General features: G+C 38.5%; 3 protein-coding genes across 19 annotated transcripts in view; 1 reads left to right on the forward strand and 2 right to left on the reverse strand.

Moving 5' to 3' along the window:
• Positions 1–21,650: 21,650 nt before the first annotated feature.
• ndst2a (N-deacetylase/N-sulfotransferase (heparan glucosaminyl) 2a) lies at positions 21,651–71,034 on the forward strand. Its single transcript, XM_028795159.2, has 13 exons — positions 21,651–23,060; positions 43,555–43,642; positions 44,456–44,610; positions 47,446–47,631; positions 47,743–47,871; positions 48,064–48,246; positions 48,338–48,434; positions 48,713–48,836; positions 53,435–53,609; positions 69,964–70,134; positions 70,232–70,341; positions 70,424–70,526; positions 70,612–71,034. The coding sequence occupies exons 1-13, from the start codon at positions 22,053–22,055 to the stop codon at positions 70,735–70,737; spliced, it is 2,655 nt and encodes an 884-aa protein (XP_028650992.2). The 5' UTR covers positions 21,651–22,052; the 3' UTR covers positions 70,738–71,034.
• A 5,149-nt stretch (positions 71,035–76,183) lies between these two features.
• On the reverse strand, positions 76,184–201,596 carry camk2g2 (calcium/calmodulin-dependent protein kinase (CaM kinase) II gamma 2). 17 transcript variants are annotated; one of them, XM_051922655.1, is made up of 23 exons: positions 201,336–201,579; positions 199,766–199,860; positions 151,240–151,299; positions 125,517–125,571; positions 125,115–125,180; positions 122,813–122,885; positions 121,319–121,421; positions 121,108–121,191; positions 120,905–120,999; positions 120,007–120,129; positions 119,229–119,312; positions 110,285–110,327; positions 104,519–104,559; positions 103,669–103,701; positions 95,226–95,300; positions 88,682–88,726; positions 87,994–88,039; positions 87,146–87,250; positions 85,043–85,165; positions 81,384–81,459; positions 81,210–81,304; positions 78,843–79,097; positions 76,184–76,320 (listed from the first exon to the last, which is right to left on the reverse strand). In XM_051922655.1, exons 1-22 carry the CDS (start codon positions 201,398–201,400, stop codon positions 78,865–78,867), a joined length of 1,818 nt encoding a protein of 605 aa, XP_051778615.1. In that variant the 5' UTR covers positions 201,401–201,579; the 3' UTR covers positions 76,184–76,320; positions 78,843–78,864. The 17 variants fall into 17 exon arrangements, with proteins under 17 accessions (XP_051778615.1, XP_051778611.1, XP_051778618.1 ...); XM_051922651.1 differs by having other exon boundaries at positions 120,905–121,191; positions 201,336–201,596; XM_051922658.1 differs by lacking the exon at positions 95,226–95,300 and having other exon boundaries at positions 201,336–201,577.
• Positions 201,597–272,450: 70,854 nt separating this feature from the next.
• Positions 272,451–288,358, reverse strand: part of LOC114646814 (protein transport protein Sec24C) — a 115,429-nt gene continuing 99,521 nt past the window's right edge. The window contains 8 exon segments of the mRNA XM_051922637.1: positions 272,451–273,475; positions 273,477–273,518; positions 273,620–273,709; positions 282,091–282,282; positions 284,382–284,561; positions 284,865–284,983; positions 285,502–285,640; positions 286,665–286,810. Coding sequence (XP_051778597.1) covers positions 273,374–273,475; positions 273,477–273,518; positions 273,620–273,709; positions 282,091–282,282; positions 284,382–284,561; positions 284,865–284,983; positions 285,502–285,640; positions 286,665–286,810 — 1,010 coding nt within the window. The 3' untranslated portion in view covers positions 272,451–273,373.

The following is a 288,358-nucleotide window of genomic DNA, read 5'->3' on the forward strand; positions in this document are numbered from 1 at the left end:
GATCCAGCTAGGAGATTCTGTTGTTACATAAAAATGGTGGCACTTCCTGAACATCAGTTCAACTTACAGCACGTAGCTCTAAATACCTTCTTAAATGCTATGGAAGAAGCAAGGGTCTATTTTTTATTTTTAACAGTATAAAATACAAATAATAATCAGTCTTATTCACAATGTACAAAAGGTACATATCCTTAAATAAGGCCTACAAAAAAGGTCAACAAATGCTCCAACTAAGCCATATATCTTCTCTGTGACTCTTATATGTGCCCAAATATCCAATTCAGTTGTTGGAATTCAGACTTGATTTAAATGATTAGTCAAATACTGTATTCCTGACACTGAACGACAGAACTTGTCATTGTGTAGCAGTAGTTTAATTTATTATTGGAACTGTTAAAAAAAAAAAAAAAAAAAAAAAAAAAATTCTGTATTTTGTAGTGTTCACATGTATATGCATTAAAAATTTCCAAATTGTATTTTTTAAGTCAAAATTATTATTATACATGTTAAGTTGAAATTGTGTTGCAAAGTGAATTATTTTTTGTTTTATAAAATATCATCATGGTTTAGATAGATCTTTTAGTTTCAATTTGAAAAAGGTACATAAATTATGAATTGTGATCTTGTAATTTATGGGGGTAAGATGGATAAGTTCTTTACGAAGCTTCCTTTGCCTGCACCGTGGCGTTCATTTACTCACACTTAGTCCACACTGGCTTACCTCCCCCTACAGAAAGTGGGTATGAGTTGCTGCTTTGCACCTTTCTGCTGGATTTAGGAAGAAACTTTAAACACAGAGCTTATATTTCACAAAGGTTATTACTTTTCAGTTACAGTGACACCAATAACATATAATTAATAGTAGGTGTACCTTTGGTCTAATACAAGCAATGTTTTGATCCTTTTCTGGTTGGCTGTCTCCAGACATGCAAAAGAATCTTCAGCATGCTTTCTTTCTTTGTATTGTGGAACTCCTCTACTTCTTTACCTTGGTTGCACCATCTGGTTTCGGGCACACAGTGTCCTCAGTTATAAGCAAGGTTACACCTGCTGGGTTGGCTGGTGATCAGTCAGTGCCTGTCGTTCATAAGGTGAATGCTTGCCTCTTATGTAAGGTCTTCCTCTGCTCAGGCACTTGCTGTCTTTAGCAAGGTTTGGCCTAATAGCACCCTTCATCCAACTCCTGTTAAGTATACACTTCCATTTATCCAGTCCAGCACCTGTTACAGTTTGTAACAGAAGGGATTGCTGTTTGTTATGACCACACTGTTTAAGCACTGGGGTTTCTACTCTGGACAACAGATGCTATGGCCCTGCTGAGCAGTGAGCTGATAGAGGAAACAGTGTGCTAGGGTGTTTTAAAGGCAGGAGTGGACATCTTGCCATTAGTTTCTTGGGTGCACATCAGGGCTGTGGAGTCGGTAGATAAATCCTTTGACTCCGACTCCTTAGTTTCTGGTACTTCTGACTCCGACTCTGACTCCTCTGTATTTAATATGCTAATGTATTTTCCATATTGATTGAAGGAAGGCAACATAGATGTCATTTAACCACAGAACTACTGGCTAGGAAGCTGACTCTCTACCATATTGGCCAGTTTAAACAAAAGACAAGAACCCCTGAACACACATCAGGCTCTAGCACACACCTACATCATTACACTTATTTACTGTACACTCAAATGAACTTGTTAAACACATCATATCTGAAATAAAATGAAAACACTTTTTGTAGTGTACCATAATCCAGATTACAATATGTGAATGTCAGGTTGTATAATAGCTCATCTGAACTTCACACAAGTAGTAACAAAACTATGCACTGGGCTTTATTCTTACATCAGAGAAGTACTTAACTATGACTATTGTTTGTGAAATGGGACATTTGAACTTGCTGTATTTTTTTTCATTACACTTTCAATTTATTAGGAGTCGTTACATTTTTTGCTGACTCCGACCCCGACTCCACGTACCCAAAATTGTCTCTGACTCCGACTCCACAGCTCTGGTGCACATACTGTAAGCCCAACCAACCATTTAGGTTGGCTATTATTGCAAAGTTCTCAAGGTTGCCAGTCCTTGAATTACAGCTGTTTATTTGAGCCGAATGTTTTAACTGGTACCATAAGAAGGGGGCTCTGAGATGTAACTTGAAGACTGATCACTTTATCAGATAAGGGACATTTCAAAAAGCGGCCCAATCAATAAGAACTTGATATTAAGTGTATCTGGCAGCCATACACTTGTGTTCCAGCCTGGCAAAATACATAATGCCAGCCTGTACTTCAACTGAAAATCACTGGAGAAGTCTTGTAAAGGAGACATGGCCTTAAGCTTTAAGGCTTTCATATTTGGACTGGTGGCCCCTCAAACTCATTTTAAACCGCAACAACAGGCATATATTTTAATATGTATAAAAAAATGCTTCACTTTAGAACACAGCTTCATTTGGCAAATAAATATAGGCCTTGAATGTGAACAAATAACTTCAGCTTTAAAAATAATGAACTCCTTTAAGTGGAGCCAGCGCCAGTCACAGCTTTATATGTTAGGAGGATAATTTTGGCTCTTAACTTTTTTTTTTTTTTTAAACAGATTTCCGTGCTGTGTGAGAATTGCAGTTTACTGAGCATATTGCAGAACAGAAGCATCTGCTGTTAACACTATTTTGGGTGGGTTGTGAAGCGAGTTTTTCTAGAATGGGCAAATTGCTTATGATTCACGGAACGCAAAGAAAACACTTTCATGTTCTTATGCTTGTGAAGCGGCTAAACTTTATAATTCTTCCTGACAAAATTTGCAGTGACTTGCTGCTTTTGGTTCTTTATTCTTGTGAAGAGTAATGATGTGCTTCTAGATTTAACACTGGGGACAAGGAAATAACCTTGTTTTTTTCTTGGTGCAACAAACCCATGGATTAGCTTGCTCAACACCTTTTATATTCTCACTGCTTGTAGAAAATTCCCAAAAGCAGTACTTTTGGTAGACTTTTTATTATTAAAAATGTGTTGCTTGAGATTGTAAAGCAGCTTGAGGTAAAAGCAGGCTGATGAAACTATGAAATATGTAATGTTTCATTCTTCTTGAAGAAATGCATTTTATTTTGTTCCTTTTTTTTTTTACCCACCCAGCCTTATTTGCTATGCATGCAAATGAGCATTTCTCATGATATTTTTGCACTGATGTATTGCCTTGAGCACACAGAGCCCATTGATACTTTGAATGAAACCTTAGACAAGAGTTTATTTTATCAATGCATGTTTCAATATCACGTGTTCCATTCTTTTTTTGAGCTGCTCTGCTTTTCAGGTACAGTGATAATGCTGTGCTATTAGTGTCTGGGCTTTGTTCGTACAAGCCTGGATTGTCAAAGCTGCAGGCATTTGTTCCAACCAGAAGCCTATTACAGTTACTAATGGAACATTTTGTTTTGCTTACTTGAAAAGATTTAGTACTCCTCATTTCTTGTTTTACTCTTAAACAACAGCCTTCTAAGTCTCCTTTTTTTCTTCTCCCAATTAACAAGTGTGATGCAAATGGCAGAACCAACTTTGGTCCCATTTTCTGTTGAATGTGTTCATTGTAATGGTTCGGTGTAATGGTAATGGTTGTGAATTTCCCCTTGAGATTAATAAAGTGTCTGTCTGTGTAAACAAGAAATATTGAGATACGATATACCCAGTATAGCCTTAAATGGTACATTTTTCATTAACAGCAAAGAGATCGACATTGACTAGAGCGAACACCTGCCTCCCTACAAGAACGAAATTTGAGAGTGCAGCACATAAACTGCAGTCTCTGTTAGTTATTTGCATGTTGGTGTCATCGTGCCAGTAAGGCAGGTGGTTTTATTTTCTTGCATTAAAGAATTAATTTTGTTGGATCAGTACAGTTTCCACAAAGGATCCTTCATTCTTTCATGAATACATTATTAACAGACTATGAGATGAACCACAAACATACTAATTCAGTGTAGCAAAGAGTTAGCAATAGGTTGAAGCAAACACCTGTGGCTACTGTTGCCTTATAATACTGAATTTGAAACCCCTGACATATACAGTGCCCACCATAATGCTTGGGACAAAGACACATTTTTCCATGATATACCCTTCTGCCACACTGTTTAAAATAACAAATCAAACAATTCAGACGTGATTAAAGTACACATTGCAGAATTTAGTTTAAGGGTATTTTTAATTATAATGATTCTTTACATTTTTATAGTTCTTTTCTCACTACTCAAAGTGCTTCAGTGAGTGGGGAGCCACATCAACCACCACTAATGTGTACCATCCACCTGGATGATGCAGTGGCAGCCATTTTTGTGGCAGTATGCTAACCACACATTAGCCTGGACAGGGGGAAACGCCCTACTCTTTCGGAAGGATGCCCAGGGATCTTTTATGACCACAGAGAGTCTGGACCTTGATTTTGTGTCTCATCCGAATGATGGTGCCATTTTTACAGCAAAATGTCCCTATCACTGCACTGCAGCATTGGTATCAACATTCACACCACAGGGAAAGAGCCCCCTGCTGACCTCATCAGCACCTCTTCCAGCAGCAATTCAAGCTTTCCTGGTTGGTCTCCCATCCAAGTACTGGCCGGACCTGAACATGCTTAGCTTCAAGTGGATTATCTGTTCTGAAGCACATGTGCTTTGGTTGTTTGTTCCAACCAGTTTTCTTAATCAGAAGCCTATTACTGTCGTGAATGGAACATTTTTTCTCTTACTTGAAAAGATTTAGTACTCCTAATTTCTTGTTTTACTCCTAGACAGCTGCCTTTCTCAGGTTCCCTTTCTTTCTTCTCCATGTAGAAAAAGTGTTGTCATTTCTACATGGTCTGACCGAAATGTATGCAAATACAGGGATCCCAGGAACTCTCTCGGCCTTGACCCATCTTGCATACTCACAAACAGAGACACATAATAAAGTGGATCAAAAAGAATAGATGAGGAATGTATTCACCAAAAGAAAAAAGCAAAAAACAATCAATAGACAAATAACACACATGTAAAATCTCACCCAAATTTCTCCGGCAGTGATGCAGAGGAAACCGAACAAAACACTAGGCACTAGTCAAAACCAGTCCAGTACAGCAGATGTGGATGACGATGGTGAGTAAACTACAAACCCCTGGAATGAAATAGTTTTTTGTCCTACCAGGTTCCAGTTGTGGAGTGAAGATTTGCTGTGATTGGGAGAGCTTCCCAGACTAAGACATATCTATCCAAGACAAAAATCACATGAACGGGCAGACACAGGACATATAACACACAAATCCAGAAAAACTGAAATCTACTGTAGTTGTATTTGTAATTCAACAGAGTGTGAAGCATAGAAATGAATAGACGCAGATGACCATGATCCCTTTCTCCATCTTTTGGCTTCTTTTAAATATAGCGCTTAATCATCCTTCTTCCCAGCAACCCCTGCACCACTCTGAAGCTGCCCATTGGTGTAAAACTACCGGGGCTGCTGGGAATTGTAGACCTTTTAAGCAGTGCTGCTACAATATGGGAACCAACCTTTTACTAGAGTACCAATACACAACAGGGCACTCATCGCCCACTCATTCACACTGGGAAATATTAAAGTCACCAATTAACATAAAATGTTTGCTTATGAGGTTGGAAGATCAACAGAGACGTTCGAACAAATGCCAAACTCTGTACAGACTGTGATTAAGCTGGGTTTCCAGGCACTGTGAGGCAGAATAACTAACCACTGTGCCGCCATGTCCCCATTTGTTTGCACACATCCCTGAATTATACTTAAAAATTAATAGGGAAATCAGTGTAGAAAACATAAAAGGTGGTGTTTCTTTTGCAAAAATCAGATTCTTCATTTGTAAAGACTCGACACTCAGTTTGATGATTTAATCATTTAATATTTTGCAGTGCCACAAGTGACAAAAAGAAAGCTGCAGAGACCTTAAGGCAGAGGCCATGCGCCCTATGAAATGTGAATTATTTATTATATTACATTTCCTACGTCAGCGTTAGGGGACATAGAATATAAAATAGAATTAGTAATAAATCTACTTAATACTTTACTGTAGAAAATAACCAAGCCGTTTTTAGCAAGGTGTTTCAGCATACATTTTCAAGAATTCTCTACAGAATAACTGTTTTTAAGTTTCTTTTGGCAAAACTCATAAAATGCTTTGTTTCAGACTTTTTTTTTTATTTCTTGTTTTTTTGGTATCTTAGTATAATTCAAAGCTTTGTGGTTCCTGTATTTATCTTTATATTGTGTTTTATGCTGATGTTGTTTTATAACCAGTTTCATGTATTTGATCTTTTTTTACTGCTTTTTCCCAGTTCCTTTTGAATTTCTGTGAAGAGCACTTATATGCATTATATAAATAAAATGTACTTGTATTATTATTATTATTAATTAGCACAAGAATGAAAACAAATTCCTTTTTACTAGGCATTACTTGCAAAGACCAGCACTGTGACATAGTGATGATGATGATGATATGCAGAAATATTTTGTGTATGAATAAATAATATTTCATAAACAGTCAGTTTGAGTTCAATGACACAATGAATATTATTGATTTTCATTGCTGCCTACATGTCTGTTCTGCTTTTGGATGTAAAATGATCTGATGCATAGCTTTATTTCTGCTCTCATTTGTCTATTCAAGAGTAAGTTTATATTAGGGGCTGCAATGTAGCAAGGTAATTACATTTCCCAAAGCAAATTTAAATTAATCAAATAATTGATAAGATTGTCTGGTTTAACCTCTTTATGCAATTTAATAAAGCAACAGTTAACTGTTATCCTCCACAGTAATATTAGGACTACAAAAATCTTTTGAGACTATTGAAGCTACAATATCTTACAACATTTTGGTTAAAGCAGATATGTTACCCAGGTTTTAAGATTTCAATCCTTTCATCCAATTGTTTCATGAAACTTGTTTCAAGAAGCTTATTATTTCTTGAGATAATGTAAGAAAGTTAAAAAGTATAGGATGTTTTTCTTTCCATTATTAAAGGCATTAGTCTTATTTCTTATCTACAAAATTTTATTAAATTATGTAAAAAAGAAAAAACATTTTTAAAGAGAATATCCATTTTAAATAAATCCACTGTAAGCTCAGACTTGCCTGATCTTTTTACATACAGTAGCATGAATGTGTCTGTTTAGAAGCAATGGATATTGAAGAGCAGGAAATAAGGCCTTATTCCGTTTCTGCTTAATTTGCTGGTCTCTGTGACCATATCTGTGGTTACATGGCAGTTTAATAGTATGCCTGCAAAACAAATCGTGAGAATCTTAGCTCTTTGCAGGTAATTGATCTTGGAAGAATATTTAGATGTGTAGAAAAGAGCATCTTTGGAGGCTTTCTCCCAAGAACAGGCTGATTTTACAAATGAGCAATTCATTTACAGATGTAAGCTTGGACTTTGTAGTGATTTACATAAATTTGCAAACCTAAATCTCATTTTTTTTAAGAGAAGCTGACAGAATTTTTAATTTTTTGGATAGCTTGCTGACATTTCATTGCTCTTACTGAGGATAGACAATACAGTAATAAAAAAACTTAATGTCTGTCGCCAAAGGCCAGCATGGTTAGGCTAACTTTTGGAATTCTGATTGACATTTGAAACACTGGAGAGTGATGTTTGGTATTTATATGTGTATTTTCTTTATTTTTCATTAGTATTTTTTCTCATTTTTCTTTTTTTATTACAAGCACGCATGCATTGTGACACATATTAATCACGTAGAAAGAAGAATGATAACAAGAGCGATAGGTGGCCATGACCTTGCATGATGCAGCCCTTTAGTTAAATCTAATTTCAGGAAGTCTCCATGAGAGTCACATATTTGTATAAGATGCCATGCCCTTCATTATGTTTGGGACAAAGACACTTTTTTTCCTTGATTTACCCCTCTGCTCCATAGTTTAAAATTTCAAATCAGAAAATTCAAATGTGATTAAGTTAATAATTTGGGTCACACCATGTAGAAATAACAACACTTTTTCTACATGGTCCACCCATTTGAGGGTTCTGTTGTAGTCTGGTGCCACTCAAATTCACACAGTCGATGGGATGGTGATTTATTTATTTTTTTGGTGGGGATTCCAGGAACACACCCAGCCTTGGCCCGATCCTCACACACTCACAGACAGAGACACAAAACAAACAAATGTGAGAAATATATTAAGTGAAAAATATATTAAGTGAAAAATCAAATATAAGCAACAAAAATCGGACAACCCTCCCCTTCAGCAATACAAATATTACACACAACAATCAATCCCGACAATAAACACTCACGACAGTGTCCTTGTAGAGTCCCAATGCGGCAGACATGGATGAAATGGTATGCAAATGTAAAGATAACGATGACAATCCCGTGAACAGCTTCCGTAATAAATGAATTAAACAGTCCTACTGGTAGTCCTTAGCGGCAAGGGGTGAGATTTGCAGGAGCACTGTCTCTGAAGACGCAGAATGACTAATCCACCATTATTCACACGACAGGCAGGCACGAGACAGTCTATTCATCCTTGCGAGAAACGATCCATGGTACAAAGGGCAATCACCTTTGGAGCTGCTGGGAAATGGAGTCATTCCAGCGGTAGCACTGCTATAGCACAATAATACTGGCACATAGCAATGGTAGGTATATTCAAGCAGTTATATTTAGTACTTTGTTGCATATCCATTGCTTGCAATGACTTCTTGAAGCCTGTGATTCATAGATATCAACCGGTGTTGTGGATCTTCTCTGGTGATGCTCTGGCAAGCCTCTAATGTAGCCATCTTCAGCTCCTGATTGTTTTGGGGGCTTGTTCTATTACGTTTTCAGCATGTGGAAAGCTTGCTCAGTTGGATTTAAATCTGGTGACTGGTGTGGCCTTTCAAATATTTTCCATTTTTTAGCTTTGAAAAACTCATTTGTTGCTTTAGCAGTATGTTTGGGATCATTATCTTGTTAAAGGATGAAGCACCATCCAATGACTTTGGAGGCATTTACTGGAACTTGAGCAGATAACATGTTTCTAGCATCTCAGAATTCATTGTGCAACTGCCATCAGCAGTAACATCATCAATGACAATAACTGTGCCAGTATCTATGGTGGCCATAAATGGCCAAGACATAACCACTCCACCACAATGTTTAACAGATGAGGTGCTGTGCTTTGGATCTTGGTAAGTTCCTTTTTGTCTTCACACTTTGCCCTTGTTATCACTCTGACATACAGGTTTATCTTTGTCTTCTATGTCCACAAGACCTTTTTCCAGAATTCTGTAATACAGTGGAACCTTGGGTCACGAACGTCTTGGACCATGTACAAATCGGGTTACGACCATAAAGTTCACTAAACTTTTGCATCTGTTCACGACCACACACTCGGGTGACGAACAAGCCAGTTTCTCTTCCAGTTCGTACGCGCCGATGATTTCCGCACGTGTTCAGTCTCTCCCTGTGCAGCGAGTGAGACAGAGAGAGAGAGACACAGAGAGAGAGAGAGCGCGAGCAAGCGTATATATATTTACATTCAGCTCGTACGGTCCAGAACGGATTAATTGTATTTACATACAATCCTATGGGGGAAATTACTTCGGATCATGACCAAATCGGGTTGCGACCAGAGTTTTGGAATGAATTACGGTCGTGACCCGAGGTTCCACTGTACTTTGTTGCAACCTGTAATCTGATCATCTTGTTTTTGTGGCTAACTAGTAATTTGCATCTTGCAATGTGGCCTCTGTATTTGTGGATGTGAAGTCTTCTGCAGATTCTGCAGTCTCTGTCATACAGTATCTACATCTGCCTCCTGAAGACTGTTTCTGATCTGTCAGATAGGCATTTGTGGCTTTTTCTTTACCATAGTGAGGATTTGTCTGTCATTAGCAGTGGAGGTCTTCCTTGGCCCATCAGTCCCTTTGTGGTTACGGAGTTCACCAGTGTGTTCTTTCTTCTTAATGATATTCCAGACAGTTAATTTAGGTAATTCTAGTGTTTGACTGTTTTTTCTAATGGTATTATTATTCTTGGTTTTCAGCCTCATAATGGCTTCTCTGACTTTCATTGGTACAGCTCTTGTTCTCATGTTGAACAACGGCAACTACAGATTCCAAAGGGTAGAAGCAAGCCAAGGAATCTTATGAAGCAATGAAGCACACCTGAGGAATCGCAAAAACACCTGTGCTGCCAATTATCTCCAGATATTATGGTGCCCTGAAATGGGGGGGGGGGGACCATGTAGAAACAAAATGTCATTTCTGCACGGTGTGACTGAAAATTATGCAAATACCATTAAATTAAAGTCTGCAAATTGGCACTTTAATTACATCTTAATTTTTTACCTGAAGGTCGGAGGACTGGTCACTAATTAAGAAAAAGGGTTAGAATGAAAACTTGCAGCCACAGTTGCTCTCCAGGACTGCAGTTGGAGACTCATGGTTTAGACATACACACTTGAGCTCAGCCAGTAAGTGAAAAGCCAAACAGTCCCTCAAGCTTCCTAACAAACTGTGATGGACTGATTCCTTGTTTGGGGAGTGCATCTTAATTTCCTTCCTGGTCCTTACTAAAACCCTCGAATTATGTAAGATTTTGATATAGTTTAGAGGCAGGACGTATATATATGGTTACTTGTCATGTATCTCTTCAGAATACATAACATGCCAAAGCCTTTAATGAAAAAGTAGGTGCCCTACTTGTAAAAGCTGTTCAATCTAACCCTTTCTGTGACTTAATTTACCTTGAAATTACTGTGGTAAGTGTCTTTAAGTCAGTGGAGAATTGGAATTAGTATACATACTGTGATGATTCACTTGTGGACCCAGAGGCTGTGTTGCTCTTCCATGAAGGCTGATATCCTTCCTGCACGATAATGTCTACTCATTGTTTTAAAGTAATTTAATGAGGCTTTCATTTCATGTAGCATTTGGACATTTTCCATTTAGCTTTGTGCAGACTGTAGCTTCTCTTTGTTGCACTGAGCTCTGCCATCCTGCAGGGTTATTTGTTATTTATTTATTTATTTATTTTTTGCAATCATGTGCTAGAGGGTTTTTACACAGGATGTACGCCAAAGCAAAGCAAGCTCACTTTGCTTCTGTGACAGTGTCAGTGCAGTTTTCCAGCTGCTTATAAGCCTTCTTGTGGAATCAGGTTTCTCTGTGAACATCCATTATTTCCCGTATGGAACAGTCTGTTTAGGACAAAATATGTTAACATGGAGTGATGAATTCGGGGCTACATTTATGACTGAACTGACTTGACAGAAGATTGGAGTTGGCCCTCAGGTATGATTGTAATTATTCTGCATCAGTATTAACTTTAAGCTCCTTTGAGATTTGTGGGCTGGTTATTATTCCTCCAGCTTGCACTCTTAAGCTTTCTGCATAAGTCTTAATGCATGTCATAAGCACCATATGCTGACATACAGTATCAGGGCATTACTTAGGTTCCTACAGAGTCAAGTGGATATCAGCCATTGCACATGATTTCTTTTTTTGTCATGCTTTACCCACTTCTTTCCTTCGTTCTTTTATGCATGTCGCTCTTCTCATTCCTGAAGCTGTTTGTATGTTGCCTCTTCTCAGGCTGTGAATATTTTGAAGTTGGTTACCAAGGAACTGGTGTCTGCTTAGGAGATTAAATGTCTGCTCTTCACCTGTAAAGTTATCCCTGTATAGGAAGAAAGTTGGAGGTGGGGGTGGGTGGTTATTTTTGAACCCCCTGGGAAAAAAGCCTGACATTGAGTTGTGAGAAGGAAGGTGCGGTTAATCTGATCGGCATCCAGTTCCTTAGCTCGTCGAGAAGGAAACTCATGAATATGTTTGCAACTTGAATGACTATGCATATTTGTTGTGAATCATTACCCTAACTTCACCCTGACTTTAAATATAGTAGTAGCTTCTCATTTTTTGTTTCATTGCAGTACATTCATAATGTAATTTGCATTATATGTGTGCTAGGGTGGCATGACGGTTAGCACTGCAGCCTCATTAATTCTGCACCCTGGCTATGAATTCTGTGTGGAGTTTGCATTTACTCCTCATGCCTGTGGAGACGTCAGTTACCCTCCCACATCCCCAAAACATGCTTGTTAGGTTTACTAGTGCTGATTTGTGCATTATTAGTGAGCCCTCAAATGAACTGGGGTCTCATCCAGGGATGATTTGTCTTAACATCCAAATATATTCCAGCCTCCTGTAGCTCTCAATTAGATTAAGTAGTTTTGAGAATGATTTGTTAAGTTTGTGTTGTTTAGGAGCATCACATTTTTTTTCTTGCCCTTCTTCAATCATAAAGTCTTTGAAATGTAAGACAGAAAACGTTAATTGTCTGTCGGGACTAAGAAAGAAGCATCTGTATCAATTGTCACACTGTAGCTGCTGTAGCCTACTAAAAGTATCTGAGGAGCAGAATCACTAGATGTTTTTAAACAGAGACTGAACATTTGGTTTTTGTCCAGTCTGTTACAAATGTGTTCCTTTATGCTTGTATTCTCGGAGCTCCCCCGCCCCTCAACAATAGCAGTCAATACAAAGTTTTTCAACATATTGATTCTTTTGTTGACTGCACTGAATGGAGTTCTTGTGCCTTGACCTTCCCACTGAGCTCTCTTATTTAAAATTGGTCCTGAATAAAATGGGGCTTATCTTAGTCCATAATAGTTTAGTGGAATAGGCGGTCTTTAAGAGAACATTTCTTTGTTACAGAGTTCGTGAATTTGCCGTGTTGTGCAGGGTTTGAAATAAGTGTTTGGAGATCAGACCTCCAGCAGGATCTAGGATTTGAACAACTAGATTTGTGAATTTCACATATGGAAATCAGGATTTGAGTCATAAAGTATGTAAAAAGCTACAGCTTTGCAAAAGTTGTACATTTGAAGGCATGGCATATAATCGCATAGTCCTAAAATTAGCTCCAGCAAATCTGACCTCAGATACCAAACATAATACAGAAGATTTTACTTTTTCATTACCTTACAAAAATAATCCAAAATAAAAAAGCCTGAAAAGTAAGTATGCCTTTATTCCTTCCATATCAGTTCAAGTTCACATTCAAGTTTATTGTCACATGCGGCATGCATAGTACAATTCTTGTATGTCTATTCCTAAATATTAACAGTGATACAATATCAACAAAAAGACACACACATACATAGAATGAGACATGTGTAGAAGGGTTCCAGACTGGAAAATGCAGTTTAATTGCTGCAGGACAAAGAAAAAAAATGAAAATTTCAACCAAAGAGATCCTGAAGAGGACAGTCTGTCTTTAAGCAAAGCTCCTTCTGTTTGTGACTATGCAATGTGCGTTATCTTTTGTGTTGTGTTTGTTTAAACAAGACCCCATAAGGCATTCAACACACCCATATGTATATGTATATAATCTATATGTTTGTATATATAATATAATGAGAAGTCAAGCTAAATGGACACCTTTTATTGGCTAACTAAAATGATTACAATATGCAAGCTTTCGAAGGCATCTCAGGCCCCTTCTTCAGGCAAGATGCAACACAGAAACTGGATTTCTTATCTGAATATCTTGCCTATACATTGTTCTCCTCTCTTGCTTAATGAATCTTAGCCTGAAGAGGTCTATTAATTTTTTACATGTAAGATGTCTCACTTAAAGGTTTTCCAATGTTGTATCTGTCCTGGTGTCTACATAAACACAGGGAAGTCCAGTTTCTTTATTGCATCTTGCCAGAATAAGGGGCCTGAGTTGCCTCGAAAGCTTGCATATTGTAATCTTTTTAGTTAGCGAATAAAAAGTGTCATTTTGCTTAACTTCTCACTACATTCATAATCGCTAACATGGTGCAACACCCTAGTACTATATATAATATAATATAGGGATGTCATAATCATGGAATTTTTGCATTTGATACCAATACCAGTTAAATTTTATAATGCTTGATATCTGTTTCGACACCTTGGCAAAAACAGAAATCCCATTCCGGGACTTTTTACTAAAGCATCTCCATTATTGAAGTGAACAATATTGTGCCTTTTTCTTTAATACAATATAAAATATATAACTACTAACAGTAACAATAGCTTTAAAATACTGGTAAATCCATCAAGTAGTTATCCAGCGATCAATTAAATAAGTCTTGTCATTCATAATATTAAAACACCATGCAAGACTTGAATTTTAATGTGGCAGAGATAAGGACTCCTACAACAAATGGGGGAATTTCAGCATTGGGTTTATAAAGAATGGTATTATCGTGAACTATCTGATTTATCTTAGCATGTGCACATTAATTTATTCTGACATATTCTGTCCAGTAACTGGAAAATATTGCTAATAAACCATATCTCTCTATTATATAAAAAAATCCTGGGACGAGACGTGACTTTTTCAGAGAGACACTTTCATGTACTGTGAGATGAGACTTTGTGCTAAGAGACTTAACCATGCCCGGGGCTGGAAATAAAAGACAAAGAGTAGATGACAGAGTAGAACGTTGTAAAGAATTCAGAAACGTTGGTGCGATACACGTGCAGAGCAGGTTAGAGATAATGAAAGTACTAAAATTCGAAAGTCTCAAAAAAATGATAGTAAAGATTGCATTAGCGCAAACAAACGGAAATTATTACTTGGTGAAATAACGGAACAGTGAAAAGAGATTGAATATATTGTTCAGATTTAAACTTTATGCTGGAGACTTGCAGATCGTCTAATTAGTGTTGCCATCAGGGAAAAGTAGTGTTTCTTCCCAAAGAAGAGGCGTATCTGCGAGAATTAAAAGATTTGTTGTTTGGTGAAAGTGAATTTCACATACGTGAGCAGCAGAGACGCGAAGTGGCTGGTGTGTAGCGCAGGCCGGGGAGGTTGGTGAGCAAAGCAAGCAGGGGGCGAAGCCCCATAGTTAAATATAAAACTTCAGACATTATTACATACCGGTAACGGCTCACTGCATGATAACATGCTGTGAATACACTTGACTTGAGCATTCCTAGTTTTCATACTCTTTCTCTGTCTGTTTAGCATTCGTTTGCTCAGAGGTTGATGCGCTTGCTTCTTCCTGAGCAGCTCTTCTTTTCTCCACTCTAGCAGCTCGCTTCTTCTCGTCTTTCGTTGGCATCTTTTCGTGTTAATTATAACTGATTAAGTCAGTGTTTGTGTTGCAATTACTTTGTACGTTTTCCTTTAATTTTTCACTTAAGCTGGCACTTAAGTCTTCAATCTGCCTCAAGAATGATTTAAGATATGAAGATGTAGGGGAAGTAACGGCGAAGGTGAGAGGGATAAGAACGGCCGCCCTACTGCTGAGAGTTGATTCTACAATAACGTAAAATAAAAATAAAAAGGGGGACAACCTTGGAGGTCAATCATCACCCTGAAAGCTGATAGTAGACGTCACCTAGTATATGTGTATCAAAATTTCAGGTCAATAGTTCAAATGGTTTACGAGCTACAGGTGATTTAAAATCCTGGACAGACAAATGGACAGTCATGGTAGCGTATTATATAAGAAGATATACAGTTGAATTAGTGAATTATAAGATCATTCAGGATATTTCCATTTAAACAAGCTCTTTAATTTTTGTAACAACATGCCTTTATAAAGGCTGGTTTGTTAGGTTTATAACATTTGTTATTGTAAGATTTATATTTGCATCATTAGCTGGTTAACAAAATATTACCAAAAGAGTAATATTTAATGGATGAGTGAAATGAATTCAAATTTAAAATGTCAGAAACTTGTGGTGCTTTAATCTTCCTTTTATTTTACATTGGTCACAACATTAAAGCTTTCTGTGTGAAATGAAGCTTGTCAGTTTTACATTAAATGTTTATTTCAGAACTCCTGCTAAGCAGCCGTTGTTTAGTGTGCTCAAGGTTTCTTACATGAGTGAACAGACTTTATTATTCATGCCTGTGTACAAATCCAAAATTAAAAAATTACTTGGGCCGTTGTTACATGTAATTAATAAATTTGTAACTGTGAGACAGCATTACATTCTTCAGTGTACCATTCAAGTATATGGTGTTTTCTGTTACTTAAAGATTATAGTAGTAACATTTTAGTTTGCCTTTAAAAGTCAAACGAATGACACAACTTCAGTGTTTGCAGATTTTTATTTAGCAGTGAAGTATGCGGTATTGGTTGTCCTGCTAACTGAATGTTTCAGTGATTATGCGTTTCTGTTAACACAGTACATGTCGTATTAATTGGGAGATGTGTCTTGTCCTTTGAAGCACTGATACACTGAATACATTTTATTTTGGTATTAACAAATGTAGTAACTCATGTCACCGCCATTGTAGACGAGCCACATTGCCTCTTTGTTTTAATCTTACCTCAGTGTTTCTTGCTACAACTGTTGTTAGCGCTGCCAGACCTCCCACATCCCACAGTCCTGTATGTGTAAATGTGGATGTGTGTAAGTCGCACTGCAGTGTGACCCTGAACTGCATACACCGATGAGAAAATGCTTGGACTGATGGACATCTGTAGAAGTGCTTATTACAATCAGAGAATGAATGCAGCACCTCCTTTCATTTATTGGGACTGAGTAAGACACTGTTTGTCTTTTCATCTCTTTTTACGAAAGCGTGACAATACAAGTTAGATGTTAGAAACGTGTAATAACCTCCTTTGATTGGTAATATTATTTCACTCTCAATGCATGCACAAATTTGTTTCTGAACTAATTCTATTATAAGACAAAAGTGGCAATAACATGAGCCTGTGTGTGTGTGTGTGTGTGTGTGTTTTGCATGTTTTCTTTCAGCACACTTTTTTGTTCTGTGGAAATACAAAGCAAACGTGACCTCTGCTATTTTTCTTTCTGACATATGTTGATGCGGTGCTGTAGCATCACCATTGTGAGGCATTTTTGTTTATCTCATATGTTACTGTGCCTTCCAGAGTAATTTGTCTACTTGTAGTCACGCGTACCAGAATTCTCGATACTACCAATTCTAGAAAAGGAAAAAAAAACACAATTGATACAGTTATGTTTTTGGAACTTTGGTATTAACTTAGTACTGAAGTATTGGTTCTTGTGGCATCCTTATATATACACACAACCGATTAGCGACAACAACATTAAAACCAGCGACAGGTGAAGTGAATGACATTAATTATCTCATTACAGCCTCCCAAAGGCTGGGCCATATTAAGTAGCAAGTGAACAGTCAGTTCTTGAAAGTGATGTGCTGAAAGCAGGAAGAATGAGCAGTTGCGAGGATCTGAGTGACTTTGACAAGGGTCAGATGGGTTAGACAACTGGGTCGGAGCATCTCCAAAATAGCAGCTCTTTCGGGGTGTTTCCAGAATGCACTGGTTAGTACCTTGCAAAAGTATTCCAAGTAAGGACAATTGGTGAACCGGTGACGGGTGGGTGCCCAAGTCTCATTGATGTGCTGGCTCGATCACCCAGAGCTTCTGTAGCACCAGTTGCTGAAAATCATAAAACTGGCCATGAGCGAAAGATTTCAGAACACACAGCTGCAGACTAGTCAGAATATCCATGCTGCCTGTGTCCACCACCGAAAGCGCCTGCAATGGGCATGTGAGTGTCAGATCTGGACCATGGAGCAATGGAAGAAGGTGGCCTGGTTTGTGAAAGGCTGCTGGTACAGGATGGCCAAGTCAATAAGACTGTTTTGCCTTTATAAAGCATGTGTGATATATGTCCTGTGCAAAAGGCAATTGGGTATAGCTAATATTCTGTGCTGCGTTCACCACCTTCTGTGAGTTCTTTACGTTCTTAAGTTGCACAGGTGTTGTACCAGGAAGTGATGCAGCCATTGAGGATAGACTCTACTGTGCACCTGTAGCTATAAGTGAGGACAGATGGAGAAATGCAAGCTCACCTCAGACCACTGCTTCTTCTGATGTGTGGAGAGCCTTCATGACAAGACTCATATTTTGTTGTGTCCATTGCAGTTTATCATCGATGAACATTCCGCAGCATCACTTTGATGTAGATAGGAGTATGGACCTCTGAAAATTGCTGGAAAAGTGATGATGGGGGCTGAAGCACTTGTGCAAATTTGTAACTGCAATTTGCAATTGCCAAGTCAAAATCCAGACCACAAATTCATTAAGATGCTATATCAGGAACTTAAGAGAGCTGTTGTGTGAAATATTTGAGGCTATGACAACTTGTCATTCAAGCTTTCTCTGTCTTCTCCATCTCTACCATATTAATGTTGAGCTATTACAGGAATCGCACATTCAGACTGTTGATGTCAGCTACTGCGAAAATAGATATTACCTCCTGCGAAAAAAATATAGGGTACTTATTCTGTCAGGAGGAATTTGCAGGAGAAGCTCATTGACTTAGGTGGTGACAAGAATGATTGCTTCTTTTATTTATGTGCAAGGAATGGAACATCACATTCAGGTCCTTTTATGCACCCATTCTGTACTAGAGCCCATTCATTCTTGATACAGCCAGATAACTTCTCTACCTTCAGGGTTACAGCCCATGTACAAGTATAGAAGTGAATGCCATTATGGAGTCGCGTACCTATAGGCCCCACCTCTTCACGCTCCAAAGGCTTTCCTAAGCTTTGTAAATTCTGTGAAGACCTCGGCTTGGTTGATAGTTTACATTTTATGAATCTCGATCCTGTATAGATTATGTATTTATCGATATTTTAGAATCATTCCTTCCATCCTCCTCTTTCAGATCAAATAACTATGCTTCTTAAAATTCATCATCATCACATGCAAACTGAATAAAGGGAAACTACAAAGGGCTGCAGTTGAGACCTTTGTTTAAACTTGAGCATCAGTTTGGAAAAGACACAGCCTTTTCTCTGTGGTTCAAATGTCTATTGTTACAGCTGAATGAAATCCACTGTTGTTGCAATGGGTGTTTCACATGTACCACACAAGACTGGTATTAAGTCTGTTACTTACCTAGAGCTAACCCCAGTAAGCTTTTAGTCTTCTTCCTCTGTTGTGATTAATCATTTGTTACCATTTCCTCTGTTAAGCCGGAATTGGGCAATAGTCTACAGTTACTCAACCAAATTTTACTAATGTGGTCAAGTCAGTTCTGCTCAGGTTATAAATCTTTTCGAGATTCCTTTAATTTGCTCTTCCTCGCAGAGGAATAATACTTTGTATTTGAATACCCCATTACAACTGAAGAACTAAAGGAATTTTTGAGCTCCATGAATTAAGCAAAAGGCCTCTGGGCTCGATCGCATTTGACTTGGGCTAATATTAGCCTTTTATAATTGGCTTTCTTTTCCTCTCACATTATTTAAACTCTAGAGCAGGGGTCTCCAACACGTCGCACACGAGCTACCGGTAGCTCGCCAAAGGATTAATGAATCCTACATAACTTTGAAAACTTGATTAGTCAAATTAGGGGTGGACGATCTTTAACACAAAATCACGAACCACAATCTGAATTGCAATCTATATTTTCAATGTGGCATACACTTAAGAGAATATCCGGACTCAAGCTCATCAAGACCTAAGCAACACATTATTTTAAATATCAAACAAAGTTGAATTCAGTTGTTCTCTCATTCGCTAGGTAAGTGGAGTTAAGGAACACTCCCTGAAATTGGCAAGTGAGGAAGGCCCCGTCCCCCTGTGCCCACAGCGTCTCACTTAAATTTGCGATAATAAATCAGTATAGCAAGCAAACTATGATACATAGTGAATTGAGAGAAGCAAATTATAGAAACAATCCCGATCTAAATCCGTTAAGTAGTTTTCTTGTGAAAAGTGGACAGACAGACATATAGACAGAGAGACATTGGATGTTATATATTATATATTAGTAAAACTTCAAAATAATGTGCAGTTAAAGTATCAACAGCATTCTCATCATTTCTGGAGATTAGTAGAGCCAGATAACTATAAGAATCTTCACCAAGCAGCTCTGAAAATGTTTGGGTCTCCATACCTCTGTGAGTCTGACATGAATGTCATGAAATCAAAGCACAGAACAAGACTGACAGATGAACATTTAAATGACTCCATAAGAGTGAACCTAAATGGCTACACTCCACCATACACCTCTGTCGTTGACTCCATGCAGTGCCAGTCATCTGACTAACTAAAAACACATCACACATACAACTGGACATGTGAACACTCTTGTGAAGTGAAACAATGACATGTAACAACATGACAAATGAATAAGTAACATCTGTGTATTTGGAATTGCATTGCTTTGTTTTGACAGCATTCATGTTTTAATTCAATAGTGTGAGATACACTAGAAAATGCATACAGACATACAAAATGCACTTGCAGGTGAACTAAATATTTTTTGTGATGTTTTAATGCAAAATGTGAGTTGTGGGCACCAACATTCTGTAAATGTTCAGGCAAAACAAGCTTATTCAGTTTTTTTGGGTTGAAATAAGCTACTTGTAAAAGTAGCTCTCAAGGGGAAAAAAGGTTGGAGACCCCTGCTGTAAAGTCAACACAGAGATAATCACACAAAAGGGTTAATAGGTTTCAGACCATTATTCCTAGTGTACTTACAGTTCATCAACAACAGTTGATTATCCACAAAGTGATCCAGGCAGAGTAAGCCAAATTGGAATCTTCTGTGCTGTCTCTGTTATCTTGGTTTTTATGTTCATTTACACACAAACTGCTTTTATCCTCTTGTTCTGGCTTTTTGGTCTATAATTTCTTGCTCATTTTAAGTGATGTTGTCAGTTAGTATTCCCTTTTGTCTCAAATTCTTATTCACTTAGACCTCTCTGGCCTCTCTCTATGTAACAATGCGAGTGATTTGGCACAATGGCTGCTAAGTTATTCCTTGCTTTCTGATGGAACGCCCTAAATTGGTCACTTTGAGGAACTGGATGTCCCCATTCTACATTTTAATTCACCTGGAATTACCTGCATCACAAATTAAAAAATAATAAGTGAATCTTTTCCCAAACCGGGATTTGGCTGACTCCATTTCTCGAATTCAGATCTGCTCATTAGCAGACATTCATGATGTACAGTATGTAGTGGCTTCTTTATTTAGGTGTGATGGTATGGTAAGCCATCATCAGTGTGGGAAGTTTGGGTGATATAAACTGCTTTGGTTTATTTCTGCGATAGTAATATCATTTTTCATTGTTATGTGCGGTTTATTCTTTGATCATTTTAATACAAGTCTCACTACAAAAGAGGGAGCTGTGCATAAACAAGGTAGAGAGACTGATAAACTCATAGAAAATGATTACTTGAAGATCCTAAAGTATGGGGTCTACGCTTACTTCTTAAGCATGGCATCTCTGTGATGGATTATTTTTTGTTAAATGAATAATGACCAATTTAATTGGAGTATTAGACTTATCTAATTTTATAACTTGTCCTGACATGTAAAACCAGAATTGAAGGAAGGGTTTTCTTGACACGTTCTTCCCATGTTTGCCTGGATTTTTCATTTTTTGCCTCCAATCCCAAAGAGTAGGTTAATCTGTGTCTTTCAATTGATCCAGTGTGACTGACTGCATGTGTCTGCTGTTCAGTGAGCTTGCATCCTATCTAGTGTTAGTTCTGGCCTTGAGCCTATCAACGTACACACATGTGACTTGGAGTTGAATAAGAGTGTTAGACAACAGATAGGTGATTGTTTCATGGTAGATATTACATTTTTCATCCAATGTAACAATTTTAATTAATGACTATTAAAGGACAATGAAAAATGTTTTGTTATCTCTTCTCTCCTTTAGGTCTTTGCTGCCAGGAATGACTAAGTGCCCTAAGATCCAGTGCAGACTCAGTGGAGAAATCCAGTCTGCAGCTCAGGAAATTCCAAGATGTGCACCACCTGGGCAGGGTAGCAGATCTTGAGCTTTTGGAAATTAAAAAGATATCACTATATGATTAATAACCTTCTCGAGAGGCTATTCAGAACAAATAAAGAGCATCTCTGAGTGAAAACCGACTTTGCAGTAGTTGGTGCAAGATGGACTATGAAGGATACAGTGTCATATTTTAAATGGCTTTCGGTCAGCAGAGCTTCTTGTCAGAGTCTGCAGCAAGCTTTCACCTGCTGTCCGTGCTCCATCCCTCCCTGCTATCAACTGTTGCTTCAGTTACATCATTGCCACTATGCTGGGCTTCTGGAAGTTCATCCGAAGTGTGAGGCAGCTGGAACTTCATCGCTTAATTTTGCTTCTTATTATTTTCTGTCTCTTCTCCATGTGTTTCCTGGCTTATTATGTCAGCAATAATCCTAAAATTAAGGAGGCGCCACCCCTGCCCCTTAGTGACTGTGGGGCAGGGTCATCAGGAGTTCAGAGAGCGCCTCTTTTTGTTTCTCCCCAAACCAGTCGACACTTTGTGAAGACTGTGGAAAATCTGAGAACTGAGCCAACTGTGTTAGTCTTTGTGGAGAGTATCTACTCTCAGCTGAGCCAGGAGATTATGGCCATTTTGGAATCAAGTCGCTTCAAATACATCGAGATCTCCCCGGGAAAAGGTGAAATGCCCCCACTGAAAGACAATGACAAAGGCCGATTTGCATTGATTGTCTTTGAGAACATCCTCAAATACGTTAACCTGGAAACTCAGAATCGCGAACAGCTCGACAAGTACTGTGTAGAGTATGGAGTGGGAATGATCGGCTTCTTCAAAGCTAACGAGAATTCACTACTGAGCGCACAATTAAAGGGTTTTCCTCTATATTTGCACTCAAACTTGGGGCTGAGAGACTACCGCATTAACCCTAATGCACCCCTACTTTACATTACCCGTGCCAATGAGGTGGACAAGGGTCCACTACCTGGAGAGGACTGGACAGTGTTTCAGTCTAATCACAGCACCTATGAACCTGTACTGCTTGCCAGTACCAAGTCCGCAGAGACCTTCTCACACCTGAGCTCTCACCGTGCTCTTCATGCGACTGTGGTGCAAGATCTAGGTTTGCATGATGGGATCCAAAGAGTGTTGTTTGGAAACAATCTGTCTTTCTGGCTTCACAAACTTATATTTGTAGATTCAATCGCATACCTTACTAGCAAGAGGCTATGCCTTTCTCTTGATCGTTATCTGCTGGTAGACATCGATGACATATTTGTTGGCAAGGAAGGCACACGCATGAAGGTCTCTGATGTAGAGGTAAGTGAGATCCACAGAGTTGTTGATCACAGTGTGAATGTTAGCTTCTAGCTTTAAATATTACAGGCTCAGTCAGAGTTTTGTGATTTAACCTTTTTGCTGTGTTATAATGTTCTGTTGAAATCTATAACTGTTGGCTTGTAGTGCTGAATGGTGGAGCAGACATTTCAGGAATATACAGCCTGCCTCCAATGAGATGCACAGCTACCTTTTGTGATAGTAAAACTCTTGGAGGCCCAATATATGAAGGTGTTGACTAACTAGCCTAAAGTAAGGCCACTTCTTTGTTGTAGGTGATTGTGTGACAAAAAACAGTATGCACAATGTTTATGTGTGCTCTTCTTTGTTTAAGACACAATGAGACCAGTGTATGCAGGCCTTTTGTCACAGCCATGGAACTTTCCAAGAACATTATCTAATCACAAAACTGCATGTGTTCATTTCACAATGCTCTTGAAGGTATTCATATCCCAGCACAGAGTGAGGTCAAGAAGATAGTATTTTGCTTCCAGCAACATTCCAGCATTTAACATGATAACAGTGACAAATTATTGTTACCTTTCTTGTGGTATCAAAAAGTGCTGGAACAATGCCATTATTTGCCCACATAACATGGCCAAGAACATCAGAAAATGAACAATATAGCTGTTCCCATTAGCCAATATATACATTTTACAGACAACGGGCCACATTATTGTTCAGGGAAGCTGCTTTGTGTACCACCAGCATAAACGTTTAATCAACAAACTCTCAAAAGTAGTTAACAAGACTAAACAAGAACAGGAGTTGTTTGTACAATAACAAACCAACATTTCTTTTTAATTTAAAGGTGAACTGAGACATAATTGATACTGTAACAAAAAAAAAAAAAAACGCATTACAACAGTATAACAGATCTGTAAAATGCATGTGTTCCGGGCATGCCAGAAGTTTGGACACCTGGCCAAATTACATATTTTGCTGGCGTTTGAAGTTACCAAAAATAGCAAGTACTACTTCAGCAGTAAACAAACTAAAGCAGTATGTTTTTATAAACATTTTGCTGTACAGTTATGATTTATATTTGAAGAATTAACTAAAAAGTAAATGTGGCATTTGCAAAAGTTTGGGCACCCTTTTAGTTGTAAGAACGTAAAACTTGTTAGGTCACTTGGGCGGTCTTACTTGGCTCATTAGGTATTAAGTCTGGCCAAGAGCTTTTTTTTTAGTTTATCGAATAAATCATAAGTGTACTTTAACATTTTCATAAAATGTCAATGTTAGATTTATTATTTTTACTTCAAATGTCAGCAAAATATTTGATTTTAAATCTGCTTAGAGTGTGTCACAAGAATGAGTCACAGATATCATGAAGGTTTGGGGCAGCCACCCGTATGTTGTTCCAAGGCTGCAAAAAATGAGTTAATTTGAACAGAGTTGTTCACAGATTCGAGTACAAAACAGAACTGATGTTATTGAGGTAAGATGGTGGCTTTAAAGGCCAGTAAAGGAAGTGATGCCATTCGGGCCCGGAACTGGAAGTGACATCGTCGTTGGTGCCAGCACCAGAAGTGACATCATCATCAGTACCAGAAGTGGTGTCATCAGTGGCACCGGAAACGGAGGTGATGTCATTGGTGGCGCCAGTGCCCTGCGGGATTTCCCGTGGATGGTCTGCAAGAGATTGACAGAGACAGTCGGCGCACCCTGCCGCCCCCTGGTCAGGTGTGGAATTACTATCATTTAGGCACTTCAGCTGTCTCCCAGTCGCATGTGTTTGACAAGTGCTTTTGTCCAAGACTAACCTGTTAATAATTGTGCAAGAAATTCATTCACATTGAGTGAAACATTTTCAAGTTATAACAACCTCAGTGTCACATCCTGAAGCTCAGCTGGACATAACTTTGTAAGTGCTCAAAAAACGTGAAAACTTGACATATAAATGTTGACCCTATCACCATAATTTCTATGCAATTGTGCCTACTCTATATGAAGAGAAAGTAAAGAAATAAAGTAACTTAATGCTAATTTAGCCCACAAATGCAAGCTGTCATTTTAACGCCAAGTTCTTTTTTTAAAGTAGGAATTATCTTAAAAGAAATCAAAGAAACATGCAGTTTTTTTTAAAATCTCTTTCACTTTAGCGCCCTGTTGTTTTGTGCTGTTTGCATGTTTGAAACTTGAAATGCTGCCGAGAAATAGTTTAATTAGTTTATCTGTAAACCAAGTCTTAAAAAAAGACTGTCTGTATTTCCATGTGTGAATAGAAGCTTGTCAAAAAATGCAGTGCTTTATATTATACAAAGGAGCAACTATCCCTAAACCTAGTAAAAATAGCATATTGAGAGTAAAGTGTTTTTGGAAATGGGAGTAAAAAAGGGATCAGGGAAACGTGCAACCCTCCATGCTGGTTTACTATAGGTTAGTGTATTTCAGCTTGCTGTAGTTTCACCGTACACGACTCGTCATTCTGCTGCAGAGACACAAAGGATTCAATTCACTGCTGCAAATCCCACAGCACTGGACTGACCTTTAGCAGAAACTACACTCCATGCTGAGCAGCACTTGTTTATCAGAGGTAGTCGTGTTAAAGAGAGAGCTGCTCGGAAACTGTGCCCCGGGGGTGAGTGGATTCATGAAAATTAAACAGGTGCTGGATCCACCACCTAAGAAGCCTTAAATTCAAAACTAATCAGCATTTGACAGGTGAATCATTTGATATTCTAAAAGTGAATCTGGATTCAAATGCTAAGCCCAGTTTTAAAATAGGGAACTTTTCAGTGCAACTTAAGTCCGTAGACATTGCCTGCATTAAAGCCAAGTGGCCATTTTGTTTGTGTCAAGTCTTTGTTAGCAAAAGATAGTAAATTTCTTGAATCCGTATTAAATAATTTATTAAGACCTGTGTTTATCTTAGTGAATGGTAATGAATAAATGTTTAAGTGAAAAACCTTTTGTTTTGTTAGTTAAATAAGCAGTTATTTTTAGCACATAATAGATATACAATAGGTGACCGTATAGATGGATAAAGTGGGCTGGAAAGTGGATGTGATATTTTGTCAGTGAAAACTGTGATTATTCATACAGCTAGAGAAATTTGATGTCCTAACTTTTATTATGGATAACCTTAGCTGGTAAATACATTCAAAATCCAAGTAAAGTGGCAGAAGTAAAAATTTGAACCCCCATGCTGAAGATGACTGCTGGACATTCTGGCTTTACTGATTTATAAAGACTTTTGTTTGCCTTAATGAATGCTAATGGTTCACTTGGATGGATGGATGGATGGATAAGTGAAAAACTTTATATTTTGCTTGTAAAACTGTAAGTGTCCAGTACTGGACTCTAGTGCTCCAGACGTTGAGCTTTTTGGAAATTAGAAAGACTTAATCTTATCAAGAGAGGCTATAGAGAATAAACAGAATATAAATAAAGAGCATCTTAGAGTGAAAACTGACATTGCAGTATTTAGTGTACGATGGACTATGAAGGGCACAGTGTCATACTTTAAATGGCTTTTGGTCAGCAGAGCTCCTTGTCAGAGTCTGCAGCTAGCTTTCACCTGCTGTCCAGGCCTCATCCCCCCCTGCTGTCAACTGCTCCTTCAGTTTGATCATTGCCAGTGTGCTGGGCTTCTGGAAGTTCATCCAAAGTGTGAGGCAGCTGGAACTTCATCGCCTGATCTTGCTTCTTACTATTTTCTGTCTCTTCTTCATGGGCTTCCTGGCTTATTATGTCAGCAGTAATCCTAAAATTAAGTAAGTGTTCAGTAGTCATTTTCAGCAGGGACCTAAAATATAACTCGGGGTTAGGGTGGATCAGATTTTTATTGCTTGGATTTTGAATGTATGTACCAGCTAAAGTTGTACATAATAGAAAAATGAGATGAAATTCCCGTAGCTGGATAAATAATCACATTGTTTTCACTGACAAAATTACAAATTCATCCACCCATTCACTTTCAAACCCACTTTATCCAGCTGTAGTGTCATCTACAGCAGTGGTCCCCAACCTTTTTGACAGCAAGGACCACTTTATTAGATGCAAATTTTTCCACGGACCGGTTTTTTGGTTGGGGGGGGGGGGCAGTTTTATACACAATTTACATAACATTTCTATTATTATTAAAGTTATTAAGCAGTTCGCATACGTTTGCAATCTGAGATTTTTCTTCTTTTTTTGCATATAACAAAGAGATATGCTTTACATTTGCCAATCCAACAGATTGCATATCACAAACATTAACACTGCAATCTTTTTTTCGTGTTTGCCGTTTATATAGGAGGGTGACAATGAGTTAAATTCCACTGGATGTTTTTCAAATGTTGACAAGCAATAAGCAAAAGGAATCAATGAAAACCACAGACAACAAAAACAGCAAAAAAAAAAAAAAACAGTACGAGGAAAGTTCGAAGAAAGATTTTTTTACAATGTTTCTGTTTGGGGATCGTTGTGCAAACGTGCACAACTGAGCTGCAACTACAGATCTAACTGCTCTGTGGATGATTCGTTCAAGCATTTCAAGGTCGCTTCGTTGTAATGAAAGCATCTGTTGAATGTACTTTGTAGTAACGTGATTTCTATAGACTCATGCCATATGGGGAAACTGTCGGGACCATAAAAATACTTTGTTGTAATAGTCTCTCACCTCGGTCTCTCTCCTCTGCACCGCTGCAAAGCCCCGCCCACCAAGCGTTCTGAAAAGTCTGAGTGAGTCGCCGTTGCCGGCAGTCCTCTCGCGGCCCGGCTGTCAGACGGCTGCGGACCGGGGGTTGGGGACCCCTGATCTACAGTATGTCTATTACAAATGCAGAATAGTTAAAGTATAACTTAATTATAACATTTGAATATGAAACAACATCTTACATGTGCATTGTTAATGTTATTGCAGGTTTTAAACAATGGCTGTAGGCAATTATTTGTCAGAAACACTGAGTTCACATTTACAAAACAATGGTATGGTTAAGTTGGCTGTTTAATGAAGTTTAGCGGTTTAAATAGGAATATCCTCATTAGCATTTATTTTACACTAAAAAGCACTTGCGTGTGAATGTGAATGTTTTTACAGAGCGGAGTTCTCAGACTCCGTATGTGGAGGGCTACAGTAGCTGCAGATTTTCATTCCTGCCACACTCGTAATTACTCCTGCTCATTCATACTACTTTGGTGGCTAGGTTTTAGTTAACTTCCTTTTTAAGGCTGTCAACCTAAGTGACTTAACTGGCAGCTGGTTGAGGAAAAAATTAACAGTGACATGCTAATATAACTGCTACAAATGTCTACAGATTGTCTGTGGAATAATGAGCTGTTTGAAAAAGGATGGGATGACTGTTTTAGTCAAACAAAGAAATGTAGTATTCGCAGATGCAAATGAAATATGTCACTAGTATTTCAATATCACATTCATTTAGTTCCAGCAATTGAGTGGTTTGTGTGAAAGTTGGCTAGCATTTGCTGGCAGCAAGAAATGGTGATAGTGAGTAATTCCAGAATTTCATTTGTAGCATATTGTGATCATTTTAGGTGTAAAAGCAAATATCAAGGGAGTAGATTATGTCTGTCTATGCTTGTGAAAAGAAAATAGTTTTTCGTAATTGTAATAATACCTCTTTTATTATAAGCTTTTTAAGATGGTCTGTGTAAAACTTTTTTGGAGTTGCCTGCTGCACATCCTTACATTTAAATATGGGTCTGATTAGTAAATATATTCTTGATTTGGTGATTTGACAAATTGAATTGTTTTTCCTTTTGCTATAATTTCCTTTTTGGAGTATTCAGAAACATTCTCATGATCTACTTGAATCTAGAACATTGTAAACTGAAAACCAGTTGAATTGAAGTTGGGATCCTTCACCCACAATGTTTTGTACGACATTAGAACAGTTTAATTCCATTTGGTTGACACAAGTTTGTGGCTTCTGTGCTGGATATTCTGTCGGATAGTACAGCAGTGTTGCCTGATGCCGCTGTTTCATCAGTATAATAAGTTCATACCTGCTGGAAGAATTAAAGTTGTCCAGATGAATATCCTTCCTAAGCTACTGTTTCTATTTCAAAACATTCCAATATACATCAGTAAATCATTTTTTAAGAAATTAGATTCAACCATAACCTCATTTATTTGGAACTCAAAACATCCACGTATCAAAAGGGCGACCCTACAAAGACCTAAGGCAGAAGGTGGCATGGCTCTATCTTTCAGTTTTATTATTGGGCAGCAAACATACAAACTATAAAAACCTGGACATGGACACAAATAAATGAACATATACAGGCTTGGTCCACAATAGAAATAAAATCCTGCAGTACATTTTTATATTCCTTGCTTTGTGCCCCAATAAGTACAAGTCATCGCCAATATACTAACAACCTAATTGTGCTTCACTCCCTCAGAATATGGAACCAATGTAGGAAGCATTTTAAGATAAAGAAGTTTTTATCTGTGGCACCTCTGTACAAGAACCACCTTTTTCCACCCTCTAAAAACATATGCAGTTTTTAATGTCTGGAAAACATTCAGGATTAAATCACTTAGAGATCACATAGACAACGTCTTCGCATCCTACGAACAATTACACTCCAAATGTAACTTTCCAGCAACACATTTCTTTCACTACCTTCAAATTAGAAACTTTCTTAAACAAAACCTGCCCAAGTTCCCTCACCTCAGACATACCTCTATCCATCCATCCATCCATTATCCAACCCACTATATCCTAACTACAGGGTCATGGGGGTCCGCTGGAGCCAATCCCAGCCAACACAGGGCGCAAGGCAGGAAACGAACCCTGGGCAGAGCGCCAGCCCACCGCAGCACCTACCTCTATTCTGGAAAAAAATTTGATCATCCTTGAGGACTCAGACAGCATTTCTGCAATATATAAAACCATTTTAAAGTCCCTTCCTTTCAAAGGTCCAAGAGGACAGTGGGAAAAGGATCTCTCACTCAACATCTCAGAAAAGAAGTGGAAGGCAGCAGTGCACAGAATTCACTCGAGCTCCATATGCACAAAGCATAGAATTATTCAACTTAAAATTATATATCAAGCACATCTGTCTTGTTTAAAATTGTCCAAAATGTTTCCAGTGCAATATCCAACCTGCAAACTCTGCAATCAAGTTCCAGCCTCACTGGGTCACATGTTTTGGGCCTGCACCAAACTAACATCATTCTGGACCAAAATCTTTAAATGCCTTTCAGACAGCCTTGGTGTCACAATCCCTCCTAACCCATTAACAGCCGTGTTTGGGGTACTTCCAGATGGGCTTAAAGTGGAGAAGGACAAACAAACTAACTGCTTTTACTACACTATAGGCACATAGACTTATCTTGCTAAACTGGAAGAATCCTAACCCACCTATTCTAAGTCAGTGGGTAACTGATGTTGTATACTATTTGAAACTGGAAACAATCAAATTCTCACTTAGAGGATCTGTACAAAAAGTTTTTCAAAACCTGGCAGGATCTAATCAATAACATTTTAGAATAAGCATTTACATTGAGGGAGTGGATTTTCTCCCCTCTTTTTCTATTCTATCTATTTTTATTTATTTATTTACGTATTTTTACTGTTATTAAAGTGCTACTCTGCTGACCTAGCTCTCTTTCTCACGGGTGGGGGTTGATTTGTTTCAAACCAGTTCTGTTAAACTTGACTTGCATGTATGGAACGTTTTTTGATTTTAATAAAATAAAATATGTATATTAAAAAAAAAGTTCATACCCGTTTCACACTCCAGTTGAACCCTTAAAAGTGACAGAACTGATTTTGATTACATTTTTTACCTAGTTTTAACTAAAACATTTTAGAAAACCTTTGTGAGCCCCTATTACGATTCTTCAGATTTTATTAGATATTATGAGATCCTTGTTTACACAAACCTAGCCATTACCTGTTGTAAAAGAATGCCGCCATATTTACACGTTTTTTAGCAGAACTGGTGTGCAACTGGAAAACATGAATGGTCCTCCCAGCCATTGGACCTTACCTTATTCTTTGTTACTTAGTATTGCCTAGTCTTATTTTTATATTTTTATTTTTTCTTTCTTCATCTTGTAAAGCACTTTGAGCTACATGATTTGTATGAAAATGTGTTATATAAATAAATGTTGTTGTTGTTGTAAAGAAATAACATATATTTGCAAAGGTAAGTTGGTACTTACTACATAATACCATAGATATTTTTACAATTATTCTTTAGATCCTTTTACAGCTGAATCACATACACTTTAAGACCTTAATTATGCTCACCCAATGTGTACGAAGTGGGGAATGAACTGGCAAACTGAAGCAGACACTCCATCGTCTTTAACTGATAGGCAGATGTGACAGTGGATAGTAAACCATATAGGCTATAGGAAGCTATTTGTCTTGTGTGGATGTTTTTGATTCTGCACATCTAATTATAAATTGGCCTGTTGTGCATGAGCAAGTGTATATGCATGAGTGTGCCCTCCTGGGGCCTCATGTATAAAATTTGCTTAGATTCTAAATAAAAATTTTGCTTACGCTCAAAAGGAAAAAAGATGTACGCAAAAAAAACAGGATATATACTTTACTTTTGCCATGTTGCCTTTCAAAATCTCAAATCAACTTAAATCTATGTGCTTGTGCACACACTTTTAGCCATGTCCATTCACCACCCACCAGTGCACAGTATGGCTTAAAAAAAGGGCCTTATTTGAATATTCATAATCTAATTACCATATACATTTGACCATGTTCCTGGGAGGAACAGAACTTCAGAGACTGTGAACATGAAGAATTACTGACTGAAAATCATTCTTTTTGTAAGTCACAATAAAAGAAAAAACAAGAATGGGAAGCCACTGAGTGCGGAGAGCAAAAAAAAAAAAAGTTGTCAAGAAAATGTCATTGTTGTACTACATACAAGTTTAGATACATTCAATGTACAATTGCATTCGTGTCCTGTGGGACAGAGACTGGGACATCTGTGCGTTCATCTTGGCCTGTCTCAGGTGGCAGAAGCAGTCCATATTTCTGCACAAGCCATCATAAAATGTCACCCATTTGTGGGGCTGTACAGCAGTGTGGCTGGCTATGCAAGGATTGCATTTTTAGGAATGGTGGTGATTTTTTAGGTTCAGGCTGATGAATGGCTTGTAATCTGATTCAGACTTCCTAGAGATGTCCTCTTGGAGTTGTGTGCTGAATTGGAGCCTACATTACAAAGGCCATTCATGCAGAAATCTCGTGATCCCCTGTTTCTTTATGGATTTTAACAATTAAGGTATTTGGTGATGGGATCTTTTCAGTGTGAACAGGCTAACCAGTCAGGAATCTCCCAGCCATCCCCAAACCGTGTCATACCATCTTTATGGGATGGTGTGAGTAGTGTTTGAAGTGGAACTAAACAACTGCTGGTGTACAGTGATCCCTCGCTATGTCGCGCTTCGCCTTTCGCGGCTTCACTCCATCGCGGATTTTATATGTAAGCATATTTAAATATATATCGCGGATTTTTTGCTGGTTCGCGGATTTCTGCGGACAATGGGTCTTTTAATTTCTGGTACATGCTTCCTCAGTTGGTTTGCCCAGTTGATTTCATACAAGGGATGCTATTGGCTGATGGCTGAGAAGCTACCCAACTTACTTTTCTCTCTCTCTTGCGCTGACTTTCTGTGATCCTGAAGTAGGGGGTGTGAGCAGGGGGGCTGTTCGCACACCTAGACGATACGGACGCTCGTCTAAAAATGCTGAAAGATTATCTTCACGTTGCTATCTTTTGTGCAGCTGCTTCCTGAAACGACATGCTGCACAGTGCTTCGCATACTTAAAAGCTCAAAGGGCACGTATTGATTTTTGATTGAAAAACAAACTCTGTCTCTCTCTCTCTCTCTCCCTGCTCCTGACGGAGGGGGTGTGAGCTGCCGTCTTCAACAGCTTTGTGCCACGGTGCTTCGCATACTTAAAAGCCAAACAGCCCTATTGATTTGTTTGCTTTTCTCTATGTGACATTCTGTGCTCCTGACGCGCACTCCTGACGCGCAATTCTTTTAATTGTGAGATGGAACTGTCATCTCTGTCTTGTCATGGAGCACAGTTTAAACTTTTGAAAAAGAGACAAATGTTTGTTTGCAGTGTTTGAATACGTTCCTGTCTCTCTACAACCTCCTGTGTTTCTGCGCAAATCTGTGACCCAAGCATGACAATATAAAAATAACCATATAAACATATGGTTTCTACTTCGCGGATTTTCTTATTTCGCGGGTGGCTCTGGAACGCAACCCCCGCGATGGAGGAGGGATTACTGTACTCCGTTTTGTGTCTGCGTCTTCTTACTGTTTACAGGTACTGTAGTTACTCCAGAGAGTGTGAGTTACTTCTGGAGAGTGCTTAAATACACATAAATTCCCTGTAAAAAAGCAGGGAAGTGCCACCGCTTCAAGCCTTAGTATAATTAAGATGCTACGCAGATACATTGTTTATACAGTCAGGGTAAGCAGGCCAAGATCAAAAGGCAATTTGCACTGATTGCTGATTTTTCCCTCTTTAGTCAGCAGAAGTGACTGACTCCACACATAATGTGATAAAGACACCATCAGAGTATGAGTCTGCTTTGCTTTTGTAAACAGAAAGCACTTCTTTCAATTATTATACGACTAAAATGTGATGCTCAAATGTGCCTAACATTGTTACAATCAGGCCGGATGCAGCCACGATTCCTTTACTTTATGTAATAGTAGTGTGGGAAGCAGTCTTCAGGGTCATGTTGTGTGTGATGGTTGGCTTCATGGAAGCACTGCCATTTCCAGTTATGTCATACAACACGTTGCCCACCTTTTTTTATATAAAAAATAGTTTACTCAGCAATTAACTTGTAATGCACACATGTTGAAGACAGCTGTATTGAGAAAATGTGTGAGCTGTAATAGAATTCGTATAAGATCATCAGAAATGGGACTGACGTGCCATTGAAATGCTCAGTGAAATGCAATTTTCTTCATTGTCCTCCCGTCTGGAGTAGCAAAAATGCCAACACCAAAAATATCTGCACAGGACTTACACATGGTGATGAGCAGAGTAAACCTCAAAAGTGATGAATATGCTGCTTACACTCTATTTTAGTTCCCTATCAAGAACACTGATGCTGTGTATTTGCACTGAAAAACGTGTTTTTGTATTTTCCTCAGTTTATATAGCTTATCTTTTGTTGTTTCTCAGGATTAGAAACCAAAGTGCAGTAAAAACACAGGCATGATTCACCCCCTGCATACAGAAAGCTATAAATATCGTCATTCCCTACGGCCTATTCATAGCTCAATGGTTTGCCACAACACAGCTTGTTTGGCATTGCTTGAAGAATATGCAACTGGTCATATATGAAGGAAACAATCTTTTAGGGGCCGGCAGGATTTTTTTTTTTTGCCTTTGATGATAACCGGCTTATAAGTCAGTTTGGGCTTCCAGAAGCCGTTCTTTTGAAACTATGCTGAATTGGCTCAGCATTAGAAAGATGGGCTGCCTGTCTACACCTGCTCATAAGCAGGATTTAACAATGGTTGGCTTTTGTGCAACAGGCACCTACTGTACCAGAGGGCACTGGCTGACAGGTCAGGAATATCTGAGCCAAGCTTCAGCTCCATAATGCCCACTGTGTTGAAAGCCATAAACACCTGACGAGGCACTCAGTTTCTGTTTGCTATGGGTGTACATGCCAACATGAAAAGGGTATTTGCAGTAGTATCCCATTTTCCAAACTTAATTGGGGCAACTAACTACACCAACATTGCTATGAGTGCACCTAGTAGAAGTGAAGTTCCTATTGTTAATCGTAAGCAGTTATATTCCATTAACACACAAATCATCTATGATGCCAAGATGAAACTGACAAACGTTATGGCTTGGTAGCCTGGGTCAACTCATTAATTTATTTGGTTGACAAAGTAGCATTGGCAGACAACGTGTTGATAGTGCTGTAGGTGATGTCTGGCTTGTTGGTAAGGTAACTGGCTCAACCTTCAGTTTTTCATATGACCTGTTCTAGTGATTGTAACAGCATCATGTCATTACATGTGCCAAATGATAATGGCTTCTAACATGGATGCTGGTGCTTTATGCCTTTCCCCAACTCCACAGAGCAAAAGAAAAGCACTCCTCAAATGCAGGGTGGATGCCAATGAAAGTCGGCAGCATTGTGACTGCATATGTACAAGATTGATTAGCAAAGTCCATATATGGTGGTTTCAGGGTAGCCATCAGGTGGGTTCTGAAACACATTCACATACACGTTTATAACATACATGTTATTTATAAATGGTAAATTGTACACATATGTGTGCACATCAGATTTTGTAAATCAACATTTTTTTTTGCAATACGCATACTTAATAATAATAATAATACATTTTATTTATATAGCACCTTTCCCATGCACAAGGTGCTTACTTACTTTCACCCTGAAATCCATGTAAACTTTTATAAATATTAACCCTTCATTATTCAGAACTGGATTAAGCAGTTTTTGAAAATGGATGAAAGAATTGCTAGATTAGGTTAGACACATTAAAGTAACAGGGATTAAAAAGTATTCTTAAACAGGGCTCTGAAAATAAATCTCACCACTCAAATATAATTGGAATGTGTTAAAAAAATATTATTTAAAATCAAAATTGACAAATGCAAACAAACAGGCTTGTCTTGCCTTATAATTTGGGAATTTCCAGCTCTGTGCTCTGCTAGGCAGCAATGTGGTATTTTTTTAGACCATCGTCTTATATTTGTAAATCACTTCCAGGAACAGACTTGTATTTCAGTCAGATTAGTCCCACTGAAGCCAGATGTACAATATACAGTATATGTCTGGAGACAACCGTGAGTGAATTTTGCTTAAAACTGGGTGGGAAAAATTGCACATCTCACGGAGTGCCACATTTCTAAACCAATCCAAGGCCTCGTACAGGTGGAGCTCAAAGTAGGGCCGGTGATTTTGAAGTGCAAAAACTGGAGGTGCCCTCATTAACGTGGTCCGACAGACAGCAAGTTTCTGTTTACGATAAGCTGTTTACAGCCTAAAAGTCTCAAAAAAAAACCCTTTTAGACAAACAAAGGTGTGTCACATGTGCAAAGCGCATATTGCACGTTTAAAAAAAAAAAAAAAACAACCTGATGCAATTGAAAAATCTTTCTGTAACATCAGATTATACATTGGCATTTGACGGCATCAGTGGACAAATAGTAACCGTGACTGAAATGTTATAGCAGGTACTGTGTGTGCTCTGTGTTGTTCAGCTTTACGATGATAATATAGGAGTTGATGTGAGCTTGAAAGAATTGGCAGATATAGTCACTGAAATATGAACTGCAAAATATATATTTGAATTAAATGTTGTGTCACACCCAGTCAAAAGGACTGCTGTTAAGAAAGCTGATAACGAAGTGTTACAGGAGATGCAGATTTCAGTACTCAAAACACCCAAATCAACAAATCTGCCTAACAACACCAGTAGATGCACGAACGAGGCTGCACAACATCCACCTTCTGACTGCACATCTAAAATAAATAACTAAAAAAATGTAACATTACTGTTTAATTGGAAATGCAAACATGCCGTGACACAATAGCCGCTGTATATCCATAGACCATAATGCTTATCTAAACTCAGTTTGCTACTTTTATATCATGTAGTGATGCAACAGTCAAAATGATTAAAAGATATCAAAGTAGACCGATGCATTTCCGAAATGTGTGGGTTATCCCCAGGCGTGTTTTCTCGTATAAGAATCATGTCTGGCCCCACAAGACTACAGCTGGATAGTATCTGCTGTCAACAGTGAAATGTCCAATGAGAACGGGCAGCCTTTTCCTTTTCTTTTGGTTTGGCTCTAACCTCACTTTCAACTGGAGGAGCTGGTGAGTGTGTGGGCTTCTCCTAACAGGCTGATTTATACTTCACATAGAGTGGAAATTCTCATTATCTGTTGGTACAAACTGGCATAGTCGATTGTTAACCTGAGAAGTATGCACTTCATGTTATGTGTCTTATTCTTCCCATTTGTACAGGGCATTTGTGAAAAGGTATTGGTCAAACACATTTCGTGCAATAATGAATCAGTTTGTGTTGCTGGCTGCTACACTGCGCTGTGCTGGCAAAGTCTTGAGCACATAATGTTACTGTTAGTCACTGTTTTATACAAGTTGAAGTATTGAATGCCTTCATTTTTCATAAGTGGAACAATTAAATATGTTACATTTCATAGCATAATGATCATTGACTAATTTACTGTTAACATAATTTAGCAGAAACTTTATGTAAAAAATCAAGTATGCATAAAATGCATTTAAATGATTACCACCAAATTAGAAAGTTAACTTACACAAGAAAATAAAAATCTAAAGTAGCATAAACAAGGCATCCAAGGAAATATGATTTCCACAATGGATAATTAACATTGAATTTTATTGATATTCAGAACCAAAATGTTTTTAACACATTTTGATTGTTTAACATCAGTGACATCACCTGAACAATATGAAATGTATTGCAAAAAAAGTACATTAACAGTATCCTGCCACTTATGTGTGACTTATCTGGGAACAAAAGTTTGCCTGAGAAATTTTTAGAGTCCTTCAGATATACTTTATTTAAATCACGGTGAAACAATCACATCTCCCTTACTGGATCAAATGACAGTCCTGGCTGCCCTCTGTTATACATGAAGATGGCTGATGGGGTCACTTTTGTCACGTATGTGTTCTACTCAGATTCACATCACTGACAAATGGTGATTTGTTTATTTTATTCTGGGGACTCTAGGAATTCGCTCGGCCTCAGCCTCAGCACACACACATTAACAAACAGACACACATGACACAGCGGCTCAAATTGAATTACTAGTAAAGAAAATATTAAACAAATAAGGAGGTCAAAAGGCCATTAACAAACAAAGTATACACAAATCCTACCCAATTTTACCCCGACAGAGATAGTTATTTAACACAAATACTAACAAAACCCTAGAAAACACTGAGCACAAAACATAAACATGGCATTAGTCCAAATGCAGTCCAGAACAACAAATGCAGACAATGATGGTGAGTGTAATGACAACCCCTGTAATTAGCCCCTCCGAATGAAATGTAAAGTTTTGTCCTACCAGGTTCCGTTTGTGGAGGGAAGATTTGAATTGAATGGAAATGCTCCCCAGACAAAGACGTGTCCAAATAAGACGCAGTGACGTGAACATGCAGGCACAGGGCAGGAACATAAATCCAGAAAAAACTGTAATCCAGGGTGGTTATGTTTGTAATCAGTTTGAAGGTGAAACATGTAGACACAGATAATCACTATTCCCTTCTAACACTTCAGCTCCATTTTAAAAGTAGCACCTAATCATGTGACTTTCCAGCAACTTCTGTGCAAATCTGAAGCCACCCAATGGTGTAGTACTCCAGGGGTTGCTGGGAATTGCAGTCCACCTAGGAGGAGCTGCTACAACTTTTACATTGAAACCTGCCCAAATTTTAAAATTAAAACAGCACATTGTTGCTGATTGAAGAAATCCAGGTGAGCCTTATGGGTAGGTAAGATGTTTAACTGCATTCCAAGGGGTTGATGGTTCAATCTCCACTACCATATGGTTGTATAACATTAGCCATTGCTCATAAAATAAAAATATGTAAATACCTGTTATGCAGATGGTCTGAATCGGCTCTTTGTTTTGCAAGAAAAAATGGTTAAAAAAAGGATGGATGAGCAGATTAACGCAAGGTGTTTATGCATATCATTTACAATAAACTGTTTAACAACATTAACATCAGAAAACTAGTGTCTGCCTCAGAAAAGCAGTTTGCAAACACACTACTCTGTCAGTTCCCAGGTTCTGAAATTTTGATTAGCCACTAATTTGCTGTCAGCCGTGTACATTCACTGTGTGTTGCTTCACTGGCATTTTAGTTTATTCACTAAATTTTGCTTTGGCCAAAGGGCTGACCTTAGTAGGACTGGCCTTTTTTTAAAATATTTTTTTATTCAGATTTGAAGGTTAAAATTTTTAGAGATGCTAATAGTGACAGCGACAGATAGTGACATTATATGACTGGGTGAGGAATTTGGCAGTTTAGGATTTCCTTAGAGTCCAATTTCTGGTTCATAGGGGTCACTTGAGGTGGTTGGACATATACAGTGCCCTCCATAATGTTTGGGACAAAGGCACATTTTTTCTTGATCTACCCCCCAGCTCCACAGTTCAGACGGGCTTTAATTTTAGGGGTATTTGTATACATTTTGACCACACCATGTAGAAATGACAGCACTTTTTCTACATGGTCCCTACATTTCAGGGCACCATAGTGGTGGAGAGCGCTTTGAGTAGTGAGAAAAGCACTATATAAATGTAAAGAATTATTATTATTATTATTATTATTAAAGTGGCTTCACAGGTGTTTGTGATTCCTCAGGTGTGTTTCATTGCTTCATAAGATGCCTTGGCTTGCTTCTACCCTTTGGAGACAGTAGTTGCCATTGTTCAACATGCGGACAAGAGCTTTGCCAGTGAAACTCAAGGAAGCCGTTATGAGGCTGAAAAACAAGAGTAAAACCATTAGTGATATCAGTAAATCCTTAGGAGTACCTAAATCAACTGTCTGGAATGTCATTAAGAAGAAAGAATGCACTGGTGAGCTCCGTAATCGTAAAGGAACTGGTAGGCCAAGTGAGACCTCCACTGCTAATGACTGACAAATCCTCACTTTGGTAAAGAAAAAACCCCAAATGCCATCTGACAGATCAGAAATGGTCTTCAGTGAGGCAGATGTGTGTGTATGTGTCAAAGACTAATATATGCAGAAGACTTCATGACCAGAAATACAGAGGCCACACTGCAAGATGCAAACCACTAGTTAGCAAACAAACACTGATTGGCCAGATTACAGTTTGCAACAGAGCCTGCAGAACTGTGGAAAAAAGTGTTGTGAACAGACGATACAAAGATGAACCTGTATCTGACTGATGACCAGAGCAAAGTGTGAAGATGAAAAGGAACTGCCCGAGATCCAAAGCATACCACCTCATCTTTTAAACATGGTGCTTGGGGGTGTTGTGGCTTGGGCATACTAGCATACTTATCTTCATTGATAATGTAACTTCTGACGACAGTTGCACAGTAAATTCTGAGGTGTATAGAGACATCTGCTTAAGTTCAAGTAAAATCCTCTAAAGGCATTGGATAGTGCTTCATCGTACAACAAGATAATGATCCCAAACATACTGCTAAGGCAACAAAAGAGTTTTTCAAAGCTAAGCAATGGAAAATGTTTGAATGGCCAAGCCAGTCACCCAACTGAAATCCATTTCAGCAGGCCTTCAATATGCTGAAGAGAAAACTTAACAGGACAAGCCCCTGAAACAATTGGGAGCTGAAGATGGCTGCATTAGAGGCTTGCCAGAGCATCACCAGAGAAGATCCACAGCACCAGTTGATATCTATGAATCACAGACTTCAAGCAGTCATTGCATGCAATGGATATGCAACAAAATACTAAATATAACTGCTTGAATATACCTACCATTGCTATGTGTCAGTATTATGGAGCCTTGAAATGGGGTGTTATTTCTACATGGTGTGACCGAAATGTATGCATATACCCATAAATGAAAGTCTGCAATGTGCACTTGAATCACCTTTGGATTGTATGATTTATAATTTTAAACTGTGGAGCAGAAGGGTAAATCAAAGAAAAAAATATGTCTTTGCCCCAAGCATTATGGAGGGCACTGTATCCCTGGCCTAGGAGTACCTGGGCATTCCCCAGAAAGTGCTGACGACAGGGTGTTCTGGTCGCAAGTCTTCTTAATCTGTTCAATGGTGTCTTGTCTCTGTTTTCATGTTAGTGAGAGGGTCTGAACTGTGGCCATGGTAGGCACTTGCAAAAATGCCCCTTGGCTGATTGTTCAGTACATATCGGGAACACGAGTGCTTCTTGCATGACTAGCCAAGTGATTTTTTTTATAGCAACAGTTAAGAGAGCAACTCATCTGCCATCTGTATATGATTTTTATACAAGCCTGAGGAGCGCAACCATTGGCAATATAGCAGTGGCATTTTTTACAGAGATTTTCCTGTGTGTTTTTACGCCAAACACAACAGATCATCCTTTTTTATTGTATCTTTCTTGCATTTCTAACCACAAAACCTGAAAGAAGGATGCACCGCCCACTTTTAGTAACTTCTTTGGGATCTTTTGATACAAAAAAAGGATTCTTGCATGTACTATTAAAAGAACACAAAAGAAAATGCTTTAGATGAAGTTAAATGTATACGAGATGCATAGTGGAAGTGTTTAGCTGATAGCAACTGTCATAATATCAACAAGGCGAAAACATAATTGTTTAATAATTGAGTAACACACACAGTATAGACCATGATGAAAATCCAGTAAACAGCAGATAAACATTAGCGCGGGTGAGCAGAATCTTGTATAATGTCATACTTCAAGTGTTTTTCCATCAGTCCCCTATGCACTAAAATATATGAACAGTAGCACACTACCCGCTGGTAGTCGATGTTGCAACTCCGTCGGCCGCACTTGAGGTAGTAGTAGGTAAGGAGAAGACCTTCATGCGGTGCTGCTCACCATATATTAGTGTCCGATAAAGTATTATCATTGCTCCTTTATTCAAGATCAGAATTATTTGTAGCTTTTTTATAGATCTAATGTTACAGCGAGTTTACATATCGACAAGTGTGTCGGTCACAGTTGTGCTGTAAAGGCAGAGGTTGGAATCAGACTGGTAGGCACCTGATTGCCTTAGCTAGTACACCATACATGGATTACGCAATGGAGACAGTAAGTTTTACCAATAGCAGCCTGCTTATTTATGAATAATTCACAGTTTTAGTTGAGTGTCAATATATCAACCTTTTATACTGGAGCAAAGATAATTTCCAGTTTTTAATGTATAAATTAATCGTGATCTTCGTTTTCATCTCCCTCACTGCTGTGTCTTTTTTATCTGTCAATTTCCTGAACTTGCTTTTATCATTCTGGGGTCACATGGCACCACAACTTTTCCTGGCACGATCGGGCACAAGGCAGAAACCCAGTCTGCGCGCATTATCCTAACATTCACTTCATTGCAATACAGGAAAATGCCAAATTAATTGGACACCAACCACACAAACATTCATGCACCCATTTAGGACCATGGGAAGACTGTGCCTACCTCACAGCACTGGGCTCAAGGCAGGAGGTGAACTCTGAGTGCACACATCCAATTATACAGGCTAATTTAGTGTCACCATTTAATGTGACACACAGGTATTTGAGATACAGAGACAAGACTAGGTAGACCTCTTCAAAAGCCTAAAAATTAACATTTTGGTGTCCTGAAAAAAAAAACTGAAATAGTAATTATAGTCTTAGAAGTTACGCTGTTTCCATTACTGAATTTGTAAAAAAAAAAAAAAAAATTATTATAGGTGAGAGCTCTTTCCAGCTCTTTTTTTTCTCATTTCTTATTAGAAGGATTTAGGAGTCATAGTAGACTCAACACTATCAACTACCAGGCCGTGCTCAAAAACCATTAAGAAGGCAAACAGATTGTTAGATTATATAGCACGATGTGTAGAGTACAAGTCCAAGGAGGGTAAGCTCAAGGTTTATGGCGAGGCCTCATATGGAGTACTCTGTGCAGTTTTGGGTTGAACCTGGGGCATTGCTACCGAGAGGACTTCAACTCCCAGCAGTCATCAGGGGCTGACAGGAAGAGGCCTTGAGGGACATGCACTATAAAGTAAGTTGGAGTTCAGCGGAAAATGGATAGAGCGGAGATACAGCGGATTCTGATAGACAGAAGCTAAGTGCATATGTGTCACAAAACAGGGTTTTTCCGCATGATGCTGGAATAGTTTTTGTTTTCAGACTGTATATCAGTGTATAATGTGATACTTCTACAAAAGGTATACAAAGCCTAACTGACAACATTTTCCATATCTAATTTATTATATATTCTTTAGCACCATATTTAACCTCTGATTACCACATTACCCACATAGCTGGCACCTCAGGCCCAGGATTTTAACCCAGAACTAACCAGTGCAGATAATATTTACTGCAACCATGACAGCACCCTTGGGAGAAGGATGCTAAGGATAGAGCTGCTAGGGAAAAGGGAAAAGAGGAAGGCCTAAGAGAAGGTTTATGGATGTGGTGAGAGAGGACATGCAGGTGATGGGTGTAACAGAGCAAGATGCAGAGGACATGAAGATATGGAAGAAGATGATCTGCTGTGGTGACCCCTAACCGAAAGAAGAAGATGATGACATCACCCTTACACAAATATAAAATTACATTCAGTCTGTTTTGCTAGAGCCATTATTGCACCACTTGAATCTTTTCTTCTTACTTTACACTGTTGTTAATGTGCTCTCAGAATATGGTTGTGACAAGTCCACCATCTTGTGTTTTCTGCTTAATCACCTAGAATCATACAGTATAGCATCATAGAAACTGGTTTTTTAAGAAATAACTTTTTTTTTTTTTTCTTTTTCAGTCTCTCCTTAATGCACAAAATAAGTTACGGAATCTGGTCCCTAATTTTACTTTCAACCTTGGCTTTTCTGGAAAGTTTTATCATACAGGTAAGGAAAAGTATTCTCATCTGAATTTCAAACCACTTTTCGTGATCATAAAATGAAATAATAGAAAGTTTTTACTACCTGTCACCTGTTACCAAATAGTTCATATTTGGCTTTTCTGCGTGTTTCTTTTGAACCAGACCACATCTCCCTTTTTGTGCCCAGCTCTGACATTAGAACAGTGTAGACAAGAACAGGCCATTTGGCCCAACAAAGCTCACCCGTCCTATCCACTTAATTGTTCTACAATAACATCAAGTCTGTTTTGAAATCCCTAAAGTCCTACTGTCTACCACACTACTTGGTAGCTTATTCCAAATGTCTGTGGTTCTCTATGTGAAGGAAAATTTCCTAATGTTTGTGTGAAATTTACCCTTAACAAGTTGACAACTGTATCCTTGTGTTCTTGATGAACTCATGCTAAATTTCCTCTGATCACTCTGCCTATTGTCCTTGGTGTTATTATTTCTCATCTGTTTTTAATCATACCCTAAATTTCTGTACATCAGAATTCTTCAGTCCTCTTTTTTTTATTAAATTGTATGAAGCTTTCTGCTAGATCTTTTGTATGCCCATCTTTCTGATCAGACTTAATGTCATCTCTGCTTTTTTTTTTTTTTGTGGCATTGTCTCGGCATGCTACAACTCTTTTTGTTTTTCTTCACTTGTGTTTCCCCCCTCTCGCATTTTTATTTAGTTCCCTGCTTATTCTCATCCATCTCTTTTTGATTAAATGTGTTTCTTGCTGTCCAGTTATATCTGTGACTGATCTCTGTCCAGTTTTTTTTTTCATGGCTCCTGTTCTGTGCTCCTTAGGAACGGATGACGAAGATATTGGAGATGACATGCTGCTACAACACCGGAATGAATTTTGGTGGTTCCCTCACATGTGGAGTCATATGCAGCCTCACCTCTTCCATAATGTTACAGTTCTGGCTGAGCAAATGAGACTCAACAAGATCTTTGCCCAGGTGAGGCTCTGCTTTGGTTGTCCTTTTTCCCCCTAAGTTGAAGATAACTTGTGCCATTTGAAATTCTGCAGAGTACTCTGTGCCTGTGACAAGTGTGAATATTATGTATCCGCACAGGAGGTTTTAGGTGAATATTTAAAGAGATCAAAGTACTACTGTATCTTTTTATATACTAGTTATGTTGCTTAAATAGATGATAGCCCCTTCCACCAACAATATTTCTCTGCTTTCAGAATTTTAAGACACCTTGTACATACTAACTCCTACACAGGCTGACTCTGAAAATGTCTGCCATGTTGAATCCATATAATGCACTGAAGGAGTAATTTAGATGCTAAAAAAATGATAATAGATAGCTGTGTATTAATAATGTGATCACTTAGGTAGAAAAATGCTTCTCTGGGGCATTCAAGTATGATCTTAACATTAATTTGTCTTTATCTAGCTTTTATCTTTTCTTTTCTTTAACTTTTTATACCGGAATGTGACATGAATGCCACTTAGTGTAATTTAAATACAACATATGAGTATTTTAGGCATTGGTCTGATGATGCCATTAGCACAGTTAAATGCAAACAGATCCTAAGCAAGTCATAAACCCATTACAGGACTGCTGTCATGCAAAAAAAAAAACCTCATTCATATTAAAATACATGATTGACAAATATTAGATATGGCACTTAAAGTGCTTAAAGTGTACATTAGACAACTTCTCTGGCATTTCCCTAGCAAAAATTTACTATCCAAGGTAATGAATTTTAGGTAACTGCAACAGAGATGGTTTGGAAGATATTAGAAGATTCTATTCAGTTTCCGTTCAGTTTAAATTATTTTTGTAATGTGCTGTGCACGGAGTACAGCCTCAAATTTACAAACTAGGACACAGCATCAGAAAATTTACAATACTATCTTTTAGGAATACGCTACTACATTAAACATAGAGAGTAGTTGTGTTCGTAAGATTATTAAAAATGCTTTTGTCTGGCACCTCCTGACTCTCTAGTAAAAAAATAAAACTTTTGACTCGTTCGTGACATCTAGTTATGCCCTCTATTATTATGTTTGGCCCTCTAGCATACTGAAAAAGTACAGGAAAAAGCTTTTTTAAAACAGTACAGTACCAGCATTTCTTTAATTTCAGTACCAGAAGTAAATAGTTTTCAATCACTTCATACTCAGTCATTTCTAAGCAAGATGGGAACTCCAACACATACCATCCGCTGTTTGATTTTAATATATGTGTTAAATATAGCTCAGATCACCAAACTGCTTTTCGAACATTCTGTTTGTCTGTCTGTCTGTCTATCTCCGAGGATGCACAAGCGAGGCCAGCACGTCGGCAAAATGAAACCTCTGAAGAAAGAGTCACTTCGTTCAAGTAAATGGTAGTTTTCGAGCACCTTGTTCTCTGTTATTGACAAGAACAAACTCCAAAGGAAACCCAATTCAATCTTCCAAGTCCCCCATAACTTCCCCTCACATATGCCAAACATATGTCAAACTTGTTTAGGTTCCATCTTTTTTGGCCTTCTAGACCTGATGATCCTAATTTTTAGACCATTTTTAATCATATTTTTGTGCAGGAAATTACAACTTTATGATAAAGATTAAACCAAAGGTATTCCTTCAGGAAAAATGACCAGAGTGACTTAAAGCCGAGTATACAATATCAACCGGCCCCAGGGGTTCACCCCCTAATGGGATATGATGAGCCAAAATAACTCGCTCTCAAAAACAAATTGAAAAAAATGGGGATCAATAATACAAGCATGTGGAGTGTTGTTTTTTATGGTATTAGAAGGTTGCTGATCAAGAACATGATATAATGAAATGAAATAATACTGGTGGTCCTAGTCCTCTGAGAGATACACCCTGAGGCTTAAAATGACAAGTTTCAAACGTAAGCATGTAGGGTATCATTTTATACTATTTCAAGGTCAGCAATTGCAAATATGATGTTACTTTTGATCCTTTACTAGGCATCTAACCCTCTCTTGGCATCTGTCAGAGGATGAAAAATGACACATTTCTGTTATAATTGAGAATATCTAGACTTTAAATGTTTAATTTGAAGCACACATTTTCAATATTTCAATTTATTTTTATTTTATTATTAAATTATTACATGTCTTATGAACACCCCAAATAAAGGCAGCATACGCTAATTCAATATTTTTTCGGTTTGATTTAACCTAAACAAATCCTAACACAATAAAGGCCATTATAAGTGAAATATGGGACAAGGCCAGCTCACAGCAGAGGAGAAAAAAACAGAAACTCCAGTCAATGGCATTTTTGAAGAAATGGAACATCTGGCGCAGCCCATCCTTAGCATTTTACAGAATCATAAATATATGCTGGACAGTGTAAAATGAAGATTAAATCATTAGGTCATTGATCCCAAGTCTCTCCCAATCACTGGTGTTGCTTCCCATGGGTAGAAATAGCAGCTTGGCATAGTAGCAACGGCATTATATGCCACAGTAGGACATTGAAAAGAGAAACAGAATAGTTGAGGGTTAGTAACAGGTCAAGAATAATTAATTGACAAACATCTACAATATGTTCTGCTAATCAGCAGCTCTAGTCAGGGTTTGCTTGACTAAAGTGGAGAGTCTTCGGCCTGGCTGTAAAAGCTCAGACCAGTTAGAGTTCCCTTCCAGTTCCACTTGCATTATTTTATTTGTCCTTCAAAACTTTTAAGGACCCACATCTTATGATCAAAATGTACACATCGGTATGTATGCATAGATAATTTCTTTTAAGTAAGAAGGGCCTAGGCTATTTAAAGTTTTTATATTTAAGAATAATGACTAATATCTGTGATGTTTTTAGGAGCACGGCATTCCAACAGACATGGGGTATGCAGTGGCACCCCACCACTCTGGAGTATACCCGGTTCACAGCCAACTATATGAAGCCTGGAAGTCTGTGTGGGGGATCAAAGTGACAAGCACTGAAGAGTACCCACACTTGCGCCCAGCTCGCTACCGCAAAGGCTTCATTCACAATGGCATCAAGGTCAGTATAGCAGTGGCAGTGCAAGGCACTGTGCAGTCCTTTATAAGCATTAAGTGGGTTTCTTTAATTTTGAGAGGGACTTTGGCTCATTGTCTTTCTGTTGTGCCTTAGGTGTTGCCAAGACAGACCTGTGGCCTTTTCACTCACACAATCTTCTACAATGAGTATCCTGGTGGCTCCCGGGAGCTGGACAGAAGCATCAGAGGAGGAGAACTTTTTTTGACGCTGCTACTTAATCCAGTAAGTGATGTGTTATCAGTGGGAGCAGGAAGAAAGCTGTAGTATGCCCAGATTTTGTTCAGAATAATGACAGGGGGGCAGTAGTTTACATTGTGGAGCACTAAGGAGGCAGAAGTATGGTAAGATGGGTTCATCATCTTTAGTATTTGACTGGACACTTACATCCTATGTGTGTTTTCTTTTTTCTTGCAGATCAGTATATTTATGACTCATTTATCAAATTACGGTAATGACAGGCTGGGCTTATATACTTTTGAATCTTTAGTCAAGTTTGTGCAGTGCTGGACACATCTGCGACTACAGACTCTGCCGCCTGTACAGCTAGCTGAAAAATACTTTCAGATCTTTCCAGAAGAGAGGGATCCTTTGTGGCAGGTACATGCTAAACCTAAGGAGCACAGTCGTGCTACATGATCACACGTACCACGGCATGTTAATAAACCTTCATAAATCTTCATACTTTCAGAATCCCTGTAATGACAAGAGACACAAAGATATATGGTCAAAGGAGAAGACCTGCGACCGGTTACCCAAGTTCTTAGTGATTGGTCCTCAGAAGACAGGTAATGTTGCCCCTGGTTTTGCTTGTCTTATGTTTATTAAATCAAACTTCATTAAAACTGAAATAGAAACGTATTTCTGATCCATTGTGACCAACCTGTTGTCTGCCTGTGTCCAGTAGACATAGTTATCATTTAGATTGTCTGGTTTGTCCTGTCACTGCTTATTAGTCTGTGTGTTCCTATTAAAATAATGACTTTCTCAGTCACCCCCAACTTTAGCCTGACAACTCTTACATTTGTACCCACTGTCATTTTATTTCCTATTGTGTCAACTTTAGGTACAACAGCTCTGTTTTTCTTCCTGACTTTGCACCCTGCCATCACGAGTAACTTCCCTAGTCCTGTAACATTTGAGGAAATTCAGTTTTTCAACGGGCAAAACTACCATCGTGGCATTGACTGGTGAGCTTGGCAATATCTTGTGGGGTGTGTTGGCAAAATTGACGTGTAGAGAAATGAGACTGTGATTTAAAGTCTTATTCAGAGTTTAATTATATTTTGTTATTGGTTAGGATTACTATGCAAAATATATTCTGCTTGATTACTCATCTGAAAGCAATACTCATACATAAAAAATCTAAATTTCTTTAACTCTTACTTACCCCAGGTTGTCTGTAGTAACAGATGAGAAATTTTTTTCAGAGATAACAAAATGGCTTCAAAAGGGAGCCTCCGCTGAACAACAGCAAACAACATCAAAACATCCATGACAGAAGAATCTTAAGTTATTCATGTTGTATAATTTATATGTCTGGTATCCAGTTGTATGCTTCCAACATTTCAAATGCAAATCCTGTATTATTATTTTTGGGTACCGTTAAGAACACAACCTACTGAGGGTCCAGTTCAAGGGTGGCCTGAAAAGTAAGTAGAATTTGCCATGCACATTGAGTGAAAGAATTAAAGGTACACTTGCCAAACATTAACAAAAAAGTCCTAGAACATTAACAATACGGATGGTGAGCAATATTTTATGTACAAGTAAATTTGAGTTTTTTTGATTTGATATACTTTATTAGTCACCAATGGGAAATTGTTTTTTTTGCATGTCCTTTGGAGGTCAGAGCACAGGGTCAGCCATTGTTTAAGAACCTTGGAACAGTTTTCAGGTTAAGGGCCATCATCAAGGACCCAACAGAATAGAGACGGACCCCTTCTGACAGTAACAGGATTTGAACAGGCAACCTTCCAGATGCCACAACTCATCTACAACAACAACATTTATTTATATAGCACATTTTCATACAAATGATGTAGCTCAAAGTGCCTTACATGATGAAGAAATAGAAAAAAGACAAAATAAATAAGACTTAAAATAAGGGAACACTAATTAACATAGAATAAAAGTAAGGTCCGATGGCCAGGGAGGACAGAAAAAACTCCAGACGGCTGGAGAAAAAAATAAAATCTGCAGGGGTTCCAAGGCCACAAGACCTGACCTCATGACCTCACAATCAGTCAGTCAGTCAGTCATTGTCCAACCCGCTATATCCTAACACAGGGTCACGGGGGTCTGCTGGAGCCAATCCCAGCCAACACAGGGTGCAAGGCAGGAAACAAACCCCGGGCAGGGTGCCACCCCACCGCAGGGCACACAAACACCAAGCACACACTAGGGACAATTTAGAATCGCCAATGCACCTAACTTGCATGTCTTTGGAAACCCTCACAATCAGTCCTCATTGTATTCAGGGTTCACATGGAAGAATTTGATGATGTCGGTAATGGGGACTTCTGGCCTTTAATCCATCAATGTAGGGACAGCACGGTGCTTTGATCAGGTGGTGGTGCAGATCGCTACCACAGAAAACCGGAAAAAGAACAGAAGAGAAAGTAGGGGTTAGTATGGATTTTGAAGCCACCATGAATAATAATAATTAATTGAATATACAGAGCATCAGGATTAAACTAAAATGAAGCTATGAGAAAGCCATGTTAAAGTAATGTGTTTTCAGCAGTGTTTTAAAGTGCTCCACCATATTAGCTTATCTACATGCTTTTAGTTGAATGCATTTATTAAAATGAAGTTTCATATGCATACTGAAGTTTTTTCTTCATTAAAATTATTTTTGTGAAAAAATGCTTTCTCATCAAAAATCTCATCATTATCCTGTAATGTTTAATAAGGTCTTAGGCCGTTGATCTGTGTAAAAATCTTCTAGACCCTTGATGTGCAGAGGTCTGTATTGTGGCCTGCCCTCCTCAATTCAAACCACTGCTTTCCTATTAGTGGTTAAGCTTGTAAGCTGTGGTGATGTTTGCAAGATGTTCATTTTGGGTAACTTACTTGATCTTGATGTTCATTTATGATGAGTGCCGTGCTGCTGTAGGAGGTGACTAAGTGTTTGGTCAGAATATGCTGACACTTTGTAGTATACAAGGGTCTTAGAGCAGTGTCAGAAATATAGCTCCACAGCATTAATGACCCATCACTATTTTTCCACAGTGGATTTAGTATTTATTTCTTTGCATATGTCACTTTTATTTTACACAGATTTCTTTTTTTTATGATTAGATTTTTATTGAAATACAAAATCTAGCTATTTAAAGGAAAATACAAGCCATAATAATTATAATAAAACCAGTAATGGCGCAGTGCACAAATACACTTGATTTGAGCATTGATAGTTTTCATGCTCTTTCTCTGTACGTTTAGCATTCGTTTGCTCGGAGGTTGATGCACTTGCCGCTTCCTGAGCAGCTCTTCTTTTCTCCACCCTAGCAGCCATCTTCTTCTGTTCTTACATTGGCATCTTTTCGGGTTAAAACTGATTAAGTCAGTGTTTGTGTTGCAATTACTTAGTACGTTTTCCTAAATTTTTCACTTAAGCTGGCACTTAAGTCTTCAGTCTGCCTCAGGACAGATTTAAGATATGAAGAGGTAGAGGAAGTGACGGCAAAGGTGGTAGGGATGAGAATGGCGCCCATACTGGCTGCTGCCAAGAGTTGATTCTACAACAAAATAAAAAGAGGAATAACCTTGGAGGTCAATCATCACCCGAAAGCGAATAGTAGACGTCACTTAGTATATGTGTGCCAAATTTCGGGTCAATAGGTCAAACGGTTTGTGAGCTACAGGTGATTTAAAATCCTGGACAGACAAACGAACAGCCACGGTAGCGTATTATAGAAGAAGATAAAACACAATGCCTGTCACCCACCCCACCACCCTGTAACATAACTCAACCCTGCTACATTTAAGTTAAGAAGAAGAAGAATAAAGGAACCCATGAGGATCAGCAAGTGAGTGAACAGCACAGCACCAACCCAATTAAGAAGAATAATATCTAAGGATTGGGGTTGTGGCCAGGACCTGGGGACATGCTGTACTATAACAGTCTATTCATCAATATAAGAGCCAGAGGCCACATTGATCTTCGCTGCTGACAATTCCAAAAGGAGCAGATTAAAAAAATGAAGACTTGAGACAGAAATGGAAAATGAAGCAGGAGATTTCCAGCGTGAGTCAAGGACAAGTTTAGCAATGATTGTCCCCAATGTAAATAGCCCCTGCTGGATAACAGATACATGAAGTCGAGATGTAGGGAAACGTGGGGAAGCAAGGAGATGCTCATAGAGAGAACGAAAGTAAAGAAATGAGACACTCCAGACCAAAAACTGAACACAGAAGGGCAGTCCCAAAACACATGCGCAAGTGTACATTAGGGACAATGAAGATCACAGGACAATCCCCAGGCATATGATTTATGGGAGTGAACACATTTAAATTGAGTTTGTTGATAATTAGTATTCCTTGAAACCAATGAGATGTTTTTTAAAACTAAATTCCATGAAATTGAAGAAGTGAGTATAATGTTAGCCATATATTGATGGTCTGAATGGCTAAATATTCCAGTTTTGTTCTCATTTGAATATAACACCTATCAGGACCCTGTGGGGTTTGGCAAACTCCCCAGCTACTTGATTGTTTTTGTGATCAGTAAGGCCCTCTTTTTACAACCTTATCCCATGGCTTGTTGATGTGAATGTATCGTGAAACCACTGTGCCTTGCCAGTGTACGATTAAAGAAGACCCTGCAGCTCTCTAGCTGTGAGCCCCACACTGCTGCTGCTGTTGTTTTTTTGCCAACTTCACTGTCTTTTGTGTGGTGAGAAGGTGCACGTGGGTCCTCTTCCTGGTAAGTTAATCATTGTGGCTCTGAACTTCCGGAGTGATGCTATGACAGTGCTAAGTGGTGTTTTGAACTTTCCTTAGAATTTTGTGTCAATGAGCTAACCTGTGAAGATCAATGGCTGCTTTTGCCCGTCTGGTGATAATTGAGAAGAGGGTTTCTCGCACACTTTTTTCTTTTTTTAATCCCTAATAAAGCAAAAAAATCCAAAAGTAGTTTCTTAAACCTGAGCAATAGCTTGCAAATTTGACTTTGTTTCCTTTAAAGAAAAAGGGAACCATTCTAATACCATGTGCATTTAAGAAATACAAAGTATCACTTGGTTTAGAAATGTCTGAAGAAAAAAAAAATAAAAATGCAGTTCTGTAGTCTCTGCTTTTCTTGGTTAGGTATAGTTGATTATCTGTGGGATGTATTTTATTTGTTTTAGTTATAATAATAATGCATTTTATTTATAGGGCACTTTACATTAGTAGTAAATCTCAGTTCTGTAATTCATGTGAGCCGCTTGTAACATGGTCAGAGGGATTGGCACAGAGGATTCCTAACAATCCTGTATTTTCTGTTTGTAAATCTAAAACTGGATTCCATTTTAGTATTACTCCTGTTTGCTGTCTTCACTTCCCTTTTTTTTTGTCAAAGTAAGTACATTTTTTGTGGAAAATAATGTTGACACGTTAATTCTGTTCAAATTGAATGGAAAGACTTGACTAAATTCTAAAGATGTGTCAAATAAGAGTGGGACGGGCATGAACTTTTGAAAGGCCGCCCTTTCCTCTTTCACTGCAGATATTTTCTCCAGCCATCACTCTTTTTCTTTCCTGTCATCATTTCCTCTCACACTTTGTGTTCTTACTCTCCATTTAGGTATATGGAATTTTTCCCCTTCCCTTCCAATGCCAGCACCGACTTCATGTTCGAGAAGAGTGCCAACTACTTTGACACCGAGGTTGTTCCTAAAAGAGCAGCGGCACTCTTACCACATGCAAAAATCATCTCTGTACTGATCAATCCTGTAGAGAGAGCATACTCCTGGTATCAGGTATGTGTGGCACGTCTTGGGGAGGGGGATTTGCAACTCGAAATATAATGGTGGGTCTTCAAAGTGTGCCAGTTCTACAGAACATCAAGCCTTAACCCTGGGCTCTACCCCAGATAAAGACACGAAATTATTAATAAAGTTAAGGCTAAGATATCAAATCTAGCTAGTGTGGTTGACTTTTTATTAAATATGTTCGAAACAGAGTGGTCTGTGATACAAAAGACCCCAGAGTTGGTGACAGTGTGTGTATTTTACTATACAGTGTAGAGCTGATAATGCACTGCACGGAGCACAAAATGTGTGGAAGTAAAATTGTGGCATCAAATGGCACACACAAGGCATCGATTTGGAATGCTACTGAAGAGACGGGTTTTGTCCATTAATTACTCGAGTATACTTGAAACTCTGCTTTGGAATACATTTGCTTGTGTGTTCGTAAAATTATATACACTGGATGGTAGGTCGCAATAGCTGGTGGACTTTATTTTATCCTAGCGTTCAAATAAAAGTTGGAATACATAATAAATCAGACAATAGTGGAGTTTAAAAGAAAAACAAACCAAAAAAAAAAAAACCTTAATGTCAAGATCAGTTATCATATTATGACTACTTAAATAAATGCCACAGAGATCAAACTGCTCATTGAACACCATGTGGTTGGTGAAAAGTCCAGCCCTGTGTTCATTTTTCACTATTAATGCCACTATTATGGCTGTGCTTATTCTTTTTGACAAGAGAAAGGTAGAATATTGAAATTTAAGGTTAATTTGTCGTCAAAAATGGAAGTTTACTGTTCAGTGCAGGGAGGAAGAGAGAAGGCATCAGAAAACAGTGCCATCCCCCTGGTCGGCGGGTTATTACTGTCACCAGAGCCCTTAGTTTGCCTTCAGTGCGCACACACGTGACGAGAGCTATTGGTAAAAATGGAGCATCACACTTCACGCCACATCACTCTTCATAGCTGCCTCCCTGGCTCGCTGCGCCATGCACAACAGCAAAGCAATACTCTTCCCCCATGAAGTCGCAATCACTTCAAAGCAATAAGTTAGGGGTACCCCCTGTGAAATCTCAAAAGCACTGCATTATTCTTCATAGCCACCTCCTTTGCATCACATCAAAGCCATAATCTCCCCATCGCATCAAAGCAATAAGGTACAGGGGGTTGCCTGTGAACTCCCGATCATGACACATTTTGCACCACATCACTCTTCATAACTGCCTCTCTGGTGTGCCATGCCATGCTCCACATCAAAGCAATAATCTTCTCCATGAACTCCTGAACGCTCCCCACCTCACACGGCATCACTCTTCTTCTCATGTCGCTTATTCTGCATACAGTTAGGTCCATAAATATTTGGACAGAGACAACTTTTTTCTAATTTTGGTTCTGTACATTACCACAATGAATTTTAAATGAAACAACTCAGATGCAGTTGAAGTGCAGACTTTCAGCTTTAATTCAGTGGGGTGAACAAAACGATTGCATAAAAATGTGAGGCAACTAAAGCATTTTTTAACACAATCCCTTCATTTCAGGGGCTCAAAAGTAATTGGACAATTGACTCAAAGGCTATTTCATGGGCAGGTGTGGGCAAGTCCGTCGTTATGTCATTATCAATTAAGCAGATAAAAGGCCTGGAGTTGATTTGAGGTGTGGTGCTTGCATGTGGAAGATTTTGCTGTGAACAGACAACATGCGGTCAAAGGAGCTCTCCACGCAGGTGAAAGAAGCCATCCTTAAGCTGCGAAAACAGAAAAAACCCATCCGAGAAATTGCTACAATATTACGAGTGGCAAAATCTACAGTTTGGTACATCCTGAGAAAGAAAGCAAGCACTGGTGAACTCAGCAACGCAAAAAGACCTGGACGTCCACGGAAGACAACAGCGGTGGATGATCGCAGAATCATTTCCATGGTGAAGAGAAACCCCTTCACAACAGCCAACTAAGTGAACAGCCAACCAAGTGAACAACACTCTCCAGGGGGTAGGCGTATCGATATCCAAGTCTACCATAAAGAGAAGACTGCATGAAAGTAAATACAGAGGGTGCACTGCAAGGTGCAAGCCACTCATAAGCCTCAGGAATAGAAAGTCTAGATTGGACTTTGCTAAAGAACATTTAAAAAAGCCAGCACAGTTCTGGAAAAACATTCTTTGGACAGATGAAACCAAGATCAACCTCTACCAGAATGATGGCAAGAAAAAAGTATGGAGAAGGCATGGAACAGCTCATTATCCAAAGCATACCACATCATCTGTAAAACATGGTGGAGGCAGTGTGATGGCTTGGGCGTGCATGGCTGCCAGTGGCACTGGGACACTAGTGTTTATTGATGATGTGACACAGGACAGAAGCAGCCGAATGAATTCTGAGGTGTTCAGAGATGTACTGTCTGGTCAAATCCAGCTAAATGCAGTCAAATTGATTGGGCGGCGTTTCATGATACAGATGGACAATGACCCAAAACATACAGCCAAAGCAACCCAGGAGTTTATTAAAGCAAAGAAGTGGAAAATTCTTGAATGGCCAAGTCAGTCACCTGATCTTAACCCAATTGAGCATGCATTTCACTTGTTGAAGACTAAACTTCAGACAGAAAGGCCCACAAACAAACAGCAACTGAAAGCCGCTGCAGTAAAGGCCTGGCAGAGCCTTTAAAAGGAGGAAACCCAGCATCTAGTGATGTCCATGAGTTCAAGACTTCAGGCTGTCATTGCCAGCAAAAGTTTTTCAACCAAGTATTAGAAATGAACATTTTATTTCCATTTATTTAATTTGTCCAATTACTTTTGAGCCCCTGAAATGAAGGGATTGTGTTATAAAATGCTTTAGTTGCCTCACATTTTTATGCAATCGTTTTGTTCACCCCATTGAATTAAAGCTGAAAGTCTGCACTTCAACTGCATCTGAGTTGTTTCATTTAAAATACATTGTGGTAATGTACAGAACCAAAATTAGAAAAAAGTTGTGTCTGTCCAAATATTTATGGACCTAACTGTAAATGTTATCGTTCCAGGGTCGTGGTTTGGAATGTAACACACAAAAGTGGCCTAGTGCTCTCATCATACAGGAATTCATTGGTTCCTGAAAGCAAAGTTCCTGTGGTGGGAAAACACCTTATGAAAGCTTTAAAAATCGGCACATACAACACAGGACGTCTCAGTTACTGTAAGTCTCGTTTCACTCTCAAATTGTTCTCTTGGCTTCTTGTGTTCTTTTTCTGAGAATAGTGGTAAGTTTAAATAAGTGTTAGTGCTACAAGGTTGACCACAAGAGTAGAACAAGAGAGAAAATGAATTGATCAACTTATTTTAGTTATTGCATTTTTTTTTAATCTGGCACAAAAGTAGACACAGTATTTACTGAATTGTATGGTATGCTAAACCAATAAGACAGGGGCAGGCAACGCTGGTCCTGGAGGGCCACAGTGGCTGTAGGTTTTTGTTGCAACCCAATTGCTTAATTAGACAGCAGTCCTTGCCAGTCTCAGACCTTATTTCATTTTATGGCTTCTCAGTCTGTAATGTTTGGTTCTTATGTTGCAGATTTTTTTCCTTTCCAAGGATATCATCCAAATGATTTGAAGCATAAAGGGATAGTTTTCAGTCTGTCACATTTTTCTCTTAAGTGTTTTATTAAAACAAATAGTGCATGAAGAATCCACAGAGGTGTAAATGGAAATAAGTTAGACGGAGAACTGCTGGCTCCTTTGTCATTTGCATCTTATTGCTAATAAGGAGCCATTGAAGATAGAGAATGCAGCTGTTTAAGATTAAAATATGCAATTAAAGGTGGGGTACCTTAACAAGCGAGACCACTAAAATGAAGCATCAAAATGTCACTTGAGCAATAAGTGCTTCATTAGCAATAATGGACTTCTCATTAAGGACAAAAACCTGCAGCCACTGCACGCTGCCCACCCCTGCTATAAGACGTATTCACTTGTTAAATGCAGTTTGAATTTTAGTATAACATCTTTCTGTTCAATCTGATGCCAGAAACAGATAAGTTATTTATTTGCTGCAGTTAGGTTGGTAGAATTTTTAAAATATATGTACTTCTCAAATGTACAGAGCGGCTTTCTTTAAAAAAAAGAAAAAGGTTTTTGTTAATTTGACAGCAAACTCCTACTGCTTTACAGTCTCCATTAGCTGCACAGAGCAGCCTGAGCGAGCTGAAGCCGCAAGAGAAGGAGCCACATGAGATCAGAGCAGAGCTATTTCACTGCTAGATAATGCCAAATTAAACTGCAGCAAAAGTGCTGTCAATATGCTCAACCACATAATCAAATTCAATCCACGCTTTGAAAAGTTGCAATGGCTGAAAAATAGCAGCTGCACTGCCAACACATTAAACTACTTTATTGCACTCTTTTTATGGTGTTAACTGCTTTTCTCTGTTTACGTTAGCATTTTAATGATTCTTTCTGAGTTGTAACTGTTTTCACCAAGAACTGTATTAATATTTTCATGCAAGTTTCATTATTCAAGTATTACACTTAAACATATTATGCTGCTGCTGCTGAAATGAATGCAAACCCATGACGTGCACAAAAAACACTGGACAGTGAAGACTTGAACACTTTTGGGTGTATCTTCTCGATCACAAAAATCACCTTTACATTTTCATATCACGTTCCATTTATTACAATTGCTTATTTTTGTGATTTCCTCTCCTATTGTAAGAATACATACCCAGTACAACAGCCACAACTGGACCATCTGTGGTGATCTGAAGGTAGCGGCCCCCACTACTGGGAATGCAGCTCAGATATACCAAGTGCTGTTGTTTATCTGCGAATGAGACAGCCTCACCAAACAGTCTACACGCATTAAAAAGAACTGGCCGCCCCCGTAAGCAATTGGTTCTGAGCAGAAACGTGTGGCACACAAACTACACGTTGACCCACAAAGGTATATTTTTTGCCTCTTCTTCATGATAAAGTTCAACTAATGAAATACCGTTTTTACTCGTGTACCACGCGCCCTCGTGTAAGACGTGCACCCTAATTTTTACAAAGAAAATCGCGAAAACTGTTTTGCCCCGTGTACCATGCGCGTTGTGATTGTATAGGAAGCGTTTAGGGCACGTTTTCCGAGAAATGCCCTTCTGTTTTTGTTGCATGACGAAATCTTTTCTTTCTTCCGTTGAGCGAGCGAGAGAGAGACAGAGCCCAAGCAGAAGAAGTAAACATTATAGAAAGAAATTTCCTCATGTGTGACGCACACCTGATTTTCTAATGCTAATTTTCGGGAAAAAATGTGCGCGTGGTACACATGTAGTAAATACGGTAGTTCATGAAAAGTGATGAACAAGGAAGGTGAAGGATTTGGATATTTGAGACAGATGCCTTCCTTAAACTTGCTGTCATTTATTCATGGAATCATTTTTGTTAGTCCACAAAAGCTCTGCTAGTGGGGCTGGAGGAAATTGCATGAAAAGGCATTGAAGGATGTTGTGGAGAATTTTCTCGATAACAGCAGAGCACCAAACTAGGTCTAGCTGGTTGACAACCTGCATTCAAGCAATGAAAACCATGAAGGGCAATAAGTCGCTAAAGACTCATTTTCTGCTTTCACCTTTGGACTTCTTCTGTGCTAATCTTGGTGCAGTCGATGATGAACACACTGAGAGGTTTCACCAAGACATTGCAATTATGGAAAAGCAGCCAACGGAGCAAGTGCAGTTTCAGTGGTGGCCCACTATTGTTGGGACACTGAAGCAAGAAGCATCAGATGCTGAGTACAAATGAAAATTGGCAGAACATTTTAAGTCCAGTTGAACTAATGCAATGTGACAACATCATTCAGCGATTAAACACACTAAATTCAAGAAAGGTGAATTTCACATTTCTCCAAATTCTTACATCATACGTTGTATTTGTGTTCAGTTTGCAGCTGAAAAAAGTTGTTGTACAGTGCAGGGTTTTAAAACAGTATGGAACAAGCATTGCAGGGTTTTCGGTACCAAAAGTAAACATCAGCTTTCTTCTCAATCCACAAATCCCCTCCACCCATACTCCACACTCGCTAGTGTAACTGTGGAAAAGCATCACGTTTGTAGACTTCATGAAACAGAATTACAGGCTTTGCTGCAGTCAGGACTTTACGGGTTCACAGCAAACTCCTACTGCTTGATCCTCTCCCTCATTGCTTCAAAACAATCCAAATTTTACGACTCTCAGAATGGAAGCGGTGCACCGTGCAGTGCAAAGGCGTGGCACATCAGAGAAGGTTGGACTAAGACAAGGGGGTCTTGGGGTTTATCCGTTATTTGCTCTGAAACCCTGAAAGCTGGTATCAATTTCAATGTCAAAATTTTAGTACCGATCAAAACTAGTCCAGTGCAATCTGAAAGAATCTTTTATGAGATCTTGGAACATTTAATGGAGCTAATCAGAACAGCGGATGAACATACAAGGAATACAAGGCCTTCAGACAGTATTCAGGCCTCTTCACTTTTTACACATTTTAAGTTGCAGCCATGTGCTAAAACCATTCAAATGAATTGTTCTCCTCATCAAGCAACACTCAATACTTCAGAATGACAAAGCGAAAACAGGATATTAGAAATTTTTGCTGATTTATTACACAATAAAATATTAAATATCCCATTGGCACAGCTATTCAGGCACATTCTTCAGTATTTAGTTGAAGGCCCTTTGTCAGTAATTATGGCCAAGAGTCTTCTTGGGTACAACGGGGCAAGCTTTGCACACCTAGATTTTGGCATATTTCTGCCATTCTTACCTGTAGATCCTCTCAAACTCTGTCAGGTGGGGATGTAGGAGACCCTTGGTGGACAACTATTCTCAGGTCTGTCCAGATTTTCGATTTTCAACTTGGGGCTCTGGTCGGCCAACTGAAGGACATTCCCAGAGTTGTCCCTAAGCCACTCCTGTGTTGTCTTTGGTTTGTGCTTAGTGTCATTGTCCTGTTGGAGGCTGAGCTTTCAGTCATGTCTGAGGTCCAGAGTGTTCTGGAGCAGATGTTTATTAAGGATACTTCTGTCCTTTGCTCCATTCAGCTTCTTCTTGAGCTTGGCTACTCTCCCAGGCCCTAGCACCGAAAAATAACACCTCCACCTGATGCTTTACTGGTGAATAGTATTGTGCAGCTCATGAATTGTACCTGGATTCCTCCAGACTTGATACTTAGAACTGAGGTCAAAGACTTCAATCTTGGTTTCATCAGACCAGGGAATCCTGTTTCTTACAGTCTGAGAGTCCATTTGGTGTCTTTTTGCCATAAATCCCAGATATATGGAGCACTGTATTGAAGGTTGCCTTTCTGGCGGTTTCTCCTTTCTCCACATGGTCACTGTGGCTAAGGTTCTTAGTCACCTCTCTTACCCTGCTCCCAAAGATGTGTGGCTCTTCCAAACTTGTTACATTTAAGAATTCTGGAGGCCATAGCGCTCCTGAGATCCTTCAGTGCTACTAAAACGTTTTGTAGCCTTCACCAGTGTGCAACACAGTCCGGACACTAAGCTCTGTAATTCCTTTCACCTCATGGCTTGGTGTTTGCTCTGTCGGTTGTGTGCCTTACCTAATCATGTCCAGTCAATTGAATTGGCCTCCGATGGACGCCAAACCAGGATCCAAAACATCTCAACTATGATCATAGAATGGGATACACCTGAGCCAAATTCCAAGTGTCATATTAAAAGTGATATTTCAGCTTTTTTATTTATTTATTTATTTAATTGAATTTGCCAGCATTTATAAAATCCTGTTTTTTTGCTTTGCTATTCTGGAGTTCTGAGTGTTGCTTGATGAGAGAAAAAAAAGTGTAACTGTTTTAGTATAAGGCTGAAACATAACAAAGTGTGAAAAAAGTGAAGGGTCTGAATCCCTTCTGAAGCCACTGGATTTATGCTGTTTTCACATTATTAAGTAAAGCTTGTTAATGAAGTGGAAGCTAAATTCAGTTGAATGAAATGAACTTTTTAATTCAATAAAGTAATGCATCCTTCAGTACTTACCAGATTGGTACTCCTCTATTTCTCTAAATCTGCTCTGAGAAATGTCTGCCCTTTCTTCTTTCCATAACTACTTTGGATTTGTTGGCCATCTTGCATTAACGTCCAATTTGAGTCCTCACGCAGCATTACTGTCCCCATAAACAGTAACACATAAATGCTTGTTATAAAATTCACAAGGTGTTTCTGTGCCACGCCAAAGTTTTGCCTTGCTGGTGCAATCACTCTTTTGTAGTCAACATGACATCTACATCATCATTGGTGTAGCACATCTCATGGAACTCACACTTTACACTGGGGAACAGGCAGTAGTCAAACAGGGCCAGATCTGGAGTGGTCTGGTGGGTGCTTCATCAATTTGGATCCACACTTTCACAAAGGGCATTTGGTCAATGGCTGCTCTTGTTTGATGTTCTTGATGGCCACAAATGGCAAAGCAAATCATTGTAACTTTGAGGTGTTATGTGGGCTTTTTGAGGCAAGTAATCAATATGGACTACACCCCCAACATCATAAAACCATTGTTCACATGATCTAACCAGTACTGGCATGGATTGTGAACTGATCTGGTGGTGGAGAATTGCCATGCGTCCAGTGTTTCAGTTGGGTCATAGTGATGTATCCCAATTTGTGAATCACCTCCTTGGAACACTGGGTAACATGTTGATTCATTTCAGGAGATGCTAGTGTGGGGTAGCCAGTGTGGACAGACATGATTTATGTTTTATTATTCATGAAGAATGGATTCATCTGACCCATGACCGTTTCCTACAGAGTCTGCTATCTCAAAACACCAACACTCTTTGATTTTCCATTATGATTTGCTCCACTGTGGCCACACTGTCTTCTGTTGTAATTGTCAAAGCACAGCAAGGCCTTGGTCATCTAAGAGAAATGATCTATCTAGCCCATCCTTCGACTGTGGTATATGAAGGGCACAGGGTCTGATGTGGCTTGACTAAGTAATAGGCCGCTGATCGCTGATTGGCTGACCATATCGTTGATGCAAATAAAAATCGATGAACGGCTCCGAACATTTGCAGAAATTTTGTCAAAGCGCCAAACTGCAGCCAACAATTATTTATTTTTTTACCTTGCATGCCTTACAGGAAAGTTTTCAGGCAGTTGCCTTTACAACCGAAGGTGTGTGACATTCCTATGCTATGCATTGTGTCTTTTTTTTCCTTTTCTTTCCTCGGAGTTGATGAAGGGCCAAGGCAGGTAAAGACAAATATAGCGACAGAGGATTGGCCAACAAATGGGGCAGAGAAGTCACTGCTAGTTTGCATTTAGTTGAGTAAATGTGATTGTTCTCTTTCTGGATCGGTCATTCTATTTTATTTGTAGGCGTACGTAACAATGCTCAGAACGAAGACCACGGAACCACCACTTTTAGCCTAATATATGAGATTAGCCAGCACTTGTAAAAATAATCACAAAACTATGCCATTAAGTGACCAGTCAAATTCATGCTGTTGAGGCAGGAAGAAAGGTGTTCAATATAAATAAAATGTTTTACCGAGAAGAGGAACCAGTTGGAGTGCGCTGTGCCTCAGATAAGGCAGCCTGATCAGTGTGTTGTGCACAAAGTTTGAACGGGTGGAGCGCAGATATATTTATGGTGTCACACCACTGCTGTGCTCGCTGGCTCCAAGTGCCCATGGTTATCTTGCTCTTACATCACTCTTTTGGTTAGCTTACTATCCTTTAAATGACCGCACGTTGTTGTTACTCTGAAGGTGGTCCTTTGCATTATGAAATGCCAGCTCATACGGTGGGTCACTGATCCCCAGGCTAATACAGCTTGTCAGCGACGTTAATACATTTTTTGTGGCAGCATGTCATTTGCCTGCATGATAATAAAAGGAAATGAAATATCATTTTTTCTATAACACATCCTGAGCTTTCTACCGGACATGTGTAGAGAAGCTATTTATTTGTAATCCACAACCTTCTCTCCAAAGTCCGACCGCCTGCCTCTCGCACATTCAATGGTGTCGTACAATGGCGATGTTTTGGAAATGGTGGTGTGAACTTTTAATATGTCGCACAGCTCTACTAGGCGAGAAAGGGTCACTGCCCTCAAGAGGTTTGTTGGTGTATTGTTCTCTACTGTCAATTTTGCAGTTTTCAGCATCCATGTTGACTTGGTTCTGGAATTGCTAGAAACTTGAAATTGTCATATACGCAGCAGCCACGCTTTGGCCATTTTAAAAATTTTAGGAGTACCCATCATGATGCTTCAATAACAAGTACACCACAGTAGAAGATGGCACTGCTCATTTGTTTGAAACTGTTTTTTTGCCTTAGCTTCCATGTTGTACTTTCAAACGGTGCTGGCATGTTTAGAGTACTTGGATTGTTTTGTGTGAAATGCATGTTATTTTTAAACAGGTTGACAGATTGAAAATTTGTAACACATTTCTTGTTGTTCCACAGTTCTAGGAAAAAGTTACAAAAAAGACATGAATGTATGTTGCGTGTTTGTCTAGTATGCAAACCCACACCGTTTAACCTGCCTCTGCAGCTGCTCCGTTTGCACAGGGGAAGGCCACGGGCTAAGTGAACCCACGCCTATTGGAAAAGACCTAAACTGTGAAATATATTAGTATTTAAAAAAGATAATCGCCCTCTTGCCAAGAGAAGCATACAGCAGGAAAATACCAATCCTCCATGGTCATCAGTGGTGAGGAATCACTCGGGGTCTCACCCTCTCCATGGAGAGCCTACTTGCCCAGACGAGCAAAGAAAATTCCCTTGGGTGAAACCATGCATTTCCTTCCGACTCGGAGTCTCTTTGTGAGCACACACCGATTGTTCATTGCGATTGAATCTTTTCAGCAAGTCGTACCTGCACATTGATTCAGTGGAGCACAACACAAGTGCTATGGCACGCACGCACACACACACACACACAAACACGATATCATCTGCGTTTTTTATCTTGTTGGTAGTTGTTGAAAATGCAAGTACCGGTACTGCCGGTGTGATTCACGATTCTCATTCGAGTCTGAAGTAAGTTGTTACCCACGAGTGAAGAGTGCGGCGACTGATGATTCTCTTGTTCACCTTACAGGTACAACAAAGTAACAGCACAGAAAAACTGAATATGTTTGAAATTAAAATGTATTGTTTTCATATGGTTCATTATTAGAATTGTTTTGAATAGAATAAATGATATTAAACTACCATATATACTTGCGTTTAAAGTTCTCCTGCGGATAAGTCGGGACTTGATTTTACCGTATAATTTCCGGTATTTTATAATGTCAGTCGTATAAGTCGAATGCTGAAAACTCACACTATGATCCAAGAGATTATGATATGCTAACACCCACCTGAGAGAGTAACCACGGAGCACACTGCCTTTTTTTTCTATGCATTGTGCCTACGTGACCACACAGTAATACCCGAACTATTCTGAAGCGACGTTTGCGCTGTTTTGTGTTTTTTGTATCTCGCACCCTCATACAGAGCATCCCTTATCTATGATGGAGCATTCGATCAGAAGGAAATATGAAGCTGGTTTTAAATTAAAAGCCGTTGAAGTGGTGAAAGAAATTGCGCGGCTGCAACAAAATTCAATGTGTCTGAGAAACTCATGTGAGATTGGAGGAGGCAAGAACATGTAAAAAAAAAAAAATTGAAGTGTCGCATTTTTGAACAGGCATGTAAGTCAGGGTCTGATTCTATGATCAATGTTTCGGGTTTCAAGACCCGACTTATATGTGAGTATATATGGTAACACAGTGGTGCCTTGTACTTCAAGCTTAATTCGTTTCAGGAGCCTGTTTAAGTCCAAATCCGTTTTCCCCATTAGAAACAATGGAAAGTGAATTAATCCATTCCCAGACCTAAAACAATAACTATTTTGATAAACCTAAACAGCAAATACACATAATTTAAGCTAAAAATAACACAAATGTCCTAAATAATAAATTAAAACATGAAAATAATAAATAAAATACATGCAGTGCATCCGGAAAGTTTTCACAGCGCATCACTTTTTCCACGTTTTGTTATGTTACAGCCTTATTCCAAAATGGATTAAATTCATTTTTTCCCTCACAACACCCCATAATGACAACGTGAAAAAAGTTTACTTGAGATTTTTGCAAATTTATTAAAAATACAAAATTGAGCTCAGGTGCATCCTGTTTTCCCTGATCATCCTTGAGATGTTTCTGCAGCTTAATTGGAGTCCACCTGTGGTAAATTCAATTGATTGGACATGATTTGGAAAGGCACACACCTGTCTATATAAGGTCCCACAGTTGACCGTTCATGTCAGAGCACAAATCAAGCATGAAGTGAAAGGAATTGTCTGTAGACCTCCGAGACAGGATTGTCTCGAGGCACAAATCTGGTGAAGGTTACAGAAAAATTTCTGCTGCTTTGAAGGTCCCAATGAGCACAGTGGCCTCCATCGTCCGTAAGTGGAACCGCCAGGACTCGAAACCACCAGGACTCTTCCTAGAGCTGGCCGGCCATCTAAACTGAGCGACTGGGGGAGAAGGGCCTTAGTCAGGGAGGTGACCAAGAACCCGATGGTCACTCTGTCAGAGGTCCTCTGTGGAGAGAGGAGAACCTTCCAGAAGGACAACCATCTCTGCAGCAATCCACCAATCAGGCCTGTATTGTAGAGTGGCCAGACGGAAGCCACTCCTTAGTAAAAGGCACATGGCAGCCCGCCTGGAGTTTGCCAAAAGGCACCTGAAGGAGTCTCAGACCATGAGAAAAAAAATTCTCTGGTCTGATGAGACAAAGATTGAACTCTCTGGTGTGAATGCCAGGCGTCACGTTTGGAGGAAACCTGGCACCATCCCTACAGTGAAGCATGGTGGTGGCAGCATCATGCTGTGGGGATGTTTTTCAGCGGCAGGGACTGGGAGACTAGTCAGGATAAAGTGAAAGATGACTGCAGCAATGTACAGAGACATCCTGGAGGAAAACCTGCTCCAGAGCGCTCTTGACCTCAGACTGTGGCGACGGTTCATCTTTCAGCTGGACAACGACCCTAAGCACACAGCCAAGATATCAAAGGAGTGGCTTCAGGACAACTCTGTGAATGTCCGTGAGTGGCCCAGCCAGAGCCCAGACTTGAATCCGATTGAACATCTCTGGAGAGATCTTAAAATGGCTGTGCACCGACGCTTCCCATCCAACCTGATGGAGCTTGAGAGGTGCTGCAAAGAGGAATGGGCGAAACTGGCCAAGGATAGGTGTGCCAAGCTTGTGGCATCATATTCAAAAAGACTTGAGGCTGTAATTGCTGCCAAGGGTGTATCGACAAAGTATTGAGCAAAGGCTGTGAATACTTATGTACATGGGATTTCTCAGTTTTTTTATTTTTAATAAATTTGCAAAAACCTCAAGTAAACTTTTTTCACATTGTTATTATGGGGTGTTGTGTGCAGAATTCTGAGGAAAAAAATGAATTTAATCCATTTTGCAATAAGGCTGTAACATAACAAAAGGTGGAAAAAGTGATGCGCTGTGAATACTTTCCGGATGCACTGTAAATACTGTATAATGAAATACATTGGTGCTTTGTTTGTCCTTTTGTGTATGTGTTTGTCATGATGACATTCTGCAGGGCAAATGACGACTACAGCTGGCACTATCTCCTAAAAATAGGACTGTTCAGCGAGCTGAGTGTTACTGTTGAGTTTCTCCACTTCCACAACATCCTGGTGGACATAGCCAGGCGTCCGGACTCTCCTGTGTAGGGACAGGAGGCAGAAGCAGGGCTGGCGAGGATACAGAGGCAACCACACGAGCCGCCTCTTCCTAGCATATTTCTCATCAACGCAAGATCCGTCACAAATAAGATGGACAAATTGAAGCTACAGATTGCAGCAAATAAGATCATTAAGGACAGCTGGCATTCTGCTACTTACAGAGACCTGGCTTCATTCATTCATTCCAGATACAGCTATTGAGTTAGCAGGCCGCACAGAACTCTGACAAGACAGGACCGGAGACTCCAGTAAGAGAAGACAAGAAGGTTATGCCTGTATGTCTCAACAACGGCTGGTGTACCAACACGAAGACTGTACACAACACATGACGTTTACACTCGCTGCGTGAGCTCCATCTGTTGCTGCATTTGTTTCACTGTGTGCACAGTTCAAACATCAAACTCTGGATCACATTTCCTTGAATTTAGCATTCGAACTCTGGAACATTAGAAGTTAGAATCATTCAAATTACAAGGCCCCACTGTATGTTTATGTCCCATCGCACATTCCACAAATTAAATTAATTCCACAAAACTGAATCTTACAAAAGTATATTTCTAATTTCTAACAGTAGACTTTTTACACTCCTTGCCTGCACTCAATACCAATCATTCATTGATTCTTTCAAGTCAGAAACTGAGTTATCACCCCCAAACAAGTCACACAAATTGCAGTCATCTCATTATCTTATTGTAATAACTTTTCATTATTTTTCACACTTGTTCCCTCTGTTTAAATATATAATTTAACTATCACTCTGACAGGTAAATTAATTGTTTATGTACTTTGTCATTCATCCAAGGACCCCCATGGTGCCTGTAAATGACTCAAACAAATCAAAGGAATCGATTCTCTTAAATGTGCAGATCAAAAGAATTAAATCTCACAGCAGGCCATCACTAGTAAGGATGTGACGTGACTGTGACCCTGAGCAGGTCCTCACAGGTGACAGAACTACAGGGAATCTGACATAGATGGCTGTCGTGCTCGTATTGTATAACCTGGCCACACGAGTTAAAAAGCAAAACAAAACACTTTGGCAAGAATATGGCAGTTTGCTTGGTGTAATTCATCAATTTATGTTTCCCTAACATTTCCAAAGTAATATCTGCTTGAGGTATGGAGGCCATCTGGTACCACTTTTAACAACAATTTTAAGTAGCTTGTTCTCTATGTCTGCCACAACATTGTCAAATATTTACCTGTAATTTACTGTTGACCAGGTGGAAGAAGCTGAGGAGCTGTAGATATCCATCATAAACGTTCCCTTCTTGCACCAAAAAACCTCCAGCATCCATCCATCCGTTTCATGGAGCAGTCCTGGCTGGACCACCACTCTGCACTTGTGTCCAAAGTCTTTGAAACTCTCTGAATATTTTGACCAAACCTTTCTTCACGTCACATTTTGTGCCAACACTCACCATCCTTTATAGCCAGTTAGGTACACGGTGAGGTAGACTGGCTACCAGAATTTTCTAACCCTCTTTTTAAAATGATGTTTTTTTCCATTACATAAACACACGTTACTGTGGCTCTTGCCTCAACTCCTACAGGAACCAACTTTGGAAGTACCTCAGTCAGAGACAAGTCCGTCTATCATAACCTGCTGCTTTCAGGCTTTTGATTCGTGTAACTAGGCCTCTTGGGAGCAGGGTGAAGCCACAATTGGTGTGGGAGGTTGGCATGTACTGGGCAGACGTGCCTTTGTGCACAGCATCAGGCCTTTGAATTAGAAGTGGCTAACACGGCGAAGCCCACACGGCCCAGAACTTTCCCAAGAACAGGTTGCTATTTTTTTTTTCCCCATTCTTTTTAGCTTTTTTCCCACCGGTGAGGTTTCCTTTTTCTGTCATGAGTTAAATTCTCCCAAAATCACCAGATTGGCAGCGATCACACACAAGTAGTGTTGCAGTGCAGCTGAATTATCAAGATGGCATACTTGGTTAGGGGGTCTCTGGCACATAGTTACTAAAATCAGTGAAATAACAATACCCAAAGCAGCAGGTATCATGAGCATGCAGCCCGTGTTCTGTACGAAACTGGAGCCATCAAGCTGTTGTCTTGTACTAATTTTCTTTAGAAGGTTTCAGGATGAAGTGCCTGGTTTGACTGTGATTGGTTGATCCATTCCCTAGTAATGGGTACCCCCCACACACACACACACACACACACACACACACACACAAGAGGAAACATCAGAAATGGTTATGTTCACTAAGGATGGCAAAATGTGTATATCTCTGACAAATCCAACTGCTTCTAGAACATTCTGTCTTACATTGTACTTGGAAAGTCCACATTTTGTTTTAGCAGGGATTTTTCAAAATGTACTACAAAATACGACGTCCCTTCTTTTCCAAAACTCGTAGACAGTCTTGGGCATATTCTTTCTATTCATTGTTTTATTTTCCTTCTGAGTGAATGAATCTGATTAATAAGTGGAAAGGCAAGAGAACACTCTGACGACATGGTTATGCTGGAGTGAATTGCTTGCTTTCTTGACAGGCCAGCATCCTTGGCCATGCCAGCCACATTCAGATCAGCGCTGGGGGATGTCTGGTTAGTGACTTTGATTTTTAATGGCGATTAAGATACTCACTGCTCGTCTCCCTCCTTTTGTCTGCTTGCAGCATCAGCGAGCCCATCAAGACCCGGTGGCTCTTAACCACACCTTCTACCAAGTGGTAAGTGCCACACCCAGCGCCTCGCCCGAGCTTCAGGCCCTACAGAGCCGCTGTCTTACCCCTGGGAAGTACGCCATGCACCTGAACAGGTGGCTTCAACACTTTCAGGCCAGCCAGGTGAGGAGCCCTTCACATGCGGGAGAACTTGCTCTCCACAAATCACACCTAATTGGTTTGTCACGTGGTGACCGCTTTCCTTTTCCTGGTTCTGTAGCTGCTGGTGGTAGATGGTACACAGCTGCGCTTGAATCCTGCGGTTGTGATGGAGGGTATCCAGAGATTTTTAGGCATCACTCCATTCTTCAACTACACTCAGGCTCTGATGTAAGTAGGTTTCTGTTAGCCCTTTTGATGGCACCACTTGGGCTTGAACTCCTTAACCAATCAACTCTTCTGTGTGGTACAGGTTTGATGAGGGAAAAGGGTTCTGGTGCCAGCGTACGGAGAACGGACGCCCCAAGTGCCTGGGCAAAAATAAAGGCAGGAAATATCCAGAAATGGATCCGGAGGTAAGACGCCTTGTTGAATGGCTACGTTAGGGTTCTGGCCGTTGTTGCCGGGTGCTCACGCTCACATTTTCGCTTGTGTTTGCAGAGCCGCACTTTCTTAAGCCACTTCTACCTTGAGCACAATATGGACTTGTTAAAACTGCTGGATCGACTGGGCCAGGCTCTGCCCATTTGGCTACGAGAGGAACTGCAGAACACCAGCTGGAGCTGAAAAAGATGAGGATCTGCCCGACAGAAACTGGAATGTGCCGGGGAAGACCACACACACTTGCACGCCAGCTGAATGGGTCAGGTGGACATGACAGGGGCAAGGGAGAAACGCCCGGACTCTGGCCGCTAGGACTTCCTATCTAGGCATTGATGTGCGCATCCCCTGGGGGTGAGGCGGGTGTGTGCCAGGTGACGGCAGTAGAGGTGCACAGGTAGAACATAAACCAATGTACATGTATAAATGTTGTATATTTTTTGCATAAAAAAAATTAAAGGACTTGTTATTTTTAAATATTTCCTTGTGGAACGGATTTGCCCCAAACCTGAAGAGTATTAGTGGATCACTGACCACTGAAATGTGTCACAGCCAAAGAGATGGAAACAACAAAGATATACCAGGAACAGCAGTCGTGTACAGGCACACTGACCGCACCACACCGTCCAGGTTCAGTAGCTCTAGAAAATGTCTGCCAAAGAGCAGCCGAGACCTGTGTGCTGTGAATGGGTTTCAGGTTCAAAGCCAACGAAGTTCAAATGACGACACATTTTTAAAGCAACAATGCAATCTGCCGATGTTCTAAAACGTCAACAGAGTAGGATGCTGTTGAGCAGCTGAGCACAAAAACAGGCAATGGAGTACAATTCAGAAGAAAAAATGTCATACCAGCACTTGAGAAGTTCACCACAGCTGAATGGCACCCATCCAAAAAGCCTTGTGTTGTTTTCCAAAGGTGAGTCTGTAATGATTTGGGTGGGCTTATCCCTTTTAAAGTCAAAGTTGGTCTTAACCAGAATTCCGGGGGGCACACTGATGTCCGGGGTTGCTGCGTTTCTTTTCTACTGGGAGACAAGGCTGCCCTTTCCAGAACTCGCTGTGGTTTATTGAGCATACAGGCTACACAGTCAAATGTCTAGATCAGGATTTACGGGAGAATATAAGCAAGGTCGAGTCTGCATGGACTTTCAGGTGCCGTTTTGGACGCCACCCGTCTGTCGCTGAAATGTCTCATTCGTCTTCACATTCAGGACTAGCTGAGCTAAAGAGTGTGTGTTTGGGCTGTCCGATTGAACGTCACTATTTGAAAATAATTCAGATTTATTTAAAAAAAGGCAAAAGCTGACATCCGTTTGTCGTGAACGGTGTGCTTTACCTGCATTCATTTTGGCATTATGTTAGTTGAGAGGTGTATTTTACTGATCTGTTTTTGTGGTCACGGTCAGCCTTTTTGGAATTCTGAATGGTTAGCTTGTTATGTTCATTAGTAAAGCATACAGGTAGACCCCTTCACAACGTAGTTTTAACCCCACTACTCTGCACTTTGATCTACAAGGTTGCTCAGAGCAGTTTTTTCTAAACATTTCTCCTATGCTCTAAAAGTATAATTTTGCATCTGATTCTCCTAAACCTGAGGATCTTGGCTGGTATTTAATGCTAAGACCTTCTCATTAAAGCAAATGGAAAGTAACAATCCTTTTATTATAATATATATTTAAAATGCCTGCCAGTGTCGTGTCCCGCAATTAATCTCCATCTTACTTGGCAGCTGCTTTGAACATACAGTAATGCTTAAAACAATGAGGTGTAACTGTTCTTCAAATATTGCCAATTCTCTAATGGAGGGAAAAAAAGTGCAGGCCCTGACTTGAGCCTCCAGCAATCCCACTGTTCCGAGACCACAGGTGCCAACTGGCATTTTGTTCTAAATGGTACGATATAAACAGTGCCCTGCTGCGGGCCACTGGACACCTCCAAACTAATAAAGCTGAAGACGAGTCAAAGGCGGACGTCTTTTACTTTGTTTGCTGCTCTCGCCCTACCGCTGCCGTACTAACTGACCCGTATTCCTCGTGGCCCCCCTCAGGACAGCAAGCCATAAAAGCAGCCATGGGGGCAAAAACCAAAAAGAACCTTAAATGCTTACGAGCCACACGTGCTGGCGCTGCACTTCACCACTCCATTATTCGTATTTTTACTTAGTTGGTTTTTTTTAGTTACTCGCCGTGCGTCTGCCAAACATTAAGCATCTAGGACAATGTTGCGAGGGTCCCGATTGTAGTGGTCAGCTGGTGTCTTGTGGTACAAACATACTGTGATGCGTCTTACTGTTGCAAAGACCGCTGTGAGGATTAGGATGGAGCCCAGGAGAAAGCAATAATATCCAAATGCAGAGCCACAGCACCATACACCACTGCAGCTCTACACCAGCAGTTAGCATCAGGGGTTCGTGTTGTTAGCGTGCAGTACAGATATGCGGTGAAGTCACTTCTGACATGAAACTGCTGGTGTAGGACTTGCAATGTGGCTCAGCAGTTAGAGAAACCCCTTTTTGTGAAGGCACGGGACACCATTTAGGAAGAGCTGAGTGACAGGGATGAGGGATAGCGCTTCCATGGCAAACAGGCTGAGCCACTTAAGACTTGGTCTGTACTAGACTGAAAACAAGATGGAGGTGCAGATGCTCAGCATTTTGATGGCTCTTATATTTAAATAACAGTCACCAGAGTACCACTAGGATCTTTTTCTTTTGCTGTTGATGTTTGTTCTTACTGTGTCCGGTTCGGCCGTTCCCATAATAATAAAATGTGACAAAGCATGTGCAGACATACTGTAAATGTAATGTCCAGAATCATTAACCTTATTATTATTTTGACATTCAAACCTAATTTGACAGCCCTAATGCAAGCTATGTGTCTTCAAGCTACATTTGTCACAGTTGGGGTCTAAAGCCTGAGACCCCCAAACCAGCCTGTCACCCCTTCGGCTGCCTTATGAAATACTAGGATGTGCTACATGGGCCTATCATAGGGGTAGCGTTCAAATACATCCATGGCTGCCCACCCCTCTGTACCTGTAACTCGCGTTCCGTCGATTCAGTCTTGGTGGTAGCAACATAGCATTCTCAGATGCACGTAATCTGATGCAGGGGGCTGTCGAACCTATCCCAGCAGTCCATCCTACTCATTCACACACACTGAACCTGAAAAAAATAAAATAAAAGATCTGTGCTCAATTGGTTAAATCACTAGTGTCTGCTGGACTGAAATCTAATCCAGAGTTACTGACACCAGCCTAAGCAGCAGACGGGATCGTCTCTAAACATCCTGGACTTTACCAATGCCTTCTGTTGAGATAACAAACTGTCTTAAGCCCACTTTCTTTATCTTCCCCCTCAGTCCAAAATCCGTACGCCAATGTACTGCACATTCAACCAAACGAGAAATAAACTGCACGGCAAAACAACTTGGCGAGCCTCTAAAAGGAGACGAGCTTAACAATAAATGACTGCATAAAAAATGCAAGAAAGCACGCTGCGGTTGAAACATTTTTATTAAATACTTTCAGACCAAGTCTCAATAATAACAAAGCTATGGTGAAGACCTACTAACATTGAAACAAACACAGGAGAGGTTAAAGTTCATGGCTTATCAACTATGTAATCATGCAAAATCCAGCATCCAATGGTTCTTTTAAACTCCATGTATTTTCTGTAGCCCCATAATACACATTTACAATGCAATAAAGACAAATACGGGGATCAAGCGATGATGTTTTACGTCAGGAGTCGTTACTTTTTAAGATGTGAAACATTACCTAGTGATATTGGAGACAGAGCAATTCCATTCACCTCGAAGATGCAACTAACATATCATACAGGTTAAAGTTCATCAAATAAACACAGACAGTGAGAAATATTTACCAGAAAGTAGACATGCATAACTTCTTTATTTTTTGTAAAACTGCATATATAGTTTTCTTGTTAGCTGATTCTAGTATTTTTCTGGTAAGTGGACTCGGCTCTCACTTTGTAAAGGCCCCTGCCACGGTGCTTCTTTGCACAATAGAGGCCTTTGCTCTGTTTTCTCTGCCAGTCAGTCTCGTGATTTCTACTCAGCTAAGTAACAACTGCAAGGTGGCAGTGAGGCAGTCCTTGGAAAAACAAATAACAAAACAACGAAACAAAAATAAAAACCCAAACCGAAACAAGCCAAAAGTCAAAACACCACAGTGAGGTGGTGAGTAAGTGATATGTGACGGTTAGAGCAAGTCGCTCGTACAGAGGCATCAGTTCGGATCGGAGCCAGAGGCAGAGGTGAAGAGAGATGGGAACACATTGCCTCCAGCCGTGCCTCACTTCCACAGATATGATCAAAGAGTGCAAACCCTGTCCACTTCCACTTGATCCCGCAAAAAGTAAAGGAACGGGCTCAGACTGACTCAACTCAGAACACTGTTATTTGAAACTGGAGGACTGGCCAGGATCTCCAGCTCCGATATGTTTAGATGAGTCCCACAGCTCGGCTGAAGTTGACAGAGAAGAAGTCACAACCTCAAAACCAAAGCAACATTCCCCAGGCATGCGGGAACGCACACAAAAAAAAGAGATGGGGGCCCAACTGGCAAAGGGCCACTTAAGGGGATGGTGCAGCAGCACTACATGCGTCTTTGGGGGAAACCAGCAGCTTGACAATCAACTGCATGATTCAACTAACAAGACGAACACGGAAAAAGTGAAAGAGAGAGAAAAAAAAAAGAAGAAGCTGCAAAAAAGGCAGCGCTGTGGCTTCGTCATCAAAATGGGGCTAAGATGGCAAAGTCTGAACCACGCCAGGCCACATTCCTTCTTCTCCCATGCCCCCAATTTGAAGATCCCTTAATTAACGGACGGACAGACTGAATACGTGATTTAAAAAAGCAGAAGCCTCAAAACTTTCCAGCTAGAGCTGGTCAAAGGAAACATTTTGTGCAATTTACATTTCGTTGTTGTTATTCTAGAAGACAAAGAAGCAGGCAATTGTGAGGAGGCAAAAGTCAGCCCTAAAACTCAGCAGCAGAATCCATGTTCACCTTAGAAACACAAAGTCGCCCCTTAAGTTTCTTCAAAAATAAAATACGCTCTTAAATACGGCGTAATAACCAGAGCTCCACAAAACACAAGAGATTTCTAAAAACAAAAACTGCCAACAATACCTTGCTCCCAGCCCTACCCTTTTCCCCCCCAAACACCCAAAAAAAAAAACCAAAACCAACAGAATCTCTTTACGTAAATGCCAGACTTCGCAACTTTTTTCTGTATTTTTACATTACAGGATCACCTTATTTGGTGGATGCTCATAGCAACTACAACTTGAAAAATAATAAAAATAATAATAAAAAAAAATCTTCTGAGCAACACTCAGGAACATCCTTTATAAGAGCGGTTCACTTTTCTAAAAATATTATTTTTCTTACGTAAATATTAGTTCTTGAATTATCTCCTTTATATTTATTTACTCATTTACTGTCATTTTCTTTTTTTTCCCCCAAAACACCTTCTGGATAGCATAAACGGGCAAAAAGATGGATCCATGGAAAAGACAAGAAAACAGCTTGAGAATCATGCACCTTCCCGAGAGCAGAGCTGCCCCAGCACGCTCCAAACGTCTAGCTAGGGTTGCACTTTGTTGAATTTTTTTTTTTTTTACATTTTAATTTTTTTATTTTATTTTTTTTTTTAAACGTCGAGAGGTCTCGTCTGGCCGGACTTCCCGGCGCCAATCTCACTACGGAGAAGAAAACTCCTTTCAGGTTCAGAATGCAGGTGAGCTGAGGAAGACAAAAGACAGATAATTAGACCCGTCAGCTGAATGGGACGGGATTTGGACTGGAACAAAAAAAAAGGATAAAAGATGACGTTACACAAAGAGAACTACACAGGCTGGCGGGATGGCCTTCTTGACCAAGGCTATGTCGCCACTACTACATTTTCATTTAAGAAGAAAAAACAAAATACGACCTCCGTCCACACTAGCACTTTCACATTGTTTACAAAAGTTTTTCTGTCCATACTGAAACCACTGAAAGTGCATTTGACACAATTGTCTTCCTACACTGTTCATGCACACCGTACAGACACCCTTTACCGCACATGTGCTGTCTGATTTTGGCTCGATTTGCAGGTGTCAGCCAACTTTCTGAATTTCAGCTTCATCACCAAATTTTCTGAATTTCAGCTTCTTCGCCACATTTTCTGACTTTCAGCTTCTTCGCCACATTTTCTGACTTTCCGCTTCTTCGCCACATTTTCTGACTTCCGCTTCTTCGCCACATTTTCTGACTTCCGCTTCTTCGCCACATTTTCTGACTTCCGCTTCTTCGCCACATTTTCTGACTTTCAGTTTCTTCGCCACATTTTCTGACTTTCAGTTTCTTCGCCACATTTTCTGACTTTCCGCTTCTTCGCCACATTTTTTGACTTTCCGCTTCTTCGCCACATTTTTTGACTTTCCGCTTCTTCGCCACATTTTCTGAATTTCCGCTTCTTCGCCACATTTTCTGACTTTCCGCTTCTTCGCCACATTTTCTGACTTTCCGCTTCTTCGCCACATTTTCTGACTTCCGCTTCTTCGCCACATTTTCTGACTTCCGCTTCTTCGCCACATTTTCTGACTTCCGCTTCTTCGCCACATTTTCTGACTTCCGCTTCTTCGCCACATTTTCTGACTTCCGCTTCTTCGCCACATTTTCTGACTTCCGCTTCTTCGCCACATTTTCTGACTTTCAGCTTCTTCGCCACATTTTCTGACTTTCCGCTTCTTCGCCACATTTTCTGACTTTCCGCTTCTTCACCACATTTTCTGACTTTCAGCTTCTTCACCACATTTTCTGAATTTCAGCTTCTTCACCACATTTTCTGACTTTCCGCTTCTTCGCCACATTTTCTGAATTTCAGCTTCTTCGCCACATTTTCTGACTTTCCGCTTCTTCGCCACATTTTCTGACTTTCCGCTTCTTCACCACATTTTCTGAATTTCAGCTTCTTCGCCACATTTTCTGAATTTCAGCTTCTTCGCCACATTTTCTGACTTTCAGCTTCTTCGCCACATTTTCTGACTTTCAGCTTCTTCGCCACATTTTCTGACTTTCAGCTTCTTCGCCACATTTTCTGACTTTCAGCTTCTTCGCCACATTTTCTGACTTTCAGCTTCTTCGCCACATTTTCTGACTTTCCGCTTCTTCACCACATTTTCTGACTTTCCGCTTCTTCACCACATTTTCTGACTTTCCGCTTCTTCACCACATTTTCTGAATTTCAGCTTTATTGCCCGTTGTTTCACGTGTAGTGTGAGAGTAGTTGGGCTGTCACTCACACAATCTGTAGAATTTCTGTCATGTTGAAATTTCAGTGGACTCTTTTGTAGCGTGAGCAGTCTCACATGCTGATTTTCTGATGCTGCACTTAAATTTCCTGAAATTCACTGTGCACTGTTCATGTACAGGCTGAGCACCCACATCGTGGCCTGTCAAATGGGACCGAATTTGCTTGTGCACTTTAAGCATATCGCACCCAACTGTCGACTCTTATCATGCAGTGTGACTAATTGCTTGAACGCATTTAAAAAAAGAAGAAATGAACAAACCACAATTTTGGTGCATACAGGTAAACCAGTACAACAAGTGCCATGGGAAGCAGCTCTTCTACGCCAGCTATGTTGAAATGGTTTTCTTCCATGAAGAGTGACCAATCAGGGAATGAGACGTTGCATTGAGCAGGATTCAGTCAGGGAAGTGACACTTAAAAAGCACAATCCAATCAGAGTGTGACGGAGTCTGCATTTTCACAAATCTTTATTTTTGCCTAGCCATACTGAAATTCCACACTGGTGTTATTAAACACGGCTCCAGAGAGCATTTTCAAAAGAACTGTGGTTTGAAAATGTCAGTGTAGTATTGATGAAAGGCAGAAACAGAGATTAATGTCTGCGTTTTTAAATGAAAACGCTTAGGCTCTGGCTTCCAGCTTCCAACTCTCTGAATGTGTCTTTAATGTGTCTGTACTTCAACTGAACAATAGATATAAAGATATATACTACATGTAATCACTGATTGCTTTTAATTTTGGCAAAATAACAAATCATAAACAATAATAAAATACAGCACCAGTCCTGTTCTGTGAACCAGTGAATGCTAACTGGTTGAACAGAGATGCTCTTTTGACTTCTGGGCTGACTAGAAAACATACCCTTCACAAGGCTGCTATAACTAAGAGCCAAACTCTAACAATATATGCCAGGGCCAGGGCCTGGGCCTGAGCAGTTCACTGCTCCCGATGCTGACAGGAATCATACCTTTCACCAATGACTGCAGACTTCACTGTAGCGGTGCAGCAGGTGCTCCAGAGCAGTGGAAATGCACGTTAAGCCACTTCCCATCACGGCGATGCCACACCCGGGTCTCCTCAGACTGGCTGCTACGAGGCCGGCCCTGGCTGTCGATATACTGTGTTAGACGGATATAGGCGATGCAGGCGGCGTCCTCTCCAATTAGATGTACATGTGGGTTCAGGATGGTGGTGTGGACCGGCTTGCTATTCTTACTCAGCACTGCAGTGAAACAGAGGCAGGGTTGGGGGAAGATATGGCAGCCAAAGTTAGAAGCCAGCCCAGCAAGACCAAAACAAGAGGAGCTGGAGTTTATCTTGGGGCTGCTTGTATTTCTATCTTAAACTGGCAACCCATTCACCAAGTCAAGGAAAGAAGAAGACTGTCTTGTCACACATACTCATTTCCTCTTGTGAAATCTTCACCCAAGCTACTTTTGAGTCTGAGCAGTTGCACTGTAACCCAAACCATGGCTGCTTTTGAAAGACAATACAGCAGCTCATTTAATCCCATACCATGCATACAGTAAGTATAAAAATTACAGAACTCCTTGGTAGATTTCAGACTGTATTATTATAAAACATTGAATCACACTGGATTTAATTTGACGCTGATCAACAGAGAAAGACTAACGTCAAAGTGGTCTACATTAATTACAAACATAAAGCTCTAAATAATTGATAACATGAGTATTCTCCCACTTCAATTGAGTATTTAGCAGACACACCTTTGGCATTCCATGACAGTCTTGAGTCTGTGTGCACAGGTCTCTATCAGCTTTGCACATCTGGACACTACAATGTTTCCTCTCTAATGTCTGCAAAACTGCTGAAGCTCTGTCCAGTTGCATGGGGGTTGTGACTGAACAGTCTTTTTCAGGTCTAGCCATAAATTCTCAATTAGATTGAGATCTGGACTTTGACTCAGCCACACTCCAGGACATAAACATTGGTAGTTTTTAAACCATTCATCTGAGGTTTTTGCATTATGCTTGGAATCGGTATCTTGATGGAAATCAAATCTTAGAAGGCGCAGGTTTCTTGCAAACTGCATCAGGTTTTTCTCCTGGATTTCCCTGCATTCATTTTACCCCTTACCATCACAAGCCATCGAAGGCTTGCTGCAGAGAAGCATCCACAAAGTATGACGCTTCCACCGACATGCTTCATGGTGGGGATAGTCTGTTTTTTGATAATGAGCTTTTTCACTTGCACCAAGAATGGTGTTTAGTCTGAAGGCCAAATAGCTCAATTTTGGTCTCATCGGACCATAGAACCTTCTTCCAGCTGACTTTAAAGTCTTCCATGTGCCTTTTGGCAAACTCTAACTGAGACATCATATGTGCATTTTTTTCAGTGTCTTTATTTTTGACACTCTCGTACAAAGCTGTGACTACAGAACCAACCAAGCAACAGTTGTTGTATGCCCCAGTCTCTCCAGTCTCAGCCACTGGGCTTGTAATTCCTTCTGTGTTATCCCAAGTCTCTTGGTGGCCTCCCTCACTAGTCTTCTTTTTGTACAATCACTCAGTATTTGTGGACAGCCTGCTCTAGGCAGATTTACAGCTGTGCCATACTCTTTCAGTTTCTTTATGATTAACTGGACTCCAAGGGATATTTCATCAGTCAGAAATTGTGCTTTTCAATTACCTTTTCATCGAGTTTCTTGGTGTGTTCTTATGTCTCCATTGTGTAGATTAGGCCACTCTACTGACAGCCTACATTACACCTTCCACATTCAGGTGCTTCTATCAATTGAAGCCCCTTGATTACAGACAGGTGATCTCCAGTGATCTAATTATGGGACTTCTAAAACCAATTGGCTGCACCACTGATGATGCAGGTGTGTCATATTAAAGGGGGTGAATTCTTATGCAATCATTTGTTTTGTGTTTTAGATTTGTAATTACGACCTCTTTACAGAGACCTGTTTTCACTTTGACATTAGAGTCTTTTTTACATGATCAGTGTCAAAAAAGCCAAATTAAATCCACTGTGATTCAATGTTGTTTAATAGTAAAATGTGTAAACTTCCATGGTAGTTCATAATGTTTATATGAAATGTACAGAGAATGCTGCCCTACTTTAATAATTATTCACTGAAATGAAGGGCAGAAATATGAAGAAAACAAATGTATTCCTGTATGTGAACCAACTATTTTGTGAATTCATATACGATGAAATACAACAGTTTAGAATACATCAAGCCTGAAGCGACAAACAGAGACGTTTGGAGTCCACTTTTCCAGCCAAAGGGCCTCCAGTTAAGTAAGAAGAAACCCCAACTGTAAGGCAGATAACCTATTTTAAAACAGTTTCTAAAAAGTCTACTTACAATTTTCAAAGTAGAACTTATGGAAGTCCATTCCTTCCACCAGGTTACCAAGTGCCTCTGGTTCAAAGGATGTCAGTCCAGGATCACAAATTCTTCTGAAAAACCAAAAAGAAAAATGTGAGCAATAGAGAACTTAAATGGACTCCACTCCAAAGTCCACCAGTCAAGACTTACGTGTAGGCTTCAAAGTCACCGTTGTTCACAGCTTCGATCAGTTGCTCTGTGATCTTGATGATGTCCTGTTTGCGACCTGTAACGCAGAGAAATGTGATGACACCTTTGTTTTCATTGTTAAGCTGTTACACAGCGGTACCCAGATCTCCCCAGTTTCAAAATGTTGATAGCAGACAGGGTAACGTTTCATCTCAGTAACATCAGAAAGGCAATGTGCAGAAAAGGACGAGATGTGCAGGGTTTAGACCTTACATGTCACTTGTTATTGTAAGTATCAGGCTCCATGTGTGACTGAGTATAACTGTATGTAGTTATGGGGTGTGGTCGGGGAACATTCTATTGACTACATTATATTAGACTGAAATACAGAATCATGGGTACCAGCAAAAGTGTATTTCAAAAACCTCAAATTTCAGTGTGGTGTAATGGCTAAAGGTTTGGATTTTAAACCCTGAGGTTGTGGTTTTCTTATCTCACTACTGGCACTGTGGGACCACAAGCAAGTCACTTCAGCTGCCTGTGCACCAGCTGGAAAAGAAAAGAAGATGTAACCAATTGTATCTCAGATGCTGTAAGTCACCCTGGACAAAGATGTCAGTCAAATAAGTAAATATGACATAGAGACAATTCCTATAATAGGCAGTCATTTTAAAGAAATACTCCACTTAAATTTTTTTTTAAATGTTACTAATAAGGATGCTCAGATCAATCATCTGCCATTCAAAATCATCTGATTTTCACTAAAAAAAAAGACTTGATCAGTGATCAGGAAAAAGGCTGATCATAAAAACTGATATTTTCAGCCCCTTTACAGTAATTTAATTTTAGTGCTCCTTTACACAAGGTTTTTGCTGCAAACTTCCTGCAGTGTAAACAAAGAGCAGCAAGTGAAAGTTTGTTTAATCAGTGAATGAGCGGCGGCTGGTATACAAGACTTAAATTGAAAAGACAAAAAAAAAAGTCATTAGAGAAGTCGTCCTGTGCAACTGGACAAATGGCAAGAAAACCCACTTTAAGGAATTCAGACCTTTGTTTTGTCCTGTAAGTTAAAATGGACACCAAGCTTGTTTAAAATGAAGCAGTTTACACTTTTAATTGGAAAAACAAAAAATAAAGACATTTTAAATTGATGCTTAGTAAACAATAGGCTTTTTTAAAGATTTGTACTGTGTTTATCATTTGTTGCTGTGTGTCATATAGCATACGTTTTGGTAAGAAACAAATACTACATAATTAAAATGATAATCATATTTTAGAATTTAAAATGTCAAGCTGATACACTGAAGAAAAAAACACACCTATATAAACATAGTAAATGTATATTTTAACAGCAAAAACCTGTAGTGCAATTAATGATTTAAAATGATTAAGTGCATGTATATTTACATTGAAGCAGCATTTAATTGGCAATATCAATTAATTGACTGTGCGAGAATATATATATATATATATATATATATATATATATACACACACACAAGGGGGGACCCAAAAATAACCGGAAGTATTTTTAAAACATGTTTAATTTAATTTTCTGTACAAACTACAATTAATCTCCTTCAAAGTACTCTCCATTGGCGGAAATACACTTATCTAACCATTTGTTCCATTGTTCGAAACATTTTTTAAATGCGTCTGAAGTAATGCCCATTAATGCTCCGGTCGTTTCTTGTTTTAACTCTTCGCCGTCAGCAAAACGCCTTCCTTTCAAGTCTTTTTTCATCCGAGGGAACAAAAAGAAATCACACGGAGCTAAATTCGGTGAGTAGGGTGGGTGGTTCAGGGTTGTCATACCGTTTCTTGCCAAAAATTGGCGAATGCTGAGAGCAGTGTGAGATGGAGCGTTGTCATGATGAAAGAACCAATCGCCCGACTCCCACAAATCAGGGCGTTTCCTTCTCACACTGTTGCGCAACCTATTTTTACAAAAAAATTCACTGAACACAAGCACAACCTTCCAGACTGATGGCACTTGGCAGACTGACTTGTGAGGAGTGTAACTAGATCGCCTTAGCGGCCCAACCACGTACTACAAGTACCAACCTAACAACAACAAAATTCCGGTTATTTTTGGGTCCCCCCCTCGTATATATATATATATATATATATATATATATATATATATAGTTATGGTGAAATCCTTTTTTAATTAAGCTTTGTTTCAGATAGGTACATTACAGAATAAACTACACACTATGATAGCTTGTAATTAGGAGAATGATTTTATTTTCTTTTAGGCCATATACATTATTTATAAATATTTATGTATATATTTTATTAGTTAAAGTATATATTTGATGGCCACTGAACAATAAGTCTACAGAATTTCATACTGTTAATAATAAATGAATAGGTAATACCTGTGATCTACAGTTTAATTTTAAAAATACACTTTAATATAGGACATAAGATGTTTATTTGTCTGGTTATGCAGGAGATTAGTTTATAAAGTTTTTTAAAGGGAAAAAGAAAAAAAAAATCGAAATTGGTACTGGAATCGGCCGATCAAGTAACAAAACATTAGTGATTGGTACTGGCCTCAAAAAACCTAATCAGAACATCCCAAATTACTGATTCTGTGTGGTTTATAATAATGGACAAGAAAAAAATTTAATCTTACGTTTTGATGGAGAACAGAGATAATCAACTTTCTGAAGGAATGGGTGGCTATGGAGATTAACGCTGGGCCACAGTAAATTTCAAAACTTCCATAAAAGAATTCTCATGTTACTTGTGTTGCATAATCCAAAGATCAGGTCATCCAGTTGTATGCTCATCTCTTCCTCATATCTTCCCCTCATTTATTGGTTAAGAGTCCTGTCTCCATTTCAAAAGCTCCATCTCTTATGAATGCATTTCTTCTGCATGCATTGCTCTGACAGTCTGGAGATGATTTATTTAATAATATTTTAGCAAAAAATGTAAGCTTTTTCAACACTGTCAGCATATGACTGGGTGTCTTGATGTGTAGATTATTTGACACAAATATTGGGAGATTTTTTCATGAACATTTTTGCTATTGTCCAGTGTTTGTCACCATTGGGTCCCATTCTATCAAAAACTTTGTTATCTCCACTCTGTCTGAAAACATGAGATTAAATTTTTTTTCTTGGCCATCACTATAAACTATATGGGGTAAACAACATACAACAATATTTAATCTTTTCATGGAGTATTTTTTTCAATGTTCATAAGAGAATCCCATCATAATTTAAATCCCAGTTTAACTCTTCTGCTGTGTATTAGAGTTTATGGTGCATGTGGCTATGGCATAGCAGTGTGCCTAAATTTGTCAAACATGAAATAAAGTTTGCAACTGAAATTTGGAAATGTATGTGACAGACTCTAAGGTTGCCAAAGGCACAATTCACAGTAGTACAAGTGCCAGGGTACTGTTTTTTTGTGCAGCTCAACAAGACCCAGACTTCATAGTCCAATCACAAAGAGCTGACTGAAGCAGAAACTCATGCTCCTCTTGTCCTATCTTTCTGTATCCAGCTAAAATTATGTTGTTCTTGTTTTCTCCACTTAATGGTCAAATAAAAAATATCTGAGATTATAAAAGTTAATTTTACTATAAGATACCCTTCCACCATAAACCAGTGAGACACCAGAACTAGCAAACTGGTGCCAGTGGGGTCAGGGCTGTTACGACTTACACTGCTGCACGCTGCTGCCCCCTACAGGGCTGGAAGAGGAGGCTATGGAAAGCGCATGGTCTAAATCAGAGGTCTGTCCTGAACTGTTCCAAGCATTGCGCTTTACTTCATGCAGCAGGCCAGCTGAAAGACACAATAAAATCAACACAAGACAAACACAAATACACAGACAGCATGCACAGCCTCTCACACCAACACCAAGTGCACACAGAATAGCTTATCAGAGCAGTATATCCACAGACAGAAATGTTTCAGATGCTGCACTAACTATAGGGCAACTCATTCTTGTCAGATGCAGAGGATCCAATCATAATCAACGTGCTAACATAAAATTTCACTTTTATTGTGTTAAGAGATAAAAAGATTATATACTGTATGACAACATGACCCTAAATGATGCCAACCTGCACGATGGTGGTAATTCAGCATGACAGGCCCAAGAACAAGTCATGGATGCATATGATTGTAGATGAGTGGGACAGGCTAGGGTCCCACAGGTTTAGAGTGTTAGTGCCCACTCCAGGAAGCTACATTGTTAATTAGTGAGGGGTTCACAACAACCCAGTGAGCAGGAGCACACCACAAGTACAGATAAGGGCTTGTTATGATCCCTGTAGAGAACCAAGATCTTTGTTATGGGAAAGGCACATAATAAATAAAAATGTATTACTCTTCTTATTATACAGTGTTAACTAGAGGGTCCAGGATCTCCTGTGTAATACAAAAAGGATCCAGCTTGATCCAAGTCATCTGGATAAGGCTAAAAAGGCACTTCATGCTAAAATGTGAAAGAAGGAAAAGCCCACTTGATTGCACTTAATGGGACAAAATTACACCCATTTGGCAAGAGCCAAGCAAGATCTGAGTGCTACTGTGTCAGCTGTGTGAACCTTGCAAGAGAAACTAAGAGTAGCTCACATGAACATCACTGAATAGGTAAGGCTTTCCTGACATGTGGAGAAACACCCACTGAAACTGGCTACACTCATGACCCTTACTGGGAGCCACATTGGATTCAAGAACTTTCCACTTTTGATTACAGCAGCAACTGAAGGCTGCCTCCTGTTAGGGTCACCATCTGATCTCATTTGCTGGAGCTCTGATAAGCTAAGCAATACAAGCAGCAGACACACACTAAACATCATATACATGCAAGTAAATGAGAGCAGCAGAAAGAGAAGGAAGGTTAGATCATTAATAAAGGAAGATGACATGAAAGATGACTTGTTATTCATCCCCTTATTCTTCAAGAAGCATTTTTCCTGAACGCACTACCATAAAAACTCAAAATGTGAATTAGACAGATTCCTGGCTGATCAGTCCAGGGAAGTGCTTTGGCATTGTGGTTTTCATAAAAAATGCTCACTCAGATGGGAGAAATGCAAGAATTCAGAGCATCGTCCACATGTATCAGTGCCATCCAGGAGAAACATTTTCAGAAGGCAAAGAGTCTCAGTATTAAGGATAAGACACTAACATCAACATCAGTCAAAGTACCATGAGACAGGAGACACAGAAGAACTAGTCTGGGGCAGTGATACATGTCCCATGCTTTGCTGTATCATCCTAAATGAGCTTAATGGCAATTGCACTGCCAGTTTTAATAAAGGAACAAGGTAGTGGATGAGGACAAGAGGTCACAGAATGGGTCTGTTAGATGGACATGGAAAATGGAAGAGTAATACAGTGACAAAAACAAGAAATAGAAAGGGTAAAGAAAAAGATGAGAGCAACATGACACTCTGGGAAGCAAAAGCAGAGAAGCAGGAGTGAATCTACAGAAGGAAGAAATGAAACCCTGACACGTAAGATCAGTCCACTACAGACCGAAGAACAGTGTATTTATTACAGAGAGTAGGCAGCATTCAGTAGTGTTTGGCTTCAGGCCAGATGGCTAAAGAGGAAGCAGAACAGCTCGTCCATAGGCCTGCAGCTGGGTTATATGAAACAAGCAGGAAGACTGAATGAAGTCTACAGGAGAATGTCCATCTACAGTATCTTATGGCTGGAGGGGACAGGAGAACTGGAGTTCTGAGAGGACAGCAAGGCTCATGGGTCAAGGTAAGAGAGCAGAGTCGCAGAGGTGGTGTGCCACACACTTACTGGCTGGCAGGCATTGAGGGGATCCCGCCTGCACTGTCAACTCCTCTGTAGTGGCACTGCACTGGCTCATCACCGCACTGTCCTTGCTAGAGCCACATGCAGATGCTGCAGTGATCGGCCAAGCCAAAAGAGAACAAGAGTGCAATGAAATGACACAGTAGATGAGCTGATGACCCCATGTCTCTGACAGCTGGGGACCACAAGCTCCTCATCTGACATAATGAAGCTCCAGGAAAGTGGCAGTAATTTGATTCCAGCTCTGTGATTACTTAAAGAGTTCCCACCATCCACTCCACAGTGTAATTCATTGATGCCACACTCTTCCCTCATATGCAGAGACATTATTAACTCTATTGCTGAGACTATATGTGCAAATGAACCCAAAGTGCAAAGAGGACTCAAATTTCATTAATATCAAAGTCACAAAGCTGAGTCATGGCAAATGTAGCAACTCAAATTCCACGGCTATAAGGATGGTTGACAATTAACTCTGCTGGAGATTCTGGTGAGCAAAAAGCCACTGAGTCAGCATAACACCAGCAACAAAACCAGCAGTAAGCTCTACCAATCATGTGGATCAGGCATGAGAGAAGCTGCCAGACACCTGAATGTGCTATGTTCTGTAAGTTTCCTTTCCAGTCAGTTTCAGGGTGAACTGCTGGCTCAACTCAACATTTCAATGCTGCTACAAGATCAAAAATTATGCAACAAAATATGCTTGCACACTGTGAAAGCTTGTCAAAGGACAAACTGCAACTAAAAAAAAAACTTTCTGGACAAACATTCACAAGTAAGAAAAGTCAAAATGCAGTTGGTGTGCCTAGGGCCCAGGCCAGAGTTCTTCATACCTCTCGCTTCCTCCTCCTCTGTTGTATTACAGCTCTCCGTGGAACCCTGGAAAGAAACAAGCCAGAAGCCTATTAAACAGCCAACAAAAGCAGGCCATCACCTTATTTTAGTGAAAACTAGTTTTACTCTAAGAATCCATTCACTATGAATACTACATTGCAGAAGCACCACTTGAAAATAAATGCTGCCACTCATATACAGGTAGGTCGGCTGTATGCAGTTGGTGACATGCTAGATTTCATGCTACTAGATCCCAGTGAGAGTCTTATATAAGGTTCTATATTTATATCCCGCTGCTGGCACTGTAACCCTAACTGGGGTTCACCTATATACTGCATGAGTTTTTTTTTGTCATCATGCACATAACCAGCTTTTTACATCAACATTGCTGCCCTCTGCCTAGACATCAAATAGATAGATTACTTATGATGTAGTTGAGAGTCAATGAAATCATTTTCAACAAGTTTCATATCTATCAAGGGCAAAGATACAATGAACAATTAGCTAAAGTCAGATGTCAGAGATGTACAGATTTAAAAAACATACTATACTTCTAATTGAAACTCTAACCATACTTTGCTTTCTCCACATTTTGCCTAGTAATATAACAGTGCAAACTGTGTATAGCAAATGTATGAGGGAATATGAGCCTCACCCCACCGTATTTAAAAGAACGGCAACACCTACCTTGACACCATCAGCAGGATTGTGAACTACAGTGGTCTGTGGCTCCTAGGAGAAGTAGGACATGGTTTAGAAAGCATAGGATATCATGTTTTTCCACACCCTTTGGACTTCCTACTTTACACATCTACAAGCCCCCACACGCAGACAAATGAGCAGAGCAGAAGGGAAGGATGCAGAAGAGAGACCGACAAACAGACAGACTCTATATGATGTGGGACAATGACAAGAAAAGCGGGCAATCCAGAGCTCTTCGGAGGAAATCACAAGAGAATTGCTGTCTCTTGCATCCTCTCTATCCCAATGAAGATTAACTTAAGGTCAAATCGAAAGCAGTAATATGAATTTGTGGCCAAGCACTAAACAGGTAATGTGTCTGACTGACTGATGTTAACATTTGGTAACCAAAATGATATTTGAAGAAAATGACAGTCCAATGCCAATTCTTCTCATAATGTGGTCAATATGTGATCAAAATGCTAAATATGATCAAACAGGATAACTGGATAATCACAGGTTTATGTCCAAGAAAATCTTGATTGTTCAGAGTTCAGAGGTCACCTGCAAAGCTGCCTATACAAAGCACTACAGGTGATTCAAGAAATTCTCTTTGGTTTTGATTACCTATTTAACAATCTTTGGATTACAGCTAGTGTCAAGAATATTTGTGAATCTTAGGTAATGTAAAAATGATTTAAGTAGAGCCTTTATTACACTGGTCATGAGACACTGAATTGCACCGCTTACTTGAATATTATCTGATAATAAGTGGGCCATGTGCCATACATAGATGTAGTTACTGAAGAACCAGAGGAATGACTCCTGTACTATTTCAGTTGACAGGAGTACTCCACAAATAACGCTAATGATTGTTATATTCTCATTCTGTACATGTTCCCACATATTATTCATTATGCCATGTAAGCATGTTATGACAGAAGAATGATGAAGGAGATCTAGAAAGACAAAGAGAATGAGTGGGAAAGATAGAGGTGGATGTAGGAGAAAAAGGCTACTACACCCTCCTCTGGGTAACACCATTAACAATGTAAGCTGAAGCACCCTGTACCATGACTGGGACTTGGATTCCCTTAGAAATTCCAGTAGATATTTAGAAGTCTACACGGATATGCCCTGAGTAAACACTGAGATACACACGCACACACTGAGCACACTCTTCAGTCTGCATTCGCCTACTCCAAAGATGCAGTCAACCAAGGAGGTGTTTATTGTCTTCAAAGTCCTCAATGTCAAATTTACCAAATATTCCAACTGGACAGAAATCATATTTTTGTTTTCTGAGACAGGCAATTGAATTGTAGCTCATGTATTTTATGAGGTAAATAGGGAATATCAAAGGATTTTGGAAATCATGTTTTCATTTTCTCTGAATGTCATGAATTCAATATGTGTCATGAAGAAAAAGCTTTTTTTAATAATTCTATATAGCACAGAATATATCTGTAAGATTTTATAAATTGTAACTGCACTTTACAAGCAGTTACTAGAGATGCTCTGATCAATTGGCCACCAATCTAAATTGACCAATTTTCAGTAAAAAAAAGACTTGATCAGTGATCAGTAAATTGGGCAATCACAAAACCTGATCGCTTTAGCCCTTGCTTTTCTAGGTTTTACTGTAGTTTAGTTGCAGTGCTCCTTTACGCAAGATATTATGGTAACTGAACCAGCGCACGTTTATTTTTTTTTTCTTGCACCAAACGTTCTGCAGTGCAAACAAGGCAGGTAAGGCTTGTTTTACAAGAGAACAGAGACAATTGCAATACAGGTCAAATTCCGTTATAACGAACTCCCAGGGACCTAAAAGATATTTCATTATAATGAAAATTTCGTTGTAATGAGATTCTGTATTTGTTTCTATAGTGCTTTCTTTAACATGCGCCCAGGAGTTTGCAATCATTTCAATAGCTTCTTTTGTGTTCATTTTAATCTCCTCCTGCCTACAAGTTATGCTGACGAGAATTTTTCTCAGCATTTCCTTGCGGTAATACACTTTCCCGAAACGTGATTGCAGCGTTTGTGGAAGATTGTTTGTCCGTTTGCCAGGGCAGGGCAAAAACAGGCTCATAGCGTTGCAGTGAAGTGACACAGAAGCAATTCATAAAAGATCGGGGTCATGCTAAGTCCCTGTCTTGCATCCCAAAACACGAGGCTGAGTCTCAGTACTTAGGAAAACCAACTTTATTCACTTATTTATTGTAGCGTGATCTGCCACTCTGCTATACACAGACACAGCAGTCAGGATGCATCATCCATCGATATCTTTTCTGTTTGCTTTGGCGGAGAGACGCAGAATATCTTTGAGATAGTTGTTGCCCCGGCAACAGATAAACAGTCTTCCATAGAGGCGGAGATTGGACTTCACGACACTCTTTGGTGTGTCGTTCAGTTGGGGGAGGTTCCAAGAGAGTTTAAAAACCTCACATTTACCTTGAATGAGTGCCGCATTAATAGGAATGTTTCTTGAATGAGCATCTCTGAACCACATAAAAACTGCTTTTCGACATCTTCAAATGCAGTAGTTCACATATGTTTGCAACCAGAGATATTTTTTTCTTTTTTTGCTCGGTCTTTCAAGAAAGTTGACAGCGCCAATGGCGAAATTCCAAATTCACTGGCAACGTCTTTTTTTTGCCGCAATCGAGAGCTGCAAAAATGTTACGTTTTTTTTCTAATATGAACTGTTATCGTTTTTTCGTGTCTGCCATTTCTATAGGAGGGTGACAATGAGTTAAATTCCAATGGATGTTTTTTAAATGTTGACGAGCAATAAGCAAAAGGTATCCCTTAAAACCACAGGAAACAAAAAGGGCAAAAAAAAAATCAGTACAAGGAAAGTTCGAAGAAAAATTACAATGTTTCTGTTTGGGGATCATTGTGCACAACTGAGCTGCGGCCACAGAACTAGCTGTTATGTGGATGATTCCTTCAGGCATTTCAAGGTCTATTGGGCACTTCGTTATAATGAAAGTATCTACTGAATGTACTTCGTAATAACGAGATTTCTATATACTCGCGTCATATGGGGAAATAGTAGGGACCATAAAAATACTTCGTTGTAATGAAAATTTAGTTATAAAGATATTCGGTATAATGGAATTTGACCTGTATTAGCCTTTACTTTAAAGAAAATGGAGTAATAAACTGAGAAAAAGTCATTATATGCAGTTAAACAAACAGCAAGAATAGCTACTTTAATGAATTCAGACTTGTTTGTTTTGTCCTTTAATTAAATACTGATACTGTTTGAGTTTGGACAGCTAGTTTGTTTTAAGTCCCTCGGCTTTTCAATTGGAAGAAGAAATGGAAGTTGCTGCTTAGTTAACAATCGTCTTGTTAGCTTTACAGAAAAATGTCTTTCTTCTACTTCTAAATCTGTTAGGCATATTAGCCTTGTGTCTTCTTGATAAACAACTTATGAACATTTGATACATTTGTGGTTTTTTTTAAAGATATGCACTGTGTTTACTATTGTTGCTGTGTGTCATACAGCATAGGTTTTGGAAAGAAACAATACGACAGTTTGTAATTATAAGAAGCATTTTATTTTCTTTAACGCAATATGTATTATGGATAAATATGTTTGTACATGTTTTATTAGTATGTATTTTATGGAAATTTATTTATTTTAGTATTTCACAGTCACTGAGCAATAAGCCTACAGAGTTTCATTTTGTTATTAAAAATGAACAGTTAACTAACACCTGTGGTCTATAGTTTAATTATAAAAATATAGGACACACGGCTTCTATGCAACTGGTTATGCGGGAACTTAGTGCAAAACATTTTTAAAGGGATAAAAATTAGAATTGGTATCAGAATCAGGCAATCAAGTAACATGAAATTGGTGATCGGTATCGGCCTTAAAAAACCTGATAGGAGCATCCCTAGCAGTTACTAAGAAAATAGAAAGTATTTGCCCCTTGACAATTTCCTCTATTATTGCAAATATTTTATACTGAATACTTCTAAGTTTTTAACCAAAATCTAATAGTAGGTAAAAGATACCCAAGTGAATAAGTAAACTCTTTTTTTTTTTAAATTAATTTCATGAACACATTTATCCAAAACCAACTGGCATTGTCAGAAAAGGTAATTCACTCCTAATTAAACCAACTGAATCAATGGATAGTTAAGAGTTCAACTAGATTAGTGTCCGAATAGCTCAGTACAATCCTCACTCATCTTGGCCCTTGCCATCAGAGGCATGTTACCAGCACAAACATGCAACAAGCACATACAGTATTTCATTTGATTGAAGCATTAGGATATAAACAAAATATTGATATATATTACTTTTGAAAGGGGGAGAAACACATTTCTAAGGCTCTAGGACTCCATCAAACCATGGCGGAAGCTATACTCTCCAAAAGGAAATTCAAGATTATATTCTGTATCACAAAATTCTTAACATAAATGTCCAGTCATAAGTGAGCCAAATCTGAAATGTAGCTGAGTCATGCAGCAGGGCAATAAGCAAAAATAAAAAAACAAGTCCAAATTAGAATATATGCTAAATTAAACAAAGTCCATTCCTAAACCTAAAAGAGGTGCTGTGACAGGTCCTGAAAGCTGTTCTGTAAGATAGAGTGGGCTCTACAAGGTGAAAGACTAACATTAAATTATGGAAGGATTCTGGTTCCAATCATTGCAGTTCAAATTTGCACAATAAGTTATTAAATGTAAGAGAGTAGTTATTTTTTCACATAGTGCCAGATGGTGAGGAATAACTCTGTTTATTCAACAAATGACTTAAGTAAAAATGTGTTATTTTTTCACTCATGTGCCTTTTACTTAATAAGATTATGGCTGAAGACTTGAAAACATTCAGCATCAAACATTTGCTATAATAGAGGAAATCGAGGAGTGGTAATTTCACAGAATTGTACATTTAGTAACAAAATGATGTTTGTGAACCCTTTATAATGATCTGTGTCCCTGCATTAACTTAACCTAAACTTTGAGCTGACCTTCATCCAGGTCCTAACAAATGAATAGGAGAAATCTGACAAATAACGTAAGAGGATGGTATTTCTGCTGTTTTATTTAACATATTTCTCAAACTTTCACTGTTTTGATGCAATCTAGGATAATCAGATGTATTACGGGTAAATTTGAATTAGATGCTCTAAACAATACCAACAGCCAAATTGGATCCTCACAAAATGGATTTGTGATAACATGCTCCTGTTTAAAAACTACTAAAAATGTGAGCAAGAGATGAGTCCAAAGAACACGAAAGACTTCAGCTTTCATCAGTCAAGGAAATTCAACATTACTGTATTATTCTAACAAATATTATTCCAAAGGCAGTCTAAATAAAAAGATAAAAAATAATGCTGGATGCAGTGCATTTGTTTCTGAATGCTATGTGAAAGTGCTCCCTACAAAATACACTATGCAGATGTGCTGAAAAAGCCAAGTAATGGCTAAACATACAGTATGTATGAAAATGAAGCATTAATATAACAACAATAATAGCAATCAAATATGTCAAACACTTTTTCTTTAAGAGTGCACATCAGCACAGAGAAAAGGTAGCAAATACCAAAGTCAATGTAACTCTTGCTTTCCTGCAGTGGTGGACACAATTTTAAAATATAATACTCTAAAACATCACAGCTATATTTTAATCAGGAAAACCCTCTAGGTCAAGTAAATGAATGGGTGAAGCAGCTTCTTGAGCATATGTTGACTAAATCTTTTATGACATCAAGTAGCTTCAAGATACATTCTGCACAAAAATTGTTCGTTTATGTTTATCTTTGTGAAAAATAAGATGCTGTAGGATTGCCTGCAAAAGCTGGTTTAGAGATGAGCAGAAACTATGCAATGGGAAATCCACGTGTTACGGGGGCAGCAGAACTGAGATGAAGTCTGTCTAACACAAGCCTCTGCCAACGAGCGTTCCTTTAAGAAACAGTGTGTCATTCCTCTTTTGCCCGCAGCAAAACAACGGCCTACAACTCATTAAAAAATGTAAACATCCCCCAAAGGTTGTTTTTCCTGCTAAAGTATTCAATTAACCTTTGAATACCATGTTCAGATATATACTGTGTGAAAACAAATGTATTCAAAAATGTCCAGCCAAAATACATGCAATTAAGAATGACTTATTATTTTTATGCTACTAACGACTTTTTGATGATGGTGATCACATCAAATTGAGTGCTAGGACTTATTTACTTAAATGTAAGGAGCTACATGCCTTTCTTCTGTGCCAATACAGATACATACTCCGCTCATAACAGCTTAATATCCAAAATGTGAGACTGCATCTTTGAAGCAGCTGAACTGCTCTCAGCCATACTGAAGTGGGTGCCCCCAAACCTTTGCATTGTTGTTACTGGTTTAATGCCGACTGAGTCACCCAGATCATTAAAGCTGAACCAGACATGGGTAGGGAAGAAGGGAGCACAGAAATAAATCTCTCACTAAGAAACACAAACACTTCAAATGGTGGGAAAAGAGCACAGGAACAAGGCTGCTGAAAAGCAATGACAGAAACGAGATTTAGATGAGGTACCATCGGTGCGCAGGATGAAATGCTGCTCTCTTTGCTGCTGTCTACTATATTGTTTTTACTGTTGTTTGTCTGAGGCTGGGCAAAGAAAACAAAGGAATTTAGACTTGGTTCACTCAATAGGCTGCATATAGAGCCAGGAGAAGGTCTGCATGGGAAAACCTGCTGTTTGTCATAACCACTTACAACCCATTCAGTCTCTCCCTCAGACAACCACATCCATCTGAGCATACTGGTGAATGGAGGAACAAAAGTCCTACTGTCTTGAAAAGGGTACATGCCATTGCTCTTTTTTCTGGTTTGTCTTTATTGAATTAAAATCATGAATGCAAAATGCGAATGTACCAAAGACTGGTGGATAAGAAATACATGTGCACAAAAATGATATGTATTTAGCAGTCCAACATTTAAATTCACTTTCATTCTATCATGCCTTCTGCAATCAAACTAAAGATTAACTCCTTGTACAATCCGAGTTAAATGCTCAATGTAGTCTTGAATTTCTCAACAAAGTTATATCTGTAAAAGAAACACTGATTTATTTTTTCATTTTATTAGTACTACACACTCTTTTGCAACTTGGATGTGGTTTAAATTTTTGTCTGAAACACAGTGTTTGAAAAAAAAGCTATAGAACTTAAAGCTTAAGATTTTTTTAAATTAGTAAATACATTTTTAAAGGCTACAGATATCAAAGAATCAAAAGCATACATTGTTTTTTACAATTTATTATCTTAGAATTTACAAAATATATATATATCTCCATCCATTTTCACACCTACTATAGAGTCACATATAGTCTGAACCTATCCAGGCAGCCTCAGTGGCAAACCAGGAATCACCACTGGATAGAATGCAACTTCATAAAAAGGGTGCATTCAATGACATGGCCACCATTTAGGCTAACCTGCAGGTCTCTGGAATGTGGGAGGAAACAAACGCAGACATAAGGACAATAAGTAAAAGGTATGGGGCCAAAGTATGAACTACAACAGCAGGATAGATAGATAGATAGATAGATAGATAGATAGATAGATAGATAGATAGATAGATAGATAGATAGATAGATAGATAGATAGATAGATAGATAGATAGATAGATAGATAGATAGATAGATAGATAGATAGATAGATAGATAGATAGATAGATAGATAATTGTTATTATTTTTATTATTACTATGGACTAGTTGGATAATTGTCCACTGGGCTGACAGCTTTCCCAAATTATCCAATAACCTATTACCTCCTATAACAGGTTAATTTATCAGTAAGATAGAAACATTTCATGTGATTTTCATATAAATTCAGCAGTTTCAGTAGATTTCTCCTTATGAATGGAGCGTTTCAAAACCAAGGCTCAACATGAGCAACAAGAAATTTTAACTAGAGTTCCAGGATAACCACAGGAAGGATAAAGAAAAGGCATAAAATATCCATTACAGCAAGATTAACATAATTGTTTAAGGAATGCCAGGTGTACAGTATCAGCAAGACACTGCCTGAATTCCTATCAGACCTAACTGGATCATCATGCATGGGCAAAGTTTTTTTTAAATAAACCATCAAGAGGTCAATGGTAATTTTCAAAAGGCTAGAGGCTATAAGACCAAGAATAATTAAGTACAGGCCATTAATAATCAACAAGAAGCAAAGAATTACCCAGTAAAGCTATCAATAATTTCCACATGAAATATGAAACATTCTGTAGCCAAATGGCAAAAAGGTTTGAAGTTCAATGAAATAAAAATGGACATTTCTGACTCAAAAAGAACTGTTTAATGCATATCACCCAAAAGACTCCACCCAAACCACGATGCATTCCAGTGGAAGCATCACATTTCCATTCAGTATAGAATGAGGCATTTGACAGCATGTCAGCATGCAGGGACAACTGATCAGAGCAAGGAACAGAAACATGTTTAAAGAATTCCTGCTCTGCAGTACGAGAATCAAGTTTCAGGGGCAAAGGTTCCACCTTTGTATACAAGAATCCCTAAAGTATATGAGGAGAGATACAGAGTGTTAAGAAGTAAGAAGTCATATATCCTTGAATAGCACCGTCTGACAGCCAACCTAAATTCTTTTTAAAACTGTGAGTCATGACTTATACAATTTCCATGAATAAATACTCTTGAATGAATTTCAAAGAGCTTGACAGCTTTCACAAAGGAAGGTCAGACAACATAGTCATATATATGTGTGAAAATGTGGTTGAAATTGATCTAACCTACAAAGTCATTTCAATCAAGTATTAGCAGGGTAGAAGCTTGTCATGTTATGTTTAGCTCACTGTGTCATCAGATATTTTCTTTCTCCTTTTTTAGATAATGAATTGCATTTTAAGGTATGCTCTTCAAACACATTTTTTTTCCACTTGTGCCATTGGCTATCCTCTTGCAACTTTCAACCATGAATAGGCCAGAAAAAAGGACAGTTCGTCTATTGTAATACTGTATTTGTACAATGTGCATCAAGCTATGGTAATCAAAGATTTATTTTAATTCTGTTAGTGTTCAGGTTTAGGGGAAGAACCTCTTAGTTGCTTTACACAGGCTTTCTTGTCCAGTTATCCACCTTGTAAGCATGGTATATACCAGTATGCCTACAAACTGTACACTGTATTTAGTAATAAAGTATTTACAGAAATTGATGATACATTTCATTGGTAGCCAGATTTAACAAGAACAACAAAACTACACAAATCTTTGTATATTTTGCATTGTGCTTTTTCTGTTGCTGTTTAAATGCAATTTTTTAATGTCTTTGTTATATTATACATTAACTATACTCTGTGATTGCTAAATAGTGCTTAGACTTGTAAGATGGAATGAGCTTCATAAGAATGAACTGAACTAAATTGCATTTGATTAAAAAATAACGTTTTAATTAATTTAGCTTATACTTTCAGATGTGAAAAAGTTGCTACATTCTAAACAACAGTATTCTTCACGTTTTATTGGGAAATATTGGGAAGTAAGGAATACAAAATAACCCAGGTAACAGGAAACAGCATCTTTGATATACAGTCCCTAATTATGACACTGAAATCTTATTATTCTACACTAAACAAACCATTTTCTCTTTAAATGAACATATCTGCTTCATGGTAAAGTGAGTTACTGACACAGTAAAATGTGAAAATGTTTAAGGGGATGCAGACTTAACATTGGTCTACAATATATAATACACTTAGAGATCAAACAATTGCTATAGGACTGCACAGCAAAGCACTAACAACACTGCAATCTACTTTCAGTTTGTATGGCCTCTCCATTTTCATGTGTTTTTTTGATCAGATACTAAGTATACTTTTCACTGTCTAAACATGCTGAAATTACAATTAGTGTAAGGGAGAGTATCCTTCCACAGCTAGGTGTCCTACCCAGGGTGGGTCCCTGTCCTGTATTTTACAGCTTTGCACTTGGAAACGACCTTAATGAAACAGATGGATCAGCACCCAGCATTTTGCACATGGTGCGAAGAAGTTGGATATTCTAGAGTCCCTTACATGCCTAATGGTAAAGAACCTAATGGTAAAGAAGATTGTTATAGGACCTTGTATTCCCAGGGGTCTGAATTTTTGGGAGAGAAAGCATAATCTATGGTGGTCTAAGGAAGAAAATCCTTCTTTACAGGTGAGTTTGGTGACTTTAAATATATATGCCTGGGGTATAACCTTGTACCAGCCATATTCTTTAAGGTGAGGGTCTAAATTTTGCAACTGTGGAAAGGACTACTTTTAAGAAGCAGGAATAAATATAACACTCAGGTTCTATGTCACAAGTGTCTGAAAAGAAGGCTATGTCCTTGTATTTCATATCATTACATGTAAACTTGTGTGAACTCATTTGTCTTTTACATAATCTAACAATTACATTCATAGCATTGCCAGAAATCAATTTGGAGACTACGGGTTTATATACACAGGTTCCATCAGAATATCCTAATACTATAGAGACAAACTGTTGTGCGGCTGATTTTGCATCTTGGTTTAAGTCAGTATAAGTGCCTTTCAATTACGTAAACAATATTGCATACATTCTGTGGTAAATAAAATGATCAGAGTGTAATTGTTTACTAAAGCTAAAATTCTTTTAAACCTTTACATGCATTTTACACAGAGTCTTATCTCTGTAGGACTTCCTATAGCTTACAATTCACTTTTTCTTATGAATATTACAGGCACCAAATAGCTGTTACTGAAGGGATGAGGTTCACCAACAGTGATCAACTGGGTAAAACCCTTTTATTATTGGGTGTGAAATCAAGTGATCTTTTTTGTGACTGTGGAAGCACCTAAGCTAACTTCAGGCCATTTTAGAAATGAGGGTAATATTGCAAAGGGATGAAATCTAAAGAATTTTACTCAGGTTAAATGTGTTTCTGTGAGTATAATCTTCCCTATTTATTATCTTTTATATATATTTCTCTTCTGGTTTGTCCTGCTTCCACTTCAAAACCGGTCCCGCCCACACCCAGCCGATACAGCATTTCTCAATTCCTATTCATCCTCTTCCATGTCATGTGCTATACTGGCCTGCTGAGCGTAATACATCTAACAAGTACTCGAGGTGCTGCCACAACGGTAAAGTAGCTTTACCACCTTTGCGTTAGCCACCTGTGTCTTTACAACAGCTTCTTACACAGCAAACATCAGAAGCTAAAAATTATCGGGAACACATTTGAGAATACAACTCTTCTTTAGCGTTTGCTTCCATGGGTGCACAGATAACTCAACCTCCTGGCCACGGACCATACTGTTTTAAAATACACGGGCAAATTTATCACCAAATCTCTCCACTATACGCTAACACTTCTACCTCTCCAGGATATGGACGGCTGTATGTTTTTGACACAGCGCAAGCTACTGAAGTATGCTTACAAAATAAAGCAAACTCTGCATGCAGCGAAAATGTACTTCTCCAGCTAGACTCCATGCCCAGAACCATCAACCCCTTCGCTAAATCATACAAACACATGCATGAAATCGCTCAGTCCAATCCAACAGCATCTGTACGAATAGTTTTCAAGGAAAACCCTGGGCAGGATTTACGACGATACAATGCCCCAACATTGCAGCGATTTTCGTCGGAGAAGATGGCGAAACACCTGCCGAAAGGGACATTTGCATCTATCCCATAGGCAACTCCTGTAAACAGATTTCCACGCTCAATATGAATTGCGATCCTATGGTTTACCCACTTTTACTAACCACTTTTATTCCCTTACAGAGACATTGGCTAGCACAAAGATTTACAACATGTTCCTGATAAAAGAACCACAAGCGAATAAGGCTTACTCAATGGCAATTTTACGCGTGCAGATTAGCAATGAGGAATACATTTAGTATTTTGCACTCCAGCGGCAAACTATTCCAACAGTACATCGTAGATGCGTATCTTAAATCAGAGGGCGCGCGTCTCAGCTATCTCAGATTACATCAACAAAATCTGCGCGTGGAACAATACAAAGGACGCACTGCAAGCAAATGTTGACAATAACAACGTATGTGCAGGCAAAATGATCATACAGTATTACCATCCACATTTCCAGGAAGTCCAAGATACATGCAACAAAACTATCAGGATGCCATGGCCATAGTATGTAAATTCGGAAAGCCTGATTTATTTCACCGTTTTCCGTTCCTATTCTTACACCGCCGGGCGTTGGCTAATTTAATATAATTTAGAAAGTTATGCTTTCAATTAAAGGTATACAGGGCTATGGTGAACTACATTACTCTATCTACATTACTCTATCTTGCCTGAAGAAGGGGCCTGAGTTGCCTCGAAAGCTTGCATATTGTAATCTTTTTAGTTAGCCAATAAAAGGTGTCATTTTGCTTGGCTTTTCTCTGTCTAAGTGAGAGAAAGTAAATGGTGTTCTAGATGGTTATGCTGCCATCAGCACAAAGTTATGAGTGCTAGAATGCTTTTGGCCAGTCTTATGCTGCAAGAAACGGGTTATTTGTTTCTATGCTTTGTGTAACGCAGCTTTATTTGAGAGAAACGAGTGGGAATATGTGGAGGGGATACTGTTTTTTATGATTTTATGCAGCAAAGATATGCTATAGATGTTTTTCTATTCAGTGCCCTTGAGTATAAGAGATGTGGTTTTGTGTTTCCTTGGTCACATACAGTACTTTGCTGTTCCATTCCATTTTTAAAACATTGCTTTTGGTGCATTTAATTAGTGTTCATTTGAGTGGCACTGGGTATCCTCTTAACACATTTACAAGTCTGTTTCATATATACGCAGACACCTAGTAGTGTCATTTGGTATAAAGATCTAAATCATATACCTCCTTGGTGTTTTAGCTATTTCACTGGTCAAGTATTGTTTCTTTTTCTCTGTACTGGCATCAAAGATACTGCCATTTCTGCACAGCGCATTTGTGGGCACTCTCTCTAGACATACAGGTATGTCCACTTAATATGGACTGCACTGCAATTCTGATATCCCCACACAAATCTATGCTTTTGCACTGGCCTCACAGTCATCACTTTTGCAGCCTTTTTTCTTGATAGTGTCAAACTGTCCTTCTCAAATAGAGGAACAAATGAGGCAGAAACCCATTGAATCCTAGTCTGATGTGGCTTTTTAATATATGGAAGGTATTTTCTTCTGTTATTGAAGGGAAGATGATACAGTTGCTCTGGTCAGCTTCAGATTCTTGAAAAGCAAGAACACGAAATGAAAGGAGCATACAAGGCATTTCCTGTCAATTATCTCCAAGGAAAGTGCAGATGAAATAAGGTTCATCCTAATCTGTAAAGAAAAGGTTTATTCTTGGCATAATCTTAAACAACAAAACATCAATTTTAAGTGATGTGTCCATTTTAAGTGGTGTATCAATTTGTGCATGCTTTTAAATTTTTTTACACATTATAGCTATGTAAACCAATAATGTGTTTAAAAATAAAATTATTGTTTTATAATTACTCTCAGTGACAGAGCAGAATAATTACACTTAAAAATTTAGAAGGGGTACTTTCTTTTTGAACCACTGTGAAATTCAGGTCGCTCTAGAGCTAGCATGAGAAGCTGAAAACTCAAAAAAAAAAATATTAAGCACATCACCCAACAAGCACTCATGAAAAGATTGTGGTCATCTAGTGCTTGTGAATTAATAAGCCTCCGTCCACACAAAAAGAGATTATAGTAATTTAAGATACATGACAGATATGTAATATAATGTTTTCCCTAAAAAAGAACAGAGTGCTGACACCCAAAAGAATGCTACTCAGAAGCCTCAGTCACTACAAAGCACAACACTGTCTCCTCAGTGTATTATCATCAAACCTGTGTGACTTCCATTCCCAAATTTTCATTACTATTGAAGCAGACATGATCGCTATGGCTCATGAAACAACTCAGGACAACAATAATGGGAGATTTTTGGATTTGAAATGGATTTAAAAAAACAAAAAATATATACACAGACAAAACAAAACAAAACAAAAAAACTGTCACAGTGACCATTTGTCCGGGCTCACTGCCGGCCAGCTGAAAAGAGCAGAGCGCTAAGGCAACAAAACAGATCAATTTAGCCCATGAAATACTTCTTATATATTAGCATTCTACATTGTTTAACTATAAAAGAACTGTCTATCTACTCAGCAATACAACAAAAAACTTTCTAAAAATCTAATAACTTCAGTCTTCAAAATGCACCATTAGGTAACCAGATGCCAATCTCTGAACATTGACCCCATAAATGCAAAAGTAGACCTACAAACTGCACTCAAGCAGAAGCAGAATGAGATCCCCAAAATTAATTGGTGGTAGAAGAGGAAGCTCTCCAAAGTGTCCTTAGATGGATCCTGAGGTGATCGGTTTCTATAAACTACACTGAACTGCAACCAGTATCATTTCAGCATAGATCTCTCATTTGAAACCCCTAAAGGCTCTCGAAATTACATTCAAGTAGAATCTATCCATGTTAGACTGCATACCGGTTCAACTTTATAAAATTCACTGAAGTTACGTCAGGAATTACCTTCAAACTGTTCTTAGGTTGGAACTAATGATTCTTTTGAAATGCCCTTCAAAGATAACCACAGATAGATCCCCAGCTACATTTAGATAATATCAAAAGAGGCTGGCAAAAATTCAGTACTGCATTTTAAATGGAATCAGAAAGCCACTCAAGACAGAACTGTCTTGGAAGCGTAGCTGTGCAAGACCAGTCACATTATAAATGTTTTCACATTGGGTAAGTTAGTCAGCGCTCAGCATGGCAAATGGCGGTGTGACCGGACAGCAGGTCCCCTCGACCTTGCAGCGGCTCAGCATTGGATATCTCTGCTTGATGAGCAGTGGTATGGATGGAGAATCGAGCAGGGCAGGGCAGGAGAGGACAATGTCATATGGCCCCAAGCTGATGGATTCCAACAAGACAATCCCACACCCCCCTTCATTCCTTCACAAAGAAGGTGCATCTCACCATTAAACAAACACTGGAGCTGGACTTTCTTTTCTGAACAGATCAAAACAGAAAGAGAAAAAGAATGAAAGAAAGAAGATAGCCCCTGGTTAGAGGAGATCACAGAAGCAGGATGAATGAGAACAAGAGAGGAGAGAGAATACAGATTAAAATAAAAAAATTAAGACCAGCACTGCTGAGGTCACATTGTTCCAACTGGCTGAAAATATCTCAGCCTCACCTTCTCCTCTCTGCATAGTGGCTCCACATGATCTGGACGCCTGCTGCTGATGCTAGCCATCCAGAGTGACCCAGACCCAAGACACAGTAGTTCAAAAGTTATTCAGGTCAGATCTGGGTTGTGCAAGAAACACACACCTGAGCCCAATATAAGAATTACTTTTGTACTAAAAACCTTTAACGAAAAATGTTCTAATTGCAGAGTACTCTATTAGAGTATGCTATAACCCTTAGAGCTCTATGTGTATCTAATATGTATTTTTTTCAAAATATTCTTTAACATCAAGGGAGAGAGCAAGAGGCATTGGGTGGGGTGGAGTTTGGCTAACTCAGAGAAGTTACAGATCACTCAGAAATAGAAGTTCATGCACAATAAAACTGTGAACTGCATAATGTGAAGCTGCTGGTTTCTTTGTTCCCTTGGCTGGGCTTACTCATATAGGCTTACCACTCAGACCTCTAGACTGCCTGTTGATTGCAGTGCAATGTATTACGTTACCCAGCCAGCTTGGCTCAAAAGACAAGATTTGATTGAGCAACAAGACCTTAAGCCATGGCCAATTACTGCAACCTTTATTAAATGAAAATGAACTAGGAAGGATGTGAAAAAAAATACAAAACAAATTCTTACCTTCACTCCATCTGACTTTTTGTTTAATAAGCTTTTGGCGGCTGTAAAATAAAAGCACAGCATTACAATGGATAAGAGACCGCCAAACCCATTAGTTAATAATAAGGCTGTACACTTTTTCTTAAGATGCAGGAACCTTCAGCTGTTCAGGCAGCCTGTGAAGATGTTATGATTACAAAGTGGAGTATGTTATGTGTCTCTCAATGATAAATCTTTGGGAACTCTAGAAAACCATGCTTAGAAGCATCTAAGATGCATTAATTATTCACAGAATACTTATAGAACCTGTTCTATTGGTCATGAAATGTGCAGAAAAATGACCACCACATGTGTCTGAAGGAAAGGTAGCACTGATTTTGGAATATTTAGCCGGTGAGCAAGCAATTACTGAACTGTTATTAGTCTTTCTAAATTGCTAAGACACTAAACCCCTCTCTCTGAAGCAAAAGCTCAGTGGCCTGAACTCATTTATTGAATTATTCACTCTTTTGGCAATACCGTAAACAATTTTCACCTAGTGAAACACAATTTGCAGATCTCTTTTTTGCAAAACTATATAAACACATTCTCATACAATAAAACACATTTTGCACTACATTGCACTTGTGATATATAATGGTAACCCCAAGTGGCAAAAGGTAAACACAAAAAAGCACAGCTGTCATAAATTAAACACTATGACTCAAAATTGATAACTTTTGTTTCAAATGATGTGACACAACCAATATAAGCCAGTTCAGAGTGCACAAATATTGTTGAAGGTTCATATCAACAATGGACAGAAACAATCAGAGATGCAGAGGACGAGTACGTGTAAAAGGTGGGGTACAAGGAGGATGAGGAGGGGTGCAAGGAGGAGGAAGAGGGGGCTGAGGAACAGTAAGACAAAGAGTAGTAATTTCTGATGAAATCTGAGCTACTGTCACAGATCATGTTCTTGTCCATGGAATGACAATAAATGAAACAGGACAAAGTGTTTAACACAATATCGGTAGATTCTCTGTGTCCACTATAATCTGCAGCTTCAGACAAGAGAACAGGTACAGTATAACTGTTTTATTGTCTTTGAAAGATCACAGTACTACTGTATACAGATGTTTCAGCAGACTGGGAGGAAAGTCCATCACTGTGTATATTGTAGTGCATGAATATTTTTGTAACTGCACTTTCACTTTTTGTAGAATTGCAAGGCTGCCACAGGAGGGTGGAAGGATAGCTATGTTCAATCAAAAGCAAGAGGCCATTATAGTTGACATGGTCCGTCAAAACAATGCCATTAGACTGTGAAAAATACAGCAACGAGTTATTGGAGACACACAAATTTTGAAGGAATCAACAGTGTCAGCCTTTCCACCATCGACTATGTCCTCCAACGCAACAGGGTTCCCATGAAACAAGTGTACAGAGTACCCTTTGAGCGCAACTCAGAAAGGGTCAAAGATTTGCAATTTCAGTATGTGCAATTATGTGTACATTCAGACACATTTACAGTAACCCAGATTTTTTTACAGTAAAATATTACTGTATTCATACTACTGTCAAGCTCAATGACATCACAGTATGTACAATGTATGTAAATCAAGAGTGCATATAGTGTACTCTACAACATAGGTCTGTCTTTCTGTAGCACTTACAAAACTATATCTATTTCTACATATAGAGAATGTCTGAATGTGATTCAATGGACAGACATCATGAATACATTTTTGTGGATGAAGCAGGGTTCAACCTCACAAAGAGGAGAAGGAGACGCCGGAACATAATTGGCTAGCGGGCCACTGTTGAAGTCCCTGGCCAGCATGGTAGCAATGTGACACTATGTGCTGCCATAAGCAACCGTGGGGTTCTACACCATCATGTCACACTGGGGTCATATATATCACCCAGCATCTTACATCTCTTGGTGGTCTTTGAGATGTCTTGTTTGGACTTGAGTAACAGGATAATGAGCTGAACGAGCATTCTACCTATGTTATAGTTTGGGACAATGTCAGTTTTCACTGTGCAGAACAGATAAGAGAATGGTATAACGTCACTCCCCTTTCCTCGACCCGATAGAGGGGTTTTTCTCTACATGGCGGTGGAAGGTATATGGCAGACAACCCTACACCAGGGTAAATCTCCTACAGGCCATGGAATTGGCCTGTGGTGACATAAGTGTGGAGTTGTGTCAAGGGTGGATTTGGCACACGAGAGGGTTTTTCCCCCATTGCCTGGTGAGGGAGAATATAGCATGTGACGTGCTGTGGCCTGACCCAGCCCAAAAACATTATGAAGCCCAATGACCGATCGCTTATTTTACAGTCCTTTGATTTTGAGCTATTTTATATTAAGCTGAAAATGGTACAAAATGCGACTGCAAGTAAAAAGTTATAAACCTGTAACATGGTCACCTTCAAAATCACTGTCATACTTTGCAGAAATGAACAGAAAAGCTACACAGAATACGTAATACTAATTTGGAAACAAATTGTATTCTTTCAAATTATGAATCAACCAAGACTACTTGTTCTAAATGATTTCCAAAAAATACTATTATTGTCACCTTTGTTTTTAATTTTTTCACATTCCTAGATAGCAGTACCTAGCAAAACTAACAAAATTTACAAAGCCACATAACTCTGAAACTAAATCAGATTATAATATAGTAAAAGTAAGGGGAAAAAAGGGTAAGTTTGATTATTTCTTCACAAACCTAGTATATATGCATTTGCTGTGCAAAATTGTTTTCAAAAGTTAATCGCGTTCTATAAATTTAAATAAAATATCTTGCCCACTCTGGGGCAAAAACCTTAAAAACTCATGAATATGTTCAATTTTAAACCCAAGACAGTTGATGATCATTGATCCATGTCTCCCGTGTTTCCATTGCATGTTTGTGACAACAAAAGGGATCTGGAAATAATCATTTTAATGCATATTCCTGGTACTATTTTTCTTGTGATAAGGATACATTTTCTATTCACTTGTGCGATTTCTCACATTAATATGGAAGTAAATTAAAACAAAATCAACCACATGAAACAAAAAGTTTACTGTGATTTGGCCTGTTGAGTGGAAACCATGACCGGGAGTGTGGGGTGGGTGAAAGATTGTTGCACAGGAAGACTAAGTGCCGAGCTATCATGCACAGTTTGTGTTCTTTATAAACCAGTAAACCCCCGATTCTCTAAAGAATTGCAAATCCAAGAATGGCAATTACTTTCTGTTCCTTCCAATCTTTGTAGGGATGAAAAATCATGGAGGGTGGGAGCGTCCTGGGAAAGTTTTTCATTTAATTAAATAAATATATTTGTACTAAAGCTGTTTCTTTTTGGAGCCGTGACTCCTTTGGTTCTGGTGTTTCAGAAGCGCGTTGTAGGAGCCTTCGTTCATTGTTTTTATCTATGCAGTCTTGTTTTTGTTTTTCTATGGGTATGTTGTTAGCTAGAAGTCGTTTGCTGTTAGGAATCATAATTGAACTTACTTTTAACACTGAATTACCTTAATGTGATTCAAATAAGCCACACTGACAGCTGCCACACTGAGTGCTGGCACAGTGGATTAGAGCACACTGACTGGTGGCACTGTGTAGTGGAGTAGCTGCTGGTACTGTGGAGTAGAGAACACTGACCGCTGGCACTGTGGAGTAGCTGACTGCTGGCACTGTCAGTAGTCATCACTACCTCAAGTTTAAATACATACACATATATAGATAGACGGCGCATTCACTGTGTTTCCCAGTCGACACAATATGTCAGCGCGTCAGCCTTATTGCATATTACACATACTCTCTCTCAACTTCATTGGCTCCCTGTTAACTACAGAATACAATACTAAATACCACTCTTAACATTTAAAGCTCTCCACAACCTCACTGATCTCCTACAGACTTACACTCCCTCTCGCTCACTCAGATCCTGTAATTTGAGAGTATTCAGTCTGGCAATATGGTGCAGCCTTAGTTTGTGGAAGACAGACACAACTAAAGACATGAGCATAACATGATGGTTGTCAATTTCAAACTGTGTTTCCTCAATGTGCTCCTTGAGAAAAAACATCTTCAAGTTTGAGAAATGTTAACAGCTAACAACAATCTACATAGTTAGTGACTAAATACATTTAGCCAAAACGTTGTTTGGAGGCTCACTTGAGCACATAAATGCATAGCTTTGCTAGCTTAGCCTGGCTTAGCTAAAGTAAAGATTATAAAACGGGATTTTCTAACGGCCAAATATAACCAAAACAATTGTCCAGCCTTACCTATGAAATGAAATCCCCCGGGATCTGGTTTGGAGCGTACAGCGGTTTGTATAATCCCAAGCAGCACATTATTCATTACTTCACTCCACAGCAGTGCCACTCACAATATGGCGGCAACGCTGATGTAAAATTCTGCTGGTCATGAGGCGTCGTTATTCTATGTCTATGTTTAAATATGTCACCATGGCAACTTGTTGGCATGCATGCTTTACCTCAAGTTTAGTTTACAGGTTGTGTTGTGTTGTTTGGGCGTCACTTACTGATTCTGGGAAGCCGCTGGGTTTGACTCTGGGGCGCTGAGGCGCTTCGCGAGTGCGTGTGCGCTTTTGGCACGGGTTGCGTCTGGCATCCGTGCATATATACAACCTTCGTAAACATTACTAAACGAAGGTTGTATATGCGGTGGTGTGCGTGTTCAGGCGGCGGTTGTATTGTGACCTGAAGTTTAGTTTACAGGTTGTGTTGTGTTGTTTGGTCGCCACCTACTGAGTCTGGGAAGCCACTGGGTTTGACTCTGGGGCGCTGAGGCGCAGTGCGCTTCGGTGTGTCTGGCATCCGTGCATATATACAACCTTTGATTAGTAATATAGATGTCTAAATATCATAATTTTGGCATTTTGTGTTCAAAAATGACCAGCATAAACTATTTTATGATGTGTGTGCAATCGTAAGATGCACATAAATACTTAACAACTATGCACATGTATACTCCACACAGTCACAGTCTCAGAGCCCAGACTAGAACCAATTCTCTCAAAGTTCTGAGGCAGCAGTCCCACTATTGTTTTATCATGCAATCAAGGATTACCTAAATTAAGAAATAAACTGAATGGCTTAAGACCATAAAGAAAAATAAATGCTCTAAGCTTTACCAGATGCCGTGTCTTCCTATAATGCTGGCACAATACCTTTACTCATTTGCAAATCTATTGGACTAAAATGTAGTATGAAATGGGATATCAACTTAAAGTTTATTTGTAAACATTAGGGAAAAAGACTAACAACTAACAAATAAAATAAGATTGAAAAATGCTGCACTGATTATGCAATCATGCGTCATAATGATCTAGCAGTACTTTGATTATATGAGATTACCATTATTGTGCTATTCTATAAAGCGTTCAGTAGCAATGTCGGGAAAAAAGTAATGTGACGTGTCTTCACAAATGTAAAAGTTTATACATTGTGACTAGGTGATAATATTTACTCTCCACCTTTCACAATTCTGCCTATCATATGTGCACTTTATTATATACACAACCTCAAAGGAAGCAAAGTACTTTTCTTAAACCTTTTTTCTTTTTTTTAAATTGTCAAGAGAGGCTTATATTCCACAGGAGTTTTGAACAACAAAGAAACAAATTTTAAAGTATCAAAAGAAACCTTTACTAGCTATTAAGACAGGGCTGCTGATTGCAGAAACTATGTCACAAGCTTAAGTGTTCTTCCTCAGAAATAAATGGTAACCTTTCTTTGTAATCACCACAAATTTGACTCGACAGAAAAGTAAAGAAAACTTCTTACCTGAAAAGTTTCTTGACACCAGCATAGTGGTGAGGATTGCACCCTAAAACAAGGCAATAAATTATATTAGATATATAAAAAGACAGTGAGGCAAAAAGGTTACAGAAGACATAGGTTTATAGATGCCAATCTGTGTTGAAATGATACAGGTCAAATCCCATTGTAGTGAATAGCAAAGTACTGTACTGAAATTTTCAGAATAACGAAAAACTTTTTGTGGGCCAGGACAAGCGTTCATACAACATTGTGTTAAACAAATTTCGTTTTAATGAAATGTCATTTTCAGTATAATGCATATTTTTTGGGCCAGAAATGGCCACTGAAGATGATAATGTGGTGTAAAAATACTTAATGCCATACTGAGTCCTGAGAACCCAGCAACAGGCCATCTCATAAAAAGTATTTTTGGTCTTGAGCAGTCTTGGCAAGAGTGTAGGCACAGCATCATACACATAGCCAAATGTGTACCTAGTGTCTGCGAGGGTAGCGGTGTTACATCTAACATCTCATTTTCATTCTGTATTCATACCCGTAGTTCTATTAAAAAAAGTTACATCCAACGTCTCATTTTCATTCTGTATTCATACCTGTATTTCTAACGTCTTGTTTTCATTTTGTATTCACACCTGTTTTTCTATTTAAAAAAAGTTATGTCTAACGTCTCATTTATATTCTGTATTCATACCTGTATTTTTAACATCTTATTTTTATTCTGTATTCATACTTGTATTTCCATTAAAATAAGTTACGTCCAACATCTCATTTATATTCTGTATTCATACCTCTATATCTAACATCTCATTTTCATTCTGTATTCATATTTGTATTCCCATTAAAAATTTACATCTAATGTCCTGTTTTCATTCTGTATTAATACCTGTGTTTTAATTTAAAAAAAAGTTGATTTAACGTATCGTTTTCATTCTGTGATCATACCTGTATTTCCTTTAAAAAAAAAAGTTTCATCTAATGTTTTGTTTTCATTCTGTATTTTCATACCTGTAATTCTATTTAAAAAAGTTGCATCTAAAGTCTCATTTTCAAATAAAATAGTTTTTGCTGTTTAAGATGCGCTGCTTTTATTATACATGTATTGTTAACCCTTGGTCACAGAGTTCCACGAGAGATAGGAAGGCGAGTCCAGGTTTCCAAGAAAAATACAGGTACTCTGTTACTGTATAGAGAAGACATAGTGTCAAGACTTAATTCAATATACCCTGTATATGATGTGCTGTTATAGGAGCAGTCGAGCACTCAGAACTCAACATAAGAGCCGCGACATATACAATCGTCCTGCTTTAGCTCCCATCTTCAGATCAGAACACCTGCAGCTCGGAATCATCACTGTGGCAGAGCAGGTCAAAGCAGTAAGTGTGATCCTGCAGAGGACAACCAATTACTTTGCACTTACTGCCCTTGCAGTAGAGCAGGTACGTAACTGTCCTTGCCCTGTATATATATCAATACAGGGTGAGTCAAAATTATGTTAACATTTGAATGGCAGAAGCAATTTATTCACAAAACATACTTCATATGTGCAAGATGATTTACAGGAATGTCTCAACCTGTTTGCCATCATGTTCAACACATGTGCCATATGTGGCACATAAATTGTCCGCAAAAATTATATACAGGTATATACAGTACATAGCAGTACCATTAGTGTTAATATAATTTTAACTCACCCTGTATGTATATGGACACTAGAGGGCACTGCAGCACCTCAAACCCAGAACACAAGTGCAGTCACACAGTCAAAAAAGCTTTAATAAAAGTGTTTTATTTAAATCCAGTACAAGCTTTGTCGAATTTCCACCCAACTCTAGCTCACCTGGATGAAACTGGATGGCTCCTTTTATCTCAGCACCTGGGAGTGCTTCTGGTGTCAAATTACAGCCTGGCAGCACTTCTGGGTCAGGCGGAACCTCCTTCGAGGTGTGCATCTTCCTTATAGCTCCCTCTGGTGGCACCCACACACCCTGACAGGGCTGTTCTCTAAGATTATGTGTCTCAAGATGCCCTGCGGGAGTATGGATGGGGCCTGTGCCAGAGGGAGGCTGCCACCTAGCATACTCGGGGAATAAACCGTTCCCAGAGCTACATTTTTTGCCCTTCCATTTTATCTCAGCCAGGAAAGGTACTGAAAACACATCCGACCAGGATCTTCCTTTTCTTGGTCAGGATGGTTATTCATTTACCATACACACACACAGAGAAAGATTTGTGCATTAACTCATTTCAAATTCCTATTAACCCTTCTTAATCATTTTGATACATTGGTTGTTTCTCATATATTGTACTTTAAGCAGTACATTCATGTTTCATACCCATCATTGTATACTTAGATCTAAAATTTCTATTTCTTATTGTAAAATATTACATTTATCTACATTAATCTTCATCTGATGTATATACTGTCAAGTGTAAATTTTATCCACTTATAGTATCCACCATTCCACTTAGATTAATGGCATCTGAAAACTTAACCATCTTCTAGCTATTTTTTATCTTGATCATTTATATAAATTATGAAAAGCAATGAATCATGTCCTACACCTACAGGGACCCCCATTTAAAAAAAGAGTTCCTTGAATCACACAACACACCCTTAAGGCAGATTTCCGGGCATCTGCACTGCACATTGCTTCTTTATGGCTCTTCATATGGTTTCTTTTCAGAGTGTGCTCAAGTTATTTAAAGTTATATAGGAAATTTCACTAAAAACTACACCCAAATAGTAGTCCCAAATAGTAGGTTCCTCAAACTGATTTGTTTTTCCCAATACAAAATACAATCAACAACATTTTAAAGAGTTAAAATACATTAAAGAATAATCAATGTTTAAAACCTCAACCTTATTAATTACTGAAAGCTATACATTATAAAAATGGTCACTCTTAAATACCTCCTAGAATACCAAACTTAAATTAGAAACAAAATTGTGAACAGACTCTACAGTGATCCACATAAATAAAATTTGATTTTTTTTCTAGTTTTAGATAGCGTTCTCCTATTGAGTTATGAGAAGTGCATTAGAATTCATGTAGTTAAGCAAAATATGCTAACAATGCAGTGTAAGAGACCACTGTTAATTTATCACTCCCAGCATATTTTGAAAAATGCCGTTAGAGGATTAGGAAATGTATATGCAACACTGACAGGTAAACAAATATCTTCCCTCCCAAACTGTCTAAATTTAGGGCAGTCCCAAAAATAATGACCTTGCAAGATCAGCACCTGATGGTACTGTTCACAATTAGGATTCAGTTCCTGATATATTTTGCATAATATAAATCTAGAAAGATGTGTTTGTTGCCCATATTTAAAGGTGAAGTGTCACTAATCAAATGAAAGTCTTTGAATGGTCAAAGCAACACTTCTGTCAGATTCTGCACATATTTAGTGTCAATTTAAGATCAATTCTGACTTATTTTGTAATTGTATTACCTGTTTAATTTTTTCTACATGGGCATTGCAGAAACAAGGGCAGCTACATTTTAGTTATTTTACTCTATGTCAGGCACACAGCAGCTGTTACTAGGTGGATGAAGCTCTTTTCTGAACAGCAAGTTCATTTGATTTCTGGACAGACAAATCCATCACAACAACTAGCTTGCTACCGAAGTCTACTCCTTTATATAAATCCAGTTCTTCCAACTAAACTAGAATGGGATAGTGATGTCTTGTAATATATAATATTACTCCTGTTTTTTATCAGTTACATTGGTCACCAATTTCTTTGCATATAAAATGCAAACTGCTTATCACCTTCAAGGTTTTGGATGGCCCAGCCCCTTCTTATCTAACTGAACTCCTTCACTCATAAAACCCATCATAAATACTCAGGTTCTCTGGTAATTGGCTGCTGATGGTCCCTCAAACTAAACTATCTACAGTACACAGGGAGACAGGTCATTCATTGCCATATTGCCCAAGCTTTGTAATTCATTACCAAAATGCATTCAAGACTGCTCTTTCCTGTCTTCAATCAAAACAGAACTCAAAATCATTTTCTGTAACTTTTAACTTACTTCTTACTTTCTTAAGATTTTATTATTTTTCTCTGCATTCTAGGTCAATGTTTTTTGTTGTAGCCCTTCTTACATTTTCATTTTTTCCTCATTATTATTTATTGCTGGTTTTGTGTCTTGTCCTCTTACTAATGTTATACTGTATGTAGCGACATTGGGTATGAGAAAAGTACTATATAAATAAAACATTATTATTATTATTGTCATTATTATTCTTATTACAAGTGTTTAATTAAGAAATGCATCAGTATATGATAGTTCTGCTTCAATACTACACCCACTTAGTTTCAGTGATCAATGATTGTTCTTAATTAAGCAAGCCCTCTGGACAAATTTTTAAGTTTTCTCTTTGGATATTTACTGAATCTATTTTATAAAGCTCACATCATAATTACCATGTTCACAGCCATTTTCCAGTTTTATCCTGTAAAGACAGTTGTCCACGAATCTTTTTCTTTTACACTCTGTGATCCTGGATAGCCTCTGTAACTCATGTTACACCACCTCAAACTATTATCTTCTTCGCCTCATCCGCTCCACTTCCATCTTAGTGCATTTCTTCACCCAATCATTCTCTGCCTTTCGTTCCCCACATCCAAACCACCTTATCTGTTTCTCCTTAGCACAGCACCTATTGCCTTCATACTAAGTGGTTGTCATAACTAGGCTTTTGTCTTCCTCTCACTGCATGACACTCCAACTTATCTTTAAATCTGTTTTTTCTAGCTTTGCTTTATGTTCCGCTTTCACTTCTTAAGGTAGCCTCCCTTCATACACAATCATGTTGTATTGGTCCATCAACCATTCAACTCTGGATCTTTCACAAAATTCAATTTCCAAACCCTCAGAATCAATTCTGTACATACCACTTTTTAGTTTTGTTCATGTCTCCAACCAAAAGATCTACTACAACAAAATGATACTGTATCTTGATTCACATCCATCTCCAAGAATCACAGTATCTTGATTCACATCCATCTCCAAGAATCACATTCACATTTTCCTGATCAACTTTCTTCTATCAGTATATGAGTGTGTGTGTGTGTCTCATTGTTACCCTTCATGATACTGGACTAAAACGCAGTGCTTAAAACATAGAATTTGCAGCCTCCATACATGGCTCTGATCATTATGGCCAAACTGTTCAAATTTTGCTTCATCTGACCAGAAAACACTCTTCCAAAAGGCTACTCTAGCTTTTTTATGATGCTTTTAGTGTAATGGTTTCTTCCTTGGCTGGCAACATTTCAGCCTCTGATGATGAAGTGCTCTCTTAATGGTGGATGATGACACTTTTGATCCTTATGTCTCCAAATCCTTCACCAGTTTCTTAGTTGTTATCATGGGGTTCTGTTGCATCTTTCATAACAAAGTTTGTTCATCCCTGGAAGACAATTTGTGCCTCCTTCCTGAATGATGGAAACTCTGGATGTCCGCAAGCTTTTTTGTGTGCACTTGATTGCACAGTTGCTCCCAATATTCTTGAAAATTTAAAGACAGCTCCTAAGGAGAAACCCAACTTGTATAGTTCGACAATTTTCCTCTTAAGGTCTTGACTCGGTTCCTTTGATTTAACCATTGTCTTAGCCACATGAACTTAATAATTTATATATATAATTGAACCTAATAAAGGCACTGGCTCTATAGGCATGCCCTTATACTGTATATAATCACAGGTGTCCCAATTAAGCACTAATTACCACAGTTATTAACTCAAAAGCTGCTAAAAGTAATGATATCAATTCCTGGAGTCATTCATCCTGTTTAAGGAGATGGTCAACTTGGTGTATGTAAACTTTTGACTCACTGAAATTTATGACATAGGAGTTAAGAGCTGAAATAAATCTGTCTCTTAATCATTATTTTGGAGAAAAACTTTTAAGGAAATTAAGTTGATATTCTATTTGACTAAACAAACTGTTTGGTAGCATGGTATGTACATATATAGTTACATATATATGCAGACACCCTTCCAAATTATTAAGTTCAGGTGTTTCAGCTGCACCCATAGTTAAAAGGTTCATTAGATCAAGCACAGAGCCATGTAATCTACGTAGACAAATACTGACAGTAGAATGGGATGTACCAAAAGCTCAGTGAGTTTAAATGTGGCACTGTCATAGGATGCTACTTTTGCCATAAGTTACTACATGAAATTTCTGCTCTGCTAGATCTTCCTTGGTCAACTGTACTATTGACTGCTATCACTGTGACATGGAAACTTTAAGGAGAAACAACAGCTCAGAAACAAAATGGTAGACAACACAATCTCATAGAGCAAGGTGGCTGAGTACTGCAATGCATAGCACATCGCCTATCCTATATTTCATCACAACAGAGTTCGAAACTGCCTCCGGAAGCAACGTCAAAGAACTGTGCATCCTGCCAAGCATTGGCTGAAGTGGTATCAATCATTTTGTCACTAGACAGGAAAAACATGTTGTCTGGAGTGAAGAACTACACTTTAATATCTATCAGTTTGATGGAAATATACAGGTTTAATGGATGCCAGGAAAATGCTAACTTCCGGACTGCACAGTGCCTACTGCAAAGTTTGGTGGAGGAGGGATAATGGTCTGGTTTCAATATTTGGGCAAGTCCCTTGGTTCCAGTTTACAGTGCTGTAAATGCTACAGCATATATGAATACACAGGCTTTTTAGATAACTGTGGGATTCTAACTTTGTGGCAACAGTTTGTGGAAGTCTCTTTGATGTTCTGACCATGCCCCCTATACACAAAGCCAGGTATATAAGGACATGGTTTGTGTAGGTGGTATGGAGGCATATGATTGGCAAACACAGATCCCTGAACTCAACCCTGCTGAACATCTTTCTGATGAATTAGAATGCCCAGATCCTTTTATCCAAAATCAGTACTTGACCTCACAAATGATCTTTCGGCTGGATGGTAAAAAATTCCCACAGATACATTCCAAAATCTTGTGGAAAGCCTTCCAAGAAAAACTGAAACTGTTGCAGCTGTAAAACTGGGGGGACACTCCATGTTAATGCCCATGAATGTAGGATGTCCAACAAACTAAAACAGGTGTGATGGTCAAGTGTTCATCAACATTTGGCAATATTAATAAGTGCAATGCTAGAGAAAAGTTGCAAAAGTAAAAATTACGCCCTCTTTTTTTTTTTCTTTCAATTTCATGTTTTTGTAAGATGATCGAATCAATGTGATATCACATAAGTGCTAAATAAGTTAGCTCTGAATAGCAATAAAATCAAAATAAGTCACTAGTACCTCTGTATTTAACATGTCAACCTGCAAGGTAGCTTATAGTGCTGACTGCCTTAATATAATGACAAAATTCTAAGAACACCTTAATAGTTTTAATAACTTCAAATGTTATGCCTCAGCAATGTCCTAATCTTCCATAAATGAATGGAAAGAAGTTTTCCTTTGGTCTAACAACTTCAGGAATATTTATTTTGGCTGCTCTCAAAACTGAGTGCCATTATGAACAATGCTGTACATTTTCTCTCTGACACACTAACACTGAGTTCTTTCAGCCAACAAATTATTCAGCAGAAGTGTGTCAAGAACGCTACTGTGGCACTTTTATACTAAAAGCAAAATGTTTGCAAAATGACCCACTGAGACTGTGACAGCCAAGTCAGAACTTTTCTTTCCTTTGAATTTTCTTGCTTTATGTTCATTCTAGTAGGTGGTCAGACCAAAGTGTGAGTGTGTATTTATTTATTTACTTACTTACGTAGCTATCTACAGTGTTTAAGTGTGTATTTATTTAAAGAACTTCTATAAAAAGCCAAATTTCCCCCTGTGGCTGAATAAAATTCTGTCTAAATATCATGAGTTCCCTATTGATGTTTATTAGCCAGATGCAAACAATACATTGGTATATTTAGTCATTACCTTTTTTCTGGAGATAAGCAGTAATAACTGCAGTTTGTTCACTGTTTGCAAAAAAGCATGTGTCTTTTTTTTGAGCATATGCTGGATAACTGACATGTGAACTATGCAACTTGACTAATGTGAGATTTTTTTTCTTTTACAATGGACGTTTTCCACATTGTCATTGCACAGCATTGGTCATTATTGGCTTCTATTATATTTTAAACTTTTTCTCTTCATTCTGTATAAACATCATGTTACATTTTTTTTCTAAGCCACCACTACAAATTACTTGGGGTAAAGTAATATATTTAAAAAAAAATTGGTTATGTTATTCCTTTAAGCCTTTTCACTGCAATTTTGATTCTTCCTTCTTACATTTACAGTAAAGCTTAATGCATATAAAACTTTAAGTGGCTAAGGTTATTATTTATCTGAACTCTGTTATAACAAACTGTGGGCCCACAGAGGTTTACTTTCTTCAGGAATATAATTGACTCAGTTTACCATCTCATTTTTTTGTCACTGGCCAGTATTAAATAAGGTTGTATTGTTAGAATGTGTTTATGTTAATTTGAAACTGCTCTAATATATTTAAATCAATAATATGCTTAATGTAGTCATCATTAATTTAATCGCTTTCATTCTGCTTTTCTTGGTGAAGGTCACAGTGGCAATTAATGTTGAGCAGGGCTGACCAGGCCTTCCTATCTCAATCAACATTCTCCACACCTTTACTGGGAGTACCCAGACGGCACCAGGACAATAAAGAAATATATTCCGTGTACAGATTTAGTTTTATTAGGCAAACAATGGAAATTAAATTGTTAATATGAAACATTCAAATCTCATATAGTAATTTAAGTGACAGCTTTATAGAGTAGGGTATGCCTTTAAGAATAGATATTTACCTGGAACTAATAGTTACACTTCTATATGGGCATTTTTTAAAAGTAGATTTTTTTGCTAAACAAAATACCATAATTTGCCCCGTTCAGATAAACAGCAGAAGTGAGAAAGACAGTGAACAAATTAATAGTGACACTATACCTTTAGCTTCCTGCGAGCATTAAACTTGCGCAGACACTCAACAGTCTCTTGTCGGTGCATCATTGAGGCCACAGTGGAACGTTGCTATATGCAAAAGAGAAAAAAGAGTGAGTTCTATTCCTGCCAAAAATAAGATTGGTAAAAGCGTTAAAAAGAGATTTATTTCCTTGGATATAAAAGGACATATTTATGCAATTTATTTATGCTTATGTAATTGTTTATGATTATTACGTTAATGCAGTTGGACAAATATTGGGAAAATCTGTCATTGATAAAACAACAAATGAACAGTATGAATTTTGTATTTATGTGTAGGAAAAGAATTTCAAATCCCTCAGCAAACATAAAAGAGACATTCAATTTTCGGACTTGGAGGAATAAAGGGAAATTTTAATTTTTGGACTACCTCAACCAATAAAGATGCCATTTAGGTATCCAATCTTCCATAAGTCTGTCAAAACCTCAGGGTAAATAGAGATGACTGTTTTTTCTTTTAAATTTTATAAATCTTCAGTTATGCAAACAAAAGAACCAAGGGAACATACAAATTTGAGTAGATGGGAACTGTACAAAAGGTCAGGTATTTAGTTAACTAAAAGTTCAGGGAATGGATTAACAAAAATTAAATTAAATCACTCATCAAATGAGGAATTTTATATAAAGATTCTACTTTTGGGGAAAAAAATAAGATATTATGTCCCCACCTAAAGAGACAAAGCAAACAAAGTGCTAGAGAAAGACAGGGAATAAACAATATTTTTCAGGCCTGGATACTCACGCAGACCCAGGGATGTTTCAGAGCTTGGTCAGCTGTGATCCTCTTGGCTGGGTTGATGGTCAGCATTTGGTTAATAAGATTCTTGGCTTCTGGAGTAACAGTGTCCCACTCGGGGGAGGGAAACTGTAAGGGTCATGAAAAAATATAGTACATCAATTTAGTACCAAGGTAGACCTCATTCATTGACATATTAATGTGGTTGAAGACGATGAACTATAAATGGTAACAGTTCTAGTATCACTAGCGCTTTTTGGACAGAAAGCCCACCTCTTCTTTACATTTGAAAAAATGATTTTGATTTCAAAATAGGACATTTCCACTGGAAATACCTTTAAAAATATGGACAAAAAGAAAAAATAGGAAACAGTAAATTCTAAAAAGAAATTTAAATTCAAAACTGTTTCATTAATAAATAAGACATAATTTGCTCCATTTGCCATCACAAACACAGATGTACCTTTCTATGTTCTCAAAATAACAAATGCAAAATGGAGTATCCAAAGATACAGCAAATGATCCAAACCCCCCAGAATGCATCTTGCAGAACAGCGGGATCAATAGCAACATCACAAATTAATTTAAAAAATAAAAATAAAAGAAGAGAAAGCAACATATTACTCTATAACAGGCCTGACCAACTGAAGCTGGTGTTTCCTGTGCTCTGTGTTTTAGTACTCTGGATAATTCACAGATTTACTCTTCAGTCAATAGTCATTAGGTCAGATATAAAACCCAGAGCTGTGTGATTGTTAATATGGCTGTTGAGGAATAATTCTATTTAGTACACACTACAAATACTGAAAACCACTCCACAAGCCAACCTATGAAACAAAGGGAAATATGGGACTAGTACAACAGCAAAATATAAAAGTACACAACTTCTTTAAGAGACACTTACATCATAGGCACCTGCTTTTATCTGCTGGTAGAGTTTGTGCTGGTCTTCATCCCAAAATGGTGGGTAACCCACAAGGAGGATATAAAGGATCACCCCTAGACAGGTAAAAAGAAAATTATGAAAGACACATGGCAGAAGAAAATTGGATTTCACCATACGTAATGCAGTACAATTACAATATCTCCAAAAGATCACAAACGTACCACATGCCCAGATATCGACTGGTTTTCCATAGGGATCTTTGCGTAGAACCTCCGGGGACAAATAGCCAGGTGTTCCAGCAAAACCTGCAAAGGCAGGTGAAAGACCTTTGACTTGGCTTATTCCGATACTAGCAATTAGGGAGACATATTTCAAGACTGGATATGACTCTCTCTGTCAAGCTGTACAATATGGATATTAATATACTCTTACCAAACCATGCTTGCTGCTCTCCTTGCACTTCAATAGCTAGCCCAAAGTCTGCCAGCTTCACCGCTGCTCCTTTCAGCTTGCTTGCCAATAACAGATTTTCAGGCTGCAAAAGAAGATGTCACCTGTTAAGTACTACCCTGGACACTGCTATGGTCAGAACAATTCTGCTTTAACTACACATGCTGGTTACAGTGAATGATACGTTGTTCTTACTGTAAGTCAGAATCAGTAAAACAGAAAACAGTGAATTCAGAAAGTCTTCAAACTCCATCACTTGCTACACACTTTATTGTGTTGTAGATTTTTTTTTTAAATTGATACATCTACCATTTTTGCCCATCAATCTACATTCAATCACTAATAATGACAAAGTGAAAGATTGGCAAATTTATTTAAAATCAAAAACTGAAACATCTCTTCCATATACACATTGAGGTCCTTTTCTGTGGAACTCCAAATTTGGTCAGGCATATCCTGTTTGCTTTATTTATCCTTGATTAGCGTCTACCTAAGGAAAATTTGCAAACCCTTTTGAAAACCTGGGTTATTCAGCATAGACTGATAGGCAAACATGTATCCATGAAAAAAGAAATCTACAACATAATGAAGTGTGTTGGAAGAAAAGGGCCCTGAACTTTCGGAACATAATGTATCTATGTCTGTTATTGGGGGTATGTAAGTAGAGCATAGACAATATTCTCAGTTGCATATAGTTGCAGATATCATGACATGTGATCAGTTGAGCTATGAACATAACTCTCAAGGGTAATCAACGTGTGATTTTATGTTACGTTGTCATGTTTTAGAATCTTTGTGGCACATAAAAAACACAAAACCTGCGATTACTCATTAACACAGTTTTCATTAGGCAAGACTGGCCAGTCATATTCTGCCCTTGACTTATTAATTAGTATATCTTTTTGTGCTCAGTTCCTTTTCTAGGCACAGGCATACTAGGATATTAATTTAACACAACAGTTACATAAGACATGAGGTCGAGATTGATATTGAAAGCCTCCCTGCAAAAATGAAACTAATGAACGTGTATCTTAAATTTCACCAATCTCAGTCAAGTCATCATGATAAATTATAGGTAACATTGACTTCCATGGTAATCACTTTTTCATAAGCTTGTTTACTTTTAATTCAGTTTACACTGAGTCTAGTGTCCAGGTAAGGTCTAGGCATTAAACCTGAATGAGTAGGAAAGACAGTCAAACTAACTCAGTCTTAGGAAACAAATCCTAGGAACAAGCAAAGGAAGAGATCCAAATGTCATTAAAAAGTAACCTAGGCAATTTCACACAACAGTAACTAACAAGGGGCCATACAGTAAGACAAGTGTTAAGTGTGACTCTTCGACTTTCCAAGACACTTCCCAGGCTGCCAAAGATCCCTGGAAGGATGGCTTGATCAGTTATGACATAGAGAATCACCATGGTGATAGCAGGCACTGCACTAATGAGAAAGGTTACCGTGGTGATTGATACTCACTTTCAGATCTCGGTGAACAATGTCATGCTGGTGGATGTGATTGACGCTCTCCAGTATCTGGTGGATGCAATGACTAGGAAGTATAAGAAGAAGCAAAGGCTAAGTAATATCTAGAGTAATAAATACTGCATTAGCAATGTAGCAAATTAATAACATCAAATAGTCAAAATACCTAGTCAAAATTAAACTGATTTAACATATATGGATAGATTATATCCAGCCATACAGCAACATAGTCCTGCATTAGATACTGTGGCTAGGTATTCAGTAAAATAAAGCACATTCCTAATTACTCATTAGATTATTTGTCCAGTCACAGCAGGCTTGGTCTGACAGTACACCTTATCTCAAATTGTGCAAATGTTCTGACATATCAGAAGCCACTATGTATGTAATTACTTTGTTACATTGAGGGTTGAATATCTTCTTCCAGTGAGGGCAGATTTTAATCATATCTCGGTGACTATACAATCAAGTATTCACATCTGTCTAGTCAGCCATACACAGAAAATACTTAACATCTGGAGGTTGAGCTGTCTACCCAGTTGCACAATGTAGTTGTGTAGCAACATCTGAGATCTGTACATCCAAAACGCACACACAGACAGCACAGCTGCTTAGCTACATCTGGGTAGATTACTTTATGGCTCTTACACAGTTAAACACAGTACAACCACTTACTCACATCTGCAGGGCTCTTAAACAACTGCAGCAGCAGCAGGTTAGTCATATCCCAGAGTTGTAAATCCAGCCGAACAGAGTACAGATGATAAGCCACATCTGTGAGGGATACATACTGAGATGCATAGCACAACTGTTTAAACATATCTATGAGAACTGTGTCAATCATACAGTTCAGCTGCTGAGTCATATCAGGAAGGCTGTGCACTCAGACACAAAGTGCAGCTGCTAAGTCAAATCTACAGAGCATGTATACACAGTGCAGAGGCTTTATCGCAAGAAGAAAAGTGGCCAAGTAAGCCTTAAAATACTGTACACGTGCTTAATCACAAAAGTGAAGCTGTGCATCACATCATACAGTGCAACTGCATAATCACATATGGGAACTTAGATAACCAGTCCCATATACCGAGGCTATGCTACTTCTGTGGCGGTGTACCTAATTTTTTAAATCTACTACTTAATCACACATGGAGGCACTGTGTATTAAGTCACAAATGAAAGCTATATATTCATATCTAGAGACCTGCATATGTAGTCAAGAATGCATCTTCAGGGGAAGATGTGATACTGTGCAGGAGTTTGAAAGTAACATAAAACATTCAGATACACTAAAAACAAAACACAGGAGAATTTTTCCTGCATTTTTAAACATCCTGCTGCATTACTAGAGAATACTGAATATAACCCCATCAGGCAGAACATCTTTCATCCCCGCTCACATTTTAATAAAAGTTCATGTTCCTAAATGATTACAAATATTTCATCTTCCAGTACACCAGTAATAATCCCCTCAGAATACACTTTAATCAACTACCATAAGGATCAAAAGGATACTTAAAAGCCTGGAGGTTAAAGGTCACACAATTATCTGTGGCACAATGCCTTAACAGCAATTCTGACCAGTAGAGTAGAAATGGAAACAGCCAATTCAATATTGCAAAACAGCTAAGGAGGAGCAACAGAAGCTGTAACTAGGCCTGCAACAATAAGCGTGTGAAGAGTTTTGCCCAAAAATGGCAAAAAAATTCTCTGTGGATTGCTGCTACACTCTCCTCATATATTAGCTCTTATTATTAGGCCTTCAAACAATCTCTCCCTGCCCCCAAATTCAAAGCTTTAGCTGCTGCTACCACAGTTTGCAAGACACTCAAAAAATAAGGCTTCAGGGGAACTTTTTTTTTTCTTTCCCTGAGGTCAAGCCATAATGAAAAAAACAAGAACAAAAAAGACTCAATACAGACTCAATACACAGGTATACCAAAGAACAAGGCCTAGGGTTAAATTTTCAAGTTATTAATTTGATGTCACAACTCCATACAAGTCTATAAAACCCAAGTCACCTGGTCAGTGTTGATGATCATGTTAGACTAATCAGTACCACTGTCTCAAATGTGGTCTGAATATCAAGTCATGACTAATCAAACTGGTTAAGTGGTTAGTTTCTGCCCTTAGTGACATCTCAAGTTAACTGGTCAAAATTATACCTCACCACAGAAAGATCAAGTTAATTATTGTTAATTTCACCTCGGCTCCTCAGCTTGGTAAATTTAAAACCAAATAGTCTATTTATCATTTTTTTTCTTGTTAAAGACAAAAAGGTTTCATCAGATGATTCTACCTGGCATCAGCTTCACTGTAGTATTCTCGAGCAACTATGTCTTCAAAAAGTTCTCCACCAGTTACCCTGTAGAAAGAAACACTGTTGTATGAAGACAGAAGGCTCAGAAGCCATTTATGTAATGTAAATTTAGAAATCAACAGTATTATCCTAAATCAGACATTAGTACAAATTAAATGAGTAGAGGCCAAAACATTGTGGGTGACTCAAAATTAAGGACTAGAAGCAAGAAATTTATTTTTTTTTTTACCAATAAAGGAATGCAATTATGTGGGCATAATTGAGAAGCATATGTAGAGCTGACGAATCTGTTGATCATTCAATAGAATATTCATGTATGTGTAGCAGGAAATAGCAATAAGATAGAAGAGGAAGCTGAGAAACCAACCCACTGATACTCACAGATCAAAGACAAGGTAATGAAAGCCCTCTTCAGAGATGCTGTCATGGAGTCTCACTGAAAAAAAAAGTGCAGAAGTCAGGACAGTTATATAGATTACTGCATTCATTATGGAGAGCTGCCGTTGGCTAAGAGTTATGCTTCAGTGCTGTTAGAGAACTACTAAGGAAATCCATCCATTAATTTTCTAAACTTACCCTTTTTTCATCACAAGACTGTTCAAAGCTGAATTCATTCATAAAACAATAGGCACAATAAAGTAATGAATGCTAGAAGGAATGTTAAAGTGTCACAGGGCACATTCACACTCAGCCAAGCTACTAATTTTCTGTTAATTTATTAAAAGCTTGTTTTTGAGATCACTGCTTATTAGTTCCATATCTGATCTTCTATTTTTTCAATAAATGAATCCATTAAAGTCTAAATTGGGATAATCTGCTATTTATTTTTTTTAGTAATGATCTACATTAGGGATTTAAAATTATCTAAAAAAACTAAAGCTTGAATATTCAAAATAAAAATAAGTAAATATTCAAATATGTTCAAAGTTAGGTTAATGATTCTGGGTGTTTTCTTATACTTTATTATTATGATAAGAGTGTCAGCAGCAACATGAACAAAAGCCAGTCCATCTAAGTAGGAAAAAATCATAGCAGGCAACATGTAAATATAAGAGCCATCAAAATCCTGCACAAGTGCGCCCTTTAAAAGAGGAGCATTGGCACAGCAATCTTGTCTTTAGACTGGAACTGACAGCCATAAAATCAACTATGAAAAGGAGCTTAATTCCTTACAAGCCATGTGTGCTTCAACTGTGCTTTGCTACATTATTATTGTTTTTACTTTTTTTAACTCATGGTGAGTCTTCAAAGCATTAAGTGATTCAGACTTGTACATTCGTGAGTGAATGTTACAGACTTCAAACAAAAGTGATGCATGAAAACACAAAAATGGGATTTTCTGAGCGTACAAAGTGATGTGATCTAAAAGAAAGCAGAACTTGACATGTAATGCACATATGAAACCTAGACAAAATTCCCCATGACTGCTTAAACATGCTACATGGTGTCATTACTGTGTCTGTCTCCAACTAAATAGCTTTTTTGGTCTTTGAAGCCACTTCTTTTTTATGCAATATTAGGCACTGTGTTAGTTTGTGTCTCACAAATTATGTAACTGAATGTACTAAATGTTGCGTTGTAATGACCTGTAGTTATTTAGTCCTCATTATAATTTTTATTTGGCAGATGTTTTCATTTACAACAATTTAAGTAAAAAGGTTCTTTAAAGTGGGGATTTAAAGTTTAATGGTGAAAGGAAATCAGAATTATGAGTTATGTCCAATTTGCATTAATGACTGTTTAATATCTAAGGGTTAAGGGTAATCAGAATGGATTGGATGCAGAATAACACTTTTTGTGAACAGGCAGTACACCTGTAGATTAAAAAAGTGAGGAATGGGGTAGGAAACAGTTGATCCAAACTACGTTGTGACTGGGTTTGGATGCAAGTTTTACTAATGAACATAACAAGCTAACCATTCTAAAGTATGATCACATAAATTATGTGCAAGACAGATTTACAAAATATTGTAAAACTGAATAGTGTGTCTGGACTAACACAATTCCAGAACTAGTGCAATGTAAAACAAACAACTGTCCTTTTAAAATCTAAAGTGAGCATTTGCCTTTGAATAAGACTTTTCTCAAGTAATTTCTATTTGAATAGTGACATTAAATCTGACAGGTCTAATTATATGTCTTTGTAAAAAAAAAAAAAAAAAAAACATCTTTTCACAATATCATTTTAACTGCTTTTGGAATAATTACAAAATATGAAAAAGAAATAGAGACATAAACCATTATGCATTAAAATTTTAAGTGGAACAAATGAATTGTTACATAATATGATTTAGTATTTTTTTTTAAATCCTGCTTAAATTACCATGCAAGGTACATGAACAAGAGTGTTTAAAGCTCTTTATGTCCCAAATTAAAAGGAACATTTTATAAAACTACTTTTAATATTAAGTATACGGTAAAACAGTAAGTTTTGCATGCAAAAAAATTTCAATGGCAACAATGAAATGATACACAAGTTGAATTTCAGCAGGTTTCACTGCCTCTGCCTAAAGAAATCTCATTTTGGTGTATTGCTCTACAATGGTGCATCCTGCAAAAAAAAAAAAGCGCCCATGTTCATTTGACTGTGTTGCACTGTGTGTGTTTGAACTACCCATAAGCCATCACAAACATGTTGTATTGTGTCAGCTTCTGTCCATTGCGGTTACCACATAACTTATTGCCCTTACTTTTTGATTTAAGCTCATAAAATGAAGCAGATGTTGCTTCTAATGGCTTTAAAAATATTTTTAGAAATACCAAAGTATGTTAACTAATCACATAAGATATCATTGTTTAGATAATCTCATTATTGCCTTTTTGTTTGTGTGTTTTTTTTTTTTTAATCAGACTTATATTTTATGAATGATTCATTTTAAAACAGTTGATCTAGAAACATACTGTATAAGAGGCGGAAAAAATAATAGAAATACCACTTTGACATAAATAAAGAACAATTACAAATGCCCCTGACAAAGGTGAGACATATCAGATTGATTGCCAAAAACCAATATACAGTATATCAGAGGTCTAAAAATTAGCACTTTGGCATATGCATTTCCAAAGCAATATAAAGGAACTAACAGAGTTCCAAAGAGGTCAAATTATCACTGTCCTAAATGTAGATGAATCAGTCAAAAAATGTAGCCAGATGCCCTGAAAGTACACCCTAAATAATTAGCTAGTAGATGAAACAGCTCCCAGCCTAAAAAATGTATGTTGTAAATTTTACAAAGTTGTAAACAGCTCATTAAGAGGACTAAGGTACAAAGATGCATATCCGGGCATAAAGAGCAGTGATAGTGTCTTACAAGTTATCTTTCACCGTAGTTCCTAAACAGGAAGGTTTACATTTAGGTGCCTTCAAATCATGTCTGTTAGATATTAAACAAAGTGGGCGATCTATATTAGTAGAAGTATTATGTAACAGTATAACCAGTCAGCTAGTGCGAAACATTAGGTCCAGTGATTGCTCTGCATGGTTGCTTAACAGACAAGGAATATGAAGCTGTTGTACAGTACAAGACTAGGTGCATCCTATGATACAAACATTGTTCCTGATGATGTTCTCCCGTTCCTGGATGACAATACCCTCATACACATCATTACACAAATTCAAAAGTGATTTTGTGAACATCAGGATAACTTAACCACCTTCGATAGCTTCTTCAATCACTAGATCTAAACATCACTGAAACTTTATGGACAGTGTTAGGTACAGTATATTTCTTCCTCCTTTATCCCTTAAAGTGTCCTAATGCATACAGTTCTGAACTTATACTACAGCAATACATGAAGGACTGGAGCTGTATAGAGGGGTGTCTTAAAAGGTCCTTGTTGTCAGGGGTCACTGTGCCAAGGTTGAGGGCATGCGACGAACCACTTGGATTTGGACCCGAGTGCATCGGGCGACACCTCAGCACCATACTGCAACTGTGTGAGTTTTTTTTACAGTGACTGGTGTGCCAATCCTGTCACCAACCCTCACTTTTTCCTTGTAAGTTGAAGGACCTGCTTGCAGGGCTGGATGCAGATTAACCTCCTACCCAGGACAAAGCAATTGCAGGTTAAGGGCCTTGCTCAGGGGCCCAATGGAGTAGAGTCACTTCTGCCATTTATGGGATTCGAACTGGCAACCCTTCTGATTGCCGGCGCAGATCCCTAGCCTCAGAGTGGTGTGCCCCACACTCAGATGGGCAGGTGAAACCCGAGTAGTTTGTTACACTGAGGATGGACTCAGTGGCAATTGAGAGACATAAAATATACTGTAGGCCTTTTGTTTAAAAGGTGCAAAAAGGTTACCCCATCGACACTGGCTCTCAGCAGCCAGGCACATCTTGTCTTGTTCATATCTTGTTAGCTGTATTTCCAGAGGGGCTCTATACACCCCACCTTACCACTTTCCTGACATACTCCTAGTGGGTACTCACTGCCATACCCTCACTCTGTTTCCTTCTCTAATTAATTTAAAGTTCACTGAACTCCCTCACTTTCTTTCTCTTTGAATTACTGTGCTCCATCATCAGTATCAAACCTGTCTCATTTCTCTTCATCTTGGATTGCCAACACCACAGGCCTACTACCATCCAATATCTCAAACAGTGGCCCCCTCACTTAATCCGGCACTCTACTTAAAAGCGTTTCAACTGAAACTACCTCTATGGGTCACACAGGCTGTTAAATGTGGATCACTTGCTCTCATCCTACAGTGATTATTCAATTAAAATAGGACTAGTAGGGGCATTGAATGCAATTTAACACCTAAAAGCAAAGTTAAAAAAGAAAAAAGTCACATTGCTGTTCCATGGTGTGTCTTACTAACATTAGGGATGGGAGCAGGGGTGCATGATATACTGGTAAAAACGATACACTGGTAGAAATTTGTCAACAGGTAGATTTTTTCATGTCATCTTTATCACAGTTGAGAACATCTGGAAGCTGCCTTTATTACTTATCAAAAAAGAAATGGCACAAGGATGGGAATGGCCATTTGCTGACACATCCAGCACTTCTCATAGTACACAACCACAATCGAAAAGTCTTCACATCTTTGGACAAGTACTGTACATTATATTATTATGATTTCTGTTAAGATACAGTTAGGTCCATAAATATTTGGACAGAGACAACTTTTTTCTAATTTTGGTTCTGTACATTACCACAATGAATTTTAAATGAAACAACTCAGATGAAGTTGAAGTGCAGACTTTCAACTTTAATTCAGTGGGGTGAACAAAACGATTGCATAAAAATGTGAAGCAACTAAAGCATTTTTTTAACACAATCCCTTCATTTCAGGGGCTCAAAAGTAATTGGACAAATTAAATAACTGGAAATAAAATGTTCATTTCTAATACTTGGTTGAAAACCCTTTACTGGCAATGACAGCCTTAAGTCTTGAACTCATGAACATCACCAGATGCTGGGTTTCCTCCTTTTTAATGCTCTGCCAGGCCTTTACTGTAGCGGCTTTCAATTGCTATTTGTTTGTGGGCCTTTCTGTCTGAAGTTTAGTCTTCAAGTGAAATGCATGCTCAATTGGGTTAAGATCAGGTGACTGACTTGGCCATTCAAGAATATTCCACTTCTTTAACCCTTTAACCGCCAACTCCCTAAATATTCCCCACGCCAGGCGAAATCTGAACAATTTTTGTTTTTTTACTTTTTTACATTTTTTTTACATTTTTTACATTTATTCAAGCAGTATTGACCACTAAATGTTGTGCAAGTTGCCAGTGTATACACAAAATCTATAAATGTAACCTGAATTCTCAGCTAAGCAAAACATCTTAATACCAAACCGTGCCCTTTTCAATGGTAGATACTGTCGAAACTGTAAGCGGCCCTTCCACGACAATAAACTTTCATCAACTGCAACTGACGGTCCTGGCATGTAGGGCAACTGAAATGCTTCAAATAAATGATCAATCAAAGGACGTAGCTTGAACAAGTGGTCGCAGTTTGGATCTTTCTTATCTGGCTCGTTTCTGTTGTCATTCAAATGAAAGAATTTCAGCAGCAAAGAGAATCGGTTACGTGTCATGACAGCTGCAAAAATAGGTGTTGCATACATAGGATCTGTAGACCAGTACATCTCAATATCTGGTTTTCTGATTATTCCCATCAACATCAAAATCCCAATGAATTTTTTCATTTCGTTTTCATCAGTGTCAAACCAAGCACGAACACGGGAATGTGGAGGTAAATTGGGATTTTTCTCAATAAACTGTGCTGCATACAGATTTGTCTGATGAACAAAATGTCTGATCAAATCAGGTGACACAAACAGCTCATAAAACTGCTCAGCAGTGTAATTGTTTACATCAACAATAAAGCCACATGTTGCCTCAAACAAATGCAGAAAAGGTAGTTCACCACGGGCAGCAGCCCAGCTGAGATGCTGGGGATACACCCACTCAGCGCCGTCATCCGATGCGTCTTCATTCACAATATCATGCAGCGCACGTTGCTGCTCATCACTGTCACTAAAATCTTCTTCAGAACTGCTACAATCATGATCAGAACTGTCCAAAATCGCCTGCAAAGCCTCACTTGAAGTCAGTTTACGTTTCGCCATATTCACAGCTGTTAAATGCGAATCACGTCACATGACCGGCCAAAACAACCACAGACTTGTCGAAATACAACGTAGTAATAATACCCACGCCAAACCGTCAGTTATACTACTTGCCAGGCATTCATATAACCACAGGCAAATGTGCCGGATAATTCCGGCAGTATGGCGTTAGCATTAAAACAACGGTGCCGGATATATCCGGCAGAGGGCGGTGAAGGGGTTAATAAACTCCTGGGTTGCTTTGGCTGTATGTTTTGGGTCATTGTCCATCTGTATCATGAAACGCCGCCCAATCAATTTGACTGCATTTAACTGGATTTGAGCAGACAGTATGTCTCTGAACACCTCAGAATTCATTTGGCTGCTTCTGTGCTGTGTCACATCATCAATAAACACTAGTGTCCCAGTGCCACTGGCAGCCATGCACGCCCAAGCCATCACACTGCCTCCACCATGTTTTACAGATGATGTGGTATGCTTTGGATAACGAGCTGTTCCATGCCTTCTCCATACTTTTTTCTTGCCATCATTCTGGTAGAGGTTGATCTTGGTTTCATCTGTCCAAAGAATGTTTTTTCAGAACTGTGCTGGCTTTTTTAGATGTTCTTTAGCAAAGTCCAATCTAGCCTTTCTATTCTTGAGGCTTATGAGTGGCTTGCACCTTGCAGTGCACCCTCTGTATTTACTTTCATGCAGTCTTCTCTTTATGGTAGACTTGGATATCGATACACCTACCCCCTGGAGAGTGTTGTTCACTTGGTTGGCTGTTGTGAAGGGTTTTCTCTTCACCATGGAAATGATTCTGCGATCATCCACCACTGTTGTCTTCCGTGGACGTCCAGGTCTTTTTGCGTTGCTGAGTTCACCAGTGCTTGCTTTCTTTCTCAGGATGTACCAAACTGTAGATTTTGCCACTTGTAATATTGTAGCAATTTCTCAGATGGGTTTTTTCTGTTTTCGCAGCTTAAGGATGGCTTCTTTCACCTGCATGGAGAGCTCCTTTGACCGCATGTTGTCTGTTCACAGCAAAATCTTCCACATGCAAGCACCACACCTAAAATCAACTCCAGGCCTTTTATCTGCTTAATTGATAATGACATAACGACGGACTTGCCCACACCTGCCCATGAAATAGCCTTTGAGTCAATTGTCCAATTACTTTTGAGTCCCTGAAATGAAGGGATTGTGTTAAAAAAATGCTTTAGTTGCCTCACATTTTTTTGCAATCGTTTTGTTCACCCCACTGAATTAAAGCTGAAAGTCTGCACTTCAACTGCATCTGAGTTGTTTCATTTAAAATTCATTGTGGTAATGTACAGAACCAAAATTAGAAAAAAGTTGTCTCTGTCCAAATATTTATGGACCTAACTGTACCTATTAAGAGAACCTCTGACTTCAAATATACAATAGGCCTCCAACTGAATGATGCCAATATTTTTAAATTATCTCATTTTGTTAACCATACTCCATAACGTCACTGAACAGCTCACATGGGCCTGTTAATGAAATAACTTTTCAATCTCTTATGTGAAACAACTCTCAAACCTCTTCACATCTTCTTCAACTGACAGGTTCTCACACTGGTAAGTCATGTTGCATAATCTGCTCTGTAACTACAAAAGCATAACTAGCAACAGCTGAGAAAGGATTATGGTATATATTTGGGGATAAGCTGACACAGTTTGAAATTTGGCACAGGATTGCTCGTCTACCACACAAAGTTAGTAATTCCCGCTAATTTTTAAATGCTCTAATTTCCTGCACATATTTATTTGGTAAACACTTTTATTATTTGGTGCAAGAATAGTCCACATGATTTTCTTAAAATCACCGTTTTTTAAATATGCCAAAATTGTTAGTTAGGAATTGATTTATTTTTTTCATTGTTTATGTTTTGTTAAGGTCGTATGCATAGGATGCCACCTGCCTGTTGCCAATGCCCTTCACTGGAATTCACAGCTGTGGAATTCAGCAATAGGCTGTTCAACCCAGTTGCATTAAGTATGCAACTGGAGTCGAGAACATGGGGCTTGTGATGCCCATAGTTTAGACTGCGCTTTATAAAGAAACTAAACTGAACTTTACTAGACTGAAGGCTCAAAACAGGTTGAAATAATATACAACTTCAAGAAACAGACTTGGATTTTTAGTAGATTTATTTTCAGGTTCATTCTTTTTTATTTGACAAACTGATAGCTGCCACTTTGTGGCTGTGTTAAGGAATTTAAAAAAAAGCATACAATCGTCATTTTTTAAAATGTTTAAAGTGAGCTAACTGCCTTTAAGCCTGAATCTGAAAAGTAAAAATCAATGACACAAAGAGATTACAAACAATGCTCAAGGATAACTTGATTGGCTGTAGCATGCTCCCATCTCCTTGTACATTTCAGTACATTTCAAATTCCCAGGACTTTTTTGACTTTTCCAATACCAACTCAGCACAAGAATCTGCTTTACATTACGGTTCTGAATATCCACGCAAAATTACATAAACCTAGTAAGAACAAATATGAACTAGAACACGTGGTCTATTTTTAATTTCTGCCCAATTTCTAAAACTGACATTGAAGATCATGCTATTTTCCCCACAGTAATTGCACAGATATACATTGTTAATGTGAATATAAGAAGGGCCATTATATTTTAAAAAAAGATACATTGTTTTCTGGACAATGAATATGCCATTATACATGTGGTGTGTACAGAGCTGGCATGTGACGATGTTGTTGTGTGTGCAAGCAAAAGTTACAAAGAAATCATGAAATAAAGCATGTTTTTTTCAGGCACTGTTTACAAAGTAACACTTCAAAGTGCAAGTAATATACAATTACGGTACTTTACTATGCTGAGGTGTCAGCAACCTGATACCTATTAGGCAAATAAAAGATCATAAAAATTAGGCATATTTTAGGTAGTAAATTGAAAGAAAAGTACAAGGTATACCAAAAAAGCTCACAAAAGGTCCAAAAACATTAACAGAACTACTCAGTCCGCATGTTTAATTCCTTTCACATGGCTTTTCAATATGGAGTAGCTTATATACCCAAAAGTCAAATTTCTTCATACAGTAATGCTACCCAGCCAAATGCTAATTTTATTTGTCTCACTGAAGCCAATATTTCAAGTCAACATTTAGCAACAATTTCAAGTTAAACATACAATTTCCTACCATTTACACTGCTCGATAAATCACAGCGACACATCTAATATACATAATGTAATTTACCTTGCTAACTATTTACTATCTAACCCTAACTCAACACTAATAATTCAATGTGCAGATTAACGGCTACTACATATCTATACCAGTTTGCTCATATGCTCATGCACAAGAACACAACACAAGGTGATATTAATGTGCAAGGTCATACAACATTATATTAATGTGGGATATGGGTGTTTTGTTGGCTTAATATTGGATGTTTTATCTCATGATATGCGATTATTGTAATTCACTTTAATATTTTCTATGACTTTATATAACATGTATATACTGTATTTTTTAACAATTTCAAGGACTTTTCATTACTGGATTTTGGCTTTTCCAGGACCTCTACGAACCCTGCAAGAATGTGTCACACACATGCACCTTTGGAATAGCTTAAAGGCTCTGGTGGTGATAATTCCTCACGGTTCCACAAGATGGCACTGTTTACTAATGCCTCTTCTCTTCCTTCCTCTACAGACAAGATGATTGACAGTCCTACCACCAACTACGTCTCTTCCGGTGTCTGTCCCAATGGATCCGCCTCTTCCTGCCTGACCTGTACTTAACCCGAAGTGTTGTCATTTTGGAGCAGTCACTTTGAGACTTGCATCTATAACAATGTCTTTTTGCATTGTTTCAATGTATTATAACCTGTGTTTGTTTTTGATTATATGGGATTTGCCTGTGGGTGCTTTAAACCTTTATGCTTGTCTGTGTTTTTCATTACAGTTGCGTAATATGCAGGAATTACAAAGATTCCTTATATGAGAGAGTCCTGAGATGTCAGAACTGTTATGCAGGCCATGGCAATGCACTTATAGGCACTCAGAATCTAGGTGGGAGAACAAAGGTCTCTGTTTGCCAAGGCAGACATGCATAACCAGGCACATAGGGCCATCCAGCAGGAAGGGCTGATGCAATCATTCCAGGTATTGTTGCCTTTACAGCCAGATGATGATGTTGAGACTTATTTCCTTATATTTCAGTGTACTACTACCCGTCCTCGCTGAGAGCGAGCTGAATGGGCACAAACGCTGGTGCTGTTCCTGAGAGAGCCGGCTCAGTGGGCTTATTACAGCCTCAAGGAGCAGGTCACTTCGGACTATGATCAACTTAAAGCTGAGATGCTGCTGAATTATGAGATATGTTTGGAGCAGAAGGCAAGGGCTCAATGCACGTACAAAATCTAGGCAATGCGGCATAAACACTAATAATTTAATTACAATTACACCTTTAGATGAACAATGTATTAAATCTATAAAAACAGATTATAGATTAAATAACAAATATGCACAGAGCGGCGCTAATAAAAATAACTTAATTTCTATTCCAAATACCCATAACGCACATAGAATTAAGCTCTGCTCCTCTGAAACATTAAATATGGCACTATTAAATGTTAGAGCATTAACCAACAAGACGTTTTTCATCAACAATCTTATTAGTGATAGAAAAATTGATTTTATTGCACTAAGTGAAACATGGCTTAGCTCAGATGGTGCGGTTGCTTTAATCAAATCTGCGCCTCCAAATTACAGTTTTACTCATGCGGGTCGCCAGGGAAAGAAGGGTGGCGGGTTAGCAAACATTTACTCGAGCCGGTTAAAGTGTAAAGATGTCAGTTTTGGTAAATTCAAGTCCTTTGAGTATCTTGCCGTTGTTATTCATGGAGATTCTCACTTTCTAGTATTATTCGTGTATAGACCTCCTAAATTTGATGTGTTTTTCATTGAGGAATTCTCAGACTTGGTGTCAATTATAATTACGAACTATGACACACTCCTAATAGTCGGCGACTTTAACTTTCATATCGATAATCAGTGTGACCAAAAAGTAAAAGATTTCATGAACCTCCTTGACTCTCGTTAATCAGCCTACACATAAAGCAGGTCATATGTTAGACTTACTAATTACCAAAGGACTAAAAGTTGATGTAAAGCAGATCATTGATATTGGTCTATCAGACCATTTTCTTTTACTATTTAATACAGAAATATTGATAGAAAACACTCATGAGAAGCATATTGTTAAAAAACGCTTCTTTGATTCATCAGCAGCTTTAAAACTTACAAACATTCTAAGCAACCAGTCCGTTTATAGTGCTAACTACAATAGCGAGGATAATGTAAATAGTAAGGTGGAAAAATTTAATACTAAGATGAGAGCTGCTGCTGACATAGTTGCACCTGAAAAGACAGTTAAAAAATCTTCTAGCATTATTATACCATGGAAGACCCAAATAGTGTCTGATTTAAAGAGAACATGCCTTAGAGCTTAGCGTAAATGGAGAAAAACTAAACTAACTATCCACTATGAGATATTGAAGGTTAAAATAACAGAATACAATAACACAGTCCGTCTTGAGAGGCGCTGCTATTTCTTGAAGATTATACATAAAAAGTTATAAAAATGATCGTCTGCTAAACCCAGGTAACTCAAAGCAATGCCTCCAAAATACTTCCAGTGAAGCTTGTGAGGCTATTGCTGTATTTTTCAATCAAAAAATGATATTAATGATATTAGAAATAATATAGTATATCTCCCCAACACTGCGGATCCTCCTAAGCCCCAGTACTCCGTTATAAACAAATTAAATTCTTTCACCCGGATAGATTTACCTGATTTACATAAAAACATTTCTCAACTGAGACCCTCCACCTGCGTCCTTGACCCAATACCAACAAGTTTTTTCAAAGAAGTATCGGGCGTGCTAATTGATACTATTCTTGACATAATAAACTCATCATTAGATACGGGGTTCTTCCCAGACTGTCTTAAGACTGCTGCAGTTAAACCCCTACTCAAGAAAAATAATCTTGACCCCTCTGCTTTTGAAAATTTTGGACCCATTTCTAACCTGCCTTCCTTAAGTAAAATTCTAGAGAAGGCAGTCATTATGCAGCTAAATGACCACCTCAATAAACATGCTATTCTTGATATGTTTCAGTCTGGTTTTAGAACAAATCACAGTACAGAAACTGCACTCGTTAAAGTAGTAAATGACTTGCGGGTAAATGCAGACAGAGGCCATTTATCTGTTCTGATCCTCTTAGATCTGAGTGCCGCATTTGACACCATTGATCACGATATTCTTAGAAATCGCCTTAGTCAATGGGTGGGCCTCTCTGGTAGTATCTTAAATTGATTTGAATCCTACCTGGCAGGTAGAAAATTCTTTGTTAGTTGTGGTAATTACAATTCAAATACACATGATATTCTATACGGTGTTCCACAAGGCTCTATCCTGGGTCCGCTGCTCTTTTCGATCTACATGCTTCTGTTAGGTCAGATTATCTAGGGGCATAACGTGAGTTACCACAGCTATGCTGATGACACGCAGCTGTATTTAACAATATCACCTGATGACCCCGACTCTGTTGTTTCACTAACACACTGTCTTACTTGTGTTTCTAAATGGATGAATAGAAATTTTCTCAAGCTAAATAAAGAGAAAACAGAAATTTTAGTGATTGGCAATAATGTATATAATGAGGTTATTAGAAATAAACTTGATGCATTAGGATTAAAAGTCAAGACGGAGGTAAAGAATTTAGGGGTAACTGTTGACTGTAACCTGAATTTTAAATCACATATTAATCAGATCACTAGGACAGCATTTTTTCACTTAAGTAACATAGCAAAAGTTAGACCTCTTATATCATCGAAAGATGCTGAGAAATTAGTTCACACTTTTGTTTTCAGTCGACTAGATTACTGTAACGCACTCCTCTCAGGACTACCCAAAAAAGACATAAATCGTTTGCAACTAGTGCAGAATGCAGCTGCTAGAATCTTAACTATTAAAAGAAAATCCGAGCACAATTCTCCAGTTTTGATGTCACTACACTGGTTACCTGTGTCATTCAGAATTGACTTTAAAACACTGCTTATGGTTTACAAAGCCTTAAATAATCTCGCTCCATCTTATATCGGAATGTCTGACACCTTATATTCCAAATCGTAACCTTAGATCCTCAAATGAGTGTCTGCTTAGAATTCCAAGAGCTAAACTTAAAAGAAGTGGTGAGGCAGTCTTCTGCTGTTATGCACCTAAAATCTGGAATAGCCTGCCAATAGGAATTAGCCAGGCTAATACAGTGGAGCACTTTAAAAAACTGCTAAAAACTCATTACTTTAACATGGCCTTCTCATAACTTCATTTTAGTTTAATCCTGATGCTCTGTATATTCAATTAAATATCACAACTATTCATGGTGGCTCTAAAATCCGTACTAACCCTTACTCTCTCTTCTATTTCTTTTCCTGGTTTTCTGTGGTGGCGACCTGCGCCACCACCACCTAATCAAAGCACCATGATGTTCCTACATTGATGGATTAAAAGCCAGAAGTCTACATGACCATCATCATCAAGTACTTCCATGAGAACCCTAAATACAAAGAGGACTGTTCATTTATGTTAAGTAGAATGCCCAGAGGGGGCTGGGCGGTCTCATGGTCTGCAACTCCTGCAGATTTTATTTTTTCTCTCAAGCCGTCTGGAGTTTTTTTTTTTTTTCTGTCCTCCCTGGCAATCGGACCTTACTCTTATTCTATGTTAATTAGTGTTGTCTTATTTTAATTCTTACTTTGTCTTTTTTCTTCATCATGTAAAGCACTTTGAGCTACATTATTTGTATGACAATGTGCTATATAAATAAATGTTGTGGTTGTTGAGATTTGACCCGACATGGCCAAACCACTCCCAGGCATTTCAGCTATGGGGCAGTGTTGGTCATTGATTGAAACCAGGGGTAAATGATACAGAGAAAGTTGTTGCACTTGTGGCTTGTGACTTCCTCCTGAGTGCAATCTCTGATTTCCTTGCCTGGCCGGTCCGATGACTTCAGATCAGCAACATGGAAAGCCTCATTGCTGCCCTCCAGTGAAACAGAGTGGCCTTGCAAGTTGAGTACTCAGAATGGTCAGATGATCGCCCTAATCTCTGGATAAGACGTGTCACCATACCCAAGCCTATCTGCTGCAGCATGGAACCATCAGTTGGACCCAAGGAGAGGCCAACATCCCTCTTCCATTGTTACAAGTGCATGGAGGTGGGCCACACCATACCATCCTGCCCTCGCTTTGGCTAGTTAATGAATTGTAGCTGGACGCAAGTAGAGAAGTATTGTTTCACTGCCAATCCCTTGTCCCTTCCTTACACTGAGGTGGTTGTTATTAATGGACGTAAAGTCACGGCAATGATTGATTCCAGCAGTAACATTTCTATTGTTGCTCGCCATTTCATGCTCCTGCAACAGTGGGAAACAGGTATGGCCAGTCTGACCTGCATTCATGGGAAAACTTGTTGGTACAAGTACACCTCATATATAATCACATATCAGGGGTTATGTGCTGTGCACCCGACCCTGTGGTACTTTGAAGAGACTGGTTGCAAATTAGAACCGGGGAAGCACGAACCACACCAGGTAAAACGCTGGAGCTCGTCACAGATGGAGAAAGTCCATCTCAAGCTGTCTCCACCCCATGTTCCCAACCAGTTTCACAAGGAGAAGTGGCTACTCGGTAAGAATGCGGTTATTCTGATTGACAGACAACATACTTCTCAACACATACCAACTGGGCCACACTTAAACAACGATTTGTTATATTGTGTAGCAGAACACAACGGCTGTTATAATATGTTTTGTTATTAAGTTTAATGTCACTGTTCTCTGTGCCCAGTGTTATGGACTCATTCATACAGGTAGACCAAGTATGGTACACAGGGGCTCAGCATCAGCATTAAGAATTGCCAAGCCAAGCACAGGACCAGAGAGCCAAAGACAACTGGAAAATTGAATAGTCAGCCTAAAGACAGACTAGTATATTTCTGTCTTCTGTCAGCACACTATCATCTTTCCTTGTTAGGAGAATGAGAACTGTATGTAGGCATTGTGCTATTCCTGTATTTTTGAAGGTGGGGTTTGAGTCCTTTCCTGTCCTTGTTTTGATCCAGAGAAGGAGCCTGCACATGGAGCAACCCGAATATAAGGATGGACCTACGGCCAACACTTTGAAGCTGCCGAGCGGAAGATTATGTCTTCCGTCCGGTGAAAATCCTTTCAGCGTGGCGACGAAAGATGGCAGACTGCGTTGGTCAAGACCCCCACATTGCTTGATAGAGTCTGTCATAAGCTTCCCGTCTGTAATACCGCGTGAATCCGTCAGTAAAGTTAGCTAGATTATCTTTTATACTTCTCGTGTAATCTTGTAACCGTCATATTGCATGCTGGGTGGGGATAATACCTTTTTTATTTATAATTATTTAAATTCAGGTTAATTAAAACACCGCAATTGAAAAGAACACATTTCCAGAGACCTAATCTCTCTCAAGGAAACAACGGCAAGGCAAGAATGCTGATGATAGTTTCCTGAATCTTCTGTGACTCCAGCTTTAGAGGTTTAAAATCCTTCATTGCTGGAGGTCTCTCGATGCCAAAGCCGATGATTTGTCTCAAGTTCACGACCTCATAGTTTGTGTTAACAGACCCAACAGGTCTGGGCTGGGGGAGTGGTACTGTCACACATGTGTGCCTTGGGGACCACTTAAAGGCTCTGGTGGTGGTAATTCCTCACCAACCCACAAGATGGAGATGTTTACTAACACCTCTTCTCTTCCACCCTCTACAGACCGGATGATTGACAGCCCTAGCACCTCTGATGCCACTTCCTGTATCTGTTCCCCTGGACCTACCTCTTCTTGTCTGGGCTGTACTTAACTGTAAATGTTGCCATCTTGGAGCAGTCACTTTGACGCTCGCTTCTATAAAGATGTCTTTTTGTTTTTTTTTCCAATGTGGTTATAACCCGTGTGTGTTTTCAGGTATACAGGGTTTGCCTGTGGGGGTCCCAAACTTTTATGCTTGTCAGTGTTTTTTGTTACAAGGGACAAAACATTAGAAAAAATAGGACATTACCAACACTCTTAAAAATAAAGGTGCCAGAGCGGTTCTTTTGAGGGATGCCGTAGGGGAACCATTTATGGTTCCTAAAAGAACCATCCATATGAAGGTTCTAGCAAGAACCCTTGTTTAGGCTAATGGGCTAAATGATTACAGATTAATGAAATACCAAAGGATTCCTGATTTTAAAAGGAAAATAACACAGGCTAAGTTCAGGTTTTCTAAGTTCAGGTTAAAGATTTCTGTTTTGTTTATATATTAGAACCCTTTCCAAAATTAAATGATTTTTTGTCAAGCAGTGGGTCTACAAGGAACCACACAACCCAGTAAAGTACCATTTAGTCTTAGGCTGGAAAGTATAAATAAGGCCAACCCTAAAAAGTCGAAAAACTTCAAAGCAGAGAACAAGCTCTATATAATACATATTGTGAGAGATCTCATATCAGATGTGGGGGACTCCTGTAAAGATATCTCCATGACACTCCAAAGCAATACAGCATAGAAGAAAGTGGCAGCATCTTTCAATGTGTACTTTCCAAACCAGCAGCCAAGCCATTTCTAAGTTAGGGATACTGACTGCATCTTTTACTGAACATCAGAGGATGAAGCAGGCCAGTATGGCATACCAGGTTTATTCCATTTTTTGTCACCAGTAAATGGTTGTGTGTCATCTCCTGCTCTGACCTTGAATGGGACCACCAACCTCCTGTCTGATCTAATGCACATAAATAATAGTGATCAAAACTCAGAGGGGGAAACTCAATTTAAGAAATCTTGTAAAATATGAAGCACATTAGGTGGAGGACTAAAAAGCCAACAAAAAGCATCTTGGTCCATATTTTTCCATTTCGTATACTACATAAAATTAAAATTTTCATGTATTACTGGTCTTTTTTGTCTCCCTTCATTAAATACATGTTAATCAGAATCATGCTATACTTCAGTCAAAATATAAATATAAAATATGGTTTCCATATAGCATATGTGATTTTTCATGTCAGTAACAGTCTGGTGCATTTTGTAACATTAACCACCATATTATGTCCACTAAACCTACTCAAGAGATGATCTAAGTTAGTACGCAAGTTTATTCCTCTTCTCCAACTCCAGTAGACAGTGAATGATCCAAACTGTTTTCTGCATGAAGCTGCATGAAAACATTTGATTAATTTTTTTTCTCTGCCGTAACTACAAACTACATGCAAGTAACATTAAAAGAAATAAAATCATTTTTGGCTGTAGTACTCCTTTAGATCAGGTGTGGGCAACGTCGGTCCTGGAAGGTTGCAGTGGCTGCAGGTTTTCGTTCCAATACTAAGTACTTAATTTGAAACCAATCCTTGCCAATCTTAAATTTAATTTTATGGTTTGTTAATCTGCAATGTAATGTTCTTATATCGCAGATTTTCTCCTTTCCAATTATATCATCCAAATGATTTGGAGCCTAAAACTGATAGTTTTCAGTCTGTCACATTTTTCTCTTAAGTGTATTATTAATCCAAATAGTGCACAATGAATCCACACAGGTGTTAACAAGGTGGAAACAAGTCAGATGGAGAACTGCTGGCTCCTTTGTCATTTGCATCTTATTGATAATAAGAGCCATTAAAACAGTGAATGCAGCTGTTTTTAAGCAATTAACAGTGGAGAACGTTAAACAAGACCATTAAAGTGAAGCATCAAAATGTCACTTGAGTAATAAGTGCTTCATTGGCAATAATTTACTTTTCATTACGAAACTGGGCTGAAACAAAAACCTGCAGCCACTGCAGCTCTCAAGGACCGATATTGCCCACCCCTGCTTTAGATTATCTAGTTACTTATTATAAAAAAGTTATGCATTACAAACAGTGCATTACTTTTCCTTCTCTTGTATGAAAAACTCTAAATTTCACTGGCAAGTACATGTTATTGAGTCCAAAGCCCATACAGCAACCTTCATGAAACTGATCAGAAACACAGATAAATTTAATCATTTTCTTATGTTTTATAAATATATTTAGTCCTTCTTGTACTGTGAATCAAATAACATCCAATAACCTTTTTCCACCCCCCAAATGCGAGCTACCCGAAGATTTACAGTAGGAATACTAGTTGCTGTGCCACCAGATTGTATTATTTCAAAATACTTCTAGCAAATAACTGAATTTGATTTAAACTGGCACTTTATTCATGGGTTTCTGTGACTGGACTGTACACAGCATACTCTTTTTCACTTGGGTGTGCAATTCTGCCCAAAGGACCAGTGTACCATGTTTGCTTCTTACCTTATACTCATACGATTATATGATAATCACTGGCTCCCTATGACACTAAACTGGGCAGAAAAAAATGACCTCTCAGCATACCCAACACTAAATTCATACCTATGACATATATTAACACGTGCTTAACGTCTTTCTCACTAGCTGTCCAGAAGGCTGGATACACGTGCATTATGTTTCACAGTCACCAGCAGGCAACATCTTAAGAAGGCAATTCTTCTGTGAAATAACTTAAGAGTTTTTTTTTTTTTTTTTTTTGCTTATCTGCAGGTGATGCATTTTCATGGTATTTTGGTTCAAAATTTGAGGGTCAGCATATCCATGGATGGGCTTATCTGCAAATGTTTACGATAATTATTTCATATCAATCTCCAGAGTTCATTTAATAGAGGTTACTAATTACTGCTTTAACACTGTCAGTTTTTGTAGATAAAAGCCCAATGGTTTAATTTTTGAAACCTTGCTATGTGAAAAAGTGCTTTCATATAGAGCAATATATTTTAAGCTAGGTATATCAAAGTTGCTCAGTATGCATTTTCATCCATCCATTTTCTAGTACAATTCTGCAGATTACCATAAAAGTACACAATCTCTCACTGCTCTATGAGAATCCCCTTCACAAAATCTAACAACGTTTTGGTTTTGTTTTTCTAAAGGCTTCCAGCTATTTGTGCCTCGAAAAAAAGTTGCATCACTGCCTAGGAGTAACCATAGACATCACACTGGCTCACAGGCATTATTCACATTGGACTTGTATCACTAGAGGATGCCTGTAATATAATTACAAAAAGAGCACACTGACAATTCAAGATCAGAGTTTTCAAAAAATTAATATCTACCAAAGCCCTATGGTAATGTGTATGTGAGTGTGTTCTTATTTTTATACAAGGGGCATTCCCTAAAGGGAGTATCTAGGATGTAAGTGAAAGTGAGAGGGGAACAAAGAAGGATTTCTCAGTCTTGTGAAATTAAATTCCATTTTTCCTGCTGAGGGTTGCAGTAGCAACATGCTGAGCCATGCTGACCAGGATTCTGTACCCGCTGTAACTTCTTCCAGTCTTCCTTGTGGAATACCCAGAGGCTCCCACCACAGTTTATAGATAAAATAACTCAAACATGTAATGGATCTGCCTCCTTTGTCTTCTCACAGCAGGCCATGCCTGGAACACATCCCGTGGGAGGCCTAACTAAATACCTTCCATAACAAATGTTTTTGTTATGAAAAACTATCCACAAAAGGCACTATACTAGCCTCCTAGGTTTTTTTTTTATTGGTTCCCAGAAACAGCTCTTAGTCTTCTACTACTGAAAGGACTTAACAAGGATGTCTCCCCGTTTTCTGAAAACCAGAAATATCATATGCTAGAAGTTAAATGAAAACATGCAACCGGAATGACTTAAATTAATGTCACACAGCCAGATTTGTATCAGGTATTTCACTTTGAGCAGTTATAGGGTCAGCAAATGCTGCAAGTGGCAAAAGCCAGAAAATTAATAAAGTTAATAAGTATTACACAGCCAAGAAGGTCTGAAAGCCTAAAGAGAGGAAGTCTAAACAACCTATAGGACATAAAAACCTGAAATGATTTCACTCTCTCTCTTTTATACAGTGCCTTGGTAGATGGACACATAAGACATACATAAAGAAAGCAAAAGCTGCATCATGCCAAACTTGAACAACTGATAACTTATCAATGGTCATATTGTTCACACGATTTTGCCTTAAGCTTAACCATGGCACTATACACATGGATGCTTTTTGACATCTGCATATATCCCATCAGCCAACTCATCAATCTATTGTCATACAACCCATCACTCCTCAAACTGCTCTTTTCCAGTAAAGCATTCATCCCAGTCATGATAAATTCTTTAGCCTTTTCCCCTATCACCCCTAAATTTGGCAGTCTATTCATTTAAAAACTACATTTATTTAAATACAATATTTCTATATAAAAAAATCAGAATTGAAATATTACGTGTCTTACTGTACAATGCACTTTTTCACCCCTATACATTAAAGCAACATCAAGTGTCTCCTCTTAATCACAAGAGGCAGCAGCTCTATTCTGAAACCCTTGCATATTGCACACTTTCTATATTTTTTATTATTTTGTAATTATATATACTATACAAGCGCAATATAACTATATACTATTGAATGTAGTGTTACATTTTTCAAGTATATTTCCTGTAAATTATAAAACATTAATTCACATTCTGAACCCACTCCACCAAACACAACATCATGGTGAAATTAAAGGCAATAAATAACTAAAGTGGCTTTGCTTTTTTCTACATGAAGCAAAATTAAATTCACTCACTCACGTCAAACTATTGTAGCCAATTTCCTTATAGTTTGACACTTTGTGAAGTTAATAACTACACTTAATCTTAGCCAAAAGGCCAAGAAAACTTCAAACAAAGGTGGACATAATGGTGTATCACACTATTTAAGCATTATTAAATTAATTAATTAAATTGACAGGAGTCACACAATACTTAAGGGTAATTGCTTGCATTAGCCTGGGTCTGTGACCCTGCTCGAGGTATGGCCTGTTGTTTTGACACATTGATCCAACTCTGCTCTTAATAATTTAGTGAAACCATTCTAATATCACTGTACTGCTCCTCCAGTCACTTTTCCCACCCCATGCTGGGCTGATTATTCTATAAGCTACTTATCCCCAGAGCAGCAACAAAAAGAAAACATGTGCTAGCCACAGTCACAAGTATAGCACATACCAAGATAAGTAAACAAAAGAATAAAACAAGAAATTATTATTACCAGAAAAACACAAAACCTAAATTATGCACTGCATAATAAACATAAAAAATAAAAGCAAACAATTTACCAATAATACAAGGAATTTTGCAAAACAAAAAAAAAAGTTCTTTGTAAGTTTGTTACGTTCACTAATCAGGGATTGCCCAGCAATCCATTTTTATTTAAAAAAAAAAAAAAAACTCCTAACTGCCTCTTCTTCCCAGTAACAACACCTTTTCTCTAAAGGATATGTAATTTTTTCAGGGCCCTTCTTCTTTTTGCCTTTTTCTTCTAAATAGCCTTTCCTTTCCACATGGACACTCATTCCTTCATTTCTTACTGGCACACCAAGTAATGAGCTTCTTTCTGCGTAATTCATAGGCTTCAAATTGCCTAGTCAGACTTGCTTTATCATTTACCAGAAACATAAAAGGGTACAAACAGGTATCCACCACAAAATTCACATTACAACTGTTACGCCATCTCTGAGAAGAGATTTCCTCATCAAAGTGAAGAACACACTTCTCCACTTCCGACTTTGTGTGGAAGATACAACTTTGTGCTGTGATTCGAAAAGAAATCTTCTTATCAACTACTGCCACTACAATGAGTGCAACTACAGTGATCCCCGCCTATCGCAGAAGTTACGTTCCAGACCCACCCGCGATAGGTGAAAATCCGCAATATATAAAAGACCACATTTTTTTTTTATAGTTTAAGCCTAAACATACCCTTCCCACACACTTTAAACACATGTAAACTTATTAAAACACACTTTGTAAACCCATATGATATGTGGATGTCAGGCTAAGGATATGAGTAACATCTCTCTATTATAAAACATTTTAACGTCACGCAAGACAAGGAAGTGAGACAGAAGGACAGCTGCTGTACATGCTTTTAAATGAGCCATCTGACAAGCAGAACAAGCATCTTGGCAGAAGCAGCACAAAGTCCACTTCCGTTTAGCATGCAATCAGCACCCCGACCCGCCTTCACAAAGCGAGCAGCAGGGATGCGAAGTGGTAAAAGGACAGCTGCTGTACAGGCATTTAAGTGATTGATGCAAAGCGCGACAAGCACAACATACAGCTGGCCAGCAGCAGCAGCAAGACACCAGCTGAACTGATGGCATCTCTTTAATGTGCATTCAGAGTCCCCCTTCACAATGCGAGCAGCGTTATACGTGCTGCGAGAAAGAGATTTAACCACACCCCAGAGCAGGAAATAAAGGACAAATATTGTTTTTACAAATGTTTTAAAGTAAAAATGAAAATAATGCATATGTAACAATTCCCATGAAAATAACAATCTCGTTAAATTGTTTATCAGGTAAACCAAACCCGGGGTGAGTGAGCGAAGCGAGCAGGGGGCTCTGCCCCCTAGTAATAATAATAGCATTAATAAAACCGCGATGTGGCGGAGGCACGATAGCTGAACGGCAATATGGCGGGGGATTACTGTATACAATCAAAATTTACAGACATATTAGCTGAACTGATTGCTATTAAACAGAAGCACACTTCAAACTCCACAGTGCAATGTATCTCAATGCAGTTCAAATGAAATCATACTCCACAACGAATCTGCTACTTAAAAAGCTAAACTTATCAATCAGGAGGCTAAGGCCAGCTGAATTGGCTTAGGAATTCTAGTTTTTATAGAAGTTGCTAACCAGGAGAATCTGATCCCTTTTGTCCCACAAACGCGATCCAATGGGTTTCCAAACTTTGCTCATGAGATAATGTGGGTATGTCAGATGTACATAGTTTACTTCTGCTTGTGGTGCTCTCTACATTCATCTTTAGTTCACCTATGTACCAATTACACTTAGCTAGTTAAGTGATTGTCACATAACTGTTTTGGTGTAAGATTTGCTTCAAAGTTTTGACTTTTATATCTTTATTGGATATTGCAAATGTTTGGTGCTGGGCACCATTTATGTGTTCTTGTTTTTATATGGCGACTTTTGCAATGCTTACTTTGTTATTTGGATGGGTTCTGAGGGGGACAGTAAGGTAAGAAGAGCGTTATGTGTTCTAGCATATTATGTAAATGACATAATAGCAGCAGCACATAATACTGTGTTACCATAGAAACACTTCTTGAATTCACTATATATTGGTACATTTAATGCTTTTACATACCTGCACATTAAAACTATAAGCTTGTGTTTACATTAACGTCTCAGTCTTATATTAGTGTCATTTAAGCTTTCATTATTTGTTTTGATTTTACATAAACGTCAAACATTCATTTGCTTAACCTCGAACATGACTTACATTTTTAACCACAAAAAATGCTTGAAACAGTATTCTGCTAGCATCTACTGGTTGAAATATCATGATGCAAAACAAATCATGACTATTTTTACGGGTCTGGCCACTCTAAGGTAGCTCATTAATATTCACGAGTGGGGTAGAACTTCCAACTAAAAACACAAAGGCAAACGAAAACCCGTAAAGGCAGTTGTAGAACAAACTGAAGCTGAACCATTGCTTGAATCGAGTGATAGTGAGAGGTATGTGAATTGGTCATCATACATTGACATGGAAAGAGAAACTGATGCACAATACCCTACTGTATGATCAAACCGCTATGGTATGCCTGGGGAATTTGCTCACGTGAATGTTTAGAGTAGGTGCCACAGTAGCTGCATGATAGAAAGGCAAAATAATTGTGATCAAGGTCAGAACAAGACAAGCACAACATTCAGTACTACTACTAATTTGGACAAAGACTGTCGGTAGACAGGTATTTTCAGAACTCTCCAGAGATGTTCACTTGGGTTCAATTCTGGGCTCTGGTTGGGCCACTGAAAGACATTCACAGAGTTAACCCTAACGCACTGCTGTACTTTTCTTTTCTTTGTGCTTGGGGTCATTGTCCTGTTGGATGGTAAACCCTTGTCCCAGTTCGAGGTCCAGATTTCTCTGGAGCCAGCTTTAATTAAGTATATTTCAGTACTTTTCTTCATTCAGCCTTTCTTCAACCTCAATTAGTTTCCCAATCAACACAACAGAACAACATCCCCACAGTGCTGCCACCACCATGCTTCACACTTAGAATGGTATTGCACAGGTGATGAGGGAGGCCAGGTATTCTGCAGACACAATACTTAGAATTGAGGCCAAACAGTTCAACCTTGGTTTCATTAGACCTGAGATTCTTGTTTCTCACAGTCCAACAGTCCTTTAAGTTCCTTTTAATAAATTCCAAGTGATATGCATAATGTGAAAAAAATATCTCTTGGGGTTTTTCTACACAGAGGTTTCCTAGCTCCACTTGATGCAAATATTTGTTCTTCATCACTTTTACTTTGATAACATCAGTTTGTGAGTGCAGAAATTTCTAAATTCACCATCTCATGAAGTACATATCAGTTTTCAAATGTTTTTGTAAAAAGAAAGAGAGACAGCCATGTCAGCCAGCTCTTGTATTTGATGTAGAGAGGTGGGAGCATTGACAAAATGCAATAATGGTCAATTTCTTCCATTAGAAAATGAAAACATTGCACTTTCTCACTGGCCAGTGGGCTGTTTCTCTGCTCGCGACAGAAACTAACTAAAAATACTGACAATGATGTGCAAATTTGATCTGAAAAATCCAATTGTACTATGGCAGGAGTGTTAATACTCCCAGGAGGCATCTAAAAGTTTCAACTAAATTTTGAATATTCAAAATTTAAAACATATTCGAATATAAATTTTTGTTTGCAGTATGTAGGAGTATACTATTTACATATGATAATAATGACAAAAATAAGCCTCATTCTTTGCTGCAACACTGAATACCAAAGTGTATGAAAGGTCTCAACTTAAACATAAAAAGAGCATGTTGCATCAGTATCTTTACACCAAAGCTAGCAGTAGTGGTTACACTTCTAATAAAAAACCTGTTCAAAAAGATTTCCTGTTTTCGCAAGAAAAAAGATTTCAGCATATATCTCAGAATTCAAAAACATTCTGATACCTGTCCTCCATGACAAAAACATATTGCAACGTATCAATATTTCCTCCCACCTCTTGGAGATAGGAAATCTAACCACATAGGGTCAGGTGAGCAAAGCAAGCCTGTGCAGATTTAATTATACAACTTTACTTTTTTAACTTCCTTTTTCTCAAGCTAAGTTTTAGGTGCCTACAAAATATTTTTATATGTCATGCCTGCTAAGTCATTAAAACTCTAACTACAACCTCAGCTTTTAATGGTGCAAAAGCAAATCTGTACTTTTTATTGTCTAGGTTTTTTATACTTCTTTACTGTCAACAAGTACAATTCTTATTATTTTGGCCTCATATTTTTTGAAAAAGGTTGCCTTTCCATACCTGACAAACAAGGTCTAAGCCTCATTCTGACCCAACAATTTCAGGAGATGGTACTTACCAATGTTGGGGTGCTTGAGTAGACGGCAGATTCTGGCCTCCCGCTCCAGTTTTTGGTGATCTGTAAATAAAAATAGGGAAAAAGTCAGTTGTCTAGGTGGTTCTTTATTGGCATATTTATAAGAATATCTATAATACTGTATATTAATTATATTAATATTATTGTATTAATCATATGAGGGTATTTTTGCAGAATTCTAGGAATTAAAGTCATGTTCACTTCAATTGACATGAAAGTCACTTTGGTGACAAAGGTATTGATGTCATGAAAACATCTACAATGAATAGCAAGTCACCAAATGAGAAACTGCCTCATCCTTAAAACAAAGCTACAGTTAAAAGGCACTCTGTGTTCAAATGTTAGTACTCAAGATATTACTCAAACTACACCTACACTATGTTGTTATTTAAAAATAGGATTTGTAAATAAAATGATCTCTTTCCATACTATAATTAGTATGAAATAGTTTACAAAATATTCTATTCCACACTAAAACAACCAAAAACTCATATAATCATTCACGTACAATGGGCGTGTGTGCCACATACACGTCTTAAACCAGGCATACACTGCACAATTTTTGCACAATTTTAAGCCCAACTTCCAGCTACAAACTGATTTTTTGAGTTGGCCCGAGTTTCCACTTCATCAATTGTTGTTTTCCATGCAATATGAGAGTGGTTGTTATGCCCAATTGTATCTCATGATTGGACTATTGCACAATCTGAACAATTTCTATTATGTCAGAAATTTCAGTCGGCTGCCTTATAGTGTCTCACAAGTCCATTTTCTGATGTTGCCATCAATTTTCCCGAAATTCATTGTGCAGTGACCACAGTGAATGTGCATGGTACACATATAGCCTGAGCACCCTCATTGTGGCATGCCAATCAGTCCAAACATGCTCACGTAGTTTGAGCACATATACAACTGGCGACTATCATTCAGTGTGAGTAGTTGCTTGACCACAATATCAAACAATTATACAAAACTCAATTTAGATGCAACAAATGCCACGGCAAGAAACTCTTTTATACCTATTATGCTGGAATATGTTTTTCTTCTGTGAAGGGTGGCCAATCTGGAAAGAGATGTTATAATGACCAGGTCATAACAAGCATAAACCAACCAGACCTCAATGGAGTCCACTGTGAAGTGCCATGCTAGCATTTTGAAAAGTCTGGAGAGTATTTTCAAAGGTATCAATTTTCATTGGTTGAAAATGTTGGTGCAGTATGGTGTGGACAAAACGTGAAAATGGGAGGTGAATTTTTAAATGAACATTTAGCAGTAAGGATGAGGACTCGGTAGGAGCTCATGAGATTACAAATGTAACATAATTTAAAACAGAGCTGCTTTGATAATAGAGACACCTATCTACATTAACAAGCCTCTCAACACACAAAGAGAAATATTTTAAAATTAGAGACATATCTGCAGTACAAGACACACAGTACTATAAGTACTAGATTCCTATTATGGTGACAGGAGATATCATTAAGTATACTGTAATGTCACATATTGCCTAATAAAACATATCCTATCACCATATCAATGATAAGACCTAAACCAATTAAAAAATATAATGAAAATAATAAGAAAAAAATTAGGTTTTATTATGGGAAACCACAGTGCTACTAGGAACTGCTGCTGGTTTAACTTGTTACTATTGTCGTTTGTATTGTTGTGGTGTGCCTATGGGCGTTCTGTTCCGGGAGAGACTACTTTTATCTTGTTGACACAAAGAGCCCAAGGGGTATTTAAAAATAAGTGTCATCTGCTGACAGGAGTTCATTCATCCATTCATTTTTTAATACAATTGAAGGCCATGGTTGCCTGGGCCTACTCCTGCAGCAATAGGCACAACGCAGGAAACTAGTGATTATACCAGAGGCTAATTCACTTGCAGTAAAGCAAATTAGACTCTAATACATCCAAACATATACTGCTTATTCAGATTTAATATGGTTAAAAAAACAATGAACCTTGAAAAACAGTTCACAACGCAAACACTTAAAAATGCTCAAGTTCCCCTCCAGGCGGACTGAAGTGAAAAATGCCTTTGTAGTTCCTGTTTCATAATTCCTAAGAAGCATTTTAGCTTGGGTGAGAAAGTTAGCATTTGAATATGGTCAATACACATAGTTCATATACACTACATATACAACTGCTCATGACGGAGTGAATATGTCTTTACACACACACATATATGCATACATATTTATTTGTATTCCATTCAGTCAGTCAGCACATACTGTGCACATCATAAACAGAATGACTCAGTACAATCTGTGAACACACACCCCCCTAACTTTTTAATCTGCATGTTACAGAGCAGCCACAGAGACTACATAGTGATGGTTTAGGGCATAAAGCCAAATTTCCTAGATAAATACTTTTAATGTATTGGAGAGAAGTTAACAACTTGAAAAGTCACATGAAAGTAGTGTTGCCTTAAACCAAAGTGTTGTTAAGGTAAATACAGAAAGGTGAGCCAAAAAAGCTAGCCATGGGCTTATATAAAATTAAAAAAATGTAGAAGATTGCCAGAAACAGTTCTGCATAATACCTGTAAAAAGCAGTTGGTCCAGAAAAAAAATTATGTCAGGCAGTAATGGAGTTTCTCTGAAAAGAGTAGTAATAACTGCTGTGAAAATACTGATTTTAGTTAAAAGCCAGATGTGTGTGACAATCACAGTTCCACCCAGTGGTTTGGAGAAATGCAGGCTGCCTGGAAGAAGAAACAAGGCTAGTTGGCCCATGTCCCTTGTACACTTGCTCAAACAGAAGGAGAATAAGTAAAGTCTTTTAACTGAAGGGTTTTTTTTTTTTCAAAATCCTAGGATGTCATTTGGCTGTAACTTTTTTAATGTATTTTCTGTTAGTATCACTTTGACTACATTTCAACGAAATTTTTTATTAATATTACTATTTTATTTAGCTAAATATGTGTTCTCGTGTCTACAAAGAAAGGGAAACGGAGATCATACCAGGACAAGTTGCATTGTAAGCAAGTAAGCAATGTGAAGTACTACAACTTGCAAGCCAAGGAATGGATAAAGTACCTCAACCAGCTAACTCCACTTATATACTGTATATTGACATCATGAGCAACCTCGTTTTTGGACTCTGTGCTTAGATTATGCAAGCGTTAAAAAGTTATAAATCATTGGGAGCATACTAACAATTTATTAATGGTTAGGAGCAAAATCTTCATATATATTTTGTTAACTGTTAATTTATTTAATCTTCCATTTATCACTTTCAGTTTAGTTATTTTTAGTTTTTTTTTTTTTTTTTTTGTTGTCTTTGAAAAAACTGACTTGAACAATAAACACTGTTTCATCAACTTGCACTTTTATAATCCAATTTAAATGATAAGCATAAATCAAAACTGAAATGGATTTAATTTAGGCATAACACAATGGCACAAAAATTAAAGAACAAGAAAATAACGCTGAAAAGTATGTGACATATGGCATAGTGTTTTCTAAAATTTGGCTTCTGCCAGTAATTTTCATTTCGGTGCTCAATACTTTAAAATAAAAGAGAGCCACCAGACTGTGACTTAAACAAAAATGCAATCAGCATTTGGGACTGGCACATTTTTATTTTTTTTTTACACTTCTGTTGCCAATGCATGACTGGAAGCTATATTTTATTTTTCAAGCCCCTATCTCCAACTCTGACCTGCAATGCATTACTTTAGGTTGATTTTGTTAACAGTTTAACCAGTAACAAAAGAAATGGTATATAAGTTGTTTGTACTTGCTTGCCATAAAGACAAAACACAAAATATAAAACTTTTTAAAAACTTGTCAAGCAGCTTATTTTAAAAGTGCAGGCTTTTTAAATAAAGTACAACTTCATTTTACATGAGGAATATGTTCCAAACAAGTGAAAATCTGCATATAGTGATTGTGAAATGTTCTTTAACAACTACCTTAATAATAATAATAATAATAATAATTCTTAACATTTACATAGCGCTTTTCTCACTACTCAAAGCGCTCTCCCCACAGGGAGGACCCCAGAAGCAAATCCACAGTCTCCTTACTGCAAAGCAGCAGCACTACCACTGCACCACCTGTGATGGATACCTTACATTGCCCCTTAAACAGCAGCAAACATGGTTTAACCTATACCCATTAATATGTACCGTAGGTTTGGCTGACACTGTGGGGCAGAAGGTTGCCTCCACTTGAAGACTTGGTACTGATATTCAGCTAAGCTTACCGCATAGAATGTAGTACTAGGGTGTTGTACTGTGTTACCCATTATGAATGTAGAGAAAAGCCAAGCAAAATGACACCTTTTATTGGCTAACTAAAAAGATTACAATATGCAAGCTTTCGAGGCAACTCAGGCCCCTTCTTCAGGCAAGATGTAATCAAGAAGAAGGGGCCCGAGTTGCCTCAAAAGCTTGCATATTGTAATCTTTTTAGTTAGACAATAAAAGATTGCATAGAATGTGAAATCCTCAGATGTTCTAACAAAATTATTTTACTACTTTTTCTACACACTTTCTATACAACTGACAAATGGCCATAATGGGATAAGCAGCCTCATCCTATCATTCAGAGTAAAACCAAAACAACAATACCAAACAAATGCCATGGCATTTTTTTTGCTTTCTACTACTTTTGACTGCATGTGACAGAATGTTCTAGCATCATCACACAAATCTGCTTTTTTGTGTGCTTTCATGACCTTGTTTCCCAGAAATCCTTAAAGAATAAGAATTACATTTTTTGTTTGCAATCTGCCCAGCGTCATTCTGAAAGTAATTTTTCGGATGTTTAAGAAAATATAAAACCTGAACTCTGATTTACTTCTATATAGAACCAGACTGTCAACATAAAAAAAACAAAAATTCTAATCATTGTCTAATATCAAATATTGACGCAACCCTTGCATGTTGTTCGTATGTCTTCTTATTATTATCTTACACATCATGATTTGAAAAAGCCCAAATACCAACAAAGCACAATCCCTTTTTATGTGAACTTTATTAAACAGTATCTAATGAAGGAAAAACAGAGTTTGTCTTGGTGAGTATCGTTGTTATTAAATGAATTCTGTCAATTTTCAGTAAAATCTGGATCATTTTTGGGGCCAGGAACACTTAATATTTTCCACTTAAATTAATGGAAGTATGCATTATAAAAACTCAACTTAAGAAGGGGTTTTCACCAATACCTAAACTTTGTAATGTGGGGGAAGTCTATACTGTAAAACAAAGGTTATTTATTTAGAACACGAAAAAAAATCACAGAAGAACAGTAAATTATATGACATATTTTTTGAAATTTCGATTATACTTTATTTTAAAGTATTTGAAGCCCAACCAAAATATTGCTTTTTATGATATGCTAGGCATCTTAGCATATAAGGTAATAGTTTAACAGTATGCTAGTCAAATAAGTAAAATTGGTGGTCTCCCCTAGACTTTCTCGTATACTCAGATATGGGGATGGATATTTGAGGAGTAAACTGCAAGACAATGATTATAATTTGTACATTAAAGAACCATCAACAACAAATCAAATCAAATCTCTCTATTATAAAAAACAATCTTGGGACGAGACGAGACTTTATTCCTGCGTCAAGACATGATCTTTTGAAGAGAGACAGAGAGACACTTTCACGTACTGCGAGACGAGCAGGTCACATCATACTTACAACCTCTGGAAGCAAGTGCCGTGATACACATGCAGAGCAGGTTAGAGATAATGGAGTTAGGAAAATTCAAAAGTATCATAAAATGAGAGTAAAGATCGCATTAGCGCTAACAAACGGAAAATATTACTCAGTGAAATAATGGAACAGTGAAAATAGATTGAATAGTGTTTGAGGATGTCTGGAGGAGAAGAGAGACAATGCAGCGAGACTAAAGGACAGCTGCTGTGCAGGCTTTTAAACGGATGGGTTAAGGGGCAGGCACGCGAAGTGCAGATCACATGGCACGGCAGCAAGCCAACAGCTGATCGAGCAAAGAGGAGGTTAAAAAACTGTATTTGTTTCCCACTGTATCACCATTTAAGAGGGGGTTTTGGAGGAGCGGCTGCGTCTCCTTGGGGCAGCTGCATGAATAAAAGTAATAAGAAGTACCACTTCCAGTTAGCAGAAATAGCCCAAAAGTTGATAGAAATCTACATTTTATACCTAATACTTGTAGAGAGAGAGAAAGAGAGAGAAAAAGAGAGGAATTAATTTTTATGTATTGTAGAACACACTTGAAATGTATTAAAGTGTAATGTTTATGTAAACTACTCACACAAAAATATTATTAGGTCATTAATTAATTAGTAAACCTGACCAGTCTGTACTGTATATTGCTCATGACTGTAAGCTGCACAGGTAAACTATTCGAAGTTGATTTAAAATTGCTGCAAAACATAACTGTACATTAGCATCAGAGTTTAAAAGCAGAGTTGTCTGCCTCATCACATGTTGACTTGAAATGTATTTGATTTGTATATAAAAAAAAATACATTTTCCTTCCATCTAGTCATTCATGATCATATAACCTAATCCACCAGAGCTACCTCAACATCATTAGGCACAGGGTGGAAATAAAACCCAGTCACAATTGAATTAGTTCTCAGAAAAGACAAAAATAATAGAAGGAAATGAGAGAAAAAAAGAATACGGTGAACCACCAATCAAAGACATTTAGCCACCTTCAAAAAAAGCTTGGAAAGCAGGGTTAAGAGTATGATGAGGGGAAGACCATTATTAAGGACCGAGTTGATAACCATATCATAGTCAACCAAGCAATACAATTCACATTAATTAACATGAATTGCATATAAGTGTGTATTTGTGTTTGTACATTTTTCAGAAAACAGCATTTTCTTCTATATTTTCTTCAAACCATTCACACTTTGTATCTCATTCTGAATAAAAACAGCATAATTTTCTGAATATTGTGCCGTGTTCCCTCAAACAGAAAATTTAACGATGGGCCACCGCTGCAACCAAGTTATATAAATATTAAAAATCCACAAACATTTCCCATGCCACACTTAAACACTTTTCAAAATTTTCTTGTAGGCTGTATAATTTTAACTAAGAGGAAGCATATTTTATATGAAAATCAGATTTGCACTTTCCTACATATTTTTTTTAAACAGATTTCGGCTTCAATTTTGTTTTATTGTTTGATCTTGACATTGTTCTCACTACGCTTGTTAATCTGTCAGAAATATATTTATTGTACATAACACATGTTCATAACAAGAAATAAAAAAATAAACTGTCTTATTAATACTATATTTTACTAAACTGGCAACTTAGCTACCTTCACCACAACTTTTTTATGGCCTACATTGCTAGCACTGTGTCCACACTTATATAGTCCAGATTAGCAGGCACCAAGTATTTGTTTCATAAATATTTCAAGTAACAGTTTAAAAGGTAAAAGTGCAAACTTGGTCACTTGCAAAGAATGACTATTTTTTGAGTATGCAGCTACATTTAGCACTGTTATCTAGGACTGTCAAATTAGCCAAAACATAAGGTTCAAATATTCAAATTAAAAATAAGTATTCAAATATATCTAAACTTAGGTTAATGATTCAGGGACATAGCAAGACTCAGGGAAACAGAAAAAAAAAAAAGGATCCTATATTGATTCTGGCAACTGTTATTTAAATATAAGAGCCATCAAAATGCTCAGCATCTGCACTTCTGTCTTTTCTTCAGCCTAGTACTGACAGTTGGGTGCAAACACTTCTCCTTGGAGCTGGAAGCCATAAAAGCAGCCACAAAATGGAGCTGAAATCCATATGAGCCAAAAGCACTGGCACTGTGCTTCGCTATATTATTAATATTTTTTGCTTTTTTGTGCATCTGCAAATCATGCAGCACTTCTGACACAGTTGCATGGGTCCCCATTGCAACACTCAGCTGGAGTCCTGCAGTACAACCATGTAGTGACATGTCCTGCTGCCAAGCAGGCTTAGGCAGTGCAGTTTTAAGATCAGGAAGGAATATGGTTAGTTAGTAAGACAGTGACAGAGTGAGAATAGCAAGCAAAGTAAAAAGCAGGAAAGAGACAGGAAGGTCAGACTTGTTTCATTATTTTGGAAGTGTCCAACGGGCAACAGCAGGATACCATTTATGTCATGGCATTCAGAATAAAAAGCCAGTCGGCACCCATGGACACAGTTAGAAAAACACGATCATCACAGTAACAACCTAGGGTCCACACAATCTGTCTACCTTTACTACTCTACAGATGCAGCAATATTTTAATGAAGGTGGCCTGAATATTTTTAAATACACCTCACTGTTTCAGGCGTTATGTATCAAACCAGCAGTCACCTAAGACGGAGATTAATTTTGAGACATGACATGTTGGGTGTTTGAAAGCATTGTAATAAAGGTTTAATGAGAAGAGCTTAGCTTTACACAACATTCAGAGATCTCAGGTTTATGAGTGAATGGGACAGAATCAGATGCAAAACAATTCTTTTAGGGCACAGGAGAAGAATTTAGAAAAACTGCTCTGAGTACCCTTGTAGATCAAAGTGAAGAGTAGTGAGACGGAAAAAAAAAACAGTAGGTTGTGAAGTGTTCTGGCTGTGTTACTAATGAAGATAAGAAGCTGACCATTCAAAACTAAATTACAAAAAGGATGTAATGAGTGAAGCACAAAAACATCAGTAAAATACGACAGCGTTGCATAGCATGTCTAGAGTTACACAATGCCAAAATTAGTGCGGATAACACTGCGTTCTTTGACAATCGAAAGTCAGCTTTTGCTTTTAAGCAAGACCTTTTTGAAATAAATTTAAAACATATCTGAATAGTGATGTTCGATCCGAGAGCCATACTGTTATCACAGCCTCAATTTTTAAGTGCTTAATACCAAATAAAATTATCCGGAGTAACAGGTAAAAGTTGGATTTCTTTCTATTAAAGACAATGGAAAATAACAGCCATATAACTCTGATTTTCGTTTTTAATTACAAAATTTTTAAAATCACAATTTTAAAGATCATTTTCAATCTTAATTACCTCACTATGCCTGAAACAATAAGGCACAATGAAAATAAATGTTAAAGTTACCTTCATTGCATTTATGCTGTACTATATAAATGATAGGTTTGTCTATGCAAGGAACCCAAATTTCTCTCCGCAAAAAGTATAACTGAACCTTTACATGATTCAGTCAACAGGAGTAAATTAAATATGATCAGCCAGATTATCCAGATAAAATGAAGGTTGAGGCCAAAATGTATTTTTTTTCCCCATTTACAAATTAAAGGACTGCTCTCCTACCCTAAAGTGTAGGCTGGGTGTTTGCCTGAAGACATAAGAATAGAAACTATCCTGCCAAAAAATATAATGGAAGAGATTTGCAAAGACAAGGTGGTAAACTGAAAACTCCTTCAGCACTGAATACATCATCCAAGTAACAAGACAATGGCTGGAAACGTAAATTTTCAGTTCAGTTTTGAATATATCAACTGCGATACACATTTGCATTTATATAATTTTTAAGATGAAAGAGACACTGCCATTACTGGTTTAAATTAGAGAGAGAGAGAGAGAGATGCTGGGAACATGCACTAATACAGAACGCTGCCACACCCACCACACGATAAACCACCTCAGTATCCCAAATTAGGACCCGAGTGAAGCCGTGCAGCTGATTAAATTAGACATGAAAAAAAACTGGTATGAGTATAGTATTCCAATATTCTTCATTGCTATATGTTTTTTTTTATTTAAAAGCAATGAAATGTATTGGTACTTGTCTAACAAAATGGATTAAATCCAAATTACCATAGATAGTGCACCACTGAAGAGAAAGCTGCTAGAGTTACCTTAATATAAAAAAAGTCGAGCATTGCAAAGTTTACAGGGAAGTAACAGCTTGCTGTGAGCATGCAAATTACAAGAACTGCCATATGAAAATTAAGTACTCCAGAAAAAATGGTTTGTTTTGTAGCAGAATGTTTGCAGTCAAGCGAATGTCATTCCTGTTACACAAATAAAAAAATATCACTGCTTTTTTTTTTTTTTTTTTTTTTTTTTAACTGTCATAAAAGAGATATGAAAGAATTTTCATTACATCATCTGTGGGATTTTAGAAGTGTAAATAAACATTGTTGACTGGCTTCAAACATATGCAGAAATGTCCTCAAAGTGCCAAACTGCACCAGTTGCTTTTTTTTTTTTAATATATAAATTATTTTGCAGCAGGAGATGCGTGAGATTCTCAAGTTTAGCAGGAGTGTGGTGTAGCTGAGGAAAGGCAGCCTGATCAGTGCATCACATACAAAATTTCAATGGGAAGAATGCAGGAATTTTAGCACTATACACGCAGACTCTGAGTGCCCACAGTTCCTTGCTTTTTACATCACTCTTTTAGGTCCTTAAAATGATTGCTTACTGGGGATACACAAGTTGAAATTCTTTGGCTGGTTTGCCCATTTTAAAGGGTCCCATGAAGAAGCTCATTTGTGTGATGGAATGTCAGGTCATATGGTGGGTGACTGATCCCCAGGCTAATGCAACTTGTCAGCAACCTTACCATATTTTCATGTACCATCTGTTCTACTAACTCACTTATCCTGGGAAGGGTCGCAGGGCAGCTGGAAACTTTATATTTCATAAAAACTATGAAAGATTCAGGCAAGTACTTTACACCAACCTATTCCTCTCTGGGCTCAATAAGCAAACATATCACTTTGTCATGTTCAGTCTTAACACAATGAAGGTTAATTTTCCAAGGAACAGTAGGCCTATTTTTAACCTTTTTTGCAAAGCATTTTCACATTTGTCCACGTAAGAATACATATACATTTCTCTTTGAAAACAGCAATAAACTCAAGTCTCATAAAAGAAAGTGCAACTTCCAAAACAGCAATATAGGGCAAACATCTACTAGTGCTACCATGAAGTGGCATAGCAAGTTTGTTTAAAGATAAACAAAGAATAAAATTTCACACCACTGAATGCATTTAAAGGTATGATATACAATAAACAGTTTGGTAGAGATACACACATTTAACTGTATTTTTTCACCATTTGCTGTATTTTGTAGAAAATCAGACATTATTATGTACCTGCATATTTTACATGCCTTACAACAGTTTATTTTTTTTGGGAATCACATGATATTTGGAGTGGATGGCTTCCTAGTGCTGCTCTTCCTCCTGACCTCGGGCTAGTCAGTCTCCATCCCAGCTGTTCAGTAATTTATTAAATATGCTCTTTGCATATTTTTTGTGCATTACAGAGAAAGAACTTGTCCTAACGCTATTGACTCACCAAAGAAAGTATAGCAGCCTAGTGCCACAGACGCCAACCTTGATTCAGGCGAAATTAAGATTTTGTATGAGTGGTTACATTATTCAATGCTGAACAATACAATGGAGTCTTTGGCTACTGAATTTCATACAGTGATTGCAAGCTTAAAATCAAAACAAATAAAAATTCAAAGCAAGGTGTTGCACTTCGTTAAGTCAATAGCACAACATGATGCTGAAGCTGTCATACATGTATAAGACGCCAAATAATAGCACTAAAACAGAAAACTGTTGAGACTGAGGATCACTCAAGAAGAGGTAATACAAGATTAGTTGGTTAACCAGAGTCAGATGATCCAAAAGGTCTTCTACAGTTGCACCTTCCTAAGTGGTCCCTGAGTTTCCACTCATCGCATCCACTCAGTCACTTCTGTATGATCCTCTTGACCTCTCATTCTAATTGCTCCTTTCTTAAGGTTCACAGATGGCAAAAGATGCCGAATGCAATGCAACAAAATCCAGACATATGCTTCAATGGATCCGTTTTAAGATTTTATTACTTGAAGATTACATTACATTCATCACCTCAATTATTAGACTCTCCTGAAGAGGTGCTTACCTGCGTGGAGGATTTCTGACATACTGGGACTTTCTCTGTCTCTTAAAATATCTTTAAGTATTTTTCTTGAATTACTCTGTTGTTATTATTCTAATTGCTATATTAATGTTGGTATAATTTTTTTTAAATCTAATTTGCCATGCTAGGATTTTTGTATGCTTTCTAACACTTATTAATTGGCCTGGGTTTGGGTGACGATAGTGTTTTTGTTGTAGATATCTGCATACACTCAATGTTAGGTGTAATAGGTGGGTCATTTTAGACCTTTGTTAGAATATCCCTTTTTTGAAATCCCCTTACAGGTCTGTAGGTTGGGGCAGGATGTCCTGGAGTGCCATGGTATTTTATTTTAATTATTCCTTACATTTCCTTTTGTTCTGCCCTTTCATTATCCTGGTGCTTCTGAACTTGCTTTCATAGAATGTGCACTCTCTTAATTCTCCTTGTCGTTACTCCTGCTGTTTAGACTCACTACAGAGCTGGAAGATGGATATTGCCATCCTAATCATTCATTGCTCAAGTCCAGTCTTCAACTCCAAAACGCAGTAGCATGGGAATGTGTTTTTCCATTTATAGTATGATGTATACTTACTATATTTATCAGGAAGTAACTACTGACAATATATTAGCAAAACAATGCATGTTTTTGTACTTTTTGAACATACAACTGGATAACAAATATGTGGATTATGCAAAATGAGCACTTTTTTCTTTTTCCCTTGGACGCTTTTCATATCATTTGCTGCTGTACAGCATTGGTCACTATACAGTTCTATAATGTCAAACCTTTTTCTTTTCTTCTGCAAGAAAACATGAGATTAAAGTTTTTTTTACAGCCACCACTACAAATTACATGGGATAAGCAACATATGCAACCTTTGCTTTTTTCTCTGACACTTAAACCATTAGCCATTGCAGTCCACAATTCAAAATCCATCACTCCCATAAAGTTCTGTGATCTTCTCATAATATATTTTTTATATTACAATGATGTCCCTCTATTTTTAAGAATTCTGTATCAGAGTTACAATATATTTTTAAGTTAAAGTAGCTTTTATGAAAACCTTTCCTGTTGTAAAATCACCTTACACTGTTTGTGTTTCCTCTCTGTACTAACCCAGTGTTGACTAACCTTTCAGTTAACATCCCAATAGTTGCTCACTTTAGATATCTGAGCATGATATTTTCCCTCACTCACACATATTGCAGCATCTATTTATTGAGAAGCATTATTAGCTGTCAAAAGAAACATAAATTGATGGTCATCTACTATCCCCTCAATTCCAGCATAAACAATGTTGTGAATATGAATATGGCTTCACAATTTAATTTTATCAGCATGATAATCACCCCCCGCCCAACCGTCTGAATTACTGGCCCAATGTCAGATTTTGTGTATCAAAATTTATCTTGAATGGCAAAAAACACTGTTTAAAACATAATCTGATTATTCATCCTAGGGAAAAAGGTGGTTTAGCCTTACTAAACATACCCTTGTAGAACTTTATCACCAGACACTTGAGAGATTGGCCTGTAATATTCTGGTTTTAATTTTCATCCCCTGCCTCGTGGCTAGCAATGGAGAAGTCATTGGTCTTTCCTTGTCTTCTCAACAAGAAGCTCTTTTTTAAAAATAATTTGAAAAATTATAAAATTCACTTGGGCCCTATTTATCATTAACTCTGCAGGTCTGGCAAACTGAAGAAAAAACTATTAGCTGCAACTTAAACTTACACCTCCTTTTTCAGATGCTGTTTAATTCTGGTTACATGTGATACGATCAGATGAAGTGGAAAAAGCAAGAGGGGTCTAGAGACTTATGTGAACAAGATACACTAAAAACCGAGCACATCAGAATTAAATATGCAGTCCAGACTTTGAAATGCAGTCTGAATTCATCCATGTTACCGACTAGGAGTTGTTGCATCATCTTGTTTATGAGTTTTAATCTTGGCAACAATAAAGTTTCACTGCATTGTGAACACTAAAGATGAGTAATTCTGAGCACTGGGATCTTCAACCATGGAATTTTAGATGGAGCAGACCTCTAAATGGCATGTTCCTTTTACACATCAAGCTGGACCTGCTATATTCAAATGTTAATGCCTTTAAACCTGTGGAATATATGGGCAAGTCTCACCATCTTACGGCCACCTAGAAATCCTTTATTGACAGCAGCAGCTCTTCATTATCCATGCCAAAATTTCTTTATGTTTGGGGGGTGTTATTATAATATTTATATGTACTTTTTTTTCTTCTCAAACTTCTGGAAAGTTTTATTTTCCCTTTAGGGACAAATAAAACAATCTAATCTAATCTAATCGGAAATTGCATACTTTTACTCCAATTACCACAACTCATTTTTGTTGACCGGTGGCAAGTCATGCATCTCTAACACATTGGTTAGAGAATTGTATTTGTAAACTAGGCGACCTGTTTAATGAGGGTGTTGAAGAGTGCACCTTCCAGGAGATAAAACATTTGTATGATATTCCTGATACCTCCTTTTTCTTTTTTCTGCAATTACGATTGGTCCTAAAATTGTATTGTATATCATGTAATTGCCTGCTACCTGTTCATCTCGTTTCATGTTTTTTCTATTTCATTTTCCCAAAAAAAGGACATATTTCCTTTTTATATTCAGCACTCAATAACTCTACCAGTAAAAATGTATGAATTCCTCAGATTTGGCCCTGTGATCTAGAAATTGAAAATACTCATAACCATTACTGCTGGAATACTGTATTTAAAAAAAGTTAAAACTATGTTCAAGAAATCATGTCTGCCATTATGCACAATTTCAGGGGTTATATAGGTTTGTATATTATTTTTCAGAAACGATTTTATATGAAACTCTCCCCGACTCTATTTGCCATCTTTGTTCCCAAAGACAAATACAAATCTTTGTTTCTAAATGTTGTGGCTTTGTCCTCCTGTACTCTTGTTTTGGAAACTTATTTCTCAGGTTCTCTCTAATATAATTAATCATAATCTTTCTTGCACTCCTCAGATCTTCATCTTGGTAGATACTTCAGCCCAGTTTTTTTACGCTATCCAAACGCAAATATTTTGACTAGGCAATGTTGCTGCTAAACTTCTTATTGCTTCTCGATGGAAGTCCCTGGAACACCTGATAATCAAGCAAGGGTATGCCCAGTTTTATAAATTAGTTCATTTAGTACTAACCTTGACCAGGATCAATAATACTTCCATGAAGTTTGTCGAAAGGTGACTTTCAGTGAAAGTCTTCTTAAGACAGATTTCTTTTTTTCACTTTGGTACTCCAGGACTGGGTGGGAGATTGGGTGGGAGTGTGTTCAAGATGGGCTGGGATAAAATTGCTTTTGTTGATATTCTTACTCCTTGTTTATGCTGCTTTAATAATATAAAAATTATGTTCAGGTTCTCATCTTATTTGTATTGTAATTTACTTGCAATAAAAGCTGATTAAAAACAGTTTACTTTTCTTGTAACAGTTATGAAAGTTATAATCCTGAACATGTCATCCTACACAAAGCACACTTCTCTCACAAGCTCTCTTAGTCCTCAATAAATTCAGGACTGTACACGGCACTTACCAAAGGAGCAGCAAATCTTGAGAACATACATTTTGAATTGGTCAAAGATGAAAAGAACTGTTAGAGTAAACATAACACATTTTACTTTAACTTTTATTTTAAACTTGGTTATTGTTGTAATGGCAATTTGGATTCTGATATTGGGGTGGACAAATCGGTAGATAGACAGATAGATACTTTATTAATCCCAAGGGGAAATTCACATTCCCAGACTCCCAGGACCACCAGTTTCTATTGGAGAAACAAACTACAGACTCACAATGCCTGGTTGACTACGAGATGTTCCAGATCTTTGGTCCATGCTATATTTTCCGAATCAAAAAAAAACTTGATAAAAACAAAATACCCAATTCTTCATATATGATCTATACTTTGTGTTGCTTCTAAAGCCTTACCTGCCATCAAAACCTGGTTTTTTAATTGACACATCCACTGTGATTGCAAGGGCAGTACAGCAAAAATGTCAGGTGCAGCAACATGTGCTGGGTTTTCACTTCATGCTGCGCACAGAATACCTGTATTTTCTAACTATGAGGTGATGTGGTTACGGCACCATATAACCTAAATAGTGAATTTCAAGGAGAGGCTGGTTACATGGGTGCCAGAATGGTCCACAAAGGGCTGAATATGACGCAACAGGTCATCAAAGTGCAAGGAAGACATGCTAAAATACTTGAAGTTCATTTCTTCATCATATAGGTCACCCACTCACCCCCATCACTGCTTTTGGTACCATGGTAAACTAACCAATAAGAGTTGAACACTGAAAAATCAAATGCTCCTATAAAAAACAAAAAAAAACTAATGCATAAGTAGTGTTGGCAAGTAACACAAGAAAATGAAATGGCTTGTGGCATGCAACACATCAAGGAAGGAGCCATAAGAGGAAACTTAAGAACTAAAGATGTCACAAGAATCAATGCTTTGGTAGGAAGTCAGTACCAAAATTCTGAAAACGTTAATGGTACTAAATTTTGTACAACATCAGTAGTACCAAATGAAACTACATATAAAAACAGCTCACAGTGGTGATGATACAGCACCACATCAACATATCCAAAAAAAAAAAAAATGTAAGACATGTCTGGAAAGTCTTTGTGTTTGCGCAGGAGAATTTCGGTTCACAACTGCAGGGATCAAGTTTATTATTATTTAAACAAAAACACACAGACACACAGAGGATTTCATTATTTCCACATTTATCTCATTAAAGAGTTGGTTCAGAAACACATTTGTGCATCCTTTGAGAGTGCAACAGTGTGACTAATCAGATTGAGCTATAATCTTTTAACTCGCAGTATCACAAAATTGTAAGAGAAAACAAAATGATGGCAAGATGAATCTCTTTTTAATATACTCTCCTACATAGACGCAATAAAGGAACAGAGGCTTTGCAGTCATTCTCTGATTGCATCAAGCACATTTACAGATGTGCATTTAAGCATTCATCTATTTTCTAACCAATTTATACAGTTCAGGGAAAGAGGGAAACATCACTCACATCCACTGTTAAAAACACAGGAGTGTGCACACTGGCAGTGCTAACAATAGTTGTAGAAAGTAAAATTCTCAGCAAGATTCAAACACAGTGGCTATTTGGCTCCTCTGTACTGGCGGTGAAACTGAACTGCTTCTTTTGCTAACACCAAAATAAAATGTAATTAGTACTTTGAAGTATAAAGCATTACAATTATGCCAGTTAGCAGGACTGGCCAAACGACACACTTCACTGCAAAATACAAATATACAAATGCTAAATCTGTGTAATTTGTATGGTTTTTGAAATCTGCTAACGTTCATTAATATAAACCCTAAAATCCGCTAATGTTCATTATTATAAACCCTAAAATGTGACAAATATACTGAAAGCACATATTATATATCTGAAAGGTATGTCGGCGAATGTAATGCAGTTCATCACTTACACTGCAGGTCCAGTTAATATTATTACAGTATCTAATATTCCTGTACTCCGGCTAAGCAATAAAGTTATCAGTATGAAAACAACACAACAAAGGGTGTTTCACAACAGTCCAGAAGCAATAAATTAAAGTAAAACTAATAAGTTTGATTTCACACAGGAAATCAAAGTTTGGACAAACATAAAAAAGGAGAGACACATTTGAAAAAGTAAAACACCAGTATTTTCAGATACAGTGGTACCTCAGTACACGTCCTTAATCTGTTCCAGATCCTTGGACTTATACCAGTGCCTACTAGGATGGTGCCGAGAAGGGAGGAGGAGAAGATGTTATTGTTTGGAAGGAGAGTCCCTTTCCCATAAAACTTCAGGAATCTGAAATTCTGGTGTTTTTTCTCTTTCTCTTTTCTGTCTTTTTTCCCTACTTGGATCTTGTTGAGGCTCACCAGGTTTGACTTTTACTAAAAATCTGTCCAAAGAACTTTGCTTCTGCTTTCTCCTCAGGATGTTTCAGAAATGTGACTTTGTCTGGTCATTCCAGACAATGCTATTACAGCTTGTTTGGGCTTTGTTGGGGTGGTACTTCTCTGCAAAGTTTTTGACATCCATCCATTTGGCAAAGATTTCCTTGATTAATGAAGTAGGGGCTTCCTCTATCTCCTCCTCCTCCAAGCCTGAAGAGAGTGTATCCATCTTAGCCTTGTGCTCCTCCTTCTCAAGTTCCTGCAGCTCCTCAGTGGTCAACTCTTCCCTGTGCTCCTCCACTAACTTCTCCACATCACCATCACTCACATCCAGACCCATGGACCTGCCCAGAGAGACAATATCCTCCACTATAGACACAGCCTCAAAGTCCCTTTCAGTCACTTCTTCTGGCCGCAAATTCCTCCAAGAAGAGTTCTTTATTCTGTAGGAAACTTCCTGCCAGGCTTTGTCAATGAGAGTTATGCAATGGACAATAGTAAAGTGATCTTTCCAAAACCTCTCAGGATTAATTCTGTGTCAGAGGTCACTTCAAAGCACCTCTGGAATAGTGCTTTAGTGTAGAGTTTCTTGAAATTACTGATGACCTGCTGGTCCATGGGCTGAATGAGAGGAGTCGTATTGGGGGGAGGAACTTTACAGTGATGAAGTCTAACTCCGGCAGCACATAGTCCTGCAAGCTTGGAGGGTGAGCTGGAGCATTGTCCATTATGAGGAGGGCATTCAGAGGCAGGTTTTTCTCCTCTAAATAACTTTTTACACTTGGCCCAAACACAACATTAAACAACTCGCTGAAATATTTTCTGGTTACCCGAGCCTTGCTGTTTGACCTCCACATCACAGGTAACTGAGTTTTCTGCACGTTATGTTTCTTAAAGGCCCTCGGGTTTTCAGAGTGGTAGATCAGTAGAGGCTTCAGTTTGCAATCCCCACTTGCATTGCCACAGAACAAGAGAGTTAGCCTGTCCTTCATTGGCTTGTGCCCTGGCAATGCCTTCTCCTCTTGTATAATATAGGTCCTGTTAGGCATTTTCTTCCAAAACAGGCCTGTTTCGTCACAATTAAAAACTTGTTGGGGAAGAAAACCCTCAGCTTCCACAAATTCCCTAAACTCTGGAACAAAATCATTGGCGGCATCTTTATCAGCACTGGCTCCCTCTCCATGCCACACAACACTGTGAATGCCAGTCCTCTTCTTAAAATTATCAAACCAGCCATGACTGGCTTTAAACGCTTCACTTTCTTGGCTCGTTCCTGCCTTGTTTTTCAAATGATCGGAATGCATCACATTTGCCTTTTTGCTAATCATTGCCTCCGATACGCTATCACCAGCACACTGTTTTTCTGTTATCCAGATCAAAAGCAATTTTTCAACATGCTCCAATGTCCCTGATCTTTGTTTGGTAATCGATTTCATCCCCTTCGCAACATTAGTCGATTTAACAACGTCTTTGTTTTTCACAATCGTAGATACCATCGTTCTCGGCATATAGTATGCAGCAGCCATGTCCCGGATACGCATGCCACCTTCATACTTTTCAACAATCTCTTTTTTCACCTCCATGGTAATCCTAACCATTTTCTTTGTTGCTTGGCTCTTCTCATTAACTTTCTTAGAACTCATGGTTAATGAATTTACTAAAAATTTACGCGAAAAAACACAAAATCACGTGAAAATTCAGAGTTATAGCGCGGGTTGTTCACTGAATGCTAACAACTGGCATACTGATGCTCATGGGCAGTTGTGGCTTTGTCTCGAGAGAGGTAAACAAGGGTAGCACGCAGTGTTCTAGCACGCGAGTGGTATTCCAAACAAAGGTCATATACCAAGCAAAATTTTTCACATCCAAACAGGACGTATACCAAGTTGGACTTGTTCCAAAGCGGACATATACCAAGGTACCACTGTAATAGAAAACTGAATCAATTTGACTTGTGTTAAAGTGTTGCTCTAAATTACTCTTTGGTTAAGTTTTTAAACAGCTAATGATCCAAATATAAATTTTAAAAATCTTATAATAGTAAATGTTACAAATCTAACAGAGGGATTCTCTGACAAGATAGATTTTAAATCCATGTTCATACAAAAACAGCTTTCAAGAGTTTGTTTAAATTTAACAGTAACAATATAATAAAGTTTGAATTTGTTTTTTCAGTATTAATTTTAAAAAGTATTTTTCAGTTACTGGTATGAATATATATAAAAAAATTGTAATGTACACATGGTAAGATAAATCAGGTAATCCAAGATGATGCCATCCTTTAGAATCCTATGCTGAACTCATCCCAAGATTAAAAAACATCCCCCATTTGTTGTTACACTGGGAGAATCCCCATGTCTGTCACATATTAAAATTTCTGCCCTTGCATTGTATTTTGGTATTTATGAATGCTAATACTAAATGATGGTTGATTAACTACTTCATGGATATACCACTATTTTTAAAGCAATTTTTACATTTAATCTATATATATAATTCACTAAGTCCATGGCAAGCAAGACGCATGCAAGACCAAGCCCCGCCCACCAACAATTCACTAAGCAGCCGACCATGGCACACGCACTACACAGCCAACAATTCGCACGAGAGCGAAAGCATTTGCCAAGAATGTTTTCATTAATCAAGAACAAAAGTCAGAGGTTCGAAGAAGATCACATACGGTCGTAGTTCCGACCATAAACGATGCCAACTGGCGATCCTGTGGTGTTATTCCCATGACCTGCCAGGCAGCCATTACTCCCACTGGCATGCCTCCGCATAAAGTCAAACTTAAAATTGGTTCAGTCGTCATGCTACACAGAAACCTCATGCCAGCAAGAAGTCTCTATAAAGGCACTAGACTGTTCTCAGCATTCACCGCCGCAATGTACTGGGGTGTAAAACAATCGCAGCTCCTACCTCACAAACTGTCCATATTCCCCGGATTTCCCTGACCCCATCAGATTCAAATTTGCGTTTTACTTTTACACGCAGACAATTTCCTGTTAGATTGGCCTTTGCAATGACAATTAATAAGGCGTAGGGACAAACTTTCAAAAAGATATGCCTGTATCTGCCAAAACCAGTTTTCAGTCACGGACAATTGTATGTTGCTCTCTCCAGAGTTCCACCTTTTCTTTCACTTACAGCACACAGGCGCGTGCGCGCGAGAGACACACACACACAGGCGCGCAGGAGAGAAACACACACACACACACACAGGCGCGCACAAGAGAGACACACACACAGGCGCGCGCAAGAGAGACACACACACACACACAGGCGCGCGCAAGAGAGACACACACACAGGCGTGCACGAGAGAGACACACACACACACACAGGCGCGCACGTGAGAGAAAGACACATACACACACACAGGCGCGAGAGAGAGAGAATCCTTGACCCCATCAGATTCAAATTTGCCTTTTAGGTTTACACGCAGGCAATTTCCTGTTAGATTGGCCTTTGCAATGACAATTAATAAGGCACAGGGACACACTTTCAAAATGATATGCCTGTATCTGCCAAACCCAGTTTTCAGTCACGGACAATTGTATGTTGCTCTCTCCAGAGTTCCATCTTTTCATTCAATTACAGTCGTATCCTCAAACCCACCCCATTTGGATAACTGTGTCTTTCAGGAAGTGTTCACCCATCAATACATAATTATGCGGCAGGTTGGCTAGTATTTATATATTTTACATTCTATTACAGAAAAAAGGGACAATATTGTTCACTTAAATAATGGCAGTATTTAAAATACACAGCCATTGAAAGGTATCAAGTATGGTAAAATTCCATTGGTACTGGTATTGAATACAAAAATTCTGGTATCCTGATATCCCTAATATACAGAGGTTATATTAACTTCTCAACCCATGCAGTTACAAAACAAATCTCCAAAATTAAGACACAAACTTTGGTCCTCTATCTGAAATAGATTAAGTAGCGAAACCATGGAAGCATACTACTTCCCTGAGAAAAATGTCAGGCAATTCTTTAGCTGTCATTAATTTCTTAAACGGAACAAAATATGCACACCGTGAAAGTGTAGTTATAAGGACTAGAATGGTGGTGTTTTGACGTGGAGGTGGTAAGTCAGTTGTGACGTTGATTCCCAAGAGTCTGTTTGGGGCTGGGATTGCCTGAAGCAGTCCTATATGCAGGACTGTTAAAGATTTAGCTTTACGACATGAATCTCAAACCATTACATAATCGTTAATGCCCTTCTTTCACCAGTAAAATATTTTTTTTGCCAATTCCAAAGTCTGTTTTATTCCATGATGACTGAGCATAACTGAGCCATGTACCAAATCCGAATACTTCTTTACAAAGGTATTTTGCACTGATTTAATGGTTTCCAGCTGATCATCTGAAATATTAATTGCAATGACGTACATAAGTTTATCAGCGGTAATTATTGATTCAAGTTCCATATGTACCTTATTAGGGTCAAAAACACGGGATATGGCACTAGTCTTCTAATTTTTATTTCCAGGTCAATACAAAATTACAAAGTTAAAACGGCTAAAGAATAAAGCCCATCTAGATTGCCTACCATTTAACCTTTTATTGGTCTTAAGATAAATCAAGTTTTTATGATCCATATAAATCATGAATAAAAATATGTTCCCCTTAAGCCAACTGCACCACTCTTTTAAAGCTAATTTAAAGCTAATTTAATTGCCAATATTTCTTGATTTCCAATGTTATAATTTTCCTCTGTGTATGTGTGTTAATTTATTTGAAAGGAGGCAAAAGGCTGGACAGTTTCAATGTCTGTAATAACAACACTGTGCCTACCCCTGTACTGGATGCATCTACAGACTACGGAGTAGTATCTGGGTATCTAAGCAAGGGTGCTGTAATGAAAAAAGTTTTTAATTTATCAAAGGCACCTTGAGCCTCAGGTGTTCAGTTAAACATTTTATGATATTTCCTAGTCAATGAAGTAATAGAGAAAATAATTGTGCTAAAAGTTTTTATGCGCCTGCAGTAGTAATTGGAAAACTACACAAAACTCAGATGATAAAAAAATTAAACACTTAATTCTGAGCTAAAAAAAAAAAACAACAAAAACCTAACGCTAGATGCAGCTACTAAATATTTTTCACGTCCATATCGAAGCTGTACAGATTAAAATATTTGTTTCAATTTTTTTAACACTATGATAAAAGTTATCTTAATGTGTTTAAAGTAAGCTGTCATTTACTTTACTGAAGGCCTGGACAAGGGAAAATAATAGTCCATCACAGCATGTACCGAGGTACATGTTTAAAACAACTTATTTTTCTTTTCTTGAACTTTTCTTCGCCTTAAGCATAGTTTGATTCACCATTAGTAAATCTCTTCAAATGCTCATCTTTGACTTTATAACTGCTGGACTTTCTATGGATATCCTTAGTGTTCCTGAGGAGATTAATGTCAGTTTAAAATTGTATTTAAAAAGTTTTTCTATAGGATGGAAGGTGTTCTCCTGAAACTATGCAGGTTTATTCACTATGCCCTCATACACAGTTACAAAAGCTACAGTACACTAATGGTGTTAAACTGAATCTCCTCTTAGATTTATACCTGTACTAAGAATAGTTTTTAAAACACTTCTCTGGCCCCCAAAAAGTATCGATCTGCTTCTGATTCTGTTTCAATTCACTCTGATTGTGAGATCTTTTATTGCTGCCTTATGCCAAAACTGTTAAAAATCCATTACAGAAAGCAAAAGCCTTTATCAATAATGTCAATGGAAAATAACTGTCATATTTCTGATTTTCCTTTAATTATCATTTCATTATTACTTTAAAAATACTGCTTTGAAGAGACTTTTCCATATTAGCAACTTCTGCTACAACATAGTTTCAAGTGCAGTCTGAACTATTTAAAACAGTGAAGTACAAAAAAGAAATAAATAAATAATTATATAGGGCGGTACGGTGGCGCAGTGGGTAGTGCTGCTGCCTCGCAGTTGGAAGACCTGGGGACCTGGGTTCGCTTCCCAGGTCCTCCCTGCGTGGAGTTTGCATGTTCTCCCTGTGTCTGCGTGGGTTTCCTCCGGGCGCTCCGGTTTCCTCCCACAGTCCAAAAGACGTGCAGGTTAGGTGGATTGGCGATTCTAAATTGGCCCTGGTGTGTGCTTGGTGTGTGGGTGTGTCTGTGTGTGTCCTGCGGTGGGTTGGCACCCTGCCTGGGATTGGTTCCTGCCTTGTGCCCTGTGTTGGCTGGGATTGGCTCCAGCAGACCCCCATGACCCTGTGTTCGGATTCAGCGGGTTGGAAAATGGATGGATGGATGAAATAATTATATATATTTGCATTATATTTTTACTGCATCTTTAAAAGGCAAAAAATAATAATAATTTGAGAAATTCAGTTTAGTTTAGCCCTGGAAGTTTTTCTTTGAAAGACTGTTCCTTCCAGTAGCTCGTCAAGCTATGTCCAGCACAACTGATCTACCACATACACATCTGGTGCTTTGCTTTAAACTTTTTTACTGCATTGTTTGTTAATGAAGTATATTGTCTTCATAAACAGTCAAACTCATTTTACAAAGTTGCTGTGAAAAAAAAATCTGCTAAATGAATATATTGTTTTGAAACTGCTTAAAGACCATTATGTTGTAAAATTAAATACATTCAGATGTTTCATTTGTTAATCACCTAAAGATTCAGAGTGTTTCAATGTATATAAAAGAGAGTAACAGTCACACTTATTCTGACCTCCAGGAGCAAAACAAAGAATATCCTTTGAAAATAATATTAATATGTTTGAACAGCTCCAAGCAATTTTGTAATTTTGTACAGGTTTTTTATATGCATTACAGGTAGTGTGAATTGAAATGTAGATATATTAAAAGTAACAGTATAAAAAAAACAAGCAAAACCTGGATTTTTTTTTTAAACTTACAGCATACAATAAAACATGTAAAACATAGAATTTATGACCTAGGTTCAATCTATTTGAGTATTTACATATTTTCAATATGAATACTTGAACCTTTATTTATGTGAATAAAATGTATTATTTATTAGTATTATTATTGTCCAATTAAAAACTCCTTCTCCACAAAATGGAGTACACTTTCAAACATTCATACATGCATTATTTCTGTCTGCTGTAATGCTCTTCTAAAGAATTAACAAGTTTTCTCAACACTGTTCTTTATATACTGTGCTCTCTTTCCTCACTTCTCTAAGCCTTCACTTTTTTCAAATGCAAAGGTCACAGTATATTCTGAATAAGTCAGTATCCTTAGTTAAAAAAAAAAGAAGCAAGTAAGCGGTTGTTGGGTGTAGGGTTTACTAGCCACAGTTTTCTGTTGTTTTTTTGTTTTTTTTGTCACACCAAACAGTCATTTTGCTCCAGCATTGCAGGCAATACAAACTCAAAATCAATTAGACAGAAGATGGTCCAAATTATCTTGGTGCATCACACAAACCTGTTAAACACTGTATGCTCCAGTTACAAAAGTCATCAAACATTGACAAATCCATAAAACTCTCCATAACATTACCAACCTCAACCACTTCCATATCTACATTGAATTCAAATTATTTACAATAGAAAACCTGAACCAAGCAGGAAAGTCAAAGTTATATCTGTCTAAGATTATCTGGGGCGTGAATTTATTTTTACTGTGGAGCATTGTAAGTAGACCCATTATGTGCCCCCTTCAGCAAACTACTAGCTGAAAGTATTAAAACATTCCAAACTGCTAAGATATTTGAAAATGAGGCATGTTACATACAAAAGTATGCACTTGAATTCAAATAAAAAAAAAAAACTGAAAATCTTTAGACAATAGAACATCACACTTTTCTTGCTGTGTATCAAATTGTCAGAACAGTAAACACACAATCTTGCAGAACAGCGTGTCTTGCCATATGCAATGTTGTCTATGAAAAGTATTCACGTCCAAAAAAAGTTTTTCTCATTTGCTTTTTATACAACACTGAATCACAGTGGATTTAATTTTTTTACACTGCTCACTAGAAAAAGTCACCTTAAAATCAAAGCAAAAACAAATCTCTTCAAAGGAGTCTAAATTAATTATAAATATAAAATACAAAATAATTGATTGCACACCCAAACAATCACAGGAACAGCCAGTTGGTTTTAGAAGTCACACACTTAATTCAATGGAGATCACCTGTCTGTAGTCAAGGGGTTTCAATTGACCGTAGTATAAATGCATTTGAACCTGGAAGATCCAGCTTATGGTTAGTAATACACACAATAAATACAAAATAACACTCTCAAAGCAATTCTTAGGTGATGGATACAAGAAGATGCACTGAATATCCCTTAGAGTACTGTTAAATCAGCTATTAAGAAATGGAACAGCATGGCACTGTTGTAAATCTGCCTTAAGGAGGCCATCCACAAACACTGAGTGATCATGCAGGAAGACCACTAGTGAATGATGGAGACCACCTAGAGACTACAATGATTTTGAAGGAGTTACAGGCTATAGAAGCTGACATTGACATTGGATTACCTGGGTGTTTCACCAGATCTTTATGGGACAGTGGCAAAAAGAAAAAAACATATAAGATAAATATAGAGTTTGTCAGGAGGTACATGGGAGACTTTTAAGTCAGCTGGAAGAATATTCTATGGTCCGATGATACCAGAATTTTCTGACGCCAAAAAACACACCATTCCAATCATAATGGAAACATTGTGCTGTGAGGAAAAACCTGATGCAGTTTTCAAGAAACCTGGGTCTTGGGAGACGATTGTTTTTTCCAGCAAGACAATAATCGCAAGCATAAAGCCAAAGCTATACAGAAATTGCTTAAAACAACAATGTTAATATTTTTTGAATAGCCGAGTCAGAGTCCACATCTCAATCCAACTGAGAATGTGTGACTGGACTTGTAAAAATAGAATTGATAAAAAATAATGGCAGTGTACAGATGTGTGCCACTGACAGAGAACTGTCCACACAGAGTTCAACAATGGAATTGCAGCCAAAATTGCTTTGACTAAATACTAACTTGAATGGGTATGTGATCAATTACTTTGTGTTTTATATTTGTAATATACTAGGGGGCTTCGCCCCCTGCTTGCTTCGCTCGCCAACCCCCGTGTTTGGTTTTCCGGATACACACTTTTAAGATTTTTTTTTCTTTGAATTGTTACTATTTCATTAGTTTCACTTTTATTTCAGAACTTCTGTAAAAACAATATTTGTAATCTTGCGAGTCCCAATATGCTGAATCTTTTTAATGAGGTCAGGACAGATTTCTCTGTTTGGAATTTCAGCATAGACAAAACGATCTACATAATCTGCAGTTAATAATTTTTTTTTACAGAGTAAAAAAGTAAATAGAGTTCTGCATTGGACTCCTGTCTGTAAAGTCGTGCTATTTTCCTCTCACCGTTCCAAAGGTACATGGGGTTACCAAGGTGATACCCCAGCTTTGGTCTAGGTTTTTGTACAAGGGCTAGACAGAACGTTTTTGACTCCTGGGGTAAATGTAGCTTTTTAAATAAGCAGACAGATAAATATATATACACTAACAAAGTAACCAATAAATGCATGTGTGGTAAACTCCGTTTTTGAAATTCTCAAGATTCTTTATTTGTCACATGCATAGTTATACAGGTCAACACGCAGTGAAATGCATCCTGATCCGCTTATCAAAAACTGTGCAAAGTTAGAAGAATATCAGTTAAATTAACAAAAAGTCATAGATTGAAAGATAACAGTATAGTAGAACATAATAAATAAGTAAAATTATGTGAATAAAGTAGAATTAAGTGTTAAGGTGCAATAGTGTAGTAATTATTGTGCAAAACCAAATTTAGACTGGTGCAAAGTTAAATGAGGCAGTTTGTTTGTTTTAGCTACTGTGACCTTTACTTTCTTTTTTTATATTTTCTAATTTTCCTAGTTTCATATCCTTTAACTTTCTCCACATGTGTATAGCGCTGTTTTTTTTTTTGTTTTTTTTTTGAGCCTTTCTAATTTCACTGGTTTCATAGTCTCTAACCTGCTCTGCATGTGTTTAGCGCCAACGTTTGTAAATGTCTTTATGAAGTTCTAGTTTGTCATTTTACTCATTGTCTTTTAATTCTGAGCCGTACAGTACAATACATAGAACAGAATAAATCCTCAATACAATATAAAAATAAAAATTCTAGAAGTACGGAGTAGATTTTCACATTAGATGATATCACATAATATGATTTGGATTTGTTTTAAGTCCTGGAGACTTTATTCATCAAGCTGCCTCCCTCATTTTGCCATTCAACATCTGAAATAGCGCTAACCCGATGAAAGGACCCTTCATTCCCATGTCCCCATTCATCAGGGATGACTTTACCTTAGACAGGCAATCTACAATTTAAAGAGATTGTTATTTTCTTGTGAATTGTTACATATGCATTATTTTTGACTTTGTAAAAGCAATACCTGTCTTTTATTTCTGGCCCCGGGCGTGTTTGAATTCTTTCTTGCAGGAATTATAATGCTGCACGCATTCATTTGGGGTAGCTGCTGTCGCGCTGCTCTTCGATCTTTTTAAAACCTGTACAGCTGCTGTCCTTTTTTGCTAGGGCCCTGGGACAATCTCTTGGCACCAAGTCTCATGTTTACGGTCCCCGCGAGGCGCACCGTGGCAAGTCTCCTTGGTCTCGCGGGTCTTTTAAATGTCTTTCGAGATTATCACATATCGTAGCCTTGCATTTGCTTTCCATTCCAGGATTTCCTTTTATATATAGAAAGATATATATAATATATAAGACATATATTCACTTTAACAAAAAAGCCTTTTTGATTGAGCAATGTCAAAAAAGCCAAATTAAATCAACTGTAATTCAATGTTATATAATAATAATGTGTGAAGATTTCCAATGGGTGAATACTTTTTATTGGTACTTCATATGCTCTGAAATGTTATGTGAGTCATCCAACAACAAACTAAAGACTATCCTTTACTCCAGTGACACAATTTATTAGAGTATATGCAACATGTAGGATTAGGTAAAGCAACAGACCACAGGTTGTCTCTGCAAAAGGTGGCACTCGACTCTATAACTTGATGGGTTAACTGATGAGACTAAAAACACAATTCTGCTTATTTATGTATGACAGACAGACAGACACACACACACACTTTATTAATCCCAAGGGGAAATTCACAATTTATGTGAGATATGTATAGAGTGAGGACTTCCAAGAGCACTTTTTGAGTAATGCTGACTTCTTCTACAACTGCAGCACAATTATTTACTATACTGGATGGTTACTTACGGTAAGTGGAAATGAGCTAGACATTCTGTGGCAAATTGAAAATGGACAGAACTGGTTATGAGTAAACACTATGGATGCGCAGTACCAAATGCAATACGGAGGCAATAGAACCTAATGATACACTCCCAAAACTTCATGCAGCTGTACATAATGTAGTAAGGATTGTGAATTATATTAAGAACAATGCCTAAAATTCAGTATGCTTTCAGTTATTCTATAAGGTGATGGACAGTGAGTTCATACATCTTCGATTTAATTTGGAAATTTGCTTGCTTTCCCAAGATAAAATACTGTCACAAATGTAAATCTAAAGAATGAACTGGCATATTTTCTCAGATAAAGGAATACAATTTGGCTGTGCACTTTCGACAAAAGTTTGTTGATTGCATACGTTTCTTACCTCAAAAAATGTCTGAACATCTTAATGTGTATCTACAAGGAATATGGAAAAACTAATTTCAGCAAATGCACAAAAGTTAGTGCCTTCAAGAAAACCTCAAAGTATGGACTAAGCATGTGTCTGTCCAAATACATGATATTAAAAATCTGCCATGAACTGCAAAACCTGACTATGTCTGACTGTTTACTGAGAAAACGTGATCTGTCAACACTTTCAGAAATGGCATGCATGTGGGTTTGCAATTATTTTCAAGAAGAAATGAAAGATGATGAAGAGTGAACACAGGATCTATTCAAAGTCAACATGGTAACAGTAAATAACCTTAAAAGCTAAGGAGTACTTACTGGGCAGAAAAGGTCAGCATCAGTACTAACACAGACAATGTAAAAAGAAAGTCAATGATACTGAACTAATCAAACTATTATAACTAACTATAAATGTAACTATAACAGTAAAAAATATTAGCTGAATCAAAGGCACACCAATATGAATAATGCTTGGTGTCATGCTGCTGTTAAGCACAAAGAGATAAAAGAAATACACATGTAATTTGTAAAGAAAACAGTGACATGTTAACACATAAGTAAAAACTGACACAAGGATACAAAAAGACAGGAAATACTAACAAAATAGCAAATGTGTAAAGAAATGTTTTTAAAAAAATTTAACAGGCCATTTCATGAAGCTGGAATCAACCACAGACAGACAGACAGACAGACAGACAGACAGACAGACAGACAGACAGACAGACAGACAGACAGACAGACAGACAGACAGATAGATAGATAGATAGATAGATAGATAGATAGATAGATAACTTTATTAATCCCAATGGGAAATTCACATTTTTTCCTGCAGAACACACTGCTACTTAACACCCACACTTACTTTTACCCACAGCATAATAGTGAAATACGGTTGCAAGAACACAATTGTATTATAAATCAAACCGCTTAGCCAGATGGTCAAAGAAGTGAATCGAAAATCTCAGATCTTTATGTTAGTGAGTGTGTGTATGCTCAACAGTGCAGAACTCCATCCAGGGAAATTTTCTGCCTTCCACGTGATGGGCTCCATCCAAGATGACTCAGAACTAAATCAAGTGGTTCAATAGCATACACACTGATGAAAGTACCACTTTTATTTTGATTAAAATTTAACTCCCATCTTCCTCTGGGTACTCTATAACAGTCACAATGTTTATATGAAGACAATTTATTTTAGTCAGTGAACTATTTATTACAAATATTTAGTTCCATGTAATCATAAGTGTGTCTCATCTTCCAGACTGTTAGCATATCAGTCTCTAAAGGTCTGTATGTTTTAATCCATGTAGCACACAACAAACATGCAGACATTCACTAAACGTATTTCTACTTTGTGAGACATTTTTAATCAATGTACTATATATATTGCCACTTCAGGAGTTACCCCTACAGTCATTCAAGAACATTTTGGCTAATTATTTTGAGTCTGCCTGATAAGCAATGCTTATTCCACATCTTTAAGCACACACTCCATGTCAGCTGCACTCCTGCATGCCATCTAATGGTGAAATCGCTTCAATTAAATTACAGTGACAAAAAGTATTGCGTTTTGCAAAACCTGTCTACAGTGGCATATCCTCTGCCATGATTCCACTCAGCTTATTAAACATTTTACATTGCATGTGAAAAATAAATCTTCCACTGATGTTAGGTTGAGTAATTAATATTTTACAACCTTTTCTGCTACTGATCATGTCTTGAAGGCTGAGACGGAATCAACAGCTGTCAAACGTTAAGAACGGTTAGATCACTGATATGAGTGAGGGTGGCATATCTATCAGTGTATAACTGATATAAAAGTGGATTCAGGAACTGAATGGATATACAATTAATGGCCACTTTATTCAGTACTAGGGCTGAGCGATATGGACCAAAAATCATATCTTGATATTTTTTAGCTGAATGGCGATATACATCTCAATATTTTTTCTTCCCATAAAGTTGTAAACAAAAAGACAGTTCTGAGTGAAAGCCACATGTCTCAAATGTCACTAAGACACTTTTATTAACATACAGCAGTAGATGTACATAGGAAATGGCTCAAAAATAAACTATCGGCATATATTACATAGTAATGCTTCTTGAATAAAAAAATAATAATAATGTTCTTTACCGACATAACAAAAGACTCACAGCTATGCAATTAAGAAAATGTAAACAGAAAAGATACAGAGCAAAAATAACAAAAGGTCGACTTGCTCTTTAAAAAGTGGGTTTCCACTATAGTAGAGTTCTTTCTTTACCAAACTGCTTCCTCCTGTGTTTAGTCCTATACAAACATCTACGCCTTTGTGCAAACAACAAAATATGTAACAACTGACAAAACAAAGTAAGTGACAACTTTCTTACACAGAGAAATGGCCCAGGTGATGCAGGCATCATCCATACCATGTCCTGTAACACACAAAATAAAAACTTTTAAAATCACTTTCATTTTTATGTGAAGAGACAGATCACTCAAAGGCGAATTAACATCTATCTGTGTTTAGTAGGGATGTATAAGATTTAACTACATGTGTAAACTGTATGGTGTAATGTGTAACCTACAAATGGTTTCAGTTAAACCATTTTGGTAAAATTACCAGCAAATGAGTGAAACAGATGTATATTTGTAGACCTTTTCAATCTCAAACACTTCTGAATTTAAAATGCATCCCTGTCTCTTCTTTAGCAGAGTGGTGGCTCTGGTGGTAAGGATTTGCTGGTGGTCGCTGGTTCGAATCCCGCAATCACCGGAACTCTTCTTTGGATAGTTGAGCAAGATCCTTAACCGCAGTTGTTTCGTCCTGGGTATGACATTAACCTGCATCCGGCTCTGCCATCAGCCCACCAGCTTGCAGGCAAAACATGGGGGTTGGTGGCAGAACTGGCACTCCAGCAGCCGTTAAACCTTCACACTGAGTTGGGTGGTGCCAAGGCATCACCCATTGAACCTCTTGTGTGACGGGTGCATCCACACACTGTACACAGCGCACGCTCCCCTTCTCCCTTTCCTGTCCTCTCATCCAGTGTCACAACACTCAATCTAACACACACATGCACACACTCCAATAGGGCAGATAGTTTATGTAAAAAAGTTTCAATTTCATAAATGGTAGCTGTAAAAGCCTAAAGATTTCAAACAGATTATCTTGTGGTTAACAGGCATATTTAGCTCTGTAAGTGGTTCTATAAAACTTTTTAATCAACTCTTTTAGGGCGGGCAGAGGGTGAAAAAAAAGCTGCAAATGTCGATAAACTCCCAGTTACCTTATAGGTAGACCCTCTTTGCTTCGAGGACTGTTAGACTCATTGTCTTGACGTCGAATCCCTGCGTGTGTGTGAGAATGTCTAGAATGGCATCAACATCGGGCAAGAGAGTGAAGCGAATGTGCAAAGCAAAAATACTAAGTGGATGATATTTTGCATATATTTTATTATTTTGAATTGGACTCCGACTTTCGGGCTATGATTTCGTGCAAGAGATCTAGAGACTGAGATCTAAAATGAAAGTGAGGTACTGGCATTAGCTGATCAATCTCCTGCTGAGATTACCTGAGAGTACCTATTTAGTACTGAGTAAGACTACCTTTTGCTACCAGAATAGCCAGTAGTCAAGTTATGAACTCAGTGTCAGAAACAATCCTTGGAGAATTAGGTCCATACCTCATGCTCCTGCAGATATTTTGGTCACACATTTCTACTGATTAATCCCAAAGTTGCTCTACTGAACTGAGATTTGGGCACTGTGCAGGCCACTAAATGAACTAACATCATGATTATGCTCTTGGACCCAGGATGAGACAATGCATTCTTTGTGATATGTCACATAATTCAGCTAGAGGTATCCATCTGACTAAAAGGAAAATTGTGGCCATAAGTGGGTCCAAATAGTCAGCAACAATGCTTTGCACAATGAGGCATTCAAATGGTGATCAATTACCATAAAAACCTAATATGTGAAAAGAAAACATGTTAGGGAGTGTGGTCTCATGTCACTTCATCAGTGTGGAACTAAAAAAAGTGGCCATCTTGTAAAATATTTTGTCCAATATTATGAATACTTCAAAATGTTTTCTGAGAGTGTGTGCTTGTTAGAGAAATTAAGCCTTAGACTTTTGTTTTGAAAGTACTTGGATTAGCATTTCGACTTAGGCAAAGAAACGTTTCACTTTTTAGTTTTATCCCTTTATTTTGTTTTCTTAGCACGATTTTTGTCTCTTCCATTCCATGGTCCTCTTTCATTAAATAGATTCTTAACTTTTGTTCAGAGCAGAACAATGATTGCCAGCTTCTACCGTGGATACAAGGTAGGACAAATCCATAGACTAATGCTGTTTTACATTCTGATCTACCATCTGCAGGTTGCTGCAGCAGCAGCAGCAATTGAGATTCGACAGATAAGGTGACATCTTCAATCACCCAGTTTTGGTGATCACAAGCTCTCTGTAGCCCCAATTTCATATTCTTAACAGACAGGATTGGAGGCTGTAGCCCAAAACCTTCAAGGTCCAACAATTTGCACATTCTGAGATGCAATTCTGCATGCCACTTTTTTGTTATATGATTTGTTATATGAGTATTTGTGAAATTCTTTTGAAAATCAAGTGTGATAACCCAAATAAATACAGTTTAATATCTGTAAATAACATTTACTATTTAAACTTGAAATATCAACTATTACAACACTTATGCAGTGTCTGTCTGACTGACTGACTGACTGACTGACTGACTGACTCAATAGCACTTGAAACTACAGAGATAGATTTAATCCACCAATTAGCATGAAATAGATTAAAGGCTTTTGAAAATGGTTGAAACAAAAAAAAAAAAACCTAACTAAAGATGTGGAAAATGTGCAAGCTTCCCAGAAATAGCTGACAGGCTACAATTAAAATCCAGTCTCTTGAACATGTGAAGCAAGTCCTTACTACTGAGCCATGAGGCTGCTCAATTATAAACATAAAACACAAATAAGAATTACCAATTATTAATAAAAGCATTCATGTAGTGATTCATGAAACACTATAGAACTACATGAAGGACTGAAAGAATACAGTAGAAGTACAAATTCTACAATTCAGGGGACCACTAGACTAGGACCATAATTTGAGATTAGCCTAACACCCTCTTTCCTTCTGGGTTAAAGGGACATCTAGCCTGGAAGTTGTAAAGATGACAAGAACAGTGAGTACAGTAAGAGATAAAAGCCTGTACCTGCTCTCTGAACTTCAGAAATTGATGTATTTCACAGTATGCCACTGCACCTGCTAGGTCATTAGCTTAAAAAAGAATAATATAAATTAAAAAAACATTATTTTTTAACAAAATCCCACATTGTATACAGGAATTGATTCTCCATACACCCTCTTCATAAAGCCACACAAACTGTTGCCTCTCCCTTTGCCATAAAAGATGCTTCAGCTAAAGTTCACCTTTTCTATTCTAAGTTCCCTAGAGACCAAATGCAGATGCAGGGTAACAACAAAGGTACAAGTGCACCCTGTCACAACTAGCTGATTTGTATGAAGACAGGATGAGATCTTACTACATGCCAGGCTACTCTCAGGCCATAAAAAGGATTCAACATGTAAACTGACAAAGGGAAGTTGTTTGCAGATTACCCAGATATATAAGCTTTAAGAGACTTAAACACACGGAGAAGAGGGGGAGGTCAGGGCAGCCAGATTACTAAAAATACACCAATCCCAGAGCTTAACAGTGACTCAGATCAGCCAGAGCTGAGCAGACACACTGGCACACTGTTAAGCGGTACATTTAGGAGCACACATGTAAGGCACACTAAAAAAGAAAATAGACAGTTGTACTGGCCATACAGACACCAAGAAGCATGTATAGAGCATCAAGTAATAAGACTCATGTGCAAGGAAAAACAAGGAAAGCATACAATGCCTGTCAAAAATTTTAGAACACCTCAGTTTTTCTTCAAATTTAATCATATGAAATTCATTGAATGACCTAAAATGGTGCAAAGGTAAGCAGTGAACTTCCAGAAGTTTCAATTTAAAGTTTTAGGTTAGCAAGAACTGAAACAGAGGAAAGTTCAGAATATAGCAAATGTGCCTTCTTCAGGGAGCAACTGGTAGGTTACAACCTATGTGAATTTCCCATTGGGATTAATAAAGTATCTATCTATCTATCTATCTATCTACAGATGTTCTGCAGCAACTTAAGCCTTGCAAGTTGAAGCAAACAATTTGCACAGTTGTCCCAACTTCTGCTGATTAATTAAAAACCCTCTGTCTGTCTTGAAGCAGAGTTGGAACAGACTGTGTTACTATACTCTCTACACAGTTGAAAGTTGTAAATTCCCATCATAATGGCAATAAAATGGCAATTAACAAATTAAATGAGACAGAGCATTATTATCCTTGGAAGAGTATGCCTTTCATTTAGAGAAACTGCAAAAAAAATCAAAGTGTGGGTGAGTACGGTGTTCTACACAATCCAAAGGGAATTGGAAACTGGAAGAAACTCTGATAGGAATAGACTGGCAGACCCAAAGTCACAACCCAGTCAGAAGACAAGTTTCTGAGGGTCACCAACTTACATGATAGGCACCTCACAACACAACAGCTTCAAGCACAGCTTCTATTGTAAAGAGGAGACTTTGTGCTTTTGACGGGGTGAATGGCAGTAAGATAGCCGTTCCTTAAAGGACAAAATAGGGAATTGAATTGCCAGCTATGGGCTACTATAGAATGGACAAACTCTTATGGACCGATGAATCAAAATTTGAAATTCATTGTGCTGGGTGTTTATACGTCATCGAGTTGTTGAAAGGATGATTCCTCAATGTGTGACTCCAACTGTCAAACATAGATTAGAAAGTCTGATGGTCTGGAGTTCTTTTGCTGGATGCAGAGTTGGAGAGTTGCACAGATTGACTAGTGTTCTGAAACAAAAGAGTTATTATAGTTTGGCTGTTATATCAGCAAAAGGTGGCTACTTTGATGAATCAAAAATTTGAATAAATCTTTGTACACTTAATGATTTCTTGCCTTGTTTTTTTATTTGCCATTTTTTGTTATATGCTTTGATTTCATGAAACATTAAGGCATTAATCCATCCATCCATTTTCCAACCCACTGAATCCAAACACAGGGTCACGGGGGTCTGCTGGAGCCAATCCCAGCCAACACAGGGCACAAGGCAGGAACCAATCCCAGGCAGGGTGACAACCCACCGCAGGACACACACACAAACACCAAGCACTCACTAGGGCCAATTTAGAATCGTCAATCCACCTAACCTGCATGTCTTTGGACTGTGGGAGGAAACCGGAGCGCCCGGAGGAAACCAACGCAGACAATTAAGACATTAAACCGTGTGCATTTCCATAAAAACTGAAAAAAATTGAGGTGATCGAAAACTTTTGAACGGTAGTGTACAAACGCAAAAATCCACACATATCCCAAACTAAAAGAAGCAATACAATATATGTCGCTGACATGTCGCTGACAAACATCTTGCGTGAACACTACAACACATTCATACAGCACCACAAAGGCAGGCATGTGTTCACACAAACAGAGTTCCCAACAACCCATTTAACGTACACAAATATACACAACATGTACTTTGTTATTTGTGCCAAAAGTCCCTCAAGGGGACAAGACTGGGGTAATGAATCACATGTGGATAAGAACTCAACCTATGGAGACACTAAAGAATGCTTGACATAAGACATCAGAAAATACAGCAATGAAACATTATCATTTACAGTGGAGGTCTTCAGGAAACAACTCAGCACTAAGTATAGGAAGTTGAAACGGCAGGTAAAACTATCAAAAAATATGGCTTTGTGATGAGGCATGCCACATAGAAACTTCTGGTCTAGATGCAGAAACATGAACGGCCAGTAGCAAGAAGCAAAGAGGAGTACCTAAACACTCTGCTCTGTTATAAACAACTGACCCTGCAGCTGACCCTCCAGTGGCAGCTGGACACCTTCCTATCCAATCAGGTCAGCAAAAATGGAGTTAAGAATAGATTTAGGAGTCTCTGAAGACTAGATGACCAAACACCATGAAAAGACTATCAAAGCAAATTAATTAATGATTTCCAAGCCCATATTAAAACTGGGCTGCAACATGGCAAACAGGCCTAGGCTTGTTTCACAAAGACATAAATTAGGGCCATGATTTGTCAGATCAGGCCCAGACTACTAGACCAGTCACAAGGACAAGCTGTCTTACCAGCCACTCCTTCCCCTGCCTAAGAAACATGCTGTCATATACACACCCATCTAGGGCCAAGTTACTACACTAATGCCCCGCCTCCACTGAAGAGAAAGCCATTACAGCACACCTATCAGAATCAAGCTGCCATGATACTTGATTTCCACCCTAACATCCTTCAGGACTATGGGAGGAATTTTCTGCAAAAAGGGAAATGAAAAATTAAAATTTTAAAATGAAAATGCAATCTCATTTACTTTTCAAAGACTACATGCAAGGATGCTGCAAAAATTGTTTCATTTTTTAACACCATTTGTAATTTCAATTTCATTTTACACACACAAGAGTCATTTGTGACATTTTTTAAAATAAAATTAAATTACCTTTATTCATTTCATTTGCCACTTTGTCTTTTCATTTTCCATACCCATTTTGGTGTGTCAGTGTCTTAATTAAAATGATAATGCAATCCCTACTTTAGATTTGCTTTTTCTTCATGACATGAATAACAACTGCTAAAATGAATATTTCCTTCAAATTTTATTTTCCATAAGGTTTGCAGTACATATGTGACAAAATTTAAACAAAAACTCAAACAGGAAAAATCAATCACAAAGTCCCCGTTTAGATATTAATTTTCAGCCTGAACAGCAATGAGGCTGCAAAAATGAAAAGCCAAACACAAATAAGCACTGGCACCACCCGCTGCTCATTGAATTTTCATTTTCAAGTTTTCAACATGAAAATAAATTTTAATTAGCGCAGGTCAGTGGGTGTGGCTTCAATATGTGACTGACATATTTTTGGAAGGTTCTTATAAGATGGAAAGTGTTGTTCAAGAAACAATGACAGTGTTAATGGAAATTTATATTAATTAGCTGCAAAATGCTTTTAGATAGGCTTGGAGATGTTGTGGCGTTCACCAGCATGGAGGTAAGTGATATTGTATGGCGGAATTAACATGAGGATGTACATCGTCTAAGCTCAGCATCAGTGGATATTGAAACCCAAGCAGCACCAGGTCAGCCTTGCCTGAACATTAGCATAGAAATCATAAAGATGTATCTGCTCCATGGAATGAAAGCCAAAGAAACAGCACTCCTTATGGGAATTTCCAAAAGAACAATTGGGCAAAAATTGCTAAAGTTTTCTCTCTTTTTTTCATCTGTCTAACACAACAGCCGTTGTTCCTGAGGCGACTGGAACTCAAACCTTGCTACAAACTCTCCCTAGTGGGCAGCCACATTTATAGGAATGTATACTGTTAGCTAACTTAATCAATGGGTTTCTTCTACCATTGAATAATTAAAAATTTTCCAATATGGCTAATCATTTTTTAAAGGGTGTTTTAGACTAATTTCACAATATGTGCATGTATTAAAACTATGTTAATTTTAACTCGCTCTGCTCTAAGAAGCATGTTAACAGTTCCCTGCTTTGTCAGAGGTTGAAATTAAGCACTATTATTATTAACCCAATGTATGCATGTAATATGTTAAGGTTTGTGTACTTCATGCCCATTTAAGTACATGTATCTGACTGTAGTCAAGTAGTTACTTTGTCGATAATTTATTTTCCCTGCAAAAAGGGAAGTATGGCCTCAAATTCCCACAAAGACAAATCTACTCCACATTACTGTAAGAAGTGTATACAATCGAAGGTATGTTTACATTTTTCTGAATATACGACGGGCTGTCGCTATTATTAGGTGCCCTTCATAATGTAAAGTCATTAATTACTATGTAAGTCCTGTAATAAACTCTCGCAGTCTTTGCCTGATTGCCCTTTCGAAACTCTGATGAGGTAGGCTGTTTCTTTGGCCTTCATTCCATGAAGCAGATACATCTTTATCATTTCTATGGTAATGTTCAACCGAAGCCAACCTGATGCTGCACGGTTTGCCGTGTCCACTGATACTGAGCTTAGGCGATATACAACCTCACGCAACTTTCACTGTACAACATAATTTACCTCCAATGCTGGTGAAATGCTCAAATTCTCCAAGCCTATCTAAAATAATTTCGCATCTAAGTAAATAAAATTCCATTAACACTTTCATTGTTTCTTAAACACCACTTTCCATCTTCCACCTTCCAAAAACGTGTCAGTCACATATCTAAGCCACACCGACTGACCCACACTAATTAAAATATTTTTGCATGTTGAGAACTTGAAAATGAAAATGCAAAGTGGAAAATGAAAATTCAGTGAGCAGCAGGTGGCGCCTGTGCCTATTTGGGTTTGGCTTTTCATTGCTGTTCAGGCTGAAAATGAATATCCAAATGGGGACTTTATAATTGATTTTTCCATTCTGAGTTTTTGTTTAAATTCTGTCACATATGTACTGCAAACCAAGTGGAAATGAACATTTAAAGGAAATATTGAATTTTCATTTAGCATTTATTATGCATGTCATGAAAAAAAGCAAATCTAAAATGGGGAATGCATTTTCATTTTAATTATGATACTGACACACGAAGACAGGAGCGGAAAATTTTAAAAAGTCAAAATGGAAAATGAAATGAAAAAAGGATAATTTTATTTTATTTTTTAAATTTTCACAAATTACTATTATGTGTGAGGAAAATTAAATTACAAATGGTATTATTTAAATTTTCCTCCGGGCACTCCGGTTTCCTCCCACAGTCCAAAGACATGACGGTTAGGTGGATTGGCGATTTTTGTTAGGTGGATTGTGGGTGTGTTTGTGTGTGTCCTGTGGTGGGTTGGCACCCTGCCCGGGATTGGTTCCTGCCTTGTGCCCTGTGTTGGCTGGGATTGGCTCCAGCAGACCCCCGTGACCCTGTGTTTGGATTCAGCGGGTTGGAAAATGGATGGATGGATAATTTAAATTAATTTTTAATTTTTGCAGCATCCTTTTTCACACAGACTTTCAAAAATAAATGGCAAAAGAAAGACTGTAATTTCAATTTTAAATTTAATTTCTTTTTTTGCACAAAATACCTCCCATATGAGGGCAAGTCTGTCAAACAACATCATTCCCAGCCCTAATTATGGTCCAGGAACAGAATTTAGGGCTGCTCTCCTTCCTCACACTAAACAAGGCCTGCAGATCACATGCAGCACCACCAAAAATAGTCAGTGAAAAAAACAATTCTAAAAATCAAGTGGAAGGGAAGGAATGTTCTAAGACATGATGACAGAGCAAGATATGAGTAATGTAGAACAAGGGGACAGTGTGTTTGCCATGTCAGTAAATTCTTCCTTTAGGATGGCAAAGACCATGCTGATTGCTACTCGTCAACAAAGAGCAATATTGCTTCTCTATCCCTGGGTCAATCTAGCCCATGTATTCTATGTCATCAATCTCAGGAGGCAGTGGCACCTCTGCTGCAAGTTCCCAGGACCACATTGCTCTCACATCTAAATGCCTCTGGCCATTTCCACAGCCAGTCCAATGGAGTTAATTCCAGCAATAGTTTCCCTGAGCCACACTGTTTCCAGTGACACCACCCCTGCTTCCAGGTTATTTTTAAGTGATAGTTATCTTTTTTTACCAGCAGTGTCTTCAGTAAAATAGTATTTCTACAGGAAGTCTTTGAGCTACAAAGTCCTCGCCACTCCCTAATACTTGTATACCTGATCTCCACATCTCTACCGTCAGTCTCTCATGGCCATGACACCTAAGTATGCTAGCATGGGAACATGTAAACTCTCTCACTGGTTTCTCTGGATCACTCACCTCTTTCTAGTCAACATTCTGCCAATCTCTGTTTCCCCTCAGTTGCCAGGTTACCTCCAGACTACATTCCTCACTACATCCTGTTAAAATTTCTATGCTCACTTAAATACACCACTTAACCTGTATAAATTTGGAGTTTTCACAGAGTTGCACAACTGCATAATTCCTGTGAATCATTAAGTACCTCCTGCTGTATACCACAGAATGAAGACACTCATCTCAGGCAAATGGAACTGGGAGAAAGTATGATTCTAAACTAGATTAAGAGGGATTAAAGTTGAATGAATGCAAGAATTCTAGCCTAATTTCTTCTAATCAGTTTCCAACTCATCTACACCTCATGAATAATAAGACTGAAAAGAACACAGAGGTTATACAGGGCAGTAAATCTACTCATGCCTTGGTAAAAAAACCTTTATCACTTGGAACCGTCCAATCTGAAACAGTTCTTAACTTCCAACACCAACCATAATCAGTACTCATGTCTACTTTGGCCTGGACAATCTCAAAGACATAGTCAAAGACAACGTTTATTAGTTTCAGAGGCAAAATACTGCCAGACACTTTTATGCACAATACCAGAAATTGGGGATGTGTGCCTAAGATAGATATTGGTACTGGCAATGGGATACTTCTATCGCATTAAGGACTAATACCATATATTAATATTAATATTATTAACATGTATTTAGCAGACATGGAGATAGTTGCACTTCAGATAATTCAACACTGGTCTGATTACCAGCTAAGGTCCTTTCTTAAAGAATATGGCATGTTCTCTCTTTTTTCATATGGATTTCCTCCTGCCATGTAAAGACATGTTATTAAACCAATTGGTGAGTCCCAAACTCACCCTAGTGAGATTGACTTTGATGGGTAGAGATTCAAATTCAAGATGGAGTTGGTTCCTGACTTGCACCCATTATTAGTGGAAGTTCACTCACTGAACTACTAAAATTGAATTAAGAAAAAAAATCAATAAATTAATTATATTTTATATATGCTGTTAATATACACTCTACATTATATATATATATATATATATAATACACGATTTTGTGCAACGATTTTATGTGACTTTTTATGTCACATTTTTTGTCACACTTTAAATCGGGCTTATTTTAAAACCTACATAAATATGTTTGGTATCATTCTTTTCAGAATTTATCAAACTTTAATGTGATGTTGTTAGATTTTTAGATTCTTATTCCATTTTTAAATTATAAACTAAAATATGAAGAACTCACGTCCCACGAGACGAGACTTTGTGCCAACAGATTTAACCACGCCTGGGGCCGGAAATAAAAGACAAAGAGTAGATGAAAAAGACAGCTGCTGTATAGGTTTTTAAATGTTCAAAGCGCTGCACGAGATGCAGATCACATGGCACGGCAGCAGCAGCAATCCAGCAGCTGATCAAGCAAAGAGGAGGTTAAAAAAAAAAAAAAAAAAACTACTTCTTTCCCATTGTACCACCGTTTAAGAGGGGGTTTCGGAGCAGCGACCGCGTCTCCTTGGGGTGCGTTCAGCCACCTCTTCACAACACAAGAAGCTGAGACGCGAAGTGGCTGGCGCATAGCGCAGGCTGGTTTTGGCAAGCAAAGCAAGTAGGGGGTAAGCCCTCAAGTAAGAGTGAGTGTGTGTATTATATATTAGGCACGGTGGCGCAGTGGGTAGCGCTGCTGCCTCGCAGTTGGGAGACCTGGGAACCTGGGTTCGCTTCCCGGGTCCTCCCTGCGTGGAGTCTGCATGTTCTCCCCGTGTCTGCGTGGGTTTCCTCTGGGCGCTCCGGTTTCCCCCCACAGTCCAAAGACATGCAGGTTAGGTGGATTGGCGATTCTAAATTGGCCCTAGTGTATGCTTGGTGTGTGGGTGTGTTTGTGTGTGTCCTGCGGTGGGTTGGCACCCTGCCTGGGATTGGTTCCTGCCTTGTGCCCTGTGTTGGCTGCGATTGGCTCCAGCAGACCCCCGTGACCCTGTGTTCGGATTCAGCTCGGATTCGGATTGGAAAATGGATAGATTATATATATATATATATATATATATATATATATATATATATATATATATATATATATATATATATATATAGTGAATCTAAATTCCAATGCATTACTTTTTATACATAATATTTAGTCTAAAACGCTCAGAAAACACATTTTCAGCCAAAATCGATCAACACATTATTGCCAGACTTGAATGTTTTCATTCTTCTATAGAAAAGAGAATCTCACATGTTTGAGGTTAAAGTAACCCTCCACAAGTAAAATGACTCCAAAGTTTTACTGAAATTTTCATCCGAGTCTTTAGCTTTTAACAGACACTACTAAGACCATGCAGCTGTAATATTAATGCTGGGCATAACATTTTTAGTAATACCAAAGCCCATCCTCCAGTATACACATTATCAAAATGTGTGGAAAATAAAGTCATCAAACTACTCAAGTTTTTAGGCATGTCAAGGTTTAAACTCAACTACAAGAAACACCAGATAGTGAAGTGCTGCAGGAATAAACACTCTTGGAGAGAAGAAGTGTGCACCCAGAACTCACTGATGTGAAAGTGATCAATGGAAGCTCCATATTCAAATACAATAGGGCTGAACTATGACAGGGGGAAAAAAGAAACCAAAAATGAAGTGAAATAAAATATGCTTTGAGAAAGATACATACATAAAATATAGCAGTGCTACAGATTGAAACAGCACTTTCTGTTGATGTACCTAGTGCTTAACTGACCTCTACCCACAAAAAACTCTTAGCAAAATACCCTATTAATAACTAACCCAGAAAGCAAAATAAAAAAGCAAGTTTAAATTGTCTTCTTTTAACAAGGTCAAATCATTATCTATCTATCTACAGTGCATCCGTAAAGTATTCACAGCGCATCACTTTTTCCACCTTTTGTTATGTTACAGCCTTATTCCAAAATGGATTAAATTCATTTTTTTCCTCAGAATTCTGCACACAACACCCCATAATGACAACGGGAAAAAAAGTTTACTTGAGGTTTTTGCAAATTTATTAAAAATAAAAAAACTGAGAAATCACATGTACATAAGTATTCACAGCCTTTGCTCAATACTTTGTCGATGCACCTTTGGCAGCAATTACAGCCTCAAGTCTTGTTGAATATGATGCCACAAGCTTGGCACACCTATCCTTGGCCAGTTTCGCCCATTCCTCTTTGCAGCACCTCTCAAGCTCCATCAGGTTGGATGGAAAGCGTTGGTGCACAGCCATTTTAAGATCTCTCCAGAGATTTTCAATGGGATTCAAGTCTGGGCTCTGGCTGGGCCACTCAAGGACATTCACAGAGTTGTCCTGAAGCCACTTTGATATCTTGGCTGTGTGCTTAGGGTCGTTGTCCTGCTGAAAGATGAACCGTCGCCCCAGTCTGAGGTCAAGAGCGCTCTGGAGCAGGTTTTCATCCAGAATGTCTCTGTACATTGCTGCAGTCATCTTTCCCTTTATCCTGACTAGTCTCCCAGTTCCTGCCGCTGAAAAACATCCCCACAGCATGATGCTGCCACCTGTAGGGATGGTGCCAGGTTTCCTCCAAACGTGACGCCTGGCATTCACACCAAAGAGTTCAATCTTTGTCTCATCAGACCAGAGAATTTTCTTTCTCATGGTCTGGGAGTCCTTCAGGTGCCTTTTGGCAAACTCCAGGCAGGCTGCCATGTGCCTTTTACTAAGGAGTGACTTCCGTCTGGCCACTCTACCATACAGGCCTGATTGGTGGATTGCTGCAGAGATGGTTGTCCTTCTGGAAGGTTCTCCTCTCTCCACAGAGGACCTCTGGAGCTCTGACAGAGTGACCATCGGGTTCTTGGTCACCTCCCTGACTAAGGCCCTTCTCCCCTGATCGCTCAGTTTAGATGGCTGGCCAGCTCTAGGAAGAGTCCTGGTGGTTTCGAACTTCTTCCACTTACGGATGATGGAGGCCACTGTGCTCATTGGGACCTTCAAAGCAGCAGAAATTTTTCTGTAACCCTCCCCAGATTTGTGCCTCGAGACAATCCTGTCTCAGAGGTCTACAGACAATTCCTTTGACTTCATGCTTGGTTTGCGCTCTGACATGAACTGTCAACTTGGGACCTTATATAGACAGGTGTGTGCCTTTCCAAATCATGTCCAGTCAACTGAATTAACCAAATGTGGACTCCAATTAATCTGCAGAAACATCTCAAGGATGATCAGGGGAAACAGGATGCACCTGAGCTCAATTTTGAGCTTCACAGCAAAGGCTGTGAATACTTATGTACATGTGCTTTCTCAATTTTTTTATTTTTAATAAATTTGCAAAAACCTCAAGTAAACTTTTTTCACATTGTCATTATGGGGTGTTGTGTGTAGAATTCTGAGGAAAAAAATGAATTTAATCCATTTTGGAATAAGGCTGTAACATAACAAAATGTGGAAAAAGTGATGTGCTGTGAATACTTTCCAGATGCAATGTATCTATCTATCTATCTATCATGATGACAGCATAGCATGTACCGAAATATCACCATACATCTTCCAAAAATTACATAATACCTTCATTCCTCTCAAGTTATATATTACATGATCTCCTTCAATTAAGTCACACTATTACCTTCCTATACTGCTGGCACACAACCACATGAAAAGAAACAATATAGACTCTGCTGACACCACACCACTTCTAAAAAATAACATCATCAATTCTGTTTGCTACTCTATCAGCACACAAGGATAATTTCACCTCTTGCAGCCACTACATCAAATAACCTCACTGACACCACAGATATCTCCAACAGAGTCATTCTTCACATCTGTAATGGGAGCAGATGGAAATTATAGACTTTTGTCAGCACTGTCCAACAGTGCCTAGTGGGCTGGTCAAAGCAACATCCTTAACCCAGCCTTCCAGGTCAAAGACCTGACTACATGACAAAGTCATGAGATATATTACATAAAGTGCCTGCCTCATGGTGTTAACAACTTATACAAAACAACTTATCATTGTGCTGTGTTTTTTGTGGTGTTGATATGCTTTTGGTCTTCAATCAGCAAAATAAAACCTCTTCCCATCACATGCCATTAAAAATGCACAGTGCATTTGTCTCATTAAATATTTATAGTAATGAGTGGTATATTACCTGTTTGCACCAATAACCTTTGACTGGGAGTATGCCTCTAGGCACTATTACTACACCCAAGGGGGATGAAATTCCGGAGGAACTCTTGTGTCTAACCCTCCCATAAAATTCTCAAATATAAAATAACTGTTCCAATACAAAGGTAAGCTTGCCCAGGTCTCTCCCTGGTGCTGAAACAAGACAGAGCAAAAGCATCCAATCACACAACAGCATCATATTGAATGAATAACTGCAAGTAAAATCAAACATATTTTCATCATCAACATATCTAGAGCAGTTCAAACAAAATGTACCAGATGATGGCCACACTATTCAGAATCTACAATTCCATCACTTACAATGCCATGTTCCAGGTTGCAAATATTCTTAAGTAAAATGCAAACCAGATCAACAAATCTCAACAACATTTATTTCTAAGGCACCTTTTCATTAACAGCGTGTAGCTCAAAGTGCTTTAGAAAATGCAAAAGAAAAGTTACAAGAAAAGAAAAACAAATTAAACTAGGTAAGCATAATAATAATAAGTAACAAAAAATAGATAAATATGGGTTTACATAATATAGATATATAAACGTAGAGCCCTTATATATACTTTTTTAAGTCTCTAACGATGCGTATAATATTACAGTATAAAAAAACAAAACATCTGTCCAGAAACATGTACCAATGGTTTGTGACTCTTACCGAAACTTGGATTTTATAACCTGGGAGTTCATTTCACACTCACCTTTTTCCAAGAGAAAATGTCATAGATGTGAAGGCCTGTGGAAGAAGTTTGGGTTCATGTACTAACATTTAATGCATGGTCAGCCTGCTTTTACTTGCCTTTGTAAAGGCACTATGTAAAGCAACAGTGAATTCATGTTTTACAGTAATCCCTCGCTACTTCGCGGTTCACTTTTCGCGGATTCACGACTTCGCGGATTTTATATGTAAGCATATTTAAATACATAACGCGGATTTTTCGCTGCTTCGCGGGTTTCTGCGGACAATGGGTCTTTTTACTTGCTTCCTCAGTTGGTTTGCCCAGTTGATTTCATACAAGAGATGCTATTGGCGGATGGCTGAGAAGCTACCCAATCAGAGCACGCAGTTAAGTTCCTGTGTGCTGCTGATTGGCTCAGCGACGGAGTGCTGCATTAACCAGGAAGTCTCATCTCACTCATTCATCATTAACGTGCTAATGCTTCAGGGGCCGTGTCCAAGCACCAACAGATGATGCAAATGATTGCAGAAAAGGTAAAAGTTTTGGATATGTTGAAGGAAGGGAACAGCTACACCGCTGCAGGACATCGATTCTTTTTATTTAAAAAGGAGGAAAAGCATATAAGATCTACGGCCGCAGTGTCCTTTAACCAGGGTGCAAAACGAGTTGCAAGTGGACGTGATAAGGCAGTAGTCTGGATGGAATCTGCTTTAGGAATCTTTGCAACAAGATCGACGACGTCATGACCGCCTACAAGCTGCTACGTGTACTTCGCTATACAGTAAGTGTAAACTTATCTACCGATTTCATATTGCTTAGCAGTTGTCCCTGTTTTTAATAGAGTAAATGGTGGGTTGTAAACAATACAGGGAGGGTTTAAAAACGTCCAAATACACGTTAAATAATTAAATAAATATAGTGTCCCTACTTCGCGGAAATTCAGTTATCGCGGTCGGCCTTGGAACCTATCTCCCGCGATAAGTGAGGGATTACTGTAATCAGAAATCTCAACAGGCAGTGTAATGTTTGATTTTCTGGAGCACATCGTCTTATTAAAAGCACCTAGCAACTTATTCTACTGAGAAAGACAAAAAAACAGAGATATACAAGAAATGTTCCTTCTGGAGTATCTTCAATTGCTGAATCTTAACTTCTCTCTATAGGCTATTATCATCAGTTGTAACACTAACATTGCATAGTCACCTGATGCTCCCTCCCCGCCAAATGCAAATCCCAGCAAGATAAGAATTCAGAAACACTCTTACCTCTTGCTGAAAGTTTTTTTGTATTAATAATTTTAGCAGCATATTCCTGCCCTGTGGATTTCTTCACACATCTGCGAACTACAGAGAACGCACCCCTGAAACAAAAAAAAAAACAATGAAATATTAAGCAAGCAAGTCTCAGATGCAGGAGAGAGGTTCAGCATGGACAAGACAATGCACCTGACATCCCATTAAACCCGGTGTTGTTTTGAAAGCTAGTAACATCGAGAAGGCCAAAGACCTGGAGCTTAGACAGGCTGTTTCAAACAAACTGACTACACATCAGAACTCGAAATGCATACTCCCTGTAAATTCACAGTCTTGGATTCTTGGGTGACCCAAGGCTTAGGGTCTAATGTCAAAGAAAAGATATACAGAACATATACAGAATGACAAATGTGGAATAAAGGACTTGCATTCTAACAGAAACAGAACAAATGAGGCACTTCTCATTCTTCACTGAGTGAAGAGCAATCAGACTCCAACCCCTAGAATCCCACAAATCCAACACTGGCCCTTTCGCAAGCACCTCTATCAATATTGCCTTCTTGCTTTTACTTCAGTTATGCCAAGTTTTATTGCACTTGAGAATTTGTGAGTTTGACACTCACATTTGAACAACAGTAATCTGTGTACAGTGCAAGATGCCTAGTGATGCCGTTAACAGCACTATATGAAATAAAGATTTATTGACTAAATTGCCTCCCAACGTGTAAACTAATAACTGATGCTAGTGGCATATCCTAGGATTTGAATTCTAAGGTCATATCTTTCAAACTGACAAATCAGTAAACTAAAGTGAGATCTTCAGGTCATACAGGATGACAGCAAAAAACGAAAATAAAAACCAGAGTTAAACCTTAAAGTCGAGACAAAGAGACCAGGGCTTTGGGCACACAAGGAAGCTAAATGCACAATGCATGAGCAGCACAATTCATACCTTTCAACGCATACTAACCGAAAAAACACGGCCAAAGACGTAAAGAATTCAGGAGTACAGGGGATAAACAGATCTTTTGGACACGGAAGAAAAGAAATCGTGGTATTTTAGGCATACCGATGTCCGAAATAGACCTTTAACAGCACACTGACTGGGGAAACACAAGGAAGATATTTGAGAGATACACGAGAACAGGCCAGATCATTGTGGCACACGCACTAAGGCACAACCCAGCGACAGAGCCCTGCCTCCGGCTTCTTGTTATAATCAGACGTCCACAAACAGGACAGCTCCGGTACATTATGAACTCATCATCCATTACACAAAATAAAGAGAAGCACCAAAAGGAGTGCGGATCATGCCCATAGTAGCTCAGCTTCGTGACACAAAAGGCCGACTGCAGTGCACTGAAACGCAAGCACGTCTTAAATTAAGACAGCGACACAGTCGCGGCTGCTTTACGTCCAACTGACAAGTCGCGACTCGCAGATACAGAGTGGTGGGGCGACTCGGCTCGGCCCATCCCGGCCCGGCCCGATCACCTCCCTGCGTGCCTCCTTTGCTCTGTCGCTACGGCCTCTGCCCCGTTCCTTCCCGACACAAGCAAAAGCTCGACCCACGGGTGCTTACTTCCCGAGCTCCTCGTATAGCTGGTACTCGTCTGTGAAGCGGGTGGAGGTGACAATCGTAGCCATGTTGAGCCGCGGGGTCCTCGGCAGCTGCAGCTCGGGTGTCAAGAGGAGAAGGAGCCGCCGAGACTGAGGGCGGGCTGCTTGTTGGTGGTGGTGGTGATGGGGAGGGGGGGTGGTGGCGGTGGTGGTGGTAGTGGAGGAGGAGAGAACAGACGCAGCGAGCAACGCGAGAGTTTCGGCGGTAGGGTGGTGCGCACTCTGCAGCGCTGCGCAGCGCTGCGCAGCGCTGCGCAGCCCTGCGGCCGAGGGCGGCGCTGCAGAGACCTAAGCGGTCGAACCGAACCTGAGCCAGAAGACAAAGTATTGCTGTTGGGCGAGGCTGGCTGAGTGCACGTGTTTATCAATTTTTCTTTTAATATAAGCGACGATAAGCATTTCTTCAGTTTTTTGAGTAGCAGGGATGATGCATCCTTTAATGCAACGTGATAAGAAGGTTAAAGATCCGAGGATACCTACTCATAAAACGAAAAATAAGCGACGGGATTGTGAGACACACCCTAGCTGAGGTCTGAAGCGCATACACCAGCACCGTCCACTATGGATACTCGTGCTTCAGTCTGTGCCAAGCCGTAATGAGCTCGTCAAGAGTTTGGAGCCAATACAATACAATTAATGTTGTAAACGTAAACCGACTCGATCCTCGTCTAAAAAAATTGGGAACTGGAGCCCCACTGCAGGCCAGAACCAGAAGAGATTGAAGTAAAATGCATCTTCTGCAGCCCAGGTAGCTAGCGTCATTCTCATCTTACAGGTGTGCCGCCAATCCACAAACACACAGTGTTGGCATTCTGAATATTTTGGATCAGAAATAATTACATAGGGTTGTTGAAATTCGTAATAAAATTCAGTCCAGTTATTTTTTTTCATTGCTAAAGCAATTTCTCAATATTGGCAATCACAATAAGTTGTTTTGCACAGTAAGACACAGTCTGAAACTGTAGCACACTTTTGTAATATCAAGTCACAATTATTTTTTCTGACAAATGCCAGATTGAATCCCATGTCATTTGTTTCTCACCAAAATTTGTGCCAGGTGAACATGCATTATGAATACATTTTTATTTACGTTTCGTTATTAAAAATAACTTATTTTAAGGAATTATATTTTAGAAAAAATGTATTTGCTCACTGAATAAGATTACAATATTTCATTTTATTAAAGAAATGGACAAATAATACCTGTGATCTACATTTTAATTGTAAAAATACCAAGGATAACACAAATATGAGTTATGAAGCTTGTACAAGGCTGGTTAAGAAGTGATATTTTAAAAGTAAAAAAAAAAAGCATCAGTACCAGAATCAGCATGATTACATATTATCAGAGATCAGAAGGTAGAGTTTGGATGATATCATACCACCTTTACTTAAGAACAGATAATCCATCTAGAACCATCATACTTTGACCCTGCCAGTATTTGAATAAGAAAACAACCAGGAAAGTTGAGAATGCTAAACCGGATGATGGACGCAGGCACATCCGGCCATGGGCCGTAGCTGCAAAAAGACGTACTGCGCAGGCGCAAAAAGAGTCCGCGAGAGGCGGATGAGGAGCCGCGAGAGGGGGACAAAAGAGCCCGCAAGAGACGGACAAGACCACAGAAAAAAGGAGTGAGCACAGAAAAAAGGAGAAATGACGCGCAACGAGCACCGGAAAAAGGAAAAGGCACATAAAAAAGTAGTCAAATGCCGGCAAAGCACGAAACACATTGCACACGAAACTAGACCCAAAAAAAAAAAAAAAAAAAAAAAGGCCCCCGCACAACAGCAAGGCAACCCCCCCCTCCCCCCTACAGACACCGGACGGGACACACACCAAGAGGGGGATTCAACAAGCCCATGGAACACAAAAAGAAAGAAGACGCTCGCGCAACAACAATCCTCACCCCCCCCCCACACACATCCATAAGAAGTGACACCCAAAGACACATATTCTAAAGTGAACGTCAACACCTTCACACTAGACAGCATAGGTGTCAGCATAGGTGGATCTCCTTACAATAAAGCACTATTAACCGTTCAACTGCAGAAAAGGAAACATATTAACAGTGACTGCGATCCTCCTTATTACTTATCCATATTTCGCATGCTGAGAAAGAAACAAGTCATGAATACACGGTCACGGGTACAAAACGAAAAGGAAAGGATAACAGGAACAAACACACGAACACGAAAGAAACAACAAAATAGACGGCTATGCAGCATAGGTGGATCTCATTACAATAAGGCACTATTAACCGTTCAACCGCAGAAAAGGCTCCATATTAACAGTGAGTGCAATACTCCTTATTACTTATCCATATTTCGAAAAGAAAAAATGTCTCGACTCCAAAAACGCAAAGCTCAACTAAAGCTTCTAACTAACGATGTACCTAAAAGTAAAAACTTTATGAACTGCATTAGATCCTACAATAGTTCATTTGCACTGCATCGCATTGGAAAATTACAACCTGAAACAAATCAACAACGCAAATATGCACAAATCTACATCCTAGATCCACATGACGCAAGCTATCAATCAAAGTGCTGCATCGCAACAGTCACGGATTCAAAACGAAACACCTCCCGTCTCAGACATACGTTAACGGCAAGGAAGGCTACAACAGGCTTCTCACACAGCACAGGCAAATCGATTACAGCTCCAAAACAACACGTCCCAAATACTACACATGCAACGACGCGCCTCTCAAACGGCACAAGCAAAACATACACAAGGAAAATTCATTCGGATTAATGAATGTCATTTGCAATCATTGTCATTCAGTTCACTTCCCTGAAGAAACAACTGGCAATACAAGTAATACATTTACACGTTGTTGTCAAAAGGGTCAAATTAGACTGCCTTCTTTACATTCATATACTGAATATCTACAAAAGCTTCTAACTAACGATGTACCTGAAAGTGAAATCTTTATCAACTGCATTAGATCCTACAAATCGGTATCCACTATGAACATTAACGGTGGCACTGCACGTGACATCCGTCTTGAAAAAATGTTAATTATTGATGAATGTACAATGGCATTAAGTCACTTACTCAACACCATTCATAAACTTCTACAAACGTTTAGGAATAATAATATTCGATTTGGATGAAAGGTACTTTTATGAGGAGGAGATTTTAGACAGTGCTTAGCTATTCTTCCAGATGCCATGCACTCAGCTATTGTTCAGTGCACCTTAAAATACGCAGACAATTGGCATTGCTTTCAAAAGATACAGTTAGTAAAAAAGATACGATGTCCAGAACCAGATCATAACAATTGCTTATTACAACTGAGAGATGGTACACTCACCAATACAGATGAACTTCAGCCACATATTATTACAATTCCTCAAGCCTTTATCTGCGACAACTTAGTTACAGAGAGATTTGGAACAGCAATCTCATTAGACCAAATGCCCCTTTTAACACAACGCACTATATTAGGTTAAAAAAAAAATATTAATGTGTAAAACATAAATACCCAAGTCATTCCATTACTTCCTGAAGAGACACAACTCTTTCTAAGCTCTGACAAACTTGACTCTGATCACAACAATAACCATCTTCATTGACCTTACAAGTTCTGAGCTGGAATTACCTTTTACACTTAAACGACGTGTACAAAGAAATTTTCAAATAAACCTTTACAGTGTGCCACACACTTTATTGTTTGCTTTCTATTTGCATCATCTACACCGTCACACTATTCTATATCTCATTCATACATCACGCTCTTTGTCATTCCCAACACCAGGGGTTGGCGAGCGAAGCGAGCAGGGGGCAGAGCCCCCTAGTTTGAATAAGAAAACAACCAGGAAAGTTTGTGTTGGTGCTGGAATTGGTGTTAACGAAGACAGCGGGGAGTGCTTACCCTGCGAGCAGTGTGTGGATTCCAATGGCCCAATGCAGTGAAGGGACCACTGTGTCTCAGAAGAGACGTAAAACCAATGTCTCGACTCTTCTGTGGTCATAAAAGGTCAGTGGCCATCGTTCAAAAAGAGGAGAATGTTCCCTGTTGTGCTGGCTAAATTGCTCACCTCGGCCTGGTTATTGTGGCTCCCTAATAATTCCTTGTCCCCCATTGGCTAAATATCACTCTTGCCCCGTCAGCACCGAATAGTGGTAAGCATACTGGCACAAGCTGTTGCATCATCAGGGTGGCTGCCCTCTGTCTATGTAAAGCTCTTTGTGGAGTTAAATGTAATTAATCATTAATTATTATTTATACTTTATGATAGTTACTCTGTTCTTGATTAATGGATACAATGCAAACCCGAATTTAATCCATTTATTAGTAGTGAGGGCACTAATGTGAAACATCACCCGCCATTATGAATTACCCCAAAATTCTGATAGATTTTATCAGACAAACTCTTAATTTATTCTACCCAATATTTACCAAACACAAGGTTAATGCCCCTTTTCATCCATAAAACAAGGAATGCAATCAAGAGCATATCTTTCTGCTAAACTGATAACATTAACCGTATTGTTCCTAATGCAATAGGTACAACTCAGATTGGAAAAGAAAAAAATCACAGACAAAGCACTCTTTTCTGCCAAAGAGAATCTGTTTCTAACCAAAAGTACTAAATATTTTCAACAGACACCAGGAATCACAAAGAAACCAACCTATGCTAAAGAACTGAAAGTAAGAACTCGAAAAGATTATAAGTGATTATAGCAAAACTAAAAGACGGACATTTGTATAATTTACCTACATTAGACGTAAAAAGCAAATTACTGTGGTGCTGATATTTATTCTCATTTTGTTTTGTTTTTTTTAACTGTTAAGGGTACTGATTCCAGTTTCTTTAGTATCCAACTATGTTTTGTCCTTCTTTATATTCACCAGCATGCAAGTTGCAGTGAACAGTATGTAAACTTTTTCTTAGGTCTAAAATACAGTATGTTTATTCTATATATGCAAAAAGTGCAATAAACAGTACAAACTTGAACAAATAATGTTTAGGGCAATATGTACAGAGTACTTATTTCATGGTGAGATGGGTCAAAACCATTCAGGATCCACACTGGCAGCCATGTTGGGTGCATGCTCAGTAAGCAATAGAGATGTCACCCACTGCAAAATTTCATTTTTGATTATATAAATCAGAAAAAGTTCAAAGAGTAAAAATAATTTAGTGAAATATCTTCCCATGCAAGTGTCAGGTAAGAAAGTCACATGGGACACCTAAATCAAGAGAAGTTCGTCTACATGTATTAAGACAGCCAATCAGATGTCAATGAAAAATCATGTGGAATGGCTAGCCAGCAGTCCACGTTTATGGCTGAGAGTTTATGGGACAAATTTTTGCCAAGAATCTGGCATAAAAGTTTTCATACTACAGATATTTAGATGCAGTAAGTGAATTTGTCACATATAACACTTTCAGAAAGATGTGCAGAACTGCTGTTTTAGTGAGTATAAATACAGTATGAAATTTAAATACATATGCTTTAAGATTGTGAAAATTGAAGTGACATTTCTTGTCATAGGCACATCCCGCGTGCACCCACCGTTGCCTACACAGGGCATACATCTCAGAGCTTATTTCTGAAATTTACTTTATGTGTTATAGTTTTCTGCTCAGACATGAGCATATCAGAGCAATTACAACTAATGCAAAACGTGAGACGTGTGCAATGTAAGCTTGCAAGCTCTGTTTCACTCATTTGTTATTTTTCCAAAGTTGAGGAATCCAGTTTTAGTGTCAGGAAACGTCATGTATTCCCTAATAGAGTGGTCAATAGAAATCAACTCTGGACAGAGCACTAGCCCCTACACTTACTCATATAAGGTCAGTTTAGAGTACTTACCTAAACTAACACACACAATTGTGTCTTTAGTATGTGGTGTGGAAACCAGAGTACATTCACTAAATCTATACTGATATGAGAAAAAAATGCAAATACCACATAAACAGTGACTTTAACATGGACTTTGAATACAAGGCTGTGGAGGAAACATAGCATAATGTACTATCCATCACTTTCTTTACTGAAATTGCCACAAATCAGTAAGGTTTTGTTTATTTCATTCAAATAACCTTATTTGGCACTGTGATCATCCCAATGTGATTTTCTGTTTAACATGATATATTTGATTTCTCAAAAGCAGTATACATGTTAGAGTTAAAACATGATATGTAAAAGTCCAATTTTTAACATTTGTAAATTGCATATTTAATCATGTGGATCATGAGAATAGATTCTGTATTCAATAATTTTGTTAATGTTCATTGTCATGTACACAGTATAATGCAATTTGTATATGTATATCCCTTACCGACAGTTTAATATATACATACTAAACTATGTGTACAATATATACTGTATGCCTGGTTGCATTAAGCTTAAAATTTCATCATTGTCTTTATGTTTGTCTTTTTGTTATGCTGATAGGTTATGACAAATATATTCTGATATTTTTCAGGTAGAGAAGACAAGTTTTGATGTAAGGTAAGTTATACTCAACTAATCATGTGGCGAGAGAGGGGTGACTGTGTCAGGGTTTTAGCGGTTGTGGGGTCACAATTTTTTGGTAACACTTTTTATCACATTAAGATACTATTGTTATAGTTGGTTTTGGTACAAGAAACCAATCAATGTTTAACTAGGGCCTTTGCTGTTCCCATTTTCTAGGAACAACAAATTTTCTCATAGTTTCTTATGAGCCAAAGAAATACTGATAAAGCATGTAATCAAAACAAAAAGCAAGAATGCATAAAAAGAAATTAAATGTAGACAAAATAATGTTTTAATAATAAGTAGGAATAAAATATGTATTAAATATGAAATAATTATATTCATAAGCATATTATATGAGTGCAAATCATACTGAATACCCAGGCCACATTGATATATAGAATACTGGTTGAACTTCATGACTTTGAGTAACCTTGTGATCTCCAGAATCAATTGAACTGTACTGTTTTCCAGAACAGTAGGTGGGGAAGAGTGACAGTGCAGGATTGCAGAGGTTTTTAATAGCACTGTTTGCCTTTCTAAGACTGTGAGTTATATATGCTATGAATAAGTGGCAGTTGTGTGCTAGTAATAGTCTGTGTAAGCTTCACCACTCTCAGTTCTTTCTGGTCTTCACGTGAGTAGGTGTCATACCAAGATGTTATACAGTGGGTTATGGATTTCACTGTGCACTTGCAGAAAATGCAGGGCATACATAGATATATCACAGCTTTCTTCAGATGTCTATATACCATGTGATTAATAACCTACTTAGTGTGATTTACTGTAGGATCACAGGGGACTAGTGGCTATCCTGCCATCACTTGACAAAAGGCAGGAAGAACCAACTCTAGGCTGGGCATTAGTCCATCATATGGCCTACTCACCTACACCCACACAGTACCATTGTGGACTTGCCAGATTACCTAAGCTACACATATTTTGAAGGATAACTTGGGTACCAGGAGGAAAACCCATACAGACACATGGAACATGTACAGACTTTACATTGACAGTGTCTGGGCATAGGATTCTAACCCAGGATACTGGATCCATGCGGAAGCTGGAGCATTAACCATTGTGCTACTGTGCTGCCTCTAGTCAGACATCTTATTATTTTAATGTAAGTTAAGTTATTGTTTAAACACATTAGTAAAAACAAACAAGAAAACCTCCCCATACAGTAAATGCAGATGGTAACACATAGTTCATATGACTTTGACCCAGTTCACTAAAACTACCTTCATAAGAACTGAGTTCCTTACTCTGATGATACAGGATTCATCAGAGTATTTGAACCACTTTATCCCAGCTGGACAGAACTCACTGGTGATTTCTTTGTAAAGTGGAAGCATGATATTCCACATTCTTTATTTTGTTCATGCTTTAAAGAGTAAGTAACATTACAAAATTCTCTTAAGCAATATATTTCACTCTTGAACAGTCGGATTTGAACCAGGCACCATCTTGTTTACAATCCAAGTCTTTAGTTGCAAGTCTTCACTGCTCACAGTATAAACTAATCAATCTGAGCTAAGAGTTAACATAATGAGAGATTCTGTTTGTAGGTGGACATTTTCAACTTATCTGCAGAGTGTCTTATTGTTCAAACCAAACCAATACAGCATTGTGAGGCCCTGTTAATGAGTGACACTGTGTAAACTACTTTTGGCTTTGCTTTAATACTACACCCATGTCTGTAGTACTGGGGTGTTGTACTGTGTTAGCCATTATGAATGTAGAGAAAAGTCAAGCAAAATGACACCTTTTATTGGCTAACTAAAAAGATTACAATATGCAAGCTTTTGAGGCAACTTAGGCCCCTTCTTCAGGAATATCATGATTATATCTTGCCTGAAGAAGGGGCCTGAGTTGCCTCGAAAGCTTTCATATTGTAATCTTTTAAGGACTTTTCTCTATAGTACACCCATAGAATGTTGTACAGAAAGAGAAATTGTCTATTATAGGCAGTGGGTATTATGTAGACAGGGCCAGATTTATGCACTGGCAAATTGGGTAAATACCTATGCAGGCATGACAGGGTAGTGAAGAAGAGGTGGGGGAATGGGCAATTATAGCACTTTAGTGATGTCACTTTTTATATATGTATTGTGGTGGACGGCCGGAACGCCCCTTTGTCACTGGATCAGGGGAAGCAGCCATGGTTGCCACGCTACATCCCTCGGAACCTTTGTTGGCAGCCCCCCTGGGTTGCGTCGGGGCTACTTTTGTGGAACACCGGAGCTCATCCTGGTTGGGCTCCGTGGCCTCTGCTGGGGGAGCTGCATAGAGCTGCACGGCTTAACGAGCCTGTCTGGGCAGGTGGGCTATAAGAGGAGTCTGCAGCCACTACTCAGGGCGCCAGAGTGTGGAGGAGAAGGACAAAGCTGCCTGGGAGGAGGAGGAGGAGGAGGAGGAGGAGGAGGAGTAGTAGTAGTAGTAGTAGTAGTAGTAGTAGTAGTAGTAGTAGTAGTAGTAGTAGTAGTAGCAGTAGTGAAGAAGGAGGAAGAAGACAAAGAGTGTGATTTGGGGTAATTCTTCTTTGTGTGTTTTGGGGACTGTGTAGGGCCTGTGGGACATGGAGAAGCCGTGCCCCACGGCTGAAGAAAAAATAAATAGTTTGTTTATTTTACCCGTGCCTCTGGTGTCAGTCTGTGTCGGGTTGGTGCCAATAAAGCGCCTTTGCCACAGTATTTAAAGACTAGTATTGCCAGACAAATGCTTCATGCTTAAAAAAATAAAAAATCTAAAAAAGTATATGTTTTGTCCTTCATGATTTTATACTACTTGTACTATATCCAGCTCAAAGAGGTCAATTAATCGGTCATTTGTATGAGGCATGCATTAAGCAAAATGTCTGACTTCTGGAGTAGCTAAAAGAAAAATAAAACAAAATTATCTGAATAAACAAAGAAAGGCCATTTTACTTCCACATTGAGGAAAGTAGACTGTAACAACAATGTCAAGGTGACTGAACACATGGATTCCTCCATCTGGAGCATCAAAGCCAAATCAAGAGCTTAATTAACAATCACATTTACTAGCGAATGAAAAATGGAAAGATTTACCTGGGAGAATTTTGGTTTCTTTCTCAGAATCAGTACATGAGTATATGTGATATTTGTTTAGCTGCAGAGAATTTGAGCAATTGCTACCCTCATTATCTTGATAAGGACTTTGCCAATGAATTGTGTCACTTTGTCACCCTGGTCTCAAATGCAGACTTTGGCACTCCTAGCATAATGTTGAAACATCTTACAATACTAAGTCAGACAGACACTTTCCAAAATGTTATATCTGCCTACAGTTGTACTGGACCCCTCCAATTTCTAACTGCACAGGAGGACAGTTTTCCTGTATTATAAAACAAGTGAAAAATTAGTTGAGGTCATCAATGAGTAAATGCAAGCTACATGACTTTACTGTACTAGCCATTGAGAACAGAATCACAATTTCCTTGGATTACAAGGGCGGCATTGAGGAGTCTTCAGCGAGGAAGATAAGGAGGAAGGCCTTATTGAGTGAGGCGTGTGTCAAAACTTAAATTTTTTTTCTTTAATATTTTAGCAGTTAGGTTCTGTGCATAAACAATTAGGGTATGGGATATCAACAATAAATAATAATAATATTTAAAAAATAAAATGTTACAGGCATTGTACCTCATCTCTCCCTAAATGGTTTATTATTAGATTTAGATGTTCTTTTGTATTAGGAAAAATCTTTTATTGTGGTATGACTTGTGCTGTAGGGGAATGGAGTTGAGGGACTCAGAAATCCTTCTTGCCTATTTCCCAACATGAGGTACATTCTGCCCTGTACAGTATGTATATCTGTAAAATTCTGGAAACAGATACTTTTTACACTGACCGGTGGCTAGATTATAATCTTTAAAGATTTGATGGCTTAAAAAAAGGAAAGAAGCCTGTTTCATAGTGCAGAGAAAGCAACCAGGAGACTGAATGTGAGCCATAGGTTACCTAGAGGTTTAGGGACACTTTGTACAGTATATCAGATTTGGTGTCCTCTTACTGATTCACTGTACATACAAAGCCTTTACTGGACTGTAATAATGGGGTAGAAGCAAAAAGAAAAAAGCGTACAAATGCACTGTTGAAATGTTTTCATCAAATATACAATGTAAATGAAATGGGATTATAGGCTGATGTGTTTATCATTAAGAGACTAGTTTTCTTGGTTCACTAGTTTCCCTTTATCCTTGGAAAGTACTGTAGTACAGAAAGTGAAAATAGAATATTTGTTTAAAGTTCTACTTTTGTAAAGATTTCTATGAAGGAAATTGGGCTAGTTTGTAATCCCTATGTGTGCCAGATTTGCAGGATTCATTATTTTTACAATGGGCGGCACGGTGGCGCAGTGGTAGTGCTGCTGCCTTGCAGTAAGGAGACTTGGGTTCGCTTCCTGGGTCCTCCCTGCGTGGAGTTTGCATGTTCTCCCCGTGTCTGCCTGGGTTTCCTCCCATAGTCCAAAGACATGCAGGTTAGGTGCATTGGCAATCCTAAATTGTCCCTAGTGTGTGCTTGGTGTGTGGGTGGGTGTGTGTGTGTGGGTGTGTGTGCCCTGCGATGGGATGGCGTCCTGTTCCTGCCTTGCACCCTGTGTTGGCTGGGATTGGCTCCAGCAGACCCCCGTGGCCCTGTGTTAGGATATAGCAGGTTGGATAATGACTGACTGATTATTTTTACATTTAAATTTGGTCTCCACCCTCCATTTATATGAATATGTTTTTCAGTTCAGGGGATGTATAACATGTTCCTGATTTAGCGTTAATTTTTATTGACTTTCTGTATTCTATATGTGTCTGTGTAGGATGTCTCCAGAAGGCATCATGTCACATTCCAAAAATCTTACATATCAACATGACTGGTCTGTCTAAATTGGCTGATTGTTTGTGCTAGCATGCCTTGTGATGGACTGGTATATCATACAAGGTTGATTCTCAATTTGCATCTAATTCTGTTTGAGAAAGTTTTAGTTATAGAAAGTGGAAAACAGCAGGTTGGGAAATTGATAGATGCCTAGAGCACTATAGTCAAAGATTAAAACCCATATCCTACAGGAATCAGGAATATCATTAAAGATATGAAAATACTTTTGAAATTAATTATCCTAGGAAAACATAAGGAGCCAACTGAAATTAACAAATGTAGAAATAATACTAAAAAAATCCCACTGATATAAGTGATTATATTGAGGATATAAAGAACAGGAAGAAATTGCACCCAATGTAAGAGGATTTTGCTGAAATGAAAGAAAACTGAACAATAGAGAAAACCCACTGGTATCAAAGATCCAAATATGTATATGAAGATATTAAAGAAATCAGTACACAACATGATTTTATTTTAAGACTCTTTAATCCAAATGAAGATATAAACTTAACTTTATAATATGTTAATAATACATTTTGTTTATATAAATCCTTTCCCATGTTAAGTTTTTAATGACTGTCAAGAGATGGGAGCAGTCAGGTACAGAATGCTGTCTGTTTTATAGTCTGTTGTTTTCTTTCTTTTGCATTTACGTTATTTTTTTGTTGCCATTAGAGGCTTCATGTAGAGATAAGCAGACTTAAGCTAAGGAGTGGCTTACCAAACTGTAGTGCATGCTAGGTGCAGTGTCTTTTGCCCAGGCTTCATGCAAGTCTTAAATGTTTGAAGTAGGCTATTCTGCACAGTTTTAGTAATAACGAGGCTTATCCTGTATTTTCATAATTAGGGCAGCTTTTTTCATTATTGTTTATCCATTGGTTTTCAGCCTTTAACCTGCAATTTCTAAGTGAAACAACTCTGGCTGGCTTTTTATGAAATATAGTTGCTGGTGTCAGTTTATAATGGCTTGTGTTTACTGTGAAGGAGCCCTCGCCCTCAAGATCATCCCAGCAGATCCTTCTGCAAACAACTGGAGGGTGTTGCCAAACAAAGTCACGATAAAGAAAAGTTGGAATAAAGGACATCAGATAAAAGACAATGATGGCATTAATGTCACACACTTATTGTAAGTTTTATTCTAATGGTTCCTTTTGTCTCCTTTTGGAGTAAGATGTTTAGTCCATGGTATCGGACACACAGTTACTCCCCTTCATAAAAGAGGGACACAGATGTGTTGGATATGTATCCATTTATGCATACACTTAAACAAATAAGCAGTATTATGTACACAGACACAGCTCACTGACACAGTACATGGACATGACAGGAAAACTCAGTTTTGGCTGGCTGGGGAGAGTGGAGTGCCTGAATGTTTTTTTATTGCAGCCATCATTATTTTCATTATATTACCTTTTACCTATTATTATTATTATTATTATTATCCTGGTAGTTTCCTGTCTAAACCGAAAGTAGCAATCTTCAGGCAAGAAACAGTGTTTGAGAGACAATGTGTGTAATTTTTATCAGACTACTTAGTTGGTAAATGGTTGGTTACTGCTGATGGTGGCACTAAATATTAGTCACATCAATGTCTAGTTATCAGAATCTCAGGTCTTTTAAAAAGACATAATCTGAGATGAAATGGAAAGACTAAAAGACAACTAGCTATTTTATAAGGCAAATCTGTGACCATGCATTTATCAAAAATTATTCGACTACTTTATTCAGAGGCTGTCAAAAGATGTTGGGTAAAACCTGTCTTACAAGTAGTTTGGGGCTAAGTATACCCAGAGCGTTCAATAATGAGATCCCACGCAAAGCTGTAACGGTGAGATTGATTTTTTAATTGTGGTCACTAAAACTAGAAATACATAAATACATGCAAGAGATAAATGACCAAAAGTGGATATTTACTGCATAAAATAAATGACAAAAATGTAATAGTATTACAAAGTGTGACTGCCTGTGATCATCAAATATTTTTTCTGGAGGTTTTGCACTAAAAACGAATCCATCTTCTAAGAAGATTACTTCATTAGGCACATAATCCGCCAACTAAAACATATGCACAGCACAGTACAAGAAAATCTTTAAAATCTTTTTTCAAGCAGGAAAATTTGTAAGAGAGTAAACATGACCACTCAGTGTTGCTGTAACTGTAGTCTGCCTTTTACCTCATACAAAATTTCCTCTTCTCTCCTTTGTTTAATCACAGCCAATCTCTAAAAACAAAATAGAGAGTGACCCAGAGTTTTCTTTTCTTAAGAATCTAAATGAAATATAAAACCTACACCCCTCTCTGTCTGTGTTGCCAAAGATTCCTGTTCTTGGCACTGCAGTCACCATACCAGTCATAAAGCCATGTTGTGTCAAACTGCTCACTTCCACTACCAGTAGCTGCTCCTGACTGCAAATTAGATCATGTAGGTAGAGGTGTGTTAGGGAGCAGGAACTCAGCCACAGCAGTTTGCAAGAACAGTGAAACACCAGCTCATTTCACCAGCTACTTGAAGCCTTAGTAGGTATAGTTAATTGATTTTCATAAGTATAAAATTGAAAAGTGCAAACAGTAAAAGATAAATACTGTAGTGCTCAAACACATTCTTTTATTTAGGTATAAATCATCACCCAACTATACAATCTACAGATTGTAATCATTAAATACTTCACTGGCATTTTAATTTAGTTAACTGATATGCTAAAGTGCCACAAAGGCATGACATAGTTTCTGATCATCAGATTGACTGAAATGAAACATTTCAGCCAGAGTAGTGGTGATTTTGGTAAGAAAATTGTTGGGTGGGGGGGTCATTGTCTAAACAGGGCTGGGGGTAAGAGAGAAAGAAAGAGGAGCCGCTAGGGTGTCCATGGCGGTGACTGTTAGAAGGTGGGGAGCTGGACATAAAAGGAACCAATATAGAGTGTAAGCATATGTGTATCTGAGTGTGAGACTGACAGAGAGCAAGATGAGCAAATGTTTAAAGAGCAGAACCCATGAAACACGCTCCTCTGCTTAAATCCAAATGCCTGAGCCTCCGGAAGGATCTTAGCTTGTATCAGCACACAAAGTGATAACTAAAAACATTTAAATGACTAAGGAGAGTATACTACTTATTTAATTTTTGTAAAACACAGCCATGTGCAGGAGGATGGGGCTGGCCCCCATCTGTTATTAATGTAGAGATATCACTGATCCAGAGTGGTGACTCTACTGGTTCCTGTAATCTCAGTTTATGGCATCTCCGTCATAAGCTGATTTTACTAGACAATGGTTCCACTCACCACACTTTCTTTTACCTCAGTGTTACTTGAAATTAGCTGAGAAATCATTTGGGACTGGTTCCTGTCTTGTGTCAAATGCTGCTGCAATAGGCAGCATCTTCTTGCTGCCCTTAACAGACTTAACAAGTATACATAAAGGGGTATGGATGTTTATCATTTGTAACTGTTCCAGCTTGCATTTGCACTTTTTTGTGAGTTATCTTTTTGGTATCTTATGTTTTCTCTTGCTTACATTATTGATCCTCACATCTTTTTTTTCAATGACAGTTTCCACTTAGTCCTTTTCTGTCTGTTTTATTAATTTGTGTCAAGATCAACTGATTGATCTTGACCTAATTTAGCCTTCATCGTTTGCTGTTTTTGCTCCGTCTGTCAATGGCTATACAGTATGCCTCCATTTTCTCCAGGCATCTGTCTCATGCCATTGAATCTGCATTTAAACATCCCCTCTGTTGTGCTAGCAGAAATCATTTCGAAGGTCTAATCGACTAGAATAGGCAGTGCTGGTAATGATCCAAAGTGAAATAATGTTAAAATGCAGTGGAGCTAAAGTCACAAGAAAGACGATGTTTTGCTCTGGTGCAAACCTAGTAATGGCCTAATGTCAGGTATCCTTCGTTTTCTTCAGACTGGAACCAGTATTTAAAAGAGTGTGTGTGCAGAGAGTGTTGCTTTTTCATGAAGCTGTGTTGCACAATTCATTTCTTGTGTACTATTTACTTTCTTCAATTTGTTTATCATGATTCTTGTCTAGTCTTGCAAATACTGCTTTTTTTATCCAATAGGGAGAACATCTTTAGATGCATCAGTATCTAAGCCCTTTTAATCTCTGCATTGATTCAATGATATGTGGAGCTTTTGGGAGCAGTAATTCACCATCAAGTAGAGGAAAAAAGATCTGTAGAAGTAACAAACACATTGTATATCTGTAGCCTTACAGACCCACATTGTACTGTGAATTATGGTAGGACAAGTGACAGTAGGAAGTTAATAGGAGACAACAGCCCTAACTGGGGTGCAGCTAGAGCTTGGATTATAAACTTCATAGAAAGGCTGTCCTCCACTCTTGGTCTCACCTTCTTCTCCACATTCTCACTTAAGCTATTACTTGGCCCTTTTGTCCAGTATGAACATAAGGGACATTTTTGGTATGGAAATGCTCTTTGGAACTGTGGGAGTAGGCATGTCTAGGGGAGTGAAGATGTAGTCACAACAAACGAGCTGATGTATAAGCAACTGCAAAACAGGAACAGAAAGTTAGGGCAGAACCCAGATTTCAGATATTTAATCGAGAAGTCAAAATCAGAAAAGGAAATTCCAAAACAGAAGACTAGGAAAGACTTGGAAAGCACATTGTTATCAGGAAAAAACAGCTTGATCAAATAGGGAACTGAACTAATGGGCAGAGTGTGGCCAGAAACCTGGTTTGCTGAGGGGGTTGTTGATGAATCAAAGAAAGTAAGAAAAAAACAAATAGCAGGAGAATCATGACCATGTGTGAAGTGGAGGTGGAAGAAGCAGTGGATGGGTGGAAACAGGAAAGCTGGGGACACTACCAGGCAGAGTTTAAGCACTTTGCAGCAAAAATGTTTGTATATTTTTCCTTGTCAATCACTGTATGTTATTTTCTCTAAAGTCTTTATTTTTATGGTCTGCTCAGTAGAATTTCACAAATTTAGGTGGAGTCAATAGGTGGCACTGTGATGATCTCGTTCTTTTTAAGGGTTGTTGATAAGAAAAGCCACCATGACTTAGTATAAAGCTCCATCAATATAGACTAATGAGGCGGTCATCTAGAGCAGGGGTCCCCAACCCCTGGTCCGCGGCCCACTACCGGTCCGCAGCCATCTGACAGCCGGGCCGCGAGAGAACTGCCGGCAACGGCGACTCACTCAGACTTTTCAGAACGCTTGGCGGGCGGGGCTTTGCAGCGGTGCAGAGAGGAGAGAGACGGAGGTGAGAGACTATTACAACAAAGTATTTTTATGGTCCCGACAGTTTCCCCATATGACATGAGTCTATAGAAATCACGTTACTACGAAGTACATTCAACAGATGCTTTCATTACAACGAAGTGACCTTGAAATGTCTGAATGAATCATCCACAGAGCAGTTAGATCTGTGGTCGCAGCTCAGTTGTGCACGTTTGCACAATGATCCCCAAACAGAAACATTGTAAAAAAAATCTCTTTCTTCGAACTTTCCTCGTACTGTTTTTTTTTTTTTTTTGCTGTTTTTGTTGTCTGTGGTTTTCAGTGATTCCTTTTACTTATTGCTTGTCAACATTTGAAAAACATCCATTGGAATTTAACTCATTGTCACCCTCCTATAGAAACGGCAGACACGAAAAAAAGATTGCAGTGTTAATGTTTGTGATGTGCAATCTGTTGGATTGGCAAATGTAAAGCATATGTCTTTGTTATATGCAAAAAAAGAAGAAAAATTTCAGATTGCAAACGTATGCGAACTGCTTAATAACTTTAATAATAATAAAAATGTTATGTAAATTGTGTATAAAACTGCCCCCCCAAAAAAACCCCCCAACCGGTCCGTGGAAAAATTTGCATCTAATAAAGTGGTCCTTGCTGTCAAAAAGGTTGGGGACCACTGATCTAATGTCCATTTTGACCACTTGAGCAGAAAGAGGTGAAATGTTAAAATCACACCCCTCTGGCCTACAAAATGCTAAGAAACCAATTCCCCTTTAGCCCAAAGTGTCAAATGATTTGTTTTGAGTTTAACCACAATTTGCAGGGACTGGCAATTATTTGTCCATCACTGAAACATAAAGAAATTTATAATGCAGGCAGTGCTGATTTTGCCAATACAATGCCAAGACTAGACAAAACAGTCATGAAAAACAGAACCTAATTATGAAATTAATTATGAAAATCACGCCTGTGTTGGCAGTAGTATGCTAAGGCTGGAACTACACCTATCATAATTGGAATCCAAAGCATTATAATGTGAAACCCACTCCCATTTAGCTGAAAACATCTGGGACTGTACGCCACCAACCCAAAAACATTGCACTAAGCAATCTATTGTTAAAGTCATGCTTTTTTTGACAACAAAATGATGAGAAAGTAAACCATCTCTCTTTGATGGAAGCACCAAGCAATATGTAAAAACCCTGGTGGTTTTCACCTCAAAATATTTAGACAAAAAAACATCCCTCGACAGTGGAAGCATGCTGAGAGAGGAAATAATGATCCATACAATTGATGTTTCTACCAATCCATCGAGAAAGCTTTTACCAATTTGATGGCATGATTTTGAGAAAGCAGCCTCATCAATGTTTTGACAACCAAATGCAGAGACTTTGATACCAGCCCTTCCATTGCCTGTGACCTGTAAAGGAACCTTTATAATGTGAAATCCATGCCCATTTTTACAGTTAAATTCATTTCCCTCACTGGACATTAGCAGGAGATTATAATGAAATGCAGGATGGTGTTGCATGTCTCTCCAGGGATGCCATTCCTTCTAAAGCTGCCTCAATACGCCACTCCCCGAGAGATACAACATATCTCAGTGGCATATGGTGTGGCTGTAAGGCTAAGCGTCATAATAACCTTGTGTGAGAAATATGGAGAGTTAAACTCTGGTGAGAGTTCTAAGGCTCTTCCATGAACACTGCTGCCATTCATTTTTTCATTGTATAGAGATCATCCACTAACCAATTGTGATTTAGAGTTCTCACCAAGCAATACAACATTTCATTTTTCAGAAAAGGAAGTGTGTCTGAACATATTTTATACATACACACATCGTCCTGTGTCATGTGGGGACTTTCCACAGGCCCTCTTACTGCTCATTGTGTATTCTTAATGCATATTATCAACAGAACTCTACAGAAGGTGATTGATAAGCACAAAGAAAACATATTGCCACTTCTTCTTTTTGAAAATGTATTTGTTTTAATAAAATGTTTTCACAATGTGGGGACGTAAGCCCTAGCTGTTGATTTTTCAGTAATTTTATGTCGTTGCCACCTTACAGTCTTTTGGGCACTGTATGATTTCCAGCTGAATTCTACATCTTCCCCTTCTATTCCTTGTATTCATGTAGATTTCCTGACACAATCGAAAGATATGCCATTACTGGTGCTTAGTCGATCTGCAGTTGTTAAATGTAGCTTGCAATGTATTAGCATATTAGCCCACATTGGTTCCTGCTGGGAATAGGCCCCTCATGGTCTGGAACAGCAAAAATATGGCAAGGAAAACCAATATCTATAGTAACATTTGCCATTCATATAAAATTGAACAGGAGAATTTCGTTATTAAAGCGTGCACACCAGACAAAGCTGTATCACTTTCATTGATCATATCATATGAGTTTAAATACCTGGGAATAATAGATACAAGAAAACAAACATCTCTTTAAACATAATTTTGGTAACCTGATGGAAACATTAAACAAGATGTTAACAGATGGTCCTTGTGACGGTGCAGGTTAGCCCCACGCTACCAGGTCCTTCCGGGGAGCTTCTTGAACTCACTACCGCTGATAACACAACACACATTTAGCTAAAGGTAGAGGTATAAGTGCTTCAGTGCTTTTATTATTAACAGTCAAAAACAAAAAGTGTTCAAAATAGTGTAGTGCAAGAGTTCAATAAATAAATAAATTATCCATTAAAAAATGGTGAACTGTGTAGAGGTTAAAAATATCCATAAATAATCAGAATAAAAGAGGTTAAAATCACTGAGACGGTTCAATCTGTAACAACCACTCACGAGCACCAGTGCTTCCCTTCATATTTGGCGTTTCCTCCCCTTATCCTGTTCAGATGTCACAGTGGGATGAGACGTCCAGTGACAGGTGCAGTCAACCATCATTGACATGCTCGGGACCCTGCAGCCATGGCTTCCTGCAGGGCTCCCGATTCGATCCTAACATGTCCTCCACTGCCAGCCCATTGGCGTCTGCAGGAGACATCAAATTTCAGGCCACTCCTACTCACAGTCAAGCACTCATTAGGAGCACCCATTCTGGCTCCTGCAGTCCCGAGTCTCTCTCTCTGCCAACCACCTGCCTCACGCTTCTTCAAAACACGGGCCCTCTCTCTCTCTCCCTCACTGTCTCTTTCCTTCTTGTCTTCTAACCTCCATTCTCTCTCTTGTCTTTCCTTTTCCTCTCTTCTCCATCGGCACAGCAAGTTTCCAACTTTTCCTCCTCAACTCTCCCCTCATCAGTCTCACAGACAGTGAAGACATCAGCAGCAACAGTCCCTTCCCTATCCGGCCCTTGGTGTTGCTGCTGACTTTGACGCATCTGCCCTGTCACTTCAAGCAGGCTCTCCCATCCTCCTCACGCACATCAGCTGGCTCCTTCTGGATCCGTAGGGAGGTCAACTAAGTTCCCCGCTACCTCTCAACTAATCAGTGAAGGAACAGAACTTCCATTGGAATAACGACCACTTGTTCCTCCACAGGGCCCTGACTGCCTGCCTCACCACTTCTGTACTGGCTGAGTAGCAACTTCTCAATGACCTTTTCTTCCATTCTCTATTTGATCCCATGATCTTGTGCTGGCTTTTCCTTAAATGCCTCCATGGACATCATGTCTCAATTGCCAATGAAGCAACTGAGACAGACCGTACCTTCATGTGCAGGTGTATCTTGCCCCAACTACACCACCAACCCCCTGCAGCTGCATGAGCACACGCACCAACAGGAATTGAGCCGACCAATTATTTATTTATTTATTAAAATCGGCCACCTTTCTCTAAGCCGCAGACCTACATATTTCTCCCTCCATTTTATTTTAGCAGGTAGAAAGAATATAATTAAAATAAATGTTCATCCAAAGATCTTATACCATTTTCACAGCCTTACTTTTTCTATTAGTCCTTCTCACACCCAATTGTAACCTCATTTATCCGGAATTCAAAATGGCCATACATTTAAATGGCAAGTCTATTGAGATTTAAAGCAGAACGTGATACAGCACTATCTAATTTTCAGTTCTATAACTGGGCTGTGAAAATTCATACACTAGAACATTGGAAAGTGGCTGAGGTCCACAAAACTATACCTGCTTGGTCAGCCATGGAAAGGAAATCTTGTGCAAAATCTCCTCTGTATGCTTTGCTGTGTGCTCCAGTCAATATTTGACATTAATTTGCCTACATTTGATTAAAGTTATGGAACCAATTTATTACACATTTTAAGGCAGATAAGCTCTTATCTGCTGCCCCTATTCATGATAATCAGATTTCAAGCTTCCTTAGCCTGTACAGCAGTTGTTCTTAAACTGAGTCCTAGGGGCCACATATGGCTACAGGTTTTTGGGCCACCCAACTTCTGTTTTTATTTGAATTCCTAGGCTAACTAATCAAGCTATTATTTCTCTGTTTCAGTGTTTTGGAATTAATATAGAAATTACAAAACTATCCATCCATCCATCCTCCAACCCGCTGAATCCGAACACAGGGTCACGGGGGTCTGCTGGAGCCAATCCCAGCCAACACAGGGCACAAGGCAGGAACCAAACCCGGGCAGGGTGCCAACACACCGCAGGACACACACAAACACACCCACACACCAAGCACACACTAGGGCCAATTTAGAATCGCCAATCCACCTAACCTGCATGTCTTTGGACTGTGGGAGGAAACCGGAGTGCCCAGAGGAAACCCACGCAGACACGGGGAGAACATGCAAACTCCACGCAGGGAGGACCCGGGAAGCGAACCCGGGTCCCCAGGTCTCCCAACTGCGAGGCAGCAGCGCTACCCACTGCGCCACCGTGTCGCCCATTACAAAACTAGGTTTGGTAAAATTTTATTAGAATCAATGTACCAAGCATTTATACTGTATATCTTACATTGGGATAGTTTGTTTTTTAAAAATTGTCATTGTCATCAGTACTTTGGTTTTCCAGATTTTCTAATTATTTAATCTATTAATTACTAATAGACACATTAGTGGGTATGATGTTGAAGTAGCTACAGCCTTTCAGCATTCAGTGTCATTTAGTTAGGTGTCTGCTCTGCTTGTTGTTAGTTGCCATTAGAATAAAATCAAAGAAGCAAACTACACAGAAACAAGGAAAAGAGTTAAGCATTTACAGTTATACCAAAAATAAAATACTTCCAAATGTCTTATAAACTTAAAAACCGCTCTGCTGTACTTTCATAAATGTGGAATAAGAAAAGAGAAAAAAAAAAACAAATCAGCTAATTAAGCAGTGAGATCACAGGGAATCCCAGGACTGAGTTTGAGAACCACATGGTATTTAATCAGTAGACGTCACAAGGTACTGTGATGTTTAGGGAAGTCTATAGTGATAGTGTATTTGAATTCTTATACTCTAGAGTTAATCTTCTAGCTACACATTCTTTCTTCTATATACAAATTAGAAACATCAAAAGTAACCTGTCCAACTTCCCTCACCTTTACCTATATCTGTCAATGTAGTCATACTGGTCACTTTGGATAAATATACTGCCAGCATTTTTAGATCATATGAGCAGATTTCAAGGAATTTACCCTTTCATTGATTTTAAGGAATGATGAAAAGGATCTTTAAAATTTCCAAAAAAGAATTAAATTCATCAATTCACCAAAAAATAGTCTACTTCTATATATGCCAGGCATGCCGTAATTCCACTAAAAATTGCTCATTGTCCACATATATCTCATTTACAATTGTCTAAAATGGACTGACACCAAGATCAAACATCCACATTGCCAGGTTACACGTTTTGGAATACTCTCAACCCATTTTGGGCAAAGTGTTTTTTTGAAGTCTCATGGATAGCCTTGGATCTAAAATCACAATTATTACCCCAACAGCAATATTAACACCAGATGGGGTAACATTGTGCTCTGAAAAATCCATTGTGATCTCCTATATCAGACTACATGCATGAAGACTTATTGTTGCCAACTGAATAGCCTAACTCAGTGGGAAAGTAATGGTCTATACCAGGAGTGTCAAACTCCAGTCCTGGAGGGCTGCAGTGGCTGATGGTTTTTGTGACTACTACTAATCATTCTTCTTTTGGTTAGTTATAATTGACTTCTTAACACTTGGACCTCTTAATTGTTTCTAATTAGCAGCTAAAGAAAATTGAAATGCATAACAAGCCAATATATGACCAGCTATGACAGGGATGACAAAATGCAACTGACATCTTAATTCTTGTTATTAGTGAAACCTTTATTTAATTCAATGGCTTGTATTCTGCCACACCAGATATTTTCAGAACTGTTGTTTTTTTTCCTGACAGCGCCATCAGAGTGTTATGTGGATCAAAACAGATGAATATTTCTCAGACTTTCATGGGATGGATACACAGGTGCAAATCAGATCAGATTAGCTTGTTGTGTTGGCTCACTTTGTATATCATTATTGTTTGAATGCCAAATTAATCTCTTAAAAAGCAAGCAAAATAAAATTAATGTAAAAAAGAGTGTGTTTTGTTATCGGTAGTACTTGGCTCGTAATTAACAAATTGGCTGGAACAAAAACCTGCAGCCACTGCGGCCCTCCAGGAGATGGGTTTGACACCTCTGGTCTACACTATCTCAAATTGGAAAAACAATCAAATCAGCTGGTCAGAATCTTTCAGAAATTATTAAGAATTCATTAATATAATTCTGAAGTAAGCACACAAGGGCTTTGCTGTACCATTTTATTTTATTTGCTGTTTTGTTTAATAGGAGGAACCACCATAGATGGCTCTCTCTGGTTGGAGTCTTGAGTTTGATAGATTTTCTCTGGAATAAATTACTGTCTTTGTTAATTTTTTGTTGTTGTTGTTTGTTTGTTTGTTTTTTTTTTACATTTTTTAAATTGGATTTATGTGTGGATGCATGAATAGAATCCTCTTGTTAACATACATGTCTATACCTTCTTGCACTCCTCATTCAGATCCCATGTATGTGAAGCTTGAAGTGATTCAGCATACAATTTGTTCTGTGTTCTGTGTCCTGTGCTGGGGATTTTTAAAGCCTTGGGTTCATATATCAGTGCAATGTAGTATCCACAATGAGCGAGCTTCAGCTTTGCTCCTACGTAACCTGTAAAAAAGGGAAGATATGCAAGCAGAGTCTGAACAGGCAGATAAAGGACTTCCTCTTAAAGAGTAAGATTATTCCTGTAGTTTTCGCCTTTTGCTACTTCTACAAAAGCTTGTTACTGGACACAGAGAGTGGAACCAGACTAGCTGGAGGAAGGCAGATGCCCTCTCCATCCCTAAAGATTCTCCAGAAAGTTTGCTTCTAAGCAATTTCAGACTGTCACTAGACCCTCATCAGGTAAACATGTATCTTTTAATTGCATCATATTTCATATCCTCTTTGCATCATAAGCTGTAAGATTCCCTTTGACCTGTGGTCTGCAGAAACAAGAACTTTTTCAACATCTGTACCACAAAGATGAGGAGGCAGAGTCTGTACTGCAATGAGAAGAGATAGAAAGTTCTTTCTCCTCTGCGCCTATAGCCCATAACAGCAGAACAAAATATCACTTGCTGGAGTTATGTAAGTGTGGATTCCTGTCCAATGCTCCTAAAATCGAAAAACATGGGAACAGAACAGAGATGGAAAAATGATCCAGGCTCGATCAACATGCTTTAACTTTTGAATTCCACAGGTTCTAGCTCCATCTGCCCTTAAACACAGTCTGTTCCAGAGGGCAGAAAATGCTGCTCTGGTGATAGAGAACACTGGGTTCATCAATTCATCTGTCTCTATCTAGTGTTTTCCTGCTCATGGTTGCAGAACTCAACCTGAGAGCATCACGTACAACATAGGAATAAACCTGGAAAACGTCCATTTGTCAGACATTCTCACCCTCATCACACCAGTTTTGACTTGTTAACTTTATCTGCATATCCTTTTGGGTGGTTAAGAGAAATTGGAGTACACCCCACCTGGAGAAGGTGCAGACTCCGCACAAGTTAAAATTCAAACACAAGCTCTTGAAATTGAGAGGTGCTGGCACTATGTATTATGCCACCACTGAGGATTCATTTTTGAAATTGTATCCACACCATACATTATTCTCAATATATAAAAAACTTAGAGCACAACAGGGAGTATCTATGCCTGTAACCACAAGGCAGTGGAGGCTTAGAGTAGATCCACAATTACATCAAGCAAGTGTTGCAACATGTTTTGTGTTTTGTTGTGTAATTTTGGGTTTTAGTTTAATTATATTGTATAGTGCCCTTGACTCACAAATAAAAGGGCTTGTTATTGTAATAAAAAAGAACTGAACTGAAGGAACAGTGAAAGATTAATTTCTCCAACAAAGAAAATACTAGTTAGCAGTAAATCCCAGAGCTGAAGTAAGAGTATAAAATGATAGGAAGGCTATAGTTACGCCACTAGGCAAATATAGACAGGGAACAGATCAGATCTATTTGCACAACAAGAGCAAATGTACATGACCCTGTAGAGTTAGTTTATAGTCCAAGGAATGCATGCACCCAAAACACAACAAAATAAATAGATAGATAGATAGATACTTTATTAATCCCAATGGGAAATTCACATTCTCCAGCAGCAGCATACTGATACAATAAATAATATTAAATTAAAGAATGATAATAATGCAGGTGAAAAACAGACAATAACTTTGTATAATGTTAAATGTTAATGTTTACCCCCCCCCCCCAGGTGGAATTGAAGAGTCGCATAGTTTGGGGGAGGAACGATCTCCTCAATCTGTCAGTGGAGCAGGACAGTGACAGCAGTCTGTCGCTGAAGCTGCTCTTCTGTCTGGAGATGAAAACCACCTACAACTGAACACCAGCAAAACCAAGGAGCTGGTGGTGGATTTTAGGAGGCCCAGACCCCTCATAGACCCCGTGATCATCAAAGGTGACTGTGTGCAGATGGTGCAGACCTATAAATATCTGGGAGTGCAGCTGGATGATAAATTAGACTGGACTGCCAATACTGATGCGCTGTGCAAGAAAGGACAGAGCCGGCTATACTTCCTTAGAAGGCTGGCGTCCTTCAACATCTGCAATAAGATGCTGCAGATGTTCTATCAGACAGTTGTGGTGAGCGCCCTCTTCTACGCGGTGGTGTGCTGGGGAGGCAGCATTAAGAGTAAATTAATTTGTACACAAAACATCATCATTAACCCCATGGACTTATGCTACCTTTACACTAGCACTACAAACCAGACCTTACAAAGCTTATTTCCACTTTATTTTTCCAACAAATACTCAAGATATGGATTTAACAGCCTCCTTAGTATGTTGGAGTCCATACCAATACCAGTGGAAAAGCCTTCAAAGAAGCTATGGAGGCATCGCAGTCCTTGATTGGTCTCAGTCTATGTGGTCACAGAGATAACCGCAAAGAATTTCTTAAGCACTCTGTTAAGATGGTGAGAAACTGATTTTATTAAATTACAAAATGTAACCTCAAATGTATTAAAACAATTACGGATCACAGATGGCTTCAGCTCATCCTAGCAGTACTGAATGCAAAGAAGGAATTATTCCTGGACAGAAACCCCAGCCTATTATACAGTCTTAGACAACACAAGTAAAGAATATGTAAAGCTAGCCATCTGCCTAGTATGTGTGTTTTTGCTTGTGAAAATGCTACATATCATTCAAATAAATACTGTAACCAAAATGTCTTATATTTCTAAAAACAACAGTGCTTTTCGTGGTCTTCCCTAGAACAGAAAACAAGCATTTTACTTTGGTATTCTGCTGAATAATTTTTGTCAAGTAGTCCTATGGTAAATTCTTCTAAGCTTCTTGCAGTATTTGATGTACTGTAACTCTTTGAAGAACAAAGGAGCAAAACTTTTCTTGAATTAACTTACACTGCAAGTTAAGGACTTTTACAAAGATACTTTTCCTTTTCTCTGCTTGAACAACCTGCTATGCATGAAATAAATAGTTTAAATGAAACATTTCAGAAATTCTGAGGCATTGTAAGTCCAGAGCTTTTAGGAATGCTGCTACATTACTAGTTTACGCATGTTGTCACTGATAAAGAGTGCTGTCATAAAGTACATACACGTTTTATGGTTTTACAAGGGTGACTCCCTACAACCACAAATCCTCAGCCCACTACTATTTGGACAGGTTTTACTACAGTGTTACACTTAATGCTTCGCCCTGCTTCTTAGTGCAAAGCTGCCTCTTCTGACATGGGTTTAACTCTTTGCGGGCTAATTTTTTTTTTCTGTTTTGTCCCAGGACTGAAGCTTTTTCCAAAATAACTCAGTTTTCTAAAAGCACACAAAGCAATGGTTTCACACATAAATCAACAAAAAAATATTTATTTATGACAAATGTCACTGTGTTGTATGTTGTATTTCTATACTATATGATTTCATATACCTATTACGTATATGTGGCATAGTCTTGCAAGTTATGGTAACAATCGAAATAATATATTGTGTGCATTGGCACATTACACTGCTCGCACTACTTCAGACATCTGTTGCAGCCTACGACGCAATCTGGTTTGTAATTCTTGTTGTTGTATGTGCCAGGAAAATGACACCTGGTCAGCCAGTCTGGAACTGCTTATTCTTTTTTTTTTTTTTTTTTTTTAAATTTTATTTATTAATTTTATTGTAATCATTCCATACAAATAGATCAATTTATAACAAAAAGAAAAAAAAATTGAAGGCAAATCAAACCCCGCCCCTGAGAAGGAGAGCTTAGCCAAAGCAAAATTGCTTAGGGCTTTTTAATAAGGCAACAATAAACAAAATAAAGGAAGAAATATATATAGGTAAATAAAAAAAAGGAGAAGGAAAATAAATGCGGTAATATTTATTTCTCTTATTCTAAAATAATATTGATTAGATCCTGCCAGGTTTTGAAAAAATTCTGTACAGATCTCTCTAACAGAGAATTAGATTTTTCCAATTTCAAATAATATAAAACATCGGTTTCCCACTGACTTATCAGAGGAGAATTAGGATTCTTCCAATTTAAAGAGTGCGTGCCAAAAGTGTAGTGAATGCAATCACCGTTTGCTTGTCCTTCTCCACTTCAAGTCTGTCTGGAAGAACACCGAACACAGCTGTTAGTGGGTTAGGAGGGATTGTGACCCCAAGGCTGTCTGAAAGGCACTTAAAGATTTTGGTCCAAAATGATGTTAGTTTGGTGCAGGCCCAAAACATGTGACCCAGTGAGGCAGGAGCTTGGTTGCAGCGTTCGCAGGTTGGATCTTGCCCTGGAAACATTTTGGACAGTTTTAAGCGAGACAGATGAGCACGATATATAATTTTTAGTTGAATAATTCTATACTTTGCGCATATGGAGCTCGAGTGAATTCTCTGCTTTGCTACCTTCCACTCCTTTTCTGATATATTAATTAAGAGATCTTCTTCCCAATGTCCTCTTGGGTCTTTGAAAGGTAGGGACTCTAATAAGATTTTATATAATGCGGAAATGGTGTTTAATTCATCGAAATTGAGCAGTATTTTTTCCAGCATGGTGGGGGGTACGAGGTGAGGATAATCGGGCAGTTTCTGTTTAACAAAATTTCTAATTTGAAGATAGTGAAAGAAATGTGTAGCTGGGAGGTTGAATTTGGAACATAATTGTTCAAAAGATGCAAATATGTTGTCTATATATAGATCTCTGAGCATTTTAATCCCAACACTTTTCCAGATATTAAAAACTAGATATGTTTGCGAGGGTTGAAAGAGGTGGTTCTCTTGCAGAGGTGCCACAGATAAAAGATTTTCCATCTTAAAATGATTTCTAAGTTGGTTCCATATTCTAAGTGAGTAAAGCACAATTGGGTTATTAGTATATTTGCGATAACTTGCATTTATTGGAGAGCAGAGCAGGGAGTATAAAGAAGTACTACAGGATTTTACTTCTATTGCGAGCCAAGCCTGTGTATGTTCGTTTTTTTGTGTCCAGGTTTTTATGGCTTGTATGTTTGCTGCCCAGTAATAAAACTGAAAATTAGGTAAAGCCATGCCACCTTCTGCCTGAGGTCTTTGTGGGGTTGCTCTTCGGATACGTGGGTGTTTTGAGTTCCAAATGAATTAGGTTATTGTTGAATCTAATTGTTTAAAAAATGATTTATTGATATATATTGGAATGTTTTGAAATAAAAAAAGAAGTTTAGGAAGGATATTCATCTTAACAACGTTAATTCTTCCGGCTAGAGTGAGATGAAGGGTTGACCATCTATGCAAGTCTTGCTTAATTTTTTCCATACAGACGGCAAACTTTTGTTGAAAAAGAGCTTTATGTTTACTTGTAATATTTACCCCTAGGTATTTAAACTGATCTGCTATGGTAAAAGGTAGGGTGTCCAATCTAATATTATATGCTTGTGAATTCACTGGAAAGAGTATACTTTTATTCAGATTAATTCTGAGACCGGATATCTTTTGAAATTCTGTTAGTGCTGTTAGAACTGCAGGCACAGTGTTTTCTGGGTCTGATATATATAAAACCATATCATCTGCATATAGAGAAATTTTCTGTTCCAGTCCTTCTCTGATAATCTCCTTTATCTCATAAGAATTTCGACAGTGAACCACCAGTGGTTCAATGGCGATTGCAAACAGCAGAGGTGACAAGGGACATCCTTGTCTGGTACCACGTTCTAGCTTAAAGTAGTCTGAACAAATGTTGTTAATACAAACTGAAGCTTCTGGATTGGTATACAGTAGTTTGATCCTTACACAAATATTCGGGCCAAACCCAAATTTGTCCAATGCAGTGAAAAGGTAGTTCCATTCAATCATATCAAATGCTTTTTCTGCGTCTAATGATAGAAATATCTCTGGGGTGTTTGATTTTGCTGGTGAATATATAACATTAAAGAAGCGTCGGAGATTGGAAGATAGGTGTCGGCCTTTAATAAATCCTGTTTGATCCTGTGATATTACCGAGGGCAGCACTTTCTCCATCCTTCTAGCTAGAATTTCTGAGAGTATCTTAACATCATTATTCAGGAGTGAAATTGGTCTGTATGATGCACATTGTAACAAGTCCTTATTTTGTTTAGGAAAGACAGTGATTAATGCTTGACGAAATGTTTGAGGTAGTATTTGGTTGCCTCTAGCTTCTGTAAATGTTGCCAATAAGAGGGGAGCTAGCTGAGTGGAGAATTTCTTATAAAATTCTATGGGGAAACCATCAGGGCCTGCTGATTTCCCGCTTTGAAGTGACTTTATAGCATCTAGTAATTCTGATAGCGTCAGAGGTTTATCCAGTTCCTCAGCACTTAAAGCATCTATTTGTGGTGTCTGTAATGTATCCAGAAATGCATTAGATTGTGTGTTGTCTTCTTTGAACTCAGTAGAATATAAGGATTTATAATAATCTCTAAATGTTATATTTTTATGGTCAATGATTTCTTCTCCGTTCGTATTGGTGATTACTGGTATTGCATTGCGAACTTCTTGTTTGTGAATTTGTTGAGCTAAAAGCTTATTAGCTTTTTCTCTGTGTTCATAGGAATGATGTCTTGACTTATAAATAAGTTGTTCAGTTTCTTTAGTTGTTAAGAACAGCTCATTCTGATGGCGTTCCTCACTTCGCAGTAGGCACTGCGACATACTCCGACAACAAGCCATCGACCACCTTCTTGCAGAAATTAGCACCAGTCATTAGGCTGTCGCTGTTTGCCTGCTTGAACAGGCCAGTGCAACCTCTCGCACACAATGTTACACAGTGTGGTACCATTTTGTGGACTTGTGGCTGTAGACATACAACACCACCATTTGATCAAGTCGATTGACTCCTGACATTTTGCATTTGTATTCCTCTATTGCAGCTGGCTTCTCTACATTCCTGTCTTCTGGATTTCCCCTTTCACAAATGACTTTCTCACAGGAGTTGTTTGTGAGCATTGTTGTGAGACAAGTAAAACGTTTTATGTCATGTCATGCCACCATGTTTCCTGCTTGCATAAAAACTGGATTATCGCCACATTTGATTTTCAGCCTGTTTGGCTTCAGTTGCAAAGGCATATATCTCCTATTTACCCTTACTGTGCCACACTCTCCAATTCCCTTGTTCTGTACCTCAGTGAATTAATTCTGGAGATGATTAGTTATCCATATACGCTATATGATCCATGTGTTCAAACCCATTTAGCAGATCCAGAACATCTAGACTCATGAAGGATGGTCCATTCGTGGAAAGTATTTTCCCCTGTACGTCTTAATTTTCAGGTAGAAACCACCGTTTGCTTCTGGCAAGCCAAAATCTTTTATGCCTTACTTTGTCGGTTTATCCTGCATATATACTGATGGAAAAACAGGCACCACTTGATCATGGATTTCTTCGCACACAGATCACGGCCAGGCTGATAAATTTGATTGTACAATGGCACAGTAAGGTCTAGCAGTGGCTGAATTTTATACAGGGGGTTATACCCTGGTTCAACCCTGAGGATATGCTTCTCATTGTTGCAAAAGTAAATGAAACATTGCAGAAGCATGTGCCTGTCACATGGCATAACTTGTCCGACACCACCAGGAGACACAGCATGTTTAGACCAGTGCTCCCTATAGTTATAGTGGCAGTCCAGTCCCATCTTGATCTGCAGTGCCACATAGCCCTTCATCCTGTCTTTTGTTGTGTGCTTCCACTTTGAGTAATGAGAATGCTGTGGCAGCTCAGCTGGGGAATCGAAAAATTGTTCAATGTAACTGTGTCGTCACTCATGAACTCATGAGCTGAAAGGCAGCCTCTGGAAAGAACAGCCTAAAGTAGTCGATCGTCTGTAATTCGCTGTGTCCACTAGCACGCCATGTCGTCTTGTGAAGTCAGGTAGCCAGCTTGCTTCCCATGGATCGAATGCTGGGTAGTCCTCCCAGATGAATGCTGCTGTAGGCACATCAGCTACACTAGCATGTTCAGTTAATGCCGATTCAGTGTCCGATTCTGTGATAATGCACAAAACATCGTCAGCTGAGAGTTTTGCTTTGCACGTTCGCTTTGCTCTCATGGTAGATGTTGATGCCAGTTTTGCTGTTGTTTGCTCTTCGCTACTCAGGCAATCGCAAATCAATGAGGCCAACTTTCATTCTAGCGAAGAGAGTCAAACTTTGATGTAATGGTAGGTTTTGTTTGTATTTACAGCTGGTTAACACCCTCTACCTCAGATGTCGATTAATTTCAACATCCGTTTGTGTTGACATATGCCGACATCCACCCTGAAAGAGCTACCAAACATTGCTTTTGAGTGCGAAGCAACAAAAGCTTTTTCCACTATTCCACTTCTGACATCTAAAGTGTGGTTTTAGTGTTTATGAGCTCCATTTGGCAAAAGTGGCTTGGTCCATTAAAAAAAAATCAAAGGTTTTTATTAAAAATACAATGCAGTGTAATCAGTTCAGTTGATATGTATTGTTATGTGTACAAAGTACAATGAAACTCTTATGTACTCTTTTCACTATGCTGGCACTCACCATGCACCTTGCTTTGTGGTCTGTATAAAATAACTATACAGATTGTAATTGGGTCTTTAGTGCTGCATTCTCATAACTTCATGGCCACTGCAAGCTCAGAAAGAGCAGGTAATCAAAGAAATCGGACCAAGAATCCATGATAAAATGCTTGTTTCTTGTTTCCTTCTGTTGTAACAAGGATGCCTCATAAATGCAAAAGACATGTTTTCTTAGATCAAAACATTTGGCAAAAAATATAATTGATACGTTTTAAGGCTTTTTCTATCATGTATGGATGCAGGGTTCTATAGAGTGCCATTGTAAGTTGCAAGAACAGACAAAGTACTTTTAACATTTTTAAAAACTGATTCACTGAAGAATGTAATTCTATATGACAAACTAATATATACCATGATTGTAGAGTAATACATTAAGCTACTTGAAAAATGCCAAATATCCTTTGTGACAAGTAATTCACTCCAAACATCATAAAGGCTTATGGCAGCCACCCATATATTATATCCTGGCTACAAACCTTTAAATAATTGAACAGATATGTTCACAAGACTGAGTCCAAAACAGAACTGTCAGAGTAGAGGTAAGATGGTGTCTTTAAACACCTGTAGAGGAAGTGATGTCATTGGTGGGCCAGAACCGGAAGTGACATCATCCCTGGCTGCAGGACCAGAAGTGACATCATCAAAGGTGACAGAACTTGGTGGGATTTCCCGGGAATGGTCTTCAAGGAACTGAGAAAGACAGTCAGTACATCCTGCCGCCTCATGGTCTGATGTGATATTACAATTACTGAAGCCCTTTATCTGTCTCCTACTCGCACATGTGTGACACCTTTAAGGCAGCAGTCCGCAACCTCCAGGCCACGGACTGGTACCAGGCCAAACAGAAACAATAAACTTTTCATTTTAATTTCCATTTTATTGACAACCGGAGTCTTTGGGATGCTTTATTTTGAAAAATGACCAGATCATCTCTGTACAACAGTGACTATGCTCTGTTGATTATTTACCTTGACAGCCAATGTAGTTAAGGAAGTAGAAGTATCAAGTATTTTTATTTGTGGTGTACAATAAACTGTTGGTAACTTTCAATAACTGTGACCATTCGTATTTCAACAGGTGTCAGAAGTCATCAGTAACTAAGTCTCATCAAAGGGCAATGAGAGACTGAATTGCACAAGGTAATTGAATATACATTGACAGCATGGCGGAAGGATTTTGTAGACCCTACTAGCTTGTGTTTGAAGTCACAGAGAATTGGAGTGTGTTGGAACAAGAATATATTTTCATAGCAGTTGCACATTCAGAAAAAGATGCATGCACATGAGCATTTACAGTATACTCAGTCGGACAGGCTATGTTGAACTGTTGATATAAGGTTTAATTCTTGAATGTGTTTAAAGAAAATATTAAAGCAAACTTATCCATGTATTTTGAAATAAGGAACAAAGCTAAAGAGGGAGGATGATGTAAAACAATGACTATGTTCTGTTTTTTATGTACCTTGACAGCTTCTGTAGTTAAAGAATGAGGATGGGCAGCATTCAGTAAAGTTTAGATGTGTGTGCAGATCGATTTGTTTGTGGTATACAATAAAATGTTGATAACTTTCAATAACTGTGACCACTCGAGTGGTGGCTCTGAGGCTAGGGATCTGCACTGGCAATCGGAAGGTTGCTGGTTCGAATCCCGTAAATGCCAAAAGGGACTCTGCTCTGTTGGACCCTTGAGCAAGGCCCTTAACCTGCAATTGCTAAGCTTCTTTGAGTAGTGAGAAAAGTGCTATATAAATGCAAAGAATTATTATTATTATTCAGTAATCTCCCCATCACTTACGTCATTGCCACTTCCCCACACTGGTCTCTGTCACCATTTTGATTCCCTATAAATTAAGCCCACAAGCTAACCCTACCTAAGATGAGTGAAAAACAAATGTCTCCAGAGATCGCCACAAAGCACCGAAAACTCTGCTTCTGTTTCCAACAGTCTATCTTTGTGAAGCAGGCTTTTCTGCAGTGACAGCAATCAAAATGAAATTACAGAGTAGACTGGACATAAGGAACACGCTTCGGGTGTCATTGTCTCCCATCACCACCTGAGATGGGACTGTCTCGTTGCAGGAACAGAAGCTCAGGGCTCCCACTGATTCTGCGTTATGGTGAGCTGTAGTTATTATGCACTTTATTATGCGCACACGATGGCCAGTCTGTGGAAAATTGCCTTACATGAAACCGGTCTGTAGTTCAAAAAAAGGTTGAAAACCATGGCTCATAAAGGACAAGAGGGCAACACAAGAGCACAGCCTTTTGAGAGTCTGAACATCTAGCTGTACCAAGTTGTATGGTGTGGATTGCCATATCTTGATTAGTTTTGTGTATAAGATTGTTTAATATTAATATTTTGAACATTGTAAAATTAAACTGAATTAACTGCTTGCTTCTCTGGTTGACATTTCTATTTACTCTAGTGCCGGGGAGTAGGTGCATTTCATTTCAATGCATTTTCTTTCTTCAGCTTGTTCAGTGTTTCACATTTCATTATGACAGCTTGTAAATCCATTGTGCTGTTGATGTCTGTCATCCTGAATAGGGCTACAAAGATGCTAAGATTCTAAGGCACTGGGACTGCAGTTCCTAGCCTGTATAATGTATGAGGGAAAATTTCAAGCTGTCCTCTTGTCCATGAAAGTTTCCTAGGGATATTTCTGATTTCTCCAACATTCCAGAAACATGCATTTTACATTTCTAATTTAGCCAATATGAGCATGGGTGTGTGAACTTTATAGTGGGCTGGCACCCTATCCAAACTGGCCCCTTTCTTGTGTCTGATATTGTTTGTGTTAGGCATGCACTGGTCTATTGTGCCCACAGAAGCAGACACAAATTCAGCTCAGCCCCTTCATACTGGCATGCCAATCTGGCATAGTGGAGTGCAACATGCCACTCTGTTCTTTAGTGCTAACATAGGTTCTGGTGCAAACCTAGACAGGCAGGCAGAACAGAAGGCATGGCAAGCACGTAAAATACAAAAAACATTTGTTCAAGTCTACAATCCAAAACACAAGTCAAAACTAAGTCAGAAATTAAGCGTAAGAAGAGAGGCAGTTAACTATAGACATGATTTATATGGCATGAAAAGCCCAAAAGAGATGCAGAATCCATAAGTAATAAGATGCTCATAAAATCCAAAACTGTGGAGAACTAGAGTGGCTTTTGCAGGAAGATGCACAATGCTAAACGGAAGACTTCTTGTTAGCATCTCATTTATTACCATTGTCCGTCACACCATGTGACTAAAGTATAATTAACATTGTATAGTTATAACCATGGCAAGAAGGACCAGGGGCAAAAAGCAAAAAGGTGTAAAGGGTCAGTTCTACACCAGCTCCCTGTTAACCTGAACTGAACTATATGGAGCGGGTGCTGACTAGTTCAGTAACTCCAGTTGTGGCTCATCGCTATCAATGTAACAAATCAAATGCTTGGGTGCATCTCAGTGTGTTCTGTGTTGTTCACAACAGAGTTTTCCAGATGTGTTTTACTTAAGAATATTTTAATAAAAATACATGTGGATTTGTAGATTATGCAATACCAATAATTAATTTTTTTTTATGGACTTTTTGATATCTTTTGTTGTTGTCCAGCGTTGTTCACCATATGGTATCACCTGCTGCATGAAAATATGAGAGTAAAATTTTTTCTTGCTCATTACTACAGACTGCATGGGGTAGGTAACATATTAAAAAAAAGATTTTTGGGAATAGTATTCCTTTAAAGATGCATTTTGTAAGGAACGATGAGGGTCCATACAAACCCTGGTGCATAGCTGCTTAAACGTTTCTTCAGTCCATAGAGATTTTGTATCTTACCAGTTTCAGTGGGAGTGCATCTACATGATGGTCAGGGGTGGACTTAGGCAGAAGAGGGCCCTAGGCTTGAACCATTGTTCGAACCCCAGTTAGGTTTTCTGAGGAACATTGGCAAAACTATCATGAAAAGTCCAAAACTTTGGTGTTGCCTAAGGCTACTTTCACATTACCAGGCTGAAATGAGTCAAAATGGATTTTTTGCCTTAATGTGACACAAAGCTGATGTTTTCAGGGCTGATGGGACACAAAAATCTAATCTCTTCAGATCTGATTTGAGCAACTTTCATATGTAATCTTAGATCAGATACGTATCCAATTCGTGGCCATGCGGCATAAATGAGAGCTGTCAGATTGGAATTTGTGTTTTTTTGCATTTACACATTGGCTGAGCACTGTCATCATCATCATCCACCAGCACCAGCAAAACAGCAATGGTGGAGAGCTACAGTTGTGACAGAAGTCACTGTCCTACCATTGCTGGCTCCTTTCTCTTACTCCCCACATCTCTTGGTGCAGCAGTGTCAGAAATAGCCGTGAAAACAGCAAAAGCTAGCTGTCTGGCTGTTTTCGCCTTCTTGACCTATTCATGTACTGCTGCCGAACTGATTGTCATCTTCCAGAACAAAATGTGATGCATACACCAGCTTTTAGCAGTCCATTTTGTCTGTTTTCATTCCATGAGTAGTCTCATAAATATGAAGCTTTTTATTGTTGGTGATGCAGATGATTCATGCAGAAACATACCAGTGTGTGCATGCACACTGTTTTGGAGGACAGATGCACTCACATTTCAGTTAGATAGGAGGTCAGTTGTACTTATGAATGTGAACCATCAAGATAAAAAAAATCAGATCGGAGCAATGAGGCATGTAATGTAAATGTAGAGTATTGGTTGAATAGTCGCTACTCAAGAACAAGTAGCGTGAAAGTATGTATTAGGAATGTGGATAGCAGCAAAAGCCATAGAAATAACATTCTGATAGACAAGATGAAGAGCTGGAGAACTCTGCAGTAACCCATTTAATGCTCTAAATTAAAAAGTGTTACAAAATGATTATAAAGAATAAAATATATTCATGAACATCCTGGTCCATGTTTGAGTTCTTCTATTAGGAGTTAAAGAGCATTTCTGACAGCATGGCTCTGTACTCCTCAGTTAGATTTGACAATGAACAGCAACTTCTGTTCTTTTGTATTCTTAAGTATCTGCAGAAGCAGAAGGGGTGGGACTTCCAATCATGAGGAGGAAGTGATGTCATGTATTCTACAAGGAAAAGGAAGGGGTCAACAATCACATCACCTTACTCTCTAACCCTGTTGTCCTTACATCTGTAGAACTCTGAAGATGCTTAGTAGGTAAGCGTGTTTGATCTATTGAAGAAGGCCAGAGAATGCAGTGCTTTGAATTATATTTGATAGCCATCAGAGCACAGTAAGCCATCTCAGATATAAAAAGCAAAGTGAGTCTGATCTTCCAACTGTGTATTTTGAGAGAGGAAGGAAAAAATATTTTAAAACATTCTGGCACCTAGGTGTGTTCACATCATTATGTACTTTCAGCTGTTAATGTAATTAAACAAAAATAAAAACAGACAAAAATACATTTTTAGAACAAAATAAAATAAGGGTGAGTGCAGTGGTAATGTTACTGTGTTGCAGTAAGGGGACCAGGGTTCATGTCTGGTGTTTTCTTCATGTCTGTGTGTGTTTTTCTGGGTGCTCCACTTTCCACTCACTGACCAAAAACATGCAAGTTAGGTGAACTGGCGAATTGGCGATGCCAAAATGGACCTAATGTGTATTTGGTATGTGTGTATTTGTGTTTACCATTAAGACGAATTAGACATTCACCTAGGGTGCTGGCCATAAGGGAGGAAAAAACCCAGACGCACAGGTTAGCTACTGAACAAGTCGGCTGGCACACTAATATAATCTATCATTATCATTCTATCATATAATCATCTATATGCTACACTGATCCCTCTCCCACTTGGACAGAGGCAGTGGTGCTGTAAGAATTATGTTTCTAGACTTCTCTAGCGCCTTCAACACCATCCAACCTCTGCTCCTTAGGGTCAAGCTGACAGAGATGGGAGTAGATTCATACCTGGTAGCATGGATCATGGACTATCTTAAAGACAGACCTCAGTATGTGTGTCTCGGGAACTGCAGGTCTGACATTGTGGTCAGCAGCACAGGAGCGCCGCAGGGGACTGTACTTTCTCCGTTCCTGTTCAGCCTATATACATCGGACTTCCAATACAACTCGGAGTCCTGCCACGTGCAAAAGTTCGCTGACGACACTGCTATCGTGGGCTGCATCAGGAGTGGGCAGGAGGAGGAGTACAGGAACCTAATCAAGGACTTTGTTAAATGGTGTGACTCAAACCACCTACAACTGAACACCAGCAAAACCAAGGAGTTGGTGGTGGATTTTAGGAGGCCCAGGCCCCTCATGGACCCTGTGATCATCAGAGGTGACTGTGTGCAGAGGGTGCAGACCTATAAATACCTGGGAGTGCAGCTGGATGATAAATTGGACTGGACTGCCAATACTGATGCTCTGTGTAAGAAAGGACAGAGCCGACTATACTTCCTTTGAAGGCTGGCGTCCTTCAACATCTGCAATAAGATGCTGCAGATGTTCTACCAGACGGTTGTGACGAGCGCCCTCTTCTACGCGGTGGTGTGCTGGGGAGGCAGCATTAAGAAGAAGGACGCCTCACGCCTGGACAAACTGGTGAGGAAGGCAGGCTCTATTATAGGTACAGAGCTGGACAGTTTGACATCTGTGGCAGAGCGACGGGCGCTGAGCAGGCTCCTGTCAATAATGGAGAATCCACTGCATCCACTAAACAGTGTCATCTCAAGACAGAGGAGCAACTTCAGCGACAGACTGCTGTCACTGTCCTGCTCCACTGACTGAGGAGATCGTTCCTCCCCCTGTGCGACTCTTCAATTCAACCCTTGGGTAAACGTTAACATTATACAAAGTTATTGTGTGTTTTAGCTGCATTTTTTATCACTCTTTAATTTAATATTGTTTCTTTATCAGTATGCTGCTGCTGGAGTATGTGAATTTGCCCTTGGGATTAATAAATTATCTAAATTATCTATCTATCTATCTATCTATCTATCTATCTATCTATCTATCTATCTATCTATCTATCTATCTATCTATCTATCTATCTATCTATCTATCTATCTATCTATCTATCTATCTATCTATCTATCTAATAAGCTTGGCCTAGGGTGCAAAATAACCTAGCACCAGCACTGGATTGCCTTGAGGCCAATGCTAGCTGGGATAGTCTCCAGCCTTACCCTGCAACCCTCGTCTGGATTAAGTGGATTAAAAAATGGCATGATAAAATAAGAACACTTCAATAGGTTTAATTTTTCACCAGCTTGCTGACTCTTTTGTCAAGCTACCAATAAACTATACCTGTTGTTCAGCTGGATTCAGCCAACTGAGCAAGTATATGATGTGTATGGCTTCATTGTCAAGCAACCCTTCCAAGCCATTTGATTTGTCAACAGCATTTTGCTCAAGAATGTAAACTGTAGAGAACAATTTTATTTTCAGAAAGAATTTTTCACTACTGTGTGAAGTGACAGGTAATTTGTTGTTAATGAAATGCCAACACCTGACAAGCCATTCGATATCATGTCCAGGATGGTGCATAAGGTGTTTCAAATAAAGGTTTTGTTGATCAGCCTGTCTTTTTAGTTATATACACTAACTGCAAAGAAAGCCAGCAGCTTGTCATAACTGACCTAAGACCACATGAGCACCCTATAATTTGGTTTCATTGTGTGCTGCTTATCTGTTGCTGTGCACGTCAGTTCAGCTCATTCACATTTACAGCCGTCACTTGCATAGACACTGAAATTCTTTATGGTATCAATTGTACATGAAAAATCTGCCTTGAGACCTGGAGATCAGGGAATGGCAGCTTGAAAGGTGCTCAAAGATCTTATTACACCATGCACATTCAGAAGTGGCGTCGGAGTTTGCAGTTTATGCAAAATCGTCACCTTTGTTCCCTTCACAGCCACTTTCACTAGAATGCTGTCACTGGCCGTTACTGTAGTAGGAGAGTGATGTATTGTGTTAGTCATTTATGGATGCAATAAGAAGTGAAGCAAAATGGCTAACTGAGTAGCTTAAAATATACAAGCTCTCAAGGCAGCTCAGGCCCTTTCTTCAGGTAAGATGTAATACTAGTATTATTGAAAAACTTTCATTATTATAACACAACAAACTGCTTTCTTCTGTACACGTTTTCTGCTCCAACATCCCATATTCAGCTGTTCTACAGCATTTCATTGGAGATTCGCAAACTTGTGGAAGATGGTGTGCATGCAGACTGGTGATGGAGAAGTTATCTATGAAAAGTGAGAGCATCAGCCTTGAGTCCATAAAGGGACCTTCTGGATACATTTGACTGCAACATGTCAAGATGTCACCCCTAGTCAGTCAGGGATAATGGTAAAAGGAACAAAGAGGACTCAATTGGCCAGTTTAGTGGCAGGAATATTTCTTTGAAAGACAAAGAACAAATATTTCTTCATATATCTTGATACATTTTGGGGTCCTGGGGCTGTTGTTCATGTTAGTTTGTGGAGAAGTCTGGGCATGGTGATGGTGAAGATCTTTTCTCTTTTTGTACATCTTGTATCCCAAACTTAAAGGACTCCTCTCTTGACAAGGAGTTAACAAGTATTACATAGCTGATCGATTACCCTAAAACCACTGTCATGTTTAGAGTATAAAATTGTGCTCTTTTCCCAATCTTAATTACCCCATGATAATAAATGTTTGGGTTTTTTTTTGTAAATTCTGAGGAAATTAAGTAAAAGATAAGGATTCAGAACAATATAGATTCAAAGCTTAAATTAGTGAAAAGATTTTAACACAAAGTAAATCGGTTCACAGGTCAAAAATGGCTTGTTTGGACAGTTCCAATCTTCAGTGTAGATTTTGTTTATCACAACACGGATGTCTTTAGAGAAAAAGTGCAAATATGATTCAAAACGAAGCTATGAATTAAAAATAGGAGACAACAATCAGTCTGGCACTAATAAAAAGGTGGCTGGGAAAAAATGTCAGTGAAGCAGATATTCACAAACTAGATATTGCACATTTCACCCAGTTTATAGATAACAGCATATTATATGTAAAATATTCACTTAAAAAGAAATGAGATCAAAAATTAAACCAGTGGTAATACAATAAATAATAATATCATTTCACTGGGGAGTTGGGGCACAGGAGCAGCAGCAGTATGTATGAGTCTGTTTCCCAGCACTAACTAAAAATTGTCTAACCTACCTTAATTTATTTACTTTTGTTCAATATATTTATGGCCATTGAAAAGAAACTGTTTCTGTTGGTCCATACTTTCAAAGATCTACAATGCCGACTAGAGGGTACCAGTTCAAACTGGTGGTGACCAGGGTGTGAAAGAGCCTTAATGATGTCTGTGGCTCTGGTGAGATAGCAAGAGTGGGCCATGTCTTCCAGGGAGGGCCGACAAAAACCTGTAATTTTTTTGTGCTGTGTTGATGACTCTCTGGAAAGCCTTTGTGTTTGTTCCCATGCCTTCAGCATATCATATTGTGATACAGTTTGCCAAGATGATCTCGATGATTGAACAATAAAAAGCCACCGATAGTTTTTGCTCCAAGTTGTTTTTCTTGAGCACTCTCTGAGAGCACTATGGTGTTCTCAGATCAGGAAAGGTTCTCAGAAATGTGTGTTCCCAGGAAGTTTGCAGGTCTGCACCTTTTCCACATGGTTTCCGTTGATGTAGAGAAGTACTGGTTCTGTGCTGTGCTTTCTAAAGTCCAGAATGAGTTCCTTGGTTTTTGTGGTGTTAGGTGTTGTGTTATACTGTCAGTCTCTAGACCTCATCTCTGTAGGCCGACTCATCTCCTTCTGATATGATCCCCATTATAGTGGTGTTGTCTGCTGATTTAATGATAGTATTTGTAGGATGGGTAGGCGTGCAGTCATATGTGTACAGAGAGTAAAGTAGTGGGCTAAACACACAAACTTGTGGAGATCCTGTGCTGAGCAGAAGGGAAGAGGAGAGATGAGGGGAGAGTTTAACTAGACGGCTTAGCTACTTTTTAGAGAAGTTTCCATGTAGAAATAAGATGCCTGGTGCCATCAGAGGTTCTAGCATAGGTGATATCCACGGTATTATAATCTATCTAGACAGAAAATAAACAAATACATTTAAAATACTTTGCTTCATGAAGTGGCCAAGATTAAGCATCTAGATAACGTCATGAACAAAACAACTAAAAAAGCACAAAATTTTTCTAAACCTAATATTATCAATTAGAGGAGCAACCAAAACTCTTAATAAGCAAATGTCAACGTCTATGAACTCTTTTAAGATGGACAGGCGAATTGCAAAATCTGAAGTCTTCTTTTGCTCAAATCAAACTTTCCCAGATTCTCGAGATTAAGATCCGTTTTGTTATTCCCCACCATCAATAGTTGCTTATTGCAGTTCATGTTTACTGCAGTGCAACTCTCTGTTAACATACTGGCAGTTAGCAACAGCCCCCCGAACATTGTCCTGTGTCTACAAGCTTGGCCATTTCTGTGAACATATTGTTTATCTGATAAAGTCAGAGTTACAGAAGTGGATGCCAGTGGATGCACTGCTGCCATGAAAAGTGGTGTGTTAAAATATCACATGATTACATGTGTGCTGCGGCAATGTCTGACATGTTACCGAGTTGTGTGACGTGCAGGGCTGTCAAAGGGTGAGTGGGACACAGGGCGGGACTCTTGTTGCAGGACGGGTATTGTGGGATTCCTGTGTGCTGCGGTGGCAGCTGCTGTACATGTAGTTTTGAGGTGATGAAACAGTGACCAAACTGGCCCGTGCAGTTGTCGCTTATTACTTTCATTACATTCCGGCGTCTCATTAGCATCCTTGTTGTTGAGATCACCACTTGTGTTCTTTTCTTCTTCACTCCTGTTTTTTTTTAATTCACCTTTCTAAAGATCTTTGCAGTGTTACATTTGCATCTTTCCTCTTCAGCTTCCTTTTTTCTTTCTTTCACCCGCTGTAGTAATTTGTCCCCGTCTCTGCTTATGCGAGCCATTTTTCTACCTGCTAAGATTTTTTTCCAAGACAATTTATAGTTATGTTGCAATTTATAACCTATGAGGTAGCTAATGTGGGACAGAGGTGCATCTGCTCCCCCACTAATTTCAGATTTCAACTTTAGTAAAAGTAAGATAGTTGTGTGTCACTGTATTAAAATAGTTAAATATGTATTTATTTCTTTATATGTGTGCAAAGAGGGATTGGAGTGTGGGGAGTGGGCTGGGGTGTTTAGTTGAGAAAAAGTAGACTTTTAAACGAAATCATCTGTTTTTTTTTATTTTTATAAATGGGCTTATTTCAACTGACTGCGCATAATCAACATTACAAAGAATTCAAGTCAAATGCGGCCCTTCATTTTAGTTTTACAAATTTGGACTTCTGTTTTTGCCAAGGGGCAGGAAATGGATGTTTAACTGCTCACAAAACGAATACTATTCTTTAAAACAAACCCAATTCTTGGATGACTCATGTGGCTGCCATTTTCTTAATGCCTAACCAATTACTGCTGCTAATGGATATTTCTTTTACCTTCATTTTAATTGACTTGCTTTTTAAGATTCATAATTCCTTTTTTTGTTAGTGAACAGCCAAACAGTAAGGAGAGCCAACAGATAATCAACTACCGCGGTGCTATTAGCACATATGTGTCCATCACACCATATACAGTGTTCTGAAATAAAATATCCTCAGGGCCAGGGTTACATTGTTATGTTTGTAACCCAATTTTAAAAGTAAGGCAGAGCTTGCTTGGGAAACTGCCAAATACTGCATAACTGCATAATACTTTATTACTTATTTTATAGAAAAACTTTTCAGATGTATTAGTGAAATGACAGCGAATCAATATTATATCAAATGCCATTTCTGCCAACATGAAATAAATGAGGGGCGGCATGGTAGCGCAGTGGGTAGCACTGCTGCCTCGCAGTTAGGAGACCTGGGTTCACTTCCCGGGTCCTCCCTGCGTGGAGTTTGCATGTTCTCCCCGTGTCTGTGTGGGTTTCCTCCGGGCGCTCTGGTTTCCTCCCACAGTCCAAAGACATGCAGGTTAGGTGGATTGGCGATTCTAAATTGGCCCTAGTGTGTGCTTGGTGTGTGGGTGTGTCCTGCGGTGGGTTGGCACCCTGCCCGGGATTAGTTCCTGCCTTGTGCCCTGCGTTGGCTGGGATTGGCTCCAGCAGACCCCCATGACCCTGTGTTCGGATTCAGTGGGTTGGAAAATGGATGGCTGGATGGATGAAATAAATGAAATGGCAATTATGAAATAATCACATATAAATGTGCAGTGATATCTATAATAATAAAAGGCAAAGCCCTCACTGACTGACTGACTGACTCACTCACTCACTCACTCACTCACTGACTGACTGACTCACTCATCACTAATTCTCCAACTTCCCGTGTAGGTGGAAGGCTGAAATTTGGCAGGCTCATTCCTTACAGCTTACTTACAAAAGTTAGGCAGGTTTCATTTCGAAATTCAAAGCGTAATGGTCATAACTGGAACATATTTTTTGTCCATACACTGTAATGGAGGAGGCGGAGTCACGTATCGCGTCATCACGCCTCCTACGTAATCACGTGAACTAAAAACAAGGAAGACATTTACAGCACGAGTCACACGCGGGAACGAAGGTAAATGACATTAATTTTTGACTGTCTTTTAATACTGTGTAAGCATACATATTAACACGTGCAATTAAACGTGTGCATTTACGGGGTGATTTCTCAGGCTTAAAAGCTCACCTTTTATCAAACGCGGGAAGAAAGGTAACTGACGTTGTTCACTGTCTTTTAATACTGTGTAACCATACATATTAACACATGTCCAATTAAACGTGTGCATTTACGGGGTGATTTCTCAGGCTTAAAAGCTCGCCTTTTACTAAAAAGGTAAATGCAAAACTATTTTCAATCAGTTTATTGAAACGCTCCCGTTAAGGATTGCAATAACATATTCGCAAGATAAAAGAACGAAGTAGGGGGAAATGGAGGAACAGCCGCAAACAGCGAAGAGCAAAAAATTAATTAAACAATTGAGAACGGAGCGAGTTAAGCATACAAGCATGTTCATAAGGGAAACAAAGCACGGTGTAAAACGTAAGTTTAAATTAAGTTTATAGAAACGCTCCCGCTGCGGATTGCAATAACATATTCGCGAGATAAAAGTTTAATGAGAAGACACGAGGTATAAACGAACCACACGCCGTGGCGCAACGTTAGGGGCAACAGTTTCAACCATTCTATGATCTGCTTCTCGCAACTGAAAGACGGCACATGGCGGATGTTAGCCGACTTGCTGACCGCAACGTTAGGGGCTTCAACTATGGCGCTGACGCCACATCTCAGTGCCAACACTTTGCAGACTGTACTTAAAAGACACGCCCTCCTCACTGGACAGTTAAAAACACCAATCAAACTAACGATGACATCAAGTATTACCCAATCAAAAGTACGAAAGGAGGCATCTTCATAAAATAAGTGTGGGATGATTTGCATGAGACGCTGCTTTAAAAAAAAAATGATAAAAAAAATACGGGATAAATCCCGTCCAGTATTGATTCAAAACGGGACGCGCAATTTCATTCTCAAACGCGGCACGATTCCGTATTTTAAAGGACGTGTGGCAACCCTACAGTGCCAGGTAACCACCCATACAATCAGATTGTGATTCAGACTAGGAATGCAATGAATGTAATTACCCCGATCTACATACAAGGCGAAAGTCTTGCAACATTCAAAGATGATGGTTTGGGATAAGTACACCATACAACATAAAAGAGCTTATGAAGCCTTGAACCGAAAAAAGCAAGATCTCAGAGATCGTAAAAAAAAAAATAGGAGGTAATGTCGTTTTACTCGCTTTACATTTTACTCAAACATTACCAGTTATTCCACGACGGAGACCAGCAGATGAACTCAACGCGTGTTTAAAATCCATGCTTCTCCCACGCTCGGTTATATGTCGCGTGTTCTCGGGTAGGTGCACCAAAAAATGTATACATTTAAGCATGTAATGGGCAAACAAAAAATGAGGTATACCCGAAGGCACTGCAGTAGTACTTAATGTAACTTTACTTCTTAAATGTTAATGTTTTACTGTTTAATAATTTATACGCTTCTTATATGTTGTTCAAATTCTTTTATGAAAATACCACTGACAGCGCAATGCACGATAACATGGAGTGAATACACCATACGCATCCGCCCACGGCTGCCCTGCTCTGCGCAGATAGGAGTTGATTCTACAATAAAATAAAATAAAGATAAAAAGAGTAAAACAATCATCACCCATAAAGCGTGTGTGTGTGTGTATATATGTGTATATATATATGTTGATATGTGGATGTGTATATGTATATATATATATATATATATATATATATATATATATATGTAGATATGTATATATATGTGTATATGTATATGTATATATATGTTTATGTGTGTGTGTGTGTGCATATTATATATATAAAACACAGCAACACTCATAACAATGACAACACAATTACATTGACAATCATGTTACCTTATTTTTAAAATTTTTCCTTTTTTTTTCATAACCTCTTTAACACACTACTTCTCCGCTGTGAAGCGCGGGTATTTTGCTAGTATATATATAAATGAGACATTAAATTGTAAAAAAAAAAAAAATATATATTAAATAAAAGTCATCAGATTATTATGAAATACTAGCTGTGTAAGCTGGGGTCCTAGAAACTATTGAAATCGCCAGAAAAAAAATTGAAATGTAGAGATGTCAGGTTATTGAAAGGAACAACTCTAGGTGTCTCTCTCCTAGGAGGATGCGTTTTGCCGACGTGCTTGCATCACTTGTGCATTAGCGGCGGGAGGAAAAGTAAAAGGAATACCGTGTTGCTGATGTTAGCGGCTAAGCGACTTTGTCTTTCTTCTGAGGTTTCGTTTTGCTGACGTGCTCGCCTTGCTTGTGTTATTAGCGGCTAACCGAGTTTTCTGTTTCCTTCTTACCCCGACTCCACCTTTCACTTCTGGGCCGACAGACACACGTAGACGTTTATTATGAAATACAATTTCATCATTTTATGTTGGTTCAATAATGTAGCTATTTTAAATGTAATTATTGCAGGATTTATTTCAAGTTGGCAACATTTTATTTATTTTACGTGACTTTCCAAATGGCTCTTTTAATGCCAGCTCTGTAGGTTTCAGAACGCCTCTTTTCATGATGGTCAGTCAAGGCAAACAGGCTGAACTTATTCCTATCGGTTAATCATTTACTGTCCATTACTTTGGCCTGATTATAGGCTACCAAAGATCTTTTAGTGCTACTTTTCCTGAATTCATACTGACAAAAAACATTGAGACAAGAAGAGTTGTGATAGTTTGTTTTTGTAGACAAAATATTGGGAACTAATTTAATGTTGGGCGGCACGGTGGCGCAGTGGTAGTGCTGCTGCCTTGCAGTAAGGAGACTTGGGTTCGCGTCCCGGGTCCTCCCTGCGTGGAGTTTGCATGTTCTCCCCGTGTCTGCGTGGAGTTTGCATGTTCTCCCCGTGTCTGCGTGGGTTTCCTCCCACAATCCAAAGACATGCAGGTTAGGTGCATTGGCAATTCAAAATTGTCCATTGTGTGTGTGTGTGTGTGTGCCCTGCAGTGGGCTGGCACCCTGCCCGGGGTTTGTTCCTGCCTTGCGCCCTGTGTTGGCTGGGATTGGCTCCAGCAGACCCCCGTGACCCTGATTTGGATATAGCGGGTTGCAAAATGACTGACTGACTAATTTAACATTGTTATATGTACTGTGACCACAAAAGGGTGTCACCAAGCCCCAAACCTCAGACACAACTCCAAAAACACATTTTAGGCTTAAAAATAAAGATATTTATTACACATAGACATGTTCACAGACTTTAAGATCAGTCCAACACTGGGCCATTCAGTCGAATGCTCCTTCTCCATCTTCTTCCAGTCCTCCATTACGTGTGATGCCCACTACCTTCCAGTTCTGAATTGCCCGGATAAGGCAGAGCGGCTCCTTTTATGTAGGACCCAGGAGTACTTCCAGTACTATGGTACTGCACACCAAAAGCACTTCCCAGGCCATATGGAAGCTGCAAGAAGGCTCTTTTTCTGTTGTATCTCCTAGCAGCACCCAAGGACTTGAACAGGGTTGCCATTCGGCACAACAATTCACAGGCAACTGTTTGTCTTTTTTTGCAGCTTTCTTTATGTCATGTCATTTTCTAAGCCAAACCAGGCTTGCAGGAGCCCATCCCAGCTAGGCAGGAAAAAATCCTGCACAGGGCATCAGTCCATCACAGGGCAAACTCACAAACATCCACCAACTTAGGATCAGCAATTCACTTAACCTGCATGCCTTTGAATGGTGGGAGGAAACTGGAGAAAACCCACACAGACACAGGGAAGGACATGCAATGTCCATGTAGGGAGGGCCTGGGACGCGAACCATGGTCTCTTTACTGCAAGGCAATAGCACCACCACTGCACCATCATGCCGCCCCTATTTCTTTGTGCACTTATTTAATTATTTCTTAATTTATTTATTTCAGTGGCACCGCATGGAACATGAAATCCTATATGCCTTAAAATTAAAACTCATTTTCACCCAAAAAAGTTGGGATGGTGTGCTCTACTGAGTTCTGTGTTTCAATTGGTGAATTGTTGGTAGTTTGAACATCATTACAGAAGGACTTGGATAGCATACGGGCTTGGGCAGATTTGTGGCAGATGAAATGTAATGTCAGTAAATGTAACTTATTACACATAGGAAGTAAAAATGTTAGGTTTGAATACACAAAAGATGTCAGAAAATCGAGAGTACACCTTATGAAAAGGATTTAGGAGTCAAAGTGGACTCTAAGCTATCGACTTCCCGACAGTGTTCAGAAGCCATTAAGAAGGCTAACAGAATGTTAGGTTATATAGCACAATGTGTGGAGTACAAGTCCAAGGAGGTTATGCTCAACCTTTATAATGCACTGGTGAGGCCCCATCTTGAGTACTGTGTGCAGTTTTGATCTCCAGGCTACAAAAAGGACATAGCAGCACTAGAAAAGGTCAGAGAAGAGCGACTAGGCTGATTCCAGGGCTACAGGAGATGAGTTATGAGGAAAGATTAAAAGAGCTGCGCCTATACAGCTTAAGCAAAAGAAGATTAAGAGGTGACATGACTGAAGTGTTTAACATTATGAAGGGAATTAGTACAGTGGATCGAGACTGTTATTTTAAAATGAGTCCTTCAAGAACACGGGGACACAGTTGTAAACTTGTTAAGGGTAAATTTCACACAAACATTAGGAAGTTTTTCTTTACACAAAGAACGATAGACACTTGGAATAAGCTACCAAGTAGTGTGGTAGCCAGTAAGACTTTAGGGACTTTCAAAACTCGACTTGATGTTTTTTTGGAAGAAATGGCCTGTTCTCGTCTAGATTGTTCTAATGTTCTAATAAATCTTTGTCCATCAAGTGCTATATTTCTAGGCAGTCACCATACGTCACATGCAAGTTCCTGAGAGGATGATGAATTCAGGACTTCTTGAAGAAAAGTAGTCGCTTCGTGCAGTAATTCTAGCCAACTGTTTCTTGCTGTTCTATCCACCACAGACATGCACAGTCACAGCTTTTTTGGTATCTGGTACACTGTATTAATCCCCAAAGGGAAATTGTCTTTTCAAATAACCTTTGGTGGTCAGCCATTGTACAGCACCCCTGGAGTGGGATCCCTTCTGTTGAGTAGGCACTTTGCTTTGTCTTGGGAATCTCGTGGCTCATAGTTGTGACAACGAGTATCCCCTCTACTAATGATTCACCAATCAAAACATGGTACTAGCTAGAGCCTACCCTCCCAGCTTTGACATGTGAAAATGATGGCTTTCATTTCAAGGCATAATTCATGTTGCATGCAGTGTCATTGAAAGAAATAAATGAAGAAATAATTCAATAAGTACATAAATAAGCAACAAAAAGCATGTTTTGTGAATTTTAAATATTTATGCTTATGTACCATTGTGTTTCTATGTATTGTCACAGATGACATTGGTTGCTGGTACCTTTCCAGACCGGGAGACCATAATACCAGAAGGACGGACGGACTGCCTCCCAGGGCCATGTATTCTCTTAATACACTGGGTGGGAGCATTCCTCTGGTAGAGCTTCCATTTGTAACACCCGCAGGGCAGCATGGGAGCTGTAGTGCCGATAGGCAACCCTAGTGGGGTACTTGGATGCCACCAGGGGGAGCTGCTGGGAGAGAACTTCTTAAGTTTAAGGAGGTTCTGCCTGACCCAGAAGTACTTCCAGGGAGGAATGCTGTGGCATTGGAAGAACTCCTGGGAATTATATTAAAATAACCAATCTGCCTCATGCAGAGGGGTCAGAGGAGGGCAAAGCTCACCTGAGAGGCATGGAGAAATTTGAAGAGTATTGTAAAAAAGGAACATTTATGAGAATGTACTTCGATTAAACAAATTTACCCAGTTTGAACCCCGGACTTGTGTGGTCTAACTGTGTCTGGGGCTCAGTGATGCCCCCTACAGTCCACAGAATATACTGTCACATTTCAGAATAAATGTAATTATTTCTGTATTTATTTAATTTTGTCTAAAATACTCCTTCATACACCAGGCCTTGACAGTTGCATATTCATCATTTCAGCAAAACTATTTTGCATTGTTTGTAAGTAAAAAGTTGATTTCAGAATCAACTGAAATTCAAGTTTGGGGTTCTGTGTGCTTGTTTGTATTTGTGGAATTGCCATAAACCAAAACCTGTCTCTATTTGAAAAGAATGAAGTGAAGGTTTGAGAAATATTGATCTGCTCAGTTGGTGGTGCTCTCTAAAAAATGAAAAGCAACAGTTTATGAACTGGTTTGGTGTAGTAGATTGGCTGCATCAACAAACCATGGCATCTACTAACAGATAGATAGATAGATAGATAGATAGATAGATAGATAGATAGATAGATAGATAGATAGATAGATAGATAGATAGATAGATAGATACTTTATTAATCCCAATATTTCATTAACAACAAGATTGGGCTTCTAATTAAGAAATTAGTTGAAGCGAAAGTTGGCTGCCCATCCATTACTTCACTTAGCATCTCATTCCTGTTTAGCTGCTGGTTATGAAAATAAAAAATAAAAAAGAAACAAGCAAGTCAATTAAAGCAAAAGTATGTCCTATTAGCAACAGTAAAGGGTTACTAATTAGGAAAACCCGGCTCCCCTGTGGCCCTCTAGGACCAGAAGTCTATGCTCCTGCTTTAACCCCTGAGCGTGATTCCGGCTCAGAATTCTATGTAAGTATAGTTAAACCCGAGTGAACTGCTTAATTATAAGGTGAGGTGGTACGTCATTCTTTTCAAAACTATAGTGTTCCCAATGTACTGTCAAGCTCTTTGCACTGTGCCAAGAAGGCAAATCAAAAATGGGGAGCAATAAAGACCAGCTTCAAGAACTGTCAGCATCTTAGAAGATGATCACAACCAAAGCCAAACTGTGCTGGTGTCTTTATAAGTGAGCAAGTATCCTACTGGTATAATTCTTGCAGTTATCAATACTATTTTGGAAAAAAAGTGTGGTTAAATTACCCTTATGACCTCTTTGTCATTAACCCCAAACGGGAGTCTGGGTTGAGACTCTATGTAATTACAGTTAAACCCAAGTTAGATTTGGGGAAAATGTAATGATCCCCTTCACAATGTAAAGCCTGAATCACTCTCGGGACAGTATTCAAGAAACAGTCCAATGGTTTCTGTCACTTCGTGGTAATGCTAAGGAAACTCACCAGTACTCATGAGTGTGGCGGACCCTTCAATGAAAAGGGCAGTTATTGAACAAACTGTCAAGCATTAGTGATGATGATGTGAACTGATCATCAGATGTTGACATGGATAGTGAAACTGATGCATATGGCACTGTATGACCAAACTGGCATGATATGCCGGGAGAATTCGGTCACGTGAAGGTTCTCCGGTGTTGTGACAGTAGTTGCGTAACAAAAAGGCAAAATAATTGTAATTAAATGCAAATACAGGCAAAACTTTAGCTCCCTAAGCACTGTTCAAAATGCAGCAACTGTGAATGTTCAAGTCAGGGGAGATGTGAACGTTACTAAGCCTTGCACTGTGACAGTCTACAGTAAGACAAGAGGCGATGTCGATCATATGGGTCATTCAATGACATTCTATCCTCTCGTGAGCAAACAACAGAAAAAATATTTATAAGTGCAAAGAAACACGCTTCCAGTGTCCAGTCTGAGACATCGTGGCAATGCATTGGTGACTGTTTGAAAACATATCACGTGAAGGACATGTACTAAATCAGCATTACAACAGCTATGGATGCTAGACATACATTTTCTATTGGATTTATGTTGACATTTTCATATTTACATGTCAATTTATTTATATCGCACATTTAAAACAACATAGGAATGCTGTGACCAAAGTGCTTTACAATAAAAGAAGAAAAAAAACATACAATTAACATAAATAGAAATAAAACAAATGAACATAAATAAAATAAATAATAAATAGAAGTAAGATTACATAATCACAATGAGGAAACCATCAGTATTACTGAAGGTCACAGAAAGCAAGTGAATAGAAATGAGTCTTTAATCTTGTTTTGAACAGTTCAATTGTAGGCGACTCCTTTATGTAATGAGGTTAAGAGTTCCACAGGCAAGGAGCAGCAGCTGCAAAAGCCCTGTCCCCCTTAGTTTTACACTTGGTACGAGGGACAACAAGAGACAACTGACCAGAAGATCTAAAGATCTGTTTCTGTTACATGTAATAACATTTTTTCTTGTCGAGAACACTGCAATGGTTTTGGCTCATTTTTCCAGGGCTAAACATAATGCTAAGGAGACCACAAGAACTGAAGGATTGCTGCCCCCTATTGGATATGCTATTTCAAACCCACGTTTCCCAGTGTGACAACTCTAGAGGGCGTAGCAGCCACTCAACCCGACACAGACAGACACAAAAGGCACACTTGAAAAACTCACACTTTTAATTCTTGTTCTTTTTCTGCACACAACACCTTACACAGTGCTCCAATCACCGCAATAACTTAGTCCTTCCTTCTTTTATATTTTCTTTCTCTATTTCTCTTCTTCTGCTGCCTCTACTCCTCCCTTTGCAAGCTCTGTCTTCCACCTCCCGACTCCGGCTCCCAGAATGGAGTGATGTGGCCCCTTTTATATTGTCCCTGGATGTGCTCCAGGTGCTCCCTGACAATCTTCCTGCAGCACTTCCTGGTGTGGCGGAAGTGCTGCAGTCCATGGCCCCGAATCATCCAAGCTCCCTCTCATATCCCGGGGAAGATATCGCCTCTCTCCCGGTCTTCCCATCTTCCAGGCATCCTGGCTAGGCAAGAACCCCAACCGTCCGCCACACCAGTTAAAGGATAAGTTTGGTATTTTTCAAGTCGAAGTTATTTCCTCACAAGCATGATATAGATGTACATTTCCCACATGAAATTGTGTTCTAAAGCTAAGTGTTTGCTATGATATTTAAAAAATTGCATAGCCAGTCCTAGTGTTTTAGAATGGAAGTTAGGGGGCACACAAAAAGTTGTTTCTTCCATTAAATTATTATTTTTTTCATTTTTTCCTATAAACTACTAAAGTTGCCCTTAGTCCCTTTTCCTAGGATATAATAAAGTTTGCCTTTCATAGCCAAAATCATTGCCACAGTACTATAAGACTTGTCAAACTAAACTTGGTCACTCGATCTTGAGAGTTTCTTTTAAAATCACCCCAGTGTTGCTTGCAGTAATCAAAGTTCTAAGCCCTGCGATATGCTTACCACATGCTTTATATAATACGGTCCCCATAATGTCATATGCTTACGTTCACATCTTCATTGGTATGCCTGTAAGAATGCATCTGATCAAAGTGTGATGCTAGGAGCACAAAAACAAACACAGAGCAAAGCAAAGGGACAGAAACTAGGCCGAAAATAAGTTCATATCTCATGAAAGCTTTCAAACGCTCTCAGATCCTGACAGTAATAGTGTGTGTAAACAGGCTGAAGCAACTGCTTCCTCTTTCTCTTTTGCTTATACACCAGCAGGGCAGGGCAGGCAACCCAGGAATTAATGCTGCTGCTCCACCGCTTGAAGATACTCAGTTTAAATACCTCTGTGGTCACTGCCAGTGTGGAGGTTGTTTCTTTTAGTGTCTGCTTGGGTAGCGCGTCCCAAAAATGTGCAGGTTAGCACCTACATACTGATCCAGTGTGGACAGGCCTGGGCGACTGTGTGCTTCATTCAGTTCCATTTTGTGTATGTGGTATAGATGGTCCACGGCTCAGAAAAAGGTGGCAGATTTTTAAATAAATAGTTGAATGGCCGGCTTGATCTCCGTGGGTGTGCGCACTCGTGCAGCTGCAGTAAGTTGGTGAAGTAATTGGGGCAAGACGCACGTGCACATGTGGGTGCGGTCCATCTCAATTGCTTCATCAGTCTCCTGCAGTGCGCGATTGAGATGCTGTACCCACGGAGTCATATATAAGGAAGAGCCGGCATGAGAAAAGGAAGAGAAAAAAACAATAGAAAAGAAAGAACAGAATGAGAACAGCATCAGGAGGAGAGGCAGGACGAGCCCGCCAGCCAACCAACCAGTGTGGGGAAAGGCAGCATGGCAGTAAGCCCCACGACAGAGTGAAGGATCAGTGCATTAGGGGCAGATCGTCCCCACTGATTGTTCGGAGGGGTGGGTGTATTCGAGGCGGAGTCCTCTACATCAGGGGTTCTCAACATTCGGTCCTGAGGACCCCCTGTGCTTGCAGGTTTTTGTTCCAACCAGCTTCTGTTTTTAATTGGAATGCTGGGCTGATTAAGTGAACTCTTATTGCCCAGATTCTGTGTTTTGGGAACAATGTAGAAATTAGAAAACTAAGTTTGGTAAAAAAAAAAAAATGTACTAAGCAGTTATATGGGAATACTGTAATGTATTTTTCTGCAGTGGGCTGGCGCCCTGCCCGGGGTTTGTTTCCTGCCTTGTGCCCTGTGTTTGCTCGGATTGGCTTCAGCAGACCCCTGTGACTCTGTAGTTAGGATATAGCGGGTTGGATAATGAATGGATGGATGGATGTAATGTATTTTTTTCTTTTTAACAATATTTTCATTCTGTTTTTCCAGGTGTTCTAATTGTTTAATTAATCCATTATTTACTAATTAGTGGGTCTGACACTAAAGTAGTTGCAGCCTTTCATGATTCAGTGTCATTTGCTCCGCTCGTTTTTAATTGTCATTATTAAGATACAACGAAGGGAGCAAACTGCACAGAGCAAGGGCAAAATATAATGAAATCAACAAAAGTGAGTTAAGCATTTAAATCTTTAGCAAAAGCAGAAATACTTCTAAATGTCTTATAATAAATGTAAAAATCATGCTGCTGTACTTTCTTAATGTAGAATAAGAGAAGAGAAAAAAAAATACCAGCTAATTAATTGAGATCAGTGTTAACAGTGGTCACTGATTATGAATCTGGTTGAAGCAAAAACCTGAAGCCACAGTGGGCCCCCAGGACCGACTTTGAGAACCCCTGCTCTAGAGGGACCCGAGCCATGCCAGAATGAATGACAAGGATGACGAGAGCCAACTGACCCTTAGCGGTCTGGCTGACGCCGCTCGAGGCAACCAAGACGGGGGTCAGGTTGGTGAGGACTGCAGCTGTTCATGTCACCACCAGCTGAGTGAGTAATGGCTGAACTGGGGGGATGAAGAGGGTGTTGTGCTGTTCTTGTCTAAGAGTGAAATGCCCGATGACTGTTTGGTTTTACTCTCATTTGTATTCTGGATTTTAACCTCACAGATTTTCACTGTTTTAAAAGGATTATTTATTTACTTACTGAACAATTCTGAACACTGTTAGCTTGTTTTTAATAAAAGCGCTGGAGCACTTTTGCATCTACGCCTTGCTTTGTGTGTTGCGTCCTTATCTGCTGGCTCATCCCTCGGGTACATTATGGCAGTGGGTTCAAGAGGCTCCCTCGATCACCTAGGAGAGTGGAACCGATCCACATCGGCAGAGTGCAGTGTTCTCCACTGAGAACAAGTTAAGTCAAGTTGGGGAGCATGCACTGGTACAGTGTGTTGCTGCACCCACTACATGACGAAACAACTCAGGATCCCGGTTTGCAACCTCCCAGGCAGACATGTGGTCCAGTCCCACCCTCCGGAAATGACCCTCTATCTGCCGCAGCCAGGTGTTACGTGGGCAACCCCTTGGCCTGGTCCAGCCACTCTGGTCCCCAACAATGAAGATCTTATGAGCTGGATCACCCTCGGGGAAACGCACCACATGGCCGTAGTGCCATAACTGACGCTCCCTCATAATCCAGATAATGTGCCTTATTCAGGACTTCATGAGCAACCGCTCATTCAACACAAAGTCAAACCAACGGTACCCAAGGATTTTCCGGAGAGACACAGTACCAAAGGAGTCCAGACTTCATCTCAAGTCACTGAATAGCGTCCATGTCCTGCAACCATATAGCAAGACAGGAAGCACCAGGACTGTAAAGACTTGGACCTTCATCCTTTTGCATAGATATCGGGAGCGCCACACACCCCTTTCCAGCGACCTCATGACCCCCCATGCTCTCCCAATCCATCTACTGACTTCATAGGAAGAGTCACCAGAGACATGAATGTCACTGCCAAGGTAAGTAAACCTCTCAACAATGTCAACACTCCCTCCGCAAACAGACACACTGCTGATGGCTGTGCCCAAGAGGTCATTAAAGGCGTGGATCTTGGTTTTTATCCAGGACACTCACAAGCCCAGACACTCAGACTCTCGAATGCCCTGATCACAGCCTCCATTGGCTCCGCGAAGATCACAGCATCACCGGCAAAGTCAAGATCCGTGGACCTTTCTTCACCAACAGATGCCCCACAGCCACTGGACCCCACGACCTTGTCCAACACCCAACCCACCGAGAACAGGCTCAGAGAAACCTAAAATGCTTATTAGCTGCCAGGTAACAATAACTACTGAGCTACACCAAGTCAAGAAACATTTGAATATGTTCTTGGAATTAGAAAAGAAACAATAGTATGAATCTTCCAGCTACTCATTTTTTTCTATATTCAAATTAGAAAATTAATTAAACTCATCTTCCCTCACTGTTCATCAGTATCTATCCCTGAGGTGAAACGGACTAGATTGGATGAAGACTGAGGCAGCTTCTCTAGAGAATGTTAAAAAAAATCATACTGTAATGAGCTTAGGGATTGATGGGAGAAGGTTCTTGCAATTAAAGGTTCACAAGTGGAATGGAGTATAGCCATTCATAAAATACATTCAACATCAAATTGTGCTTCAACTAAACACTGCTCACTGTTCTTGGTTCAACATTGTTTAAAATGTATGCGAGGCAAGATACAGCCTGTGAGCAAAGTCATCAAGCATCCACATCACTGGGCCACAAGTTTCAGGAATATTCTACACTTTAGTCATTTTGGGTAAAACTTTTGATATATCTCTGGGATAGCTTTGTAAGTGGTTTTAAACTTTATTTTTGTGCTGCTTACCATTTCTGGTTTGCTGTCATTTTGCATTTCCTGTTCAAGGAAGTTTTGAAATTGTTACCAAAGCCACTTTGTTTTGAAGTTTCAAGGTAAGGCTGCTATAGAGAGAGAGTGGGGACATGTTGCATGTTGATTAGCACTTGTAAATTTTACTGTACTCTGTACACAATAAACCTATGAAATAATGTAAAATAATCCAAACACCATAACAGTAATATGTGGAGACACATCAAATGGGTTAAAAGTGAGCTATGAAAAAATCAGTTGTAATATCTTACACCACACTACTGGCACGAACACTTAAGAAACGTAATCTACCTTATACTGTAACTCAATGGGAAACCAATGTATATTATCTCAGACTAGCCACATTGTTTGTCAGATAGGTAATAGAATAAATTTAGAAATATTTGAGATCTTTTATCCTACATGTACCTTCAGAGCCTTTTCACAGTATCCTTGTACATCTGAAACTCTCTTAACCGGCGCTATTTTGCTATCGAGTGTGTTCCCCTAAAGCCTGCTCCTCAGGCTCGTTTCGAGGTGCTTTGTCCACTTCCTATTTTTGAAGGCAACTTCCAGGGTGCCTCCTCTGGCGTTACACCTCGCGTGTCTCATAGTCGCACTTCCTCTTTTGGTTGCATCACCAAAGTCAAACTGACCAATCAGATTGCTCTCATGGACTGGAAACACATACAGACCTTAGCACTTTATTATATAGTAGATAAATTCTCTTTACTAGGGCCACGTCAACACTACTATGTTTTCAGCCATGCCTATTACTTAGATTTCAACCTGTTAGATGGGTAGCACAGATATAAACTGTATATATAGATAGGGGAAACCCCTCCTCACTATTTCTGCGACTTCCAATATACATAGGAAGCCCAAATTTCCCATGCTCTTCATTTACATTGTACTTACAAATAAGTAGTATGTTTCATTTTGCGCCGTGCCACGTAATGAACTTTATAAAATAACGTCTTCTTTTTGGAGGTTCTCACCATTATGCCATAAGGAACTTTCAGAACTGACCACTCCTTTTGGTGGTTTCATTCCTTATTTCCATTAACAGAGGATTTATTTCACGGCAGGCACACACAAGGGCCACCCCCGGTCTCCCTTCCTTTTTATGCATGGCCGCTGTCCACGCACCTACCACGTGGTTGGCTCCCTGCGAATAGTGGGTATTTTGCTAGTATATACTGTATATATATATATATATTTATGTACACACACACAGTACTGTGTAAAAGTTTTTGGCAGGTGTGAAGAAATGCTGTAAACAAAGAATGCTTTCAAAGATGGAAGTGTTAATCATTTATTTTCATCATTCAACAAAATGCAGTGAATGAACAAAAGAGAAATCTAAATCAAATCAATATTTGGTGTGACCACCCTTTGCCTTGAAAACAGCATCAATTCTTCTAGATACACTTTAACACAGTTTTTGAAGGAACTCGGCTAGTCGGTTGTTCCAAACATCTTGGAGAACTAACCACAGATCTTCTGTGGATGTAGGCTTCCTCACATCCTTCTGTCTCTTCATGTAATCCCAGACACACTTGATGATGTTGAGATCAGGGCTCTGTGGGGGCCATACCATCACTTCCAGGACTTCTTGTTCTTCTTTGCACTGAACATAGTTCTTAATGACTTTGGCTGTATGTTTGGGGTCGTTGTCCTGCTGCAGAATAAATTTGGGGCCAATCATACACCTCCCTGATGGTATTGCGCAATGGATAAGTATCTGCCTGTATTTCTCAGCATTGAGAACATCATTAATCCTAACCAAATCTCCAACTCCATTTGCAGAAATGCAGCCCCAAACATTCAAGGAACCTCCACCATGCTTCACTGTTGCCTGCAGACACTCATTATTGTACCGCTCTCCAGTCCTTTGATGAACAAACTGCCTTCTGCTACAGCCAAATATTTCAAATTTTGACTCATCAGTCCAGAGCACCTGCTGCCATTTTTCTGCACCCTAGTTCCTATTTTTTTCATGCAGTCGCTTGGCCTTGTTTCCATGTCGGAAGTATGGCTTTTTGGCTGCAACTCTTCCATGAAGACCACTTCTGGCCAGACTTCTCTGGACAGTAGATGGGTTTACCTGGGTCCCACTGGTTTCTGCCAGTTCTGAGCTGATGGCACAGCTGGACATCTTCCGATTTCGAAGGGTAATAAGCTTGATGTGTCTTTCATCTGCTGCATTATGTTTTCTTGGCCGACCACTGCGTCTATTACCCTCAACGTTGCCCGTTTCTTTGTGTTTCTTCAAAAGAGCTTGAACAGCACATCTTGAAACCCCAGTCTGCTTTGAAATCTTTGTCTGGGAGAGACCTTGCTGATGCAGTAGAACTACCTTGTGTCTTGTTACTGTGCTGAATCTTGCCATGACATGAAACTGTCTTCCACAACCTCACCTTGGTAGCAGAGTTTGGCTGTTCCTCACCCAGTTTTAAGCCTCTACACAGCTGTTTCTGTTTCAGTTAATGACTGTGTTTCAACCTACGTGTGACATTGATGATCATTAGCACCTGTTTGGTAGAATCGGTTGATCATACACCTGACTAGAATCCTACAAAATCCCTGACTTTGTGCAAGTGTACCTATAAGAATTGATGCTGGTTTGAAGGCAAAAGATAGTAACACCAAATATTGATGTGATTTAGAGTTTTCTTTTGTTCACTCACTTTGCATTTTGTAAATTGATAACAATAAACAATCATTATTTATATTTCTGAAAGCATTTTTTGTTTACAGCATTTTTTCACACCTGCCTAAAGCTTTTGCACAGTACTATATATATATACAGTATATATATATATATACAGTATATATATATATATATATATATATATATATAAATAAAATGCTAAGGGTTGTGTCTGTCACACAATTACTCACAAACCAATGGAGTTAGAACCTTGAGCTTAAAATCACAACATAATTTGTGCTGGTTAAGCCAAAAAAAATAAAGAGGCTAGCAGCAAGCACCACAAAGTTATTAGGGGCTGCATCTTTCCTACTGCAAACTACATAGGGAAACTGATCAAGAAGGTGATAAGGCAGAAAGAAGAAAAAGAGCAGTGGCATCTGCCGAGTATAAAGCAAATTGTAGAAACCCATTCATTATGTGACAGGAAGAAGAAGAATGGCAGCGGTGGCATCCACTAAGCATCAATCACATGCAGCATGGCAACCAGCTAGTTCTGGCAAACTACTGTGGCTTAAAGTTTGATCTTGGGAGAACCAGAGGTCTGCACATTTCTGCTTTGGTGATGTGTTTGGGATGTTCTGAGGCAAGTATTGTGTCTTATGTATTGTTAAATAAACCACTTTGGGATAATCTTCTTGTGAACAAAAGGGGAGCATGTTTAAACAAAGACAAGCCTTTGAACTGAAGACTCATCTTCTGTCATTCATCAGTCAGGAATTCTGCCTAATAGTAGCCCATTCATTGACTACCATGACAGGCTTTACATGGTATCACTGTTGTAGAGTGTGTTCTGAGAGAGGAGAACAATTAAACATTAATAGTTTTTAAAAAATGGAGTTAAGAACAACATCTGGTGAAAAGTATGCCTTGTGCATCTATCCCTGTGCATGTCTAAGGCACTTCAAAAAATATTATTGCTTACCACCAGGTACATAACTGTCATGATGAGGCTAGAGGGTGGACAATGAGCAAGCAGGACTTCTGACCATTAATGAAGGGGAGGCGGGTCTTCAATGCAAAGTTTAATCTCATTTACATGTGTCTGTCATACATGAGGATTTTCCAGAAATGGTTTAAGAATATTACACAGAGAACCCTAGACCCTTGGAAGAAGCTACCAAGTAGTGTGGCAGACAGTAAGACTTTAGGGACTTTCAAAATATGACTTGATGTTATTGTAGAAGAATTAAGTGTCTAGGACTGGTGAGCTTTGTTGGGCTGAATGGCCTGTTCTCATCAAGATTGTTCTAATACTTTTGGAAAAATATATGTTTAGGACATTGTGAGCAAGACTTTAAAAAAAAAAAAAAAAAAAATTGTTGTGCAGTGTGAGGTAAGTAACAGGTTAAAAAAATGTTTTGGGTGGAGTATTCCAATAAGCAAAAGAAAAAAAAATGAATTTAACACATACTTGATTTTTTTATTACTGCCTTTTCAGTGGCACTGTTCACTGAAAATCCCACAGGTTGATGTCAGATGACTGTATTTGTAAAGGTGATTGTAAATTACCTTAAATACTGTTTGACCTGGGATGGCGCATCACTGTAATCAATAAAGCTCAAGTCACAATGGGAAGTTTGTCAGCTTTCCCCGAGTATGTGTGAGGTTTCCTTCCAAACTAGATCCCAAAGACCTGAAAATTAAATTAATTGGTGTCTCAATTTAGGCCTGGTGCAGGATGGTTTGCCGAGTGATAGACAAACCTCTTTTCCATGGATAGTGGAAGTCATACATTTGGTGCAGGGAGTGTAGACTCTAATTGGCTGAAACCCTAAAAAGGAAAAATGGGGTTTAGAAAATGGCTAGCTATTTTATGATTATTATTACAGAAGATATAAGAAAGACAGCAATAAAAGACGACAAGTTTGCAGATAACATTATTCGATGGGTGCCAGTACTCTAATTCTATAAGGTATGTTTCTAAAATTTACTGAGATTTAAACCCCCAAAAGGAAACTGAAACGAATTCTTGATTTTAAACATCAAGCTGTATTTGGATGATGTAATCATACAAACTGAACACCTTCTACAAATGAAAAACACAGAGGACACCTTCCATTGTGTGACCATGAGCAAGTCACTCGACCTACCTGTGCATCAATTGGAAAACCTAAAGAAATGTAACCAATGGTATCATAAATATTGTAAGTCTCCTTGGCAGCCAGATATGTAAGTAAACATAGTGCCTAAGAGGTTAGACTTGTAAGAACAACTACAACAAATTCAGATCTCACGCGTGTTAGTTGAATTACTTTGGGGTGGCGTGCACTACAAGGCAGAGCCCCCTTAAAGGTCAGTGTACTTCGCTCAAACCACTGCAGCACACTGCCCCAAAAGCAAACAAGACAAAGCAGCTAAACTACGCTATTCATAGTTGAGCTGTTGGACTTGGGTAACAGGAGGCTGATGGCAGATGTGCTAACCAATTTCATTCATTTATTTTTTAGAACTCACCTACAGAGAAGATGTCTACTACAGTGTCATGGTCAGAGCATGGCCAGGCATCTTTAGGGCCGGTTTTAAACTTCACACACAGAACACGTGTACATCATGGCTTCCCAGCGTTCATTTGACTCATCCTCAGAAATTAATGCGACCAGCAAAAAATCGGGGTGTGCAGGGTGATCAAGTTGGAACGTGACATCAGAGTCTCTGTTTACTATCAACATGTGACAGCAAGCCACTTTGCAGATCTTACGGGATTGATGTGTGCGCCTCCGTGTTTGATGAATGGTTCAATGTGGTGAAGCAATATGCTGACATACAAATGCATTCGTGGTGCTTTTGTTTTCAAGCGTCGTATATTCCCCAAACCCCAACCTTCACAACATCAGAATGTACAGCAGCGTATTCGAGTCACAGAGAAAAAATATTAGGGACACAGTGAAAAGGTCTGTTTTGGGATTAAAGTGGAAACTTAGGCTTTTATTACGTCACTGAAGTAGAACGTCGTAAACATCATCTTAAAACCAAACCAGTTGTTAATTGCTGCATGATTCTGGGGCTTCCTCCTGCGCTGACAGCAGCGGCAAGCAGCAATTGCCACACAGTACACATTAAATTTATGATATTCCAGCTCTCTGCACATTTGGAATCCTTAGATTTATACTTGAGATCACTTTCATGATGAAATGCATTAAAGTATGTATATTACATTTTACCACTAAATTGTTCACTTCATTTAAATAACGGATACTGTTAATAATTGCACATGTGGGGGCGTCACGGTGGCAGAGCAATAGTGCTGCTGCCTCATAGTAGGGAGTCACATCCCTGGTGTTACCTGCCTGGAGTTTGCACATTCTCCTGGTCGGTTTCCACAGTGTGCTCTGGTTTCCTTCGAAGGACATGCAGGTTTGGGGATTTGGTGATGCTAAAATGACGCTAGTGTATGTGTGTGTGTGTGTGTGTGTGTGTGTGGGTGTGCTTGTATTCACCTTGTGATGAGCTGATGTCCTGTCCAGGGATTGATGCTTGCTGGAATGGGTGTATCCCTAGATTGATGGATGTTATCATTAAACATCCATCCTTTTCAGAGATATTGTGGCAAGGTGTCCTGGGAGTTTACAGGATGTTTTGGGCAACTCACAACACTGCAAAGTGGAACATTGTTTTCTCACCGTGATGATATCTCACACTATCACCTGATGGAATCTTCCACATTTACGTAAAGTATGTGTGCAAGTCTAAACAGTACACCACTTGCATAGCAGTGGTGTCTGCTGGAGCACATGTTGCGTGAAGTATAACCCTGGCCAATTTCTGGACACATTCACCTTCAAAATTCAATCCTCCAAAGGTACTACAATGGGGCCTGCCTATACCTGCCAAAATTGAGCGCAACCCAGGAGTCAATCTTTGAGAAAGCTCTCTTAAGGGTAGCAGTTACAGACTGTTTGAATCCAGTTCAGGATTGCAGGGTTCCTGAGACTATCCCAGCAGCAACAGGCGGAAGATGAACTAACTCTGGATACGATGCCAGCCCATTGCAGGGCCCATTCACATACACAAATAGAGCCAATCTACTTAACACAGTCTCAGCAGATATGAAAAGGTCACTCAACTCTGGAACTTCAAACATGGAGGTCTGCAGTGGCAGCAGGTTTTTGCTTTAAGCCATCTTTATAATTAAAACCTGTTTATTTACTACTAAAGAAATACATTGTTTTGGGCTTAGATTTAGTTAACTTGTTTGTTACGATTCAGAACCCTTAATTTCCTAGTTTAGTTTTAAATGGCCACATAAATGTTTTAATTGTTGCCCATTTTCTTAACCAGCCATCATCACTTACATAATAATGAGGCGCCAATGACAAATGAACCACCAGCTCCTAAGCTAATGTGCACCCATCTAAACCTGTGTACATGCATCATGAAGTATCTGTGTTAATACCAGGTTTTAAAATAAAAGGTACAAATCTATTCAGCCCACAAAACATATGGATAATGTTGTAAGAAAATGAAAAATCTATAATGTGATAAAGATCTGTCTTGGAAAAATGAAAGCACTAACAAGCCATAGAATCAAATGCTAAATTTCATTATCTGCTAGGCCTGTGGACCTCCAGGACTGGAGTTAAGTACGCCTGCTCTAGACAGATCGCACCCAGGACACTGCATCTGGGAGGCAGCAGCAATAACCATTCCGCTACTGTGCGGTGCACAACTATTGAAGAAAACAATGAAACAGCTTTATTTTTATTTAACAATTGGTCCAAGGAAAAGTAAAAAAAAAAAAAAAAAAATACAGCAAGATAGACGTGTTAAAATGAATCTCCCTTCTAAAGATTTAAATAAAAATAAACCAAAACACCACCAGCATTAAAATTAAAATTATATTTGCTACCTCTAATGAAACAGGAAGAAATGCATTCAAAATCCTTTCAATGCTGAGGGAGAAGAAAAACAAAAAATAAAACACGAGCATGGACAAAACAAAATAGTGAAATTAAAATGTTAAATACTGTACATGTTACGCCATTTACCATCTAATCTAGTAGTGGTGTTGACATGTTTACTGCCTATTAAAAGGCCTTTGCTCAGTGGAATTGGCGCCTGTACTGAAATATGGTGCCATGGTGAGCGGGAGGCTAAAATGAAGATTTACATTTACTTTATTTGGCTGATACCTTTATTCAAGGAGACTTACAAAATTTGTAATACAATTGGTTACATTTCTTTTTGGTGTTCCAATTGGAGCACAAGCAGGTCAAGTGACTTGTTTATGGTCACAGTGTCAGTAACAGGATTTGAACCCACAACCTCAGGGTTTGAAGTCCAAAGTCTTAACCACTACACCCAACTCACACTGCCTTAGTCTACACATTGGGGAAAAAATGTTAAGTTTGTTTATAGTAAAAAATTGGCAGCTGTAGTTGCCAGAATTTTACAGTAAAACTACGTCGGCTCTGCCCCCTGCTCTCCAAACCCCGTGTGGGCTGTACGCACTGGTCATTTCCCAGATCTGCCGCTTGCAACAAACCGTGCTGTGCTTTTGGATAAACACGAATATCAACTCTGTCTTTGATATCTCCGTCTTTTGAAACTATTATTGCTGACAATTCGTAACATGTAGGTTTATTATATATGCGAGCTTGATCTTTTGGATTCATATAGAAATCCAAGAAAACTTTTTTGTCCGTGTTTTTCAGATACATTTTGTGTAAAGTGCGATACTTTTGGACGTATGGATTTGTATCCATTATTGGCTTTAGAAATTCTAATCTGTCCGATCGTTTAACTGTTTTGATTCTATGTTGCATTGCTTCTCTGTGATCACAAATATACAGTGCATCCGGTAAGTATTCACATGCGCATCACTTTTTCCACATTTTGTTATGTTACAGCCTTATTCCAAAATGGATTAAATTCATTTTTTTCCTCAGAATTCTACACACAACACCCCATAATGACAACGTGAAAAGTTTACTTGAGGTTTTTTGCAAATTTATTTAAAAATAAAAAAACTGAGAAATCACATGTATATAAGTATTCACAGCCTTTGCTCAATACTTTGTTGATGCAACCTTTGGCAGCAATTATAGCCTCAAGTCTTGTTGAATATGATGCCACAAGCTTGGCACACACCTATCCTTGGCCAGTTTCGCCCATTCCTCTTTGCAAGCACCTCTCAAGCTCCATCAGGTTGGAAGGGAAGCGTCAGTGCACAGCCATTTTAAGATCTCTCCAGAGATGTTCAATCGGATTCAAGTCTGGGCTCTGGCTGGGCCACAAAAGGACATTCACAGAGTTGTCCTGAAGCCACTCCTTTGATATCTTGGCTGTGTGCTTAGGGTCGTTGTCCTGCTGAAAGATGAACCATCGCCACAGTCTGAGGTCAAGAGCACTCTGGAGCAGGTTTTCATCCAGGATGTCTCTGTACATTGCTGCAGTCATCTTTCCCTTTTATCCTGACTAGTCTCCCAGTCCCTGCCGCTGAAAAATCCCCACAGCATGATGCTGCCACCACCATGCTTCACTGTAGGGATGGTATTGGCCTGGTGATGAGTGGTGCCTGGTTTCCTTCAAACGTGACGCCTGGCATTCACACCAAAGAGTTCAATCTTTGTCTCATCAGACCAGAGAATTTTCTTTCTCATGGTCTGAGAGTCCTTCAGGTGCCTTTTGGCAAACTCCAGGTGGGCTGCCATGTGCCTTTTACAACCCCAAATCAGAAAAAGTTGGGACAGTGTGGAAAATGTGAATAAAAAAAGAAAAAAGCAAGTTATACATTCTCCTCAAATTTTATTTCATTGCAGACAGTATGAACACAAAATAATTCATGTTTTTTTTGTCAACATCATTTGATTTGTAAATAAATATCCATTCTTGCCATTCAGGGCTTCCGTCTGGCCACTCTACCATACAGGCCTGATTGGTGGATTGCTGCACAGATGGTTGTCCTTCTGGAAGGTTCTCCTCTCTCCACAGAGGACCTCTGGAGCTCTGACAGAGTGACCATCGGGTTCTTGGTCACCTCCCTGATTAAGGCCCTTCTCCCCCGATCGCTCAGTTTAGATGGCCGGCCAGCTCTAGGAAGAGTCCTGATGGTTTTGAACTTCTTCCACTTACGGATGATGGAGGCCACTGTGCTCATTGGGATCTTCAAAGCAGCAGAAATTTTTCTGTAACCTTCCCCAGATTTGTGCCTCGAGACAATCCTGTCTCAGAGGTCTACAGACAATTCCTTTGACTTCATGCTTGGTTTGTGCTCTGATATGAACTGTCAACTGTTGGACCTTATATAGACAGGTGTGTGCCTTTCCAAATCATGTCCAATCAACTGAATTTACCACAGGTGGACTCCAATTAGGCTGCAGAAACATCTCAAGGATGATCAGGGGAAACAGGATGCAGCTGAGCTCAATTTTGAGCTCCATGGCAAAGGCTGTGAATACTTATGTACATGTGCTTTCTCAATTTTTTATTTTTAATAAATTTACAAAAATCTCAAGTAAACTTTTTTCATGTTGTCATTATGGGGTGTTGTGTGAAGAATTCTGAGGAAAAAAATGAATTTAATCCATTTTGGAATAAGGCTGGTAACATAACAAAATGTGGAAAAAAGTGATGAGCTGTGAATACTTTCCGGATGCACTGTAAATCTAATTTCTTTGAAATTAAACTTGTATTAGCTTTAATTGTTGCAGGACCACAGATTCTCATAGCGTATGGTCCTGAATCGTGTAAATCTACATTTTCAGCATTGAATGATGAAAACACTAACAGATTATTGTAGATTCGGATATTTTTCCTGTAGTGTTTGTGGATTTCACTTGCACCCAAACAATACATTTTTTCATTCCCGCGGATACGCCTCTTCATTGGGAAGAAACGCTACTTTTCCCTGATGGCAACACGAATTAGACGATCTACAAGTCTCCGACTTAACCTTTAAAGCCAACCAGTATCTACATACTTCTGTCATATCCTATGTCCGTGTGTTTGATTTCTTTTCGCTGTTCTGTTATTTCAACGAGTAATGATTTCCGTTTGTTAGCGCTAATGTGATATTCACTATCAGATTTTTGAGACTTTCGAATTTAGTACTTTCATAATCTCTAACCTGCTCTGCATGTGTATCGTGCCAACGTTTTTGAACCTCTTTACGACGTTCTACTTTGTCTTCTATTCTTTGTCCTTTTCTTCTTCGACTGTTTGTCTTTCATTTCCGCCCCCACTTAGACTTGTTAGGTTTTCAATTCATCTCTGGCACAAAGTCTCGTCTCACAGGACATGAAATTATCTCTCTGAAAATGTCTCGTCTCATCCCAAAATTCTTTATATAATAGAGATATATAAGGCAACAATATTTTGAAGTATCTGGTATAACTTTACATAAATAACTTTTTTCTTTACAGCAAATACAATAGAAGTGGACCTTTAATCATAAGCTGTGGGGTAGTGGGGCTTGTCATCAAACAGAGCCAAGGTAGTAAACTATACAGCCTTGTGGCTACTGTAGAAAACATACATAAAATAAAATTAGCAGTGTTTTATTAAAACAGATACTTCATGGTATGAATGGAACCAAGTCAGATGATCAGCTGCTGGCTTCTTTGTCATTTGCAGCTGGTTTTGACTTGGCAGCTGTTTAATAAAACAAGAAGCAATTAAAACAACAAAGCCAGCAGTTTAAAAACTAAAAAAAACCCAATTATGGGGTGGAAATCTAAACAAGCAAGTTCAGTAAAAACAAAGCACACAAACGTTGCATCAGCAAGCAATAATTGGCCATGACTTAAACAAATTCTGTTGGAACAAAAGCTTAAGGCCAGTGCAGCCCTCCTGAACAAAACTTGAACCCCCGCTGTAATAGTTCATTCAAATAAAACCCTAAACATTTGCATGTCAATTTCTTTCTTGAGATGTTGCAGCTTGGGTGACATAACATTACAGAAGATAGTGGTGTTATGAAATTTAAGGTTTGCAGCTTTCCAGTGATGTAAAATATGGCCAATGCGTAGTTCATTCTGTAATTTCAATATACAAAATACATTTCCAGCTGACTTAAATAAATAAATGCAAACCAGCCAGATGCAAACTCATGCAACATTCTTCAAAACTACACAAAGATAATATTTAAATTATCTATGAAAACCATGCACGCTCTCTTGTCACCCACACTGGCAGGAAGAAAGAATCTTCCACTTGCACATTTTAACTTGGGGGTTTCTCTGGAGACTGCACAGAACTGCAAAGCATGATTGGAAAGGAGTGAAAGGAGAACGGGGGGGGGGACGGGAGCAAAACAAAAAACTGATTGTTGAGTTGAGAGGTGCATTGCTCTGAAAACAATCTAAAGTTGCACAGAAGACCTAAATTAAATTAACTAATTAAATTAAATCTTAAAAAAAGTATCCATACGACTTTATTCAAAAGCTGCTTCTTCATTCAAAGAAAAACAAAAAATGTAAATAAATACAGCAATACGTCCCGACAATGAGTGGGATTAGAAATATATGATAACACACAACATTCACAGACCTACTTCAGTTTGGCTAAAGGGTTACAGATGGCGTGGTGCCGAAAGCTCCCCCAGCAGCATTGGGTGGGTGCAAGCCAAAAACCAATCTTGGGCAGTGAAGCAGCCCATCAGAGTTGGACTTATCAATCTGCAGTTCTTTGGGATGAAGGAGGAGAACAGAGAGAACAAGAAAACTCTACACATTCAGTACAGTGAGTAGACCGGGATTAAAACCCAGGATTCTGGTGATGTGAGGAAGTAATGCAAACCACTGTGACCCTATTCTGTCTACAAATAAATTACACGGTCGGGACAGGGGGGAGACAGTGTAGTACATATGGCTGGGGGAAACTAATAAATATTCTAGCAGACAATTTATTTTTAAACCTCAGACATTAGTGCTCTTCCATGTTGATGGATTTTGCTGCCTCAACTAGAAGAAAAGAAAATGAGGACAAAACAACAAAAGAGGCTCAGAACCTTCAATGAATGCTCCTTAAATATGAAAGATTACCTTCTTTGTGTAAAAGCCACCTGGGCTCCTTAACAGTTTTGCAAATTAATATCTGTATACTCAAGTTCACAATTAGCCTATGTATATGGATTTAGGCAGAAAAAAAAAACTGTATTTACGCCGCCGAATTCCCTATTACAATAGGAAAGCCAACAAACTTCCTCAAAGTAGTACTGAGAATTGGCAGTCAAAGCAAAACTTGAGAGTCCCCATTTTAAGTAGTCTTTTGTCTGCGGGTTTTCCAGTGTGACAGTATATTTGGGTGTGACAAGTAAATCTTAGTTAAGACTGGTTCTTTTCACCATGCTAAAGGACACAAAAAACACAAATGAGGAGAGCTGCAGCTGCTCAATACTGATCAGAATTTGAAAGATTTTACCAAATAACCAGAACAGGCCGACACAAAGACCTTCTTGGTAAAGATTGGTTAAGAATGCTACATTGTTAGCGAAATTTACCCAACTCCTCCCAAGAGAGAAGCAAAGCTCAAAAGGTAAACCTTAGCTTATTAAGATAAAACAAAAAAGGTCTCCTGGATGTTTAGAGTAAACTGCAAAGACGCAATGGTTTCAGATGTACTCTGATGGTTATGATGACAGAAAGATGTTAGTTGGTGTCTGCCAGGTCTCAGTATATTTTATAAGTGTACTGTCTTAAGAACTATGCATATATACAGGAAGAAACAAGAAATGATAACAAAATGATGGCATATAACCACACAGGAACAGACAAGGAACCAACAGTCTCTGGCAGTCCGCTTATAATACAATAGAGACACACAACAAACTCACAGAAAAAAAAATGGTAAATAATTCCATTTATTAAATCTTTCTCCTTTTTAACTTTGTAGTTAATAAATCAAAACTCTGCAAGTCACGATCATACTGTCTTTAACTACACGCCACCCTGCCATCAGCTTAAACATTGAAGCTGCCCAACTCGTCTCTTAAAAACTGTTTTCATAGGACACTTTAGCTGGCAGCCTGCCTGCGCAATGCAGTTTTAATGCGTGGTTAACTCAAATGTTAAGCTCTGGGGCAAATCTGAAGATTCTTATGAGAACAGCTAATGAGAGAAGGCTGGACAGCCTTATAATTCGCCTCATGACTCTGAAAGGCCAGATACTCAGTTAGTCTGATGACTGATTCTAAAGGAGCAGAAAATTCCTCTGATGACCCTCAGAGACAACACCACCAGTCAGACAGAGAATAAAAACAATGAAAACGCACACAGAGGAAACAGTGTGTGGGTACAGCCTGGTGATGCCAGGGAAACTATGCAGATTAGAAAAATAAATCTCAGGAGGGTTTTATTCCATTTGCTATGATTTGTGTTTTCTCCAATTCATATGTTTGCTTTACAGTCAACACATCCCACCGTGGCTTTTGTCATCCGCTGTCAGAATAATCCATTTAGAAAGTGTTCTTCCTATGCTTTTGCCGTGCTACACAAAGCACAGGTGGTCTTGTATATTATTACGGATATTCCGATAGATCTGAGATGCAAGCCAGGAGAGTCTTGACAGGCAACCCGTTATCTCTGCCCTGTTAATGACTTGAGGATTCAAGAAAGTAAAGAACACAAGTCCAGTGAGGAGAAGATAGTGGAATTCCATTCAGAAGGGGTTTTCCTTAGATTTTTAGTCTTGTCAATTACAAAAAAAAAGTTAAGAGTCTATGATTGTGAGGCATTTGCTGGGGACTGCCCCTCCTCCTAGCTAAGCAGCTGTCGAAGTTTCCTTGTGCATGTGACACAGGAGAGTCCGCATATGAGGCCGCCACCACTACTGCTCTTGTCCTCCATCAAGAAACGCTTTGAAAATCAGTTCTAATTTGTCCTCCTGCTTCACTACCAGCAACTGCAGAGGGGAAAAAAGAAAAGATAACGTGTGTGAATGGAACTGTGGGTACTAGCAGATAATTGTATTTAGATTGGGAGATGTATATGCAATGAGCTTACCTTCATGTATCGTGGTCTCTGTACTCTCAAGCAATCAATAAGAGTTCTTAATTTCCTAGAGTAAGGATTATCCAGCACAGGCAGGTTTGTCTGTAATAAAAGAAACATTAATAAGCATTCCTCCATTACCAAAGAAACAAAGTTCTGATATAAGAGTGTTGCCTTAAATAGGCTATGACAAGGGGCCAAATTCTTAGTAAGCAAACATTATTTCGGTGAGGCTACTTTAACTGACACACCTCCTTCCATCACTCCTGGACACTCATTTCCCATTCCACATTTCAAATGTATTTCTATTCAAGATAAAGAAATCATCAAGCATACGTTAATATTCATCCAAATGAGCAAGCTTCAATAAATTCAATTCTTTATTTTTTTCTTGTGAATATCCACAGTGGTCGTACTCAATCACATAACTTTTATGGGTTAGCCAGGAAGTCATTCTTCTCTCTTTCATCTTTTTCCCACTTTTGTGTGGGGTCAAACTGCCTGATCAACCTTCTCCAAACAGCTCGGTCCTGCACCGTCCTTCCTAAGTACAAACCATTTTCCTTCAAATCTTCTTTTACTTTATCCATCCATTTCCCCTTTGGCCTCCCTCACATTCTCTTTGGTCCTTTACTTCCACTCCGCATCACTCTTTTGCTCCACATATCATTGTCTCTTCTTATCACATGTCCTTATCACCTTCAAACCTACTTTCCAATTCTTTCTAGATCTCTCTCCCACTTTTGTTGTACCTCTGATTTGTCTCATGTCTTTTTCTGTCCTTTTTTGTAACTCCACACATCCATCTCAGCATTCTCATTTCTGCCAAATCTAACTTCTTCTCTTGTGCTCCCTGTACTGTCCATGTCTCAGCTCATACATCATTGTGGGTCTTACACTGTCTTAAAAGCCTTTGCCTTAATTCTTCAATAACACAATACTCCTGATACCTTCTTCCAACTGTTCCATCTGTCCTGCACTCTACAAATCAAATTTTCCACCTTGGGCTTAACACTGATCTAGATATTTAAGTCTATTCATTGTTTTCAAAATCACTCCCTTTTGAATCCTGATCATCTTCCTAAGTATCTTCAATCCTCTATCTTCTAAAGCCCTTCTCATTCTTCCAACTTTCCTCTCCATTTCATTTTTTGTAGTGCTACAGCAACTCAATGTCATCAGCAGAAAGCATGCACAGAAGGAACTGATGTAGATTAGCCAGGAAGTAAAATTCAAAATACATATTGCAAATTAAATGAGCTACATATTAAAAATGTCTTGTTTTTCAAATAACAAATGGACTGAAAAGTACAGTAGGTTTTATAATGGCACCGATGCTCACTTGATCGGTCTGATCTGCAATGAAACAAAAAAGCGTGCAATAGGATGTGCCACTGTGTTCAGAAGAAGGCATGGAACTTACAATCAGTTTATTCACCACAGTTTGATGTCTGGTGTAGTAAAGTCAAAGCCTTGGAAGCAAGCTATGATCACAACAGGAAAATACTCATCCGAGTCACTGAGCTCAACTAGAACAAGCAACAAGTGGTACGTCCAAACTACTGTACAAAGATAACTGGCTAAGCACAAATAAAGCCTCCACTGATGCAGAGGTATCAAAAGTTTGAGTTAAACACAGAGGCATTTTATTGGATTCTGCTAATGATGGACCAATCGATAAAAAGTTATTAAATCTGTGAAACAGGCACTTCTTTTAGCTCCTACTGCTCCATCATGTTTTCCAAAGTCAGGAGATCGAGGATGTCAGTCAGGCTGATCATTTATACCAAACCATTGATGAATCAACAGACAACTGTGCATTTATGGCCGATTTTTATAGGAAAGAATATGAGAAGGCATTATTTTCTACTTTTTTCTTTTCTGCATTTATATAATGAAGACAGAACTTGTGAAGTAAAATGCAAGCAAGTACATACAGTGCATCCGGAAAGTATTCACAGCGCATCACTTTTTCCACATTTTGTTATGTTACAGCCTTATTCCAAAATGGATTAAATTCATTTTTTTCCTTAGAATTCTACACACAACACCCCATAATGACAACGTGAAAGAAGTTTACTTGAGGTTTTGCAAATTTATTAAAAATAAAAAAACTGAGAAATCACTTGTACATAAGTATTCACAGCCTTTGCTCAATACTTTGTCGATGCACCCTTTGGCAGCAATTACAGCCTCAAGTCTTTTGAATATGATGCCACAAGCTTGGCACACCTATCCTTGGCCAGTTTCGCCCCATTCCTCTTTGCAGCACCTCTCAAGCTCCATCAGGTTGGATGGGAAGCGTCGGTCCACAGCCATTTTAAGATCTCTCCAGAGATGTTCAATCGGATTCAAGTCTAGGCTCTGGCTGGGCCACTCAAGGACATTCACAGAGTTGTCCTGAAGCCAGTCCTCTGATATCTTGGCTGTGTGCTTAGGGGTCGTTGTCCTGCTGAAAGATGAACCGTCGCCCCAGTCTGAGGTCAAGAGCGCTCTAGAGCATGTTTTCATCCAGGATGTCTCTGTACATTGCTGCAGTCATCTTTCCCTTTATCCTGACTAGTCTCCCAGTTCCTGCCGCTGAAAAATCCCCACAGCATGATGCTGCCACCACCATGCTTCACTGTAGGGATGGTATTGGCCTGGTGATGAGTGGTGCCTGGTTTCCTTCAAACGTGACGCCTGGCATTCACACCAAAGAGTTCATTCTTTGTCTCATCAGACCAGAGAATTTTCTTTCTCATGGTCTGAGAGTTCCTTCAGGTGCCTTTTGGCAAACTCCAGGCGGGCTGCCATGTGCCATTTACTAAGGTGTGGCTTCCGTCTGGCCACTCTACCATACAGGCCTGATTGGTGGATTGCTGCAGAGATGGTTGTCCTTCTGGAAGGTTCTCCTCTCTCCACAGAGGTCCCTCTGGAGCTCTAACAGAGTGACCATTGGGTTCTTGGTCACCTCCCCTGACTAAGGCCCTTCTCTCCCTGATCACTCAGTTTAGATGGCCGGCCAGCTCTAGGAAGAGTCCTGGTGGTTTCGAACTTCCTCCACTTACGGATGATGGAGGACACTGTGCTCATGCTTGGTTTGTGCTCCTGACATGAACTGTCAACTGGTGGGACCTTATATAGACAGGTGTGTGCCTTTCCAAATCATGTCCAACCAACTGAATTTACCACAGGTGGACTCCAATTAAGCTGCTGAAACATCTCAAGGATGATCAGGGGAAACAGATTGCACCTGAGCTCAATTTTGAGCTTCAAGGCAAATGCTGTAAATACTTATGTACATGTGCTTTCTCAATTTTTTAATAAATGTGCAAAAATCTCAAGTAAACGTTTTTCACGTTGTCATTATGGGGTGTTGTGTGTAGAATTCTGAGGAAACAAATGAATTTATTTCCATTTTGGAATAAGGCTGTAAGATAGCAAAATGTGGAAAAAGTGATGCGCTGTGAGTACTTTCCGGATGCACTGTATTTCTCTATACACATGATAATAATGACCCTGTAAACCTATATTGTGACGAGTGCTTGAGCATCTGCCCGTTTTCCTGTTATTTGTGCCCCTTGCTTATGAAGGGAAGCCCTCCTTCTTGCCCCACTTATAGGCACGGACTTCCCTAATGAAGTGGGAAACATAGAGAGAATTACTTACTTTCATTATAATTCCCACTGTGCCTTGCATGCTTTGTTAATATGAATTTGGCACCTGCCCTTATCAAACTCTCAGCATGTGCTTGATTTTACAGATGTCACAAGTTTACAGATTCCACGTAACTTTAATGCAACAAAAAAAAGTGTGTTGAAAGGACGATTTCTTTGGGCAGGAGAAAATGTACATGCAGGCTGGCAATTGACACTTTTGGTCATATACAGAGTGTTTAGTATGTTAAGCATACTAAAACAAGTTGCCATCTCAGTTTATGTTAGCCAGCAATTTTTAGCAAACAAATGCATCACTCCTTTCTTGAGCTATCCTGCATTTTAAAGCAAGCAAGACAAATGCAGGCCTGAAACAGATGTCTTGTGTATAGATTCTTGACATGGCACTAAGTTTTGCAGTGCTACAACAAAACAGTATGTTAATCTTTAGGGGCATGCACCAGATTCTGTCATTAACAGTCTTAAGAGTCACTCCAAGCAGCTGAAAGTAGTGACATGTGTCACAAACAACTGACTTGACAATCCACTGAAGAATGGGCTAAATAAAAAAAAGCACATCTTAACTGACAGACACAGACTTCAACAAGTTGAGAACAACCAGTACAAAGACCAAACATAAGAGGTTAGTGATACAAAAGCAGGAGGAGGAGGAATTGGAACTCATGCGTGTGTGCCTGGAGAAGTAGCAGAGACAGCTAGCAAGATAATGTTGCTCACATCACAAGGTGTGTGCAGAATGATTTAGTAAACCAAAGTGGTCATAAGAGATTACAAGAGGTCATGTGAAATAGCAGTGTTTAAATGAAATTTATCATTTATTGTTTCAAACACTGACTAAAATTGCTATATCATTTAACAAATGGTGATATAAAATACAATCCGACTATACACCAGGTTAATATTATCCAAAAGTAAATCTCTTTAGCCCAGTGGTTCCTAATCTTTATTGTTTCGTGTAACTCAAGTACTCCCTTCATCGACACCATCCAATGTGATCCTGCTTTCTTGTAAATGGAGATTAAGCTGGATATTAATAATGTTATTATACCTGAACACTGTTATAAAGATTAATCTCCAACCAAAAGCCCAACTACGATGTTGTGGGTGAAAGAATAGAGTCACACTCACAAAAGGGATTCATCTCTCTTTAAGGAGACATCTTTGCAGTTTCACAGTTCAAAGGGCAGTGAGGCCTTGGCTATATGCAGGCTGTGATCACATTGAGTGTGTTCCTGTAAATGATGATGACTTGTGCCAAAGTTAAAAAAATAAAAAACACTGCACCAAAGTAGGTAGATACAAACAGTAAAACTTCATTACATCTCCCAGTTGTGGGTAATCCCCCACCCTACCATCAGACCATAACTATATCACTGCCTTGCTACATGCTTCCCTTTCAGTATACAGTCTGAGGACACATCCATTATATATTTTCAGTCTGGTAAGAACACTAGAAGGATTCCTGACCTATTCTACTTCAGCTGGTGTCAATGGCACTGTAGTATGGATTCAACTCACTGACAACTTGCATTCACAATTTTAACAAGAAGAAGTAGTTCTGTCTGTGTAAGTGGTGGTAAGCAGAAGTAAACTGCTCACATTTCCTCTCACAGTTTGACCCCCTTTATGAAACCATTCACCCCATCATACATGTCCAGGATGTGTGTTGTACCTTGACACTCTACTTTTGTGCCTCTCTGAGTGGTGTTACAACTGACACAGGCCTGTGGGAAACAACAGTAGGCAAGGTACATTCTGCAAATATCATAAGGGTGATTACTATGATAAATAGGCTATGCCAGATGTTCACCTAATCCTAGTTTTTCATTCCCAATCAAAATTACATCAATTCAGAATTAAAACAATTGCTTTGACGTATTTTTTAATGCCAAGCAGTAATTGCATTTTTTTTTTTTAAGTTAAATTTAATCTGCTATCTTCCCATACATACTTCAAAGCAACTCCGAACCTACTGTATGCCTTGAGGTAGAAAGTATCCTGGTTGGGAATAACTGTTTTAATCCAATAAACAGTGTTCAAATCATTGTTGAAAAGTGCTTATCAAAACGTCTATTAGTTGAAATCAGTTTTAACGAAAGTGAAACATCTGCTAATATTGTTTATGGTTTGCCAAAATGACATCTCAATCATGAACTAAGGTGAAATCAGTGCACAAAAGTCAATAAATCTTCTATTCATTTTCTTTTAGTAAATGACCGAGGTCACTTCTGTTTTATCCCTAAACATGAGTCCAGCTCAAACAAACAAAAATCTAAGCAACATTAAACCCTCTTTAACTTATAAGCACTCCATTAAAGGATAAAAGCCAATGTAAACTGTCCAACCTTCTAAACAAACTGAAGAACTAATTCTATTTCTTGTACAGTCAAAATGTTCCATAGGCATAAGTAAGAAGTGTCCTAAATTTACCCCTTAGCTAACTTGTTTGCAGCGTCTTCAGAGTCTCCACTATAGACAGGTCTGATTCAACAAGACATTTCTGACTGTGAATCTATGTGTACATCTACATTTAGGTGTCAGTCTGTTCTCTTGACATGTCAAGCCCTCTCCTGCCACCTAAAGGGCAAATTAAAAAAATTAAAATACAAATGCCTGTTAATATGTAGTTAGAAGGTCCGATTACATGGATATTTAGGCCTCATCCTTAGTAATATCAGAAATGTGTTGTAAAGGTACATGTTGTTACAATTACTATAAGAACTGCTAAAAAGTCTTGAGTGTTAGCTACTGTGGAGAGTGCTCATGTTTCTTCTGAGAGACTAGACCAGGCCTTCTGCACAACTTATTGTACTGAGTGGCAGAACTAACAGCTTATACAGACTTTAAAATTAGATGTAATAAAAAATGAATTTACTGAGAAAATCAAACTCCTCAAATTAGTAAATTGGGACAGCTGGGATAAAGTACAAATTCTTAATATCAGCTATTAAGGACCCTAAATTGACACTGTATGTCATGACCAAGCAACACTGAAGAAAATTATGAAACAAAATGTTGTTCTCTTCTCATTTTGACATTATCACATTTAACACTTGCCAAAACACTCAATTGGGGTGGACAAGATGACATTATAAAACAAAATAGCTCTGTCACCTGCTAAGCAAAGCTGTATTATATTCATAAAGTTATTTGTGTTTTTCTGATACTTGGAAGCTATACATTCGATATGATGCCTATTTTTCCCTTTCTACTAACCAAAATATTTATTGTAATTTTTATATAATTGTAAAAGAATATTGTTATTTTACAGTCAAAGTTATTTCTTCACAATCATGCTATATATGCATTTGACACATGGAATTGTGTTGTAAAGTTAAGTGTTTTCTATAAATTAAAAAAAAAAAAAAAAATCTTGTCTACACTGGTGCTTTGCAATGGAGGTATGGAGGAAAGGCTTAAAAACTTACCACATACGTCCATTTTTTAAGCCAAGACAGTTGTCAAGTATTGCTCTCCATTCCTGTGATTACACACTATAGTAAAATAGTTTATACATGTCATTTATGAACAAAAAATATATACTATGAGATTCAAGCTTTATAAAAGAAGACCAGCCATGCACAATATTAGCTCAGCACTGTGTTCCTGCACAACAATCTTTCACTCCTCCAGGGTGTGGTTTCCTCACAAAAGACCAAATCACAGTAAAGTTTTTGTGTCACGTGGTTGGTTTTTGTTTTGATTTAATTCCGTATTTATGTGAGAACTCACATAGAGAAAGTGTATCCTTACCTTTGAAAAAAACAGTACCAGGAATATGCGATAAAAAGACTATTTCCAAATTCCTCTTTTTGTCACAAACATGCGTCAGAAATACGAAAGGGCATTCTTTTGTATATTGAAAATTTTGCTGCTTCATTGGTAGGTTTTTAGCTTTTGTTTCCCGGTGGTATGCTGTGCCATATTGCCTCTTTGTAAAGTGCCAGTGTGGGCAATATATTATATATATATTTTAGTTTAAAGAAAATGCTTAGCATAATTTTGCAAATGCCTATATATCATGTTTGTGAAGAAATAAGTTCAACTTGAAAAATACCAAATTTATGCTTTAACATCTGATGCAATTGACAGCTGTTAAATGACAGGACTGAACAACACCACAAGGTTTGTAAAAATGGTACTTACTGCAAGGAAACAGCAGCTTAACTTTAAAAAATAAAATGCTTCAGAAAAAAAAAAAAACTGCTTCAGATATTCATTTTTCAAAAATTATTTCCATGAAAACCAAGTGGATTTCAACTTGGAAAAAAACATGCAGGTTGAGGTTGTGGCTCTTAATGGATTTTTGCTCCAGAAAGTGAGAAGAAAGTGGTTTGTACATAAACTTTATTCATTCTAAGCCCATATTTTGCACTAAACATTACAAAACTGACCCTGCACTCGATGTTTGATGTGAGAAGCCTAAATACAGTAAGAGATGTATGGCCAAGTTTAAAGAGGACTCTATTTAACAGTTAAAGAGTTGTTTGTATTTTACCAGTTGGAAAAAGTAGAAAAATAAAAGCAGGTTGGAACCTGTGAGGTACAGATGAATTCTGAGAGTAAAATGTTTTGACTTTTATTGCACATGGGCATTTCATTAAGTTTAAGATGACTGACTACAATGCTCATGTATAGGGTCTCTCGCTTTCTCTCATATATACTTTATATTAAAATTACCCATATAAAATTTCCTCAAGTATTACAATAAATAAAAGCATTTGTAATGCAAAATATAGGTATAGGAGCATCATCTACAATTTTACACTAAAAATACTCTCTCTAGACTAATGGAACATCCTCCTCATTGCAAGCGTTTCTTACCATATTTGGGTCGACCTGTCCAAATGTGGGTGTGTTAAAGATGTTAAGAAGCTGTTCCTGTTGAACGTTAGCCCCTACCCACAGGAACAGGTTCAGTCCATTCTCTAGAAGGTAGATTCCACCCTTGGACAGTCGTTCTTCTGAATCACGTATTGCAACAGGTACAGCCTCACTTTCCACATCAAGTTTTTGCTAAAATGTAACGAGGAGAAAAAAGCATGTTAAGGTAACACTCCTGGCAGTACATACCTGAAATGCTCTGTGTGTCACTTATCAATTTTATCAATGACAGAATCATTGGCAGTAACAATAGTTAACTATTTTGGTTTGCAGTGCATAGCCCTTTAAAATATATAAGGATCTGTTTTAGAAATGTCATGAAGAGAACTACTGAAATGGTTAAGGGAATAAAAGACAAGAATATACTCGGAGGAAGGTTGATGTAACGCACAAAATGTACTAGGAAATGATTACAAGATCAGCAGATGTCCTGTAAACAACAAGGCCTTACAGTTGTCACATTCAGAGAGATTTCAAGAGTAACAGCTGAACCTAAGAGATATGGCAAGACCAAGTGTATTAGAATAAACTTTTATTTAGGTAAGTTATTTGGGTGTAAGCCAACAAACAATCCATCAGAGTAAATGTATGCATTAATCAGCACTGTTATGTAAATTCAGTGGTTTATAAAATGGACCTCTGCCCTTATTTCTTTGATCATTCTGTAACAGACTACTGTGATGAACGCCCCCTCTTCAGCATTTGCTGTAGAGTAAATCAAAGACGCAATGGACAAGATCCCTCCTGTCTGGTTCTTTTTTCAAACAGGTCCTAGTTTGAGGATAAGAATTCTTTCAATATATATTACCAATTTAATTTCTTCCAAATTAATTATATGCTGTGGCTGTACTTAACTTTTATAGTTCCTTTTGAAAATTGTTGTTATTAAATTTATCATTATTGAAGAGTAGCTAGTTTTATAGCACTGCTGTTTACATTTGCCAGGAATAACTCCTCCTGTTATCTTTCTCTACACAAGGAGTGGCCAATATAATAGAAACACCACATGAAAAAGGAGTTTAACTTTGAAATAATTAAATCACAATTAAAATGCACCTTTAATAAAATGTTGACTGCCAATTGACATATGCTGTACATTAGCTGTAAAAAAAGCTCTAAAAATGATCACTTTGATGTATGACTTTTTAAAAACAAGAGACAATAGATTTGTAAACTGCTCAAAAAGTTAGTGCTAATGCATCATTCAGAAAAACTTCAAAATGACTTTGTGTATCAAGAGGAATGGCCTCAGAAATATTGAAAGGGTAAGCCCAAAAAAGAAAAATTACTTTCGTGAAGAGACATAATGGCATAACCAGTCAAATCTCACCAGTAGGAGTAAAACAACATTTCACGGGAGATTAGCTAAAATGTTACAGTACAGTTGCAGTATCTACCATATAATTGAGTCAGTACCTCTATGACCCAGTTTGAACTTAAACTGTACGATGTGTGCCTCATGAAGCTAGAATTTATGGAAGGACTGCCATTCAGAAACTGTTTGTATACAAGGATGGTGCACTAAGATGCATAATGTGGTACAAGGAGCACATAACCATAACCTGGATCTGTGAGTAACTGATAAAATTAATGTGCCATGATGAGTCATCATGGTTTTACATTTGGAAAAATCCATAGGAGTCTTCTTAGGTTTGATAATAATTTGTTTGGTTATAAAACACCCAAAGAGTATAAAGCCATTTTATAGGACCAGATTTACCCCATGACTAAAATTCTGTTAAATTCATGATGTTCACCTATTGCACGATGGTAATACCCATGTAAACACTGGAAAATTAATTCAAGAGCAGTTTTATAAAAACCAGCACCATAGAACACCTACTATGGCCTTGCTAATCAGCAAATAAAAACATCCGTGAATCTTTATGAGAGGTTCAAGGTTGACTTTCATCTTCTTTATTCCTCAAAGAACTGGATAAATGGTCTTGTACCCTACTACACAAAATCAGTGACTTGTATGATAGCATTTTAGGAATGAAGGAATAAGGCAAAGGGTCCTTATTATGTCTGTGATATTAATATACGTTAGGTGTTTCCATTATTTTGTTCAGCCCCTGTGTTTCATACAGTATTATGCTTTGTGATACATCTGCTTATGCTGTTGATTTAATGACTGACTGATTGCATATGACAGACTACTTTCCCATTCACAAAATTAACAGGGATATTTATAGAAAATATCCATACGTAGTACCATAATATCCACTTACCAAAGGCAGAAGTTGTGGATAGAAGAAAACATGGCTTTCAGCAACATCCATTGAGGTAACAAGCTGCCGAAGGTAGGCACGGTCATCAATAGACACATCCGCACTCGGCTGGAGCACATCACTTTTCAAGACACAGTTTAAATATACTGGGAGAAGTTTTAAGCACTCGGGCAAGATAAGCTGCAGGGACATAACACTGAGCCATCAGAACATGAAATCCAATGAACACACAAAGCTTCAGAAGGCATCCAGAAAAGGTAATTCATGCCTACTTTACTAATGAAAGAAACAAGAAATTCAGAGGTTTTTTTTTTATAATAAAATGCAACTTTTGAATTATGAACATTTCTCTTTTCATGTACAGAAAGCAATATGGAGTACTTTACCTAAATAAATGTGCGGTTTAGTCAAATTTTTGAGAGAACATGAGCAAAGCAATAATGACAACATAACTGACAGAGTAATTAAATTAAGTGTACTTACCTGTCCTGCTGATGAGGGGCTTGCACAATTCTTGCGATAGCAAGCTAGGATCTGTGCAGTCTGGTTTATTAGACCGTCTCTTACAGATTTTGTTGTTCCATTTAGGACACTGCGGTAGGCTATTTATGTCAAAAAATAAAAAAATGCATTAAAAGTAAGCAAATCATTCAACCCTGCTCTTCTCATCTTCAAGCTTCTATCATTGTTAAGTGACTCAATGGGAACAGTAATTGATAAGACCAGATATCCCTAACATCAGCAACAGGTTCCAGGTCCCTTTAGGGAATTAAAATGTGCTGCTAGGCCAAATGAGAGGATTTAATCCCTTTGGGATTTTCTGGGTGTGCCTGTGAGTCTCATCCCAGGGGGATTGTTCCTGATATACCTTCCATGGGAGATGTGCAGGGGTACCCTTATACGATTTCTGTACCATCACAACTACTTCATCTCAATTTGGAGGAGCAGCTGCTCTACTGCTCCCTGACTTCCTGTCTAGCAATCCTGCTCAGAAAATTTACATTGCCCACTTGGTCATTATTCAAAGCTTGCAAGCAAGGGTGGGGACAGGGAAATAAAATGAGCACAAAGAAATTCTTGCACAGCAGTAATATTACAGTTGTTTGGGTAATTCTCTTACCATATTTAGCAAAGAAATTAATCAGGCAGTCAGTCTCACAATTCCTGTAGAGTTCAGCCAACTGTGTACAGCAGTTGAGAGACAAATTATGGACACGCAGTCTTCTCTGACCACTGCAGCTAGTATATAGAACTGCACACTGCCAAACAAGCAGAAGATTCAAACTCAGCAAAAGGTGGTAAAACAGCTTACACAGCATAATCAGATGAAAGAAAGGTGAACTACAAGTGATAGCAGCACATAATATCAATAACGACAGCTCAGCACTATCACACCACTTTCAAAACACCACTGTGCTGTGCTAGGCAGAAATTTTTACAAGCAAATCTACATTACTTAAATAGAATAGTGTGGAACTATGAGGAAAAGAAAGGCAAATTAATTACAAATTAAAAGCAAAACAAGAATGGATATGTATAGTATGTTGCACTCATACCAAAACTTAACAGTAAAACTACTGTAGTCTGGCAATTCCTTTTAACATAAAGAATTTATATACTGTAATTCAAACTGTATATGTTGTGAGCGTTAACAGTTGTGTATCTGATATAGAGTTTAGAAAATGTACATAGCAACACCGTACACAGCTTCACATTTAATGTAATGGGTCACAAGACCATGAATGGTGAAAGTGAAGTAGAAGGTTAATGAAAATAGGAAAATCAGGTAATAGAAAAACAAAATCTAACAGATGTGCTTAATGGTATTGGATGAACATCTTTTGGAAATATAGGGTATGAGGATTAGATATTAAACTGATAATGTTAGGAGACAGAAAATGCTTTATAAAATTGCCAGTGTTACAATCTGCAGCAAGGACCTGAAGTTTATTTTATAACAGCACGCAGGCAATGTTACTTCATTAAGTCATAAAACCTGGGTGGTCTGACACTTTTAAATGCAGTACATTGTAAACTGCTTTACAGCACTGTATTGACATAAGGAACAAAACATCTCTCTTCATTTTGTCTTAGAGAATAGCCACAAATGGCAGACAGTTTGTATAGTCTTTTCCTAGCTGATTTAAACAATGTTTCTTCTGTTTTATGTGGGCTATACCACCACATAAATTTGTGTGATTATACAGCTTTTTACCATGGCAACCCCAATAAATCCAAATACATGTTCCTAAAGTGGAATGTTCAGCCATGTGCAACATATACCTGTATGAATGCTCCACTTTCCTCGCTGAGCTTGTCATCATGTCTAAACTCCACTGTTACTGTCTTATGAGAATCCAGACCAGCCAGCTCCACGTCAGTCGTGTTGCTCATATAAAAAGCTCCAAAAAAATCTGTTGCCCTGATACCTATATCAGCAAAAAAAAGTTCTACATTAGTATCATATTCCAGAAGGACCTCATATCACTTCTGAGTAACAAAGGCACATAATTAAAGAAAATGTATACAGTATAATCCACTGTTACAATATTTTACTAAATTCAGTAATAAAGAACTGAAACAAAAGTAATACTTTCCAGCCAGACAGCTCAGAATTTGCCTTACATGTAACCACTCCAAGCTGATCATAAACAGGGCAATCGAATTAAGCTCATTATGAATATTACTTATGAGAAGACTGAAAAACAACGTCTGCGGTGGGCTGGCGCCCTGCCCGGGATTTGTGCCCTGTATTGGCTGGGATTGGCTCAAGCAGACCACCGTGACCCTGTGTTAGAATATAGCGGGTTGGACAATGACTGACTGAATGACTGACAAAAACAATGTTCATGCTGTACGCAGTATTTCAATCTATTAATACATTTTCTTTATATATTCAACATCTCTAAAAAGAAAAAGCTGAAAGAAACAGACATTTGAATTAATCTGCAGTTAGCACAGTTTCAAAGATAATGGAATTTCAATTTAAATCAAGTCAATGTATACTTATAAGGCACATTTGTACTTATTAGCCCTATACACCATATACTAATAACATATTGTAGGAATATATAGTCAGATTGAAATGCAAGATGATATGCAATAAACATCAAGTGATATGTACACAAAAATATATATTAATACTAACAAGCCATTTTTTTCTCATCATTTTCATGCTATTAATATAAAGAAGTTATTTTCTGAAAACCGAACTAAAGAAGTAAACAGGATCATTACGACAAGAGCCTGCTTGTGAAATTAGCATTGAATCACCCTACATTACAACAGTTTTCTTCAAGGTATCCCTGTAAGCACCCCAAGAACTTCAGTTATGTGATAATCAACCAAAAGAAAGAGCCAATGACTAATCACGCTATATAGGACTAAACAAAAAAGTATCGCTGCCAAGAGAAAACATAATAGTGAGTAGCAGGATGATTTAATTTATTATTTGTTTCAGTGAAAGCATTTGCCAGAACATCAGTTTCTAAATATTTACTCTTAACCCACCCAAGTTGTAACTGATACAGAAACCTTGACGACTTTTAAAAAGTATTTGGGTGAGGGATTTGGATAACTTGCTACTAGCTAACAAAACAAGCCTGGTAGACAAAATACTCTCATTTGTCAAATGTCTTATATTCTTAATTTCAGTTTCAATTATGTACTTGCTCTGTAAAACAAACTGCTCCTATTTCAAAATAACATGGCTGCCACAGGACGTAGCTTAGGTCTCAGAATGAACTGTATGAGTGTAAGTCTGGAGAGAGAGGGGAAGAATGTGAGGTTGGTTTGTGTTACTGTTAACAAGTTATCTGTCTAAACCATTTATTTTCCTACCTATCCTATTTAACCAGTAGTAAAAAAAAAAACAGTAGTGACAGAGTACACTTTACAGGAGTATACTAGTCATTCCACAACCACACCCAAATGCCTGCTGGCTATGGATTAAAGTACAAAGCCCAGGTCAATTCAAG

Source organism: Erpetoichthys calabaricus, chromosome 2 (genome assembly GCF_900747795.2).
Source record: "Erpetoichthys calabaricus chromosome 2, fErpCal1.3, whole genome shotgun sequence".
Taxonomy (NCBI): Eukaryota; Metazoa; Chordata; class Cladistia; order Polypteriformes; family Polypteridae; genus Erpetoichthys; species Erpetoichthys calabaricus.

Excerpts from the sequence above, each read along its gene's own strand:
- ndst2a (XM_028795159.2), top strand. The coding sequence starts at position 22,053 with ATGCTGGGCTTCTGGAAGTTCATCCGAAGTGTGAGGCAGCTGGAACTT. Across the intron at positions 43,643-44,455 it reads TGGAAAGTTTTATCATACAG|GAACGGATGACGAAGATATT; the intron begins GTAAGGAAAAGT and ends TGTGCTCCTTAG. Across the intron at positions 48,247-48,337 it reads AGAGGGATCCTTTGTGGCAG|AATCCCTGTAATGACAAGAG; the intron begins GTACATGCTAAA and ends TCATACTTTCAG.
- camk2g2 (XM_051922651.1), bottom strand. The coding sequence starts at position 201,400 with ATGGCTACGATTGTCACCTCCACCCGCTTCACAGACGAGTACCAGCTA. Across the intron at positions 95,301-103,668 it reads GCTCCAGTGTTTGTTTAATG|CCTCAGACAAACAACAGTAA; the intron begins GTGAGATGCACC and ends TTCTTTGCCCAG. Across the intron at positions 85,166-87,145 it reads CCCTCAATGCCTGCCAGCCA|CTGGCCTGCTGCATGAAGTA; the intron begins GTAAGTGTGTGG and ends TGTGTCTTTCAG.